Here is a 288358-nt window from a genome sequence, read left to right as displayed (position 1 = left end):
ACAACCAGGAATGGCTTACAAAAATCCCCACGGTTCTTTGCTATTCTTCATTCCCTTCCTGGATTCCTTGACAGTCTTGATCCCCTCTTACAATACAATATAGAGTGCAGTGGTTTTTCAGAATACAGCAAAACCACAAGAAAAAAGGGCACCTTCACTTTGCCACTTGGAATAGAATTGCCTACTCATTTTGATTTTAGGTGGGTAAAAATAAACTTCTCTCATGTTTGAGTAGACACATTCTTGAGGCACTTGTTTCAAGAGCCACTGTTATACTAAATTATACATAAACTGAAAAAAAAATAAGTGGTTGAAAGTTGCCATTGTTGAAGAAGATGCTGGGGAGAAGCATCATTCCTCCAACTCCCAGCTAGCTAAACTTGTTCTTGCACACATTTCTGCTAACCTCTCCAAACCTCTCCAGCTTCATCTCATGTGGTCTTTTCTCAGGTCGGCTAAAGGAGAATTCTGGTGGCTCTTCAGTCACTTAAGCATCTACCTTCAGCTCAGGTCCTGATCCCAGAGCCCTGGGACGAGGCTTCCTGCCCAGGGGGAGGTCTGCATCTCCCACCTCCTCTGTTTCTCCCTGCCAGTTGTGCTCTGTCAAATAAATAAATAAATAAATAAATAAATAAATAAATAAATAAATAAATCTTTAAAAAATTTTAAAAGATTAATAAATTTAAGGAGAATTCTAAAAATAAAATAAAATCTATCTCCTTCTCTCTACATATATAGATAGATAAAGATATACAGATATAAAATTCTTCCCTCTCTATTTCTGTTTTGTAGACCTAGAGTGTTTTTCCCCAGCATCTTTTAATAGCTACCTTTCTAAACTTTCTAAACTTTAAGGTATCATTACAAATGTGGAGACTGCACTCCCTGGTACCACAGGCCACTCTGCCAAAGGTTGGTCATATGATACTGGGCTTAAGTACTCAGGCTCTAGAGCTGTGTTATCCAAAACAGAAACTTTTAGCCACCTGTGACTGTGTCCTCAGTTCCAGTACCAGCATCCACATGCTGAATAGCTACATGAGACTATGGCCACCATATTGGGCAGACTAGATTGTAAACATTTTTTTTAAAGATTTTATTTATTTATTTATTTATCTGACAGACAGAGATCACAAGCAGGCAGAGAGGCAGACAGAGAGAGAGGAAGGGAAGCAGGCTCCCTGCCGAGGAGGGAGCCTGACATGGGGCTCGATCCCAGGACCCTGCAATCATGACCTGAGCCGAAGGCAGAGGCCCCAACCCACTGAGCCACCTAGGTGCCCCAATTATAAACATTTTTATCACCACAGATAATTCTATTGAATAGCACTGCTCTAAAGACATCCCTGGGACTACAAAGGATAGACTTTGCTTCTCTGTACCTATGTTTCCCAAATATCTCAAATAGATATTGTGGATACTAAATGAGATATTATGGGGCACCTGGGTAGCTCAGTTGCTTAATTGGCTGCCTTTGGCTCAGGTCATAATCTCAGGCTCCCATGTTGGGCTCCTTGCTCAGCAGAGAGCCTGCTTCTTCCTCACTCTCAGCTCTCTGCTCCTGCTTTATCTTTTGCTCTCTTTCTCTGTCTCTCAAATAAATGAACTCTTTAAAAACAAATGAGGGCACCTGGGTGGCTCAGTGGGTTAAGCCTCTGCCTTCGGCTCACATCATGATCTCAGGGTCCTGGGATCAAGTCCTGCATCGGGTTGTCTGCTCAGCAGGGAGCCTGCTTCCTCCTCTCTCTCTCTGCCTGCCTCTCTGCCTACTTGTGATCTCTCTGTCAAATAAATAAATAAAATCTGTTTTAAAATAAAAACAAATGAATAAATGAATGAATGAATGGATGGATGGATGGATGAATAAATAAATAAATAAGATAGTATATGGGAAATACTTAAAACAGTGCCTAGTAAATAACTGGTACTTAAAAATGATTGGGTATTATTTAAAAAAAATTTTAAAGATCTTATTTATCTATTTGACAGAGAGAGCAATAACAATTAGGCAGAGAGGCAGGCAGAGAGAGAGGGAAGCAGCTTCCCTGCTGAGCAGAAAGTCCAATGCAGGGCTGGATCCCAGGACTCTGAGATCATGGCCTGAGCTGAAAGAAGAGGCTTAACGCACTGAGCCACCCAGGTGCCCTTAGATATTACTTTTCTCTCTCACCACATGTTGCAGGTCTCTGTAAGCTTCTTCCAATAGCCTCAGTCCTAGGCAACTTTTACAGGCCCATAATGCCTTACCATATCTTATTTCTTGTTCTTATTCTCATTTTACCATTTAATCCTTTTCCTTGTATCTGATATTTGGCCAAACTTCTGGCTACCATTTTTACTTCCATTTGTGAAAATAATTTTAAGCTTTTCTGACTAAGCTGTCTCAGAATGCTGGAGGTGAACACTTTTTTTTTTCTTATTAAAGTCTTAATTCTACGTTCCAAAGACAGAACTTTCAACAGATTCTTGTTCTCCCAGAAAATTTCTTTTTAAATAAAGAAGACTTCATTATAAGTAAACCAAAAGTGCATTTGAGTGCTACTTCCCACCACTTCCAGAATCCAGTGTGAAGGAATTCTTGGGGATACCCCAAATAGAAATAAGAACAGGAGGATCCACCACTCCTTACAGAGTGTAGGGAGAGAAGAGAGAGGAAGCTCTTTCAGATGTTTCCTCACTATGGTCACTGGGACTTTGTCACTTCACACTGATGCCCCAACGCCACATAAAATTCTAAAAAATATAATTGTAATTATTTGACCCAGAGTCTATTTCTAGCTATTTGGGTTGTACTACAGAGAAAACCTGAATAACCACTATTTTACAGTCTACCTGGATGTGGTTGTTATAGAAACAGTACAGGGCTTAATGAATATGTCTGGCCCATTCACAAGAAGCCAAGCAATCCTTTAGATATCACTAAAAGCCAAGCTCTCCTTACACTTTAATATACTATTTGCATCTTTATTCCATTTATTCCTTAGCAGTGTTGTATCATCTCGCTTAGAACTTAATGTCTACAGGGGGGCAGTTTAATGACCCGAAGGAGAGACTTGCTCACAAAATGGATTGTTCTGGGTATCTCTACAAACAACACATCCTTGCTTAACTGGTCAAGCCCTTAAAACCTATGTAAGTTATTACTACTAACAGTAAATTCTATGATGATTCCTAGATCTCACTGAATGCCCTGCATGTTAAGCATATTCCTTGGTCTTTATAACAGACAAAATAATAACTATCTGTAAGTATTGAGAGAATGAGAGGTAATTCATTTCGATGAACAGCAATAAGCCTAGGAAGGGTAAGAAATTCATACAAGGTTGTACCCCTAGCAAGAACAGCAGCTGAATTTGAGGTCTATCACTACCAGCTCCAAGTTTATGCTTTAGAGAAGTGGCTAAAGGCAAAGCTTTCCCAGTCAATACAAAAGAAGGATTATCAGGCACTGTAAAGCAAATCCTCTAGGATAGGGTATAGGTTTTCAATCTGGAAGTGCTTAATGATTGCCTCCAGAGCTCCTCAAAGACTTCCTAATTCTAAATCTTCAGGGGGAGAATCTGGGAATGTGCATTTTAACAAGCCAGCAAGGTGATTCAGTTATCTCTTCTTTTAGAGATCAAGTGCTAGAGAGAGAATTATAGTTTCCTTACCTTGTTTTGAGACAAATGTGCTCAATGAAAGTAAAATTGCAGATGGTGAGCAGGCCTACCGAGGGCAGTCAATGCTAGTTTTCTCAGAGATCTTATGATAGAGAAAAAAAATAGGGAAGCAAGGGTTTCTAACTTACTAAAACAAGGGAAAAGTTGCATAATAAACATTCATGCATTCACTCAGTAAGTACGGATTCTAGACAGAGACTGTGCTAGGTATATGGCTTACAATAGGGATTTTATGGAAACTGCATTCAAACGAATAAGAGTAAAGAGTCAATTTCTGCAAATTGAGAAGATAGCTCTAATAAAGGATACAGAAACAGGTCTTGGGATCTGAGGCATGCAAAAAAAATGACAGAACATCAGTACATCATCTTGGATCTACTGAGTGCTAGCTAGGGAAGACAAACCCTCCACTGCCGTCTACGTAAGCCCTGGTTCCCAGAATGGTGATGCCGGTACTGGTCATATAAGATTTTTGGATAGCACAGTATAAAGCAGGCTTTGAGGAATACAGATCTGGTTTTGCATCCCAGCCTCTAATGGTTGTACAACCTTACTCAATTTACTTAATTTCTCTGAGTTGTAATTTTCTTCTCTGTATAATATGGATAATAACATTATTTATCCTCTAGTGTTTTGTAATGATTGAATAAGAACACATTTATTATCTCATTTAATCATTACTTCAAAGTATTTAGAAAACACTTTGAAATATAGTAGAAAATAGGGCCAAGAATAAATCTATTTTCTTTTCCCTTTACATTAACCTCTTAAATTGCCTCATTTAACCTCATGGTCTTAAATAACATTACTATCACAGTGACTCCCTTGAGCTTTAAACTAAATATTTCAACTTCCCAATTGAAATCTCATCATGGGTACTTAATAGTTATCTTAAAGCTAATATATCTCCCCAAATTAATACATACAAACCCAGACTTTTTATCATTTCATATTGCTTATCCCTGAATTATTAGCATCTTAGAAAACAGGACCGTAAGTCTGGCAAAATGAACTTATCTCGATTCTTCTCTTTTAATCTAACACTATAACCAGTCCCTTTGGAAAATCCTGTTAGTTCTTTCTTTGTGAAATGTGTTTCAAATACGACCACTTCCTCCTGGCTCTGTGTCCCATTCAAGCCACCATCATCTCCTTGACACAGTTTCCCAAGTCATATTCCAGTCTCATTCAGGTCTTGACACTGGCTATGGTTTCTCCTTTACTTAATGACCAGAGTAATCAGTATTTCACGAAATTCAGTCACATCATCATCCTACTCAAAACCTTCCAATGCTTCTGTATTCCAGTTAAAGTAAAATCCATTTTATTTATGCTAACCCACATTTCTTTTTAAAAAAGATTTTATTTATTTATTTGAGAGAGAGAGAGTAAACAGTGAGCATGACTGAGGGCAGGGGGCAGAGGGAAAGGGAGAAGAAGCAAGGAGCCTGCCATGGGGCCGGGATCATGACCTGAGCCAAAGGCAGATGCTTAATCAACTGAGCCACACAGATGCCCCAAATACAAACCTACATTTTTTAAAAAATTAATTAATTAATTAATTAATTAGACAGAGAGAGATCACAAGTAGGCAGAGAGGCAGGCAGAGAGAGAGGAAGGGAAGCAGGCTCCCTGCTGAGCAGAGAGCCCGATGCAGGGCTCGATCCCAGGACCCTGAGATTGTGACCTGAGCTGAAGGCAGAGGCTTTTAACCCACTGAGCCACCCAGGCGCCGCAAACCCACATTTCTAATATGATCTGCCCACTGCCCACTTCTCTGACTTTACCATGCTGCCCACATTTTCAGTTACCCAGTGTTTTCAGTTATTTTTCCAACCGGCAAAAGGAATGCTTATTTCCACCAGAGCAGTTTCCCATGCGTGGCTATCTTTGCTTTGATCCTTCATACCATTTGTGTCCCTTTTCACACGCTCCATGTGAAAGAGGAAGAATGTACAATAGACATTAAAAATAATTTATGAAGTCAAAACTCTAAGAAAAGGGAGGTCAGAGGTGTTTAGTCAGGAAGAAACCTCTCTAAATTTTTAGCCAGGTTGAGGGTACACTTAACACAATCTCGGTCACAGGATAAATAAAGGTTCTGACCTCAGGTCTTCTATAAAGCAATATAATCACAATACTGCTAATTGGCTGCTCTGGTATAATATTATGTGACAAATACTACTGGGGTAGTCATTAGTAATGTTCACCAAATATACCTCGCTTTCTGCTTTGGGGCACGTAGCAGGATGGCATGTTAAGGAGTAGATGGGGTAATGTGAATGGTTTTGTCTGATGCGTCGTAGGGAGAGATGACAGATGCCACTGCCGAGCTGAAGGGCTCAACTGATGGTGTGTCAGCCCCCACTAAGACAGCCTGTAATATAATATAATAAATCTGAAAGGGAGCTGTTCAGACCAATTTCCACAGCAGGAGGACAGGAAGCTGAGTCCAAGCCGGTCTGCAACGGACTGCAGAATGAGCAGACACAAACTTTCGCTGAGCAAAGCTGTTTCTTATCAAGGCATTCTGGGTTGTTTTAGCATCATTTAGATACCCCCTCTCCACGGAAATCATCTTAACCGAATTCAATCAGGAAAACAAAGCAAAATAGAAAAACAGAGTCCTCCAAAGTTCCAACACCATCCACTGAAACAAAAGAACATCGGTACAGGCTCCAATTCATGAAAAAATGCTGTGTGTGGGAAGGGTATGGGAGCTAAGGATGTGAGCTTGAAACACTGGCCTCTCTTCTATTATTATTTTTTTTAAGATTTTATTTATTTATCAGAGAGAGAGGGCGAGAGAGCAAGCACAGGCAGACAGAATGGCAAGGAGAGGAGAGGGAGAAGCAGGCCCCCTGCAGAGCAAGGAGCCCGATGCGGGACTCGATCCTAGGACGCCAGGATCACGACCCAAGCCGAAGGCAGCCGCTTAACCAACTGAGCCACCCAGGCGGTCCCTCTCTTCTATTATTAAAAGGCATTTATTTTTCCTTGTTCATTTTTGATAGAAATATGAGCCATCAATTTTCTTTTATTTCAAGATCTTATAGATTTTCTACAATTCTACCACAACAAAAACACTTATATTTCATTATTACAAATTCCACAGGGAACTCTCTTTCATACTCCTTCTCAATTTCATTACATAATTAAAATGGGGAACTGGCCTTAGGGAAATAATAAAATATGCTAGGATATACTTGTCTTAAGTAAATATGTAGAAGGTATATTTTTATTGAATATTTTAGATTACTTTAGCTTCTTTTTAAAATTATACCTAATGACCTGACACGGACAATTACAGAAACTTGGGCATTAATGCCCTCTGAATGGTAATTATATTTTAATTAAAATGCCAAAGTGATGGAAAGGTGAAGAATAAGCTATTTACTGTGTGGAGTCTAAACAATGAAATAAATGGGGAAAAAGACTTAAGTTTTTATGATGTTTTTCTAGTAACGCTGAAAAAGTGATACGGAGAGCAATTATTTTTTTTCCCAAAAAACGGTAATACATAAATAGAAGCAAATTAAATCTACCACTCAGCAAATTTCATTTGCCATGGGGAGATTAATATGAAAAGGGCCTCTGAATTTTTATCAGAGCAGAAAACTTAATAGGATATTTCAAAAATTCAGCTCTGGCTGGCTTGAGGATAGATAATGGAATTTTGCAGCTTAAATCTTGAGGTCACTATTTCAAAAATGCCCCAAGTTGGCAGTAACTAAAAGGCATTACTATCTGATGGCACTGCAGTGCCTATGTGAAATGAATTACTAGTCTCCCTCTGATGGTTACCAGATAGGATTCTAATACCATCTGAGCAACTGGAGCTAATTGGCCCAATTGCTGGTATTTCAAGGAGGCATTCAACAACGGAAAATGGAATTACATTCTTGCCCTGTACTTGGTTGCTTTGCCGTGATGGGAAGGACAGGTGTGAAGTTTATCTGGGCTTATCTTCAGCTTTGATATAAATAAATCAAAGATGAGTTCTGGCAGCTCATGCCTTTACCCCTCAGGGTCTTAGACATCTGGCTTATTAAGTTGAGGAGGCTGTGTCTTGCCCCTTTGCCTGGAAGGAGGCCTGTGGCAATGAAATGGTGATGTGTAGGGCCTTGGGACCCATGGATAAAGGACTTTCTTGAGGGTACGGGAATTTGGGGAGTTGATAGGGCCGCCTGTTCTTATTACTCAGCTAGTACAAAACTGACTCTAGCATTCCAGATTGGGAGAGGAGGAGGGGGGACTGAATTAAACAGATGTGTGAGTGAGGGGCAAGCACTAACCATCACACTGTCCTCCGGCCGAGACAGTGAATATGTAAGAGCATCGGTCCAAGAGCCAACAGCCTGGATTCAAATACTGGTTCTAGCATGAAATAACAAGACCTCAGGCATGTCCCTTATCCTCCCCGCAAAAGCCTCAATTCCTCACTCTTGTAGGACTCCTGTGAGATTAAAATAGTTAATGAACATACATGTAACCAGTCTGACATTCAGTAAACACCAAATAACACTGGTTATAGCATTGTTATCACAACCAATAGGTGGTTATTATTATTGTTGTGGTTATTTTCAACAACTGTCTTGCAAAAACTACCTCCTAGGCTTGTTATGAGGTTCAACAGACATAAAAAAAAGAAAAAAGGTGGAATGTAAGAAGTTCCATGCAAATTCAGGATTTTAATAATTGTAACAGTATCTGGTTTATTTTTAGTTTTGTGTATTATCATATGTTACTTCTCAAATACATCTTATTCCTGAGATTTCAGACAATGGCATCAGGGACCGCTTAACACTCTGGGCAGAGAGTAAAGCTGAAGCAAACAGTAAGAGGAATAAAGAGGAGCTTGTGGAAAACCTTTGGGAAATATGAGACCTCTCATTGCCTCAAGCAGATTCCCTAGTGCTCTGGGTTAGCAGGACTGCCTGGTCACCAAGCATTTTTTTGTACATACTGTTTATTGGAGCCCGTAGGTATTAAATTATTTCATCAAGCAGTCCTGTAACTTTGCAGCTCCCTGGTGGGTCTTCTAATCTCAGATTATGTTCACCCATCGAGCTATGATTGCTGGAAGCGTTATTACTATTTCTCATTACGCTATCTCCTGAGCCCTCTTTTATCCCTTTGTTAAAATTGTTCCACTGAGAATATTTTTTTTTTTTAACTCAAATTGAATTTCCTTTCTGACTCCCCACCATGATGTCAGAGTTCCAGGTTCCTAAAGATCTCTTAAAAATTCAAAGGGAAAACAAAATGTATGAGTTGAGTAAGATTTCTTTTCTTGAAAATAAGTTCCTTTTTTCTATTCATTCCACATGTATTTATCAGTCCTGGATCTGATCCCACAGATGGAATGTACACATACACACACTGAATGTCATAGAGAATAAGGAGCCAGCTCGATGACTTCTGTTGATTTTAATTCAGAATGTTTTTCCAATAAAACAGAATTTAAATTAATAGGCTCCCCCCGCCATGTGTTTAAATTACAGCTTCTGTTTCATTGATCTCCTTTACTCTTACTATCGACCTCGTTCCTTTTTTTTTTGAGTGACATTCTTAATATATGAAAATTTACTATGCAGTATAGAAGTGACTTATATTATACAAGAGAGACCAAAAAGAGTATGTCAGTGGCATATTTTGCACTGAATGACATATGAATTGAGTCTTCTTTGGGCATATATAAGGGGTGAACTCCCTGCCTGGTGTTTTATCTCTAAAAACACTCTCCTTTTATCTCTCATCAGATACTATTTTGGCTTCCTGCATATGCCCAGCTCTTGATTACTAAAAGCAGGTCTTGATCAGAAAACATCTAACTACCTCACTTATTCTTCTTTGGGGTTCACTCATCTTACAGACCTTGCAACTTACCCACCCCAAAAAAGACCACATTTTCTAAAGCCCAAACCCAAAGGCTAAGAACCTGTGTTTCCATGTATTAAAAGATACACAGGCAAAAAAAAAAAAAAATACACAGGCACTGGAATTTCTTATGATAAATACAATCTATGTGTTGAAGTAAGGGAAGGCATTTCCTAGAAAATTTAGGATTTGTGGATACTAGACCAAATTCACCTAGGATGTTTAGTTTTCATACTACATTCTAAGGACAAAGGCAAACTAACACATTTTAAGAAACAAGAACTGGTCCATGAAAAGTAACAGCTAATTGTAATCTTCCTAAGGACTGGACTATTCCTGTTTCCCAGCAGAGTATTATCTAGTGATCACTACACTTCCTAGCACACAGTAGAAACTCAATAAATACTTGTTGAAGAAAAAGAAAGGGACAGGTGACAGCCGCAAACAAAATCACAAATTTGCTGAAGGCTATGGAGGACAGAGGAATAGATAGACATGATTTTTGAGGACAAGGCAGCAAATTTCCGGACTCCTGTTATCTTGCCCTATGACATCTACAATGTATGTCATCAAATGGAACACAAATTTCCTAGGAATGCTCTTTCTGGAACATTTCTTTTATTGAACCACTAACCCACATATAATTTAGTCTAAACAGCAGATTCTGTCAATTCTTGCTCCACTTCCAGGCAAATATTCTAAAGACGGATAGCACACTTCGACTTCCCTCTTAAGTATCCAGAAGTCATCATCTCATCAGACATTATCTTAACACTTCTTTTGAGATTTAGTTCCAGTCTCCTTCATGCAATTAATATATTTATCACAAACATCCTGTGTATCAGGAACAACTCAAAAAACCTCAGCACAGGATAATTCATAGAATCCTCTTAACAAATTACAATGTGCCCATGATTAGTCTCTCTGACTAACATGGGAAAGAAGCCTGGAAAAGTTTAACTGAAAAAAAAAAAAAACTGGGGAAAAAAAAAAGAAAAGTTTAACTGAATTTCTACTATGAGCCAATCATTATCTTAAAGGGCGCTAAAACAGTAATGAGGTACATATATGGTATCCTCCCATGAAGATACATATGGAGTAGACAGACATATACATAAATATAAGTAATAAGGAAAGTGCTGCACTTGCATGTTCACTGCATAATGATTAACAAAAATACTCTGGATTGCAGGTTACTATGCTCCCAAACTTCATTCTGTCATTATATACCTGGAGAGTCTTGGGAAATGATTAAACTCTTCTATGCCTTATTTTCCTCTTCTAAATAATAAAGGTGATATTTACATTCATCTCCAAGAGTTGCCATGAGAAGCAAAAACCAGGGATGCATGTGAATGGCTAGCACATATTCATTTCTTCATAGTCAAATGATAATAATGTTATTATTACCAGTAAGTCATTATTGTTGTTTTCAGAAAAGAATAACAAATTGTCTACTAATGAATTAGAGCAGCTGTCATAAGGAAGATGTATTTGAGATGACTATAAGGGTGAGTAGGTGCTGTCCCGATGCTGCGGCCGACGATATTTAATCCTGACAGTTGGAACAGCATGCGCAATGATTAGAGCAGTAAAATTGAATTTCCTATAAACGCTGACCTCCAAGTCAGAAACATGGACAGACACTCTTCCTGTTGACCACAACAAGACCAGTACTCCTTAGAAGATGAATTATACAATTTGGATCATTGATCATACAGAAATTCATTGTCAGCTTGACTTTTAAGATTTGCCAGGTATTAGAAGAGCTTATTTATAGAAAGCAGATGGCTTTTTGTCATTTAATTCACTGAAATTTACTTAGTATGAAGAAGGGGGAAATCAAGCTGGCTCCATGATAAAAGCTCTCTAAATACATTAGCTCACTGAGTGGACTGCAGAGGGACAAATAGAGCACTGCTTTTAAAATGAATTAGTCTTCTTTTATGTTTCAGAAGAGATAAGACCAAAGTCCTCAGCAGTGAATGATAACATGAGTAGAAGCAATTTCAGAATTTGCTTTATCAAATGCTGAATCCTCTCTCATTCCATGGACCATAGCGCTGTCTTTCTTATGAAGTGCCCTCACTGTTTTTCTAGAATGGATCAAGTTCAAACAACAGAGCCTTATTTCAAACCCCAGACCCATTCCATTTCAATTCTCAGATTTCTGCCTTATCTACTTCCCCCCTCCCCAATCAAAACTCCAGTTGGGTGTCCTCTCTTCTAGCATTACAAAGCACCTTTTGCTTTTTTTTGCTCTAACATGTATCCTGCTTCCTTTCAAGTACCGCCCAAATTATTCATTCAACTGTTATTTTTCTATTCTGTATTTCAACATGATATTTAAGCTCATGAATGTATTCTTTCCATTCTGTTGGTCTCTGTCTCTCCTTTCCTCCTTCCCTTCCTTGCCCTCTTTCTCCTAACCACCTCGTGCCTAGTGGGCACTATTTAAGAAAGTGCAACTTTGGAGGCAATAGCTCTGTGTTCTGATTGTAGTCCTTTTATTTGTGATGTGTGAATCTTACAAAAGAGTATTTTTTTGTCTGTAATTGTCTAATCTGTAAGTAGTTGTGGAATGGTTGTGAGGAATAAATAAGACAATGCATGCAAACCTGCAAACCGTGCCTGGGAAGATACACTTATTACTCTTCATTGCTGTTTACATTTGATACACATTATCAAATCCTAACTAGTTCTCACCACTGATAGTTATCAGGGATATAAAGATAGAAAACCCATGGTATTTTCCCTGAAGGAGCTCACTACCTAGGTTTAGAAAAGCTCAAAGTGACATTATCTTACAATAAAAGATAGGCTTGAACAGGTAGACAGATAATGAAGAGTGAAACACAATCTTTTGATTCTTTCAATAAACAACTTAGAGCACTTCAATTTGCAAGGGAAGGCAATTTTGTCTTAATCTGCATGCGCTGGAGACGGCCTGGAGTTGCCTATGTGGAAACCTGCACTGAACTGTAAGATTGCTCAAAGGATCACGTTAATGATCTTTGGCAGGGACGTGGGATGAAGGAGGAGGTAGAAAAATCACCTCATGTGTTTGCCTGTGATTGATACTTTGAGGAAAATGAAGATGCCTCGCAGTCACTGACCTGCAGAACCTTACGGTACCTCAGTAAGAAGAAGGAATAAGTTATGGGGAAGGCAAGGCTTCCTGGAGAAATATCTTGGAAACGCTGTCATCTTGGCCTTTTGAAGGTTAGCTAGGATGGGAAGAACTCAAGATTTGCTTCAGAGCGCCGCGCAAGAGTTGGTCAAGAGTTTGCCAAACCCAAATCACTACCTGCTTTGCCTGCTTTCTGTTTTTATTCTCCCACTGCTTTATCCAAACAGCAGTCAGCATACTCCTTCAAAAAGGCAATTCTTTTTATGCCACTCTCCTGCTCAGAACTCTCGAATGGTGTAGTGTTTCGGTTTGGTTTGGTTTGGTTTTTTATAATCAGTAGTTACAAGAACCTACAAGAACTCTACCTCCTTATCTCTGCAGCCTCCGCCTTTCAACTTTAAGACCTTCCACACGACTTTTTCTCATTCAGTCTCGCTGTACCTCTCATTTCTGCCAATACTTCTCTCTCTCTCCCAATCTCTCCTGCTCTCTCTCTTTTTTTTTTTTTAAGATTTTATTTATTTATTTGACAGACAGAGATCACAAGTAGGCAGAGAGGTAGAGAGAGAGAGGAGGAAGCAGGCTCCCCACTGAGCAGAGAGCCCGATGTGGGGCTCAATCCCAGGACCCCGGATCAAGACCCGAGCTGAAAGCAGAGGCCTTAACCCACTGCGCACCACCCCCCTCTTTTTTTCCCTCATCTCAAAAACGTGACCTGTGCTACTGCATTTGACTAGAATGCTCCTGTCTTTTCCTTGCCTGGTGATCTGGACTCAACCTTCAGGTCTCTGATTAAACATCCTTCCTCATGGAAGTCTTTCTGACACACTGTATCGCCCACTGTAGTAAACAAACAAACAAGGCGTTGGCATGGTTAAGGTATGTTTATAGCAAAATATGTATGTTAGATTATTTTCTCTTTCCTACTCACCCTCAAGTATCAAGAGAATATAGGAATTCTATTTTTTTTTCAATACTTTATCCTAGGACTTGATATTATATCTGGCACTTGATAAAGATGTTTTTCCTTTTTTAAAAAATTATTTTTATTAACGTATAATGTATTATTTGCCCCACCAGTACAGGTCTGTGAATCATCAGGTTTACACTGTTTTTCCCTTTAATAATGAAGTGATTGACCGATCTTTGTTCCTGTTGCAAAAGACCCTAAAGGAATGGGGATTTCTATAGTAGTCTAAGTGGTTGTATTTCTTCACACCAGAACAACTTCTCTCCATTCTCCAATTAGATGAAAAATTTCTTGAGAGTCCCTGAAATCTGGGATTAGTCACAAGAGGATTTGATCTTTAACCAGAATGATGATGGCTCAGAGGGTAGATGATTATAGCTTAGCATATCACAAGAGGACTGAAGCGAGTGAACACAGATTTGGCATTCTGAGACTTGTTGAAGCAAAGTGAACACCCCTTTGTCAATCTTGATAAAGGTCAGATTATAAGAAATCAAAGCAAGTACTATTTAACCCAGTAGGTAGCATATCTATACCGCTATTTTCCCTAGAGCCTGAGAATATAAATAGTTGAAAGAAGATTCAGAGAAATTAACTGATCCGGAATACAGTAACATATCATTATATGCCATCAGGTATCAGCTTCTTCCCATGATTCTTTTCTTCTTCTTTTTTGTTCTTCCTGCAAGTACAATGAACAGAATTTTCACTTTTCTTAGTCTCTTAGATCTACCTGTTTCTTGGAAATTGTTATGAGTGCCTAAAGGCCAATAAACTAAACTGTTTGAGAAGAAACCACAAATTACTTCAATAAACTCACACAGTCCTTACATGTTTTTAAAGAGGGAACCGAATGGACAGTATGTGAGGAAGTGACTATCCTCATCCCAAGTCCTGCTCCTGAAATGGGTCTACTCTTCTAGCTTTTACATAAATATGAGTGTCTCCGCCTCATTAACCTCCAGGTCATGCATGAGCCCACTTTCAGATACCTCAGATGACCAGCCAAAAATCAGACCAGAGACATTAAGCCCAATTCAATAACCTTTGTTGTAGGTAAGGGTGAGCTCTCTCTATGTCACACTTGTATTCAGGGGTCAAGCAAACACAACCCGCAGGTCAAATCTGCAGGCAGCCAGTTTTTGTAAACAAAGTTTTATTGTAATGCAGTCATGGACATTCGATTATGTACTGCCCATGGCTACATTCGCTACAAAGGCCAAGTTGCATACTTGAGACATCTACCGTAAGAAGCCAAAAACAAACTAGACCTTCACAGAAAATATGTGCTGACCCCTGAAAGTATATAAGGTCCTATTAGAACACCAATTGGTCTCAGTGGTAGGGGACTGAGGAAAGGCTGTCTACTTCCTGAGGCTAGTATTGTAGAAATAGCTGTAGGTACATAGTAATAAATAGGTAAGAGATCCTTAAGTAATACTGAATTTTGAAGTAGAAGGTTTGAGGATCTTAGCATTCTCTTCAGTGTCAGTAATGGAGAAAAAAAAAATCTCAATTTGAGGAAGGGGTTTCAGTTGGACTAATTGGATATGTTGAACTTTGGGCATCGATGGAAAGTGACAAAGAAGTTTCTAGAAGCTCATCAAAAGCTGGAATCACATCTTAAGCCTACCGGATAGCACAGTACCTAAGCCAGGTATGTTTCCTGAGAAAACCATATATTATTCATCCAATGATTACTCAGCACTTAGTGTTTAAAAAAAAAAGTACCAGATCACTGAGTAGTCCAGTAAGTGAAACTTAAACTTTAAGCTTGGAAATAGATGTTTGGTCACTTATTTTGCTTTTAATGAAAATCTTTTTCTTCTTAATTGTACATATATCATCTAAAATGAAGGAGACTTAACCTCACTTAATAGTAGGTTACATAACCTCCTGTGACCCCAAATCCTCTCATGTAAGACAGAGATGATCATGCTTATTAATTCACTGGGTTGTAAGTATTAAAGTAGTTCATTTTTTAAAGGATTATTTATTTATTTGTTTATTTGAGAGAGATGGAGAGAGAATACCAGTAGGGGGGAGGAGCAAAGAGAGAGGGAGAAGGAGAAGCAGATTCCCCGCTTAGCAGGGAGCCTGATACAGGGCCCCACTCCAGGACCCGGGGATCATGATCTGAGCTTAAGGCAGACATTTAACCTACTGAGCCACCCAGGAATTCCATTAAAGTAGTCACTATGTTCAAAAGTCAAAATATTTTTTTTTTTGGTATAGAGAATATACTTAAACAACAATACAGTGATAAATCCATTCTCCTTGTTAAGAGATGCATTAGGCTCTATTAAATGGTTGCAGTAAAAACTATCTCACTAATGCACACATCCTGTTTTTCAGACATGTTCCATGCATGCAACTGGTGGCTGCTTAAACTTGCTGCAAAGCCACTTCATTTTTTATCCGTATGCTGTTTGTCTTAGGAAAAAAAAGCTGCCTTCAGCTAGCTTCCACTTTTCATCAGTTTCTTCCTTGTTCCTCAACTTACCTCTCTTCTACATTATGTTTGCTTCTGTAAGCTTCTTTTCTTCTTCATTTGTTACCTTTTCTTGTTCTCCACAACACTAGAGTTTAGATTTCATACCTTAAATGAGGGCCAGTATATTGTGAGCATACTTCATACACCTAAAGCTCTGGCCAGATACTCATTTTTATTATCAATTTAAAATGGTTCGGATGTTTTGAAGGATTGGAAAGTATCTGAGAGTTAAAAAGAGATATTCCTTGAAACTTTATTTAAAATGATCTATTAAAAAAAATTTTAAATTACTTAATAGTCCAACAGAATGAAGTATTTTAATTTGTCACTGTTTCCTAAAATGCTGTATATGTGCATTCAGGTTCCAGTTTAGAATTTCTTCAAAAACCAACTACCACCCTTGTCTGCCAAGAAAGCATTTCTTTGTCTCTTGTTCCCCCACGAAGGTATTAGAAAAGTTCCCTATAAATAGCAAACAAAATTATTTGTAAAGTTGTATTAGAAAGAAGTGTCAGGTAAGTCCAAACCTCCTCCTCCTTCTTTGAGTATATGCAGTTCATATGAGTAACATTTACTGAGAGCCTCTACAGGCAAGCATCATGTTACATGCTAGGGATAGAGAGGAAAGTAATACAAGGAACCTATATGAAGGACATTGTAGTAAAGGAAGGAAGACCGACATGTTGAGTATTTATTTTAGAATAATTTTAGATACTTGATTTGAAAAAAAAAAAAAAGGTTTCTAGCATATTCTTTACAGAGTTTATTGGAAGAAGGAAAGTATACAAATTCTGTGAAGTAGCTTGTGTTTATGAGTTGGATGCTTTTGGATGTTTCTTTATTCTCTATTTTCCAAACACAAAGAAAAAAATGCAGAAAATTTAAAAAGTGAGGACAAAATGCAAATATTGATTTAACTAAAGTAATCCAGAGAGAGCTATGTAAGGTTCTAAACAAAATTTTTAAACAGCACGCTATTTGGCCCCAACACTTGATATTGTCATTATGTGCAAAAGTATGCAAACAGTAGACTAAAATTAAATGACAAATTTGACAACATGGCAAAATGTCTCCTCAGACAAGTCTTTAGAGAGGTGAATGGGAAACATTCACCTCACCAGTGCATTCCCCCTCTTTAGAACGCTCAGCATGATCTCTACGTGAAAGTTCTCGAAAAACCATCTAATAGCACAGGATGAAGCCAAGAGAGAATTTCAGAGCGGTGAGTATTTTAATGGAAGAAAATCTGAAATGTCAGTGGATAAAGCAAGGGGGCAAGAATGATGAATTGTTAACCCCAAACAAAAAGGCACATCCACAGTATTTTTTTTTCCTTTACTTCATAAATTACTGTAGTGAATAGCAGTGTAAACAACAGGGACTTAATAAATATTCACTGAACAAAGGAATAAACTATGTGGCTGCATATGTACAAAGTAAAAAGTCACCAATCAACCTGTTGAGGAGAGAGCAGACATTTCTCCATTTAAGGATTCTTCAACTTTAATAATTTATAAAGCCATCTTTTATTCATCTCTAATCTAATATCGCAATCTTCCTATTTTTTTTTAAGAATGTGAAAGTGTTTGAGATGATACACAAGGTCATTTGTTCTGTTTTTCAACATATTTTTTAACTGAAGTATGATTAAAATACAATGTTATACTAGTTTCAGATGTACAACACATAACCCGCTATTTCTACCACTCATCTTATCCTTACTCTCGAACACTCATCTCCTTTGCACCATCCGACACCCTGAAATAAAGCTGAATCATTTGTTGAACACATGGCGCCAATTCCTGCCTGACAGTCTCGGAATGAGCTCTTCCCCCTGCATGGGATGGTCTTTCCTTTCTTTTACTCTTGGCAGATTTCATTCAAGACCAAGGCAAAGATTCAACACTATATGTGTTCTCTGGGAAATAGCAGCGTGTCCTTTTAATCTTTACTTTAGCTGTTCTTCTTGCCTTCTTTATCAATGAGCTCAAGTCTCAAATGAAGGAGCAAATGAAACCCATGTATAAAATAACTTCTTTATGCTCCTACTTTATTGTATTTATTTATGTATTCTTTGTTTATTCATAAATATTTATTAAGTATCTAATATATGCTACGTTTTATAGAAGACACTAGTTGTATCGTTATGAATAAATAAATATAGATCATTTTATCCTGGAGCTTAAGGCAAAGTTCAACGTTGTAACACTCACTTTTTCCATTTTTATATTGATGGTGTTTAACACAGTGCCTGAGATAGGAGATATCCAATAAGTACTTGCAGTCAGGAAAGAAGAAATCAAAAAAGCAAAAACGGAAGGAGGACAGGGAAAGAAGGTTGAAGGGAGAACATGACAATTAGGAAGAGAGTAAAAAGAGGGAGGGAAGAAGAGGCAAGGAGAGAAAATGAATGAGATCCCTGAATACCAAGTTCTTCTAACCAATATTTGGGCTGGAGCTGACCCTGAGAAAAGAGGAAGAATCAAGTTTCTACAGAATATGCATAGCTACCATTTTGACAGAAATTCATTTTTATTTAATGTGGATTATGGAAGAGTTTGATGATGCACAACTTCCCCACTGAATTATTCTAATAGCAAAGGGGAGTGACTGAGAGCTCCCGAGGTTCCCAGCTAGAAAGGTGAAATTTATTTCAAGTCTTTGGAGTTATTTGAAAAATTCATGTAAATTTTATATTCTACCCATAACATAGCCATGTTAGTTTAAATATCAAAAAACATTAGTTTTCTCTCAAATATGCTTATAAAATTGATGCTGTAGGAAACTGCATCCATGGTTACTATAGAGCTGCTCACCCCTCCAAGCATACCACCACCCACTCTGCACTAAGAGGCATGGGCCAGCTTACAAAGCAATGGACTGGAGAACAGTTTGGATCATGTGGTTTCTGAAAGTTATGTCTCCAAGGATTGTCACCGAAAACAGTGAAGGGGACTTCTTGCCACTAACTGTATACAGGGAGAGATGTCCACACTAAGATTCATCTGCTCTTATTTTATATGCCTTTAAGAGTCCTTTAAACATTTTAAAACAGCAATTACTATTTAAGAAGTTCCATTTTAGCTGTTTCTAAATCAGTTAATAATATGTATTTTCCTTTTAATATCCTTCTGAGGAGACTAAAGTGCCTCTCACATAATTTCATTAATCTACACAACATTTCCTTTTCAAAGATGGGCTTTTTCATCACTTAAAGTACCTTATTTTACACCAAGTTAATATCTAATATCAAACATTTCACTGGCTTAAGTAATAGCAATGTTTATAATTGGATGGCAGTTAGAATTTGAGCTTTAAATCTAGAAACTATTTTGCTATTAAGTTAATACAATAAAATAGAGGGGGCTGTAAAGAATTTTTTAACTCATGGATATCTCTGTACCTCTATCTATCTACAATAGATAGAGTTCTCATTTATCAGGGATGACCAATTCTCAAATGCAAAAGTTTAAATAGATATTACTAAGTACGTAAACATGCAAGCATGTATAAGTATAAATGATGGTGTTTCAATTAATTAGAAGATGTAAAAAGATGATACTGATATTCTGCTCAATTGAATATATACCTGAGGACCAATTGTAAAATCCTCTTTTTTATGTGTTTACTGGACAGTTTTCTAAAATATTTGAGAATTCTTTTCCAACACTGAAGCCACTTATTCTCATTATTCAGATAACTCAGCCTGGAAGTCGCTCTCTTTCTGTCAGAATGAAAGGATGGTCTATAAAACAACCCCACAGAGAGATGGTATTAGTAGCAGGTGTATTTCCAGTGTGTGAAGAGGAGTAGAGCATGCCTCTGACCTGCTGAAATTGCTTCAACATTTTAGTGAAAGCAAATAAGAAACCTTATGTCTAGAATAATAGAACTATTATGGTATTATTTTTTACTTTAAAATGGGCATAGAGGATTGTCCACATCTCTGAAATTAGTATAATTATTGGCTTTTACATTAACAAGAGCTCAGTCCAAAATGAATGAAATTGACATGGCAAATATTTGTTAAGCTCTTACATTTTTTTAGGGGCTGATGATACAAGACATCAGTGAACAAGACAAAATAAAATAAAATAAACAGCCTTTCTTATGGTATTTAGATTCTAGTTGGTACAACATAAATCTGGAAGAATCAGGTAGGGATGACCATTTATTGATGAAGGCTGTGGAGGAAAATGCAGCAGGTGTGGAATGGGAAGGGCAGATTCTTCATGTAGATTTGCCGGGGACAGCCTCAACCTAAGGTGACAGGTGAGTGGGACCAATGAAGAAACATAGCCATGTGAATCAAGATCCAGGCAAAGTTATTCTAGGCAAGCTTGTCCTATTTATGAGTAGCCAGAATACGGAAGAGGCATAAATAAGGACTGCAGGAAGTGATAAATCTAGAAACAGACAGAACACAGGCCACAGAGGTCCCTGCAGGGATAGCAAGGAGTGATGTGTGGGGAATGTAGTGGAAGTGCTTTGGAGTGACTTGATCTTATTTATGACTAAAAAGAGATCACTCTGTGGTATAAGGATAAGAGTAAACAAAGAAAAAAGGGAAACGTGGATGGCAGGAGAGCAGTTACAAGAAATCATAATTGTCTAGAAGACAGAGAAAGGGGACTTGATAGTTGTACATCTGTTGTGAAGAGGTTGGATTAAGACATATTTTGAAAGTAAACGCAATAAATGCTGATGTATTCACTATGAGGAACAAGGGAAAGTGGAAATTAGGCTGATACAAGGTTTGGTCTAAACAGCTACATGAATAATTGTGACATTTTTTGAGATGAGAACACTGCGGGATGCTCAGTTTGGGGGAATAAGGAATCAGGTCGTTCTGCTTGGCAACTTGCAAGTGTGAGCAGTGTAACTTGTAAGTAAGAAGGGGTGAGGACTAGGAGAGGTTGTCTGCAGGTCATGTGAGAGGCTAAAGCTGAGAACAGAAAATTTACTTAGACACGAGAGACAAAGATTGATCCTTCATTTATACCACCACTTAAACATTATGAGTAAGACAGAAAGAACCAGCAAGAGAACCCAAGAAAGAATAGCCAGAGAGGCAGGAAGAAAGTTAGAAGACTGAGGATCCTCAGAAGCCAAATACCAAAGTGGTTCATAAAGATGAGGTAATTAATTACTGCTATTTTTTCCCAATGAGATGAAGCTCATAATTAAGACTGGACTTATAAAGATAAAAATCTGGTAATCTAGTCAATGACAAAGCCAAAAGACTAATAGGAGTATACTGAGTAAATAATGGAGGAAAAACTATACATTTAGGCTTTTTTTTTTTTTTTTTTTGCATTTGACCAGAAAAGGTCAAAGAAAATTGGGGTTATAGCTAGAGGACCATCAAGTCAAAGGATTTTTTTTTAAATGGGGGTTATTATAACGTGTTTCACTATGATGGTAATGTTTCAGCTCATCAAGGTCTCTATCTTCATTAATAAGCAAAAGGGGTTAGAAAAAAAACTTGATTAGAGCCATTTAAATTGATCATGATTTTGGAGCGCCTGGGTGGCTCAGTGGGTTAAGCCGCTGCTTTCGGCTCAGGTCATGATCTCAGGGTCCTGGGATCGAGTCCCGCATAGGGCTCTCTGCTCAGCGGGGAGCCTGCTTCCCTTTCTCTCTGCCTGCCTCTCTGTCTACTTGTGATCTCTCTCTGTCAAATAAATAAAATCTTTAAAAAAAAAAAATTGATCATGATTTCATATTACAGGCTAACATTTTCAGAAAGAGGCTTAGAGTTGCTTAGAGTCCATCTCATATATCTGACTTATGCGCTCTAATCTCCCATTTGTTCCTTGAATTAAACTGTAACATAACCTACTATGTCCCTTATTTAAAAGATTTTATTTTTATTTATTTATTTGACAGAGTGTGAGAGCACAAGAAGGGGGAGCAGAGTCGAGGTGAGAAGCAGACTCCCCGCTGACCAGGGAGCCCAATGCAGGATGTGATCCCAGGAGGCGGGGATCATGACCTGAGCCCAAGGCAGACATTTAACCATCTGAGCCACCCAGGCACCCTACAAAGTCCCTTCTGAACAACCGAATGGCCCCCTGAATAAAGTTGTAATTCCTACAATTTAACTTTTTTGTTATCACAAATATCAACAACAGAAAAATATTTTGGATTACTTTGTTCAACAACTAAGACTGCAGATGATAAGACTGATTCTGATATTGTGTAAATCACTGTTTTACTCTTAAGAGCTTTGAAGGGGTCAAAATGGAAAGACATAGGAATTATGTATTTTAGTGGTTGCCGGAGTCATCTGACTAAAAAGTAAACAAAAGAGACGCTAGGTTGCAGAAAGAGAAGTAAAGAGTAAAAATCAAAGAAGTCCACTGTCTTGCATACCTCTTCTGATTATCTCAGATTTGATCAGTGTAGTAATATCTTATTCATCTAATATTTTTGGTGGGTCTAATATGTGTCTCCTGTTGGAAATAGAGAAAAAGAGACAGTCTCAACTCTGAAGAGGCTCAGAGTCAAACAGGAATGGTAGAGACAAGAAACTCCAACACAGTGTATAAAATGCACTCACTGTATGCTATAAAGAAGGCTCTGAGTACAGACAGTACAGGGAACAGATAGGGGATTCAATTCTGGTCTTTTTGCCAACATGCATGGTACTCCCTGAACAAGATAGTTCTATAGAACAAACAGAACCTTCTAAGATGAGAAGAGGTGTCACATGTTCAAAGGTTATTTGTTTTATATTAGCTTTTGACAATCAAGAAAATTTGCAGAGACTATTAAAAATAACAACAATTCACATGTTAATAACATACTGAACACTTTCTAGATGCCTCTAGTAAGTATTGTAGTAACTGGGTTAACAACTCTATAAAGCAAGTTCCATAGTTTGATCTCTCTTTTTACAGAGAAGCAGTATAAGTGCATGGAGGTAAGTTTCTTTCCCAGGGTCCCAGACCTATCATGGCAGATCCAGAACTTCAAGCCAATCAATTCAACCTCAAAGCCTAACACAGCTCAACCCTGACTGCTAATAAGAGGGTGAGGAGATAGAAACTACAACTTATTAGGAATCAATAAAATAACTCATGTCTGCCGATCTCCAGGCATCAGGAGAGCATCTGAGCTAGTAAGGGTTATGGTTAGAACATTTAAATATTTAAACAGAACAAAGTATTTTTCCCACAAAGACATTTATGTGATTCCAGACAGTAAAGGTAAGAATAAAATATCAAAGTTGTAAGAAGTAGAATTGACCTAATAAAAGGGATGCATTGATTCTAACAAATAAAAGTCTTCTCTTTTAGGAGGAAGTAAATAAAACCAGATTACCAGAATTTTGAACTGTAAGCCTTTTATCACAATCATATGATTGACCTAAATTAATAGCTTCTAGGGTAATAGTGCTTAAGAAATAGAAAAAGGTATAATTACATTTCAACTAATCTTTAAAAAGCTTTACCTGAAGTAAAAACTAACTATAAAAGTGACTTTAATATTTCTAACCCCACTATGGCCTAGAGCCACCGATAGAAGAATATGTCAGTAGAGTATGGTCTTGGGTATCCTCTAGGAAAAAAGAAGAGTATTGAAAATGACCTCATGCAAATTTTAATAGGTCAAGTAGTACTGCTTACAAGTTACATAAGTCTCTGAATCTGTTTCTTCACCTAAAATACAGAAATCATGCCAATCTTGCAGAAATACCACGTGGTTTCAAGTTAATTTACATGCAACACCTTTCAGTTTCTGGTCTATAGGATATCCTAAATATTGTCATGTTCTATATGAAAATGAATAGCATAGCACTGACTTACTGACACTTTCTAAAGTTGATAAATGAAAAGAAGGTATACTTACTGGCACAGAGCACCATTAATTTTGTTAGCTTGTTTTTAATTAACTTTATTATTTTTGTAAATTTGTAATAGAAAGTTACATTGAAAAATGTATCAGATATAGGAATATGTAATCATGGTCCCACAAAAGCAACCAGTATATATAAGCATTATATATATATACTGCATATATATATATATATTTCTTCACATTTTATAATGGATTGATCTCTTTTTCAAATACAAAGAATTGTGGCGCCTGGGTGGCTCAGTGGGTTAAGCCTCTGCCTTCAGCTCAGGTCATGATCTCAGGGTCCTGGGATAGAGTCCCACATTGGCCTCTCTGCTTGGTGGGAGCCTGCTTCCCCTTCTCTCTCTGCCTGCCTTTCTGCCTACTTGTGATCTCTGTCTGTCAAATAAAAATAAATAAAATCTTAAAAAAAAAAAAAAAAAGAATCACCAAATACAAAGAATTATTTCTGGTCAGCTAAGTGCCGTAAAGCCTGAACTTGCTTTAAGGATTCAGGTGTCCTCATGTTAGATCCAACTGGAATTAACCAGTATTGGAGATGACCTGTGTTTTTCCAAAGCCAAAAATTATAGGTGTGCATTTAATTTAGTCTTATAAATTTATGGAATCTAAGGAGGATATAAATAACCTACAGAAAACTTGGTTCATGATACATGAAGACTTTGCTTTTTATGAAGGATGAGGAACACTGGTGAAGTGGAGGGAAAAGAAGGAACCCCTTTTTTAAGCTGGGAGGTCCAGACTTTTTTTTTTTTTTTAGATCTTTTATTTTCAGGTGGGAAATGTCTAGGCACCAACTATTAACTGACTTGAGGATTTCTCTAGTAAATCATAGGAGTCCTTTCTTTCTATCTTATGCATCTCTTAACATTCCTGAATAGGTTCTTCAAAATTAGAATCATATGTCCTAGCTATTTGCATTCATATCAAATGTTTCAAGGGCGAAGAGGAGACTCTGTCCATACTACTTTACATCACATATTACTGAGGTGCTAATTTCTCCATCACCGTAAAAGATCATAATTATCTCTGGATTTCTTTACTGCTATATGATTCACAGATAAATGCCCGGACACTGATGTCATGTATATTTTATTAATACCTCACCAAGCATCAGCAAAGATAACTGTTCATACCTCCAGAATTTTTTATTCATGTTTATTCACAATGGGTGAAAGCAGCATGCAAAATAAATGAAGAATGATACCACAAACGTCTTTAGAGAGATATTAGGAGAGAATCAGCAGAGAGGCCTTATGAAAGTTGTATGAGCCATGTATTATCTATGCATATGCTACAACGGTCCGAACATTTCGTATGTCATACTCCATACCAGCCCCAAATAATATATTTGACACATAATGAAGTTTTAACGTGGGATGGGGAACTAAATTCTGCCTTTATTGTTATTTTTAAAAATGTATTTGCCTTTAAATGTGCTGTTCATATGAAAAGTCTCTGCATACTTTCACAATCATTTGAAATCAGCCCTTCCTATGGAAACATCAAACAGCTATGCTCCATTACCATGTGTAAGCATGAGCATCATTCTGTTAGCCCGAGTAGGGCTCAACTTCCTAATGTCATTCATATTCCTTTTGTCAAAGTGTTACTAATGAATATTGAAGCTGAAGACAGAAAATAAAGTGCCCAAGACAAGGTCGATAGGTTAAAACAGTAGCATATTAAAAAATGCCCATAAAATGTCTCTTTGAGCCCAGGAGTCATATGGTGAAGTGGAAGATGAAGAGGCCCCCTTCACTTAGGAAGGCATTTTTCTTCTAATTAGCATGTGTCAACCAGGGCTGAGGGGAAAAATGCATGATGATATTTCAGACAATGCAATGGAGACGCTGTCTATAGAGTACAAGGTTAGCAAAATCTATAAGGGTATTTATACACATTTAGTTTTATTACTATTTTTTATGTCTTTGTCCCTTTGTGAATGTGAAGGATATGGTTTTCTCAAAACAAAAGGTCAGAGCTGGAAAGGAATTAGACATAATTTAGTCCAGTCTCTTCATTTTTAAAGATGAGGATGTTGCAGTCCACAGAGGTCAAGGGAATTGCTTAAGTTCAAATAAGAGCAAGAGTAGAAATGAGGAGAGAGATCTCCTGTTTCCAAGTGTCAGTGCTCCCATTTTGTTCTCTTCTATGACCCAAATGATCCACAAATCAAGTACATATTCAAAGAAAACTTCAACTATGATACCCTGAACATTTGATTGACCCCACTACTGATGACCAATGGTTTCAAATTTCTCAACCATTTTCAGACTGAATTCTAATATTACTCTATGTGGTCTCTGCAGCAAGTGAGGTAATACAGAAGTTTAAATGCTTGACCACTGCAGTGAAGTGAGATGTCCCCAGTTTCAAACCCAGGTGTGCAACTCCTATTTATGTGATCTTGGACAAATTGCTTGCTTTCTCTGTGTCTGAGTTGATTCATTTGGGAAATCATAGTCCCAAACCCTTATGGTTGTTTGTCATGGTTAAATGTATGTACATGAAACGCTTATCAAACCATTTAATCCAAAGTTAGTCCTCAATATATATATTAGCAGCTATTATGATTTTTTATTCTTATTAATGATAATAAAGAGAGCTTTTCCTGCCTTGCACTTGGACATAGCCTATTAGACTGAAAAATTCATCTACCTTCTATAAGACAATGGTTTCCATTGCTGGACAATAAAGAGGTATAAGAAGAGATTGGTCAATTTTTATATATAATTGAACAGAAACCAAAAGATTCAGTCTCATTGGCTTCAAATGCATAGGCAGATGGTCTCTTTTGACATACTGGATTCCAAATCCTTTTGCAGTCTTGTAAAGTTCAATCAAATGAAAACCACATTTTAAGGCATGGTACAGGGAGTCAAATATTTGGCCATAGTTGAAATGTATGGGTTAGTTCAAACTAAATAACCCTTGGAAGACAACAGTTATCAGATCAGAGGGCTTCTTTTATGAAAAATTATTAAACAACAAATTCTGGTGAGGTGCTTTGTGGCATAATATATTGTTAACACAGGTGGTTTCTGGAGTACAGGAACATCCCTTCACCCACCCAGCATAAAGAATTTAGCTTCAAGGGCTGTCCATTTACTCTGTAATCATCCTCTATGTGTAACTTCCCAAGCTATATTCTGGAAAGAACTGCTCAGAGGCCCCTTGAGCCACTTTCTTGATACATATAGGATAGTTAGGGGACTCCAATTCTAGGAAATCATGGAAAAAGCATTTAAAAACAATTAGTATGAGTGCAGAATTAATAAAGTCTTTCCAGATAGTTTCACTGTTTTTTTGGTTTAAGTGCCACATAAAAATCTGCATGGTCCTTATCATGTGTCCATTAAATAAGTCATGACACTAATGGAAAAATGTTTTAGTAAAAATGACCCAACCACAGGAACCATGAAAATAACTCCTTTGTTCCACTCCCTAATGTTCAAATCCAAAGGCAGTACACCATTCAGAATAGCCAGGGGCCCTAATTACCAAACAGAACACTTTAGCTCAAAGCAGGTTTTGAACTGAGAAACAAACAACTAATTGATTTACAAATGACTTGAGGTCCAAAACTTAATTTGTAAGTAACTCAGGGACTTAAATATCCCATGAGGACTATTGACTGGTAGAATCATAAAATAATCATAATTGTAACAATTTATAATGAAGATAGGCCGACAGATTAGTTTTCCGTCTCAATGGAGACTCTGCTATAGTAAGCTTTTAATGACATTCTCTTTGATTAATGTTTGCATTACCTACAATTTATTGGTCACTTGCTCAGCTGAATCTTTTCAGAAAAATATTACATATAATGATGTTTCCTCGGCTATATATCCATAAAACATATCCAGATTACAAATTGGACAATAGAAGACTAATTAGTACTGATCAGCAGATGTGTCTGCCGAGGTGATACACTAAGACAGACAAATTCACAGCTTAGTTCCTGGAAAATAAATTTATTTGTGATTCCTCACAGAATACCTGGATGGGCATTTAAAGTCTATCCCCAAGGCCCTCTTCCCATATTACAACATCAACACATCAGTCTTCAGAGTGAGATAAAAGGAATCTGATGAGGACCACGTTAACATTTATGTTGAGCTTAAATAAAACATGAAACTAACATCTTGAAAGACTCTGAGTTGAGCAAGGCAGCATTCATACCACGCTATTCAAGAATTATTCATGAAGCTTCAGTGCTTCTCAAGATTTTAGTTGCTTATATCTGATTTTACTTAAAGTTCTTCCTTGCAATGATTGTTTTCAGATATTGCATCTACTGAGATAGGAAGTGTGCAATAACAGGAAGAAACAGTTTGAGCACCTAATGATATCTAAATGCCTTAATTGCCTGATCATCTTCCTTCCTGAGTGTTAAATATCTCTATTTGTTGGAATGGGGAGGATGTTGATGAAGGAAAGGGGAAGGTTTACATTTAGGAAGAACAGATTAAACAGAATGATCTTACTTAGAAAAATTAAGTCTAATAATCTCTTGGGTTCAGAGTTCATTAAAATCTTGGTCATTTTCTAATGACTTTGTTACATATATCTTGGCTTTATCTTTAAGCAAAGACCCAGAGAATAGTCACCCATTGAACAAGGTTTATTAAGAATCCATACCAAAACTTCCTGGCTGTAACTAGAAGAGCAAGTCACCTTTTTCCTTGGGTTTTTCCTCCTCTTTATTCAGAACTTCCTCAGTCTCCAGAGAGAAAGTGAATGTTACAAATTGACCCACCCTGACACCCTTTGGTCCTGAAATGGCTCGGTCCCACCTGGTCTCTGAGAATTACTTGTGAAGCAAGTTTTATCTCCCAATAAACAACATTCCTCTTCTTCCAAGAATTCCCCATGGTCCTAATTTGCTAAGTCAGAAACCAAAGACCCCTTAGTGACAACAGAGGATTATATCTATTTCTTTAGTGGTTTATAGCTTTCAAGGCACTTCCACATACATTTTCTCATTTGATAATGATGAATATTTAGCTCCATTGAAAGCATATGTTAGACTGGGAAAGGGACTGTGGCAGATGTGACATTTATGGGATTTCACACAGGGCAGAAATTAGCATGAGGAAGCCAAGGCTGTTCAAGTGTGTAAGACTCATAGTCCATAATCAGAGACAGAGTGTCATTTGTATTTACATGCAAGCAGAACATGAAACATTCAGCAACATTACTTTTCTCTCTCATTTTTTAATGTTGGCATGCATTTTTAACTCTGGTGATATGCAAAATTATTTGTGCAAATTTAAAAGATAGAAAGTGTTTTGACCCAAACTATGCATTAGTTAATAAAAAGAAGAAAAAGAACACCAAGCATAAAAATGCAAAATTATTCTTTCAGCTGGAGTGTTTTACTAAGTTTGAAATTAAAGTGTTTATTGGTGGGAAGGCAGGCTGAAGCAGTTTTTGTGATTAGATGTATATTATGGTATTTATACTTTGCAATGACATATAGCTTTTCTCCTATGACACTCAATTCTCTACAATTTTTTTCATGTTGAATTACTGTATCACAGTGCTAATGCTTTTTATGAAGAAAAGATCTATTGTATTTTTTCAAAGAAAAATTTTTTTCTATTTTTCAGAAACAAAATGGTAAATATGTCTCTCTAGATCTTAAGTTTATATAGCTTTTATAGTTTTTATGTGAAAATGTATATTCTATCATATAAAAAATGTTCAAGGACATTTTTCTGTGAAAATCTGATTCTGAGTATTATGCAGATCTTTTTAAAATATAAACTTTGGTATAATAAATCATATATTCAGAAAATGTGCATAACTAATAAATAGATTAAGTCAATTAATTTTTAAAAAGTTCAATCACAATGCAAATCAAATTTGTAAACTACTAGTGCCTCAAAAGCTTCCTTTATGCTCCATCCCAGTCATCATGACCTCTGAAGAAAACTATGCCTATGACATCTTAACATAAATTAATTTTGCCTGTTTAAAAATTTATACCATTGGAGTCACATAGTATCTATAGATCTATTTTTCCTAAATGTTATATTTGTGATATTCATCAATGCTATGACACAAAGAATATACCAGGGGCTATAATCTCTTTTCCATGGGATTTTTCTAGCTCAAGTTACTATGAACAACCTCATATGTATTGATTCTCTATGTATTTCTGCTTGATATAACCTTTTTGTTTGTTTCAACTATAACCACTCTGATTGGATATAGTGGACCTGTTCATGGTTTTAATTTGCATTTCCTTACTGACTAATGGTGTTGGATATCCTCTCGGATAAGGTGCCTAACAAAGACTTCTGCCTTTTGTACTAGATTGCCTGGCTTTTTCTAATTGAATTAATGGAGTAAATTGACAGAAGAATTTTTAACTCAGTTGCTAGGTAGGTAGATACATGATAGATAGATAGATAGATAGATAGAATGATATAAATAATGAAAAAGTCCTATTTATTCCTGGTACTATTCTTTATTCTGGGATCTATTTTCTTCAACATTAATATCACTACTTTATTAGCATAGTATCTTTTTTCCATCCCTTCACTTGTAACCCATTTGTGTCTTTATACTCAAAGCCGATTTTTTTTTTTTTTTTTGGTAGGCAGCATATAGGTAGGTCTTGCTTTTCTTTTTTTAAATCAAATATGACAATCTCTGCTTTTAAAATGGCATTTCTAAACCCTTTACATTTAAAGTGATTATTAATATGGTTGAAACCAATCTACTATCTTCCTCTTTCTTGTCTATTTCTCAGATTTGTTTCCATTCTCTTTTAATTTTGGATCAATGACTCCATCTTACCACCGGTTTGTTTTGTTTTCGTTTTTTGGGTTTTTTTTTTTTTTCATTTTCCAATTTTTTCATCTTCCAATATGCTCATCTTTGACAATATCTAATATGTTGATGACCACCTTCAATATATTTTCCATTTCAAGTATTGGCTTAATCTCCAAAGTTTGATTTGGATCTATTTTTCACATCTTCTGTGAACATGTCCAGTTGTTCTTTAGTTTCTTAAGCATATGGAATACAGTTTTAATAATTTTGTTTTATTGCATTAGTCAACTAATTATATCATCTGTGTCAGACATTAGCTAGTTTCAGGTGACTGTACTCTTTATTATATGTCATCTCTGGGTACTGTTCCCTCTGAATCTTTTTAATGGTTTTATGCTAGCTGTCATTAATTTCCTTACATTTGTGTACTACAGGTACCTGAACAGAAGAGGGACCTGTGAAGATAACTGGAGTCTATCTCTGGGCAGTTATCTCCTTTCCAGTATTTTGCCCTGCAAAATCTATTTGTCTTTGCCTTCCCCGATTCCTAACCCTGACTCCTCAACTCTTAGCTTGATTGGCTTTTTCTAAATTCTTCTTCCTTTCACCATGACTTGGAAATTTTCTATACGCAGTAAGTCTAGGCAACTGCAGGTATCGCCTTGTTTTCCATATCTTCAGGAAAACTAGCCTTCATAGCCCAATCTTGGCTAAAAGTCTCTCTCTCTCTTTTTCAAAATTTATTTTTTTATTTGAAAGCACAAGAGCGAGCCAGGGGAGGAGCAGAGTAAGGACAAGCAGACTCCACATGAACACAGAGCCAGATGCAGAGCTCGGTCCCATGAACCCAAGATCAAAATCTGAACCTAAATCAAGAGTAAGACACTTAGCCAACTGAGCCATCCAAGTGCCTTTTTAGTAGCTGTTGATGAATGGGTTAAAACAATAGTTCAATTTGTAGAAATAACATTTATGTATAGAAAAGGACACATCTCTTCTTTTGTTAGGCTGCTTGTGTGGAGGACTGGTCAATCTGCTGGTCTGTGAATAGGTTCTGTTTTACATTATTTAAGAGTTCACTACAGTTTTCAAATGGTTTGAGGGTGGGATCATGAACCTTCCTTTGGTAGGCCTTAGGCTCTGAGAGTCTGAACGGATTCTCTCAGCCACTGGTATCACCTCAGTGCCTACTGATGAGTAACAGTTGTGCAAGAGAAGGGAAAGAAACCCTAGAGAAACCTAAGCCCTTACACCGAGATGGAGGGTTCCTGTAGTGGTAAAGTAGCATGAGAACTGAAATAGATACCTGCTAAAGCACAAAGGTTAGGGTAGAAATATGAGGGCAGCGCTGCCTGCAAGAAACCCCCAGACATTCTAGGCCTGGCACTGCGTACCTTTCTTACTCCTGTTCTTTCCTGAAGGCACTTGGTGAAAAGAATTGTCAGGGTAAGGCAGAGTGTCTTTTCTGTCTGTGGCTCTCAGGGATTCTAAATTGTCAGGTCAGTGCATCCCTGAACTTTAAAAATTCATTACAAGTTAAGGTGTTTGTGTTGTTTTTTTTAATTAAAAAATTTTTTAATATATATATATTATATATTATATATATATTTTCCCCCCCTTTTTTCTACTGCTCCACTAAGGGTGACAGCAGCCATGAGTTTCTTCTCTCTTAGGATGGGCTCAACACTTTCTCAGATTTCTGGACATTCTCAGGTCTTTGCTGGGATTTACAACCACGATTTTGTAGGTTATCCATAATATCACAATTGCCAAGATAGGACATTCTCTTGCAACCTTCTGTTTCCTCAGAGAAAGCATAACTCTCTGTCCAGCAATCTTTGATCAAATGCTGCAATGTATATGTAAAAGCACAGAGTATAAATGGTGCCATCTTTCCTCAGAGACAATTGAGCTTTTGTTTGTCTGGCAGACTATTGGAGCATAGCCTGATTGTCTTGATCCAATCAGTAGTTAAATTAATTCAAAGTTAAATTTAAGGCTGTTCCACTTCCTGTATGCCTAACTCCAAGAATAGAACTGTTCTAGGATTTAAACTGAAAGCTTCATGTGTTTACCAGAGCTCATGGTCCCCAGCAGATCCTAGAGCTTGTTTTCCTTCTTTAGTGTTATGAGGTTCCCAGCACTCTGCTAGGCTTTTTTTTTTTTTTTTTTAATTATGGTCAGTTAGCTACTGTATTGTACATCATTAGTTTTTGATGTAGTGTTCAATGATTCATTAGTTTTGTATAATAACCAGTGCTTATCATAACATGTGCCCTCCTTAATACCCATCACCCTACTACCCAAACTAGGCTTTTTAACTTCTAAACCTCAGCTTTCAAAAAAAATTTTCACCTTCTGTTCCTTGAATTCAGAAGTTTGCAAGTACTTTGTGATCCAATTAAATAAAATAACAGGTTGACTTTTTGTGATTCTTCCTCCATCCCCACCCCCCAGATCAAGACCTAGAAGTCTTGGGATCTCCCATTCCTATTTTGGGGATGTTTTTCCAGCCCTGGAAGCCTTCTATGAGTCCTGAAGTACATCATTTTATTTCTGTGCCTCACTCTGAGAATCAGGAAATGCGCTAAGAGTAAAAGAATACATAGGGGCGCCTCGGTGGCTCAGTGGTTTGGGCTGCTGCCTTCGGCTCGGGTCATGATCTCAGGGTCCTGGGATCGAGCCCCGCATCGGGCTCTCTGCTCCGCAGGAAGCCTGCTTCCCTCTCTCTCTCTCTCTCTCTCTCTCTGCCTACTTGTGATCTCTGTCTGTCAAATAAATAAATAAAATCTTAAAAAAAAAAAAGAATACATAGAAATAGTAGCAAATATTTTGTTCAACTCAATGTACTCCTTTTCTCCTGTAACTTGGTTTGTTTTCTGATGCTGTCAAAAACTGTTCTACGGTCATTCTGAGTGAAGGATGTGGTATGATACTAGACCCTTTATCAGAGCCTAAAGTGACGATTTTAGCGATAATTTAAAATTCAAAATTGTTTTCATATTTGATGGCTTAAACTTCCTACATCATGAAAAGTGATGTGACAGTCAAAGTAATAATTTCAGTTTGTTTTAAATCATTTCATAAGAATTACACTAATACATAGTTATACTGTCTTAATAAAGATGTAGCAGCTGTCCACTTTTGTCACACATGTTGTAAGTAAGAATATCTAACTTTAACATTGCCCGATTCCTATGATTTGCCCAAGTTCATACCCGCTAATGGAAACTGCTAATTCAAAACTCTAAGTATCTGCTCAATTCAAACTTGAATTTATTGTAGTTTTATTTTAAAAATAAAATAAAAATTTTGTCTTTTACTGACATTAACAGATTATTTATCCAAACATTGGGCCAACCTATAGCAATCTCCAATTCTTCTTTTCCCTTACCTATCACACTAATTCATGTTTTCAGTCCTATGAGTGCCTATTCATTCCAACATTTCTCAAATGTATTCTCTTCTCCTTCCCTCCCACTGCCATCGTTGGGGCTCAGATCCCCACCATTTCTTGCCTTAATTATTATTCTCTGTCCTAGTTTGGCTCCCTGACTCCCCTCTCAGGGCATTGATCTTAAAGCTGCTACTTTGAGTTATCTTTTCCAAAACATAAATATTACTATTTCACTCCTATTTTTAAGCTTGTTACAAGTTCAATGCATAAAATGAAAAGCAATGATATTTTTAAGGGCAGTAGCCAGTTTGTGCAGGGGTTTTATAACTCGGGCTAACTTTCTTATCTGAATGTATGTCCCCAAACCCTATTAGCTACAGTAAACTACTCCTAAGTTATTATATTTACAAGCATAATTATATGTCCTTGTCTGAAAGGCTCTTTGAGTACAAACCCATTCTTTTCTGAATTCTCTGAGACTTCCTCTGTAAAAACTTTCTTTAATAGACTACCATTATACATTCTTTCCTCTGTTCTTCCATGGCTCCCTTAGATGGACCTACTATAGGACTTATACATGGTCTATTTGTGAATGTTTATTATTCTCCAGAGATGTCTCCTGATCATTTTCTCAATTTTATCTTCCATTCATTGATTGTATACAGGCCCATGACTCGATCTACAATGTATTTATCAGTTATTCTTGTCTCTTTAAATACTCTTTCCCTTAAGCTTCAGAATGCTATGTAAATTGCCTTTTTTCAATCCCTCTGCTCAATGCTTTACTTACTCCACATGTAAAAGTGAACCTGTTATCTACTGATCCTCGTATTATATCCTCTATGTTCCCTAATTGTATTACCAGATACTCAGTTTCTTTAGCCAAGAAAAATCTCCAGTTTTCCAATTCTTCCAATTCATTACTTTCCTTTAGTTCCTATATCCATTAACTTGCCAAAGTCTGTTGCGCCTGTATCAGAAATGTTATTTAATTCTGCTAACTTCTCTTCATTTTCACTACCATTAGTCTACTTTGAATCATCATCTTCTGAAGGGTCATCATTCTAGTAATGTCACAAAGGTTATCAGTTAAAGATGGATCTGATATAACTTCATCTGCTTAAGACCTTAGTAAGATGTCCAAATATAAAAATTTAGCTCCCAAATTTTATGCAGAAGATACTGAATTAGTTTTCTAGTTTGATCTTGCTTTCACTGTACCCCCTCCTCCTAAAAAAACTTTGTATTTACTAACATCCAACCAAAGACATCATATACTCATAGTATTTTTTTCTACATGAGAGCATGTCTTTCTTCAATTGGCTAATCTTCTCCCATTCACAAGAGGTTGATCACTTTTAAGCTTACCTGGGAAGACATTTATAATTTCCACAATCATAAATGGTTGCTGCATTCATCCCACAAATTTTCATTCACTGTCAACTTTGTATTAGGTACCATTACATGTGCTTAGAATACCTCAATAAATAAAACAAAGATTTCTGTCCTTGTGAATCTTATGTTCTAGTGGGAAAGAAAGAAAGGGATTGGACAGGTAGGACTTTTCAATGATGTGATCAATAAGATGGCCTTCTTGAGGAGGTGACATGTAAACTCAGACCTGAAGGAGCTGAGAAAGTAAAACAAATGAACAGCTAAGGAAGTGTAGTCTAGGTAAGGAAGCAAGCTAGTACAAAGAACTTAAGGAGGGAGAACATGTGCCATGTTTGAAGAAAAGCAAAAACACTGGATTAGAGTAAGTGGAGGAAAAGAGCAAGAGATGGGAGTCATGAAGCTATACAGAGAAAACAATTACATAGGGCCTTGTCACAATTTTTACCTTAACCCTAAGTAAATTTGTGAGCAATGAGGATTTGAGTAATAACAAAATACCCTACATTATCAAAGGATAAGGTTGATTGTTCCTAAATAACTTGATACGCATCTTTAATACTTAAAATAATGTATTTAACTGTCATACTGAGTCTCAATTATCTCTGTCCCCATATTCCAGAGTTCTCAAGAACAAGAACCATGTTTTGTCTTTGTGTCCATGAATAGATTATACATACCCAGGATACTGCATGTGGCCAATAAGTTCAGATGTAGATTTAATTACAAAATATGGCCTGTATAGGATATTTCAGGCACAGAGATAGATGCTGTTGCATAATAATTCAACTCACAATAGAAGTCAGAGGTAATTTAATGTATGTACTGCTGACAGCACACACTCAATGTACATTGCTATTTCATTCGCCTATGGATGATAAATAATCACCTTGTGCTACATGCTCCTGAAATATATATATTCTACATATCACTTGAAATCCCTGTATGATCTGAACAAGATCAGGGATGAAGAGAAAAAAAGAAATTTTGAAGCCCCCAAAAGACCTGTTATTGTCAGACTTTATGTATACTTCAATGTTTTATTTTTCTACAAGAACCCTGAGTGGTACGTAATACTCTTTTCATTTTCATAATGAAAATGGTAATGCTCATTAAGAATTAGAATCTGAACCCTAAGCTATCACTTGAAGAGTTTCAATGTCTTTTTGTCTCATTACTCTATTCAGGAGAAACTCTCTACATTAGAGAAAATTTATGCATTTATATTGCAGAGATGGGTATCTTGACATATATTCATAGACCTAAGTACACTTCCATAGCACTTACATGAAAAAAAAAAATTACTACCACCTTTAGGAAAACTGCCTTGTATTTAAAAAGAATGGCTCGTGTCACTGGCAAAGGATGAGATTTTGGCATATCCAAAGAACTGAAGATAGGTTTAGTAGCTTATTTTCCTCAATCTGGAAATTCTGACTACTTCAGTAAGATACCTTATCAATTTCTCACTTTGGCTTAATGTGCCTCTTAGAATGCTTTGAAAGATACATGGGGCTCTAAATTGCAACCTTGGTTCTTTTTACCTTCTCATAGTAGAAATAAACCTTAGTGATTTTTCATTCTCTCTGCCTCTCCTTGTTACCTGAGTGCTCTCCTCGTCCAAGGCCACTCTATTCTCACCTGAAGAATAGTGCCTATCACTTCCTCAAATGGCTCTAGTGAGGGGCAATTCTAAGAGATATATAAGAACAATCTGAAACAACAGTATATGTAGAGACAGGTAGATAGATATACATATACACACATGCACGCATACATACATATACAGGAAAGGCTATTTGCGTGTATGTGTGTATGTATTTATATATAGCTGTTAAAAAAACTCTGAACTCAAAGATAAGATAAACTGAGATTGGAATCTCAGCTCTATTATTTGAGTAGCATTAACATCAGCAAGTGGACATGCTCCCTAAAAATCAGTCTTCACAGGAGTACTGTTGACATCCTTAAAAGTTATCAAAAGGATGTAATGATACAATAAAATTAAAAGCAATAGTGGAAGCTAATATTTCTCATTTGGTAATGGTAGTTTTTTAACAATTAATGACTAACTAGGACATACATGTTAATATCTAGTATTTCCATGTGCAAACTACATTAACTTTAGCAACTGAATACAAAGTACAGGGCTAATATATAATCAGTTTTCATCACGGAGCACTGTAACACAATTATTTATGCAAACAGGGTATCAGACTTTTTTTTAATAAAGTCTTTGCTATACTCTGAAAATCTCACAGAATGGCAATGCATCACCATTTTAAAGGAACTTGCTTCTCAATGCTTCCTCTTGGCAGTTGACTATTCTTTCCAATTTTCTGTGATTTACACATCTGTCCTTTGTGATGGGAAGCCATGCCCATAGGTGGGCAGAGGTGGGCCACACATCGATCTCTGTGACATGCCATTAGCCATCTTCTTTCACTTAATACTATCTGACGAGTCTTGACCAGTTCAATCTTCCCACTGAAGACACTGTGTTTAATAGAATTAGAACTCCCCTGCTCTCATGTCACGTTTTATGTTTAGGCAGATTCAAAGTCGTCTCTTCTTAATTCCCTCTATTTTAGGTCATTTTAGTTAATTCTCAGTTCTTTTTTAATCCCTATATGAAATGAAAAGCAAACACTTCCACTAGCCTGGGTAAAATTTGTCAGTCATTCTTTTGGGAAGTTTAGAATGCTAACTCAACCATGATGTTGAATTGTTCAGAACCCTAGTAATTTGGGATGTTTATCTTTGTTGTTGTTTGCAGCAGAATTATGAATTCATACTTGAAAACGCATCATTTTAGTTTTGTCAATGGAAAATAATTTCAGTTTATTTTGAAAGTTCTTTTTTTCTCTAAATCAACATATGGTAGGGTAAGAAAGTTGTAGTGACCCAGAATCAACTCCTTTCACAGAAAAAGTCTGCAACTTTTTTTGTTTACAATTGATTTTTTTTTTTTGCTTACTCAGATGAAGTTTCAGCCATAAAATTAAACATCTATTTGTAAACAGACATCAACATTTCTCTGATGAGCAGTCATTTATTCAGGACTTCATGAATAGAAAGTTTACTAGAGAAGTAGAAGACCAAATTTCATCCAAAACGTTTTTGTTGAGAAATAAACACAGTATAAGTCATAGCATTAATATACATTTAATGAATATTAGTTTTTTATTTCTTTCCCTTGTTCTTTTTCCTTTTATTTCCCACTTATGTGATATGAGTGTATTGTGTAAAATCCCTCTCTATGCCCCAATGTTTTTGTATAAGCCAACAAACATTTCTTTATCAAAACTTAATCCTTTTCATCTTCCTGTGAATTTCTCTCTCTGAAGTCTCAGACCCCTGTCCTTCTCCTTAGTTCAAGATGACATATATACTTCATTTTGCTGAACTGTCTTTGTAATCTCATGTCTATTTTGATTTCCCATATGTACAAAATCAAATTTGTTTTTCACCTGTCAACATTATCTACTGTCAATGTAATTCTTAGACCAGCCAGAAGAACCTTGAAGTATAGAGTAAAATTTTTCTTCCGGTACATCAGGTTGTCCGAAGTTTTTCTTAATTGATACATTTGTTTCCTCTTGCTGCTACAATAAGTTAACATAAATTTACCTACTTAGAACAACATCAATTTATTATCTGAAGATTCTATAGGTCAGAAGTCTAGATGGGCTAAAATCAAAGTGTTAGTCGGACTGATTTTCTTCTGAGAGCTCTAAGGGAGAATCATGTCCCTGCCTTTGTATATTCTAAAGTTGGTCTGAATCCTTTGCCTTGTCCTTTACCTTCCTATTCAAAGCCAGCAGCATAGCATCCTCAACTATCTCTCTGCCTGACCCTCTCAGAAAGCCCTCTGCAATTACATTAGGCCAACTAGAACAATCATGGATAATCTTTCCACCTCAAGATCCTTGATTTAATCATATCTTCAAAGAGCAAAGTTTCTTCTGCTATGCAAGATAGCATATTCAGAGGTTCTGGGGATGATGACACGGATATTTGGAGGGATAATATTCCATCTACCACAGATGATAACCAATCTCATATCTCTCATTATATTTCCATTAAGTAAGTGTTGAGACCACTTTTACATATAAAATGTAATACAGATTTATACACATTATTTTTTGTTGTTTCATTTCCTCACATCCCTTAAAATTTAAAATTCCAGGAACCATTAACATTGAAATCTTAATCTCTTCAATTCTATTTTGTGATACTTGAGGATATCCCTACTTCTTAGATACCTTTTGATTCCTACAATGTCCAACATGAGTTTAGTCTGTTAGATTGAATTTAAAAGTGTTGTGAATGACTATGTTAAACTATGAGTCAGAGCAACAGAAGCAATGAATAATAGAGTTACTTTGTTAAGCGGTGTTTTTTTGTTTGTTTGTTTGTTTTTTTGTTACCAGGTAGAATAATTTTGGCAATAATATAAGCCCAATCTGTGATCTTTCACCAAAATTAAGTCTGGAGAGTGAGTGGTGGAATATTTTCTAAACAGGTGTGTTTTTCTAAGACAGGATACAATCAAATTTGAGAGGCAAATACTTATCACAGCTGTTGAGAAAAAAAAATTAGAGTCATTTGAGTCTAATCTTTAATCTTAGTTGCTTTCTAAGATCATTGTTGGGATCAGAGGGTGATTACTGTGCTTCTGTCTCATATGGAAAGATTTAAACTCTCTACAGACTATAGTCGAAACCACTGACAATAATTAACTTGTTTGCTGCCTATGTTTAGAATTAAAGTAGGAATTAGTCATAAAGATAACAATATCCCTGGTCTCAATTTCTGGACGGGAGGAGAGTTTTATTCATTCAGGGACTATGGTTAGGGAGAGTAACAGAGAACATGATAGATGATTTCTTTAAATTCAGAGAAAAACAGTTGAGTTTTTCCACTGATCATGATCATCACCATGACTGCCACCCATAAGCCTTTCAAAGACCTAGAAAGATATTCTGAATCTGAGAGAAAGTGACAGGAAACAAGAAAAAAATTAAAGGAGTTTCTGCAAGGAGAAACTATCCTGTTTGGAAGAAATAAAAACACAATATTTTAAAGTTCAAAGTCCTGTCCTATTTGTTCCCAAGAATAACACCCAATGGCCTCCGTAAGAGACATTCACTAATATCCTCAATTTTCAAATAGAGACACTAAGCAAAAGAGGTTAAGTAACATGAAAAATGTAAAATCACAAATATGAATTAATAAATATTTATGTGTCTAAAAAGAGCATTAAGAAAACTCATTAATTTTTAAATAAATAAACTGTTACATTAGCCATCAAAAAATACCCATCATATGGAAAACATGTTGTAGATTAAGTTTTCTGACTTTGCAATAGCCGTTAAGTAGGCACTAATGTTTGTTGAAAAAGGATACTCAATTTTAAACTAAGTAAGTTACTCATGGCCAAATTTTTATAAAAGCCAACTATAAAAAGTCTTTCAATTTAATATAAAAACTGACATTTTAAAGCTTTTTAATATATTTGATGTGATGTACATTTAGACCTCTGAAAATCAATGTGCCTGACTAGTACCTACAAAGATTAAAAATAAAATTTACCTCCTTCCTAGTTAATGTATTTTATAAAAGTTTTAATTTTTTTTCAGAATATCTATTTTATAACCTGCTGTCATCAGTTAACAAAATCTAGTCAAGTTAAACCTCAGTTGCAAGGAGTAGGATTCTGGATAAAGAAGAACAATGTTTGGACAAGACACAGTAATACGTTTCTGAAAGACCAGTGTGATAGTTACATATATGTCAACCTGGCTGGAACACAGCACCAGATCTGGTAAAACATTCTGAATGTTTCTGTGAGATATTTTGTGATGACATTAACATTTAAATTGAAGAACTCTGAGTAAAGCAGATTGCTCTCCATAATATGATGGGTCTCATCTAATCAGCTGAAAGTCTAAATTAAATAAAGCTTGACCTCTCACAAGCAAGAGGGAATTCAGGCAGCAGAGGACCTTTGGGCTTGAGTTACAGATTCCGGATTTACCAGCCTCCATAATTGTGTGAGCCAGTTCCTTAGCATAAATCCTCCTAAATATATATGCACACCCAATTGGCTCTGCTTCTCTAGAGAACCTCTACTAATACAGAGAGAAGGGGGAGATTTAGGACCCAAAAAAAGATGAAATAGAATACACTATCCAAAGTAGAATATACCCTAAGGAAGAGTGACTTGCATGGGTGAGACAAGGAAACTAACATCTCTTAGCTACCATGAATTTCACTTCTTGCTTCAAAATTTAACCCCCTTAGCCTTCTTAAGAGATATTATAACTTTCAATTTTCAAGTATCAAAGCCTGATAAGATGATATTATTTTTAATCTCTTTTAATATAGATATAGAGCATGAGATATCTATATTTATATATAGATAAAGCAATATAGAGTATGAGGGTCTACATATTAGATATATATTAAAATATATATAGTTAAAATATATTAAAATATAGAGCCTCATGCAACCACAAAATTTCAAATACCACCGAATACTACCACTACCATCTAACCAGATATTTTTAGGTATCAAGCTCATATATCAAGGGCAAACTGTTACATTAAACACAAGATGCATTACTGGTATGTTTCACAGTTGAAGATCCCTAGAATTCATGTAGAGTGTCATAAGTATAAGTGACATATATGGCATTCAGGTAACATTTATATGTAGTTCTAAATCATTGCACATATAGCTGAGTCAATTACTGGAAATTAACATGCTGGGGGTGGTGATTTCATACCTACAGACACCATTCAGGCTCTTGCAATGGAAAGAAACCTTCTCCAATGGCCCCTCTGTGGCTGTGGTTTATTACCTCGATGATTTTGCTGCTTGTTGTAACCCAATATGTATGTTAGTATACCTTAAGGAATAGGTTGTCATCCGATTTATTAGTTGGAGTATCTTACATCTTTCAATGGTAGGGAAAATTTTATATTGACATATCCAGAGTTTTTATTGAAGTTATATTAGTCCTATCTATCAGAGATATGCTAGAAAATCTATAACTTCCACCAAAATGTTGCCCATGTGAGCAATTCAGTTTATGAAGTGCAATCTTCTAAGGCAGGCTTAGGGCCTCGTGATTCATTTTTCAACCTATGTGATGTTAATGATTTTGTCAAAATAAAAACTAATATACAGTTCTATGTCCATCATCAAATTATGCCATTCAATTTATAGCTTACACTATGAAAAAAGACATCCAGATATGGAGGTCTGAGGAGCAGGAAATAGCTCCAGCCTATGCAATTCTCCTTCCTTTTGACACAGATATTTGTAGTAGGTGAGAAGTTATTTGGCTTATTATTATACTGGGAATTTTTTAGAACAGAGTAATGACATTGTTTCATTATGTCAAACATGTAGATATCTACCTAGGGTACACTGCTGGACAAAGAAAATGATTATTAAAAAAAAATGTAACTATATAAAACAAAAGAGAAAAAGGCTGAAAAGGTCTTTATCACCTTATTTAAACCAATCTTAAATCCCATTTTCTAAACTACTGAACAGTAATTCCCAAACACATTCATTTTTCTTAACCATCATAGAATATCAAGAAGCATTCTTGCAGGTTGTGTGTGTGTTTGTGTGTGTGTGTGTGTGTGTGTGTGTGCTGTGAGCTCATGCATGCACGGGTATTTTAAAAGTCAATATAATTCATATTCTATCTCCTTTTTTACTTACTGTTTTCTTAAGAATTAGATATTGCTAAATAACATCAAGAAATGAAAACTTTAGTAATAAAAAAGGAGAAAAATAACACGGTTCTGTTTAGAGGATTTCTGTAAATAAAGTTTACACTGGTTTAGACAATGGTATTCCTAAAACAGCCTGATGATAAGTCTAATGTATTTTAACATTTCAAATTGATGAAAGTAAGCAACCTTACTTTTCAAGTAGAGTTAATTTTCTGAGATTCCTTTCTTTCCTCTTCCTACAGAGTGACTCCTTTAATATTTGACAATATCCTTCCAAGATCCTTTATGTTAGTCTTTTCGTGTACCTCTCTGAGACATGCAGGGAAGTAGACCTACTACGTAAACCTCACAAGTATTATACCAGGTTCATTTCAAAGACTCCTGTGTTGAGATGTCTCATGATCCTGCATGAAGACATTTTTATTTCAATATTCTGATAAAGAAAATACAGCCTGGAATGACTCAATGACTAGCCCAGAGCCTCACAGTTAATTAGCAGAGGTATTTAGAGTCAGGCGCAGACTTGTCAGATTCAAAGGCCTATGTTCTTTATGGAATATCACACACCTTCTGGAAGTTGCAGAATGCCAACTGTAATGGGGTAAAATCACAGACACATGTCAGATTTAGCACTTATCACTAGGATGTTCAGTGCAAAGAACTGATTCCCCTCTCCATGCAAGACCCTGTCATTAATCATTTTGCCTTTTTCTCACACTCAGCACACGATTCCCAAACCAAGGCTCACGTGGGAACGGATTTTACATTTTCAATGAGGTGTCTGTTCCTGGATGTATTAAAACAGATTCATCTTTAATACCATTCTTACCAAACCTTTTTATTACTGGTAACTAGTCAGAGTTTATCTAGAGAGAGCAAGTAAGTATTAAAAGCAGAATCTTAGGATTCATCATCAACATTACGGCTTATAATAGTAGTTACACAGGGAAATAATAGTAGTTACACAGATAAACTAAGAGGTCAGAGGATTTCATAATAGAAATACTCAAGGGGAAAAAAAAGAGTCCTCTTTCAGGTCATATATAAGCATACCTCCTTTCATTGCATTTTGCTTCACTGTGTTTCACAGATACTGCATTTTTTTTTTTTTTTTTACGAATTAAAGGTTTGTGGCAACCCTACATTGAACAAGTATAACAGCATCATTTTTTAAATAGCATTTACTCACTTTGTGTCACATTTTGGTAATTCTCAGAGTATTTCAAACTTATTCATTATTAATATATTTGTTATGGTGATCTGTGGCCAGTGATCTACGATGTTACTATTATAATTATCTGGAGGCACCAAAAACTATGCATTATAAAATGGCAAATTTAATTGGTAAATGTTGTACGTGTTCTGACTGCAGAACACAGTGGAAACAGTAAGAGAACCAGAATTAGAAGTGGAGCCTGAAGACGGAACTGAATTGCTGTAATCTTATAATAAAACTTTAAAGGATCAAAGGTTGTTTCTCATGGATAAGCAAAAAAGTGTTTTTTTGTTTGTTTGTTTGTTTGTTTTGTTTTGTTTTTTTTAGATGGAATCCACTCCTGGTGAAGATGCTGTGAAGACTGTTGAAATGACAATAATGGTTTTAGAATATTCTATAATTTAGTTGATAAAGCAGTGGCAGGGTTTGAGAGGACTAACTCCAAATTTGAAACAAGTTCTTCTGTGGGTAAAATGCTATCAAACAGCATCACATGTTACAGAGAAATCACTCATGAAAGGAAGAGTCGGTCAGTGCGACGAATTCCACTGTTGTCTTTTTAAAGCAATTGCTACAGCCACCCCAAACTTCATCAACCACCACCCTGATGAGACAGCAGCCATCAACAAGGAGCAAGAGCCTCCATCAACTAAAAGATTAGGAGATGCTGAACGCTCCAATGATGGTTACCACTTTTCATCAATAAAGAATTTTTCTTTTAAGAGAAAGCTGTGTCTTTATTGGCTGAATAGGTTACTTGAGGGGAATGAAGTGGGAGGAGTGGGTGGCCCCAACGATGGGGGCCAGATGTAGAAGTGATAAAGAACTCGCCCAGGTAGTGGCCAATCATCTCAGGCTTGATTTCCACCTGGATGAAGGTCTTGCCATTGCAGACACCCACCATACTGCCCACCATGCTGCCCCTATCCACCAGGCTGGATGATCATGTCCTGCTGGTGTGTCTTCAACACCTCAGTTTTCTCCATCAGGGAAGCCTCCTTCTTGGCTTCCTCCAGGTGCTCCAGCAGTGAGTGCTGCTTCCTCTGCAAACCCCAGTTCAGCCTCTGCTGCTGCCGGGCACAGAACCACTGCATCATCTGCTCATAGGATACGTCCAGCAGTTGCTCAAGGTCCATGCCATGGTAGATGAACTCGTAGAAGGTGTGCTTCTTCTTCTCTACTTCTGCCATCTTGTCAGCTCTTTGGAAAGCAGTATTTTTTTAAGTAAGGTCATGTACATTGTTTTTCTGGACAGAATGCACACTTAAATGTTATTGCACAGTATAATGTGAATATAAATTTTATATGCACTGGGAGACTAAAAAATTCATCTCACTCACTTTATCATCGTATTTGCTTAACTGTTGTGGTCTGGAACCAAATCTGTATTATCTCTGAGGTATGTCTATGTTGCAAAAAAGAGCATGAAGCAAATGGATGCCCAATACAGGTAGAGGATAATACCAGAGAAGTTTGAGATAAAAGAGAAAAACTACAGAATACACATTAGAGCAAAAATTCTTCTGCACTAGATCCTACATCCAAAGATCTCAGCTCAATGGATATCGAAAGCATAAGACCCTAGACATTGACCATATCACTGAAAGGCTCGGTAATACTCAAAATTATTTTAAATGGTAGGCAGATATTGGAACCAAATATCACTGAATTGCCGAGGAAGTTATTTCTTTCCCCATTCCTTCTAATTACATTAATAAAGAAGTCTGTGTTCCATGTTAACATGCCTTTAGCACTCTATTAACACTTGTTAATTTCTCCTGTGGAATAATGTAAAGTGTCCTATAAAGATACGTTTATTTACATTAAAAGTCAGTTTAAAGGAAATTAAGTAGACTTTGTGAAGATATGATGAAAATCATAATAATGTACTATAATCATGGAACTTGGGAAACATTGCAATCTAGAGAAAAGGAAGGTGAAATACTAAAGAACCTGAGTCCATTAGCAAAATTTAGGGATGAGCTTCTCTTTGCTTATCTCTGAAATTTGTGGGATGAACTGACACTGGGGTCAGACAAAAGGGTCAGTCGAGGCAAAAAATAATTGGTTTGAATTCCTGGTCATCCAGCGAAGAGCAACCCCCGATGCAAAGATAAATGAGGTTCAATTCCTGACCAACCCTTTCTGCAGCATCACAGTATGCTTGCTCCCAATTTGTTTTGTCTCTCACAGAAATTTTCTATTGCAACAGGCTTTCATGGGTAGTTCTAATCACTACAGACAAATTTCTTCCAACCACAGACTGTCTTTCTATTTCATGAGCCATTCACAGGACCTCTAATCACTCATTCCATATTTATGTCAGGCAGTCATTTTCTCCTTGGAATGTCTCCTCCATGTGAAATACACTGAGTTCTTTCTGTCATTCCCTAATTTTCCCTTCACCATCTTGACTTCTCATCACTGCAAAAATTCCAAGTTGTCCATATTTTTAAGGATCACGACCAGAACTAAATATACTATTTTAGGTCTATCAATATTATTTTAAGGATCAGAAAACAGATATGACCAATGGAGCACTAAAATAAGAAAATGTATCTACTTTTGTTTCAGACCATGATCACACTGGCTAGCTTTGTGTGTTCTACTGATGACTCTGAATGAATTTATTTTTTCTTAAAAGGGTGGAGACAGAACACAGCTTACTTAAGTAATCGTTTCTTTGCTCAGTGGGGTGTCTGCTTCTCCCTCTCCCTCTGCCTGCTGCTTCTCCTGCTTGTATTCTCTTTCTCTCTTAATAAATAAATAAATAAATAAATAAATAAATAAAATCTTTTTTTTTTTTAAAAAAAGGAAGTAAATGAAAAGATTACCTCTTTCCATAACCGCACATCCTTACCACTGCTCTCTAAAACTCTCAGGTAATATAAGTAAGGATTCCAAGGAAAGGGGCTGTGTGGACAGTAGAATATTAGATTACAATATTTGTTATAAGGCTTTCTATTTTTCATTATTTTTTTTAAGTACCTCAGCCTCAGAGAAAGATTTCACAAAGATTTTATAAGTTTCCAAATCATTAAAAAAAAAAAAAAAAAACTTCCTAGGTTTCTTTACACCAATTCTTTTTTTTCCCAACACACCATAATCACTCACTTATATATGATGATGCCACTGTGTTACTGGTGGGGCAGAGGAGAGGGAGTACATCTTTGGCAGCCAAATCACCTGCTGATGCACATTTAGCATTTGTCATGATACATCTCTCCAATACTGCCAGGAGCAGAAGACTGCAGGTTAGTTCTTAAGCTAAACCTCCCAAAGTACAGAACTCTAATTTTCCATCAGAGGAAGACAACTCTCCAACCTTTCTAACTCCACACTTTTATTTATAAAGGACTGTTAAGTGGGCACTGGTCGTGGAAAGCAATGTCTTTATCTTAGAGAGGTTGCTCCAGCACCAGAGTGAAAAATAACAGAAATCTCATCTGTGAGTGAGGGAATGTTCAGAGCCATTCTGCATCAATGAACTCACACTAAAATAGGGCCAGTCCTGTTCCAACCTAATTTGCCTACAAATCATTACAGGGAACTTGTAAAAAACACAGATGTTGGTTCTCTGCCTCTGGGGTGAGGCCTAAGGGTCTGCAATTTTAACACACTTTCTTTTTTTTTTTTTTCTTTCCCCCAGAGAAGCCATGCCAACTGGTCCAGAGACCACACTTGATTGTTAAGGGATTAAAAGAAAACTGGCAGATTTGAAGTTTCCCAGATTTGATTCCAGTTCTATTCTAATCATAAACTACCACAGATTTCATTTTTCAATAAATATGTATGGAACATTTGCAATGTTCCAGGCACTGCTTTAGGTGATGGGTATTCAACAGTGATTTTCCCCCTCTATGCCCTTTACGCTTTGGTTCAAATAAGTAGGTCTCTACTTAAAGACCTCAATGCAGTAGGGCAAGCCTTTCTAATACAGCTTTGACATTAAGGTTAAGAGCAAGGACCTTAAGAATTACAAAGATTTGGTTTTGAAAGCTGGCTCTGTCACTTAATCGCCTTGACACCTTGGGTAAATCAACCTCTGAGCCTCAGTTTTCTCATCTATGATGAATTAAAAGATACAATGTTTGTAAAGCATTAGCATCAGGGTCGACGTGGGTAACATTAAAAAAATGTCAATTATTATTACTCTTGTTCCAGTCCTGGCATTCATGGAGCCATAGAGCAAAACAGAACCTACAGGTGAAGACATACTTCGTGGTAATCTATGAAGGTCTGGGGCACAGGGGACCAACAAAGAACAGTTGGAGGATCCCCAGAACTGATCCTTAGAGGTATTTACTTCCCCATTCCAGACATGCTCATGTGCATCAAAAAGGACTTTTTCTCTAATGACAAACATGACCACATCTGAACTAGAGCTACGTTTACAGACAAGTCTGCACGTTATACAAGCAGTGGAATGAGACATATAGGAAAGGGTCATGATACCGAATCATGCAATGACATTTCATGGACAGGGATGGCTCCAGGGTGGCTCCATTTCACCCATATACTAAGGGTGAGATGTTCGGGGGAGTGTAAACCTCAGAGGGCTGGAAATGACCGTAAGAGCAGAGGGTGATACTAGCATGAGGAAGGGAGAGAAGTGACAGGGATCCCATCACTCGAACTGGAGGAGAAAGGAACATGGACCTCAGGTCACAGCAATAATCCAGTTGCTGATCTACCCAATCACCAGCTTCAAGATCCTAAAAGTTAGGACCCAAGATCTAGGGAAAAATGATCTAAAGGGAGGGAAGTGAGAGCCACGCAGGTGGGATGAGTGCTAAGTGAACTGGAACCTGGGCTGCAATGTTCAACAGTCATGCAAACTGGCCATCTGGATATGAAAGCACCTTGTCCTGTGCTATGCTGCATGCTTACTCCTGGAGACAGAGTCATTTTAAGGGTTATTAGAATACCATAGTCGGTGAGAGAACTGTGCTGCATGCTTACTCCTGGAGACAGAGTCATTTTAAGGGTTATTAGAATACCATAGTCGGTGAGAGAACTGTGTGGTCAGAACAAAGCACGGGAAAAAAAAAAAAAGAATGTGAGTCAAAAGAAATTTCCATTTACTAGTATAGAGGTTAGTCTGAGGATAATGACTGTGAAAACTTCAGAGCATTCTGAAATATTGACTTCCTCGCATTACAGTTTTGTGGGTGTCCTTCTACTCTCTCTTATTAATCACATGTCTTAAAAAAAAAAAAAGGTACAAGTGTATGTCTGTCTAGGTGACCACAGGAAGGAAGAGCTAACTGACAGAATTGTGGTTTAAGGCTAGGCTTGGAAGGCAGGGAAAGATGATACATGAGTGAATAATCAAAGGACAGACAGGTAAATTTCAGAAAACAGAAACAAAAGCTAAATCAGGTTAAACATTTGAGGACAGGAGGGAGAAACCCAGAAGCCATATTAAACCCAAGAAAGGTGATTAAATATACAGAGCCTCTGTGGTTTTGAAAACTTTCACAGAGCTGAAATTCTTGACTAGGGAGCTTGGCTGACTACAGATCAGCAAGAAGGCCAAGTGATACTGGCAGCAGCAATTAGAGATCCACAAGCTAGAGTAGGAAAAACGTGAATTCATAAGAAGAATGAACTTCTGCTCTTGTCCTCATTTGCCTTTCTGATCTTACAGTGGAGTACAGCATATGAAGGGGTTTAAGAGACTGTGGCCACATGGTAAAATGTCAGAGCACTTGGCAACTGTCAGCTACTTGAAGGGTATGTCTCCCCCTGGCTCATTAATCTTACCACAACAATATCTTGTGTACACTGGCATTTTGGAAACTTCCCCATTAGTCCTCTCTGATAATCACCCAAAGTGAATTACTATTCCCTAGTGTGACTTTATCCTGCCTTTTTCTTATAACCACTCATGAATATACCAACAGTAAATGGGTGGAAAAATGGAAAAGGTGACTTGGTAATTTTTTTTGACTCTTCTGAAAATGTCATGTCCTCAGCTGGAAACATCTGAGAGGTCATTTTGCTTCAAGTCTCCGTGTAATAAACCATGTCCACGTTTCTTTATATCTTCCTTTTTCATGGTTTTACTTGGGCTTGGTCCAAATTAAAGTGGAGGGAGAGACACTGCTTTCATAGTAAATTGTGGTCCAGGGAAGACAGGTGAACTGAATGAATAAGGTCCAGGAAAGACATGTAAAATTGATGAATAAAATGCACTTGAGTGTACTGCTGAATTGCCTCTTTTCTTCCTCAGTGTTTATGGCCCACATTTTTAAAGAACACCAAAGAAAATGTCATCCTCATTATAAAAAAGAAACATAATCTGGAGAAGATGTCTGAAATGCAGTTACATTTAGTACACAAACAACTGTGCTTTATATCTTCTGTTGTCTCCTCTCTAAAATTTTTCTTCTGAACTCTAGGCAGATTCTTTGTGACAAAAACTCTAATGGAAGTGACCTCCTGGTTTACCTAGGTCCCAAGGTCACCTGCTATTGGAACAGAATGTCAAAATCAAAAACAACTTGTGCCATCAGGAATTCAGTTTTGATTGATTAGACAAACCCAAACCTCCTATCTCTCACCCTCCTCATAGATGGACATAGGCTCAAATCTTATTTGATTTTTCAAACATCTTATGCTCATGAACTGAATAGCCATAACTGCTATCAATTGAAAATATGAAAAAAAATTATGGTTTCTACAGAAGACATTGGAAAATCTTTCTAGCACACATTTTGCATTATGCAAGTCAGAACTGATGTATCACTTTGACCTCTGTTATTCATTTTATCTTCTCACTAGTGGAAATAAATGATGCAATCCCATTGTGCAGGTAAAAGAAATAGAGTTGCTTAAGGCCAAATAGCTATCATGTAAAGAATCTAAAGTTCAAACACATAACTTGACCAAAGAGCTGAAAGTTGTCTCATGTACTATCCCAATCATTCTTCAAAAAAGTGTCATAAAGTAGGTACTTGAAAATAGTCATTCTACAGATGAGAAGCAAAAAAAATCAACAAAAAAGCAACTGCCTCATTCAACTAATACTATTTTAAGGAGACGCGAATTAGACTTGGTTTCATTCCAAACCTTAGGTTATCTTCTCTACATCATAGGGAGGTAAGTAGATTCCTTTTCCATGTATTGAGGAATGGGTGGAAAACCATGAAGCAGTAGAATAGAATGGCTAAGAATGTCAGTACTAAAATCAGATCTCCATAGTTAAACTGCCAGTTCCACCAGCTTGTTCTTGGGACAGTTTACTTAATTTGTCTATTTCAGCATTCTTGTGTATACAGTGAAACTACTTATGGATACCCTCACAGGGACATTATAAACAGCTAGTGAAGTGCTGCATGTAAGCACTTGATGCAGCATCTGGTGCACAGTATAGTGTCAACAAGAGTTTTCAGTGAGTGGCATGAAAATAATTATTCTTTGTATTTTCCCTGCAGAACGGTTGAGAATCTAGTACATTCAGGATCTAAGTTAGTACCTTGATTCAATAACTCTCCTTTGAAGGGCAACATGACAACCATACTGAACCCCTCCTATGTCCCTGATAAAGTATTATCTCAATGCCTTGGAGAGATAATTTAGCACAACTAAATGATGTTTGCCAAGAGAAGTCTGTGTAGGAAGCAGAGATATGTTTACCAAAAAGGGAATGAAGATCGATTTCAGAGCTTCTCATCTGCAGGTGCCCATTCTCTATTGTGAGCCCAGCGCTGTAGTCTCATGGTCATGTTTTTATAAAGTTTGCGAAGTAAGACACTTTAACCTTAGTCAAGACCATCATTTCTTTCCTTCTCAAAGCGTCCTTTGTCTCACTTCTCCCCTGGGTTAGACTTGAGGTGCCCTGTGGACATTTTTGGGAACCAGATACTTGTAGACTCTGCTGGTAGGTACTATGTGGATTTAACAGAATATATTTATGTGGTTCAGTTGCTTTGTGTATGATAGCTTTTGCTAGTTGTCTCAATGGAGGGACTTTCCAAAGGTTTACCTACCTTCCCACTGACCATAGTACTGCACTGATGGGTGTGGTATCATGATAGAAATATGTGCTTTGGTCCCCAGCACCAGAACTATGTGATACAAGAGAGAAATAAAATATCTGAAATTTAAAGCTTGTCAACAGAACATTTTTCTAACCCACACATATAACTTAAAAAAAAAAAAAAGATTTTTTTCTCCTTGTAGCCTAATCACACTACACTTTTTATTCCATCAAGAATGTATCTGGCAATGCAAGAAAAATAAAAATCCATCAAACTTCCTTTAAGAAAGGTTGAAATTAACTTTCTATTTACTCTATAAGAGAAAATAATCAAAAACTTTCATAAGATTATGCTACCAAATAATTTAGGAAACAAAAGTATTATGGAAGTGTTTCAAGGAATTGATATTTTAAATATGCTATTCTTTTTTTTTTTTTAAGATTTTATTTATTTACTTGACAGGCAGAGATTACAAGTAGGCAGAGAGGCAGGCAGAGAGAGAGGAGGAAGCAGGCTCCCTGCAGAGCAGAGAGCCCGATGCGGGGCTCGATCCCAGGACCCTGGGATCATGACCTAAGCCGAAGGCAGAGGCTTTAACCCACTGAGCCACCCACGTGCCCCTAAAATATGCTATTCTTTTGCATTGTGTTATATTTGTAATCCTTCTTGGTTATATTCTGATGTGATTTCTTTACTCATTCTAAATAAACACTGTATTTCGTAGACATGTGAAGTCATGATTTTGCACTTTTATCTTTAAGAAGGCTCCATTCATATTGTAAAAACTTTTAAGACCTATAAACCTGAAGGCACCTGTTCTAGAATATCATCCAAATATACAGAAATTTGGCTAAGTCTTTTCAAGTTTTTGAGGGTGAATTCTCACTCAGGCAACTTAGCAGGAACCAGAAAAGCAGAAAAGGGAAACACGAAGGGGAAAGATGGCATCATGTTAGGTGTTTGGTTGGCTCTTTTTACTTTCCTTCTGGGCTCTTTGAACTACTTTACCTGAGGCTATATTGCAGAGCTCTGCAAGCTCAAAGAATAAATATCCTCTCTTGATTTGTCAGAGCTACGAGGGGGGCTCTTTGGGAGAAAGGAACTACATGAAGAACAAACAAGTAAATGCACACACAGACTTGAATAGGCATAACAAGAATTCAAAAAGGGGTTGAATAAGAAGCAATAAAGAGAATCTATTGGGAATGAAGAGACAAGAAATGTTTCTAGTACTTGGAATAATGCTTCTTTCCATTACTCTCCCACCGTCTTCATTTGCTGCAACCATTTTATTTTTATTAACATCTTCAAGTAAAAAATTCAGGCAATAAATGTGTGTTAGTGGCAACTACGTGCCAGGATCTGAACTGTGTTGGGATATCACGTAAGAAAAATGTAGGCCCTATATCCCAAAATTCAGAAATTGAAATCCTCACCCCCAATGTGATGGTTTTAGGGGAGGAAACCTTTTTGATCACATCATAAGCCCTGATGAAGAGGTTAGTCCCCTTATAAAAGAGACCCCAAACAGCCATCTCTGAACAAGGAAGCTGATCTACATCAGAACCCAAATCTGCCTGTACCTTGGTCTTGGACTTCCCAGTAGTCTCCAGAGCTATGATAAATTAATGCTTATTGTTTAAAAAAAAAAAAAAAAGTACGTCCTATCCATGCAGAACATACAGCGAATGTGAGAGATAATTAGAACTACACAAAAATCACAAAGACATAAATCACAACACTGATATGTACTAAGGAGTGGTACAGGATAAGGGACAGACAGGTGGGTGTGAGCTAGTCAGAAATGTTCAGACAGATCTCCTAAAGTATGTAATACTTTAGCTAATTTTTGAACTATAAGTTGAGGAAACAAATGTTAAGAATAAGTTATAGGATGAGAGGAAATGATGAATATCATTTCCATCAGTAGAAGAATACAGGGGAAAAGCCACAGAGCATGAGAGAAGGAAAGAATAAGTCATACTTTAAAATAATGATTAATTTGTACTTTAAGAGAAGTAATTTTATAGAAAAGAGGCTGTATCAGGTGGAGGAGTACCATCATCATCATCACTTTCATTATCATCATCACTATTATGTCCACAACCACCAGTTTGAGCCCCACGTGCCAGGGACTATGCTAATTTTTTTAACATACATTTTGTCATTTAATCCTTACACAAACCTATGTTCATTTGTTTGGTCATTCATTCATTCATTCTTCCATTCAGTACATATTTCTTAAATGCCTAATTTATACCAACCATTCTGATGATTAAGCAGTATTAGGTATTTCACGAAGCAGATGTAGAGTCTTCTTCAATGGAACCTTAATTTGTAATATTGGATTGATACCTGTTACTTGCTACTTTTTTATACTTCATTTGCCTCCATGTGCTAAAATTACTCAATTCTTATCTCATGGCTTATCTCTGGAGGGTATCTCAAACTCACCAGAGAGGAGAAACACACATCAGATTCAGGAAAATGGGAAGGAGGAAGAGAGAATCATGCAGGAATAGAACGGGCTGAGAGAGTGCTCCCGGACACAGGGCTACTTGAGGGTGAGGGCAGACTGGGCAGACTCTTAGAGGTATTGATGGGCCCTGCCACATGAAGGATTGCCACAGATGCCTGAGTGTCCATCCACCAGCTAGTGAACTGACATACTGTGCCTTGGCCAGGTACAGGATACTGAGAAGTGGGGTCTGGTTTATCCCTTTCCTGCAGGCTTCTTCCACTGCAACCAACAACAGATGACTACCCATTATAGATCTTGAAACCTTCATGCCAAGACACATGTGGTAACTGGACTGGGGACAGGCAAAAGACGTCTCCCTGATGAGATGCAGTTTTTGGTCAACCACCTGCCAGACACACCCTTGTGCTGGAGCCTAGAGTGAGAATGGTTACTATCATGTCCTAACCCAAGAAGTCATAGGGCAGCGCGCCCAACCCTGACATGCTGTGTCCATGCCCACGTCCTAGCCAGAGCAAAGAATGAACGCAATCATGGGTAGGAGAGAAGAGGAGGTTGGGTGGGCCCCGGGAACACATGGCAGGGAGGCAGGCAGCCAGGAACTCATCCCATCGCATTGCTGTGAGGCAATACTATATGTGAGCTGAAGTTCCAAGCCTGGCTATATGCTCTGTTGTCCTACTGGGTTTCATTTATAGGAATTTCAAGTTACAAATGTAGAACACTGAATCCCAAGAACAGAACACTGAATCCCTTCTAAATGTGGGGTGTGGTCTCATGTCCATGAAGCCCACTCAGGGTGAGAGGCAGAGAGGAATTATGTACAGAGCTTAGGTAGTTTTCTCTGAGAAGATGAGACCTGAGTGATGAGAAAGATCTAGACATGGAGAAAGAGGAGATAATTATTACCATTATAATAGACTGAACGCTTGTGCTCCCACCCCCCAAACTCAGATGTTGAAACCTAACCCCCAAATGATGTAGTTTAGAGGTGGGGGTTTTGGGAAGTTATTAAGTGAAAAGGTCAGAGCACTCAAAAATGGGACAAGTGCTCATGCAAAAGATACCTCAGAGAACTTCCTTACTTCTTCCACCATGCAGAAGGAGCACAGTAAAAAGATGGCTTTCTACAAACCAGGAAGGAGGCTCTCACCAGAGGCCAAAAATGCTGACACCTTAACCTTGGATTTCCCAACTTTCAGAACTGTGGGAGAAAGAAAAAAAAAAAAAAAAAAAAGGTCTGTTGTTCATAACATTCAGTAACATTCAGTCTATGGTAGTTTTCCTTAGCAGCTTAAATGGACTAAGACACCCCTTCCCCTTTTAGAAGGTTGAGTAGGTGAATTAACCTGTGTGTGACAAAATCCATATTAGCCCAACTCCAAAGCCTTTGTTTTTAACCAGTGCTATGTATCTGCTTTTACTTGGGAGATCTGTATTTTCCCTATTAGACAAAGTTTAGAAAGAAACTAAGGATGGTTTTTTTGATAAAGAGCTATGCATGAAACCAGGAAGAAATCTGTCAAAAAACTGCAGTTTTAATTCCCAGCTCAATGAAAACAAGCAAAAGAACAAAACAAAAACTAAAAATCTGAACACCAATAAAACTGCATGACTTACATATCAATTATGTAAGGAACTCTATAATCAAATCAATTAACATAGCCATAGTTTTCTTTGTTTGTGTGATTATGTGTGGGGGTATGTGTGATATTTAATATTTATCCTCTTGGCAGATTTCAACACAGTATTCTTAACTATTGTTACATGCTGTATATGCTGTACATGAGATCTCTAAAACTTAATCTTGCCCAAATAAAAGACTGTACCCTTGGGCCAATATTACCCCATCTCCCCTCTCGAAGCCCTAGGCAACATCAATCTGTTCTCTGTTTCTATGGGCTTGTTTTTTTAAACACTCTACATACGAGAGGAATCATACAATATTTGTCTTTCTCTGACTTATTTCACTTCGTCTTAATGCCCTCTAGCTCTATCCATGCTATCACAAATACAGTACTGCCCTCCTTTTTAAGACTGAATAACATTCCATTGTATATAGAATACCACATTTTTTTTATCCCTCATCTGGTAAAGGACATTTAGGTTATTTCCACATCTTGGCTGTTATGAAGAATGTTTCGATTAATGTGGGAGTACAAACACCTCTTTACATCTTGATTTCAGTTCCATTTGGATACTGAGAAGTGGGATTACTCGATCATATACTATGTAGTTCTATTTTTCATTTTTTGAGGGATCTCCATATGGTTTTCTTTAGTGGTTCTACTCATCTACATTCCCATGAGCAGTGTACGAGAGATCCTCTTCTCTACATCCTCCTCACCACTAGTATTTTTTTGTCTTTTTGATAACAGTCACCCGAACAGATGTGAAGTGCTATCTCACTATGGTTTTTATTTTCATTTCCCTGATGATTAGAAATATTCAGCACTTTTTCCTGTACCATTAGCCATTTTTAAACTTCTTTTCTTGTTTTGAAAAAGTGTCTGTTTAAGTACTTTGCCCATTTTTAATCAAATTATTTGTATTTTTGGTATTGAGTTGGATGAATTCCTGATATTGTTTGGATATTAACCCCTTATTCGACATGAGGTTTACAAATATTTGTTCCCATTCCACAGGCTGTCTTTCCATTGTGTTCTTTTCTTTCTCTGCAGTAGCTTTTTACTTTACTGTAACTGTATACTTGTCTCTTTTTGCTTTTGGTGCTTGTGCTTTCGGTGTCATATCCAAGAAACTATTGCCAAACCAATATTAAGATTCTCCCTGTGTTTCCCACCTCTCTCCACTTAGGAGTTTTGTAGTTTCAGGTCTTATGCTTAATCCTTTAATCCACATTAAGTAGTATGTGATGTTGAGACAGGTCCAATCTCATTTTTTTTTGCATATAGATGTCTAGTCTTTCTAACACCATTTGTTGAAAAGACTATCCGTTCTGCATTGTGTGTTTTACTTGTTGAGGATCAGTTGACTATAAATGCATAGGTTTATTCTAGATTTTGTATTCTGTTCCATTGGGTCTATTTATCTGTTTTTATGCCAGTACCATGATGTTTTGATTACTGTAGCTTTATAATATAATCTGAAGTCAGAAAGTGTGGTATATCTATCTTTGTTCTTCTTGATTAAGGTTGCTTTGGCTATCAAGATTCCTTTGGGGCTCCAAATGAATTTTCGGGTTGCTTTTTCTATTTATGTGAAACTCAATAAAATTGTTTTAAAAAAACACATATATAACTTTTTGTAAGAAACAACAACTACAATAAATCCATATGCAAATGTTGGGGTTTTTTTGCTTAAATATTATCCTTGACTTGAAGTCACCATATCTTAAACAAAGATGTTTCAAGTTTCTAATTTTTATCTTAGTCTTAATTCCTTCTATTTCTCTTCTTACCGTAACACTCTAAATTGAGCAGCTGATAATATTTATAGTTGTTTAAATCTAGCATGCCATTTCATGTAGGTCTTGAATTTTTTTTATAAATTTTTTTTTTTTAAGATTTTATTTATTTACTTGACAGACAGAGATCACAAGTAGGCAGAGAGGCAGGCAGAGAGAGAGGAGGAAGCGGGCTCCCTGCAGAGCAGAGAGCCCGATGTGGGGCTCGATCCCAGGACCCTGGGATCATGACCTGAGCCGAAGGCAGAGGCTTAACCCACTGAGCCACCCAGGTGCCCCGTAGGTCTTGAATTTTTGTACATGATATGTCTCATCCATTCCATGTCCTTCTTCCACTTTGTACACCTACAACACAGTAATGATATATCCAAAGTCCAGCTGAGAAGTCAACCTCTCTGGAAATAGACTGCCTATCCCCAAGAAATACTGTGTTTTTTTATTGTATAATACCGATTTATTTATTCTTGAGCTCCCTGTCTTTTTTGTCTCTATCTGTACCAGTCCCTTCCACTGTATTGAAAATCCCTTATATGCACAAATCACATAAACTTGGTGTTTAAAGGGTTAACATTGTGCTTAATTCATAGTAGGTGTTCATGTCATATGAACTGACTTATACTCTGCCAATAGAATATTGTTTATTGGCCACATCCCTCTGCCTAAAGAGCCAGTAGCTCATTGTAAAAAAATTTTTCATAACTCCATACAAACGCATCACACAGGCCATATTTTGAACAGCTGAACAGGGGAACAAATAAAGAAATGTCTCTGACTGTAGGCCATTTTGATGTTGGAATTTTCTTGCCAGCAATGTTCCCAATTAATGTTCAAGAAAAGCTATTTGTTTTGGACAATCATTCAATGATATGTTTGGTTTTGTAAAATAAAAGTATTTGACTCTATAGAGACAGAAGCAGACAGACAGAAGACAATAAAATAGTTTTCTTTTTTATGTCTATTCTCAAATATAAAATATACATCAAGGGTAGTTTCCGAGGTCTGTTTGTTTTCCTGTATAGTTATTATGCCCATTAGGCACCCGTGAAAACAAGCAGAATGAACAACCAAAATACTGCAGAGGAAAGAAAAGCCCAAGAATCTAGCAAAAATATATTATTTAAAATAATACACTTCATTTTACATACTACCTATATACTGTCATTAATGCAATATTTTTATGAATATAAAAACAAATATAAACATAAAAATGTGTGTGTGTTTCCACTGTGACAGGCACCAGGCTAATTAGTTCGTATACAAAAGCTCATTTATTTCTCACAACAATCTTGTAAGGTCAACATTCTTATTTCACAGATGTTAAGATTCAAGCTCAGAAAGAGATTAAAAGATTTAAATTTTGATTTTCTTGATTTCAAAGCTGATGTTGTGGGTCTACTAAACACTAACAACCAAAGCGATAATATCAAAAACAATCTTAAAGCAGAAGAGCAATCAGCACTGTAACTTGAGAAGCTTATACCACTTATTGAGCTCTCATCACATGCTCATTTTTAGTGCTACAGACACACAAGATAATTAAATTCTCACCTCTACCCTACTAACTTGTTATCCCCACTTGACAGAGGCCCAGAAGGCATGAGCACAAGGACTACACTGTCTTCACACCATGGAACTGGGGTTATAAGAACTCTAGTTCCTAAGAGCTATGTTTCAGAATCATTCATATGTATGATAGTCTATATATATAGTATTTGTAAGCTTACATATTAAGTATCAATTAACAGTCAAATTTAAACATTTTATGGACAATGTGCTGAATAGCTGTTATCACTGTCAAAATAGCAGGACTGGACATCAGCCTTACCACTATTTGTGAGAGACAAGCAGGTAGATGTGAAATTGATAAAAGGGCAGACTGAATCCCACATTGCCATTCATTCCTTTAAGTCGATGGCTCAAGGCTTCAGTCCAACATTCCTGTTGGGTTTCTGTTTTTTGTTCTTTTCATTCTTCTGTCAGTTTTCTTCTGGTTTGCCTGTCTTTCTCCTTCCCATCAGCCATCTTTCCTCATCATTGAAAATAAGACAGAGTGTACTAGTATTCTTTGTAATAAGCTCTTCACTTGGAAATCAGAAAATCAAACCTGTCCTTTTAACCTATGGAAGGGATACTTACTGCATCAATATACAGGAGACTTAATGTTGAGCTAAAAGCAACTGAAGTAGCCCCCACCCTTACAGAATAGAAGTCTAATCTGGGAGGCAATTAATGAGAGAGTTACACAAAGGAATGATACCTACAGTAAGTGAAACGAGTAAAGATGCTATGAATGAATGTATATGGTATGGGAAATTGCCCTAGCTATGGAATTCTGTCTGAAGAAACAGTTGTTCTTAAAGTGAGAAATATACACTTGGTCATATATACTGATCATAATTTTGAAGGCCTCTTTCCCAACACCTGGTCCAGAAAAGTGAGAAGCAAAGAATAGATTATCCCTTTTGCACCATCCTTCCATGGCCTACCACTCAGCACGACAGTGGCCCAGCTTCTTCTCATGCTTTCCATAACTATTCTCAGCTTTTATATAATTACGTGTTGACAAAATCTTATTCCATAATTTAAGTTCTCTATTTGGTTGGTGAGAGTTATGTTGCTTTTTGTGATTTTATATTTATATATATATATATATATATATATACACACACACACACACACACATATCTCATACTTTTTGAGATATATATATCTCCTCACATGTAACTGCTACATAAATGGAGAACATAAACTCAGGCTCACTTTTCTCCTCTCCACTTTCTCTTTTTCCTCCCAGTGAAAAAGAATGTATAGCTATTGACAGTGCAGCTTCTAGAGACAACACAGCTGGACAGATGGCTTGGCTCCATTCTGTAGAATTTGTGTGAACTTGGGCACTTACTTAAGCATGAGTTGGGCATGAGTTTCCCTATCTACAAGGAAGAAATACAAGTTGTAACTTCCTTGTTGGGGTGTTATTGGGATAAAATGAAAAGGCTCCTGGCACACAGTAACTGTTCTATACATATCAGCTGTCATCACTGACTGGATTTTAGCATACTAGCTGGATCACATTAGCTTCTACTGTGCATCCTATAGGCCTAGCTAGCCTCATCCAATACCTCTCTGGGTATTCTTGTTGCTTGGTTTCATTCTCATATTTAGCACAGTCTTCTTGAGACTAGAGCCATAATCTTATGTTTAGAGCTCCATGCATCCTCCAGAAACTTAAGGCTTTATGACAGACTCTTTCACTCAGTCTTTCATTTTCATTTTTGTATTTCCTCATTTTGTATGTCAGCTCATATGCTCTAGTGGTCAAGGAACTTAGTTCAGGTATAATATTCCCCTCCGTGAATGCTTTGAATGATAAATTCATGAGGTAGTCTCAAGGGACCAGAAATGATGCCAGTGAGTTCCGCTCTGCCACAAACGGTCTTTCACATGACACAGATTCAGAATGCTTCAGAACCACAGGTAAAAATCACTCTCTGGGTACAGAAAGCTACAACGGACAAGATGTAGTTTTGAAACATATTTACCTGGGAGGTTTGTGCACATGCTCTTGTTTTGGATTTTCTTATTTTGTAATCTGCATTGTTTGTGCTGACAATTCCTTATGAAAGGGATGATGAGTGACTTCCAGCTGGAAGAGAGAGAAGCAAACAAACAGCTTGTAGGCAAATGCATGAAGAAATCTGGGCTTCTTCTAAAATGGTATGCACATGCTTATAACTATTTAAGTCTCAATGTCTCTACATGGAAGTCTTTCCTGCTATAAATAAGAAAATACAATTAAAAAAAAAACCCACAAAAATCTTGCCTTTGTTTCTGGGCATCTACATTCCCTGTTCTACATTATAAAATCTCAGGGATAAAGGGACCTGAAAAGAATATGAAGTCCAAAGTCTTTTAGATACACAAACGTAAGTGTGTGTGTTTTTTAAGTAGGCTCCAAGCCCTGTGTGGAGCCCAGTATGGGGCTAGAGCTCATGACCCTGAGATTTAAGATGTGAGCTGAGTTCAAAAGTTGAAAGCTTAACCAACTGAGCCACCCAGGCACCCCTAGATACTTGTAAATTTTAAATAGCCCCATATGTCACTGACTTGAGAGAAGCAAGGATTCCAAGTAAATAGAATGGGGTAGAAGAAATTTTAAAAAGGGTCAAATAGAAAGGGGCAGTGGTCTGGGAGTTATCAGGTTCCTAATGATCAGATGATATATGGCTCTGTATCAGAAGCATGATAGGTAGTCCATTATTATCATTATATAATAAAAATAATGATCATGGCCTACTGAGCGCCTACTGTGTGAGAAGCACTGTGGTGTGTGGTATAGAGCCACAAAAGCTTCTTCAATACCCATAAAGATGCTATAAGACAGATACTAGCATTATTATTATTTTATACACAGGCATACTGTAGCATAAATTAAGTAACCTCACCAAGGTCAAACATTCAGCAGAGAGCTGTGATTAAAAGCCAGGCTGTCTTACTCCAGGCCCTTATCCTTAATCATCATGCTCCATCCTCTTCAAAGCAACTGAATTGCAGGATTTTGAACACTGGTGTACATACACTATAAACAGACTCCCAGAGTCCATGGGAATAAAATTCTCAACACCTGGTTCAGAAATGTAAGAAGCATTTACCATATTGCCAAAAAAAAAAAAAAATTCTTAAAAGGATGCTAGAAGCAATAACAATACCCTTCTACTTATATTTTGTCTTAAATAAATTAGTTGTTGCTCTCCCCGGAGAAAAGACTATGCCTGCAATTGTAACCAATATACATTATTTATCAAGGTAAAAGATTTATAATCAGAAGTTCCTTAAATTATACAAAGTGTTATACCTGAAACAAGATACAGTTTGTGTATAGAAGCTTCTTCAAATATAAAATCTCATCCAAAAAATATGAGAATTTTCAAAACAAATAAAACAACATTGTAAGTATTACCTTGTGACTAATCATCACTTTTACTCATATTTTGCAAACTTGCTAAAGACAGCTTTATCTTTGATAAAAATTAAGGTCTACAGTGGTAACAGATGAACAATTAGAGGATTCTTTTTAAACAGATTGCATTTATTTATTTTAAAAAGAGAGAGAGAGGCAGACTCCTTGCCGAGCAGACAGTCTGATTTGGGGCTCGACCCCAGGACCCTGAGATCATAAGCTGAGCCAAAGGCAGATGCTTAATCAAATGAGCCACCCAGATGCCCCAAAGATACTTTCATAAGTTAGTAACAGAGTATGTACTTGGTAATGATTAAAAAGAAATAGTTATCAATATTTTGTATCTATCAGATATCAATGCTATATTGATTAAACTATTACTTTAACACTTTCTGTAACACTACGATGTCATTGGTACTCTGGGACCTTGAAATCGAAAGCCTTTGTAAAAGACTAAGGTGTAGAAGTGTCCATAGAAGCCTTCAAAAAAGATGTTACTAGATCTGAGTTGTAAAAGGTGAGGAGAATAAAACATAAAATCAGAAAAGGGAAGTGTGGAAGAATAAGAGGCAACTGCTGAGCAGAAATTGTGACTGAAGGCTTGGCAGTCATATCTGTCATACTAAGGAACACAAATATTACACTGAATGTCATGAGGAGATGGTAATCTGATGATGCTTTATTTTGGATTTTATTATTTTTATGCTTTTATTTTGTATTTTTATCAATTACACAAATGATATTGAGGAACAAAATACTGCAGCTCGAAGATAGCAAGTTATTGCTGTATGTTAATGTCTGTTCTCCTCAGTCACATTTTTTTTGTATATCAAGAAACAGCACAGAACGAGGGCATCGGACTCATGGGTCTCCAAGGAAATTTTAAAATACTATGGCAATATGTTGTTAAGAGACAGACCCTGGCTTAATATCTTACCTACTATTTATTTGCTTTAATTGAGACTACTTCACATATATTAATTGTTCAGATCTTAAGTGTATATTCATATTTATATGAATATTTATATGTATGAATTGAAGATATTCATATTTATAAATATGAAGATATTCATATTTATATGTATGAATTGAAGATATCAGCAGGTGAATGTATATTATGGTTTGTTCATCAGAAGATGTGATGGGTATATGAATTAATTAAAATTATTTTTCAATACTTAATTAATCACTTCCCATGTATAAGCTAATGGAATGAGTTCTATGGGAAACAGAAAGTTTAATTATATGTCATAGGGAAAGCTGGTGAATAAACTCAGTTGAAGCTGAAAAGTGCCAAGGGTCATGAACAAGCACAATGAAAATTCTGTAGTTGTTCAAAATAAAGGCACTACATCATTTCAATCTTTGGAGATCAAAAATCACTTCTAGGAGTAATGGGTATTTGAACTGCACCTTCAGTATTCAGCAGCATTTAAATCAAAAGAATACCAGGGAAAAATTAAAATCCCAGGGAGGGAGAAAAAAACAATGAACCGTTTCAGTTCTCTGTGCTTCAGAGAACCAAGACGTTGGCGTTAGGGCAAATTCTTCCTCAAGGTCCCTGGTGATCAATTTAAGACTCCTAATGGATAGGAGGAACCCTCCCGATCATCTTACAAAAAAATGCAGATATACTTATGATATACACATATATCTCCAAAAACCTTCAAGGATACCCAAGATATTTAAATAAATAATTTAGAACAAAGGTTATTATTATTAAACAGATGTACCTTTATACACATTAACTATTCATTCTGTTTGTTTTGGAAATTCCAACCAAAAACATTGATTGCACAGCTAATCTCTGTCAATGTCTGACCTACCTGTGTCAGGAAATAAAAGAAGACTCCTGAGTGAAATAGTTATAACCCACTTTTATATCCTTGAGCTTTGGCAAGGGAGCCTTAAAAAAAACTTTTACTTTAGTGTGTATTCATAAAATCTTGGCATTTTTGGCTTCTATTTCTGTAGGTTTAGAGTCCCTATCTTCCCTCAATAGTCCAATTTTCTTATTACGACTACTAAATCTGATTTGGAGTACTCCATTTGTCAAGGAAATTTAATTTGAGGGGAAAATATACACATATTTAAGTCAATAATTGATATTTTTTCAAAAGTGATGAAAATATCATTGAATATTTTCATCTTTTACTTTTTTATGGATAAGGAAGATGGAGTAAATAACTTTTGACAATAAAACAGGTCCTAGCAGACTCCAGTATCTGAAATACTGTGAAAAATATCTGGTAAATTATTCTAGTGCCAGGCATTCTAATGAGTAATACTGAAATTCAGTGAAGAAATCTCCTTTTGGTATCTCAACTATTCAAATATTTCTGGACATGTTTATTTATTAGAGTATTGGCTTCTGTTCTTCCATATCTTCCTTGTTAGCATTAACAAGTTCCATGGATTGATCTAGAAACTCCAGCTCCTGAGTTCAGCTATAGTAGGTCAGATTGGACCTTGTTTCAATCTCACTCTTTTGGATTTGGTACTTGATGGCACCAGTTACACCATCTGAGCTTAATCTCACAAGTAGGCTTCTTCCTTCTCAGCTGTTCTCTCTAGCACTACACTTGCCTGAACTGGGATACCAGTTTTTATTGCTTTAATCGTAAAACCATGAACTGACCTTGAAGTATCCCCTTCCTTGAGGACCATATTTTCTTTTTCATTCCCACTCTATATGAAAAACTGGATACCATCCCATGTCTGTCCATCAGTTTCCACCTATTCCTATTAGCTTATTAGCTAATTATTAGCTATCCTATTCCACCTATTAGCCCTGGTTCTTCTCATCTCCCTGTGTCCTTGGTTCATACCACATGATTCTATAATTCCTCTTACCAGAGGAAAAGTATAGTTTTCTGCAACTTAAGTTTGGACTTAGCTATTCATCATGGTTTAAAAGAGACACAAATCTTTGACCCACTAGGCATCCATTGATGGACGAATAGATAGGGGAGATGTAGTGGACACACATACACACACACACACACACACACACACCATAACACAGGAATATTATATAGCCATTAAAAAGATGAGGTCTTGCCATTTGTAACAACATGGATGTACCTAGAGGGTATTATGCTAAGTGAAATAACTAAGACTGAGAAAGACAAAGACCATTTAATGTCACTCACAGACGGCATCTAAAAAACAGAATAAAACAAAAAGCAAAATCAGACTTACAAATATGGAGAACAAGCAGACAGTTGCCAGTGGGAAAAGGACTGGAGGAGGGAAAAATGGGTAAAGGGAGTGGGAGATGCAGGCTTCACTAAAATCAGAGGCACAGCATGGGCAATGTAGTCCATGATACTAGAATAGCAATGTGTGGTGACAGATGGTAGCTACACTTGTGGTGAACATAGTCCAACATATAGAGCAACTGAATCACTCCGTGTTGTATACTATACACTAATGTAACACTGTGCGTCAATCATACTCAAATTAAAAAAAAATAATAAATGTTTGATCATCAAGGGGTGGGGCTGATTTCTTTCCCCTGAAACCTGAAGGAGCCTTCGTGACTATTTTGTAGCTAATAGAAATAACGTAAGGTACACTAGGTAGCTTCTGAGGCTATGTCAGTAGAAGTCATACAACTCCTGCCTCATTGTTTAAAACACTTGTTTAAGAATCCCAAGTCACCATCTAAGAAAGCCAAGTTTAGGCACTCTGTTCAACAGTCCCAGCTGATTCTGTTCTCCAGCTGTCCAAACCCAGACCAGACGTATGAGTGAAGAAGTCATTTTGAAAGGGGATTCTCCAGCCCAACTATTTAAGGCATTATCTCTTTCAACATCTCGGGTGAGGACCAGATATCACAGGACAGAGCAGAACCATTTCTACTGTGCCTTTTCCAAATACTTAGCCAACAGAATCCTACAGAAAAATAAACTAGTTGCTTTAAACCAGAGAGTTTTGGCTTACCTTGTTTTACAGCAGTGGATCATTAGAAAACTATATGTCTACTATTGTTGATAACATATGGGTAGGCACGACTATGTGCCATTTATAAGCCCAGACCACAAGGGGCCTTACTAATTACATCTTCTTTCTCTCTCTCTCTCTCTCTCTCTCTCTTTTTGTCTTGGCCTTCTGCCATTGCTAGAATAGGAAGATGCTTTGGCTAACCTGATATTCCATGGAGGATGTAAAATATGCAGACCACGGTTGGGGTGGGGGCAGGCCCAGCTGTCCCCGCAGTTTGAAGCACAGCCCCCACCCAACCACGTCCAGACTAGTTGCCTATGAATCACCAGGCAACTTATAAACTCACGAGCAAGAATTCAAAATTGTGGTTTTAAACCACCTATTTGGGGTTAGTCAATTACACAGGCAGAGTGGTCCCAAAAGTCCAACTTTCTGCCACTAATCACAATTGTTGGACTGTTTCCCATCAAGTAACTAGGAAATTTGACCATGTCCTTTTCTATTTTATACTTTGAATTTTTGGAACTCAGGGACTCACTTGTGGCCTATCTTGTTGTATGTGCTATCCAGTCTAGAAGGTCCTTCCTACAGTTGACTTCAGTTATGAAAGAGAGTCCATGTCTCTGGAGCATAAATTTGTGGGTAACCGAAATACCCAATGAATGGGCTTGCTTTAATGTCTCCCACTGTGTACCTCCAGTTCCCTCCTTCACACCCCTGAACTTTAAGTAAGTTATTTCCTAACCATTTCTGAGTCTTCAAGCACTCTTTTATAAGAAGTCACTGTGCTTCTCTCAAAAGGCAAAGATTATCTATCTTGTTATGAAATCTTTCCCCCCCCAAGGCTATAAAGGCACAAATGCATTGCACGGTTCTAAATCAATCAATCACTCTCTCTTTCTTTTCCTCCCCTTCCTCCACAATGATGGGAGCATTTCAGGATTATCTTCTTTACCATCTGTTCTTCAGAAAATGATAGAGACCACAAAGTTCAGGGTTGTACAGACATGTGGGCTGATGGCATCAGTATTTCTTGCTCACACACAGCCCCCCAAAGCTTAAAGTTGTGCTTGCCAGTAAATTCCAATTGCAAAAGCCAGATGGAGAACTGAAATGTGATGGAGCAAGATGTTTAATTCCATTTCAAATGTTTAATGACTTGCCACTCGTAGATAAAAGATTAGAAAATTAACGTAAGGTACCCAAGTCAGGAAATGTGGTAACATTAGGATAGAATCTGTAGAATAAATTTTTATAAATGCCTGGAGTGTCTGAAAGAAATATCATCAACATTATAAAATGGAAATGCTGGGAAGGATCTTTGAGAATACCTACTGAATTTTATAGATGAAGAAGCAGACTCAAGGTTAAAATGCTGCATAATTCTATTTGATTCAATTAAATGACAGGGCTAGCACCTGATCTGAAGTAGACATTTTAGGACTTATTTTTTCCTAAACTCCATTAGTAAGAGGTAGAAAAAGAGACAGGAGAAGCATTTGTAGTAACTGGAGAGAAGAGAAAAAGGAAGAATGAAGCAGAAACAGAATGCTATTTATCAAAGGAGAAAAGAAATTTCATGAGGGGACCACCCTTGTAGAGAAGGAGGGTAAGAAACTAAGAACTGGACATTTTGCCTATCCACTGAGTGTCTTATTTTACTAACAATTTTCTTAAAAAATTAGGGTGATTAACTTAAATTAAAATGGGTGGGGGAGCCCAGAAGATAAGAATTACTTTTCCAGAATCCTAACACTCAACTAAACCACCCTAATGCCAAGATTCATGGTATTCTCTTTACTACATCATACCAACTCCAGAAAAGAAGGGGAACGGGCAAAGGAGACCCACTGGGAGACACCAGAAGAGAACTGTATTGAAAGCACATGTTTGCAGGTCAATAAAGGAGAATTCAGTATCTTGCTCAACTATCTACCTGCTGCTTCACCATGAGGAACAGCCACACTGTGCCTCTCTTTTCCCATCTCTCAAATGAGGATTACTATAAGGAGTGAATGGCATGAACAGTTAAAGCAACTGGCAAGTTTTAAGCACTTTTTAGATGTGCAGATGCTTAGATAGTTTTAAATGTTACACAGGAATAGAATATAAAGAGAAAGAACATTGCTCAAAAGTAGAAAAATCAACTAACCAAACAACCAAACCAAAATAAAAACAAACCAAACAAACAAACCAAAAAAAAAAAAAAAAAAAGGAACCAAAAAAAGGAACAGACACAAATTTTTCAAAAGTTTTCATTTAATTTCTACATAGTTAACATACGGTGTGATATTAATTTCAGAAGTAGGATTTAACGATTCATTATTCCATACCTCACCCAGTGCTCATCACAAGTGCTTTCCTTATATCCATCACCCAAATAGCCCATCCCTTGGCTGACCTCCCCAAAGCAACCCTCAGTTTGTTATCCGTAGTTAAGACTCTGTTTTATGGCTTGCCTCTCTCTCCACCCCCCATATTCGCCTCATTTCATAAGAATGAAATAATACGGTATTTCTCTTTCTCTGACTTATTTTGCTTAGCATAATAGATTCTACCTCCATCCACATTTTTCCAAATGGCAAAATTTCGTTCTTTTTGATGGTAATATTCCTGTGTGTGTGTGTGTGTGTGTGTGTCTGTGTGTGTGTGTGTGTGTTTTGTGTCTCTGTACATGAATAAGTGTGTGTATTTGCGCTCATGCCACAATTTCTTTATCCATTCATCAGGTGACATTTGGACTATCTTCCACAACTTGACTGTTGTTGATATTCTTGCTATAAAGATCAGGGTGCATGTGTCCCTTTAAATCAGTATTTTCGTATCCTTTGGATAAATACTAATATCTATTTTTAACTTTTTGAGGAACCTCTGTACTGTTTTCCAAAGTGGATGCACCAGTTTGCATTCCCACCAACACTGTAAGATGGTTTCCCTTTTTCCACTTCTTCATCAACATGCGTTCTTTCCTGTATTGTTAATTTTAGACATTCTGACAGGTGTGAAGTAATATCTCATTATGGTTTTTATTTCTATTTCCCTGATGGTGAGTGATATTGAACATCTTTGCATGTGTCTGCTAGCCACTGGATGACTTCTTTGGTAAAATATCTATCTATGTCTTCTGCCCACTTCTTAATGGGATTATTTATTTTGGGGGCTGTTGAATTTGGTATGTTCTTTATATATTTTGGACACCAATCCTTTATCAGGTATGTCATTTACAACATGTCAATAAAGGAGAATTCAGTATCTTGCTCAACTATCTACCTGCTGCTTCACCCATTCCATAGGATGCCTTTTAGTTTTCCTGATTGTTTCCTTTGCTGTGCAGAAGTTTTCTACCTTGATGAAGTCCCAATAGTTCATTTTTGCTTTTGTTTCCCTTGCCTTGAAGTTGCTGTAGCAAGGTCAAAGAAGTTGCCTGTGTTCTCCTCTTGGATTTTGATGGTTTCCTGTCTTACATTTAGGGCTTTCATCCATTTGGGATTTATTTTTGTGTATGGTGTAGGCCAGTTTTCCCAACACTGTTTGTTGAAGAGACTGTCTTTTTTCAATTGGTATTCTTTCCTACTCCGTTGAAGATTTGTTGATGATACAATCAAGGGTCTGTTTCTGGATTCTCTATTCAGTTCCAATGATCTATGTGTCTGTTTTTGTGCCAGTACCATACTGTCTTGATGACTTCAGTTTATAATATAATGGTTTTGTTTTTCTTTTTCAAAATTGCTTTGGCTATTAGGGGTCTTTTATGGTTCCATAAAAATTTTTGGATTTTTTTTCTAGCTCTGTAAAAAATGGTGGTGGTATTTCCATAGGGATTGTATTAAATGCATAGATTGCTTTGGGTAGTATAGACATTTTTAATAATACTTGTTTTTCCAATCCATAAGCATGGAATGTCTTCCCATTTCTTTGTGTTATCTTCAATTTCTTTCATAAGTGTTCTATAGTTTCAGAGTACAGATCTTTTACCTCTTTGGTTAGGTTTATTCCCAGCTATCTTATGCTTTTTGGTACAATTATAAATGAGCCCAATTCTTTTATTTTTCTTTCCGCCGCTTCATTACTGTGTATAGAAAGGAAACAGAATTCTGTCATTGATTTTGTATCCTGTAACTTCACTGAATTTGTCTATCACTTCTAGCAATTATTTTGGGGGAGTCTTATTTTCTACACAGGGTCTCATGTCATCTGCAAATAGTTAAAGTTTGACTTCTTCCTTGGTGATTTCAATGTCTTACATTTTTTTGTTGTCTGATGGCTGAGGCTAGGACTTTTAGCATGATGTTAAATAACAGTGGTTAGAGTAGACTTCCCTGTCTTGTTAGCAACCATAGAAGAAAAGCTCTGTTTTTCTCCATTCAGAATTATACTAGCTGTGCATCCTCTTAATATGGCCTATATGATGTTCAGGTATATTTCCTCTATCCCTACTTTGTTGAGGGCTTTTATCAAGAATGAATGCTGTATTTTGTCAAATGTTTTTTTTTGCAACTCGTGAAAGGATCGTATGGTTCTCATCCTTTCCTTTATTAATGTGGTGTACCACATTGATTGATTTGTGAATACTGAACCACCCTGCAGCCCAGGAATAAATCCCACTTGATTGTGGCAAACGGTTCTTTTAGTGTACTGTTGAATTTGATTTACTAGTATTTTGTTGAGAATTTTTGTATTGATCTTTATCAGGAATATTGGTCTGTAATTCTCTCTTTTAGTTGGGTCTTTGTCTGGTTTTGGAATTAAGGTAATTCTGGCCTCATAGAATGAGTCTGGAAATTTTCCTTCCATCTCTCTTTTTTTTTTTTTTTTTTTGAGTTTGAGAAGAATAGGTATTAACTCTTCTTTAAATGTTTGACAGAATTCCTCTGAGAAGCCATTTGGCCCTGGACTTTTGTTTACTGGGAGATTTTTGATTACTGATTCAATTTCTTTGTGGTTATTGGTTTTTCAAATTTTCTATTTTTTCTGTTTCATTTCTGGTAGTTTATATGTTTCTAGGAATTTATCCATTTCTTCCAATTTCCTGGCAAGTTTTTCATAATATTCTCATATATGTGTGTGTGTGTGTGTGTGTTGGGTTGTGGTCTCTCCTCTCTCATTCATGATTTTATTTATTTAGGTCCTTTCTCATTTCGATAAGTCTGGTTAGGGTTTTTTAAAAAATCAGTATTATTAATTCTTTCAAATTAATTCTTTCCTGGTTTCATTGGTCTGTTCTACTGTTCTTTGTTTCTATATAATTTATTTCTGTTCTAAACTTTATTATTTCCCCTTTTCTGCTAGCTTTGGGCTTCATTTGTTATTCTTCTTCTAGCTTCTACAGGTGTAAGGTTGGATTGGTTGGATTGTGTATGTGACACTCTTCTTGCTTTTTTTTTTTTAAGATTTTATTTATTTATTTGATAGAGATCACAGGTAGGCAGAGAGGCAGGCAGAGAGAGAGGAGGAAGCAGGCTCCCCACTGAGCAAAGAACCTGATGCAGGGCTCGATCCCAGGACCCTGAGATCATGACCTGAGCCAAAGGCAGAGGTTTTAACCCACTGAGCCACCCAGGTGCCCCTCTTCTTGCTTTTTGAGGGAGCCTTATTGCCATATGCTTCCCTCTTAGGACTGCCTTTGCCGCATCCCAAAGGTTCTGGACCATCATATTTTTGTTTTTTTGTCTGTTTGTTTGTTTAATTTCTTCAGTTTCCTGGTTAACCCTTTTATTCTTTAGAAGGATCTTCTTTAACCTCTATTTGTGGTCTTTACAATTTTTTTTTCTTGTGGTTGACTTCAAGTTTCATAGCATTGTGGTCAGAAAATAAGTGTGGAGTGATCTCAGTCTTTTTTTACTGGTTAAGACCTGATTTGTGACCAAGTATCTGATCTATTCTAAAGAATGTCCTATGTGGACTCGAAAACAATGTCTAATCTTCTGCTTTAGGAGGAAATGTCCTGAGTGTCATTCAAAGCCATTGTTTCTTGTTGATCTTCTGCTTAGATGATCTGTCCATTGCTGTGAGTGTGGTGATAAAGTCCCCTACTATTATCGTATTACTATGAATGAGTTTATGTTTGTTATTAGTTGTTTTATATATTTGGGTGTTCCCAAGTTGGGGCCATAAATATTTACAATTGTAAGATATTATTGGATAGACCCCATTATTACGATATAGCACCCTTCTTCATCTCTTCTGACAGTCTTTGGCTTAAAATCCAGGTTTTCTGATATAAGTATGGCTACTTCAGCTTTCTTTTGATGTCTATTAACATAATAAATGTTATTCATCCCCTCACTTTCAACTGCAGGTGTCTTTAGAGTCTCTTGTAGGCAACATATAGATGGGTCTTGTTTTTGTTGTTGTTGTTGTTTTTGTTTTGTTTTAGCCATTCCATTCTGACACTTTATGTCTTTTGATTGGAGTATTAAGTCTGTTTACATTGAGCGTGATTATTGATAGATATGAATTTAGTGCAATGATATTACTTGTTACATCATTGTTTCTGGAGATTTTCTCTGTTTCTTTCTAGTCTTTGTCATTTTGTTTTTTCCTTTCCCACTCAAAGAGTTTTCTTGTGGGTGGTTTAGTGGTCACAAATTCCTTTGCCTGGGACATACTTTATCCCTCCTTCTGTTCTGATTGACAGCCTTGCTGGATAGTATATTTTTGGCTGCAGATTTTTCCCAATCAGCATATAGAATATATCAGGTCTTCTGACCTGTCAAGTTGCTGTGGAGAGGTCTTTTGCTAATCCTGTGTTCTCATAAATTACGGACTTCTTTCTCTTGCTGTTTTTAAAGTTTTTTCCTTATCTCTGTATTTTGCAAATTTTGCCACAAATACCTCTTGGTGTTGGCCTATTTTTGTTGATTTTGATAGGAGTTCCTCTGTGTCTCCTGGATTTGGACGTCTGTTTCCTTCCCCAGATTAGGGAAGTTTTCAGCTATAGTCTCCTCAAAAAAAAACCTGCCTCTTTCTCCCTCCTTCTTCTGGGACTCCTATGATGATAATGTTATGCTTTATGGAATCCCTGAGTAACCTAAGTTTACATTTGTGATCTAATATCTTTCTTTCCTTCTTCTTTTCAGCTTCATTCTTTCCATGATTTTATCTTCTAATCACCTACTTGTTCTTATGCTGCTTCCATCTTTGTGGTCATTACATCCAGTCGGTTTCACATCTTGGTTATTTTTTTTATTTCAGCCTGACTAGTTTTTACGTCTTTTATCTCTGTCATAAGGAACTCCCTGGTGTCTTCTATGCTTTCCTCAAGCCCAGCTAGTATCCTTATGATTGCTGTTTTAAATTCTGGATCAGTTATATTACTTATATCTGTTTCAATTAGATCCCTGGCTGTGACCGTTCCTTGTTTTGTTTTTTTTGTTGTTGTTGTTGTTGTTTTTTGTCAGGGGGGGGATGAATTCCTCCATCTTGGCGTTTTTGTCTGGGTCTCTGTCTTCTTCTCTGTGTTAGAAAAACTGGTTATGTTTCCTCCTCCCAAGAGTAATAGTTTGTTAAGAAGACGCTATTTACTGTCTAGGGCCTGGTGCTTCAGGAAGTGTCTCTGGTGTATGCTGTGTGCACTCTGCTGCTGTGTTTTGGCTGCTCTTTCCCTCAGGTCAGTCCTCTGCAGAGTTTCCTCCTTGCCTGCAGTGAGGAGTGTCTGGACCTTGGCCAGAGTCTAGTGAGCTTTAACTAGGTGTGCTCTGCTCTGCTTGTTAAAAGAAACTTGATGCTATCTGCACTAGAGCTGAAGCTGCAGCACTCTACGGTCAGTAGACTTGGTGTGTTAAGGGGGATATATCCTCATCTACTGGAGGAGGGGCCTACTGCTCTTGTTCTCAGGCAACCTGCCTTATAAAGAAGCATCTGCAGTGTGCGGTGGGGAGGGGTGGGCAGGGCTTGGTGTAAGGGGTTTAGGCCTCCGTTGTTGGTACTGTGTTGGTTATGAAGTTATGTTGAGGGGTAGGGTAGGGAATTGACAGCAGTCCTCTCTCTCATCCCCAGAGAAGGGGAGTTTGCACCTGCCATTATTTGGGAAACCCTCTCAGAAGAACAAACAACTTCTCTTTGTGTGTCTTAGGTGTCTCTCTGATCCCTGCATTCACTCTATGTCCAAGCCATCTGCCCATCCCACAGCCCAGTGCACCTGTGTTCTATTCCAGGCAGCCTGGCTGAGTTGTAAAACTCCAAAATTTAGGGACCCAGTGTGGCAGAGACCCATTCTGGTCCTCTATGGGAGGGTCTCACTTAGATGGTGCTGGTGCAAACTTGTTTCATAAAGGGCAGTTACACCAACATGCAGGAACTTGGAGTTCAGAGTAAAGCACAGCAAAGAACAGGTGTCCAGATTAGCTACCCTAAGCAGCTATCTCTGTACCTATACAGAAGGAGGCAAAGTGTAACGGCGCCAGCTGGCTCTTCTATCCTCAGAGAAGCAATGCCACCTCTCCCAGATATGCTCTAAGAAGGGGAAACTATCTCTCTCAGTGTATCCCAGGGAATCCTCAGATCATGATCCTCAGATCATGCTGTCTGTTCCTGAACTTCTGCCCTCCTCCACAGGAGCACTGCAGCACCCACTGGGCTTAACACCAGCCATGGTGGGGGCCTCTAAAACTTTGAGCTCTGCTGGTTATAAAAATGCACAGTAATCACCCCTCATTTCCCCAATCAACGGCTTTGGGGAAGTGTTTTCCTTGTGCAATCTCCTGTGCGTTCCTCTCTCTCTCTCTCTCTTGCCTCTCTTATCCTCAGGGCTCCCTCTCCTCCTCAGGACCCATAATTCTTTTCTCCCCCAAATCATACCTCTGCACCTCCTACCTTCCACAATATGGCTTATTCTCTCCCTCTAGTAGCGCAGTTTGTTCTGTCAGTCTTCATATCAATTTCTTGAGTTTTTAGAATGATTTGATATTTATCTAGCCATGTTCAAGGAACAAGACAAGGCTTGGGTCCTCCTACTACCCCACCATCTTTCCATTTTTCTTCAACAACAAAACATTTTTAAAAGTGTGTGCAATAGTATTTCTAGCATTTCCTAAAATCCCACCTGTGGTGCTGAAGCTAGCATTTGTGGCAGTTATATAAAGCTTTGATTGTTCTATAATTCTGTAATTGTTCTATAAATTCCAAAGCTTGTTATGCCACAGCTATGAAACTTTGGGCACAGTATTTAATGGAACCTTTATTCTTGCCTGTCTGATGCCAGGCTGCTGCATTCTTAAGAGAATAACATTTAAAAGGAAATGGGCTTTGTGCAATAGAGTTTGTCATACAAGGCAATTTCTATTTATGCAAAATGCAGCAGTGTTTAAGAAAATCCCAGTCATTTGAGAGTATGGTCAACTGGGATTCCATTACTTGGCATTCCATTATATGGGGTGCACCTGTAATTTGTAAGTTTTGAAACTTGTTAGTGCCTTGAAGAGAGCAAGACATTTAACAATATAACAGTATGTATATGGCATGTTATATTCCTATATAACTTAAAACCCAAATAGGCTAAACAACAAAGGTTGATACAGGGAAGAAGACACCAAGATTTGAAATTTGTATTAGTTTAGTCACCACAACCTCCACGCACCAGCCCCCAAAAAGGTAGCTGCAAACCTAATTTCCATCTCTTCTGAGGCTGATACCTCATGGACTGAAGTGCAAGGACTTACATATGCTAATCACTAAGTGAGGCAATCTGAACCCACAAGTCTCACTGCTTACTCTTTGGAACCAGTCTACTCAGTTTCCAATACCAGCTCTGTCACTGTATTGACTGTGTGATCTTGAGAAAGTTCTCTCATCTCTTCCTGTCCCAGTTTCCTTAGCTGTATCATGTGTCAGGGTCAGGGGAGGTGACAATACCTTACAAGATTGTTTTAAGAATTCAAAGAGGTCATCTGTAGAATCAAATAGAACAGCATGTGCCACAAAGCAAAGCACTCAATATATGTTAAGTATCACCAGTCTTACTCTAAGAAAAACAGAAAGCCATCAAAGAGTGAGGTGTGAAGCTTTGAAGTGACCATGATTTGTAGGTAAAAGGTATTTCTGCCTAGAGAGGTGCATGCTAATCATACAATGTGTAGAGAGCATAAAGAACATAATTACAGTGGGGGCCAAGTAACGACAGAAAACTGACTTCCACTGGATATGTGGCTCCTATCATTTCACGGAAGACAGGCAAGAACTTAAGACCCTATAGGGTATAAGTGCAAGGAAACCAACAAATCCTCTAAAAATAAAGAATGTCAAAATCCATCGTTTTTAAAGAGTTCCAAATATGAAATTAGGAGATGAAAGGGCTATTAAGTTCACTTCTCTGTGTAAATTTTTCTCGCATTAAATATGAACAAAAATATTTTAAAGACTAATTGAGACAGTGTAAAGATATGGTAGACTTGGGAAGCGGCATGTGTATGGGGGTAGGAGGGTCCTAAGTAGTCTACAGTAGCAGTGATCAATAAAACTTCCTGCAATTATATAAATGCTCGATACCTGGACTCTCCAGTGTGACAGCCATGAGCCACATGTGACTATAATATGACTTAAGCATAAGAATAACTAAATTTTAACTTAATTTAATTAGAAATTTAATAAACCTGGGGCACCTGGGTGACTTAGTTGGTTAAGTGGTTACCTTTGGCTCAGGTCATGATCCCAGGGTCCTAGGACTGAGCCCTGCATTGGGCTCCCTGCTCAGGGGGAAGCCTGCTTCTCTCTCTCCCTCTGCCCCTCCCCCTGTTCTTGTGCATTCACTCTCTTTTAAATAAATAAAATCTTTAAAAAATATTTAATAGGTGCACCTGGGTGGCTCAGTGGGTTAAAGCCTCTGCCTTTGGCTCAGGTCATGGTATCAGGGTCCGAGGATTGAGCCCCGCATCAGGCTCTCTGCTCAAGCAGGGAACTTGATTCCTCCTCTCTCTCTGCCTGCCTTTGTGCCAACTTGTGATCTCTGTCTGTCAAATAAATAAATAAAATGTTTTTTTAAAAACATAATAAATAAATAAACAAAAATTATTTAATAGTCCTGGGGCACGTGGGTGGCTTAAAGCCTCTGCCTTCAGCTCAGGTCATGATCCCAGGGTACTGGGGTCAAGCCCCACATCTGGCTCTCTGCTCAGCAGGGAGCCTGCTTCTCCCTCTCTCTCTCTCTGCCTACTTGTAATCTCTGTCAAATAAATAAATAAAATCTTTAAAAAAATATTTAACAGTTCTATGTGGCTACAGGATACCATATCAGGCAGTGGGAGTCTAATAAAGGACTATGATATCTCCACACCTAAGCAAACTAGTATATTTCAATGCTTTCTAGTTGTATGACTTTGTCAGTCATCGGCATTCCTACAAATGATAAGAGGCTTAGAATTCATATTTTCTATAAGAATAGGAGCAGATATTTTCTTTAACAGCATGTAGGACAGAATTCCAGAGGATAAGGTATTGTTACAAACCTTCTCTCTAGAGTTATAAGCAATGATGGTTGCTCATTCCTTTTAAGATCTCCATTACTTAAACACCAGGACCAATAAGAAAGAGGGGTTGGTGAGCAATTTTGAAAAATGTCTAAGTTCTTGTCTCAATTATCAAGAATCAGTGTGCTCATTAAATTCATAAAGATACTATCTTTCACTGGATGCCATAGTTAAGAAATAACACAATAAATGTGGTAAAATAATGACACTGGTTATTTATTTTTCAGATACATCACACTTCAGTTACTACAGTGTGATCATTCCTGCTCTTGAAGAATCTCAGAAGATAAAACAACAAATACACTTACAAGTGAAAGCACAACTTGAATTTCTGGGAAAAAGAACCATAAATAGGTATCCAACACTTCAGGAAGAAAACATATATTTCTGAAATATGTAAAATAATGAATGAGGAAGTCAAGCTTTCCAAACAATTCTTACACTTAAAATGTAGTGTCAAGTCTCAGTAAAGGTATCAAATGACAGTTGATGCTCTACCCCAAGCTTGAGAAGGACTTAGTTCTTTTCTCTTCCCTCTGAGCTCTCTCTTTCCTGAAATGTTTTGGACTAGACTCCACCAGAGGGAAAATAAAAAGCCTTCATTTTATTTTAGCCATTATTATTCTTGTCACTAATTCCTAATGTATGCAGAATAAGATCATGTTCTATTCACTACTGATTTGAGTTGAATGTTGGTTTCAAACTATGTATGTGATAAGGGGATCTAAGTCATTTCTCTTTTTATAACTGACAAGAATTTTCTTTCTTCCCACCACTAACAATGGTTACTTTTTTTGTTTTCTGAATATTTACTACGCATCATATACTATTCTGAGTGCTTTACACAATAAATTCATGAAATCCTCAAAGTAACCCTATGGAAGAACTAATATAATTGTCCATAATTTGCATACAAAGTCTTAATCACCAAGAATTTAAACAATTGTCCGTAGGTCAAAGGGCTACTAAACACTGATACTGTCATGAGCCACATGATTTGTGAGTCAATAAATAGCTCATCCTCTTAACTGCTAATGCCATATGGTTAAGGTATGACTAGCATGGCATTGTCCATGTGTGGAAGTAGATCCAGCTAAAATGCAGAGCAATTCTGTTGATTTTTTCATCTTCCAAAGCCAAGTTATCAATACCTATGCATCTCAGAATTCATTTTTAATGTATTTCACTCTTTTATTTGTATATTCATGAATTTCTCATTTTTCTTATATGAAAACTGCTGTTTGAGTATCTCCTGACTACTGGCTTGGATCTTGTTGGCATTATCATTGTCAGCATCAGAGCTAATTCATATGAACAACTTTCTGTATATTAGATCTTCACTCAAAATGTTACAATACTTATCTCATTCAATATTCTTATAAGGTAAACTGATGGGTACAATGATTATCCTGATTTTACAAATGAGGAAACTGGGAGCTCAGAGTACTTACATTCCTTTTCCAAGTTGTCACAGTCACCAAGGAATTAACCTGTGTCTGCTTTATTCTACTAATTTTACAGGGAAACTGTACACATATAGCCCTGGTTGTAATTTTGTCTGTGGATGAAGCTGATGATTCTATCCAACTGTGGTTTTCAACCTGCAAATATGCAATTTCCTGCTTAAGTCATAATAAATATGCAGTTATTAAGAACATGAAACCTTCTCTCCCTGCCTCAGAATGCATTTATTGCATTTTTCCTCTAAGCAAGTAAGAAACATGCATTTAAATCTCCCTTTGATAAATGATTCTCAGAACTGCACTGATCCCTTGCTTTACTTGGGTCCCCACATAAAGTGCTGCAGTTAAATGGTGAGCAGGGTAAGCAGCAGCAGAATATGGACTGGCAGTGAATAAAGAGAAAAAATGAGAGAAGGCAACAGTCTTTGCCAGTGATGGAAACTGCAAAGGCTAAATAGGAATTTAGACTCCCTTTTACCTCCCAGTGAACAAATGCACAACTTTTAACATTCTTCCTTTACATCTTAAATCCCCGAAGCTTGGTATCATTAAGTGACTCGGTGCAATAGTCCCTCAAGAGAAATTATACCCCATCTAAGAAATAGTGACAAATACCAGATATAGTACTCTCAGTCTAGTCAAACCACTGCCTTAGAAAGCAATAACATTTCCGGCTTTGATTCACACTGTGTTTCTCTGCATCACACCGTAATAGACTGTTTATCTTATTCAATGGCAGCTCAATATAAGACTGAGAGCTATAAAGAATTTATTCTATACTGCCTCCCCAAATTTTTTTCTGGTAAAACTGTTAGACCCTTGTTTTATTTAACTATAGGACTCCTCCTCTGCCTTACTGCTCATTTCTCTTATCTGATGATTGTTTTATTTCTCCCACACTCTGACAAGAAGAATTTCCAAGATGACGACCACTGGGTAGAAAGTCTTTTATACTAATTTCCAAGATGGAAATTCTTAATGGCCATCCCCTAGATTCCTATAAAATTTTAATCTATACGTAAGAAGTATACATTCTCTTTTGGTAGATATTTTTTGCCCCGATGAGAGCCATTTTCCTTCATCTTCCCTCCTTTCTGGCAGAAATCGATTTGCACCTTAAGAGACTGAAATTTTGATCCCTTCTTTACAATCATTTTCTGCAGTTAAGAACCATTAGGCATTAAAATCCTGGGCAATGAAACATACAAATGTCTGCTGAGAGCTTGTGTGAAAGATTTTCTTCCCTGATGAAGACATAGCTCCAAGTATTTCACTTCTTTCTTTCTGTCTTTGGAGGACATGTGTATGGGTATGTGACAACTGTCTTGTCACCAGGAGCTTACATGATTGAATAAGAACAATCAAAATGCAGAGCATCACAGAGACAAACAGAAAATTTTGGAATCTTGATGGCATTATCGAGCTGTTGACCTAATGCTGCAACTGCTTCTCTCCAGACTCCTTAATTTGTGAATAATTAGCTATCTTGACTATGTAAGCCACTTTCAGGTTTATGGACATCATTTTTCCTTCCAGTCAAAGTGCAGTAACTGCTGTATCTACATATCGTAGGTGTTGGAACTATGTCAGGAAGACACAGAAACAATCCCCATACTCATGAGGTTGCAGACATAGAACCCTTGTCAGGAAAATGAGTGTTCATTATTAATCTGATCATGACCATTTTGCCTCTGGCCTCCAAAGATTAAATGTGTTGGAAAAAAGAAAACAGTAATAATTAGCAGTTTGGCTTTGACTCTTTCGGTTATCAAGTTTATTATCTGTAAAATAAAAGTGGGAGGCAGGGAAAGATGGCAGAGATGTAGGACACCCTATTTCACCCAGTCCCCGGAATTGAGCTGGATATCTACCAGACCACTCTAAAAACCCATGAAATCAGCCTGAGATGTAAGAAGATATATCAGGATCTATACCAACAGAATATCTCTGGCGGCCGGTTTCAAGGTATGAAGCAGGGAGCCACGATTCTGCAGGCAGATATCAGAATATAAATGAAGGGGGAAGGACCCATCATAAGCACTGGCACCAAGAAGGTGAAATAACACAGGGGCATGAAAGCGTCCCATGCTGAGGACCGGGCACAGACTTGCAGACAGGCAGCAGCAGGGAAAGGACTTTAGGGCAGTCCCCCTCCCCAGACTGAAACCTGGAGCTGCAGGGGTGCATGTGTGAACTGGGGGCATCTGGCAGTTTTAGAAGCATGAAGCGCAGAGACATGCCTGGATGTGGAAGTAAGGGCTGTGAGTGCTGCTGTGGATGCACAACCCAGCACATTGTGGTTTTTAGCAGCACAGACAAAAATGGAGTTAGTATGTCCTGGAAGGCTCTCTGGAGATCAGACTGCGATCTCTCTGTTCAGAGACAGAAGTTTGGACACAGTCATTTCTGCTCTGACTCGTTGGGTGTGGGGATGTGGAAAGCCAACAGAGAAAGACCCCAGAAAACAAAAGCCCACCAAAACCAGTTTTCACTGAGCCCATCCTCTGCCACACAGAGCAGGGCACCTCTGCCCAAAAGGGTTACCTAAGTAACAGCACGGCAGGCCCGTCGCCCAGAAGACAGCCTGGAAGAACAAGAGGCTGACAACTCTAAGGTTCCTATAAAATAGGAGTACCTTACTTGGGTTATGGTGAGTAATTCGGACTCTGTACATTCCCTCAACCACCCCTCAACAGAATGAATAAGAGGAGGAATACCCAAACACAGGAAAAATTCAGAGACTGTGACCTCTGCCACAGAACAATTGGATATGTGTACATTGGTAGTGTATATAAACAAGATGTCAGACTTCAGGGTAACAGTTATGCAGACAATACTAGGATGGAGAAAACTATTAATGGCAACATAGATTCTCTAAGGGCAGAAATGAGAGCTGATCTGGCAGAACTTAAAAATGCTATCAATGAGATCCAATCTCATTGTTAGATACTCTTAACAACCAGGGTAAATGAGGCAGAAGAACAAATTAGTGATCTAGAAGACAAACTGATAAAAAAGCTGGAACAGGAAGAGGCCTCGAACAAACAGCTTAAAATCCATGAAAACAGAGTTAGAGAAATAAATTGCCATGAAAAGTTCCAATGTCAGAATTACTGAGCTCCCTGAGGGGGTGGAGAGGGCAAGCTAGAGAGAGAGAGAAAGAGAGAGAGAACTAGAAGATAATACTTGAACAAATCATAGGTGAGAACTTTCCTAACCTGGGAAATGAAACAAGCATTCACACTCTAGAGGCAGAAAGGACCCCTCCCAAGGTCAAGGAGAACAGACCAACACCTGGCATAGTTTTACTACTGTAAAACTTGCAAATCTTAGAACCAAGGAAACCATCTTAAGGGCACTTGGGAAAAGAGATTCCTTATATACAGAGGGAGGAACATCAGAGTAACATCAGACCTGCCCATAGAGACCTGGCAAGCCAGAAAGGACTGGCAAGACATATTTAGGGTACTAAATGAGAAGAACATGCAGCCAACAACACTTCATCCAGCAAGGCTTTCATTTAGAATGGATGGAGAGATAAAGAGCTTCTAAAACTGGCAAAAACTGAAAGAATATGTGCCCACTAATCAGCTCTGCAAGAAATATTAAGTGGGGGAGGTTTCTATAAAAGGAGAAAGATCCCAAGAGTGATATAGAACATAAATTTACAAAGAAAATCTATAGAAACAAGGAATTCACAAGCAACATGATGACAATAAAATCATTATCATCCAATAATCACTCTCAACATGAATAGCCTAAATGGTCCCATAAAACGGCAAAGGGTTGCAGACTGGATAAAAAGACAGGATCCATCCACATGCTGTCTACAAGAGACTCATTCTAAACCTAAAGATATATCCAGCCTGAAAGTGAAGGAATAGAGAACCATTTCTCATGTGAAAAGACCTCAAAAGAAAGCTGGGGACACAATGTTCACATCAGACAAATTAGATTTTAAGTTAACAACTGTAGTTGAAGAAACAGAAGAACACTATATCATTCTTAAAGGGTCTATTCAACAAGAATATTTAGCAATTATAAATATCTATGCCCCATCATGGGAGCAGCCAATGACATAAGCCAACTATTAACCAAAATAAAGACACACATTGATAATAATACATTAATAGTAGGAGACCTCAACACTCTGCTTACTCTCAGCAAGAGACATATCATCTAAGCAGAAAATCAACAAAGAAACAAAGCTTTGAATGACACACTGGACCATATGGACCTCATAGATATATACAGAACATTCCACCCTAAAACAACAGAATACTCATTCTTCTCAAGATCACACAGAACTCTCTCCTGAATAGACTAAATACTGGGTCACAAATCAGGTCTCAACTGATACCAAAAGATTGAGCTTATTCCCTGCATATTCTCCGACCACAGGGCTTTGAAACTGGAACTCAGTGACAGAAAGAGTTTGGAAGAAATTCAAACACTTGGAAGCTAAAGACCATCCTGCTCAAGAATGTTTGGGTCCACCAGGAAATCAAAGAAGAACTTAAAAAAATTCATGGAAAACAATGAGAACAAAAACACATCAGTCCATAAACTAATAGGATACGGCAAAGGCAGTCCTAAGGGGAAAATACACAGCCATCCAAGCCTCACTCAAAAAAACTGAAAAATACACAAGACACTAACTATCTTGACACCTTAAAGAACTGGAAAATCAACAACAAATTAAGCCTTACCCACATACAAGAAGGGACATAATTAAGATTAGAGCAGAGATCAATGAATTAGAAAAACCAGAAATACAGTAGAACACATCAAAGAAACTAGAAGCCGATTCTTTGAAAGAATAAATAAGATTGATACACCACTGGCAAGACTTGTCCAAAAGAAAAGAGAGAGGACCCAAATTAATAAAATTATGAACGAAAGGGAAGAAATCACAACTAACACCAAGAAAACAGAAACGATCATCAGATCATCAACAGCTACATGCCAATAAGTTGAGCAACCTAGACGAAATGGATGCATTCATGGAAACCTATAAACTACCAAAAGGGAAACAGGAAGAAAGTGACAACCTTGAATAGACCAATAACCAGTCATGAGATTGAAACAGTGATCAAAAACGTCCTAAAAAACAAAGAGTCCAGAACCTGATGGATTCCCTTGGGAATTCTACCAAACATTCAAAGAAGAAATAATACCTGTTCCCCTACAGCTGTTTTAAAAAGAGAAAGAGAAGGAAAACTTCCAGACTCATTCTATGAGGCCAGCATTACCTTGATCCCAAAACCAGGCAAAGACACCAACCAAAAGGATAATTTCCGAACAATATCCTTGATGAATATGGATGCCCAAATTCTCAACAAGATCCTAGTTAACAGGATCCAACAGTATATTAAAAAGATTATCCGGGGCACCTGGGTAGGGATCAGTGGTTTAAAGCCTCTGCCTTCGGCTCAGGTCATGATCTCAGGATCCTGGGATCGAGCCCCGCATCGGGCTCTTTGCTCAGCAGCGAGCCTGCTTCCTCCTCTCTCTATGCCTGCTTCTCTGCCTACTTGTCATCTCTGTCTGTCAAATAAATAAATAAAATCTTAAAAAAAAAAAAAAAAAAGATTATCCACTATGACCAGGTGGGATTTGTCCCTCAGATACAAGGATGGTTCAACATTTGCCAATCAATCAGTATGATAGAACACATAAATAATGGAAGAGACAAGAACCACATGGTCCTCTCAACTGATGCAGAAAAATAAAAAAGAAAAATAAAAAATTTTGTTTCTAAAATGTTATCTTCTTCAGAAGTGTTTTGGAACCTCTGTGTCAAAGTTCAAACAATGGGCTTTACTAAATTTAGATATAATGCTATAACTATCAGAATTCTTCAATGCATTTGCATTAAAGATTTGAATCTTTTAAAGTCTAAGAAGGATTTAATTCAGAAATGAATATAACAGAAATGTAAATCAGAACACATTTAATAATGACATCAAAGGGAATGAAAGCAGCAATTCTACTTCCTAGATGGGATTTTGTTTCTGGGTGGTTGGGACAAAGCCACTGGTAGCATTGAATATGACGTAGAATTTAAGGTCAGGTAAAGGCAGAAATGACAGGAAGAGAGATCAGGGATTTGCACAGAGGTGGGATCAAAGGGTGATCCGCAGATAATCTATATAACATAAAATCGCTTCCTTAAAATGCTGAGTCCTGGGCCTCACCCTTAGGTCTAATGCAAATCATCTTCAGAGGTAAAGCATGAAATGTGCATTTTAATAATAGCCTCAAGTGAGTCTTCCCTAAGCCCATGCACTTTTGGGAACCACTGCTCAAGACCTACTCTGTCATGGTGTAGCCACCGTCCACAGATGATTCAGTTTAAATAGAAATTAACTAAACAAAAGATTCTAAAATTCAGTTTCTTGGTTTTACCACTGTCTTTTCAAGTGTTCCATAGACACACATGGATAGCAGCCACCATGTGAGACACCACAGACACAGAACATCTCTGCCCTCACAGGAAGTTCTGGTGGACACAACAGCATTATTGCGTATATAAGCTACATTCCCAATCTATCAGCATCCCTTCCTCCAAAATCAAATCCCCTTCTGTATGCTCCATTCCCTTTCCCCATAAAAGTATTCCACCCTTTCTCTTATCTATACTAGAAGCCTGCTTCTAGCTATTTCTTTCATTTTTAAAATAATACCACCACCACAAATAAAATGCTATTGATCAATATTGAATACCATGAGACACTATATCTATCATTTGATATTTACTGTAATTCTAATTTCGTGATTAATTTGTGCAACTCATTTAACATCTACATTTTACTGATGATTAAAGTATAAATCAGAGACCATTCATTTACTCATTTGTCAAGTATATAGTGCTTACTATTGGTTAGGTAATGTGTAGAGGAGTGTGCAGCATTATATATACAGAGAAAACCCACAAAAATTGCTGTCATCGTATTTTCATTTTTGTGTACAAAGGCAAGCAATAAACAAGCATATAAGTAAACTATTAAATAGCGTATGTGCACACACAAACCTATATACACATACACATAAACCCCATTAACAAGTATGCTGCCTTGGTTTTATCCAGCTGGCAAGCACGGGACAAGACTTAAGTGCTTCTTCTCGAGTAATTACCATCAAAGTACTTGCTGTTCTAGACTTGAAGTTAGAAACTGGGATAATTGAGGGACACATTTAAAACACAAGAATCTTCTGAGGCTCAGTGCTTACAGCCTATTTCCCTGTGAGCCATCTGCACAAAAGCCTTGCTGCTCTCCTGGGAGGAGATACATCTCCACTCCTACCAGCAGCTGTCAGAGAACTGGCAACACCTACCCTCTGCTCATCATACTTGTTCCTGCTTAAAACTCTTACTTTGCATCTCCCTACTAAACAAACAAACAAACAAACAAACACAACCAAAAATCTGTCACAACCTTAATTAGTTGAGATTTCTGTAGAGGCAGAAAGAGGGATCGTCTTCACAAACTTTATTCGTCCCTCTTCCATTTTAAAGGGTGCGTGCAATTACATGGGGCTCACCTGACCAATCTTAAGATAATCTTATTTTAAGGCCACCTGATTAGCAGCCTTAATTCCATCTGCAACCTCATTACCCTTGGCCACATAACCTAACATGTTCACAGGTCTTAGAGATTCGAGTATGGACATTTAGGTTCAGAAACACCCTTCTGCCTACTACTACTACAGCTTTTCTTCCAAAATGATAATAACAACAAATAAATTACAAATTATCTTGACAGCCTTTAAGTTGTTTCATTGAGAACTTTCTAACTTTGCTGTGTAGGAACTAGATTATAACTCAGAAGTTGAGAATATGGTTCCTTGTTATGCCTTTGCTTCTCTATAGAGTAAGAATTATGCAAATGTCAACATAAAATAGATATAAATAAAGGGAATCATAAGCTATGAACCATTCCAAGTAATATTCTGTGGGAGACAGAAATACAGTTGTCCTTTTTTTTTTTTTTTTAATTTTTCCTTCCTAAACATCCTGTTTCAGTACTTTTCCCACGGCTTCACTTACTATCCCCAATTTCAGCAATCCTCATGCTCACATAAAGAGAATATTGATGAGGGCAGTAAAAGACTAGAGTTTTAATCCCCACTCTGCCAAGGGATAACTGCAATTCCTCACTCAATTCACTTTCCATCTCTGAAATGTGGTCTCTCCGTACGTAAAAATCCATGAATTAGACTATATCCATCACTTATCAAAAAAGAACCACGGTACAGATGTGGGACATGGCACATGTATAAAATATAGTTCAGTCCTCAATGATCTATAATTGTTATCTCTATTTTAGAGATTAAAGAAATCGAGGCTCAGATAAAGTAAATAACATTCCTTAGACTAATCCAGTTTATACATAATAAACTACTAGGTTATCTCATGTAATATAAAATACTCTCATGTAATATATTTAGAATTCTCTCATTTAATAATCAGAGTACCATTCTGCCACTCAAATGGAAATAGGTGCAAATGTGGATAAACATAAACCTACACACAATAAATAATTCATGTCTTTGCAATAAAGTCATTCTAATACCACAAATTCTAAGCGATGTATTCAAAAGTGAGGGTAGCAGAAAGCTCAATTTCCAAAGCTGCTGAGTCCTTGCTGCAGGCAGATTCTAGCTCTGATTAAATTAATGCCTGCCCAAACACAGGAACAGAGCCAACCTGAGAATCAATGTCAGATGAAGCTTTCAGCTCTTTGGATGCAACTTTTATTTTTCAACACGGAATACAGGCAAATTCTTTTTATCACTGTAGAAAGTTAATAGGAGCATTTGGATCAAACGCATTCATGTTAGAGACTAAAGTGCTCAGAAAATGTAGCTACAAGAGTAAAAAAAAAAAAGAAAAAAATCTGAAGAAAACCGTATCTGAACATCTATGTCATAAGTTGCTGGTTAAAAATTACTGGAGGCACACTGGGCATGATCAACCCTTTGAGGCTTCCTTTTCATGCCTGTCTCATTCCACCACACTCACTATTACTCTGGCGAGATTGGAGCCCATCTGTTATTTAAACAATAATCAAAGCTAATAATTATAAAGTATTCCAGGTACCAGATACCATAGTAAGTAGGTGTATGTAGGTTTTCTCATTTCTTAAAAAGATTTTATTTATTTGAGGGAGAGAGAGCACAAGGGGGTGAGGGAGAGGGAGAGGGAGAGGGAGAAGCAGACTCCCCTCTAAACAGTGCAAGCAGATAAGGGGCTCAATCCCAAGACCCTGAGACCTTAGCCAAAGGCAGACATTCAACTAACTGAGCCACCCAGGCACTCCTAGATTTTCTCATTTTTCTTAGCAATTTTATAAAGAAGGTCCATTTATTATCCAAATTTTGCAACTGAAGAGACAAAGGCATAGAGGAGTTAAATAACTGACCCCAAACTGCACAGCAAAGAAGATGTGGGGTAGCCCCGTTCGCTCATTTGAGAGCTGATGCTGTATACAGCTTCAGTTTGCTAGAAAAATTTCATCCCACTGAATTGAAATGCCCTATTCCCTTTCTGTTATTGTTTCTTTATCCATCCTTGTGAGACCTTTAAGAAAATGACACCATTTCTTTACTCTTTTTCTCCTCATTCCACCTTTCACTGACCAAGACAGAATCTTTCCTGTAGAAAGTGATCAATAAACCATGTTACGATTAATAAATCAGATGTGGACAAAAAGGAACCCTTGTGCACCATTGGTGGAAATGCAAACTGGTGCAGCCGACCATGTCAAACAGTACAGAGATTGCTCAAAAAATTTAAAAAGTAGAATTGCCATAGAATCCAGTAATTCCACTAGTGGGTATTTACCCAAAGAAAACAAAAACACTAATTCAAAAAAATATATGCTCTCATGTTTATTGCAGCATTATTTTCAATAGCCAAGATACAGAAGTAACCCAAGAGTCCATTGATAGATAAGTGGATAAAGAAGATGCGGTATACACAATGGAATATTACTCAGCTATCAAAAAGAACGTAATCTTGCCATGTGCAATGATGTGGATGGAGCCAGAGTATTATGCTAAGCAAAAGAAGACAGCCAAAGAAAGATAAATACTGTATGATTTCACTCATATGCAGAATTTAAGGAACAAAACAAATGGTCAAAGAAAGAAAGAAAAAGAAACCAAAAACCAAAAACAAAAAACCCAGACTTTTAAATAATGGAGAACAAACAGGGGTGCCAGTGGATGGAGAGGATGGGTGAATGCAATAAAGGAGATTAAGAGCGTGCTTATCTTGATAAACAATGAGAAATACACAAATTGTTGATGATAATCTACATCTGAAACTAATATAACACTGTATGTTAATTATACTTACATAAAAAGTGAAATAAAATAACATCCCTAAAAATGTATATTAATAAATCATTCTAAATGGAAGAGAAAACTCCATCCAGAGACTTATCTCCATGTTTGTCATCAATTTTCACCATCACCCCACACAGCAAAACAGCAATCCTAACAGTCCGTAGCATGTCCTTATTTAGAACACACAATTTAAAATAGGTAAAAGAGAAATTATATTTGGAACGATAGGTATTTTTTTCTTAACTAAGCATTGATTCCAAAAATCTGTTGGTTAACATTTATTAAGTATTTAACTCTTGGGGCACCTGGGTGGATTAGTGGGTTAAGCCTCTGCCTTTGACTCAGGTCATGATCCCAGGGTCCTAGGATCGAGCCCCGCATCAGGCTCTCTGCTTGTTAAGGATATGCTACGGACCGTTAGGATTGCTGTTTTGCCTGCTTCCCCCTCTCTCTTTCTGCCTGCTTCTCTGTCTACTTGTGATCTCTGTCTGTGAAATAAGTAAATTTAAAAAAAAAAAAAAACTTAAAAAAAAGTATTTAACTCCTGTATGCATCTCAAGTGTCACAGGAATGACTTCTGCCCCTCAATTTGCTTTTCAGTAATCAGGTTTCTAAAACTCAGGCTTTTCTGAGATGCTATTGTTTTATTGCCACTTTGGAAGTCTAAGAAATTGGAAACCTGATATGTAACATTTACTTTAAGGATATGGTTGGGAAATCCTCTTATAAACAACTGTTTAACAACTGTTAAATACAACAGTTGAGGATTATTTAAAGACCAGTGATCTAAGCACGGGTTTCTCAAATAAAGAAGGCACCAAAACTATTCTAAACTCAAGATGAATAAAGTAGCTAAGTCTTCTCAGATGGTCCATGTTGGCCTGGAGAAATGAATACATGTATGCAAAGACATAGATCAACAGAAGGGTGACCCAATTAAAGTTCTTAACAGTTAAAGGAATAAAGTAGAGATTCTTCAAGCTTCACTGAAAATTGCATTTGGGGTTTTCTGGTGCAGTATTTCCCTATTAGCTATTACTCCCTACATATCCAATAATGCTAATCAGCTATAGCTCTGAATTTTATCAGTTAGGTGACTACAGAGGACTGTGGCTTTCTGGAGAAGAAAGACTAATACTAATCCCAATTTTTCTGATTGAAAATCAGTAACAAGAGCATAAATTATGAATCCCTAAGTCACTACACATATTAATTTGATTATTAGTATTGTCTTTGTCATTATTTCATTATCAGTACCATGGTGTCAAGATCTTTACAGGCATTACTCAAATGGTTTTGTTAACTTGCAAAAGAGTTGCCATAACTATTTCCTTTTGATACTTGAGCATACTGAGTTTAGAAGAGATGAAATAACTCACTCCAGATCACATAATTAATTTACACCCCTTTCTATCCACATCCTATACTATTGTTCTTTTGCCCCTGAATCTGGGTGACATGGATAATTTTGGTCAAGGGAAAAATGGATGGACGAAAACACAGGACTTAGGATGTTTGTGAATATCATATAGTTCATGTAATCACTAATCAATAACCAAGATGTCCCAAACACAGCAAATGCTAAGTAATAGTTCACTACTTCCTTACTTGCACGTTTAGTAAAAATTCCTTCCTTATCTCACCCATTCATCTGTACAACCAGGAATATACTGAAAACATAATCTATGCCAAGCACTGAGCTTATACTGGTAACTAAAACAGAAAACATCACTGTCCTATAGAATATTTTGATTTCATTAACACACTAATATTACCTAAAGCAATTTATAAGAAGCTAAGCTGATTCAAAGGCAAGAGTTAAAGATATTGGCTGCTACATAATAAACAGAATTAAGGACAGTGAGGAAGAAGAATAAAACAGAATCTTGGACTTATGAGCATCAGGATTCCTTGCTCTTTTCTGAGACGATCCACTTAGATTTTATTTCCATATTACATAATTGTGCTGGATGTGCCAATTTAATTCAGAAGTCTTCCATATAGTTATGTTACTTTGCACTGATGAACCTGTTGTAGTTAAACTCTCCATTTACCTCCATGACATTCACCTCTACCCGTGAAAAACAAAACACTTTCAGCCTTGGTCAATGTGCTGCTCACTAAAAATATAAAATGTCCATTTTTACTTCTCATCTTCTGTTTCTCTGCTTTAAAGTCCATGTCTTAGGTATTTATCCTTTCCAATCTGACCATCAAACATAAGTCTTTACCATGATCTCCCTGGCTCTTATTTACTGGCATTCAGATTCCACTTGACTGGTTATAGATTATTTGTCCCCTACCTATTATTTAAAAGTACATATTTCTACATAGTGGATTTCCTAAGCTCAATCAATTTTATTTAACTCATTTTTAATTTCCTTCATGCCTAGCCTTTTAAAAAAAATCCAATACAATATTTTGTGCTGTGTCATCTGAAAACTTGCAAACTGATTAAGCTGTGATCACAGCCATGTGCAGTATCTCCACTTTCTTTCAAGTTTAGGACAGCAAGGGAACAATATTGACCAGTAATTCTAAAGGAGAGCCAATATGATGTTTTAAAAAGGGAAAAGAACATATACTCAGAAGATCTAGATGCATTCTAATTATGCCACTTCTCAATTTAAGTCCTTCAATGATTTCCCCCATGGACAACCAAGTTAAAGCCCAACTCCTTAGTAATGCTTCTAAGGCCATCTTGGTATTTACTCCAGGGCCATCTTCTCTAGCCCTCAGCCTTGACAAATTTACTACAGCCATGTTGTGGGTCTTCATGTTCTCTCACTTCACTTTTGTTACACTTGTTACTATCTCTCTCTGGAAATTTGCCAGAATAACTCCTACTCGATCTTCAAGATTTAGATTAGACATCACTTCCCTCCTAATGGCAAGTGTTCACCACAAGTTTCCTATATTTGTGTAAGATAAGAAATATCTCAGGAAATTCCTGATCTATAAAATGAGTGTTTTTGGCATTTCAGGGATGTGTTTTAATCAGGTATGGTAAGACAAGCAGACACTGAAATGACTGTCATGAAACATTTTATATTCACAGATCCCTAGAAACAGAAGGGTGGAAAAAGATTTAGAAGGGAGTAAGCATCACTAAGAGAGTCACTCAAGATAGAGTCAAAAGGACCTTGAGGAAATAGTACCTATGCTTATTTCCTGTTTCAATTCTTAGAGCATCACAAACTTTTGACTTTTATAGTTGCAACCCAACCATCTCCTAGAACAGGTCCTTTTTGATGAAACAGAGATAACAGAATGCCCGATAGCCGAAGAGTCAATCATGTATCAGACAGTCATTTGAACTCTGTCAGTACCAATCATAATTCTTTCAAAAACAATTTAATTACAAATCTTGTGGTTTTTACCTTTATAAACCTGCACCTTCTGCTCTCAGAGCACACTTTTCCATTTCTGTTGACTCTGGGTCTCCCATATTGCAATCCTTAAGATCCCAAATAAACACTTTGGGCTGCTTCTCAATTGACAGAAGGTAGGGCATGCCACATAGACCCACATGGAAGCACCAAGGTCAGCCATGAGGAAGGAAAGTAAAGGGGAAGTGTGAACATGAGACTTCATGGTGGCTTTCATGGAAAGGAATAGGAGGAGCAAGTTAATCAGATTTAGGACTGGATAGTTGGAATTGTTTTCCCCTGTAATTAAGTATCGGAGCTATTTTTAGTTGTCTGATCCCTGGCCTAGGGAGATTAGGGCAGGGGAATAATGGCCCAGAGACTAAGAGCTCCATAGAGGAAGTGATTGTCAGTAGGGCTCCGTTTTTTGTTTTGCATTTGAAAGGTATGCTTTCCCTCCTGAGTTATCTCTGGGAATTGACTTATCTTGGGAGGGGCAGTCCTTATGAAGTCAAAACATCAGAAAATGGGTGGGGGTGGGGGACAGGACTAGTACGGTGAATTTCTTTAAAAAAAATCATTAACTTCTAAAGCACCCAGGTGGAATCCCAGTTCTAGTGAAGTGGTGGGGTAGCTCAGATGGGAATAACCTTCCTCTTGGTAACAATGCATTTACTTGCCTTGGAGACAAAAGCAGAGAAAAACTAAAGGGAATCTTTTGATAAAAAGTATGTGATGGGTAAGACTTATGTTTAAAGAGTCTTTCCCACAAAGCTTCTGGTTTGCATTGTGTGGGGCAGCTGTAACTCAAGCAGAAACAGCAATAACCTTATTGGACTGAGGTGTCAAGAGAATGGAGTTGAGGATACCAGAATGTCTGGAAATTAAGGACATAACCACAGAAAGTGCATATATGCACTAAATAGGCATATAAATGTCCCATAAAACTTCAGCTGACCCTGAACTGGTTGTGTACATGCAGGCTCCAAGAAGACTCACAAAAAAACAATAGAAGATTGAAAATCTGACCAATAGCCATGTTGGCTATTGACAGCATAGAAAATCATTTTGAAGTTTGAATCACAGCTATTTAAAAGGGTATGATGATAACAAACTTTCAACTCAAACTCTACAGTAGTCATGGCTTAGAAATGAAGACTGTATCCTTGACTAAGTAAGGGAAAACATGACAGACATTCTGTGATTATGTATAATACCCAGCCTCCTCTAAAATTATGAAAATCAACTAGTACAGTTAAGTGCCCAATTCATATAAGGTGTTGCATGTACCAGCAGTCCCTTTCTTCTACTGCTGAGGAGTATTCTAGGGTAAGATGTGTACCAGTTTGTCCTCACACGGACTTATGCAGAGCTAGGGTTTTTAATTTCAATGGGCCCTATTTACCATTTTTTCTTTTATGGACTGTGCTGTTGATGTCCAGTATAATAACTCTTTGACCAGCCCTAGATCAGAAAGACTTCCTCTTTATTACTTTTCATCAAAAATCAGTTGGACATATCTGTATCATTCCATTTCTGGGTTCTCTAATCTATCCTATTTATCTGTGTACTCATCCTTCTGCCAATACAACACTGTCTAGATTACTGTGGTGATACAGTAGGCCACAGTATTTCATAGAGTGATTCCTGCCACTTTATTCTTCTTGGTCAAGCTTTTGTTATTCTGGGGTCTATACCCTTTGCATAAAAATCTTAGAACAATCTCATCTAGGTACGATATAGATTTAGATTTGATCTCTGAATATCTTTTCAAAAATTGGGTCTGGGGGCACCTGGGTGGCTCAGTGGGTTAAAGCCTCTGCCTTCAGCTCAGGTCATGATCCCAGGGTCCTGGGATCGAGCCCCACATTGGGCTCTCTGCTCGGCGGGGAGCCTGCTTCCTCCTCTCTCTCTCTCTCTGCCTGCCTCTCTGCCTACTTATGATCTCTGTCTGTCAAATAAATAAATAAAATCTTTTAAAAAAATTGGGTCTGGAAAAAATGGAACACGTATGGAAAAAGTAACTTTGACTAAAGACTTTTATCAAAAATGCATGAATAAATTTAAAAACTCAACAGAAATCAAAATTCAATAACTCAATTAAAAAATGGACAAAAGACCTGAACAGACACCTTACCAAAAAAAAAAAAAAAGGTATATGGATAGTCAATATGTATCTGAAAAGATGCTCAACATCATATATCATAAAGGAACTGCAAATTAAAACAACAATGAGATACTACTACATGACTGTAAGAAAGACCAAAAAACTGACAAAACCAAATGCTGCTGAAGATATAGAGCAACAGGAACCCATACTCAATGGGGTGGGAATGTAAAATAGTACAACTACTTTGCAAGATAGTTTGCCAGTTTCTTATAGAAATAAACACACTCTTACCAAATGACTCAGCAATCACACTCCTTGATATTTACCGAAATGAAGAGAAAACTTACAATCACATCAAAAGCAGAGCACAGATATTTATAGAAGCTGTATTCACAACTGGCAACACTTGAAAGCAACCAAGATGTCTTTCAGCAGACTGTGGTACATCTAGACAATGGATTATTACTCAGTGCTAAAAATAAACAAGCTTCAAGCCATGAAAAGACATGGTAGAGCCTTGAATTCATATTAGTAAGTGAAAGAAGTTAATCTGAAAAGGCTACATACTGTATGATTCCAAATATATGACATTCTGGAAAATGTAAACCTATAGGGACAGTAAAAAAGATAGTGGTTTCGAGGGGATAGGGAGAAGACGGGTGTATCAGCAGAACGGAGATTTCTAGGGCAGTAAAACTATTCTGTATAACACTATAATGGTGGATGTATGGCATTATACGTTTGTCTAAACTCATACAACTCATGCAACACCAAGAGTGAACCCTAATGTAAACTATGGGCATTGGGTGATAATGATGTAGCAGTGTAGACTCACTGAGGAAAAGAAATATATTTCTCTGGTGTGGATGCTGATAGTGGTAGAGGTGATTGGGACAGGAAAGGAGGTATATGGGAAATTTCCACATCTTCTGCTCAATTTTGCTGTGAACCTAAAACAGCTTTTAAAAAATGAAGCTTATTTTTAAAAATCCTCACAAGTTTCCTGTAGGAATTAAAGTAATATCTAGAAAGCATTTAGAAGAACGCTTAGCATATTTTGCAAAATGCTCCATAAATGCTTGGCACATAAATAATAAAAATTAACTTTTTTATTTCTGTATCATACCATATATAAACATTAATTCAAGAGGGATTACTGCTATAAATACATCAGTCAAAGTAATAAAGTTAGTGTAAGAAACACAGGCGAAAATATTTATGATGTTCGGATTGACAAACTTAAATTAGACCTACACTAGGCCTAACAAGCACTATCATTTTAAAAAGGAGAGGAATTAGTTTGCATTTATAAACAAACACACTCACACACATACAACTTCTGCTTGCCCCAAACGCTGTTGATTAAATTAAAAGACAGGTCAGAGTTTGGGATAAAACATTTGAATACATGTATCTGCCAAAGTACTTATTTTTAGTTGTAGGAAGAACGATAAATCAGTAGAAGAATAACTCACAAAGAAAACATAAGAAATAATATGAAAAGACATGTCAGAAAAGAAGAAATAAATAACTAATAACCACATAAAAAGCATTTAAATTACTATTCATCTGAAAAGTACGTATTAAAATCCCAGTTATACACTATTTTACACCCATAAAAAAGGCTACAAAATCAACAATGAAAAGACTAGTAATATCTAGGATTGGCTTGCTTATGGAGCAATGGAATTCTCAACAGTTTTAGTGTGAATATAAAATCATACAACCATTTTTGATAACTGAAGATAAGGTCTCATAAAATTAAACATGCATCTGCACAGTGACCCCCACAATTCCCTTTTTAGGTAATCACTGGAAAAAAAAAAAAAAAAGAAAACATATGTTTGCAAAAAATGGTCATAACAACTTTATTCCTAACAGCATAAAATTGGAAAAGAACCAAGTGTCCATCAATGGGAAAACAGATCAGGAAAAGACGGAATACCTATAAAATATAGTAATCTCAGAAAAAAGCAATAATCTCAGCAAATTAAAAAACATAACAATCTCAGTGAATTATTGCTACAACATCATGGATTAATATAGAAAAGCCATCGTAAGTAAAAGAAGCCAGACAGAAGATAATAAATATATGAAGTACAAAAACAGGTAAAAACAACTTACTGTGATAAAAATCAGGAGAGTAGTTACTTCATAAAAGTAAACATATATCATGTAACTACAATGTAGTAAGATTAGGAAGTCAGTGTATTGTGATTTTAGATTCACAACTCTTTTTTTTTTTTTTAAGATTTTATTTATTTATTTGGCAGACAGAGATCACAAATAGGCAGAGAGGCAGGCAGAGAGAGAGGGGGAAGCCAGCTCCCCGCAGAGCAGAGAGCCCAATGTGGGGCTTGGTCCCAGGACCCCGGGATCACAACCTGAGCCAAAGACAGAGGCTTTAACCCACTGAGCCACCCAGGTGCCCCAAGATTCACAACTCTTAACTCTAAGAAACTTCATTTTGCCTTCCTCATGGTAATGTTAAATAAATCCTTTGTACCCAACATCTGTGCCCTGTTGTTAAAGCCCCAAACCTGGAAAGAGAGTGGGAATTTCCTGGAAGGTAAAAGAGCAAACTTTCTAGAGTAATGGGAATGTTCTAAAATGTAACTGATGTAATATCATTTCAATGTCATATGTTATTCTATTTCCTAGAATGTTTACTTTAAGTTGGTTTTAAATAAAATAACCTTTAAGAAGATTTACATACATAAACTATTTCAGAAGAAAATAAACTTTAGATTAAGAAAAATAAAATGGAATTCATTAATATAATTTTCAAAATTTACACAGAGTTGGTAACAAAGAAAAGAGGTGCTATGTCACAATATTATATTGGGACTGTCAGTTTAGTTATCATAATCCCAAAAGACCACTGGTTCTCAAACTTCAGATTAACTAAGGCAACCTGGAGAGTTTAATTATATGAGAATTCAGAAAGACCAAGCTTCACAGAAGTTGATTCAATAAGGCAGAATTAGAGCCAAGGAGTATGTGGGCTGAGAAATCATCCCATGTCAATCACGAGTCAAATGATCATCTTGACAAAACAGATTCTGTCTTGTTCTTTATTACATCTGACCGATCATAGAAAATACACATCTGCAGAACAAATACATAAATGACAATTCAGCACCTTCTTTGTGACTTTCATTCCTACTTTTTAATTCAGCCATGGCGCCACTCCCTCTTTGACTCAGATTACTTCTTGTGTCAACATGGAGCACTGTCCACTCTGTCTTCTGATAAATTCCCTATTGAATTTGCCTGGAATCAACAAAGTGGTCTTCTATATTAAAGCAAAAAGAGGTAAGGAGGTTAAGGCTGTGCATATCATACTGAGAACTCACAGGGCAAGTGGTGATATAGCTGTCACTTAATTCTACCTGCTGGAACAGCTATGCCTATATAATACCGGAATAACCTGTTGGAAAATGTGCCCTTTGTTTTGACTGATCATTAATAAAACTCCAGCTGGCTGCTCTGAATGATATTATCCCAGAATTAATTAGCTATTCCATCATGATGTGGGCTAATAGTAACATATCCTCAAATTTTTCTTCTTTCTCTTCATTACATGATCTAATTTTTCTTTTTACCTCTTTGTCTATAACACTACATATCCAAAAAGCCAGAGCATTCTGAATCAAAACAAGAATCAAAATCAGAGGAAATTAAAAAGGGTCGGGATAATTTCTAATAACAAAAATAGCAAAGGGACAGCCTCATCAGCATATTCAGCACTTTACTAAGTAATATTGAGTAACTTCAAGTGTGTCCAATTCTGTTGAGCAAGTCTGATTTTTTTTTTACTTAAGGCAGAACAATGCATGATTTGTTTCTCATTGCACTCCAGGTGATGTAGCCTGAGCTGCTTTTGGTAACTTGCCCAAATGTTTTCTTTGGAAAAGCAAAAATTCCTGGGTGGTTTTTTTGTTTGTTTGTTTTTTTAGAGTTCTTGAAAATTATCTTATCCTCATTCTAGCAATTGCTACATCCAGATGCCTAGCTGTTGCAGACAGTTTTCTAGCAAAAGCATCTGGGCCAGCAATTGCGTCTGAGTCAGTTACGTGGTTAAATGGATAATGGACTGTCTGGCCATTCTTTTGAATGTCAGTTTCTTCTGACTCAAACGTTCAAGTAATTTATTCATCTTTTGCCATTGTTGATAGCATTTATGCTGTAATCCTCTCACATGCTCCAATCTACTTAAGGTGATGGAAGAAACTGTCTTCTTCTCATTTACTTCTGCAGAAGAGTCTGAATTTAAAAGGTGCTTCTGTCTGCGATTCACTTTTTAAGATAGCAATAAAATACATGCTTCTCTGTTTTCATCTTTCCTATTTTCGTCTTCTGCATCACAAACATTGTTATAATTATGGTACTTACACACGTTTTTATGAACTGGCAAGGACTTCGGCTGTTAGCTAAATTGTTCTAATATGCCAGGAAACCACACCCCTCTTTTTGGAAGCATAAAACAAATTGAAGAAGTACCTTTATTGGAAATCAAAACTCTTAGCAGTTAATAGCCCACAGGCATCCCCTAGTCAGAGGTGCATTTTGTTTCAATGGTGGCCACAAATGTGGACAGAAATCACTCTGATTTATAGTGAGTAAGGTAGAAATTTCTGATTACTATCCTGTCTCTGCATGAAACCAATCTCCTTAGAAAGACCATTTGAATCTGGGAAATAGAGGGCAAATGTAAATATGAGTGGAGGTTAAAACTGTTGCTATGAGTATGAAGTCATAAATTATGCAGCCTGAAAATTCATTATGTTGTTTTTGTCACCAATCTCCTGAGCTGTATTACAAAAAAATCTGGAAAAATAAAAGAAAATGAGATTTAAAACAGTGAAAATTCTACTACAAGAAAATTGGGTTTATTGTAGCATTTCCTAAGGAGATTGCCTCAGTGTAAAATATACTTCTTGTACAATACCTTTTAGATGGTTATAGCTGAAAAACAGTTTTTGTATTTTTTTAGCTTATGACTTGTTTGACTTTCAAAGGACTTTATTCTTTCCTCTTTCATCAGAAATTATTATGATAGTTTAAGGGAAACAATCTATTATAGGAAGAGCATAATATTATGCTCAAATATACAAGTTATTTAAGGTATGTTTTAAATATTTGACTTTACATTTTAAGCATTTTAGATCAACACATGTGTGCACTGATTTATTTACAGGCATACCTTGGACTGACTGCAGGTTCCTTCCAGTCTACCTCAATAAAGCAAATACTACAAGGGGGAGTCAAGTGAATTTCTTGGCCTCCCAGTGCATTTAAAATTACGTTTATACTCTATAGCAGTCTATTAAGTATGCAATAGCATCACATCTAGAAAAAATGTACATACCTCAATTTAAAAATACATTATTGCTAAAAAATGCTAACCATCATCTGAGTTTTAATCTTTTCACTGATGGAGGGTCTTATCTTGATGCTAAAGGCTGCTGACTGGTCAGGGTGGGGATTGCTGAAGGTTGGAGTGGCCATGCCAGTTTCTTACAACAAGACAACAGTGAAGTTTGTCATATTGATTCTTTCTTTTATCAATAATTCCTCTGTAGCATGTGATGCTGTTTGAGTACATTTTACCCACAAGAGAACTTCCTTCAAAGCTGGGAGTCAATCCTCTTCAAACGCTGCTGCTGCTTTATCAACTAAGTTTATGAAATACTCTAAATCCTTTGTTGTCATTTTAACAAACTTAACAGCATCATCACCAGCATTACATACCACTCAATAAGCTACTTTATTCACTCATCCATAAGAAGCAACACCTCTTCTGTTAAAACTTGATCATGAGATTTCAGCATTTCAAATACAGTAATAATGAAAAAAAAAACCTGAAATATTGGGAGAATTACGAAAACTTGACACAGAAACACAAAAGTGAGCAAATGCTGTTGGAAAAGATGGCACCGACAAGACTTGTTCAAGTCAGGGTTGCCGAAAACCTTCAACTGGTGAAAAACACAGTATTTGTGAAACACAATAAAGTGCAATAAAACAAAGTGTGCCTGTATTAACTCATTAATTCGTGAAGCTTCACTTGAAAGCCTTTGCAAACAATTACAGTTGGAGTCACATGACCCAACTTAAGTAAGGCCATTAAGTAAGTTACTTTCAGCTCTCAGAATTTCAGCTTTCTCAACTGAAAACTGGCAATGATGACTCCTGAACTTTCAAACCTGTAGACTTTTTTGAGGACCCATTTTAACAGAGATTCAACTTGCTTTTTAACTTTGATGGCGCTGTCAAAGAACGGTGATGATGAGAAGAGGATAACACTGTCAGGCTGATGGAAATTTACCAGATTCTATTTGCCTTCTATTTTCTAGATATGAATATCATTTTAGACTCCTAGGTTATAGGTAGAGTACTAGAAATTTGGTATGCCTTAAATTCCCAAGGATCATTGTAAATGAAAGATTTTTCAGTAGTGCTATGGCCCAGCTTTAGCTTCCTTTAGTATTGCAGAGAACCCTGAACATCCTCTTTATATGAAAATCCCAGTCAGTTTTGATAATATCAAAAGAAAGCACAAGAATCTCTAACTCAAAGTAGCTACATCTATAATGAGAGCATTAGGTTAAATGCTTCTTGGGTATCACCCAGACAAAATATTTTATAATTCTTTTTCTTTACTCAAGATGGAAAATACTGTGAGTGCGGGCCTCCTGGCTCAGAAGATAAAAACTTGTTTCTTTTCTTTTCTTTTTCTTTCTTTCTTTTTTTTTTTTTTTTTTTTAGATTTTATTTATTTATTTGAAAAAACAGAGACCAAGAAAGAGGGAGAGAGAATGTGAAGCAGATTCTATGCTGAGCACAGGGCCCGAGTGGGACTCTATCCCACGACAATGTCTTTCTTGCTGTCTATGGACTCCCCTAAAAACTCCTCCTCGGTTATGGTAGATACCCTGCAGATCTTTTAACTATAATTTGCAATTATTAAATTGGAGTTCACTGGTATGGTAATTAGGAAAAGAGGAGGAGGATCATCTATAATCTTATGATTAAATCTCAGGTTTTAGTGATCCCAGGTTTCTAGGCAGTGACTTTCACAAATGTTTCTTAGCATTCCCTCAACTTCAGTTAGACAAGAAGGTTAAGGGAGATGGAAGTGGAGAAACACTGTACTCTAAAGTGGGGTAAGCCTCTGGCAAATTCACTTACCCCAGAGTGTGGGCTGTTAATTTAGATAATGCTCTGGGGATATTTCACAAGCATCCTTCCTCACCTCCTCCTGTGAGAGCCACAAGGAATTTCCCTTGTCATTATTATCATGACATTTGGTGAAATTCCTAAGAGCAAAACCTAAAAAGTGAGGGGGGCATCCTAACACTGCAGCCACCAGAAGTGTCTCACACTCACGCTAGTTCTTACTCAGACCATGAGGGCTCCCCAGGCTTCTAATTTTCCTCACCGCTCTTGCTAGAAAATGGGGGCTTTAGCCTCCCTGCACTGTTCTACACTCCCCATGACTGGGCCTGCACTAGGCAAAGTGGCAAGATAAAAAGCATACATGACCACTGTCTTTACCACCACATCCCCCTGCCAACATAGAGATCCAGTCTTGTAACTGAAGTACAACTTGGGTAGGGCCAGGAGAATCAATAAAGCTCCACTGTACAGGGGACCCCCTTCCTAGTTCTCTGGTTATTTTCTGTCTGAGAGGAATATTATCTCTCTGCACCCATTTGGTGGTTTAGGTTGACTGAGAGTCCAAGTCAGGAAATATGGGAGGAAAAAAATAGCTAACTCATTGCCTTAGGAATCATTATTTCAGTTTTGATTCTCCTATCTTGTCCATCTGTTTCTACTTAATTTCCAGAATCCTCCAATAAGTATCTTTATATTTTCTTTTAGCTGCTGTTAGGGGAAGAGGGAGTGTGAACATGCTTCTTCCATCTTAACTGTATTAAGTCTCTTTTTGAAACAGTGTTCACTTTTCCCACTCAGGAGTGTCTCGTTTCACTTGATTAGAATTCACAACATCTCTGAATTGCTTTAGTCATGAATTTCTGATTTGACTTTAACCGTATCTTGCCAGAGCGAACTAATACTGGAAAACAACAATAACAACAGGAGATGTGCCTCCACACACACATACTCACACCCATCTGGGGATAAGTCAGAGACATTATTGTGTCTACATTTATGTCATAGCGAATTGGTCTCTGAAGGGTATTTGGAGTTCTATTTTATCTCTTGAATATCTTCAATAACCTCCCACTCCAACTTTCTATATAGAAATCACAGTCTTCATATTACATGAGTCTCTTCTAATCCCCCTACATCTGATTGAACAAGTCCTCACTGTTGGGAGAAGGAGGAAATTCAGGATTTTCATCCTCATCAAAGTGGACACCTACAATATAAACACCTCTTATTATTGGGAATATTGATAACTTCCTCAAAGAGAATTATGAAATACACAAAATACATAGAAAAAGACCAGTGCTTAGTATGGTAACAAAGACATAACTCCACTACTGCAATTGGAATGAGCACCAAAAAAAAGAAAGAAAGAAAGAGAAAATACAATCCTACAGCAGATATTAAATAACAATGACAGCAATAATAATAAGCACAGCTGTTACGTGAGTGCTTATTCTGCAAGGCACTTAAACAGGTTCTGTGTGTGTGCCATCTCTTTTTTCATCTCCAAATGGAACTTCTGAATAATTAAACTATGTGTCTATAATATAGAGAGTTAGTATTAGAGAAATAAATCCAATCCTGTGGATTATATTGTTTAGATGCTCTCTATTTTTCTATACAGCTGATATTTAAGGACTATCACACAAACACACATACTAATTATCTGGCAATTTGCTGCAAGTTATTTGCATGAGAGATATTACAACTATGTATCTGGTCGTTTAAGTGTTTCTGCTGTTGTTGCCATATCTATTGTTTTGGAAAGTATTATGAAGTAGATTGAGAAAATTTTCTTGACCTAGGTTCACAGAAGATTCTGGGAGAACACTTCTCTTTAAAAGGTGCTGCACTATAGCTTAGCACTATAGTTATCTAGAACACTGCTGTCCAGAGCTCTATTCAAGTGTAGGACCCAGAAGCTGATTTTTTAAAAGAAAATTTAAAAAAAAGCTCCCAGTTGAATTGCTGGTCCAATAATTTGTAAGCTTCTGGTTTAGAGAAATTGACGATATCGGCTAAGCGATGAAATATGGATTTGTATCTATAGTAGATGTTATTAATATGGGACCTCTGAATGGAATTGAGGTTATTTATTCTGAATTTAAATGGCAAATAAAACACAAGCACATCTTTAGTTTCATTAGCTTTTAACTGAGAGTTCACATTACTTTCAAATAGGAATTTGAATTGAAAATATTATCAAGCCACAGCATAATCAAACAGTTACTTGTGACTTTGTCACCAATAAAAACCCACAGATGTTTCATATCTGTATTTTTTCCTATTAAATTATATTTTTGTAGATATCTAATAAATATCATTAATGTCATCACTACTTTGAAATTATGATTGCTAGTTTTTTATAACACAGCTGGGCAGGTTATTTAATATTTTAATGAAAAAACCCAAGTATTATTATATTACAAATTTATATTTTTTAATACCTTGATCAATGTATTTGACATAATTTGTTTCCTTCATAATCCTAAGTATTTTGTGTATTTATAACATATTCTGAGTAGAGGTCCTCAGACTTCACCACACTGCTTATGGGGTCCAAAGCATAAACTATTTAAAGATCTCCTGTTAGAGAGGCAATTCTACTGAGGGAATACAGTAGTCATTTACTTAACAAAGTGGGACAGAAATGGCAGCATGACCATATCATCGCATCTAATATTTCTTCAGACTAAATATATCACAGTTACAGCCCATCCCTGGGGCTGCCCTCCCACCACATCCCTGCAATACTCGCCACAGCCAGTCATTATTGGAAGGGATACCACGGGAGATATTCCATGCTGATTAGAGAATTTGGAAAAATCAGGTACAACTGAAGGAAAGGGGAAGATATAAAAATAACTAAAGAGAAAGATGAGACAAAAGAAAATCTAAAAGAGAAGGATGAGAAGAGAAAGAAAAAACAAATGAAGCCAAAGAAGAGGCAGAGGTCTTTTTTTTCTCTTCTTCCTCAGATCAACAGCTTCAGACTTTTTTATATACTTCACAAATTTGCCTAGAAAATAATCACCTCATATCTCCTTTGCCCCTAAGCTCATAATGTATTATACAGAGGTTTCTATCATCTTTCCTATGTTTCATAAGTTATATTGTTTACAAATAGCTTGATATTTGTTTAGTATTATATTTATGTAATGGTTTACTCCTAATTCTTTTTTACAGTTGCTTTGGTGTTTGAAAACCTAAATATTTTAATTTTATCTGCTTGAGCCCCTCTAGAATATAACAGATCAATTTAGCACGATACTACTCTAATCTCCAGGCATAAAACAAACAATTTTCAACCTTTTGTGATAGATTCCATTTATTCTACTCCCTTGTTTGGAAAAAAAAATAATAAAAATCATTAATTGTGATGTTTAAAGTCTTCAAGAAAATTTTTTCCATGTGAAATTATAATGGAATCTGAAAGAATATTGCTGCCAAAAGTAGCTTCATTTCAATTTATAAGAAATAATAAATCAATCATTAAAATGGAAACTGCATGAATAAAACCAAGAGACAAGAACTGTGACAGCATTTTAAGTAAACTTTGTGTAAATCCTCAAAAGCCCAATACTTATTGTTTATGCAATTGGTGTTTTTATTTTTTTATACAACCATGTAGTGAGCCTCTTTAATTATGCCATAGTTGAATTACAATTAATATGTAAATAGAAACATAAAACTGGGTTTATCCCATGTAGTGATCTGTACCAGCAAACATTCTTCACAATCCTCTCGTTGGAAAATCCCCTGGGTTTGCTTAGGCATTCTACTTTTCTTTTCCTTTAGCTTTAGCAATCTGGTTAATAAAGCTAATTCAGAGCAGGCTATGCTGTTCCTATAAGCTGTTTTCAGGTCTTTAACATCTGGAAAAATGTAGCTTATTTGTTGGTCTTTCTATCTCCCCGATTCAGTAACAACATCAATGGGTTTATCATGACTTCAGGGAGGATTGAATTTTTGTTATATATATTTTATAGATATGACATTTATTTTTAAGATTTGTTTATTTATTTAAGAGAGAGAGAGAATGGGTGCCTGGGTGGCTCAGTCAGTTAAGCATCTGCCTTCGGCTCCGGTCATGATCCCAGGGTCCTAGGATTCAGCCTGGCATCTGGCTCCCTACTCAGCTGGAAGCCTGATTCTCCCTCTCCCTCTGCCTGCTGCTCTGCCTACTTGTGATCTCTCTTTGTCAAATAAATAAAACGTTTAAAAAGAGAGAAAGAGAGAGAGAGAGAGAAAATGCCCAAGCCTGTGGCAAGTGGGAGGTAGGGCCAAAGGAAAGGGAGAGAGACTCTCTAGCAGGCTCCCGCTGAGCACAGAGCTGGATATATGGCTTTACCCTGGACTGTGAGCTTATGACCTGAGCCAAAATCAAGAGTCATTCACCTAACCAACTATCTGCGGGTGCCCCTAGATATGCTATTTTTTGTTGTTTGTTTGCCTGTATTCCCAAATAGTATAATGTTTGAAATAATTGTTTTAGGCAAGCCATAAAAAACATGTTCTGGCATAAATTCCAAGCCTTAAAACATAGCCTATGGATGAGTCAGATGGTGAGGACAGAATTTCGGGCCATGTAAAGTATTGTACCTTTTTGAACTCTCTGTTCACTCTGATTATTGTCTTATCTTAGGAATATTTAAGCCTAAAAATGGGGATGCCTGGGTGGCTAAAGGGGTTAAGCGTCTGTCTTTGGCTCCGGTCAAGATCCCAGAGCCCTGGGATTGAGTATCACATGGGGTTGTTTGCTCAAAAGGGACTTTGCTCAACAGGGAGCTTGTTTCTCTCTCTGCCTGCCACTTTCCCTGCTTGTGTGTGCTCTTTCTCTGACAGATAAAAAAACAAAATCTTTAAAAAAAATTTTTTTAAATAAATATAAAAACTATGGAAAGAACCTAGATGTTCATCAACAGATAAAGAAGATAAAGATGTGGTACACACACACACACACACACACACATCAAAAAACCCGAAATCCTGTCATTTGCAATGACATGGATGGAACTAGAGGGTATTATGCTAAGCGAAGTAAGTCAATCAGAGAAAGACAATGATCATATGACCTCTCTGATATGAGGAATTTGAGAGGCAGGGTGGGAGGTCATGGGGGTAGGGAGGGAAGAAAATGAAACAAGATGGGACTATGGAGGGAGACAAACCATAAGAGAATCTTAATCTCACTAAACAAACTGAGAGTTGCTGGGGATGGGGAGGGGAGTGATAGGGTGACTGGGTAATGGACACTGGGGAGGGTATGTACTATGGTGAGTGCTATGAATTGTTTAAGAATGATGATTCACAGACCTGAACCTCTAAAGCAAATAATACATTATATGGTAACAAAACAAAATATTTTTTTAAATGGTCTTTGCTTTTTAGCACCACAGCTATTTGGAAACACTTAGAAATTAATTTAACATTCTTTTGAGTTAAGTAAAGCAAACTTTTAATAAAATGAGCAATATCAGAAATCAGTAAGGAAACAGTGACCAATTAAATGATGCCATTCTATCCTTGGCTGCATAGCAAATCCATATTCCTTTTGGCAATAGATCCCTATCCTCTGACTACAAAATTTGGCACATTTCCCTACACTGAACCAATCATCATGGTCTTTGTCCCATTTACGCTTTTTGGACCAGGGGTAGAAATTCAACTTAAGCATGGCAGGTTGGTATCTTTTTCAATATTAGTTATAAATATTAATTACAAAGTTTCACAGTGTTCTTTTTACCATTCAATAAGGGAAATGTGCATGCTTGTTTGGGATATATAGGATGAACAAAATGTATGGATGGCTCAAAGAAAGTTTGAGCCATCCTTTCCAGGTATGCCTCTTAGATAAGCATCTTTGGATATCAAACATGTTGGCATGTAAGTTTTCTATCCATGTAATTCCTCTTGGTTTCTAAGAAAGTAAAGAAAGAAACTTCCAACAACCAGAGCCTAAGCCTAAAATACAGTTTCATGTGATAGTTTAACAAGAAAAACTGTACCATTTGTAAGAGTTAGGATGGCATTTGGAAATTAAGATTTCATGAATATAGCCAAATATACCATTTAATGGGAAATTCTCAGTTTTTCTGCTTTTTTTTTGAAAAGCTATATATACTGAAACATCTTTGTTTAGACCCACAGTTTTTGAAAATAGCCATTAAGCTTTTTTTCTGATATTTCCTAAGTACCTAATTCACATTACAAGCTATGAGGAATGCATTAGCATACAAACAGCATTAACCCAAGGAATTCTGTTTTGATTCTTAAATTTGCATTTTTCTTTCTGCTTTTTAGCAATTACTTGTCAACCTCCATTTTTTTAACAAAGACATGTTAAAAAATTGAAGAAAATGTATTATAAAGAGGAAAAATCACTAATTTTTAGGTTTATTCATAAAGGGAGAATATAAAAGTATGAATTAGTTGCTCCCATAATTAAGAAAAATATACAGCTTTATGAAGCAATTACTTTTTGAAGTCAAAGTTATTCACTTGGGGTGACCATATTAAGCAGACCAACTGATCACTGTGAGTGAGTATTCCAAATACTCACAGGAATTTATGATTTCAGCTACATATCTCAAAAGAAGAAAATTTCAGAAAGCTAAAAATGTAAAGAAATAGTTTTAGTCATTTTTTTTCTCTTTAAAAGCTGTAGTGCAATCAGTATGGAAAGAGGCTCTTTTTTTCTATTAAGACAGAAGGCAGATGAAAAATTTTAAACTTTAAAACAAAGAAACCAATTACATTTTTACATATATTCAACAAAATTCAAAGAACTAGAACACTAAATAAATTCAATTTAAATATTTAAACACAAACAAAATAAAAAATATTGTTAAACAGTCTAACGCTTTTAGATAAATTCCTGCCATATTATTCATGAACATGGCCTTCAGTAAATAGTCTCTCTGTAATTGTTTGTTTGGCCGGGCAATAAAAGCTACATCTTTTATACAGTTGTACTTCAATTCCCAGGCAATTAATGTGTCTTGCTATGGAAAAATAATATGCAATATATTACCCTAGGAAAATTCATCCTACGATATGTAACAATTTTTTAAAATGTTAGAAATATAAACTCTTCATAGATCTCATTAAATTATTGTTATACTTTTGCTTTAAGGGGCTTTGCATTTTATCTATGTAATCAGTAGACACTGTTGCAATGCCTCTTTGATAAAATATACAGGGTAAAGGGTGATGGGTCTACAATACCTCTGAATTGGTCAGCAGAATTAAAGGGAAGGGGAAAAGGCTTAAATAAAGGGTGGAAAGAAGAGAAAAATAGGTTTTAAGAACAATCATTTAGGGGCGCCTGGGTGGCTCAGTGGGTTAAAGCCTCTGCCTTCGGCTCATCTGGGATCAAGCCCCACGTCGGGCTCTCTGCCTGGCGGGGAGCCTGCTTCCTCCTCTCTCTCTGCCTACCTCTCTCTCTGCCTGCCTCTCTGCCTACTTGTGATCTCTGTCTGTCAAATAAATAAATAAAATCTTAAAAAAAAAAAAGAACAATCATTTAGCTATCTTTTATCTTTGTAAACAGTAGAATTATATGTTGTTTCCAAAGCAAATGCAGAAAGTTGGGGGTCTTTATCTATCTATGATGGAGATGATCTCGGATCTGCAGCTCTGATTTTGACAACAAACTGGACCATATTAATTCAAGTATATGAATCCCAAGTTTCTGAAGGCCTTACGGTCACATTAGAATGGAACTGACCTCAGAATAAGAAGACATTTACAGCTGTTTATTTGTGAAATGAGCATTCTCTCATCACTGTAGAATTTAGGCTAAAAGGTCACCCATTGTCTCCACATGTCCTTCTGTCTTTTCCGTTCCCCAAAGCACAGAGAAACAAGTAGATCAGCTCTATTACTAGACAATGCAATACTAAAGGAACTTCATCTGTATCATGACTCCTTTCTTTTTTTTATAATTTTTTTTTTAAGGATTTCACTTATTTATTTGACAGAGAGAGATCACAAGTCGGCAGAGAGGTAGCAGAGAGAGAGGAGGAAGCAGGCTCCCCGCTGAGCAGAGAGCCTGATGTCCGCCTCCATCCCAGAACCCTGAGACCATGACCTGAGCTGAAGGCAGAGGCTTAACCCACTGAGCCACCCAGGTGCCCTCATGACTCCTTTCTTGATAGAAAGCAAATAAGATGTTTATTAGCCTTACAGAGATCCTATTTTTAGTCTTTCATCATTGTATTAATGGGAATTACAGGACACATGGAATGTGTTCAATTTATATATGTTAAAGAGGACATGGAAATACATACATCATTTACTCTGCTTCTTTTCTCATTCATTTCTAAAATTTCCACCATTCATTACTAGGTTCAATACCTGAAGAGTTTAAGTCAGGCAAGAATCACCAAGTTGTCATTTTCCATGACAATCTGCCTCACCTAACTGTCTCCCCTAGGGAGGGCGTATTTTCTTCTTTTCAGAGATATTTATATGAGTCAGACAGGAACATCAAACCAACTCATTTCTCTTTATTTAGTATTCAAGGCTAAGTAAAATGTATCTCAAACTCATTTTTAGTACTTCATTTTTATGCAGTCATCTCGATACCATTTAGTTATATGTCTTTTTAGAGCAATATTCCAAGGGCGATATCTTTAAAAATCCAGGTAACAGAAAATCATGCATAAATCGTTAACTTAAAGATTTGTGACATATATGATTTCTGAAAATATTTGAGGTAGAATTGAAAAGCCCCATGCACCAAAGAATCACTATTGTTTGCAGCACAGAGTGTTACTTTAATAATGACCAATTAAGTTAATAGCACTCATTATGTCATTCAACCATGAAATTATAAATTTCTTTCCTTCCCTTAGCCACTTTGACCAGAATGGCTGAATAGCCTGATAATTTTACAAATCCTATCAGCAACATTCAGAATTTATTGTTTCTTAATTGAATCAACTCAGTAAGTAAAATATAATTGTCGTCAATGGCATTTTATACCAGTACCTCAAACTCTTGAGTATTTTTAAACAATTGGTTTTTTGACAGGATGCAATCTGGTATGGATCACCTATATGGGTATACATGATAAATACTTCTGAAGGAACTATTTATTTTGCTACTAAGTTACTTCAAAGCTCCTTCTCATTACTTCAGTATCTTTCCTGACATATAATTATAATATGTAAAATACCCCACCATTCCCTTCTCTTCTAAGCTTTTACCTTTAGGACTTTATCCAGTAATAGAATTTCTTCTACCATTGTGAAGATGACTCCTCATTCTCATGTCCAGTCCTGTGCTAGATAGTTCCAGCTCCAGTTCTCTTCTAGTTATTTTTTAACTGCCTACCCATCAGAAGATCAAATTCAGCATTTCCACAAAAAAAAAAAAAAAAAAAAAAAAAATTAAGACTAATCACCAAAGTTTGAAACCTTGGTGTGGTCACTGATTCTTTTCTTTGTTGCTGTTCTCTGCCTCTATCATTCCATCTGCGGTACTGCAAACACACATCTAGTCACTTGCCAAATTCTCTTAACTTCTTATTCTTTACCCTTCTTTTTCTTTTGCCTGGCCGAATGTCCTAACTTCTGCTCAAGACCCTACCACCTCTTCTCTGCATCCAGAGAGGTGCTAGAAGCATCTTCCTGATGCAAAGCTCTAATTATGCCATAACCTATGTAGAAGAGTTCATGGTGCTGAGGCTGATGTTGGTGGTGGTCAGGCTCATACTGGAACAAGGCAGAAACGCAGATTTTCACAATTTAATAGGTATCACTTGTTGTAAGCACTTCTGTTATAGGCACACTACAAAAACACAGACTCCCACCTAAAGTTAGATTTAGAGGTCAACACTGAAAACATTCCCCTCCCCAACACACCCGCACCAAGTGTGTATGAAAAGAAGTATTACTTAGGTTATTGAGAGGTCTGCAGCAGGCCTCCCTATAAGGTCCAAAATGGCTTCAAAGAGCAAGGAAGGGAGGCTGGCCCCAGGTGTGTATGTGGTTAGGGGCTGAAGCCAAAGTGAGACTTCTGCATGGAGGCGAAGTCTTGCCTTGTCTGAATCCCCTGCCAGGGACAAAGAAAGAAATACTCAGGCATTTTTATCAGTTTGTCCAGATGTAGGGTAAACGGGAAAGAAGGAAGGATGAGGATTAACAGCTGTCAGCCATCAAACATGAAAGGCTGGTCCGATTCCTCATGAACTTTATTCAGATTCCTCACTACCTTATATTCTCAAAATTCTACTCTGTCCTTAGCTCAAACCAGACCATCAGTTAGCAGCATTTCTGGATCCCACCAACTATCACAGAGCCACTACCCACAAACAACGAACAGCATCAATAAAGTATAATTTCATGGATATTAACTTATAGTTTGCTATTTCATTATTGAAACACTCAAAAAATTCTCATTTGGTGTTACAATGTCTTACTTTAAGAAAGCATTAAAAAGAGGGACGCCTGGGTGGCTCAGTTGGTTGGACGACTGCCTTCGGCTCAGGTCATGATCCTGGAGTCCCGGGATCGAGTCCCGCATTGGACTCCCAGCTCCATGGGGAGTCTGCTTCTTCCTCTGACCTTCTCGTTCATGCTCTCTCTCACTGTCTCTCTCTCAAGTAAATAAATAAAATCTTTAAAAAAAAAAAAAGAAAGAAAGAAAGCATTAAAAAGAAAATTCCTATGTGACCTGCTGCTCCATACTCTCCAGACACATCAATCTTGTAGCACATCATATTTTCTCTTTATTTGAGAAAGCTTTTTTAGTAAAACCCCCCAAAAATACCTAATTTCAAAATACCAAATCATGTAAAAATATTTTTTGAAACAAAATCATTATAATGCAAAAAAATCTTTATAATTCACTAGATTTCCTTTGCATTGGGGGACAAAAGAGAGACAAATTTTAGATTTTATTATTAAACACCTCTTACGAATCAAATGTACACCAAGAATATTTTTTTTACCATTGTTTTCCTTTGGCCAATTTATTTAATTGATGTACATTATTTGATACTTAAGCCACATCATTTTGGTGTGTGTGGTTTGTTTTTAAGATTTTATTTATTTATTTGACACAGAGAGAGATCACAAGTAGGCAGAGAGGCAGGCAGAGAGAGAGAGGGAAGCAGGCTCCCTGCTGAGCAGAGAGCCTGATGCAGGGATCAATCCCAGGACCCTGAGATCATGACCTGAGCAGAAGGCAGAGGCTTAACCCATTGAGCCACCCAGATGCCCCCATTTTGGTGGTTTTAATAAAATATTCATAATCAGCAATGGAAAGAGAGTGAAGAGCTGACACCTTATTGACTAAAAGTTGAATAAGAAGGGTATTTAGCCTGAAGTCTGTGTATAAAACTAAATGTTAGTGTTGTATACTCTATCATTTCATTTACTGTGCTATATACCATTCAATCAGGGGTCAGAAAACTAAGGTCTGTAGGCCAAGCCCTGCCACCTCACCTGTCTTTTTAATTGGCTTTACTATAACATCTATAGCTGTTTTCCTTTGATAAAGGCAGAGTTGAATAATTGCAGCAGAGACCATATGGCCTTTTAGGGCTAAATATATACTATCTGGGCTTTTACAGTTAAGGCTTACCAAGCATTTACAGAAAAATTGTTGAATACATTTTAATTCTTCCAAAATGCAATCAAAATACTACTTAAAAATTGCTTAACATATAAGCTTTCTTTAAGAATTAAAGATTACTTAAAAACCTTGATTAAAGAATCATGTTCTTCCAACCAAATCCAGATATTTGAACCAAATCATAGTAAAGACATAAAGTAAACCTTGATATTCAGAAATTACAACACCCTAAATTTGATGAACTCATAGCAAATATGAAATGGTTTCCTCTGTCTCAGGAGATGTGAATCTGTGTTTATGTGTTTATGTATTTATGCCATACTACAGGGTATTTTTGAATAATAGTGTAGTGCTGTCTTTGCTGTCTTGAAGACAGCACTACACTACTAAATAAAGAAAAAAATAAAACAGAAGTTTATCTAATTATGATCCATCCAAAAAACTACTACAAATTATTAAGGAAATGGATTATGCTTAAATTCTGAAATAAGTCTCTAGATGATATGTAAGATATGACAGTAACAAAATATTTCAATTAGTGTCAAATCTCAAGAATTTGTATTACATAGGTAAATAGAATTTAGATTAAGGATAAGCAGCCCTATGTATTTAGATGTATAAAATTTCAGACATCCTTACCAAAGCAAAATAATAAGCAGTATAATACTAAGTAACCATAACAGTAAACTCAAAAGTTCACTCATATAACATTCTTCTCAGAGACCTTGGTTTCCTAACCTATGAATTCTTAAGTTCCTCAGTTGTAAATTATTCTATCATATGATTTTTCAAAAACTGAACATGTATGATCCTAGTGGCTCCTGAAATTTAAATTCTATGTCCACTGGCAGAAAAGGAATATTGCTCTCCAAGACTGCCTAGTCGAAATATGTGCATCATTGACCAATGCTGCTCCAAACACAACATCGTCTAGGGAAGTCATCTAGTTGACTGGATGCAAAATCACCAAATCTACCCAAATGAAGGATACAGATCCACTTTTGGACAAGGTAAGGGCTCTAGCAATAGCTAAATCTATTTGATTTTAGTTAAGATGTCTTAGAGATACATCTTTTATTTTCTTTATCTCTACTGTCATCTACTGTAATTATATCAGTCTCTCTCAAATGATTAACTACAGTAGACTTTTAATGGGATATTCTTCCAAAGGGTTAGATCCTTTTCCCTTCTTCATTAGAGAAGCCACAACTCATAGTATTCTTAGGGTCAAGGATCCCAAGTGAATCATTTGTCACATACATTTTATGTTCAAAAATTTCTGATGCCTTAGTTCTTGCTTATAAACTGAAATCCATTCTTCTTCATGGGACATTTAAAGCACTCTTTGCCTGAAACTCCCTTTTCTGTTTCTTGTAGACATTCGCCCTTACATCCCTTCTTCTGAACATATGATATAGATATACTTGTTATAGTAAGACATAAGAACATTTTTAAGCTTATGACTTGGCTAATGTCAGTTATCCTCAAACTTATTCTGTAACTATATCTCCAAACACATAAAAACAATGACAAAATCAGCCAGAGAAGTACAGGATACAACCTTTCATGGCCAATTATCTTGCTGAAGCCTTAGTTCACACTAATGTCTCTTATTTCATTTTTTTAAAGCACAGAGGACTGTGGTTGATATATTCAGCTATGCATCCCCTCAACCACCTCTCACCAAAATGACTAGGAGAAGAAACACCCAACAGAGGAGAAGTTCTGAGACTGTGCCCTCTCCATCAGAACCACTGGATATGGACATAAACAGTATGTTGGAAAGGAAATTCAGTGTAACAATTATCTAGGCATTAGCTAGGTTGGAGAAAACTAAAGTGACAACATAGAATCTCTAACAGCAGAAGTGAAAGCCACCCAGGAAGAAGTTAAAAATGCTATCAATGAAATCCAATCTAATCTAAATACTCTAACAGTAGAAGAAGTGATATAATTAGTGATATAAGATATAATTAGTGATCTAGAGGACAAACTGAGAGAGAAAAGGGATCAGGAGGAGGCAAGGAAGAAACAGCTTAGAAACCATGAAAACAGAATTAGGGAAATAAATGATGCCATGAAACATTCCAATGTCAGAATTCTTGTGATCCCTGAGGGGGTGGAGAAAGAAAGAAGACTAGAAGATACAGTTGAACAAATTCTGGATGAAAATTTACCCAACCTGGGGAATGGAACAAGTGTTCATGTCCTAGAGGCAGAAAGATCACCCCCCCAAGATCAACAAATCTATAAAGACCTCAAGACACTTGGTTGTGATACTGATGAATCATAATTTTAGAGAAGAGCTCCTAAGGACAGCTAGGGAGAAGAGATTCCTTATGTACTGAGGAAGGTCCATCAGAATAACGTCAGACCTGTCCACAGAAACCTAGCAAGCCAGAATGGAATGGCAAGACATATTCAGGGTACTATATGAGTAGAACATGCAGCCAAGAATACTTTATCTAGCAAGGCTGACATTCAAAATGGATGGAAAGATAAAGACCTTCCAAGACCAGCAAGGTTTAAAAGAGTATGTGACTACCCAGCCAGAACTACCAGAAATATTAAGAGGGGTTCTATAAAAGAAGAAAGAACCCAAGAGTGACATAGAACAGAAATTTACAGAGACAATCTACAGAAACAAGGACTTCACAGGCAACATGACATCAATAAAAACGTATCTTTCAATAATCAGTTTCAATGTGAACAGCTTAAATGCTCCCATAAAACAGCACAGGGTCACAGACTGGATAAAATGATAAGACCTGTCCATATGCTATCTACAAGGGACCCATTTGGAACCTAAAGATACCTCCATACTGAAAGGGAAGGGATGGAGAAGCATTTTTCATGCCAATGGTCCTCAAAAGAAAGTTGGAGTAGCAATTCTCATGTCAGATAAATTAGATTTTAAACTAAAGATTGTAGTCAGAGATAAAGAAGGACACTACATCATTCTTAAAAGGTCTATTCACCAAGAAGATCTAACAATTTTAAATATTTATGCCCCCAATATAGGAAAAGCCAACTATATAAGCCAACTGTTAAGATAAAGAGTCATATTGATATGAATACATTAATAGGAGGGGATCTTAACATGCCACTCTCAGTAATAGATCATCCAAGAAGAAAATCAATAAAGAAACAAGAGCATCGAATGACACATTGGACCAGATGGACCTCATAGATATATACAGAACATTCCACCCTAAAACAACAGAATACTCATTCTTCTCAAGATCACACAGAACTCTCTCCTGAACAGACCACATACTGGGTCACAAATCAGGTCTCAACTGATACCAAAAGATTGAGCTTATTCCCTGCATATTCTCAGACCACAATGCTTTGAAACTGGAACTCAACTGCAACAAAAAGTTTGGAAGAAATTCAAACACTTGGAAGCTAAAGACCACCCCACTTAAGAATGTTTGGAACAACCAGGAAATGAAAGCAGAACTTAAACAATTCATGGAAACCAATGAGAATGAAGACACATTGTACAAAACCTATGGGATACAGCAAAGGCAGTCCTAAGGGGGAAATGCATAGCCATCCAAGCCTCATTCTAAAAAACTGAAAAATCCAGACTACACCAGCTGTCTTTACACCTTAAAGAACTGGAGAATCAACAACAAATTAAGCCAATGCCATACACAGGAAGGGAAATAATTAAGATTAGAGCAGAGATCAATGAGATAAAAACTAGAGATATAGTAGAGATATAGTAGAACATATCAACGAACCTAGAACCTGGTTTTTTGAAAGAATCAATGAGACTGATAAACCACTGGCCAAATTAATCCAAAAGAAAAGATAGAGGACCCAAATTAATAAAATTATGAATGAAAGGGGAAATATCACGACTAACGCCAAATAAGTAGAAACAATCAACAGAAATTATTATCAATTATTATATGCCAATAAATTAAGCAATCTAGATGAAATGGATGCATTTGTGGAAACCTATACACTTCCAAAACTGAATCAGGAATAAATTGACAGCCTGAATAGACCAGTACCTAGTAATGAGACTGAAGCAGTGATCAAAAACCTCCCAAAAAACAAGAGCCCAGGACCTGAGAGAGCCCCTGGAGAATTCTATCAAACATTCGTAGAAGAAATAATAACTATTTTCCTGCAGCTGTTTCAAAAAATAGAAGCAGAAGGAAAAATTCCAGACTCTTTTTATGAAGCCATCATTACCCTGATCCCCAAACCAGGCAAAGACCCCATCAAAAAGAAAAATTTCAGACCAATATCCCTGATGAATATGGATGCTAAGATTCTCAACAAGATCTTAGCTAATAGGATCCAACAATACATTAAGAAAATTATCCACCATGACCAGCTGGTATTTATCCATGGGATGCAAGGGTAGTTCAACATTCACAAATCAATCAGTGTGACAGAACAAATCAGTAAGAGAAAAGAGAAGAACCACATGATCCTCTCAATTGATGCAGACAAAGTATTTGATAAGATACAGCATCTGTTCCTGATTAAAACCCTTCAAAGTATAGGGATAGAGAAGACATTCCTCAACTTCATAAAATCTATGAAAAACCCACAGCTAATATCATCCTCAATGGGGAAGAGCTGACAGCCTTCCCTTTGAGATCAGGAACACGACAAGGATGTCCACTCTCTCCACTGTTGTTCAACATAGTACTAGAAGTCCTAGAACAGCAATCACAAAAAGAAATAAAAGGTATTCAAATCGGCAAAGAAGAAGTCAAACTTTCTCTTCATAGATGACATGATACTTTATATGAAAAACCCAAGACTCCACCCCCAAACTACTAGAATTCATACAGCAATTCAGTAATGTGGCAGGATACAAAGTCAATGTACAGAAATCAGTTACTTTCTTATACACTAACAATGAAAATATATAAAGGGAAATTAGAGAATCAATTCCATTTATTTTAGCACAAAAAACCATAAGGTACCTGTGAGTAAACCTAACCAAAGAGGTAAAGGATCTGTACTCAAGGAACTACAGAACACTCATGAAAGAAATTGAAGAAGATACAAAAAGATGGAAGAGCAGTTCATGCTCATGGATTAGAATAATAAACATTGTTAAAATGTCTATACTGCCCAGAGTAATCTATACTTTCATGCCATCCCAATCAAAATTCCACCGGTATTTTTCAAAGAGCTAGAACAAATAATCCTAAAATTTGTGTGGAACCAGAAGAGACCCCGAATTGCTAAGGAAATGTTGAAGAAGAAAAACAAAATTCGGAGCATCACATTATCTGATTTCAAGCTTTAAGACAAAGCTGTGATCACCAAGACAGCATAGTACTGGCACACACACACAAAAAAAGACATAAAGACCAGTGGAATAGAGTAGACAGCCAGATATGGACCCTCAACTCTATGGTCAAATAATCTTTGACAAAGCAGGATAAAATATACAATGGAAAAAAAGATAATCTCTTCAATAAATAGTGCTGGGAAAATTGGACAGCTATGTGTATAAGAATGAAACTTTTTTTTTAATTTTTTTAAATTTATTTGACAGACAGAGATCACAAGTAGGCAGAGAGGCAGAGAGAGAGAGGGGGAGGGAAGCAGGCTCCCTGCTGAGCAGAGAGCCAGATGTGGGGCTCGATCCCAGGACCCTGGGATCATGACCTGAGCCGAAAGCAGAGGCTTTAACCCACTGAGCCACCCAGCACCCTATAAGAATGAAACTTGACCATTCTCTTACACCATACAAAAAGATAAACTCGAAATGGATATAAGACCTAAATGTTAGGCAGGAATCTATCAAAATCCTAGAGCAGAACATAGGCAGTAACCTCTTAGACATCGGCCACAGCAACTTCTTTCAGGACATGTCCCCAAAGGCAAAGGAACAAAAGTGAAAATGAACTTTTAGGACTTCATCAAGATCAAAAGCTTCTGCAGAGCAAAGGAAACAGTCAACAAAACAAAGAGGCAACCCACAGAATGGGAGAACATATTCGCAAATGACATTACAGACAAAGGGCTGATATCCAATATCTATAAAGAACTCCTCAAACTCAACACACACACACAAAATAATCACGTCAAAAAATGGGCAGAAGACATGAACAGATACTTCTCCAAAGAAGACATACAAATGGCTAGCAGATACATGAAAAAATGTTCATCATCATTAGCCATCCGGGAGATTCAAATCAAAACTACACTGAGATATCAACTTACACCAGTTAGAATGACCAAAATCAACAAGACAGTAAACAACAAGTGTTGGAGAGGATGTGGAGAAAGGGAAACCCTCTTACACAGTTGGTGGGAATGCAAGTTGGTACAGCCACTTTTGGAAAACAGTGTGGAGATTCCTTACGAAATTAAAAACAGAGCTACTCTGTGACCCTGCAATTGCACTACTGGGTATCTGCCCCAAAGATACAGATGTAATGAAAGAAGGACCATCTGTACCCCAATCTTCATAGCAGCAATGGCCAGAGCTGCAAAACTGTGGAAAGAGCCAAGATGCCCTTCAACAGACGAATGGATAAAGAAGATATGGTCCATATTTACAATTTACATATTATGCCTCCATCAGAAAGGATGAATACCCAACTTTTGTATCAACATGGACAGGACTGGAAGAGATTATGCTGAGTGAAGTAAGTCAAGCAGATAGAGTTAATTATCATATGGTTTCACTTACTTGTGGAGCATAAGGAATAACACAGAGGACATTGGGAGATGGAGAGGAAGAGTGAGTTGGGAGAAATAAACCATGAGAGATTGTGAACTCTGAGAAATAAACTGAGGGTTTGGGAGGGGAAGGAGGTGGGGCCTGATGATGGGAATTAAGGAGGGCATTGTATTGCATGGAGCACTGGGTGGAGTGCATAAACAGTGAATTTTGGAATACTGAAAAAAAATAAAATTTAATTCAAAAAAATTTTTAAAAAATTAAAAATACAGAAAGTCTCCTTTCCACCCCATGATATACCAAACACTGTTTTAGTTCAGAGAAAAATATTTTAAATTACTTATGAGATTAACATACTGATATAATTATAGACATGAGACAACACAGTAAGTTATACCTATTTATGTGCTATTCCTCACCTTGATTATGAGCCCCTTGTTCAGGCTCACAGTTTATATGTCATTATATTATGCAAATAAAAAATAAATATATGTATATAATGAATTATGGTGACACAGAAAACTATGTTCAATGATATTAAAATCCGTTTAGATGACAAATATTTCCTCTCAGTATATTTTAAAAAAACACATTAATATCATTTTTGAGCACTGATATACTTCTCCTCTCAATACAACCTCATCACCTTTTAAACATGTGTAAAAATGTTGATTTCTCATTTTAATTGCTGATTCCATAAATCTGCAGAGAATCTGTTTGTTTGGGGAAGGATTAAGGAAGTAGAAAAGAGAAATTGTGACTAAATCTTGTATTATTTGAAACTGCTACACAGTTTCAGTGTCAACATTTTTAATGTATTATTTTAATAATTAATAGACTTTTTTAGCACAGTGTTAGAGAATCATTGAACGGGTAATACAGAGAACTCTACATGCTCAAATCTAGACCCACTCTTCGAGTCTACAGTTTCCCTCATATTTACATCCCAAATTAGGGTAGTATACTTGCTAGAGTTAATGAACTAATATTGATAAATTTTTCCTATTATTATAGCCCATGGTTTACGTTAAGATTCACTTTTTTGCATTGTACATTTCTAGGGGTTTTAACATCTGCATAATGGCAAATATCCACCATTAAGTTTAAAAAAAAAATTAGTGCAGTTTCAAGATCACAGGCTACTGATACTTTGTACAGAATAGTTTCACAATGCTTGAGTCCTCTGTATTCTACCAATTCACTCACTCCCCTCTTCTGAATCCCTGGAAGCCACTGATCTATTAACTATTTCTAGTTCTGCTTTTTTCAGAACACCATATACTTGTAATAGTAACATATGTAGCCTTTTCAGATGGCTTTTTTCACTAAGCAACTCGCCCTTGTCTTTCATTGCTTCATAGCTCCTTTTGGAGTACTGAACACTATCCCACATGGAAACAAATTAACAGACACCTAACTCAGTTCTAAGTGATGAGAAACGTTTTCCTGCACTAAGAATCTCTGACAGGAGTCTGAGGATACATGGAGTTAGTCAAGCTAAGGAAGAACAGACACACTGGCAGGCATGAAGACAAGGAACCCAGACGTGGCTAATAATGCAGTCTGACCTATATCCTCAGTAGAATTCACCAACAATCACGATTCCCTAAATATGTAAAACAACATATTTACTCTACCTGCATAAAGAAATTGAAACCCTTCCAGGCATCCATTTAATAAGAATGATTTTTTTTCTTCAAAATACTCTCAGTAATAATTAAAAACATGTATCCTACCACCAATAATTTAATTCACAATAGGCCTCCCCCAAAGCAATCAGGTCCACATTAATTAACAAAAGATTATCAACAATCAAAGACTCATGGCCTTACTCTCTGATTAGGCAAATGCAGAATACTTATGGGAGAAAAAAAAAGAGAGAGAGAGAGAGCCAGCATATCAGGGAAATAAATAGGACATTTTTTTTTAAAAAGCATCATTTTTTACTTTATAACTTCAGGTTTGCTCTCAAAGTGTGTATTACAACATTGTGGAGTTTTACAATGCAAATCCACAGCAACTCTACAAGGTCCTTCCCGTGTAAATGTCTTCAGATGCATAATCAAGCACAGAGAATCAAAAATATGCCTGGTTTGTTACACAGAGCAGGAAAGAAGTGTTTGCTCAGATAGATTCTGGGCACCATCTGGGAGACAAGTGCTTGGTTTTGCAACAGATTGCATAATTTTCCTGTAGAATCTGGAGAAAAGCCCTAACTGCTTTAATAGAGAGTTGATTTTACATGCCTTTAATCTTCATTTCGGTTTGTCTTAAAGGCAATCCATATGGTTGAATGGCAGAAGTAGTCATTAGCTTAACACAGTGTTCAGGCTTCCATCTTTCTGTGGGAGACATGCAATATTTCACCTTATAGAGAGTTAGTTTTCATTGCACATGGCAATTAATCTTTTTACTAGCCAAGCATCTACTGCATATGTATGCTATTTGATTGATTAGATTAGAAATTTAATGTTACAGTTCATACATTAGTAATATTTCAATATAACACATACCAAGGACTCTGCTATCAATAATATGAGTGGATTAAGAGCAGCACAAATTAGCACCCGGAGCAGGAAGGATGACCTTGGCCAGTAGAAAATACTTCATCCACAACAGAGAAATCCTAGAGCAAAGTTCATCTTATTAGAGGCTCTATGTAGAACTTGTGGCTGGAGGGCACATGGATTCCTAACTGGCCACCAAGTACACATAAAAGCAGATGGCAAGACACAATTCCCAAATAGAAGAGACAGTCAGACCTTATATGTACCTGTGACTACATACCTTTGTTGGCAGATGCTAGAGAGCAAAGCACTTTGGCTTCATGTAGTAAAAGATACAACTAAAAATCCAAACAGGCAGAGTTGGAGATTTAAATGGAAAGGATTGCTCATAATCCTATCTTAGTAATAGTTTCTAAAGTAAAAGAAAAGTAGAACAGCATTTTTTCTTTTCATTGAGCTAAATTCTTAGGCATGAGCCTTGCATGCCTGCTAGGAAAAGTTACTTGTATGTTTATAGCGATCCAGTGAAGGAAAGTTGGGGGGAAAATCTCCATTTATTTATCACCCATTAAGCTAAATCCTAGCCCTGAAATCCCAAATATGCTATCATATAGGATCTCCCTAATCATATCCAAGCTTGCACTGCTCACTGGAAGGAATTTGATGGAAGTATGTGAGTACATTCCTAAACTCATAAATTGTTAATGGAAGCTACAAGATTTCAAAAATAGAAATCCACAATCCTGACTTCTTTTCCTATGGTTCTCTTCTCTATTCCACTGTGGTTTTCCTACAGGAGAAGCAGCATTCCAGGCAAAGTAATTATCATTCTCCCTACAAGTCATGTATTTAGGTAGTCCCAAGGATAAGGAAAATAAACACAGAGGGTAGCTTATTTAAAGGGCACAAAATAGTAACTATGAAATAGTAGAAAATATAAAACAGAGGATTGTGGTTGAGAAATAAAAACATGACAACATTTAGGTCATTGTAGCAACAGAACTGTTTTAATACAGCATCTTTTAAATAAAATACAGCTGACCACTGAACAATATGGGTTTGAACTGTATTGGGTCCACTTATACATGGATGCTTTTTCAATAAATATACCAGAAATTTTCTTTATTGGAAAATAATCAATTTTTATTAGAAAACTGCCCATTTGGGAACACCTGTAAACAAACTGCATAGCCCCTCAAATTAAGAAAAAGGTAAGTATTATTTTAAGAATGTAGTATATAATACATATAACATACAAAATATGTGTTAGTCAACTGCTTAGGTAAAGCTTCCAGTCAACAGTAGGCTATTAGTAGTTAAATTCGCGGAGTCCAAAATTAGACACAGACTTTTAACTGCACTGGCAGTTGGTGCCTCTAACCTCTGCTTTGTTCAAGGGTCAACTGTATTCTATAGATTATAATAATGGTCCCAATGCTTACATACTTCATGGATTTATACCCTTTGCCTTATAACTTTGTAATATCCTCCCTCTTTGACCTCAACTTGAGTTATATATTGCTTTGGGCTATTTGAAACTCAGCAAGCATTACACAAGGGGAGGACTGGAAGGACTACCAGGGTTGCTCACTCTTTCCCTCTCACAGTACTCAAAAGGAAATTCCCAGCCTAGCCCAATGATCCCAGGAGGAAGATGAGATATGCATGGATCAGAGGTAAGTTGCTTTGATTATTCCATTAACGGCTTCCTAATTGGCTAGCAGCTAGCCAAACTCCAGATGTCTGAACGAAGCAAGAAAAGAACAGGACAGCTGCCTAGCTAACCATCCCAACATCTGAGCAACAAGTTTATTATACCACTGAAGTTTTGCGTTGTTTGCTATACAACATGTGACAAGAGGCATGTTAATAGAAGATAAAATGATAAATGCCACAATTTATTAACATTAAATGTTATTATGCTAGTCATTTTTGTTTATTGTATTTCTGTTCTATTTCCTTGTTTATTTCTGGGAACTTCTACCACCTGAAGATGTGTGCAATGGCGTTTGGTATACAGACATTAACACTTGTCATATCATCACCATGAATTGTGGCCTTTAACAAATTCAACCTTATGCTTATAACTGGGGCCAGGATTACTGTGACTGGCTTAAGCTCATCAGGTCCCACACCCAGAAATAAGGTTGGACAAAACCACTTGACTAGAAAATATAGATTATTGCCATGAAAAAGAGAATGAATGCAAAAGAGATCATGAATAAATGGGTAGGAGAGTCTAACAAGATGCGAATGAATAAACAAATCAAAGATGAATGAATGAATGAATATTTTAAAGACAATATTGGTTTTGTCTTTTAAGAACCATTTAAGTACAAGCTTCTGGATATTGGTCGAAATTACTAACAGATAATAAGAGAAATAACTTTTTACTTTAAGGTATAAAACCGACATGAGATTCAGTAATATGGTATGCTGGAAACTTAAATATTTTATGTAAACTTTATGCTTTTTTAAGAGTAGACATTATAGCTTAGAGTCTAGAAAATGGTGTATTCTCTGCCTGAATGGTGATGTGCATTAATTTGGGTATTTAATGTAGAAGTCAGTCTGCTGAGGAAAGCTTTGCAGTCTATTTAAACTTGTTTTAATTTGAATCCCAAGTCATTCTTTGTGTCTATAGTGTGGAACTGCTTAAAAATCTGTAGCAATAAAGCAAAGATTTGGGGACAGATTGGTTTCCAAAGTACTTCTTAAATGCATACCACAGACTACCCAATGGTTACAAATACAGTTCCTACAAGCAAATGAAGAAGAATGATGGATGCAAATCAATTAGCATGTATCATTCAAAATATCAGCCTCAAAGCAGACAAACTTTCAGTAAGTGTCAAGCCAAAATAGTAAAATCTAATTGTTAACAGTCAAATCTTATTAATCAATTTTGTGCCTGATTATTAAATAATTTGCCAGCACTCTTAACAATCAAACAAAGGGATCTATCAAAATACAATATCAGACTGACATAATTAAGTGGATTTCTGCTCAGTGATAAATCACTAGCTACTATTAACTACATAGAATTAAGATTAGTTAAATCTGGAATTGAGTTGAAAGCTGCATTCAGATTTCCTAATGATCATATATGGCCGGATGCTGCCCAAGGCATGAGAGCAAAGAAAGAAAAGGGTGTTCTTTACATCTGAAATACTGTGTTCTCATCACAGAGAACACCCTGATCCAAGCTGTTCAGAATGTGGGAACCAACAAAATCCCTGGAGATTAAATTAAAAAGTGACTCTGTGGCCTAATTACCAAAAGTCTAAAATATATGAAGTTAAACTGGAAGAAATTGTTAGCAGCACCCAGTTAGGGCCTAAGATTCAGAGTCTGAATCATGGACATGGCAACAAAGCTAAGGAGATGCTACCATCACACAGGATGGTCAGTAGCGGCAGCAGCAATAAATCAAACCCATGGCATCAACTAAATACAGGAAGACTTTCTTATGTGTCTTTTCGACAGAAGGCATGTACAACTTGTAATGGCTTAAGGTTCCAAGAAATCTTGAAAATAAAGATATTAAGACAACAATAAGTGTGTTAGCTCATGTTCACAGCACATTATATACTACATGCCAGATTCCCAATTATTTTCCATGCATGACCTTATTTTTTTAATTTGTTTACGAATTGAAAAGCATTACTGTCCTATTTTACAGGTGAAGAACAGAGCAGAGAGATTAAGTAACGTGTCCAAGGTCAATTTAAAGCTGGTAAATCAAGCTGCTGGGATTAAGTTCCAGGCAATTCACCATCAATCTATACTCTTAAAGCAGAAGTTTATCCTCATGGCCCACATTTCAACAAGTTAAATTCTACAATATTAAACTCTGTTGGGTCAGTTGGGAAGCCAAGACTGGCTTTTATTTAAAAATCCTTCATCCTCCATAATGCTTTTACACTGGATTTCGTAACAACCCAGCTGCGGAAGGGATGACATAGCTTATGAGCATTTTCCAAGGCGATACAGTTAATTTGCTTGTTTTTTTTTGTTGTTGTTGCTGTTTTTTAAAGATTTTATTTATTTATTTGAAAGAGGCAGAAAGATAGAGTGTACACCACGGAAGGGAAAGGGACAAGCACACTTCCAGCTGGGCTGAGCACCGAGTGCAACTCCACTGGATCCTGAGACCCTAAAATCATGACCTAAGGCCAAATCAAGAGTCTGAGTTTGGAGCTTACCCAACTGAGCCATCCAGGCACTCTGTTTGTTTGTTTGTTTTAGATGAGTCAATTATTTATGTCTCACCTCGTTCCAAACAAAGTAAAGATTTAACACATAGGCAGGACTTGGTATCATAAAACCAAGTTGTGCCCAGAAATCGGTAAGTTTCTTCCTACTCAAAGACTGGAAACTAATAAACTTACTAGTAAATGGTGTCTTTATGAAATTTAGGTTCTACTTGTGTGTACACCGAAAGGGCATATTAAAATGATCTGTAAGACACTTTAAATTCTAACATTCTTGGTGTTTATAAAAGCATTCCCTAATTTGTAAGTAGAAACTTAGTGTTAAATATTCAGCTAAGTCCTAAATAGGCAAAATAAGTGAAGATGCTTTTTTAAATATGATGTATTCATAAGCTTTTGGTACACCGAACAGCTTAGCAGAGGAAACCGGGTCAATATCGCCAATGATAGAATGCTGCCTCAATTCCAGCTATTTTTCCCTAAGACATCACCCACCATGCCCTTTTCCTTGATCATTTTCCTTAAATACATTATTTCCTAAACCAATATCTAATGTAAACTATTGGCCTTTTGCCTAGAAATGTAACAAAAATAAAATGCCATTCTTACAACATACTGGAAATACATCCTAAAGATAATACATCCTAAAGATAAAATCAATAACAAAAATATACATCAATAAAAGGGTGTATACATCTAAATTCAATTATGTGGAAAATTCAGACTCTGTGGGTATGTGCACAAGCATGCGTGTGTGTGTGTGTTTTCTAAAGGTTATTTAGAGTGAAAATTTGCTAATGAAAATGGAACTGGGACTAGACTATTCCATAACTGATCAGTATAATGCCAAAAGTGGTAGCTCCAACTAGAAAATAGGCAATCTTATGTAAGGAGCTCCACTGGAAATTTTAGTTACTTCATAATGCCAACCCAAGAATTGGGTCAGATTTTAGAAGCTGAAACAAAAGGATGCGGGATTAAGTTGTAATTTCATTTTAAAGGTCTGGAAAGAGCATTATGATCTATTGTGGAAAGACACTAATCACTGAGGACCATAATGATTGCTGTTTGACAATTTTAATATGTAAGGGCACCTGATTAAAATTTAAAAGGCATCTTGAGCATTTCTGAAGCTAAATTAACATTTATTGAGTAGTTCTTGGTGCTAGGCTCTGAGCTGGTTGCTTTGCACAAGATATCCCACTTAATCCTCATGACAACTTTGGGAGCTAGGTTTCATTAGCTAGGAAAAGGTTTAGATTTTACTGAAAAGAACATAAAATTTGGAATCATATAGACCTGGATTCAAGATTCCCATCACCAATTTTCTGTGGAGTGCCATTCTTAGGTGGAGGGGCCATGCAAATTAGACAGACGCTTTATCACTTAAAGCTTTGATATATTTTTTAGTTGTTCATCTTTTTCAAGATATATATTGTTATTCTGCACATTTAATACAGAGACATTAATACAATGTTGGAAAAGGTGTAGGTAAAATGTAGGGGGGGAAAGGATGTTTATATATTAATTTAAAATTATAAGAAAAGAATTTTTTTTAAACTAAAATTTGAAGCATTTCAAAACCCCTATTGTGTGTGATGGCAAAGCATCACATTGGAATTATTCTTCTGTGAAGCAAGTATCACTCCAGGTAGGCTAGGTTGTTATGAGGTGACAACTAACCCAAAATCTTGGAGAGATAACACAACAAAGCTTTATTTCCTTTCCAGGAAGGGTCAGTCGTGGGTAACTCCTCCCCAAACTATGGCTCAGCACTGCCCCTCCAGATCAACTCATGCCAATATAGGGGAACTACATTCACATTTCATCGGGCAAAGAAGATGATCATTCCTCACCTCAGAGTGGCAGGGAAATGGAAGCTTCTTGTCTGTGAGAGGCCGGAGGCATGGGACCTCGGTATCATTGGACAGTCGTAGACTAGACATTTATATCCCTTCTTATGCATTGTCATGATTCAAAGAAAAAACTGTAAAAGGTATACTACCTTTCTCTAGAAGCTTCTATCTTTTCACTAACATGTGGAGCAAGTTATCTGGAACTGAAATATCAAATTAAAAAAAAAGTTTCATCAAGTAAGTTAGAAAAAGTCAGTCTGTCATTGCCTAAATTCTTAAGCCATGAGTTTCTATGCCTATGAAAATCTTCCTGAAAGTTGTAAGGTGAACTAACAGATTGCTGATAACTGACAGAGAAACCTCACTGAGACTACACCTGCCTATGTGTAGAATTTTCTGCCAGAGATAAATGTGACATTTAAATTGCAATGCTCTTTCCCCCATGCATTTCTGTCAGAATACTTTCAGCAAGAAAATAGAATGATTTAAATATACTTTAAAATATACAATATTTGGTATAACATTATAATACAGAAGATTCTTCAGTGAAATATTAGGAGGAACAGGTTGCTTGATTATTATCATGAATGTCAAAAGTATGCAGTGTGGTATTTAATACAATTCAGTGAGTGATGAGTTGGTAACAATTTATTCCCTCAGAGAAAAGAAATAAAAGACCAGGAAATTCAAGGAGAGGCTCATCATTTCTAATAATAATATATTCAAGAATAAAACAGAACAATAGATTTGAAACTGAAGTTAGATATTTTGCTTATTATACAAATCTCTTTTGGAAAATAGAGAAGTCAAATAGATATTAATTGAAAAAATAATTTAAAAAATTCAGGAATATAAAATGAAAAAGTTTCCCCTTATATTTCTTAAAGTTATAAATTTCTTAGATGTTTGAGCATGGATAAAACTGTAATTAATAATCAGTACCTACATTTCAACCTGGCTTCTCAGTTTCTTTATCTTCAAAATAATCATGACAATACAACCTCACAAAGGTATTATGAGGGCTAAAAGACATAACTAATTAACATGTCTAGCACAATCCCTATTGTATACTGTATGCCAGTATGCACCTTGGGTTTAAATCCTAGATAAGCCTCAAAATATAAATCCTAGGAATTCTGATTTAGAAATTGATTTTCTAAGTATATATTTTTAAAAGTTTAAAAGGTGATTCAGTATAGGGTTTCTGAACTACACTGGACACTAAAAAATGTTGAGGTCATGTATCTATATGACAAATTCCCTACAATCTGCACATGTGTGTGGTGTGTGTGTATGAGTGTATATGCATATGTAATTTCAATGACTTCACCAAAGCTCATCTATGGATATTTTAGCAATCCCTGGCTGCCAGATCAAGGACCACTGTATTATTTTGAGAAATAATTTTGCATCTTTTCCCCTAATTTATATTGAAATAAATATACAATTGACTTTAAGTATTCTCCTCCATAAAAGTCATAAAGAAACAAATACAAAATGTTGATATAGAATAAATCAGTATTCTATTTAGTGGAGTGGATATGTGAATACTTCAGCAAGCAACATTTTTATTCTAGTACCTTGAAATGCATTAAATATAGTACAGGTACTATCAATTAAAGTGTCTGAAAATTAATTACAACAAGAAGCAGAATCATTCAACTAATCACAGCCAGATCTAAATAAATTAGTTCTTAATCATAGCTTTGAAAGAAGAGGAAAAAGAAAGCAATGTCAAGGAAGTCAAATTGCCTTCCCTTGGGCAAAGACATAATAAAACATATAATAAGTCAAGAATTTAACTTCGATTTTGTTGATAAGATCATCATAAAGTTCTAGTAATAATTTACATATTTCCCCATATCTGGGTTTTCAATTTAGTTGTTCACTGTTAGATAAAGGGACATATTTGCCAAAGCTAGTGTGAAAGCTGCAGCCAGGAGATGATAGAAGACAATGGAACAATACATACCTTCCCACTCTTCAAACATTTTATCCCCAGACTGGGTTGGGACAAAGGGTCAGTTTCCTTTTCCACATCTTCATATGTGGGGCTCACCTCCTCTGCATCCTTTCTTTGCAGAGAGAGATGGTAAAAAGCTGTCCCAACATAGTTTCACATTTAAGAGATCCAGGATAAAAATTAATGGCAAAAATTTAGGAACTGAGACATACCAGAAGCTTCTTTCCCTGGCTTCTACAAAGGTAAACTTGTTGCTGCCTTCTAAAGGAAAAATAAAATAAATGTGAAGTTAACCAGCCTCATTTTGAATCTGGGCCTTTCTGTTCATTAGCTGTTGGGCCTTTCTGTTCATTAGCTGTTGGGCCTTTCTGTTCATTAGCTGTATGACTGATCAACTTATTTAATCTTTCTTATTTCAGTTTACTAAATTTCACCAATTTTCTGTGGAGTGCCATTTACTAGTCCCTTTCTCACAGGGCTGATGAGAGGATTAAATGATAATAATAATCTTCAGAGCATCTCAATAGTATTAATTATTACACAGAATTAACAGTTTTATACTTGCTGGCATTCAAAGATCTATTTACTAAAACATTTACTCATATGGTTCTAATCCTGACTCTGCATTTATGCTATTGATAATCATGGGACAGTTTGTTAAACATTTGGATTTGAACAAGAAATGAATTCCTTTTTGCTTTATAATACTGATGTACCACAGTTTCTTTCATCTACTATGCATATTCCAGGAATACCTTTAGAATGTTATGAAGGGTACAAGACTGGAGGTTGTCTGAACACATGGATTAGAACCACTGCTGTAATACTTGCTTGTAATTCCAGAATGTATCTCTTTGTCTGTATATTACAAACATTGTGAACAGTTTCAATATCAAACCACTTTTCATATAGCAGCTAAAGGATCAATCTGAACTACAAAGCTGATCATAGCTCCCCTGGCTTAAAGTCTTTAAGTATTCCCCTTTGCCTGGTCAATAAAGTCCAAACACCTGTTCCTATATTATCCTTCCACACTTTTCTATTTTTGGTATTCTATTCTATATTTCGCATCATGAATACACTGCCGAGGGACCCCATTTCCTATACCTTGGTCACTCTTGCTCTTCAGCTAACTCTTTGCCTGTTAGCTTTAATCTATTCCTCGATTTGTTTGCTGCTTCTCCTTCCCAGAACTGCACACCTTGGTTAGGCATGTTCATAGAACACGCTACACATGACCCCTCAAAGGTACATTGGAATTTCTTCTATCTAGCACTGAAGTTACTCATGTTTAATTTTCTCCACTTAACCATAAGATCAGGAATGGTTTTGCTACTCACTGTAGCTCTAACATCTAATACAATGCCTGGCACATAACAGATGTTTAAAAATATTATATGAGGGGCACCTGGGTGGCTTCATCATTAAGCGGCTGCCTTCATTTCAGGTCATGATCCCACTGTCCTGGGATGGAACCCCACATCAGGCTCCTTGCTCAGCAGGGAGCCTGCTTCTCCCTCTCCCACTCCCTCTGCTCGTGTTCCCTCTCTTGCTCTGTCTCTCTCTGTCAAATAAATAATATAATCTTTAAAAAAAAAAAAAAGAAAAAGAAAATATTACATGAATGAACCATATAGCATTGCAATTTTATGGCAGTTGTTATTTCTCTCCATATTTTAGGCTTTTCAAGAAGAAGAATACTTTCAAGTATTGATGCAAATAATGTGTACTGAATGCCGAATATTATGGTAAGGCCCTTGGGATCAGAAACCTCATCTGATTTTGTCTTGGCTTTTACATCACTCAGTACCCGAAACAGAACCTGGAACATAATAAGCATGAGACCAACACATATGCAACAATAAATGAATTAATATACCTTGGGCTCTTAGGATCCAGACAATGATGAAAATACCAAATTACTCCCTATTAAAGCATATTAAGATACCCAACTTCCTAACCTTCTCATAACTTCTCAAATGTGAATGATCTAAATTACCATCTTGTGATCACTTGGAACTATTAGAGATGCAGCAATATTCAGATTTCTCCTTAATTAGTGTGCTTATGGTTATTTTTAAGAAAAATTAATAAATTAATAAAAAAGTCTTTATGAACTCCAACAGTTCAGAAGGAATGGTTATTTTTAAGAAAAATTAATAAATTAATAAAAAAGTCTTTATGAACTCCAACAGTTCAGAAGGACACATTTTATGAGGGGTGTGTGTGTGTATATTTATATGTGTAGTTTGTTCCACTCTCATATCTAGACTAATTTGAAAATACCACAACGGGTTGCCTGACATTTGCTAAGAAATTATCCTCAAAGTGAATTTTAAAATGATTCATGTTTTGTAATCTCAAGAAATGAATGGTAATGATGTTCCCTTATATTTGTATATGCATTAATCTCCATCATTGCTAGTTAATTGTATACATTTTTGGCTCATGAACAACAAACATTTTAGGAAGACAAATAGCTTCTTTTTCTGGAAAATATTATGTATGGATCTTTTGTTCTTTAAAAAATCTTGCTAGTTTTTATTGAATGCATGTCATTATAGAAAATTGTTGCTTTAGAACCAAATAGGATTTATGCCTGTGCTGGAGGATGAAGAAAAGGAGGTGAAGGGAAGGGTATCAGGGCTCTTTCAGGTATTGCTGAAGGATAATTAATTAATTAATTAATTAACAATAATCCAATACTACAACAATGTGGGGGGGATGGTTCTTGGCTCAAAATACTGGTAACTCTAAGGATAAGTCTAGCTTGGGGCACATGTGAATCAAGAGGTAAAATAAGCCGTTAAGACTCCTGATTGAACAGTACCCTCTTTTGCTAACTTTATTATAGGGAAACCTCTCTCCATCCTGTTAAGCTACTCTAAGCCTAAATTAAAACTTTAGATCCCCAGAAGTACAATCATCTCTTCCCTAGTATCTGAATGCCAAATCTCAATGAATATGTTTTATGTTTTGCTGTCACTGCAAAGGCAAGAGTGATGGTGTAAAATGACGGTCAGGTCTAAGTTGTTTTAATGACGGGAGGGAAGGGATAATAAGACTGATGAATTCAACAGGGATGCACGGGCTGAGGTACTGATCATTTTGATATGAAACACGGGTGATTTTATGAAAAAACATAAGGAGGAATTAGTATTAGATCAGCTAAAATAATAGATTACTTATCCAGTAAAGGGTATAAGAGTAGGATGCTAAACTCATCAAACTTCAAACAAACCATGTTTATTTTCATCTATTTCATGTACTGGGCATTTACATGAGACTTTTATAGGAGAAATTGATTTATTTCTTTAAAAAAGCTTAGAAATTACAGACATTGATTAGGTTAGGGTTTAAACTTTAAGTTTGAGGATTTCATTTGTTTCTGAGAGGTGAGGACAGGGTCAACAGTATTCAAGACAGAAAGCTTGTGAAAAGGTTAACAGATGATGCTTCCTAAAATGAAATTACACTCATTGTGGGAGATAATTATTATTAATAAGTAGATAAAAGTGTCAAGATAGTAAGGGAAGAGCAGAGATTAAATAGCTAGCACCAACACCGACTAACCTTTTCAAATTATGATTAATTGCCCAAGAGCAAAAAATGCCCATGCAGTTGTGATCCTTTGTTTGTTTCAAATTGCTTTTGGGAAATCCTGAATAAGGTAGTAAACAGGTTCCTCAGAGATAAAAAGTTTAGGTCTTCTAACTTCAAGAAAAGACATGCACTTGAGAGGTGTCAGGAGTTATGGAAGGCAAAGAAATCATCAAGACTATGACTCTCCATTAACTCTAATCTTCACATTTGCAAGCACTATCCCTCGGCTTTCCCCATTGATGTATGGCTTGTTTGTGCCTCAGGAATGAGTTTCTTATCTCCATATGCCATAGATGATGATAATACAGATAACAAAGATTATTTTCAAAAATGTACAGAAAATAATATTAGCACTGTGTTAAGCATTTATCAACCAAAACATGCCAAATAAAAATTCTTTTCTTTTTTTCTTTTTTCAGATTGGAAACTTTAGGTAGGTAGGTTAAGGACCCTAACTAGACTCAAATGACTAATGCAATTCCAAACCTAAGTTCATTTGACCCCAAAGCTGATTCTTTTACTCTTTACAGTACAGGTTTTACTCAATCCTTTGTCCTTTTTTTTTTTTTTTTTAAATGCCCAGAATGATTCTTAAATGTAACAAAAGAACAGCGTGATCGAGTCTCCATTGTTTAGTATTGCTCTTTTTCTTCTTCTTAACTGATTTTCTCACTCCATCAAACAGGACTCTTAGATACAGTGTTAGACTAGTATCAAATATTTATCTCCAACTCTTCAGAGTCACTGCTTGCTAAAAATAGTCAAGGCAAATGTTCCCACATTTTCTGACAAGAAACTTACCTTCCTTTCAGAAGGGACTGTGTGGTGATCCATAAGCAGTCAGAGGACCCCCTGCTAATTCTTTGTACCAGAATACTATGGGGAACACACTGTTATAAGGGGCAACAAGGGCGATTCTTTTGTTATGGGGACAATTCTCTTGAGGGGTGGCAAGGGGGAATTAATAAATGAGACAGAAAGTTTTCCTTTATACTGCTGACAACACCACCTAGCTCTTATACTACAAATTTTCTTGAGGGAAGCACTTCATTTGGCTTTGTCATTGTAAGGACATTTGAAATTAATACAAATCTGTGGTTTCAAAGCAGGTTAATTAGACCCCAAATACAAAAGCTGATCCCTGTACTAAAAAAAAAAAAAACAAAAAACAAAAAACAAAAAAACAAGAAACAAATTTAAAGAAAGTATTTCTCAAAGGTAATTTTTCTGTACATGGAAAGAAAATTTCTAAAGTTGAGTTTCGGTGTGTGCCAGCAACTAAATATCAGAATCTCCTTTCAGCTAGGGAAAGTAGACAGTGACATCAGAACTGAAGCACTGTCCATGTTGGGACCCGTGTACAGAGTGTATGATGACAAGAACATTGGGTATCAAGTTCTAAGTTGATGCTGAGTGACAGTGTGTCAGTCATATCCTGGCCACTTGCAGACAATGATCACAAGCCCCATTTGCTTAACAGGAACTTTTTGTGCTCTCCCACAAAAAGCAGGTGCCTTCAGATAAGCAGTGGCCAATACTGCTTTGGAGAAATATGAACACTTGTCTGCCTTCACCGAACCAATTATTCAGCCAACTATACATTGGGGAAATTAATTCTTGAAGCAAAAGATTTCATTACATTTATAACTACAAATATTGTTCTTGGATATAAACTGCCTGGCTCACTTGACTCACTGACCTTTTATTTCGATATATCTAATAGATTTATAATGTGTTCTGGGAAGAAGCCTCTCCCCCCCCCCCCTTAAATTGCTCTTTCAACTTCGTGAATATCAGATGAATGTTAAGTCCTTCCAGGGATATCTGAGAAGTCAAGAACTCTGTGTATTTTGTAAGTTTGGCTTCCAACTTGCTTCGTAGATAGGGAATATCATGGAATCTTACTATTGGAAGGAATCATAGAAGTGATTCTGTCTAATCTGAGAAGGAGTCCTTCTTCCCTAGTGGATTTTGAGGGCCACAAGAACCAAAATAATATCCCACCAGCCCTTATTTTCTCAGCACCTGATTAAAAAAAAAAATCTCATCCATAGTAAATTTTAATTACATAATAACTAAGGGGGGGGGGGAATGATGAACTAATCCAGCTTAGTTTCCCACAAAATTTACCACTAAAGGTACAAGACTATTTTAGGTGGCATTTGGACAAATGTCAGTATGTCATTTTCTATATCCTAATATACCTTTACTATGTATTACTTTATCTTGACTAAGGAAGAAATAAAAAATTATAAAGTTAAAATAAACAGTAAATATAACAACAATGTAATGAATAAAAGTACTGATTCTATCACTGATGGCAAAAACTGTAGAGAGTAAAACAGAAGCATGACAGAAATCTATTCTACCCAACACCTGGTTCTCTCCATTTCATTCCTCCTTCATAGGACCAACTGTCTATGTCTTTACTTTCATTATATTATTAATATTATTTTTGTTGACATTATTTTAGAGAAAATAAATACAGTATGAATTTTTGATGCTACTGAAATGTACAAGTCTAGTTTATTCATTGTTTCTCAACCATATGACCTGTATGCTTGGTATTACCATGGGGCTGAGGGCTCTCATCTATTCTAATTTCTTATCATTTTACTGTTTTCACCTCTTTAACCTCTGACATTTCTGTTCTTTCCCAGCAACCTAAGGTTGTGATCTAAAAGATAGCTCTGAAGGAAAATCTCTGACAGTTGTAAATGTATTGTTCATAAAAGGCTCTTGTAAGAGTGCTGGGACCAGGAAAAGGGGTTGTTGGATTTAGTATAGAGCCAGAAGTAGAATTCTGGGAAGCCTGATTTCCATGATTCTTTTCATGTTATAGAAGAAAACACATTTTATGTATTTATTTGTTTCCTTTTATCTTCTAAGAAATACTCAAAGAGATCCTTATATCTATCTTTCATTATACACAAAGTTCTACCCATGGTACTTTGAAATAAATAATGAGGAATTATTAGAAATGCAGTTTTTCTCTCATTAAAGTTGGACCTGCAGTCTGTGAAACCCTCTCCTATCATTATTTCTGACATTCACTCTCATTTTCATTTTGGAATATTGTAATAGTGCTTATTCCGCTGTCAGATTTTCTGAACAGAGAAATACTATGGATGCATTAAACCATTCACTGAGCAGGAATTATGCACTTGGTGCCCATCTGAAATCAGTACCAGGAGAAGAACTTGTCATTGTGTTTTCCCAGAGCAAACAACTTAACAAGGCATGTTTTTTAGTTCTTTTACTATTTTTTTAAATAAATAGGAATAATGGATATGCCCGTTAAGTTTATCCAGTTTGCCACTGTAAAACACTTAAACATTATCAGCCCCTCTGTTCCTTCTTGTCTTCTTTGGAAGACACAAGGTATTTGAAGAGAGAGAGAGATTCTTTTAGGGATACTGAATGCTGAGCACCTGACTCTTACTGATAGATATTTGAAACAATTACCTAAATTGTCTCCCATATTCCAACTTCCAATCCCCACCTGATTCTTCTTACATTAAAAAAAAAAAAAAAGTTTAAAGAAACTTTATATGCTTCTGGGGTACAACAAATGTTTAAACAAAGTCTGAACAAGTGGCACCTTTTTTGTTCCTTGTCACTATAATGTAACACTTTCTAAGCTCGCATCTGTGCATTAGTAACAAATGACCAGAGAAATATGGCTAAGGTTGATTAAACTGCATATGAAAGGCTCTGAAGATTTTCCTAAGAGAACTTCTTCCCACAAATTATTTGCCTTCATTTTTTAACTGCTGGGCTGGGGATTTTTTGAGTGGGTCATTGAAATGACTATGTCTAGTCACTCTTATGTATATTCTGATCTTGGTTTACTCAAAGGCTACTTACTTGTGCACCATCATTTTGCAATCATTGCTCTTTTATCAATTATCACCTTACTTGACAGATCATCATTATCCAACCAGTATTTCAAGGGAAAATAAATAAGTTTCTTCACTTAATTTCCAAGATACTACAATCCTTTTTTCGCTCATAGTCCTTGTGTCTTACTGCTATTTTCTAGAACCCTCCTCTTCTTCCCATTCTCATGCTTAAAAAACATAAACATATGTTGATCTCTCTTTCTTCTTTTCTCAATAGATAGATAGATAATAGATAGGGAGCTTGGTGTCCTCCAAGCTTCCTAAATGTGTGGTTTGATGCCTGATATTAATTTGGGAAAATTCTCAGTCATCATTGTTTCCGATAATTCTTCTGTTCCTTTTTTTTTTTTTTCTTAAGATTTTATTTATTTATTTGGCAGACAGAGATCACAAGCAGGCAGAGAGGCAGGCAGAGAGAGGAGGAAGCAGGCTCCCTGCTGAGCAGAGAGCCCGATATGGAACTTGATCCCAGGACTCTGGGATCATGACCTGAGCTGAAGGGAGAGGCTTTAACCCACTAAGCCACCCAGGTACCCCAATTCTTCTGTTCCTTATTCTCACTGTTCACCTTCTGGTATTTCCATTTCATGTACGTTATACTTTTGTAGTTATCCCACAGCTATTGATTACTTCCCCCACCCCAATTTTTTGCTTGCTTTTCAGTTTGGGAGGTCTTTTGTTTTTTTTTAATTTTTCAAAAAAAATTTATGTATTTATTTGAGAGAGAGAGAGAGAAAAAAAAGGCAGTGGGGAGGGGAAGAGGGAGCGAGAGAGAGAGAGAAAAGAAGGCTCCCCGCTGAATAGGAAACCTAATACAGGGCTTGATCCCAGGACCCGGAGATCACGACCTGAGCTGAAGGCAAACGCTTCACTGACTGAGTCACCCAGGTGCCCCAGTTTGGGAGGATTTTAAAGAGCTATCCTCACACTCAGAGTCTACGCCAACCATGTCCAGTCTACTAACAAGCCCATTAAAGGCATTCATCATTTTTATTTTATCTCTGACATTTCTTTCTGGTTCTTTCTTAGAATTCCCATTTCTCAGGGTGCCTGGCTGGCTTGGTTCAGAAGAGCCCGCAACTCTTGACTTCAAGGTCATGAGATTGAACCCCATCTTGCACTGCCCATCTGTTACTGCAGGGCGTCTCCTTCATCCACTAGAGCCTTTAGCATCTTCATTACAGTTGTTTTAAATTCCCGGATAACTCCAATATCCCTGCCATCTCTGAGTCTGGCTCTGATGCTTCCTCTGTCTCTAAAGACCATGGTTGGTTGGTTGGTTTTTACTTTAGGGTCTTTTAATTATTTCTTGAGAGCTGTTCATGATGTACTGGGTAAAAGGAACTACTATAAAAAAAGACTTGAGTGATGTGCTGGCAAGGTGGAGAAAGAGGAAAAGCACGCTATCGTCCTGTGATTAGGTCTTAGTCTTTTAGGGAGCCTGGGCCTCAGATCTGAATTCCCTCATGCTTCTCAGTTTTGTCCCGTCCTATAGGTGAGGCAGATGTTTAGAATGGCTGAAGTTGGATATTTCTCTTTCCTCAGGTCAGTTAAGGTCTGATAAAACTCCAGCAGTTTAGGCTCTGGTTAAATAGTATCTCCTGAAGGTAGACCTTGTTAATAAGAACAGAATGATCCTTTTCCCTGACAGAGACATGAGGGGATTTTCCTGATATTCACTCTAAGAACTTGATAGAGCTCCAAAAGGTAAAACTCACAAAAGGGTGGCAGGAAGCTAAGGACTGGGTCCCCTGGAGTTCTCATCTCTTAGACTTCCTATGCTGAGCCTCCAGAAATTCGTCAATTATAGTTCCAGTTTTTCTTCTCTGGAACTGGCTCCAATGAAGGTTTCTGCTTTGATTCTCTATACTCTATACTGCTTCTCTACACTTACCTACCTTTCTCTCCAATTTTGGGGATAGCAGTTTGCCTTATAACCTCATTTCTCTTAAGGATTTGAGAAGAGTTGTTGATTTTTTTTTTCCTTTCAGTTTGCTGAGCTTTTTACTTGTTGAAATGAGATGGTGTCTTCCAAGCTCCTTACATACCAGACTGGAAGCCAGAAGTCTGTGGATTTAAAAAATCCATATATATGCTGTTTCGTAAGAGACAAACCTAAAGCACAGGATCATTCAAGTGTTCAAAATAAGCATCAGAGAAACACAGAGAAGTGAACATCCAGGTGAGGAGCTTGTGTACTACATTGTGTAACATAAAATATGCTTTAAAACAAAGCTTATAATAGGGGTGGAGAGAATGAATATAAAGTTCAAGTCATCAAGAAGTTATAGTAGTTTTAAATATACCTGGATTTAATGTAGCTTCAAAATACATAAAACAAAAATAGAATTATAGAGATGGATCGATTCATCAGGAAAGAAGGAAATTTTATCCTATCACTCTGGATCACTATATATTAAGAAGTCAGAATCTCAGAAGGAACAGGGAAATCTGAACTTCACAGATAAGTGGGATAAACAAATGCAGTTATGGAGTTCCATGTCTCAAAAGTACGTGTATCCCCCACCCCTTACTCTGATACAATTATACTACTTATAATCATTGATCATGTACTAGCGAATGAAGAAAGCCTCAACTAACTTTAATGAAGAAGATATGGTCCATATATACAATGGAGTATTATCTCCATCAGAAAGGATGAATACCCAACTTTTGTACCAACATGGACAGGAATGGAGGAGATTATGCTGAGTGAAATAAGTCAAAGAGAGAGTAAATTATCATATGGTTTCACTTACTGGTGGAGCATAAGGAATAACACAGAGGACATTAGGAGAAGGAAAGGAAAAGTGAACTGGGGGAAATTGGAGGGGGAGATGAAGCATGAGACTGTGTACTCTGACAAACTGAGGGTTTTGGGGGGATGGGGGGATTGGTGAGCCTGGTGGTGGGTATTAAGGAGGGCATGTATTGCATGGAACACTGGGTGTGGTACATAAATAATGGATCTTGGAACACCGAAAAAATAAAATTAAGAGAAAAGCATTCCATAATAACCAGTAGTTACTCATGATAACATTTTTCAGTATTATGTTTTTTTTTTAAAGGCACAAACTTCTGTACTTCTATGCAAGATGAGTTTCTTAGAAAAATAAATACAAAACACATGGCTCATAAGCCTAGGTGTAGAAACCTTAGAAGCCTTTTCTTTTAAAATCAGAAACACAATAAGAAAGCCTACTTCCATCACTTTTCTGCATCTCCATCAGAGGCTCTCCCTTCTACTCTTTGCTGTTATAAGAATCAGACCCATGTCATCATGTGGACTTTCTATGACCAGTCCTGCTTCCCCACCCCATATGAGGCACTACAACCTCAATCAAGCTCTTTTTTAAAAAATATTTTATTTACTTACTTGACAGAGAGAGAGATCACAAGTAGGCAGAGAGGCAGGCAGAGAGAAAGGGGGAAGCAGGCTCCCCGCTGAGCAGAGAGCCCGATGCGGGGCTCAATCCCAGGATCTGGAGACAAATGACCGGAGCCGAAGGCAGAGGCTTAATCCACTGAGCCACCCAGGTGCCCCTACCCCAACCAAGCTCTTGATCTCCACCATCAAAGCATGAGATTTCCAAATGTCTGCCTTGATTGCTGATATACTGCAATCTTCTGTCTCCAGATCTAACTCCCAGAGGATATGCCAGGAGAAGTCTGAGTAAGTGGGTGGCAATATAGGTTTTGACATGACATCAACTTTTCAGGCTGGCAATAAGGATGCATTTCTGGGTGGTACACAGGGACACAGATCACTCATCTCAGTGGTGACTTGGGGGAGTGTTCCAGTAGATAAGAATACACTGACCAGATCAATAATTCAGGTTTTTGAAAAGTATAGAAAGTAGGGTGTGTTTGTAGCTTGGATTTTGAGGGTCCTTGATCTAGGGGACCAGAATAATAAGGCAGATTAACGGGTGGGATCTAACTCTCTGGCAAAATCTTGGGAAATGTTGAAACATGCTGATAGAACAGCTCCTAGAAGCAGGGCAAAGTGATGACCCATTCCAAGCAAAGCATAAATGTCAAAATGCCATTTCAGATGGGAAAGGAAAGGATTAAAAGGTTCAGGTAAGTAAACATGCTGCAGTGGAGACAGTACATAAAGACAGAGGGGTGACCGAGATGACACTATTCACTAGGCTGCAATGCTCTGGTGACGGACAACAAACATCAAGAAAAAGGTTAGTAGTGCTCCTCTCCTGCAAGGCAGGACTGAGTAAAAGAGTATACCACACAACTACCTCATTAATAGCAATGTGGACATGGGGGTACCAAAGCAATAGTGGCCAGCTGGCATTGCTTATTCCAGATCCCAGGGGTCCGTAACTACATAAAAACTGATAAGGTGTGAGTAGCAGCCAAGAAGTCTCGACCCGCACAGAGTTGTGAAGATGTTTCATAAAACACAGCACACATAGGAACCAAACAGATGGGCAACCAACAAGAGTGCCTCTTAATGTAAAATCAAAAAGAAAGTGGGAATGGATGAGCAGGAGGTTGAGGGCAGTTGCTTAAAGTAAAATAAAATAAATTAAGATCCCTTGCTTAGTTCCTGTACTTGCGGCAGTTTTTATACTTGTAACATATGCACACTCGGGGTTTGCGACATCAATACAGTTTTTAAGGGTCTGGTCATCTGGGGAATATGGAAATGTCTCTGAAAAATAAGAGCATCTTATTTCCCCTACCATATCCCCTACCATAAAGAACGAACTGCAGTATCTGGGAAGTTTCTTCCGATTCTGGAGATAACATATTCCACCCTTGAACTACTGCTTTAGCCTCAAAGCTCCGAACTCTGAGTTTTCAGTGAGGCCTAGACGATGCAGTGGTTCTCCAGGAGGTCCAGGCTATGGTGGAAGCAAGCTAATGCTTGAGCCATATGACACAGCAGAGCCTGCAGTGCTGAAGATACCAGGGCAGGAGAAGGGGCAGAGTGGAGGTTCTGGCAGGTCCCAGTGAGAAAAACCACAGTTCTGGAGTGAGGCCACACCACCTGCAGTAGGAAATCATAAAACCTTTCTAACAGCTCCTAGCCCATGAACAGGTTTCGACAGAGACAGAATACATGATCACAGGACACTAAGTAACCATATGTCGGTAACTGCCCATCATGAGTTGTGTTCTGTGACACCTAGCAAGCAATAAAATCGAGCAGGTGCAGCAGTAACTTAACCAAGATGAAAACAGTATAGCCAGGGTCAAGCTTGAGCAGGACCATAGGGCATGGGCAAGTTGAATGAGCCAGGAGCCCAAATCCCCATCTCAAAAGTCCCTCCAGCATCCATCTCTCAATTCAAACCTATGACCAAAAGAGAGGATCCTATATGACCACCAAAGGAAGGAAACAAATTCTATACATTTTGGGGATAGATTAGTTCAGGATGTGGTATGCAAGCCAAAAACTGATGTCAGACATGTTGGAGTTATTTATAATCAGGCATCACCTTGACATAAAGTATCAAAGGGAAATTTTTTTCAATAGGCAGAGTTCAAAAGTTGCGCCTGATTCACGCAAGGAAGGGTCTTATGTTAAAGGAAGGGTCTGAGGTAGGAGTGTTTATGGAATCATGGACAATGGTATATGGGCTAGGGAGCTGGTGAGAGGTCTAAAAAGAAAAGGATGAAAATCTCAGACACAAGGAGGCCTGTGGTAGAGGCAGGTATATGGGGGTGGGCAAGAAGTGTAATGATTTATGTATCATATGTTAATGTCCACCAAAAGAAACATTTTTCATAGAAGAGACACTGAACAACCAAGTAAATGAAAACTACAAAAAGATGTTTACTTTATATAATTGTGAAAACCAACATTTTACACTAAAATTCATATAAATTTTCTAGATCCTGCCCTATGTTAGAGCCTCCGATTATAAGGACAGCAGTCATTCCCATTTTTTTCATATTTTCAATATTTGAGCAACAAAGGATTTGAGTTGGCTTAAAATAAGAAGACATTCATTAAATAATAGAATACTGAGCTAGAAATTAAAAGTCAAAACCACAGAAAATGAAAATAGAATAGTGATTACGGAAAGGGAAGTAGAAGTTGAATATAGGGTCAACTTAGTTGCTAGAGCCAAGAGGATATTTGAATTGATTCTCAATAGCCAGAGAGTTAAATGTGCCAAACCAGGAATGATGCCAGGTCTTCTGATTGCGATAGCAGTACACTTTCCACTATACCAAGAAGTGAAAGAATCAAGAATAAAATACTGTAGGAGGAAATGTCCTGCAGTTAATTAACAGCCGTGTATTCTTCAGGGGCAAAGTTGATGCATTTTCCACCACATGCTCCATGTTGAATTCTGCATGGTGAGTATGAGAAGTCACATTTGCTGTTCTATTTACCTCTAAGTAGCCCTGCAGTGGGTACTTTTTCCATTATGCTGCCATCTTATTAAAGACAAATTATTATGGCAAAGAAATCTCTTGGGGGAAGTTTAAGCTGGTAAACTGTTGAAAGGGGAGGACAGGACTCTTTGCAAGTTGTAACCAAGGACTCCTAAACATCAGGACCCATATCATCTTGCTCTCACTCTCCCACATGAGCAACAATCACAGTGCATTTCATTTTGGAGTCTCGGGGCCAGCAGGGGGCAGGGGGGGAGGGGAGAGTACAAAGCACAAAATAACGGTGGTGGATTTTCGCTGCAGTAGATACACAGATGTTAAACGTGGAAATGAGAAAAAGGTGAATCACTAGAGACAAATATTTATGTAGGATTCAGAGGTAAATGATGGAATGTGGCATATTATAGAATAAAAAGAAACTGCCAAGTAATCAACGAAGAGAAAAAGTGGTCACAAAACCTGCTTATGGTGAAGCAGAGAAAACTAACTGACCCACATAATCCTACTGGGAGTAGGGAAAGGAAGATATTTTTTTCACTTTAAGAAACAGAAGCACTCTCATTTATAAAATGACAGCTTTTACTTTTCATCAAAATACACACCCTTTCTTTCTAGCCTCTTAAGACTTCAATCAGAATTAGGAAAATAAACGTGACTGCGTGAAGATAAAAAGGACTGATTTGTTTCAGGACAAGACAGTTTTAGTAAACCCTGAAAACTGACTATTCTAAAAAAAAGTCAGAATTCCATGAATTAATCACCATGTAAGGCCTAGTGATGTGGGGTTTAAAACAAACAAAACAACTAAATATTGAGAGATATATCTTGAAACAAGTGATCTATGTCAATTCCCTCCTCTTTGGATTATAATTCTACAAACCATGATTGATGAGCTATTTGTTTTAGGAGTTACAGATTACTGTGGAACAATTTACCTCAAAATTTAGCAGTATAAAACAACATGCCTTTGGCACACCTGAGTGGCTCAGTCAGTTAAGCAGCTGCCTTTTACTTGGGTCATGATCCCGGGATCCTAGGGTCGAGCCCCATGTCAGGCGCCCTGCTCAGTGGTGAGCCCGCTTCTCCCTCTCCCTCCGCTTGCTGCTCCCCCTGCTTGTGCTCTCTCTGTGTGTCAAATAAATAAGTAAAATCTTAAAAAAACAAAAAAACAACCAACCATGCATTTATTATTTTACTGAGCCTGTGGTTCAGTATTTCAAAAGCAGCCTGGCTGACTGATTCTGGCTAAGGGTCTCTCGTGACATTTATGTCAAACTATCAGCCAGAACTGCAGTCATCTGAAGGCTTGACCGGGGATGGAGGATCAGCCTCAAGATAGCTCTCTCTGATGGCTTTTGGCAGAGAAGCCCAATCCTTGCCCTACAGACCTCTTGATTGTTATGAGTGTCCTAAAATAAAGAAGAGGATGGTTAGGTAAATTTGGATTTCTGGTAAACAAGAAAAAAGATGTATTGTAAGTATATCCCCAACATTGCAAGGGATATACTTATACTAAATTTAAAAAAAAATACATGCTTTATCTGAAATTAAATGTAACTGAATTCCTGTATTTTTATTTGCTGTCCTGTATTTTTATTTACTAAATATTGCAACTCTGTCTCATGGCATGGAAGCTGGCTTCTCTCCCACCAAGTGATGCAAAAGAGAAAGTCAAAAGCTGTTATGCATTTTATATCATGTTTTAGAAGTCAGCTGCCAAAACTGCTATCACATTTCATTCATAAGAAGAAAGACACAAAGTCCAACACATGCTCTAAGGGAACTGGGTTCTACCTTTTGAGAAGAGACTTGCTAAACAATGTGTACACATTTGAGAACCATCCAAATATATAAATAGCAAAAGCATATATATATATATATACATATATATACACACACACACACATATATATACATAAATATATTCTAAGGAAACAACTTTTCTGATTCACTTTTGACTTTAATTCTCTGTAAGCATAAACACACATGCATACACACACATACACACACTCATGTACACATATACACATTGGACTTCAATGCATGGAACTGAATTTAATTTGTGATAATATACTTATCATAATTCTTGATGATGACACCATCAATTTAGGCATTACCCTCATTCATTTATTTTTATAGTTACTTAGCTATTTAGTTGATTAGAATCATGTTATGAATACCATGAACCTACCATCCAAAATAAAGCTCTGACTCTGAATGTAGCCTATATCTACCCAAATGATCCACCATTTTATCTTCAAGACTCTTCCCAGAAATTTTTTAATTCTCAATCATGTATTTGTCATTTCCTTGCTTTTTTCATGTAGTTTTATTCCCAAAGATGTGTGTGTGTACATATATATGTATTGTAATTTAGCTATATAGTTACATAATACTAACTACAGTTTATAGGTATTTTGTTATACATATATGTTATATCCTGTTATTTTTAATTTCATAAAAATTGGATTTATCATGAAGGTAATGCTTTTCACTTAACAATTTTTTATAACATTCATCCATATTGCTGGCTGTTCTGACAGTACTTTCATTCTGACTGCTATATTACCTTCAACTATATTACTGTATTACAGCATATACGTTCATCTACTCTTCTAATGGTAGGCAGTAAGGTCTCATTTCTAATATTTTGTATTGACAATGGGGCGCATGCTCATGTCTTTTCATATACATGTGTAAGAGTTTCACTTAGGCATATACATAAGGGTAAAATTACTATATAAGTAATTCCTGTGGGCAGAAAAGGCAAACCCATATCCAGAAGAAGTATCTATTCCTGCGTGAACAAACCACTGTCTCTTCCATGGTAAAAGGGACCCAAACTGATATGTGGTAGCTGGTTGGCACCTTGAGGAGTAATGCTTAGCACTGGTCTCTCGCTGGCAACTTGAACGTTCTAAAGTTGGCTAGATGAGCCTTACTAAGTAAGTATGAACCATGATCTTGGGTCCATCAGTAGCATCCTTCTTTGCTATTGTGTCTGTTCTTTTGTGTGGTCATCAAGCAGACAAACGCCGATTAACCAAGTAAATTTCACAGATGAGAAAAAAGAAACAAAACTGTGACCTTCCCAGGATAATAGATCTACTGACTCACTCAAACAGGTCTAACTAATTACAGAGTTCATGCACTTTTAGTTGTGCTGAAGCTAACAAATACCTAAATCTCATGTAAATCCTTAATCTCTCTGATCCATGGGAGTGTGGATTAGAAGCTTTATAACTCCACTCTTCTCTAATTCTCTAATTACAAAGGCAAGTGCCCTTAGTCTAATGTTGCATACCACTGATTCATGAACTTCTGCTGATGCAACACTTGCCATCAATACTGCCAAAAAATAATGACTTTTTTATTTTCTTTGATACGTAATGTGAATGGAAGATGAACTACACCAAGAACAACTAGGGGCTACTAAATCAATTTCCTTGTGTTTCTTCACCCAGTGGCCCATATGTATTTCCTCCCTGCTACACACCTCTCATCAGTAAAGTACCCTGATCCCACTGTTGTTGACTCATCAGGACCATGCCTATTGCTTTAGTCTCCTGGCCAGTTCCCCTACCTTTAGCCTCCTTCTTCCTCATGATTCCTGATATGACTTTCCCAACATAGTATGCCTGATCTCTGTAATTTCAACTACTTCTGGTCCTAGTACTTCAGGGATGCTCTGCTGCCATCAAGGGAGCGAAACGGACAAACAGCACCACCAACAAGAAAACAATCAACACACATCCTCACAATCCTTGTTGCCCATGACTCCCTCCTCCATAGCCTCGTGGCTCTCATCATTTGGCTGTGTTGTTCGGCGTAGAACTCAGTGCCTGGAAATCTCTCTCCCCTAGTCTTGATCTATTCCTACTCAGTCTTCAAAATGTAAATCAAGCACCATTTTTCCTTGAAGGCTTCCTTACTCTCTTCATACCTCTCTGTCCCAATTTATTAAGTGTTACACTATGTTTCTTCTATGAAGATTTAATTATTAACAACAACAACAAAGTAGAGTCATTTAGTGTTCCCTTCCTCCCTCAAGACTGTGATCTACATGAACGTAAATGTTCCAGTTTTATTATGGCTTTTAAAATTTACATAGGGGGCACCTGGGTGGCTCAGTGGGTTAAAGCCTCTGCCTTCGGCTCAGGTCATGATCCTAGGGTCCTGGAATCGAGCCCCGCATCGGGCTCTCTGCTCCAAGGGGAGCCTGCTCCCCCTCTCTCTCTGCCTGCCTCTCTGCCTTGTTGTGATTTCTGTCTGTCAAATAAATAAAATATTTTTTAAAAATTTACATAAAACTTCTTATGTGCTAGGCAGTGTTTTAAAATATTTTACAAGGGATGTCTGGGTGGTTCAGTCAGTTCAGCATCTGACTTTGGCTCAGGTCATGATCTCATGGCCTTGGGATCAAGTCTTGCTTGGGACTCTATACTCAGCAGAGTGTCTGCTTGTCCCTCTGTCTCTCCTTCCATTCATACTCTCTCTTTCTCTTGCTCTCAAATAAATAAATAAATAAAATATTTTAAAAATATTCTACAAATATTCACTTGGATACTCTTCATTGCAACCTTATGACATAGGTATTATTATTATCAACTTTATACAGATAAATAAATTGAAGCAAAAAGATACTAGATAATTTGCCCACGGCCCCTCTGCTAGTAAATGCCAATTCCGGACAGTCTGAGTCCTGACTATTCTTTTAACACAACTCTATGCCACCTAGCTGTATCTTCAGTGGACAACTTTGTGCTTGGCAAAAATAGTGTTCCATCAGTATTTCTTTAGCGAATAAACTCTATTTCTATATAGTCAAAAATGGAATATTAAATGCTTTAAGTGTGCAATCAAAATGGTATATCAAACAACAAAAGTCACCCTTCAGTGGAGCATGGCTTTACTTGGAATGCACTTGGAATTCTGGAAAATAACACTATGTCATTCAAAAAGAAAGGAAGGGAAAGGGAAATGGCAATATTATCCTTAAACATAATAAAAACAGCTCAACCTTGAAGATAATATGCCAGTAAGTGAAACATCAAATGTCACCAAATCCACTTCAAGCTCTTCAGGGTGTTAAGGCAAGAGCTAGATCTCCCCCCTACCTTTTTTTAGTTCCCATTTTATGAAAAGCATTTACTGATACTGTTGGTTGGAACTGTGTCACTTTGCTTGTTCTTTGTAGGGACACCACATCTGGAGTAGGGGGGTTCAGGAGGAGAAAGAGTAGATGATACGAATCGAAGTAACAGTCCAGTCCACTCTTGACTCAATCAACCCAAATGCTCAGGGTAAGAAAAGGTAACTGGAACACCTATAGATGTCACATCCATCAAAATCCATACCTGTACAGCACTCCTCATGTCCTATGATGAAAAGGGCTTACAGTTTCACCAAGAATAAATTGGAGAGAATAGAAGCAAGAACGAACAATTAGTCATGTTTGTCTTTTGTCTCCCGTTTAGAAAAATGAAATAAAATAGCACATTAAACTTTTTTTTTTTAGGTGTTCAAGGCTGAAAATTTCAACATGAGTAGTTTTCATAAGTGGTATGATAAATTGTGCTACATTTGTATTACGAACAATAGCTATAATTTATCTGGAAGTCAGAACAGAGGAATTCGATGCTAACACCAGTCTGTACAGCAGGCATCATTAATGTAACTATATTTTAGGTAAGGAAGTAGAGGCTTCCTGAAGTTAAATATCCTAATAGAGCCAGGGTATAAATGCAGTTTTATCAGATTATACAACACATATTAAATGATCACTTATCTCTCTTTGAAGAGTTCATCTGGGGTGTGTGTGTGTGTGTGTGTGTGTGCTGGAGAAAAATGGATATACACAGAAGCCTCACTGTAGTCACTCTGGGAATCATACCCGAGTGAAACATGAGGAAGAAACTCTTCCAGGGATTTCTCTTCCAGGGAGCCAAGAGGGTCTTTAGTCTCTTTGTCAAATAATCATCTCAGAGAGAAGAAAAAGCAGAAAACGTGAATATAGAGGATATGCCACCTGCCCCAGACCACGCAGACTTATACCTAAGGAATGCAGCAGCGGGGCTTCTGGTGGTACATGTAGGAGAAGTAACAGTATCGATATTTTACATGCTAGTGCCTAGAGCAAATACTTTACATCAATTATCTCATTTATTCTTTACAGCAATTCAAAGACAAGGCCTATTATCATCTTTGATTTGCAGAGAAGGAATCTATGGCTTGAAGTCTTGACAAGTGTGGTAGGTATAATTCTAAGATAGCCCCCAATGTTTCTGCTGCTCCCTTAGAGTATGGCTGGGCACGCTGAATTTGATGGGAGAGTCACTTCGGGGTTAGGTTATGTTATCCAGCACATTTGAATTTAAGAAAGGAAAACTTTATTGAGGGCATGACTTAATGATGTGAGCCCTTCAACAGCACTGGGCTCTTCCTGAAAGTATTCGCAGAGCGAGAAGGACTCAACGTGAGGGAGAGTCTCTGTTGCTAGCTTGAACACTAGGGCGCCACACAGAAAGGAGGGCCTAGCTGGTGAGAGCAGCCTGTGGCTGATGGCCGGCAAGGAAATGCGCAAAGAACTGAATTCTGCCATCATCGTGTGACCTTGGACAACCTTGGACAACCTGGACAACCTTGAGCTCCAGATGAGAGTCCAGCTGAGTTCTGGATTTTAGCTTTGTTGAAACCCTGGCCTGAGATTCTAGTCATACTGTGTCCAGACTTCTGAATGACAGAAGTTGTGAACTAATAAAATTGGCTGTTGTTTCAAGTCATGAAGTTTGTATTTAATTTTTTAATGCAACATTTAAAATATACATATACATTTATATAAGGTCTTATAGCAATTAAAATGCGAAGTGAAAGTGTAAACTATAAGAGGACTCTGGAGCTCAACTCTTAACTATGTGGCAACAACATGTGCCTAAAAATTAGTCTAAAAGAAGTGATTCAATAGAACTTCTCTAAGACACTTCAAATAAAAAGAGGCATAGCTTGGGACTCATGGCAGCATGTGAAATTTTTACATAAAAGGAGACACAGGGTCAAAATGAGGAAGAAGTTCTAGACAAGTAATTGCCTGAAAGACCGTGCCATGGGTGGGCGGCTTTAGCCATGCTTGTCACAGCTTAAGCAGCCAAACCTGATGTGCCTTTAGCAGGAATATTGGCCACCACTTCAGGGGACAGCTGTCATGCCCAAGGGCAGAGAATGGCTTCAGGGGATGCAGGTGCATCAGCAACCTTCAAGCCTTGGGCAATAACCCCCTTGAAAGAGCCATTTGCTTTCCCATGGCAGACAGCAGGTGAACAGTGGCCTTTCAGTTTCTGGAATATTTCATATGGTTCCCAGATTCTTTGTGAGGTTTAACATGAGATCTTTATTGTATTGTCTCTTAGTAAGTTCACAAACATGTTATTATTTTATTAATACCAATCTCAGCAGTCAGGGAGACAACATATAAAAACTAAACAAGTGAAAAGAATATGATAAGTTCTATGAAGGGCAAAAATTGGATGCTTAAGAAAAAAGTAGAGAAATAAGAGTTGTAAGGTGATCAAAAAAAGTTTCTTCAGAAAATGATAGTTAAGTTTGTATGTGGAAATTAAGAATGGAAATGGCCCAAGAAAACCAAGAGCAAAGCAAGTCTGGCAGAGGTTGAAGCATATCTGAACCATTTGGAATATTCCAGAAACTGAAAGACCCATTGTGCAACTGCTGCCCACCATAAGAAAGCAACTGGCACATCAGATTCACTCAGGATTAAGACTCAGGCAGTCTGAATCTCTGTTACTCACCAGTACTACCTTTAGATCAAACAGGAAACAATGCCCCTAGCAGGCAGAACAGTGTCACAAAAGTCACTCATTCAGGATTTGTGGCAAGAATAAGTGAACGAGGACACCTGGGTGCCTCAGTATATTAAGCATGTGCCTTTGGCCCAGGTCATGATCTCAGGGTCCTGGGACTGAGCCCTGCATCAGGCTCCCTGTTCAATGGGGAGCCTGCTTCTCCCTCTACCCCTCACCCTGCTCATGCTTTCTCTTTCTGACTCTCAAATGAGTAAATTAAAAAATCTTTAAAAAACAAACAAACAAACAAACAAACACACTTTTATTTAAAAAAAAAAGTCAATGAATGCATAGCAACAGTGGCAAAGTTGGGAAGCCTTCACTTAGCTTTTCAGACAGGATAAAATATAATAATTGAATATAATAAGAGATACCAGAAAGATTAAAAAGAGGAGAAGGAAGGAGAGGAGATAATCATGGAGACCATCCCAACTTGACTGTGAATTAGAATTACCTGACACTGCAGATTTACTCTAGACCTTCAGAATCATCACCTTATGGGGTTCAGAGGAGTGGGGAACATGGACATTGTATTTTTTCAAGTCGCCGGGTGAATCTGATGATGTGTCATCTTTAGTCTAGTGTGTAAGCAGTAAGAAGTATTCCTGGTGACTACTGGAAACACGGCAAAAATCTCAGTGCTGTTTTCTCAATTTAAGTCCATACTGAAGATACACACACACGCACCACTTCTCACAAAAATTATCATTTTCTTTTTCCAATCCATATGTGAAAATTAACAAAAGGAAACCTTGTTTAAAATAGGAGGTCTTTTTCTCTCATTCCATCACTCATCAATTTTGGAACCCAACAGTAAGAGAGGTACCTTGCAAGTCCATACTATTTTAGCCACTTTACTATCCAAGTGGGAAAAAGATTTTCTCCTGCCTCAGAACAGCCTAGCCAATGAGAGAGTGTCACAATTCAGCCAATGAGAAGCCAACCATACTTCAAACTCCCAGTTTACTCCAGTAGACTTCTTGTTTATAAAAGCCTTCCCAACTTCCCCCTCTCTTCTATAAAAGAGCTTTCTCTCCTTTGCTTTCAGGACTTGTCTATGGTTTTGTCATAGCTTGTAAGTCCCTATTCTTGAATAAACCCATTTTTGCTGGCAAAATAACCGACAGTTTTATTTTTAGGATTAACACATGCATCATCAGACCAGAGAAATAAGAAAGAAAATCATATTAATTCCACTTTATTTCTTTTTGGCAGTCTTTAAACAAACATCCCCTATACCTGAAATTGTGTGAAGAGAACATACCTGTATAGACATACAGTTGCTTTCCCAATTAGATGCTAGAGTATTATCATTTTACTCATGGAGAAACTAAGATACTAAGAAATTTTGCAACCTGTCCATAGTCTATAACTGATCAGTGACAGGGCTAAGATTAAATTTAGGGTATTAGATACCTAAAGTCAGGCTCTTGTCCACCTTACAGAAACCTATATACCTTTAAAAATAATGTGTCCCAGTTTTTGAACGATAAGAAAAATATGCTGTTCACATGTGCGTGTGCACACACACACACACACATACACAAATTAAGATAAATTTAGGGAAATGTAATGAGTTCAATATGTTTGAGCTATACAATGTGAAGTCATGAATGAGAAATGAGAATGTAGAGTCAGAAAATAACCCTGGAATGCTAAGTTAGAGATTATGAAATTTGTCTTTATGATGGAGAACTAACAAAGTGTCTTTAGGATCCAGCTCAGGGTCAACATCATAGAATTTATGCTAATTAGAGAACTGTATGCTTAACTTTCATAACAGCCTAAGATAAGTTATATGGAAATTGAAAACAAGGGGAAAATTTTGACTTCTCATGTGTAATAAAGTTTTTCTAGTATAGAGATTAAATATTTGGTCTTGTTATTATATTTTTCTGAATAGTTAAAATAGCTGCAAGGTTGAACTTTAGACAAAGAAAAAAATATAAATTCAAACTAATGTAATTCCATTTACAAACAAATGTAAATCCATTTCCAGTGTCAGAAAATGTGTGCATCCAGAGACCTTATTTTTTCTGAAATTCAGCTTGAATTAACCATGGGTAATTCTTCTCTAATAAGCTTTAGGTAGAACTATCTCTACCTGAGAGACAAGATAAATACATTGTACTAAGCCTGTTCAATGTACACTCCACTTGAATCTTCTACTGGCATAATTAAAACAACAGAAGTAGTATTCTATTTTTCCCCTGAATGCTTTTTACAATTTAAACATAATTTTCACAAAAATATATTTTAAATGTCCCTCCCTGAGACCCATCTAGATGATGAAATAAGTTTATAAAAATTTATAATATGCTTATATTTATAAAAATGTGTAATTTTGCATGAACATTTATGTTACAAATGACCCATTAGAATGAGCCCTGCTAATCCCTGTAAGCCTTTCTTATTATTCTTATCCTCAACTTTTAATAGAAAGAAAAATGTAAAATAAACTATAAGTAAATATATTACTCATATTTAATTTATTACGCAGCATGAGAAGCAGAGTTAAGTGGAACAATAGTTAGATGTGGAACATTCTGATACATACTATGGCATACCTTTCTTTTTCAAATGCAAATTAATTTTGTCATTTAATTAAGAGATTATAATAAAATACCCAAAACAAGAGAAGAGAAAGAAAAAGAGTAATTCTGATGAACAGAAAGACCTAGAGAAAGAGAGTATAGCTGAGGTTGCAAAAGTAAAAGATTTGGAATAGACCAAGAAGTTGGGTATCATATGACAGGAAAGCATTTGCCTCTAGCATCCATGTCATTTTGTTGAAGCTTATTTACTTGTTTATTTCCCCCAGCCTGGAAGCATGGAGTCTATTCAAATTTCAGACAATGCAAAAGCTGTGGAAAGTCAACACTTTGCATAAGAGCAGACAAAAGAGGTTTTTCTCTCCATTTAGAATAATGGGTCGGTCACTAGCTAGAAGTTAACAAACACTTATGCATAGTTATGGTGAATAATGTGTTCCAAGAGGTCTTTTTACGATGATCCCATGACAGAGAGAGGTTTTACTTTCAAACTTATAAAATTATACAAGCAATACATATTAATTTGAGAATAAATATAATGAAAAAAACCATTAATCTATATGCTGTCCACTTACAACAGTACTATACCTTGTTTCTTTTTCAAAACTGGGATCATATTGTATATTCCCTTTTTAAGTTTGTTTTCTTCCCTTTTGTCTCCTTTCTCTCTCTACTACACAGATATATTTAATTTGAGGTGTAACTGACATATATTAATTTGAGGTGCACAACTTAATGATTCAATATTTAGATATATTGCGAAATTATCCCCACAGTAAATCTAGTTAACATGTCACTATACATAGTTACACAATTTTTTTCTTGTGATGAGAACTTTTAAGTCTACTCTCTTAGCAACCGTCAAATATGCAATACAGCATTTATGTGCGCTTGAATTATCATTTCTGTCAAATATCAGGAGTGACACAAGTGGACTTCCCTTGCTTTCTTAGCTAGACAAAAAGAGCCCAATTTCTAAGGTCATTTTATGATGTCACGTACTGAGAAACTAATATTTGAGATTAAAATGCTGGATTCTAGCCATGGTGGTTAAACACAGAACTTCTCTCCTCACAAAACATAGAATACAGCAGTGGAAACACACATGCAAAAAAATGCACTGCACAGAGATGTGAAATTATAGAAGTATGAACATGAAACTGAATAAATGGTAGAGAAGAGGGAGCGAGTAACTTGATCTGGGATTTCAAAAGAGGCATCACAGGAGAAAAGATCTCCCCCAACCCCCCAAAAATGTTAACAACTTTAAAATTAGAGTTTAAGAGCCCAAAAATGAGCAACAGAAAATCAAACACGCACACAGTGCTGGAAAAGAATTTCTTGAATCATTTAATTAAGGCAAAGGGAAAGGGTGGTTTTAGAATTTATGTTAGGCAATTGGAACCAGGCACTCAAGTATAATCAAACTCCATTTCACACTTTTGGTGGGTGTTTTGTATGGGTGGATTTTTTGTGGTTTTGTTGGTTTCGTTTTTTTTAGTTTGGTTTGCTATCTTTGATTTTAGAGAAAAAAGTGAATACCACCTCTCTACATATAAAGGGTAATTCAAGTCTTATTAATTTCCAGACTTCTGTGGCCAAGGAGGAAAGGGCTTTTTCTTCCAGCTCAAATTTAACAAAACCAGGAGAAAGGCTCTCATTGGTCTGGGTTTGATCAGATGTACACACCTTGACCTATGAAAATGATCTGAGCCCGAGTCATGGTTTCACTCCCACGATCACATTAAAAGGTGGCAGCTTCTACTCTGACCATATAAACATAGATGGGAAAGAGTCATTCTCAAAATAGCAAGGGTAGTTTTTTTAATAAAAATAGGGTGGGTTGATGGCCAAATTTTACCTGCACTGCTACATCTTTAGAAAAGGATCTTACAGGATGCTGTTAAATTGTATCTACATTGATAGCACAAAAGTTAAAATCCATTAAAACACTTTGTTTGTAGCCTACCATTTTCATTGGTCCAGGCACGGCTATCTCAAAGTAACAGAAGGTAAATTTGTCTCGTAAGGAAGGGTGATATGCAAGGTACCTAACATAGTTGTGTTGCTTCCATACCCTTTCTTTCCAAAGCTAGTATTTCAACAGAGAAAAAAAAAAAAAAAAAAAAAAAAAAAAAAAAATATATATATATATATATATATATATATATATATATATATATATCTGCATGATGTTCATACTTGTTTATTTTTGGTTTTTGGTTTTTCGACTGAGAACAAATTTCAAAACAGCACTTAGTTTCCATTCAACTCCTCATGAGGGAGATATGCTTGAAGAATTTCTAGAAATGCAGTATTTCTCAGAATTTATGTTAGCCTTGGTGATCATTTAGCATAGTGTAGCTAGTAGGAACTTTATAGGAAATGAGGTCAAAAGACAGATCTGAGTTCCAGTATGAAAGCAGAGATCCCACATTCTAAAAGACATGATTCATATTCTTTCTCAAATAACTGCTCCACACTTTCCTTCCTCGCCACCGTTACTGTTTATTTGGATATATTTTTCTTCTCCGCTATAGTCTTCCAACAGATACATTTGTTGAGGAATCCCTGTGTTCCTAGCACACGTCTAGATGTTGATAATAGATGAACAAGATATGAAGCATACTTATTATTGGGGAGAATGGTGATATCTTTTTGTGTATTTGATGTTAGAAAAGAAGTACAAGGAAGAGAAATACAGTTGTAGTAATGGAGAGTAATAAAGCAAGGAAGGTAGCTCAGGGAATAAGGCTAATGGGATGGAAAGAGGACATAATACAGAAAGTTCCAAGCAACTCTTTTCTAAAGAATTAACTTAGCACCAGGCACCTGAAGCACGAAACCCAGTCTATAAATAAATGAAGGAAAATACATGATGGGCTAACTGAATGGGTACTCCAGATTCAACATGCCTGGCATACTGAAAGAAACAGTAAGCAGGCCTGTGCAGCTGGAGTGCAATGAGAGGTGGAGGTACGCAGAGGGAGAAAATTTTTAGCATGTCCAGTTTAATGCTTTGATCTATGATTGTGGTGTTAAGTGCCGATTCAAATGTTAAAAGTCTCCTGGAGAGGAACTAGTATAAGGCATTCCTCCCTGCTTCTGAGAACCCTGTGGCATATTTGGGAAGATAAAACTTACATATATATGAAACAAGAGCAAACAATTTTAGAGCCAATGATGATGTGCAGTGCAAACTCTAAGTACTGCTCAGGAAGATTAATCAATGAGACCTAGGGGACCAGGGAACTTCATTGCAAAAATGGAACCTGAGATGCATAGAATTAGAAAGTCTGGAGGAAAAGAGTTTGTACAGAAAGTCATCCTGGAATAATAATGTTCAAAATACTCTTCGGTGAGAAAAAGGGCTCATGTATGGGAGAGGGCAGTTATGGCACGACCTGTCATTTATTCAACGAAATGCAAGGTGATCCTAAGTCCCTCTTGTATACCAGTTGCTTGGTCCAGCATAATTATTAATAGGACTATTAATAATTCCACTCTCAAAAGTATTTTGGTCTGGATGATAAATTATATAGCCACCCTAGCAAAAGACAACATATTGTAAATATACATTCAAACCCATGAATACAAATACGGGACCATTTACCCAAACCGAACTCAGGTTCTGTGCATCTAAGCTGTGAATAAATACCAGACAAGGTATTAACCACCAGGTGATTCAAATTTTATTGATAAAATTTGAAAACTTCTCCCAATGAGTACCTTCACCATCAGAAACAACCAAACAACCAAAGAAGGTTTCCCAAAGGATCCTTCACTCCCTTACTGATATGGTGTTTTTTGTTATGGTTCCATTATATTAGTAATCAATGATATCAAAATAGAGACATTAAGTGACTGTATTTTCTCTTAGTAAAACTACAATAATCTATTAAATAGTTTGATGTCTAGGAGATTTCATCCTCCAAAGAAGATACTTTGGAATGTACATTTTCTCTAAAATCTCCTTTGGAAAAGAACATAATGGTGACTGATAAATGCTTGGTGAAACATAAAAGTAAGTAGGCTCCTTTGCTTTTATTATTGTGAAAGTTTAGTGGGGGGAAAAAAAAGAAGCTTATGAACAAATGAAAATATCTTACAACCAAGTTAATGAGCTCTTGGATCTTATTTTGATCAATGAGTCATGCAGGAAGCTTTGTTTAGACCTTGGCTAATCAATAAACTATTTTGTAAAACAAGAAACACAGATTTGAGGGCACTGGATTAATTTTTAAATTTAACGTATAGGTATAGCAAAATCTGTGAAGATTTTAGGATTTTTGGTTGAAGCTCTTTAGAAGAGTATATAGTAACAACAAAGGGTGTATAGCTTTAGGAAATTTCACTATCTTAGGCTTTCATTCATCCAAATGTAATGTTTGACCTCAGTCCCATTGACTTCAAGACTCTCTCCTGATTTCGTTTAACAAAAATCAGTACATTTAATAGAACCTTAGGTAACAATGAACAAGATCAAACTAAGATTGTTTTGATCATTCCAGGCCTCAGTGCCCTCAACTATAAAATAAGGACTTCTCATTATTGTTCTCAAATGTTCCTATCAATCCTAATACTGTTTTTTGGTGAAGACATAGGACTTCAGGGTTGCCTGGCTGGCTCAGTTGGTGGAGCATACAACTCTTAATCTTGATCCTGAGTTCAAGCCCCATGCTGGGTGCAAAGAGCACTTAAAAAAAAATAATAATAATAAACAATTTAAAAAAACATATAAGATAGAGGGCACGGATTGCATGGAGCACGGGGTGTGGTGCAAAAATAATGAATACTGTTATGCTGGAAATAAAAAACAAACAAACAAACAAACAAACAAAAAACATATAAGACTCTAATAAAAACATAGCAGTATAATATATCATTGTACCCCTAAGAGGAATTTATTTAATCTAATTCAACATTTTGTGAATTAGAAGAGCCCCATAATCATATAATCTTAAGTACACAGTTGCTAACATACCTAACTTTTACATATAAAGAAGCAGTATTTCTTTAACACGTGATGTGACCAAAATAAACAAAATGTACAAAATACATGAAATTTATAGACCACATATTTTCAGAGCTGGAGGTGATTTTAGATACTGTCATTGATTATACATTAGGTGTCCATCAAGATTAGATTGTTCAACTCTCAAAAGCAATTCAACCTACTGACTTACTAATGCATTCATGTGTCTGTCCACACATCTATCCATTCACTCATCCATCCAACCACTGAAGAAGCCATGCCTCAGACGTTATGCATTAGATATTCTGCTTCACACATTATATGCATAGGGAAACATGTAAGGGAAATTGTGATTTACTGAGGCCTACAATGCACCTTTACTATAATTGTTAGAGAGGATATGGAAATAATTAGGGAGTTATTAAAATCAGATACTATGGTCAGCAGCTTTCATATTGCTTATTTATTTTATTTTATTTTATTTTATTTTATTTTATTTTATCTTATTCTTTGTGAGCAGAGGGAAAAAAAGACATATAAACTCACTGGGTCCTAGAACATGGGACAATCAACTATCTGGCACACTCTTTACATCTCACCATAATGTTTCACAGATAACAACTTCAATATCACATGATGCAGGCACTGACAGAAAGACTCTTTTTCCATTTCTAAGGCTTTATGGGGGCCCAGGGAAGACCATCCTAAAATATGCTACAATGACATGATGATTACTTTGACTTAAAGCTACTGGAAGAGCAACTGATAAAAGGGCCTCTTGACCCTTTGTCTCCCTGAATGCAGGAAATTCATGTGAAGGGTGCCCCTCCTTCACTAGGAGACTGACAAAAGCATCCTTACGACCAGTGATGGGAATTCAGGGCTGAAGAGGACTACATAAACAAACTTTATTACTTTACTACCCCAACAAACTTCTGTTCAGAATTCCATCCTAACGGAAGCTCACAAACGTAAGTTTTCTCTATCCTGTCAATTGCTCACATATTTATGTTTCTTTGTCTAAAATATATTTTTAAAAAACTGTATGCCTTGGTCATTTCTTTGGGTCTCAACTTTATTGCTGAACCTCCATGCACCTGTAACTAAATTTTACTTGTTTTTTTTTTTCTTCTGTTACTCTATCCTGTGTCAATCATCAATCCAGCGAGAAGTAGTTTTGAGGGTAGAAGGGGAATTTGCCTCACCCCAATATGTTCTAAAGGATGAAAGATATAAACGCATACTAGGAGTGAAGAAGAATCCTCATCATCTAAAATGACAGTTTCCACAGAACTAGATGGAAAAAGGAAAGGATTAATTTGATCCAAAAGTCATTTCACTAAGTTCCTTTGATGAAAATTCAACTGGTGGTACAATCAATACTTTACTATGAGGATTTAGGGATATCTCTCTGAATTTAACAAACCAGCTTTTATTTTATTTTTTTTTAAGATTTTATTTATTTATTTGACAGAGAGAGAGAGAGAGGGAGATCACAAGTAGGCAGAGAGGCAGGCAGAGAGAGAGAGGAGGAAGCAGGCTCCCTGCAGAGCGGAGAGCCCGATGTGGGGCTCGATCCCAGAACCCTGGGATCATGACCTGAGCCGAAGGCAGAGGCTTTAACCCACTAAGCCACCCAGGTGCCCCACAAACCAGCTTTTAAAAGCATACCTGTTCTTTCAGATTATGCAAATCTCAAGATTTCTCAGTCATTCCAAGCTTTCCTTGGAGACTGGGTTTCTCCTAGCTTATGTTCAAACCCCTTTTCTAAAACTTTGCCAAGTCACAACACATTTTGCAGAGGAAGGGGAAAATGGACGGGGATTTAGAAAACAAAATATTGACAACTGCTAGCTGTGACACTAAACTTATATGGGCCCAGAATCTTTTTCCACAAATGTAAGCTGCTGAATTGAATTAGGGATTGCTAACCACTAGTTGAATACTATCCTTTACTGTGTTGTGCTGGTCAGAACTGTGTTTATTGTAAAATATAATCCAAAGGCCCTTCGTTCAGCACAAGCTCTACGAGGACTTAGCACCTAACATCTATTCTGTTTTACAGTTTATGATATGTGATCTGGCCTCTGCTATCTAACTCGTTTCTGACCAAGGTCCTTCCCTACCTGCAACCACATGGCTCCATTTCCACTTGGCTCTTTTTTGTTTCATGACTTCACCACACCTGCTCCAGCCTTGATTTCTTTGCACCAAATACTAATTTTGTCTCTAATGCTCTTCCTCCATATACCTGCACTAACTGACTCACATCTTTCAATTCTCTGTTCAAATGTCATCCTCTCAAAAGAGACCATCTAATTATACGCCAGAATCAGAATAGACTAGAATCATGGTCAGCAGGGGCTGTGGAGTTGGGGAAATTAGTCAGAGGGTACAAAATTCCAATGATAAGATGGCTGAGTTCTGAGATCAAACATATAGCATGAGGATTATAGTTAACAATACTGTATTATTCACTTGAAAGTTGCTAAGAGATTTTAAATGTTTCCAACACACACACACACACACACACACACACAAAAGAAGAAAAACAAACGTAAGTTCAGTAACATGTATACCTCCTGTATAATGGCAGATCCCCAGGAAAACTGAGTAACTCCATGTAATCGCCCAAGCCATCCTTTTAAGCACCACCTCCAGCTAAAAACAAAAGAAAATGCTGGGGGTTGGAAAGACAGTTATGGGAATTATCATGTAAAGCATAGTAAACAAAGATATTACTGTATGCAGATTTAAGTCCTTGTCTTTTCCATTAGTGTTTCCAAAGATTTAGTCATCCTTCTCTTCCTGGTACAAAGAGAAGGGTAGCCCTCCAAACGGAGAATTTCCTTATAAACGTAAATGTCTCTTTGAAAGGGTAATTTCTACTGGGTTTTCAGAACTACTCCTGTGCCTGTGATTTCTTAAAAATAATCAACTCAAGGGGCACCTGGGTGGTACAGTGAGTTAAGTGTCCGACTCTTAGTTTTGACTCAGGTTGTGATCTCAAGAGTCGTGAGATCAAGCCCCACATCAGGTTCCACACTCAGTAAGGAGTCTCTCTCCCTCTCACTCTACCGCCATCCCTGTGCCTGCTTTCTCTCCCTCTCCAATAAATAAATAAATAATCTTAAAAAAAATAATGATCAGTTCATGATAAATCTTATATCAAAGACACATCTGGGGGTGATACATCTTTCCCCACTATACCTTAATTTAATAGTCATTTTGCAACACATACCTGTATCAAACTATCACATTGTAAACCTTAAACTTACAAAAGGTTATATAGTGAATAGATCTCAATAAACCTGAAAAAAAAAAAATTGAAACTCCTAACCCTAGATCTCCCTTACCTTCTTATAATTTTTTTTCTCCCTACAAATTGCATTATCAAAACATTCCACTCCTGCTGTGGAATTCCTCCTGAACTTTTCATTTGTTCTTGTCTTCATGTAATTGCTAGACATTTTCTTCTTATATTCTTAAATTTTGCAGTCAGCTCAGCCTAAGCACAGGAATACTGTTTCATAATGGTGATAGGATCAGAAAGAGCTCAGTTCAAATTCTAGCTGCACATTTTACAATCTGGTTGTGTCAACTCTGAGCTTCAATTTTCCATCTCAGAAAAATAGAAAAAGCAATACACATATGCTGTCCCATAGTATTTAGAGTATCAACCAGACTCAGACTTGGCACACTCAAAAATAATAATTATTCTTATTAAATGCTTAGTTGTTAGTCATATAAAAAGTGAAGAAAGGTTCATGCATGTTCTCAGAATTCTCAGACTGTGTTTTTTTTTTTTTTAAACTCTTGACCTAGTCTAAGTTTATCCTACTATGTTATTCACTGTTCCTATAAATCTATGAATAGATTATTACCTCAGGACCTGGTACACTATTGGATCTCTAGAAACGTAAAGCAAGGACATCAGGAATTTTCTTTCAAGTTTAAATTAAGCATTTGAAACTAGTAGTGTATCAAGGCAACAAAAGAAGGGGAAACAAACCTTTCTGCCAAACTGATTTTACTTTAAAATGGTCTGCACTCCCATGATTGTTTTTGCAGGCAAAGACTGAAAGTCAGGTAGAGGACACAGCTATTGAAGAGACCACCAGGGATGCTTTCAAGTTTGGAAAGTTAATAACTATAAGCTTAAAAATGCATCTGAATGAACTCTCACATTGCCTTCAAAACAGTCACAGACAATGCCACCGTTTCAGATTCAAAAGAGAAATGCCTTTTTTAATAAGGCTAGAGTATTTATTTTCTTGTTTCTTGGCTATCGCCCTATCAATGGTATTATTATTGTTGTTGTTTTTATTCTTATATTAAAATCACAAGGAAAAGTCCAGGAAGAAAAAGATGGTGTGGAAGAAATTTAACAAAATCATTCTTCCAGATGAATCACCATCCCGTACCAGAGCACTCTAGAATATTTAAAAGAATTCATCACATAAAAATATCTAGCTGGAAATTCTGTGGGAAACTTTTTTTTTTTTAATTTCTAAGTAACTTTTTTTTTCTTTTCCTTTCTTTCTTTCTTTCTTTTTTTTTTTTTTTAAATTTCTAAGTAAGTGCTTCTTGATAAAATCCTAACTGGAGACAATGATGTCCAATTTCAACTACATAGAAAATCTCACATCACTGTTCCAGATGCACAGTCTTCAGCTTGAGTATTTTTATCGGTAGATAACTTCTTGAAAATTCTCTGTATTATTTTTAGAAAGCCTATCTATTAAAAAATAAGTCCCATTGTGAACATAGATCAGACATCTATTCATTTATATTATACACATTGAGCAATGGACTAGATGCTATGAATAAAAGATAAAGAGAAGACACATACTCTATCTTCAAAGAGCTCACAATTTACTGGTGACAACAGATGAACAAATATGTATTAACAACAGAATTTGATTAAGAAGCTAATGAAATAGACTTTTTGGCTGAGTTAGGGGTTCACAGATGGGACACAAGAATTGTCATCTTGAGTTGAGAGACATAACATGTTTTAAAATTTACATTTTAAGTAAGTATTAAAACTCAAAGAATTTTATCCCTAATGTCTTCTTTTTTTTTTTTTAATATTTTATTTACTTATGTGGCAGAGAGAGACACAGCAAGAGAGGGAACACAAGAAGTGGGAGTGGGAGAGGGAGAAGAAGGCTTCCTGCCAAGCAGGGAACCAGATGCTTGGCTCCATCCCAGGACTCTGGGATCATGACCTGAGCCGAAGGCAGACACTCAACAACTGAGCCACCCAGGTGCCCCTCCCCTAATGTCATATCATCACCATTGCAAAAAAGAAAAACAATTTTCCTCTACTTTTCTAGATTCTTCTGGCTGGTCTATTAATTAAACTGATAGAAGACAGATGAACAGAAAAAAATTAATTACACATATATGGGAGTCCTGTAAGAATATAAGACCCCCAGGCAGTCAGGCATTTGGGACTTAAATGCCAACCTGAGCTAAGGACAAGGGGGTAGGGGTCTAAGACTTTGAAAGGGAGAAAAAAATTGATAGGAAGATGGAAAGAGCAAATATTTAGAACACAAATGTTTGCCATGCCACATGCTATGCAGAGAGTAGGACAAAGAGGAATTTGATCTCCAGGCACTGCCAAGCTCACCCCCAATTTATTCATTAGCTCATATTCTTTGTAGTCATTTCCAGTGGTAATTCTCTTCCTGCACCAGGCCCTTTATCTACGCTCTTTAAGCAGTTAAGGGCGCAATAAAAGGCTTTCTGGAGTCTTTTGGGCCTTGATCAACTTCAGCCCAAAGTAATGTTTTAGTTCATCTCAAAGTGCCACATTTTGCATTTGGGGGAGTTGTGTTCTGAACACCTTCATTATCATCATTAATGCTTGGGGAAACTTTACCAGCAACAAAGAAAGAGAGAGAGAGAGAGAACCTCATACAATAACTTTCAGCAACTGGTACCTGGGGAAAGCAAGAAAAGAACCTGAATGAAGTGCAGAATTTGGATATTACCTATAAAACAAAGCGGTGAATTGACAGTATCCCAGGAATTCTCACAAGAATTAGTATGTAGTCTTATCTTCCTGTTTCTTCTGCTAATCGAGAAGTCAGAGACACCATGATTAAGGCAAAAAGAGTGCCATGGGGAAAGTGGACATACTGAAGAGAGCAATGACCACAATGGGTAAAAACTGTACATTCCTAATCTCCTATATCGAAGTTGACTTTGGTCTAATATATGCTCTTGCATCATCAACACTTTCAGAAAAGAATAAAATTCATGCACTTTAGCAATGTCTGTACTTGTCTATGCTCCTCCAAAACCACTTGCCCACTCTCACCCCATCCATTTAGCTTAGGTATAGAAAAGCTGATGCAGCAGCACATAAAAAGCCGTCAAGAGTACCTCCAAACCAAAAAAAACTGTTCTCAGATATAGTGTGGGTCACCTGACTCTTTCCGTTCTATCAAAACAAATGATGTATCTACAGAGTCAGTCAAAACTAATTAAGGTGAAAATGAAGTATATGGCAAATCTACCTCTAAACCTGAAAACAAAATATAGGAGGAAAGGGAGGAATTTGCCTTTGCCAAATAAGAATAAAAGAGCACAATCTGGAGTTAATCCACAGATTAATAAGTAATAACTTACTCACAGTTCCTTAAAATTGCTTTATATCGTAGAATAACTTACTAAGAACTTGAATTCCATAGTGTTATAGCCACCAAATAAGCAAAAAGGAAAACTGTAGGTTGAAGGAAACACACTAGAAATCACATGTTGTTTTCATTATGCAACTAATAAATTTTAAAATATGAAAAGAACAGAATATACTCTAAACCTGAATTAGAGGTGGGCTAATCATAGTGAATACAGATGAAAATAGCAGAATAAAACAATTAAAGATAAGTTAATAGATTTGGAAGATGTTGTGACTCAACATGAGGTAATGAGTATCCTCAAAGTAAAATATCTATATACAGAGCAGACAATTTATTAAACCATATAATGCAAGACATATGGTTGAAAAGGAAGACTACTTGAACACACAGAACAAAAGAACACAAAGTATTTTAGGATACCAAAAGTTTAGAATCAATATATATCCTACATAAATCACCTGACTCTGAGAATAAAAGAATTCATCTGGGTGTCTCAGTTGGTTAGGCATCTGACTCTTGATTTCAGCTCAGGTCATGATCTCAGGGTCCTGAGATCGAGCCCCCACCAGCACAGAACCTGCTTAGGATTCTCTCTCTCCCTCTGCACCTCCCCTCCTAAAACAAAACAAAACAAAACAAAACAAAAACACCCTACATGAAGGAAAAACTACACTGGTTTCAGTCATTTGCACAGCTATATTCACTTCTAGAAAAATAACAAGTGGCATATCGACAAAATATACTTAGATTTTTGAGGGAATAAGAGTGACATTCAAGAATACGAAACTTAGCCTAAATACCTTCATACTTTATAGTTCCCTTTATAGGGAACAAGCAAACACCTCAATCATTATAAAATAGAATCAGCAGAGAATTCTGAGAACTTCAAAATCACTTGACAAAGCCCCATCAATTAAAAGGAGAATCAAAATAAACAATCTGAATATGAAAAATCCATGATAAAAAGCCCAGTGGTAAACATGAAATCTATGTAAGTATGATAATAACACTGAAACTAATTGTATCTGCCAGGTTTATAAACACACACACAAGCACATGCACACGCATACATACAAATTGTAAAGTGGGTAAAAAGAAAAAGCTCTCCTGTCTTCATCTTTCAAAATAGCTATTTGTGTGTTTAAAATTAAAACACATCATTAAAAATAAGTAGTGTTCAATACTCCTTCTACAATATCTCTATTATTTTAGATTAAGAGTGTGTTTCAGTAAATAATCTCACTTGTGGTAAAGAAACACTTCACTGAATTCTGTTAATCTTTCCAGACTGACTTCTGTGCATTTTACTTATGTCATAGCCAAGCAATATTCAGTATTTTTTAATAGAAAGCATTTTAATAGGATTTCATTTTTTTGGACTTATTTATTTTAGAGAGGGAGCATACATGCATGAGTGCAGGGGGGGAGGGAGTGGGAAAGACAATATCAAGCAGGCTCCCCACTGAGCATGGACCTGAGGTGGGGCCTGATCTCACAACCACTAGATCATGACCTAAGCCAAAATCAAGACACCTGAGCCACCCAGCTGCCCCAATTCCATTTTTGTAAAACTAATTATATTTACTTTTCCCTTATTATTTCTCTCTTTCCTACATAATTCTTCCCTTTCTTTCCCCTTTCCCTCTCCTCTTTTCATTTCTATATATACAAAAAGGATGTCTGGAATTATGGGCACCTTATGATTAATGTTAGGATTTCATGTGATTGTTTAAATTTTCTTTTGGCAGGATATTGCATTTCTTGAATTTTTTGTACTATATATTTTTCATTTTATAAAAATAAGTAGAAATATTTTTTCCTCAAAAGCAACATTTGCAGCAACAAAAACACAGGAAGTGTATAAGCAAATACTTTAACAGTTGTTAATTTTGGGTGGTAGGAATATAGCTATTTTCTTTCTGAAACATTTTCCACTTAAATATAGAAGGTTTGCTATACAGAAGTTTAAGCATTTCAAGTTAGCTATGAGCTTTTTTATCCAAATAAGTCAGTAAGTGACTTTAGATGCAGGTAAAGACAGATTTAAACTCTATTTTAGTGCTTACTGTATACAGAACCTTGGGCAAGCTACTTCAGTTCTCATGAGTTCATTTTCTTGATCTACAACATAAAGGTTATCATATAGCCCTTATGGCTATGATAGGAGAACAAATAACTCAAAATGATGAATGCATTGCCTGGCATTCAGTAAGCCCACAATAAGTGGTGCTTCTTTCTCTTATGTTCCATTTTCCTTTTACTGTAAATTTGTGGTACCCAAATTGCATAAATATGCACATTTAAATACTGCACATACATAATCACTGTGCAACAACTGGACAGAAACTTACATGATATGGTTAACATGTCTCTTATCAAGTTAAAGTCCTAAAAATAAAACTAATTGCATTTTCCCCTCCAAATCACATAATTCACAGCAGGAAAAGTTACATGATTTTATTGAAACATAGAGCCTAAAATGGGTATTGAACAAGAGGAAATTAGTGGCACTTTTAGAAATAAAAATTAGTATCTCCTATGTCATGGTCTCCCTCCCACCATCCCCACTACAAAGTCCATCCATGTGTATCAATAGTGAATACCTAAGGAGGGAAAAAAATCACTGACATATAATTAAGCATATAAAAATGAAGAGCATAGGGGCACCTGAATGTCTCAGTCGGTTAAGCATCTGCCTTCAGCTTAGGTCAGGATCTCAGAGTCCTGGGACTGAGCCCCATGTTGGGCTCCCTACTCAGCCAGGAGCCTGCTTCTCTCTCTCCCTCTGCCCCTCCCCCACTCTGTGTGTGTGTGTCTCAAATAAATAAATAAAATCTTAAAAAAAATTAATAGCCTAGTACATCCTTTCTTTGATGACTCATGGAACCTGATAGAAGGCTATCTATATAAACTAAATAACAAAATACCTCTTGTCCAATTTCTATATACACAAGCCTATGAGATCCTAAAAACATTATGAAGAAAGGATCCCTCATGGACAGGATTGCCAGATTTAGGAAATAAAATTACACACCACTCAAATATGAGTTTCAGATAAACAATAGGTAAGGATTCAAGTCCTCACATACTTATTAGCTGTTTGACTTCAACAAAAAGACTCATACATCTCAAGTTTTGGTTTCTCGATAGGATAAAAATGCACTTCAACTTAGAGAGTCATTTAGAAAACTTAAGGACATAAAACATGTAAAGCCATTAACAACAGTGGCTGGTACACAGAAAAGAATTTTATCTACTGTTTTGGTATTGTGGAAAGACTTCAGATTTTGAAACACAACAACTTATACTCATGTTATAGTTCTGGAAGTTGGCCAGCGCCAGTTTATTTAAACTTTCTGAGCTTCTCACTTGTCTTTGTCTTTGACAAGTATACTTTTCAAGTATATAAGCTTCCTATAAAAATTAAGGTAATTTACATACATAAAATGCTTGCTATTATGCTATATAATTGATAGGTATTTCACAATATATAATGGATTCATTCACTCACTCAACAAGTATTTATTTAGTGCCTACTATCTATGAGGTAAGGTGAACAAAAACACACGGTGTTTGAGCAAAAGGGATTCAGACTTTCATTAGTATAATTACTTGAATCACATTATTTACAAACAAAGATAATTACTTTGAAGAAAAGAAGGCAGAGTTGGAATGGGAGGACTAGACAAGACTCCCATTAGGAATGCATAGCCCCCTTCTCTCTCTGAACCAGTTTTCTCATCTGGAAATCAAGGGACTGTAATACAAAAGACATTTTAAAATGTCATTGGTAGAGTTGGGAATAGAGCTCAAGCTTCTTGATCCCCATCCTTCCGCTCTCTCATAATCCAGCTAAGTAGTTCCTAGGCTTCTGCTCCTACCTGCAAAATGAGGAAGGTCGGGGGAAGAAGATGATCTCTATAGCAACCTAGAGTCTATGAATATTTGAACTTATCACTGTTACAAAGTGAAGTTTGTAAGGAAACCCCATGAGAGGAATTTACTTATTTTATCCCAAAGCATCTTTGGTCTGAACACACATATGCCACCATATGGAATACATTTAGAACATTCATTAGGAGAAGAATAATTAGTCTCCCATCGTACGGGAAAGAGAATAGACCCAGAGGATAAATACTTTAGGAGCTGAAATAAAAGACTCAAAATAAATCTGCCAAAGACAAATTGAGGAGAAATAAACTGGAGCTCATTTGAAGAAAATCAAATGAAACGAACAATTAATTCACCTGTAAAGCTGCATAGGCACTTGTGTATTAGGGGAAGAGATTGCATTTAGTCTCATATGGGTGAGAAGGAAGAATGCAATCATACATATTAACAGAAGTACCCAAGGAGGATTTCTTCTTTATTACAACAAGGAAAAGAACTGCAGATTTAAAGGACCTAGACCCCTGCAAATGGTGATTCATTCTCAACTCCGATGACTTTAATTTTGTCATTAAGCACCAATGCATATAAAAAGCTACAGGGGACCTGCATATTTGGCTAGAGTTCTAGGGGACTGCAGAATAATGAGAGAAAAGTGAGAGTGAATAGAAATGCAAAAGAAAAAGCACTGGAAGGAGAAAAGGAAGAGGTATGGAAATGTCAAAACACTAGAGGACATTCATTCACTTGTTCAGCAAGATCCATTTGTTTCATCTTGTTTTTTTACTATTGAGGCAAAATTGACATAGAACATTAAATTACTTTCAGGGGTACAATGTAATGATTTCATAGTCATATATGTTGGGAAATGATCACCATAATAAATGTAATTATCATCCTCACCACACAAAGTTACAATTTTTTTTCTTATGATGAAAATGTATTTATTTTATAATTGGAAGTTGGTACCTCTTGACCCCATTCACCAGTTTTGCTCATGCCCAACAAACCTCCCCTCTTGCAATCATCACTCTATTCTTTGTAACTATGAGTATGGTTTAGTTTTGTTTAGTCCATTGTTTTGCTTTTCAAATTTAAATCTAAGTGAAATCATATAGTATTTGTCTTTCCCTGTCTTATTTTACTTAGCATAATTCCCTCAAGGTCCACCAATGTAGCTGCAAATGGCAAGAGCTTAATCTTTTTTATGGCTGAGTAGTATTCCATTGTGTGTATATACCACATCTTCTTTATTCATTCATGCATCAATGGACACGTAAGACGTTTCCATATCTTGGCTATTATTGATAATGAGGCTGTGAATATAGGGGTGCATATATCTTTTTGAATTAATGTTTTTGTTTTCTTTAGAGGAATACCTAGTATTGGAATTGTTGAATCATATGATATTTCTATTTTTAATCCTTCAAGGAACCTCCATACTGTTTTCCAAAGTGGCTGCAGCGATCTACATTTTCACCAATGCCATGAGGATCCCCTCTTCTCCACACCCTCACCAACACTTGTTATTTCATGTCTTTTTGATAACAGCCATTCTAACAGGTGTGAGGCATTACCTCATTGTAGTTACAATTTGCATTTTCCTGATAATTAGTGATGTTGAACATCTTTTCATGTGCCAACTGGCCATCTGTAGGTCTTTAGAAAAGTATCTATTCAGGTCCTTTGCTCAGTTTTAATCAGATTTATTCTTTCTTTTTGCTATAGCCTTGTACGAGTTCTTTATGTAGTTTGGATATTAACCCTTTTTCAGACATGTGATTTGCAAATATTTTCTCCCATTCAGTAGGTTGCTGCTTCATTTTGTGGGTGGTTTTCTTTGTTGTGTAAAAGCTCTTTAGTTTAATGTAGTCCCACTTATTTATTTTTTCTTTTGTTATCTTTGCTTTGGCAGTCAATTCTAAAAGACTGTTGCCTAGAATATTGTCAAGTAGCTTATCAACTATGTGGTTTTTTCCTAGAAGTTCTATGGTTTGAGGATTTATATTCAAGTTTTCAAGTTTTTAATCCACTTTGAGTTAATTTTGGGGTATAATGTAACACAGGAGTATATTTTCATTCTTTTGCACATTACTATTCAATTTGTCCCATACCATTTATTGAATAGACTGTCCTTTCTCCACTGTATATTCTTTTCTTCTTTGTTGTAAATTAATTTGCCATATATGCATGGGTTTATTTCTGGGGTCTCTATTTTGTCCCATTTGTCTATGTGTCTGCTTTTATGCCCATATCATATTATTTTGATTAGTACATCTTTGTAGTATAGTTTAAAATTAGGGAATGTGATGCCTTCAGCTTTGTTTTCCTTTCTCAAGGTTGCTTTGGCTATTTTGGAGTCTTTTATGGTTCCATACAAATTTTAGGAGCATTTGTTCTATTTATATGAAAAATGCCATTGCAATTTTGATAGGGATTTCACTGAATCTGTAGATTGCTTTGGGTGGTATGGACTTTTAAACAATATTAATTCTTCCAATATATGAGCATGGAATATCTATTTTATTCACGTCTTCTTCAATTTCTCTCATCAATATCCTACAGTTCTCAGCGTCTTTCACCTCCTTAAATTTATTCATAGGTATTTTATTCTTTTTGATGCAATTATAAATGGGATTGTTTTCTTAATTTCTCTTAAAGTTCATTCTCAGGGTATAGAAATACAACAGGTTTTTTATATTGATTTTATACCTAGCAACTCTACTGAACTTGTTTATTACTCTAACAGTTTTTTGGTAGAGTCTTTAGGGTTTTTCATGTATAAAATCATGTCATCCACAAATAGTGACAGTTACACTTCTTCCTTTCCAATCACTGGTTTTACTTTCTAAAATAATCCAGCCTCTGCCCACTTTTCAACAGTTTCATAAAATCTCCAATACAAGACACCACTGTCTCTGGTCTAGACCGCAGTCATAACCTCTAGTTTGTTTGCTTCCATTCTTCCCACTCAAAAAGGCGTATTTCCCACAAAGAAACCTTAAAAACATGAACACATAACATCAAGATGCCGGATTCAAAACTAATCAGTATCCCATCACACTTAGGAAAAAAAAACAAGCTACAAAACTGCCAATAATGTGGAGTTCATCAATTGTTTTGACCTCATCTTTCTCGGTCACCTTCGCTCTTTGGCTATTCTGGGCCAGTTATCTTGTTTTTAAATATTGAGTCAGCTCCTACTTTAGGGGTTTGTCATTTGCTTTTCCCTTTCACAGGTTTTAATGTTTCCTCAGATCCCAAGCTAAATATGTTAATTATATATTTTAATTTTAATGATATATTTAATTATTTTAATATATATTAATTTTAATTATAATATAAATATATTTAAATATACTATATTATATATATTAAAATCTCTCTCTCTTTCTTTCTCTCTGTCCTACTACACTGTGAATCCCATAAAGGCCAAAGGCAGGTATTCCTGGTTCACAGCAAAATCTCTAGTCCCTAAAACACTGCATGAGGCAGCTTATAAACTAGGTAAATGGCTTTGAATTACTACTAAATTATTCCATCATCAATTTGACAAATACTCATAGAGAATTTAGAATGTACCATACCCTAGAGCAGGTTTTGGGATATACTAATATAAGCAAAGAGATTTGCCCTCATGTGGCTTTTAGTCTAGTTTGTGAGAGAGATCATAATCAAATTATTATACCAGTAAAAAAAAACTTATTAACTGTGATGAGGACAGGAAAGGAGCGCTAAGAGCTCGGCTAGAAGCCCAAAGTCTTTTGAAGGAAGGGTGTTTGAATGAAGACATAAAGGATAAATGAGAATTAACTGATAAAATTAAAATGAAGTGAAACAGAACATCCTAGGCAGAGAAAACAGTATGACAAAGAGAGAACAGGGAAGGCATGAAGATCTAAAGAACACCTGCGTAAACAGAACAGAAGAAGGGGAAAGAATATGGGACCTACTGCAGTGTAACAGACCACATGAAACTCAATGGCTTAAAACAACAATACGTATTTTGATGATGAACCTGCAATTTAGTTAGGCCTCAGTAAGGACAGCCTCTCTGCTCCATGTGGCTGAAGCAGAGAGGGCTTAAAGATATGATTCAAGAAGGCAGGAAGCATCATATATATATCCAACAGGCATCACTGGCTGTCAGTCAAGAGGTCAGAGGGGGCTGCCAGCTGGAACACATTCATGTAGTTTCTCCATATCTACTTAACTTCCTCCTAGCATGACAACTGGGTATCACAGCGGGTGTTCAAGAAAAAAAAGTGGAAGTGCTTGGCAATTTTTATGACCCAGCATTACTGTGACATTACTCTTCTGGTCTGGTCACAAAGCTATTCTAGTTCCAGGGAAGGAGGCATACATTGCATGACTCTATGAATGTGTAAATACCACACTGTAAGAGTATTATGTGGGACAGGGTAAGTTGTACCAGTTATCTTTCAAAAAATGCCACCTGCCACGACAAGGTTGCATACATAGGTGGAACCGGACTAGAGAAAGCCTGGAAGTCCATCTTAAGTTTTATCTTCATCCCTAAGGGAGTGTGGTGTCCAACATATACCCTGAAATGACTACTTTGGGTGCCAGTAAAAGAAGCAGGTGATTTTATGAGATATTTATTTGGAGGAAAAAAAAATCATCCTACCTGGATGACAGATTGATTATGAGATTAGGGTAAAGAGGATGAGGCATTCACTGCAGGTACAGATTTTAAGGGGATGCCAAAAAACAAAACAAAAGAAAACAAAAACCAAAAATCGTTCATCAAGATAAATAATAGGTAATGTAATATTTTTTTAAAGATTTTTTTATTTATTAATTTGACAGAGAGAAATCACAAGTAGATGGAGAGGCAGCCAGAGAGAGAGAGAGAGGGAAGCAGGCTCCCTGCTGAGCAGAGAGCCTGATGCGGGACTCGATCCCAGGACCCTGAGAACATGACCTGAGCCGAAGGCAGCGGCTTAACCCACTGAGCCATCCAGGCGCCCCAGTAATGTAATATTTTATCAATTCAGAACTAATGCAAAGCTTCAGGATGAACCAAATAAAAATTTTAAATGAAGACAGGATGAGCATGTGAGGCTATTCTTCCTTTCCCACTAAGATGGTTCCTCTAGATATGGCACATTTTGGAGCAGAATTCAGATGCCCCATTTGGGGAAGTGGATTTGGGGGACCATGACATTATTTCATTGGGAACATGCAGTGTATCTAGTTGAGGGCATGCAACGGAACAGAGTCAGAAAGAGAGCACGTGAAGAATGAAAAACTGAGTCTGGTGTAAAGCCAAGAAAAATACTTAGGGATTGAGCTGCTCTCCCAGATAGACTCACCCATGATACCAGGAATACTGCCAGTTATCTATCAAGACTGACTTTAAAGAACAGGGACCAACTGGAAAAGCAGTAAAAAGCATATCTGCTCTTACAAAAGACATATTTCTTTCCCATGGCTCATGTTATCAATAGTTTATAACCTATCAGACCGCAGATAACCTCAGAAACTAAAGTATTTATTTAGTGGAATAACAGAAATAATTATTTATAAAGTAATAATATATGTTACTGCATTGTGCTCAAAGAACAGAGCTGGACTGCTAATTTTAAAGTTACTTTGCAATAAAAAATATATTTAGATCTCTACGTGGGTATTGGAACCAGATACATGTGGGCTAGAATCAAGAGATCTGCCACAGAGTAGCTATGTTACTTTCAGGGAGTAATGTAGCCACTCTCAAACACTCCTCCATCTATATACTGAGAAATCTAATTGTGCTGATGACAGAATAATGTACCAGAAGTGTCCATCTCAGGGTTCGACACCCTGAGTAGTATATTTCTTTCTAATTTCCCATCAAAGAGAAAGGGAACAAAAGCCAGAAAAACGTCTGCAATTCTTTACTTTCTTCCAGGAAGAAATGCACTTGATTTACCAATCTTCATTTCAGTGCCACAGTCAAAACTTGAGCCATTTTATTACTAGTATTATTTTAAAGCCTTGTCCCCTTGGTCTAAAAAAGCGCTGTTGTGGGGCACCTGGGGGGCTCAGTGGGTTAAAACCTCTGCCTTCGGCTCAGGTCATGATCCCAGGGTCCTGGGATGGAGCCCGCATTGGGCTCTCTGCTCTGTAGGGAGACTGCTTCCTCCTCTCTCTCCCTGTCTGCCCCTCTGCCTACTTGTGATCTCTGTCTTTGAAATAAATAAATAAAATCTTAAAAAAAAAAAAAAAAGTGCTGTTGCTCTGTGACCTGCACCAGCACACAGATACCCTCAAGAGACTTACCCTCAAAGGCCATTACATTTAAATGTGAGTCTCCACAGAATCTTTTGCAAAAATTAGGAAACCATGGACATTGCACTTGTGTGTAAATATAATCAAATTCATTACTGATCAATATTGGTGACTACTAATTCACTCATGAGATATATAAAATATTAAAAAGTCAGGAAAGAAGAGCCCCTTCATACCTAGATGAAGAGCAAACAGCACTGAAAATATACCTGATAGTTTTTATACCAGAATCTTATGAAACTCCTAAAAGAATGACATAAAAGAGATTCTTGGACTGTGCAAGGAAGATGGAGTAAACAGAATTACCAGACTTTAGTTCCTAGTGTTTTCATCAACCTTTTTCCCTTTGGGTAATTGTGATTTAATTTTTTACACAATCGAATCTATGAGCAATGGTGGTTGTAAATGCAGGTTTGAGCCCTTGTCACAGCAAATCACATTTAAAAAACCAGAAACATGGGCTTCCAGTAATATAAACACAAATAGGAGAATTTAAGCAACAGAACTAAGGAATGGATTTGGTAATGTGATTAATCATTATTGTTATAAGGAAACTTTTTTTGGTGCCTAGAATATAAATTCTCTTCCGTGTCTGTATGTCTGTGCATACACACACACACACACACACACACACGCACACACATACACATCTCACTATAGAGCATTATATATATATATATATATCACTCTATAAAGTATATATATACACACATATAGTATATGTATATACATATGTATGTGTATATTGTATATATATAGTATAGATATCTATATACACATATAGCTATCTGTAGTATACACACACACACATAAAATTACTCTATACTTCAGTTTACCTTTTAGAAAGATAAATAACAATGAAAACAACAGAAAAACAATTTTGGCAAAACAAGGATTTGACCCAAAGAGTTTTTAGTTTAGTTAGAAAAAAGAAAAGGAAGGAAAAACTTAAAAATCCAGAATAAGAATATAAGAAGTGTTAGCTATATTTATTATTTCTCCCCTTGAACAGAGGTTGGTAAATTATAGCCTGTGGGTCAAATCTACCCCACTATTTATTTTTGTATGGCCCATGAGCTAAAAATAATTTAAATTTCTAAGTGTTATATAAATGTCTATATAATATCCTCCATTTTGCTTCCCAGCCCCCAAAACCTAATATATTTACTATGTGGATCTTTACAGAAAAAGTGTGCCAGTCTTTACCCTAGAGGGGTCTCTTTTTTTATTTATTCAAAAGATTGTATGCATTCATACCAAAATTGAGTGCTTACTATATGCCAGGCCATATACTAAGCATTTTCCATGGATTCTCCCATTAAGTGCCCATAATTGCATTTTATAGTAGGTAGTTACTGTTAGGATCTCTGTTTCCTGGTAGAAGAAACTGAGGCTCAAAGCTGACAAGTTCCTTACTCAGGACTACCCAGTCACGGAGGGCCATGAATAAGGCAGACGTATGAATGACCTTATGACTGCTGAGCACACACTTCCAACCTTTCCAGCACATTTCCCTCTGCCAACTGTAAAATCAGTTCTAAACATAAAGAAGGTTGAGAAACAAAAACAAGGCAACCTAGACAGAGAAAATCAAATGAGCCACAAAATCAGTATTTAGAAAACTGAAATCCAGGAAGTATACTGAGCACTGATATGAACAAGGCATAGATCAGAAGAAATAAAGGATAACATTAGAGTTGCAGATAAGACTCAGTTGGCAAGATGTGTTAAAGATCAGGTACATTTCCTTTTTAGAATGAGACAGGAAGTCACAACCAGCCCTACGCCCAGAGTCCCCAGTGTAGGAAAGAGGCCCTCTGAACGACTTGGGCTACTAGAGGCTCTATGAAGCCTGCCATCAGACACTCCTACTGCCCTCATGGACCACAAATGGATGAAGGCCCTAAGACTGGAAATCATGCCTTGGAAGATGGGCAGATGGGCAGATGGGCTGGGGACATTCCTAGGGCCTAAATCAAAAACAGCCATTCTCAGACCGGGCGATCAATCTAAGAGTCTGTGTAAAGAGATGACATGCTTAAAAGCAGACAAAGGACATGAGGATGATTGTTGAGAAAGATAAAGATTTTAATGTTAGCTCAAATGCTTATTCTTGTTTGTTTGTTTGTTTTTTAAGATTTTATTTATTTAAGAGAAAGAATAAGCGAGGTAAGGAACAGAGGGAGAAGCAGACTCTGAGCAGGGTGAGGGGCAGACAGAGAAGGAGCAGCAGACTCTCCACTGAGTAAGGAGCCCGATGTGTGGCTCAACCCTGGGACTCAAGGACCGTGACCTGAGCTGAAGGCAGACACCTAACAAACTGAGCCATCCAGGCACCCTCAAACGCTGATTACGGTGCAAGTTATTTAGCCTCTCTTTGCCTCAGTTTCCTCAGGCTCATTATGATAATAAAAACTCATGGAGCTCTAATGAATATCAAATATGTTTAAAGATTTTATTTGTTTATTTGACAGAGATCACAGGTAGGCAGAGAGGCAGGCAGAGAGAGAGAAGGGAAGCAGGCTCCCTGCTGAGCTGAGAGCCCGATGTGGGACTCGATCCCAGGACCCTGAGATCATGACCTGAGCTGAAGGTAGAGGCTTAACCCACTGAGCCACCCAGGTACCCCATCAAATATGTTTATATATATAAACAGTGGCTGGGAGACTGTTAAGTGCCGTGTTAGTATTTTTGTTGTTCTTGCTATTATTACTATTACTATTATTATTGCTGTTATTTTCATGAAAGATGGAACAGAGAAATTAAAAACTGCCTATTTTGAGGAACGGGAGAAAGAAGTGACTAGGAAGAGACTACCATAATATTCAAGGTATAAAGTTATAAAAGGATGAAAATGTGAAAAGAGAGATGCTGAATTTTCAGAGGCAGAATTTACAAGACTTTGTAATAGATTAGATGTGTTGTATAAATGAGGCACTATTTGAAGACAATTTGTGATAAGACAAAGATATGCACACAGTGCTATTAAAAGATTTGGTTTCAACTTGAGAAATACATTGCAAAATGGGAAACACACTAAGAAAATATAATAGTCACTTTGTGTTTTAAGAGTAAAGCTGAAAAACTGCAGCTCAGGGATCATGGAAGATTTCACCTAATAAAAAGAAAATTAATGTTCTTTTGGGGTCCCTGTGACTCAATGATAATGAAATGTATATGCATTGCTTTGCTAGAACTAGAACAGTAATGTTCTAGTCCAGTGGTTAGCAAACTATCTATAAAGCAACAGAGAGTAAATGTTTTAGGCTTATGGTCCTTAAGCCTATAAGAAAGGCTAAATTCTAATTGATATATTCCGTCACAACTACTCAACTCTTGTCATTGTGAGAGCAAACACAGCCAATATGCAAACAACTGGGTGTGAACATGTTCTGATGAAATTTTGTCTACAAAAACAAGGAGCTCACTGAACATGAAGGCCCGTGGCCCATCGTTTTCCCACTCCTATTGTAGTCAATAACCAAATGTGATTATCTTCAGTTTGTTTCATAATAGTGTCCTGATAGACCCACATGAATGTACCTAAGGGAAATGCCCATCATATTATCGGCAAACCAGCTCCAGAAATATATAAAGTAATACAGAGCAATATAGGCAGTATTTTAAAGTTTATCAGAATAGGTCAGAATTTTGACTACTGTGAATATATGAATCTTTCAAACTACCAATGTGTAAAAATGAGGCTAGGAATCATGACAAAATTTTCATAAGGATTAGAGTTAATATAGGTAAAATACTTAATGCATTTTCATACTAGGTTAAGATTTTTTTAATTGATATAGCTAATAGTTTTAATCTTGCAATGGTAACTCAGGAAATTCAATTGCCTGGAACAGTAAGATCACGAATCTGTGCGTGTGTTTGCGTGTGTGTATATATTTTTCCCTATCCAGGTAGCACCACATCAAGAAAATGGTGCTACCATAGATAACACCATATCCAAAAAAAAAAAAAAAATCCCATGCCTTTTAATAAATCTACAGATTGCAAGACATGAACACGATAGTTCTTTTTCCTTATAATTTCTCATTGAGGACTCTCTTCAGTTCATACACACCTCTTCTGAGTAAAAAGTAGCAAATTACAAGGGATAAATACTATGCCTGCTGAGTAGTTTAAGAAGTAGAAAAACATATGAGACAACTTCAAAAAGAAAAGGACTGAATTCTAACATTCAAATAGTTTCAGCCTCTTGCATCAAGAAATATGAGTGTCTTTAAAAAAAAAAAAAAAAAAAAAAAGAAGAAGAAGAAGCTGTTCCTTGACAACATGATCAAAATGGTAAGGTCTTCAGGCCCGATTCTCTTTGCTGATCCAGACAAGAAAAGGTGCTTCACACTAGGCTGTAGCTAGAACTGCTGGGGAGCTTCAGGACTCCTTTAAACATGCAAAAGTTTTTATTCTGCAATTGTATTTCTAGGATGATGGGTACTTAAAATGAGGTGACTCACCTTCAGAATATACCAGATAATTACCTGGGTCCCCCTACTGTAGTAAGCTGTTAATTATAGAAGCTAATTAGTGACCTGTTTGAAGATCTGATCATATGGGTTTCCATTTATGGGTGCCTATTCTCTATATACACTGTGGAGAGAACCTTCCAGCAACTGTGATTATTACCAGTATTTCATTTTTATTGCTTTTTCCATTCAAAGGGAGACCGCAGAAAGTCAACAATGTGGTTCATTTGCTTTAGCAAACTGGAAAATGCAAGATAATATTATTTCCTTATGAGTTAGAAACTACTGAAGAACGGAACTACAGGTTCTAAAAGTTTAGTGCAGCACCTGAACAGCAATCCCCAGTATCCGTACCTCAACTTTCCGACGTGCTGTGAAAACACGTAATGTGTTAAACTGATAACACAATCAAAAGTTAAGGCAGACTGTGTAAAATTCTTTCTAACCAGGTCCTTGCAAGCTCTGTGTAACATCTCTATAGCTCACTTTGGAATGTGACTTGATGGCCAATAATTTCTCCCAGTTTGTCATTATATGCAAACCCTCTCCTCTGAAAAGAAAGCAGATACATTAGCTGCCTTTCCCTCTCCCTCTCCCCCCTACCCACTTTCTCTCTCTCTCTCTCTCTCTCTCTTCCCATGAGTCAGGTTTGTACTCAGGTTTGTACCAATCAGAATTTTTTCTAATTGAATCTCTTGGATATATTACTAGTTTTGATATGACTATAGCATACTATTTCTCCTGGATTGACTTTATCACTCACTACCTCTTTTTCTGTATCAAAATACAAACTACTAATTACCAAAAATAATAGGGCATAATACAGAGGGAGACGGATGATAGTTCATCACACTGGGAAATAGAAAATCATCAAATAGATAGCAGACGTAGATAGTTCTGGCAAAAATTACAACTAGGGATTTTACCTTTGATATATTTTTAGCTGAACATTTTAGAGAACCAGCAAATGAATTCAGGATAATATTATACTTCAATGTGCAAAATTACTCTAACTGGTTAACTGATAAGCAGGGGGAAAAAAAAAAAGCAAAAGGGATGGTTCGTAATCCAGCAACCCTTACTATAGATCTGAAAAGGGAGGGAAGGGTCTAGAAATAATCAAGTGACAATAACCAGTGTCTTAATGTGGTTCAGCAGAGGTAGAAAGGGAGGAATTTTATAAAAGGACTTTATTTAAGAGAAAATACCACGGAACAGGAACAAAAGGCTATACAAAGGGAAATGGGAAAGAAAAAAAGGCAATGCAAGTGTGTGTGTGTGTGTGTGTGTGTGTAAGATTTATTTATTTATTTGAGAGATGGGAGAGAGAGAGAGGGCAGGAGAGAGAGAAGCAAGAGAGAGGGGGAGAGAGAGAATCCCAAGCAGGCTCCCTGCCCAGTGTGGAGCCTGACTTGAGGCTCGATCTCACAACCCAGAGATCATGACTTGAGCTGAAATCAAGAGTGAGACGCTTAACCAACTGAGCCACCCAGGTGCCCCACAGATGTGTTTTATTAAGTCAAGTAGTACATGGAACCAGATCTCATTCTCTAAAATCTATTAACCTTTCAAAGAAAACAAAAAACACTCTCACAATTGGCAATTGGAGAATGAAGCATTAGCCTTCTGACTCTTATTTCCCATCTCCTTAAAAGTTATGTTAAAGAGTATTCACACCTCAGGAATCTGAGTTGTGACATGGCACTGGCTTCTAAGAAGCCCAAAGAAAGACAGCAGGACTCATGAGTAGGGTGAGAAGCCATCAGAACAAAGTGAGGTGGGGCCACAGAGAACTTCATCTTCAACCAGAGTCAGAGGTGAGAGAAGGAAGCAGGGCAAAAGAGGCATCTGATGAAATCAGAATCAAGATTGATTCACACACCTGTACACACCATTGAGTCAGTTCAGATCACTCCTCAATTTCCGCAGAATCAGTAGATATGGAAAAAAAATAAGCTCTCTGAGCTTGAGAAAAAGAATGGCACATCATCATGAAGACTCAGATGATCTGATCATTCAACTAAAAAACTACAATTAAAACTAGAAGAAAATTTAAGGAAATGTCTGACATTTTCCAAAGAATCTAAAATGCCTCAGTCTCTATAAAACGGTTTTTCTCTCTTCAGCACTTCGTCTATGGGATAACAATGTGCCATTAGGAGGAAAAAAGACAGCTGTATGATGGCAGAGGAAAAAAATAAAAAAGTGTAAGGGAACTGAAAATGCAACAGAAGAATTTATGTATGCAAACAGAGAAAAAAAAGAACCGACGTGCCATCAAATTGGACTAATAGCATAGCAGACAGACAAAGAAGCTCTCCCACAAAATAAGCAAACATGTAAGGAGGGCATAGAGGAAGAAAGGTGGGTGGAATCACTGTATATTCTAGAGTCCTCACTGCTCTCCAGCAACTTGGGAGCCACACAGCCCAGGTGGCAGCACAGTCACAGGAGAAAGACGACGAGCCTGCATCTCCCAGTCATCATCCGGAAGAAGCGTCTGGATCCACACTGTGCTGTAACAACAACGGCAGTCCTCTACTGTGTGAAGCCACTGAGGTTCTTCCATCTTTCCTTCTTCTTTCCTTCTTTCCTTGCTTCCTTTCTTCCTTCCCCCTTCCCCCACCCTCCTTTCCTTCCTTGCTTCCTTCCTTGCTTTCTTGCCATTACTACAGAATAGTCTACCCTCCTCTGAGTAACACAGAAGCAGCAATAGTTGTTCCATACAAATTCACCAGTACCTCTGTTAGCTCACTCTTCACTAAAATCATATGTTGCAGAAGAGTACTTACTAGAGATGAAGGAAAATATGATATTTTATATATATATATATACATATATATGATTATATATGTGATTTATACATGTATATATCTCAGAATTTTTCACCTAATTTCTGGAAATCTCTATTAATCATGAACAAAAGATGGAAATGGCTTCTGCACATGTCAACTGCATTAAGCATTTTCAGATTATATACTTGCCTAATCCAAATATATGCTGGTTACAAGAATGTTAAAAATGACTGCCAAATAATTCTGAGATATCATTTATTTCAGAATAAATGAAAATCAAAGCTGAACAGCATTAGATAGGAGGGAAAAACATCATTCCATATTGATAAAAGCTACAATTCATAATGAACTTAAGAGTCATAAATCATTATGTAACAAAATACCGAATCAAAATAAATTAAGTAAAAGCTCTTTGAAAATGGAATGTGACTTCAATACAACTTTCTCAGCTTTGGACAGATCAAGTAACTCAAAATGAAACTAACAGAGATTTTGAGTAATTTAACTGAAAGGGCTGAAATACATAAATAAAATGTATAAAGAAATAACCAAACATTAATGGACATTAAAGTGCATAACTAATACCAAGAACTGTTCCTTTAAAAACATAAAATTGCTATCAGCTATACTCTTAGATGCTTCATTATATGTAATTCAATGCTCCTTAAACACAGGAGTGAACAAGGAGAGAGTTAGAAGAACACTTTTTGAGGGACCTAACTTCATTTTTATTTTAGTCTTTTAAAGGTTTCCTATTATCAACGGATAAATTCCAAATCCTTAGTATGATTTTAAAGTCCCTGCAGGTGGCTTGGTATGATGACTATTTCTTCAACTCTAAACCAAGGCACAAGACATTCCATCAGTAAGAGCTAGACTTTACACCATTTAGAGAAAGCAGAAGAATGCTCCATCTTAAAACACTAGATATAAATGTGAACATCAGGGTCCTCTAAATTCAGTTTTGTGTCTGTTGTTATAATTATACCTTAGTGAAAGCTCTATATTATATATCATCTTTTCACTGAATAGCCTCTCCCTTAGAAAGGTCAGTCCACCACCATCTTTATCTGAAGAGGAAACTAACTCCAGGAAGTGTTCTTAGACACACTGATGGAGCTAAGTGAAGCAGGGTCTGGCCAACTCTTTTCAGGAGGCTTAGTCCCAAAAGTGACATCCAGAAGAAAGACAAACAGAAGCAATGGGGTTTGTGAGTCAAGAATGTTGACCCATGTTCATGTGAAGGGGTGAGTGCTGAGATCTGACCTGCCTCAGCTTCTGTAGTATTGGAGGGACTCTGGGGTACAAAGGACAAACAGAGGAAATGAACTGGCGTCAGAATCCTTAAGGGATTGGGGGATTAACATGAAGTGTAGGCAGGGTCTCTGTAAATTGGGACAGAACTCTCCAAAGCAGCAGTTACTAATTGCCAGCAATGACATTAGGAGTCACTGGACCCTGGATAATCCTAGATCAAAGACAAAAGGGAAGAAGACATCCAAATGGCCAACAGACACATGAAAAAGTGCTCCACATCCCTCGACATCATGGAAATACAAATCAAAACCACAGTGAGATACCACCTCACACCAGTCAGAATGGCTAAAATTAATTAAGCGAGGAAATGACAGATGTTGGCGAGGATGTAGAGGAAGGGGAACTCTCCTACACTGTTGGTGGGAATGCAAGCTGGTGCAGCCACTCTGGAAAACAGTATGCAGGTTCCTTAAAAAGTTGAAAACAGAGCTACCCTATGACCCACCAATTGCACTACTGGGTATTTACCCTAAAGATACAAATGTAGTGATCCAAAGGGGCACGTAGACCTGAATATTTACAGCAGCAATGTCCACAATAGCCGGACTATGGAAAGAGCCTACATGTCCATCAACAGATGAATGGATAAAGAAGATGTGATACACACACACACACACACACACATATATATATATACAAATGGAATACTATGCAGACATCAAAAAAATCTTGCCATCTGCCATGATGCAGATGGAACTAGAGGCTATTATGCTAACTAAAATAACTCATTCAGAGAAAGACAATTATCATATGACCTCACTGATATGAGGAACTTGAGAAATAACACAGAGCATCATAGGGGAAGGGAGGGGAAAATGAAACAAGACAAAACCAGAGAGGGAGACAAACCATGAAAGACTCTTAATCTCAGGAAACAAACTGAGGGTTGCTGGAGGGAAAGGGGGTGGAAGGGGTGGGGTGGTTAAGTGATGGGCACTGGGGAGGGTATTTGCTATGGTGAATGCTGTGAATTTGGTAAGACTGATAAATCACAGACCTGTACCCCTGAAACAAATAATACATTATACTTTAATTTAGGAAAAAAAGACTGAAAGGTTGGAATTTGAGGGTAGGGGGTTGGTATAGAGGATATCATATGGAAAGCATCTTGTTGAAGCAGGACCTACTCTTAGGACTGAACTGTGTCAGAGGCAAACCTCTACTACCTTGAAAAACAGAAAATTAAAAGACTGGCACCTGGTATCATAGGGCAATTCTTACTTTTTTCAGAAAGTTAGCAAATATCATCAATATTAATGGAAGAGCAATTATGTAGGTAATTATGTTAGAACAACAGCTAATATCTATGTAAGACATTACCTAAATAGGAATACATGTTGTTAGTTGTATCATTATTCTTGTATATTTACCTTTCAACATACAGAAACTTTCTAAGGCTTAAACAGTTTTGAAAGGGAGCAGATAGATTACCAAACTCAAGCCATAATTTATCTACCTTGAAAACATGTATTCACTACTATTCATTTTCACCTTTGTCCAAGACACTCAAATCTCCCCTCTTCCACTTCTCCTATCATGAGCCATCCTCCACAGAATTACCACAGCAGTATTTTGAAAATGCTGTTTATGCCACTCTTTTAAAATGTTTAATGTTTCAATTACCATTTCATTGAAATCAAACTCTGCTCATAGCTTTCAAAGCCATGCAAGATCTTGCCTCTCATGGAGAGGTCCCCAAGCTCACCAATGCCAAGCCTGCTTGCTAAGCACAGTGCAGGCACACTGGCTTCTTTTTGGATTCTTGAGCTTCAAGCCCCTCTGCAATGGTGATGCATGTGTACTTGCAACTTAGATCTTTTAGATCTTTTAGATCACTTTTATTCTGCCTGCTGAAATTACTGACTCCTCTTCACCCTTTGTACATCAGCTTAAATATCCTATCCTGAGAAGCCCACTCCCATTTTCTATATAGTCTTCACCACATTCTGCTTACAGAATGCAACATATATTTTTACATGCAAAAGAAAGACTACTGTCTTTATTTATGTGTTTACTTATTTATAAATCCTCTTCCTGATTAGAATTTAAGCCCTGTGACATAAGCAACCATGTTTAACTTGTTAACGACTCTATCTCAATGTTTACAGCAGTACCTCGTATGACGTTAGAACTCAGTATGTACTGAACGAGTGAAGAGATGCATAAATTAACCCAGAATGCATGATTATCATCAGGCATATGGCATCCCTTGGTAATACAGAACCTAAAACTTTCAAGGGTTATTAGCCAAGGGGCAATATCTGTGGGAAGGAGCAGCTTGAGCAGGTGTTCCAAATTCTATTGCTCTTAATCTCCCCTACTCTTCAAGCAGGATCTCATTGTATTTTCTACTCCTTGTGCCACGGATGTCTCCTTTTGTATTCTGTGTACTTTTTTAAAAGATTTTATTTATTTATTTATTCATTCATTTATTTACTTGAGGGAATGAGCATGAGCAGGGGGGAAATGGGGCAGAGGGAGAGGAGAAGCAGATTATGCACTGAGCAGGAAGCCCAGTGTGGGGCTTGATCCCCGGACTCTGAGACCAGGACCTGAGCCAAAGGCAGAGGCTTACCCGACTAAGCCACCCAGGTGCTCCTATTCTATGTACTTTTTAAAGATATGCATCAAAAGTAGGCAAAATCCTTCTGGATTATTTACTATTTAATGCCTTTGATAGTTCTGCTAAGATACATTGAACCTTTCAAAACCCTACAAATAAGGTTAATGAAGGAGCTACGTATATAGGAAACATGAAATAAAATCATGTCTAGCCTAGATGTGACTTGTCATGACCACTAACTTTTGTAGTTCATTGGTCATATTCTCCATGAGGTCTCCATGGAGAGAGAGAAAGAAACATCACAAGAGGAATAGTTAGGTTTATCCTCTTTAGTTGAGGTCTAAGAGATACATCTCTTAGATGAATACCCAACAAAAAGACAAATATATACTGGCTTATTCACTACATGTGAAAACAATTATAACCTATTAAAAATTTTAAAGCAGTAACTGTGCATAGTAACTGGTGTAAGCACAGAATAGTCCCAAGTAAAATATGTGTCCCAAATAAAAAACAAGAGGAGACTCAATGCAAATCAGGAAACTGCACACAGAGTATCAACTACCTGAGGGTAGGCACCTATGAGCATCAAAATCATGTAAACAGCTAAATGGTTCAAAAGATCAAAAATTCACTCAGTGAAGGTTTCAGAGAAGAGAGCCCATGAAAGAGCAGTTTTTAATACAACAGGAGTTCCCAAGAGGAGGAAGGTGGGGCAGACTGAGGGGTGTGGGTATCAAGAAGTCTGTGGATAGCCAGAAAATGTAAAATATCATTTCCATCATAATTATCATGGTACCTGCCACTAATCCAAGTCATTATAACTGATATTTCAGCTACGTCTTATCCCCTTGAAGAGTTCCTCATACTAATTTATGAAGCTTTTTGAATCTGTTTGTAAAGCAACACTGTCATAGTTTTATTTCTTAGCTTCCACTTGCTAAACTCAGTTTTCTCAGATCTTAGTACATATTTCCTTTTCCTTTATTTAATCATTATTTTTACCCTCCAGTACACCAGGGGTCTATTTGTGTAATATGCCCTATATTTGCAATAAGAGGAACAGGTCATTGAAGTCAAGGTGTGTGTCAGATATCTTTGTACCCCAATGCCTGTTATAGGTCTATCATATTTAAGCATTTGAAAAAGAAGAGCTTACCTTGGAATTGAGAGCTCTTAATAGGGCGTCTATATTAGTCAGAAGTCTTTGGTAGCAAGGGTCAGAAACCCAGCTGAGAGAGCTCAAATAAAAATGAATTTATTGACTCATGAAACTTTCAAGTCAAGAGACAAAGCTGGCTTAGGTAAGGCTGGAGCCCAAAGGCTCTGACCATTTTATTAGGGGCTCTGTATTTCTCTCTCCCAAGTGTCCTGTTTCCCTCTCTCTACTGGCTTTTCTTTGGGAAGAAACATTCACCAGGAAGAGGGAAAGGTAACTGTTGACACCAGTAAGCCAAGCATCTTAACAACTTTCAATTCAGAATAGAACATCATTTTATCAAATATCAAGTCGTTTCTCATTTGTGTTTCTTTGGTCAGATGTCCTACTGGTACCAATCACTGAGCTGGAAAGATGAATTAGTCTGTTGAACTTCACCAGGACCCCACAGTTGGGAAAGGCCAATTCCCCAAAGTCCCACTGGGAGGGAGGTCACATATTTCCGTCTCGGCTCCGCCAACTTGTTTTCTGAGAAGTGAATGCCTCGCAATTAATGCGCAGGTATCTGCTTAAAAAACTGAAGGTCCAAGAGGGTACTACATATAGAAGTTGCCTATTTCGTTTCTGTTTTGTTACTGGTGTTGTTACTCAACTAATTCTTCCCTATGGGACACCCTCCAGGGGTATTTGTTAACAGTAATAAACTGAAGGTTTTGAGACTAGTTCACTTTATCTCCTTCAGTTTTAAGATATAATGGAGCCGCGGCTTTTGTCAAACAGCAATTTTCACACCTTAAGTCCTTAACCCTACTAGCTGATAATTAATTTCACAGTTACAGCATAGCTGTATCAGCTTCCAAAGAAAGAATCTGGATATCTCTAACACGGAGTGGGCATGAGGTAAGGCAACAGCAATCATTATTTCACAGGTGTTTGTATTTTTCCTATTTTCTTGAGCCTTGTGAATGTATTTACATGACAATTTGAAAATGATGTCTGGACTATAATAGCTCCTAGACTGCTAAATACAGGAGGGGCCTGGGGACTTGCAGAGCTGATAATGGGAAACCCGACTGAGCTAACATTTCGACACTGGCTCCTTCTCAGGAAAGGCAAACAGAGAAGAGGAACTGAAAGGAAGCTGTCACTAGGAAACCAAAAAAAAAAAAAAAAAGAAGAAGAAGAAAGAAAGAAAAAGAAAAAAAAAAAGGAAGCCTGCAGAGTACACAAAAAGGAGAAAGAAAAAGGAGTTAATTAACAAAAAGATGATATCCAAACACTTGCAAACACAAGTGGGAAGAACTCTATCAAGGAGCAGGAAAGATTAAATAAGCAGGCAAACTTGGAAATCACGTTCTAATATTGCCAAAAATAAGATAATCTCATAAAAAGCGTGAGAGCTGTCAAGGAAAGGGCTGTCCGCAAACATACCTACTGCAGCTATACAAAATACACACTGGTCGTTATGAACGTTTACCTTAACCTAAATCCCTTCCAGTACGACTCACTACCCTTTCCATGTCTTGTCTCCCATATTAAAATCATATGCCTAACACAATCATCTACCTTACAGAAATAGAGACTTTGGTCTCATATACTAGCTGACTATTTTGCAGAAATGTCTCTTCAGAAAGACATCACTTACTGAGCAATATCTCAGTGCTCTGTCTACCTGTGTCTTCTCACTGAATCCGTAGGATACATTTGCAAGATCTTCTTCATAGAGATCATCAGAGGATCTTGGAGGTTAATTCACTTGTACTTTGTCCTGCAAATTGTATATGAAAGGACAGAGACTAAAGGGAATGGATGTTTCCTCCTATTCTGACAACTTAAAAGGTCCAATGAGTGACACCTTGCTTTGTGAGGTAGAGAAACTCCCCTCACTAAGGATGTGTTGGATGAAAAAGTCTGATTGGGTATACTTCTGAGGAAATTCATGTGTTTCTCAGGTTATTACAATAGCTGATCTCTAGGGCTCTCCCAAAGAGAAGACTCTCTGATTCCATCACACCCAGCACTCAGTGATTACACTTCTACTTTCCACTTCTAAGACAGAGTAATATTTATTTAATAACCAAAAAACAAAACAAAGCAAAAACCCACAGTTCTTTCTCCTTCTAACTTTCACTTGAAATGAAACAGCAGTTCTATCTGACAACTAAAAAAACAAATCATGTCTCTCATTACAGGCAGAAAGTAAACAGAGCAGAATTACAGAAAATACTAGTACTGTGAAAATCGGAACAGATTTCAGGAATACTGGCATTTCATTCACCTCCCTAACGTTTGCAATCTGTTGTCAATGCCTACTCTTGGTCTTTGCTATCATTATCATTATCAAACACTCTATTACGTGGCAGGCAATTTTTTGAGTGCATTGCCTATATTAATTATTTACATGTCACCATCCTATAACATCGACTCCATTATTAGCTGCATTTTGCATAAGAAAACAGTAGTACAGAGTTGTTCCATGTCTTTCCACAGCACATAGTTAGAAATTGTGGGGCCAGTTTATGTGAATGAAGACTCTATACTATGAACCACTACACCAGTATTTCTAAAACTTTAGCAGGCCTTAAGATCACCCATGAGCTTTTCTAAAGGACACAGTGTTAGACCAGAGTTTCTGATTCAGTGGGTCTGGGGTGGGAGTCAAAAATTTGCATTTCTAATAAGTTCCCAGATGGCTGCTACTAGTGATCCATGAACCACTCTTGGAGATCCATTATACTATAGGATACTGCCTCTTTTACTTAATTTCTCCCATATTCCCTTGAAGGGTGACAGAAAGGCATTAGTTACAGAAAAGGCTGAAACTCGAGATAAGGAGGTCTGTGATAGCAGGAAGAGAGTTAAATACTGAACTGGGCTTCCAGGGAAAGTTGTTAAATTGTTCAGGAAGGTCTTTAAAAATATAATTGATTTGCACCTACACATTGTCATGCTGGAGCACTGCACCAGAGAAACCTCATGGACTGACTGGTAATCCTTCAGAATCCCCCTGTGCTACATGGGACTAGAATGAAACCATAACCTAGCACTGGGTACTAGCCTTTTGCACAAAAGCATTCTGACTGAGAACAAGCTAAATCCAAAGAGAGGGCCAAGGGTCAAAAGGAGAAATCCAGGTTCAAGAGCAACAGTCACGGTTTAAAATGTATGATAAATACATTCGTTCATAAACACGTCCACTCACACACCTCCACAAACAGCAGAAAGTGAGGCAAAGGGGAGCAGTCATTGACCATTGACCAACTGCTTTATGGCGTATGGGTGGGGCACTGGTCAAGTGGAAGGTCCAGGAGCTGGGTTCATATGCTGTGTCATAGTATTTAAGGTAGCGTCATAATACATGGGTCAGTCCATTGGTGCTGGAGGGGAAACACCAGAACAAACCCCTCAGAAAGAAAGTTACTTTAAATCAATCTGGGAAGAATTCAAAGTAACAAATTTGAAACCTAGACACTGAAATTTATCAAGTTTAAGGCAGAGTCACATTGCTTTTTCTTATCCCTGTGTTTACAGCACAGAGCATATCCATCCTATCTCTCTTCCATCATTTCATTCTTAGACTGTAGGCCTGTCAAAGCACTACAGGATTAGAGTGATAGGTGCTATAGGCTCACACGCAGAGGCGGATGAATTAGGAACACCTATCTTTTCAAAGAACCGTAAATTTGACAAAATTTAAACAGATGCCTGCTTCACACAAAGGAGAAAAAGGTCAGTAAAATTAAAGTAAACCAAACCACTCCTCTAATTCCTGCTACTCTGGCAATTAAATATAACCTTCTTAAAATACAAACAACTGAAAATTGATTTGTTCAACTCAAATATAAAGGATTTAAAAGAGAGGCAGAAGTTTGGTTTTAAATTCTCTAGATAACAGTAACAATGAAAAAGCGACAAAACAAATATTCAATAAATGCTGATGCCCTTCCATGTACTAGGATTTTTAAGGCACTAATTTAATTTTTATGACACTCCTTTGATACTGTTATTATTATTAGTGAGAGCACTGATGTTTAAGAATATTAATGACAGAATAAAAATTCGAAGGTCAGAAATTCAAAGCAAAGATCCAAATTCAAAGAACTGTCTCTTCACTATTTGTCTGGCTAACTTTTAAGATAGTTGCAAGACTTGGGGGTAAAAAATCTGTACATGTCTGGAGACTTCTTGGTGCAAAGTAGATATTCTGTCCAAAAACCAATGATCATCGTCTTTCTTCAGAGCTCCACATAGTTATTAGTGATACACTGAACCTGACCAAATGTAATAACCTATGAATAGCACGGCCTCTTCTATCCCCATCTATTTGTGTGCTTGTGTGTGTGTGCACGGACACTCACATCTGTATATCAGCATATATATAAAAAAATGTATGTGAAAGACATCAGATAAAAATCCTGTGGTGCAATTAATTTAACATAATTTTGACAGAATAACAGAAAGGCCTAAATATAACAAGATGAAATAGTTTCTGAAAGGAAAGATTAGATTTGCAGAGAAGGCTTGGAATGTTCTTTTTAAAGATATTTGAAGAGGGGCACCTGAGTGGCTCGGTGGGTTAAGCCTCTGCCTTTGGCTCAGGTCATGATCTCAGGGTCCTGGGATCTAGCTTTGCATCAGGTTCTCTGCTTAGCAGAGAGCCTGCCTGCCCCTCCCCGCTCTCTCTCTGCCCGCCTGTCTGCTTACTTGTGATCTCCGTCAAATAAATAAAATATTTTTTTTAAAAAAAATAGATATTAGAAGAGACACTACAAAGTTTAGAGAGTGCATCCATTAAGGATCTACTTGAGTATTGACACTAATAAACTAACAGAAGCTGGAGATGAAAAACAATTCAAGGGCCACATTTCTTCAGTGGGACAGAAAACACAATTACAAATTGTAGTCTGAAATTTCTTGTAAAAGTAGAGAAAGGTCGCCTGAACCAGAGGAAGGTCAGGGAAGCTTCTCAGAGGATATGCCACAATATGAGATCTTGCAGGGAAAGTGGGGCTAGCCCATGAAGGAAAGAAGGGAAAGTCACTTCAGACAGAGGGACCAGGTGTAAAACATTAAGTATGACAGTGTTTGGCCAGTTTTCTTTCACATGAAGCTGTGGACCATGGGACATTAGCTGCTGATCAATGAACTTATAATTCCATAGTCAATTTCCTGTAGACAATGTCGAGTGTGTTTTAAGTTAAATATGCTATTGATTAAAATGAATTTAGATGTGCAATTATGAAGCAAATATACTCCTGAGCATGCAAGATTTCCAAGTCTTACTTGGTCATGGCATTTTTTTTTTCTTCTTCAGCATCATTCAGTTCCAGCGACTACAAATGCCATTCTGAGGAGAATCTCCATTAGATAATCCCTTGAAACATGGCTTCTCCTCTTAAACTGAGATATCCTGAAGTCCTGACAGTGGCGGCAGTAGGCTGAGAGTCAGAACGCCTGGATTCTAGATACAAATAAACCACTAATACCAAACTCCCTTTCTCTGAGCTCTAGTTCATCATTAAAAACTGGGCAATTTCTAAGATCTTTTCTAATGACTGTACCACAGGGAAAGCCTCTCCTTTGCCACACAATGATTTCTAGGTATTTGACAATATTCTGTCAGAAAGTCCTTCTTAAGGAATAGTCGACAAGGTTTATTATTAATAACACATTTGCTGTCGAACTTAAGGCATACTTTTATTGTGGTGGGATTTAAATAGACCTTTTTGAAAGGTGTCACTCTAATTTATGACTTTTTCACACATTAACCAATTTTAAATAAAATGCTTAACAAATGCGGTTGGTTTTTAGCTTCTGAGTCAAATTAGGAAACTAGGTACAATATTATTATCTGCGGTTCTCAAGGACAATTTTAAATGAGATGTCACAGTAAGTAATGTTATGCCTCTGAGAAGAGCAACCTATTTTAATAATGAAGTAGAATAAGAAGTCATTCACGGCGAATAGAATGCAGTCTTATTCTAATCTCTTGGACACATTTTATCTCTGATGCTTTACTTTCAGCTTGCACTGGGGAAATAACCTAGTTCCTGTACCCCCTGCACGTGGACCAGTAAATCAGCACAATATATGACCAAGAGCATACACAATTTCAAACCAAACAAGAATGTTGACTGAGTGGCTGTGTACCTTTTCATTTAAAGCAGGGTCTCTCACCCTAGTACTACCAATATTCTAGGCCAGATAATGCTTTTCTTTTCCTCTGGCGTGAGGACTAGGGAATTCTCTTGCCTCTCCCTCTCAGATGTTAGTAACACCTCTCCAGTTGTGAAAAGCAAAAATGTCTCCAGACATTAATTAATGACCCCTAGGGAATAAAAAATGTCCTCAACTGAAAACCACTGATTTAAAATACACACATTATATGTAGCTTATATTCTCTCTCCTTATCTCCTTCTCTCCCTCTCTCTCTCTCAAGTTTAGTAAACTTGCAGGGTGTTTTCTTATAGGTTTTTGTAAATATTTTTTCTGTGTTTATTCAGCTCTTCCATCTAAGGACACACTTCCAGAATACAGTCATGAAATATCTGCATGATTGCCATGAAAGATTTTCATTATCTTTCTGGTCCATCACACTGGATACAGAAATTAAGATAATACTTCTCTTTTCAGGCTTCCTTCCAGCTGAGGTTGACAACTTTCAGCGATGAAGGAGTTACTACCCAATGAGGTGTCTTTACTGCAATTTTTGCAAGCTCTCAGTAGGAGAGAGTTCTGCCTTCTATTGAGTTAAACTGTGTCTATACACGTCTTCAAATTCTGACCTCTGGAGATATACTGTGACCTGCTACTTCCACCCTTTAAATATGTTCTCCTTTGTGCTCTATTTCCCCCCCTGTGCCTGTCAGAGTTCTCTAAATATTAAAAATCAAACAAAACAAAACAAAAAATTACCCCTTGGTTACTGAAATGGTTCCTTAAATTATTTCATTGACTTCATTCTTTCCACCTACCTATTTACAATTCAAGCACATGTCCAATTCATCTTTTTTTTTTAATTATTATTATTTTTTTATTTGACAGACAGAGATCACAAGCAGACAGAGAGGCAGGCAGAGAGAGAGAGGGAAGCAGGCTCCTGGCTGAGCAGAGAGCCTGATGTGGGGCTCGATCCCAGGACCCTGGAATCATGACCTGAGCCGAAGACAGAGGCTTTAACCCACTGAGCCACCCAGATGCCCCCCAATTCATCTTTTTAATGATCTAATTTTCATCCCCTGCTAAAAATCTCCTAAAGGTCTCCCTCACTCTTCAGAGAGAAGCTCAAAGTTTAAATCAGAGAGAAATCTGTAGGCTTATAGGAGTCCAGTGAGGTCCCTGTGTACCACTGTCTAACTCTTTGGTGCATCTCCCAGAGCCAGTGTCCTTTCTTCTCCCTGTTGTCTTAATGTCTCCCTGTCTTTGTCTTTGTCATTCTGAGCATTCCACAGTGAAACCTCCATTCTGATCCTCAGTCTATTCTGATGCAATTGGGCAAACTGGAACCTAAACCCATCTACTTCATAAATATTTTCTACACTACAGTCCATAATATCTATTCGACCTCCTCATGTTTCTCCAGCATCCATATTAAATTTATGGCTGCAGTGTCCTCCCGTAGAAGTCTTCTCTCTCCCATTTCCTTCCCCCTCTAGTTTCATTCCTCTACACAGAACTTGTTACGTAACTGCAGAATCAAGGCTGCTTGATTTAAATCGCTCTTCCTTTCAAATGTCTGGACCTGATAGAAGTCACAGAGAGGAAGAACATTTGCTTTTCTTGAAGACCAGAAGTGGAAAATTACAACTTGTAGACATTTGTTATTTTTAAGGCCCCTCTGAGAAAGTGTTACAATGAATTCTAACTGTTCATTCATGTGTACAAACTTATATAGCTGTTGCTTTATCAACATAAACATATGTCGAAAATGGGTTGCTTTGTTTATTTATATGCACATTTGTTTGTCTGGAGGCTTTTGGAAGAACGGCATTATACAGTTCAAACATTAGTTTCCCATATGACCTTGCATAAGTCCTTTAAACTATCCAGACTTTTTATCTGTTTGGTTTGGGGGGTGAAGGTGATTATAGGATTCCTGGAATCACTTAAGCTGGAAAGCTGTACTTTTCACTGGTCTCACAACAGAGTTGTTCCGTAAGTAATGGTTACCTTCTGTCCACCCTCCTTCCTCTTCCTTGACATTAGAACTCCAGGTTTTTTCACACTTCTGCCTCTTACCTCTGTGGCTTAAGGGTCATAACCTCCTACTCCAATCTCAGCACTTATTTCTGACTGTTTTAAATAATAATAGTGCTCTGGGTCTTTTTGTGGATCCATCAATGGGCATTTGACCTTGTGAGTCTGAAGGATTTCTGGGGAAGGTTAAATCATACCAGATATAAAATCCTAGTAAAAGAATAGCCCTTTTTTGCCCCTGAGTATCTGGGAAATTGGATCTTCTCTGGCTTTCTTGGAACAGTGAGAGGAACTGGCATAAGGGAAAACTGACACATCGCTGATGGTAGAAAAGTTCAAAAGGACAAAGTTGACACAACTGAGCTACTGAATCTATACCACGAAACCTGCCTGTGGCTCGTGCCACCAATTCTTCCCCACCCCTACCCCCTGCAATACCCACGTTCCCCTTCTTCCTTTTAGTAATAAAATTCACTTCAATTTTAACAGACCAAACATTTTCACAGCTAGGTATGACCTTGAGAATGAGTCCTTGGAAACAGAATGGAGACACAACTGACCAGTTTTCAACTTCCATGTTACTCCTTTAAAAGGAAATGGCTTCTTTTCCTTCTTTTTCCCCTCTCTTATGGGATAGAACATATACAGAGTCAAACAAGCCAGAAATGAACAGAAGAATGATGATGATAACAACATGCAGGATGCTGGAGAAACAACAAACAGAATTTTTGGGGGGAATGACTTCATAGAGAGGAGCCACATACTGTGCTGCATACCTCTCCACATAGGGTCCACCTGCATCCTAATGTTGTTTAACCATGTATTTTGGAGTCTCGTTTTTACTGTAGCTTAACCTATATCCACCTGGTATGTCATGCTTCAACAAGACTCACTGCTTTGTGAGGTAATATATTCCATTTTCATTTAAGTCCATTTGAATAGTGAACTTCTGTTTCTAGTTGCCAAAACTCTTTCTAATTGTTCCAGCCAAATTTCACATCTGTACCCTGTTTGCAGAACAAAAGCAAAATAAAGCCTTTATAAGACAACTACTGAAAATTAATGTCTAGAGTGCATTTCAAGGTGGATTTAATCCAAATATGTTCAGGAATTAAAAATAAAGAAATCACTGGGCTCACATTTTGAGATTTTCCAACTGTTTGCATGCCTTCATGAATAATGGAAATAAGAGTAAATGTCTGTAAATGTAGCAGAAAATCTAAGAAGAATTTAGAAAAACTTGAACAGCTCTTCAAAGGGGTAAGTACTGTGGGAAAGTCATTATGATTCAGAATTCGAGATCTAGGGAGATTATAGGAGTCCTGTGAATCACTGATGAGACAGCCCAATGAGACACATGAAATAACCAAACTAAAATTGTCAAGACGGGGGCTGACTCTTCCAAGCAATGGAGGTGACTAGGTATGTGCTGTCACCTGCTGTGAGGGGAGAACAATCTCCGGGGCTCCATTTCATCACCTGAAAGACAAAGTGGCTTCTAAGATGCTTTCCAGGTGTGACTGTCTATGCTCTAAAAACGTGGGAGAGGCTCCCTTTGTGCCACCATGTGCCGCTTCTTCTTCAAACTGAAAAAATTCTCTAAGCATCACAGAGCAGATACTCTTTGTGAGAAAAGAGGCGTTAGAAGTGATCAATCTGTCCACATAGCATGTACAGAGACAACTACAGATGTACCACAACCACATATGAAAAAAAAGGAATCAATTTAACTTAGAGTAGAAATATGAATGTGTGATGATGCAGTTAATTATCACCATAGATTTTATGTACAACATTTTTTAGAAAGGAAAGGAAGTTCCTGATTATCAGCTGAACCAGTGTTGAGAAACTATGAAAACCAGATAAAATCATGCTGCAGTAAGAAAATACTTCCCATACACACAAAATATAATTCTGCTCTAAATGCCCAAAGTCTAACTTTCTTAATTTGATGAGTCTTAAAATTCCAGAAAAGGGAGAACTTCAACTGGTTTATGTTGTTAGTTTTCTACATTGCTTACCTAAAATACTGCATATACCATTCCAACTATGTATTATTATATCCCAGCTTGTTTGAAATTTTGAGTATGAGAGATGGCAAACATCAGCATGCTGGCTATGTTCCAGAAACATGTCTAAGTGTTTTACATGTATTATGTAATGTAATAAGCCTTACTGTTATTATCCTTATTGAATTCATGACTTCTGAACACTTTGAGAAAACTGCTCTGGTAGAACAGTGATCTAGAAGTCAAATACAGATGATCTATCCTAAAAGTATTAGCTCATAACTTGAGCCTACCAGTTAATGCAAAATTACACACTCATTAATAAATGTCAGCAATAAAGCAGCTGAGATAACATTACTAAATGAGCCCACGTTAACTAGAGAGATGTATCACTTTATTATGCTGAACAGCTTTGTAATAAAAACTCTACTAAGCTAAAGTGAAAATAAATACTCCTACATGATAGTAAGAATTGTGTCAAAATATCCTAGGTTATTTTCTACCTATTGCTCTGATTTTGTACTATAGCATGTAATAATGTTAACGCTCTAAAACACACACACACACACACACACACACACACACACATATATATGAAAATTTTAAGTCACTGGCCAGTGAAAAATTATGAGCCACACAAATAGGCCCTAACTCATGGAAGGAAAGATAATATATTGGAAAGAAATGCTTATTAAACTATAAGAACTAGTATCACTTTACTGATAAAAGAGGAAAGGAAATTATGACAAAATTAATATAAAATGATAAGAAAATTAAAAATATAGCTATTCAACAGAACACATTATTTTGTTTTGTTTTCAAAGAATCTATGAGCCTCAAGTAAAAGGACACATCACAGAATTTGAGAACACACAGAAATAATTACAAAAATGGTGGTCAGACATGGAAGAGCAAGAAGTCAGAAAAAATGACAGTGCGGTAGGTAAGACTGTCCTCATCATCTTCTTATGAAAGTAACACAAATGTCACAATAAAAAATATAATTGTCTCCCAAAAGATTTATAGATCTGAAAAGACAGTGAGTAAGCTAAAGCATTAAAACACAAAGCCACATCTGCCAGCATCCCACGCTGGACTTGGAGGTGCTTAGCCACAAGTACTGAACAACACTAAGCTAAGGACCAGCCTCATCAAAAGGAGGAGAGCCCTACGGAATACCTTCCCTTGCATTAACTTGAACTTTCAGCATGTGCGGGCATAATAAACATGCCTCTCCTTCCCTCCTTAAAAAAAACAAGTAACCAAGAAAAAAATACTTGGGTGTTGAGCCCAGCTTGAATAAAAAGAAAACAAAATGATTCTGAGACATGTCACCCATAGTGTGGCTTTCGTTAGGTTTACACCTTAACCTAGATGGAGCAGAGGAACCTCAAGCCAGAAACCTGATTTTAGAGACCCCAAAATGGCAGCCTTCCAGGCACCAAGCTGAATCAAACACTTCATCTCTCTGTAAAAAAGGGTATTTATTCTGGACCTCAGGAAATCGGCACACTTTTCTGAAGGCAAGGACCAGCACACAAGGCTTAACCAGCCACAGAGGAAATAAGACCATATGAGCAAAACCAGAAGAAAAATAATGCAGAGCAAAGACAGATTCACACTGCAGTTTAAATACTGAAAACATCAAACCAACATTAAAAAAAAAAGATAATTATATTTAAACAAAAAAAGCAACAAAGCTGAAAATATATGCAAGGAGCAGAAAAATATAAGAGGTGAAATAGCAAATAGAAATTTGAGGAATCAAAAAATAATTAAATTTAATAATTCACTGGACATGTCTGATGATGGGTTAGGCAGAGCAGAAAACATAATTAGTGAAACAGAATGTATGTAAGTCAAAAGTATCTGGATTTCAGGATGGAAAGACAAGACACAGTAAACTCAGACACGGAAAACAATGAAAAAAGTTGGACAATACTAGAAGGAAAAGAGGGGGAAAAAAATTAAAACAGAAGTAATACTGAAAAGTTTACAGCTGATCACTTTCCGGAGCAAAAAAAAAAATAAAAATTAATTCTCAGTTTCAAAGATCTCAAAATTTTCCAAACTGAGTAAGTCAAAATAAATCCATAACCTGACACATCAGAGTAAACCAGTATATGAAACAGACAAAGTATAAATTTTTTTAAAAGAACAGGAGAAAAATAAAACACTACTTTCAAAGGAGCAGAAGTTTGACACCTAACCTCTCCACAGGAACAAGGCAAGCCTGAAAAAGTGGAATGGTATCTTCAATGTGAAAAAACACAGGTAGCAAAAAAAAACAAGAGACCACTTATGATTCAATTTCCAGTGACACTATTCTTGAGAAGTAAAGGCATTTAAGTCATACACACAGAAAAAGAGAAGACTCCATCCCCAGGCCTACAATAAAGGTAAACCCCTAAAGGGTATGTGTTAGTCAGATGGGAAATGATCTCAGATAGAGTTCCATAATGGAATAAAGATCAGATAATCAATGTGTATATAAACATTGACAATATATGGCAAAAATAATATTTTGTGGGGTTTAAGTTCATTGATATACACAAAAGCAATACCATATAATTTAGGAGGAGTAAAATATGTCAATTATACAGAATTTTTCTGTTATTCAAAAGAGAAAATATTGGCCTTGACTGACATTACAATTTGGTGAGTTAAGGACACATACGTAACTTCTAGGTCAGTCACTCAGTGGGCATTAACACCACACTCGTAAGGGGGAAATCGGATGGAAGCCATTCTCAATCACTCAAAATCAGATGAGAGATCTCGAGAGGGTGAGAAGACAAAAAGACTAAAAAGCTGCAATAGGTGGAATAAATAGAAAGCACAAAAGATCCACAAAGATTAATAATTCCATGAATTACAAATACACAAACTCCTATTAAGGAGTAAAGAATAATAATAGGAAAAAAGGGCATAACAGACAAAAACAGATGATGCGTCACATCAGAATTTCACTAACAGAAATTGTAAAGCAAGTTCTCTAAGCAGAAGGAAAGAGACTCTAGATAAGTCTGAGAGATAAGAAGAAAGTAACTTACAAATATGTGTTAGGAAATTGAAGCAAACATTAAATCATAAAACAGTAATGACACTCATAGTTGTCAAAGCAAAGAACAAGAACAAATTAAAATAACAGACTGTAGAAATGGTGTTAAAATGTGCCAACTTTATGATATTAGCTGGGAAAAATTGCTTCTTCGTTTCCCACTTCTGACATTTCAAGGGAGGGCTAGTTTCATACCCTGTGCCTTTGTCAGTATCATTCCCTCAGCCTGGTTATCTTTCCATCCTTCTTATTTCCAGTTATTGAAGTACTATCAATACTATCAATGCTTTACACAGATGGCAAACCCTTCCAAATTGACCAAAATGTCCCTCTTCCCCTCTCCTATAATCCTATGTATTAAACTCCATTTTAACAGAGGTTGTTCCTTATTTGCAGGGAATATGCTGGATTCATGTTATCTGCTCACAAAACACTTGGTATTTCTCCTACCAGTGAATACATTCACATACAAACGGTCTGGTATACATTTACAAAATGGTCCAAATGTATTTCAAGCATAAATATATATCACCAATGCCTGACAGAGACCTTATTTTTATTGCATCAGGTAAATTCACATATGTAAAGAATCCATAATTAAATACATGTGCCCAAATCTTTTATGAACTTATTTACTGCAAAATAAATAAATAAATAAATAAATAAAAGTAGCAGGCATATAGCATTGACACTGTTTTATATGAGGGTTCCAAGAACAAAGAGATGTTAAGGCTTCAAGAAATGCATATCAGGAAGTACAGAAAAGCTCAAACTTATCATCCTCCAACTAAAGTTTTGCAATCCAAAACAATGGGTTTTACCTTGGATTTGATTTCTAATGACTGCTTAGGTTACGTTTTATGTAATTTAATGTCCTTGTTTATTTCTAATGGAAATTTAGAAAATGTCCATTTTGTCTCTGTAATGTCTTAGTCTTTTCAACTTTTGAATAGGGGCTAAAGAAAATAAAATAAATTAAAAAAAAAAAACTCTAAGTCTCAAGACCATAAACAAAAGTTCTATCTATAAGTCAAATGTAATTATGCAAATACAGAATCCCAACAAATGAGGTCATATGAAATAATACACCTGGTTCTTTCACTCTAATCCTTCAAGGAAGACTGCTAATGAGAAAAACACAATAAAAATCAGCCCAAGTGAAAGAGTGACTTAAGGTTCTCCTACAGGCTTTATTCAAGGATGATTTTCTGAAAAGATCTGAAATCTCTGGAATGGAGAAGCTGACAAAAGAAGGAGGCTTATGAAAGGAAAAAAATAATTACTGAGGTAATTGGCAAAAGAGAAAATGAATGATTAACTACCAAATCAGTAGAATATAAAGCACTTAAAGTTTAGAAAAAAACACGTCACAAAGGAATGTCTTTCTCTGACTTCACTCGAATTACTTCCTGCATGGGCCACATTTTGAGTGCAGTCACCAGAACGGTTTTCAAGAATTTCAAATATTAATTGGGTTATTACTTAGCTTGAAAATATATATAGCACAGTACACTTAGCACTACAAGATAATGATTCAAGATGATTCTCTTAAGAATAGTTTCCTTTCAAATTAAACCTCCTAATACTTATAATAAGTATTTCATTTGTAAATTGCTACTTCTCAGACATGCCCTATTAAAATACATCTTGAACCTTTTCCAATTGCTCAGCCTATACTGAGTCATCAGGAAAACCTAACCTGTTAAAGACAAAGAGGGGTTTTGAATAAAGCAATGTTGAAATGAAGTATTTATTTTTTTCTTGATTTTTAATGCTATTTTTTGCCTGTCATGAATGCCTGTAACATGGAGAATTACATAAGAAGCAGGAACATTCTTGCTGTCAAACTTCTCCCTGATCAATAGTTTCAATTTTTCAAAACAACATGAATAATAATAACTGTAATGGTAATTATTATTTTTAATGATTATTATCATTGTTATTACATTAAAACTAGACCCTTATTTTTGGTTTTTCTTCTATTATTTTGTCATCCTTCTACAAATTACTTTCTTTTTTTTTTAAGGTTTTATTTACTTATTTGTAAGCAAGAGAGAAAGAGAGAGTACACAAGCAGGGGGAGCAGCAGAGGGAGAAGCAGACTCCCCGCTTAGCGAGGAGTGAGATGTGGGACTGAATCCCAGGACCCTGGGATCATGACCTAAGCTGAAGGCAGACACTTAACCAACTAAGCCACCCAGGTGTCCCTACAAATTAATTTTAAAATTGTTTTGCCATAAATCTTACGATGCGTTATTCATGGGTAAATGATATAGAATTTATGTCTAGTAAAATAATTTTTAAAACTTCTCCTTTCAACACACATGTTGACAGCTAGAGGATTACTGGTCAATCTCACTGATAACTGAATATTAATGGGAAATACTAATAGATCTTTCTCTAAACCAAAATGCCTCAATACTCTCAACACATATTTGGAATTTATAAGCCATGAAATGCTTAACAGAATTTTGAAATTTTCAAAGTCAAAGTGTTATACCTTGACTTAACGGTTCAGAAAACCTAGGTTTTAGAAATTAATTTTCTTCTTCAAATTTCAGGTTATTAATTTGATAATGTTTCCCATGACACTGCTGATGATTCCACTGGTAAATGAGCAACAGCTAAGGGCCAAATATGGCAATAACTCTTCCCAGTGAATTTTCTACGAACAATGATGCCCTTGTTAATTTTTATTTTTTAAAGATTTTATTTATTTATTTGACAGACACAGATCACAAGTAGGTAGAGAGGCAGGCAGAGAGAGAGGAGGAAGCAGGCTCCCCTGCTGAGCACAGAGCCCGATGCGGGACTCGATCCCAGGACCCTGGGATCATGACCTGAGCCGAAGGCAGAGGCTTTAACCCACTGAGCCACCTAGGCACCCCTGCCCTTGCTAAATCTTAAGATTCATTTCCTAGCTATCCAAAATATATTTATAAATATATATAATTATACACATATATACACCTATATGTGTGTGTGTGTGTGTGTGTGTGTGTGTGTGTACACACTGTTGCGACTCACCGTCGCCTCCCTCCTCTCCACCTCCTTCCCCAATTTAATTCTCCCCCTTGGCCTTCGGGAAACTGAGAGTTCTGGCTGGCTGTCACTCAGAGTCCCGGTTCTGAGCTCCTCACAACCTTGGGGGAAATTTTATTCCTAACAGACCTGAACCATTTCACGGATGAACCTGATCACCCTGCAAAAAGCTTAGGTTCCCGTTTGTTTGTTTGTTTATTTATTTATTTATTTATTTATTTATTTAGTGGCAGCATAGGGCAAGAAGGCAGTGCCTTTTTTTTTTTAATTTAAAAAGCCAGAAATTTTAAATAATTGCAGGATGCCCCCTCTGCACAGAATGTGTGCAGGTGAGCTAGTAGAGACCTAATTCCTAACTGTCTACTTAAAAAGGGGGAGCAGAAAAAAAAACCAAAAAGCTTGTGTTTGGTGTGTGTGTGTGTGTGTGTGTGTGTGTGTGTATTTATTTCTTATCCCCTGAGGACTGAATGTATGCAATGCTAACCACAGTGGCAAAAACAGCCATAACCATTACAACTATCACTTAGGGATTCACGATATGCCAAGTAAAGTCATAAACTCTTCCCAGAGATTTTCCAATTTAAAGTTGTTTTTTTCTCTCATTCTTCCCATCATTCCTTCCTTCTCTCTTTCCTTCTTTTCTTCCTTCCTTCTACAACCATGGACCTAATTCAACCATGGATCTAAGACTAATGAACAACAGTTCCCACTCTCATGAAACATATTTCTTTGTAAAAAGGGAGTAAGGCATGGCACAATGAGGAAATCAATAAATACATAAATAAAGTAATACTAAATTCAGTTAGTGTATAACACTCTTAAGTCAACACAGCTTGGAAAATTGCTAGAAAGTACCTGTTTGTGAAGGTACATGTAAAAAGAAGGTGGTTCTTTACATGCAGTGGTCAAGTAAGATCTTTCTGGGGACATATCATTTGAAATGTATCCTATATGTGGCAAAGGACCAAGCCATCTGAAGGAAGAAACTTCCAGGAAAAAGAGACAACAATTAAAAATCTTCAAGGTGGATATGTCTGGTATGTCAGAAGGAAAGCAAGACCAATGAAACAAGTTCAATGTGTTGTAATAGTCAGGAGCTCTGATGTGTAGGATGTTGAAGACTATAGAATGAAGTTTACATCTTACTGCCAAACTGGCATATAAATAAAAAATCTATTAAATGAAAGTTATTAAGATTACTTCTGCATTAACTTTAATATTTGTTGTTGCCATATCCCAATGATATTTTTAAATTCATAAAATTCAGGTATAAATATTGTATCACTTGATCTTCAGAACAGACCTGGGAATAATCTATGAATTGTATATGGGGAAATTGAGCTTGAAGAACTAGCCTATGGTCAAGGAGTTACTGAAGTTTAAACCTAGGACAAAATCCCAGGGTTTTGGACTGCTTACATTCTTTCCACTATACGAAGCTGATCTTTTGAGTTCCAAAGCAAAATAAAAAGTATATGAAAACTTGGGTGTTTGGAACAGATTTAAACTCAGGGGACTAGACTGTAACATCTATGAGTTTTACAAATATTTACATGCTTATAATATTGATTCAAAATCAGATGATCAATATCTAGAAAATTCTCATCTCCACAGATTGCACACCCAATACAAATTATAGATAAAAACTATTATTGAGATAAAATATTGTAGGAGTCTTTCTTTTGCACATATTGTAATTCAAAAAAGATGCCAGATTGCTTGGAACTTCAAGTATTGATGTTTTAATGAGTAGACTATTTTCTCTAGTGGAGCACATCCAATTAAATTTAGCATTCAGTCATTTGCTAAAGGAACAGTCTGCAGCTTCTAAATGATTCCACTTCTCCTTTGCTTCCCCCCCCCACTCCATTCCCAGATGCCAGTTTGATGACTTGTTTGTTTTTCTAAGAAGCACTGAATTTCTCACTGGAATACATATTCATGGAAGAGAAGTCAAGGGTCTACCATATTTAGTAGCTCTCCACGTTTTTTCTCAGATCTTCCCAGCCCTTCTTCTTTATTTACCTTTCCTCAAATTCCTCAGGACTCCATCTTAACCTCTCTTTGTTTCATTCATTCGTTTGGTCATAAAGGCATCAAACGCTTACTGAGTGCCTATCATGTGTCAGACACTATGCTACAAACCAGTAAACACCAATGAATAAGGCAAAAACCCCCATCTTCCTGGAATTTTACAATTTATTATGAGAACTAGGAATAAAAAGGACATGACTAAATGTGAAATGAAATATATAATTGGGTCATTGTTGTGAAGTAAAAAAATAGGGAATAAGATACAAGGAAGAGGAAAGCAGTCATTTTGGATGGGGGATTATAAAAGATATTTGTGAGCAGAAGATACTTGCAGAGCGACATGAATGGGAAGCAAGACACAGAAAGATGAGGAGAAATAACATTCCAGGTAGAGAGAAAAGACCATGTAAACTCCTATGACACAGATGAGTTGAGCATCCGATGTTTCTGAGGAAAAATAAGCAAAGGAGAGAAGGGCTGAGGATGTGGTCAGGAAGGTAGGCAGGGCAAGAAAATAATGGAGGTGAAGAGGCTCCAGGGCAAGATTTGGAACAAATTTTGACTAATGTGGCATATCACTAGACAGCTTCGAATGGCAGACTGATGTGTTCTGATTTTCAGTTTTAAAAGATCATTCTGGGGCGCCTGGGTGGCTCAGTGGGTTAAGCCGCTGCCTTCGGCTCGGGTCATGATCTCAGGGTCCTGGGATAGAGTCCCACATTGGGCTCTCTGCTCAGCAGAGAGCCTGCTTTCTCCTCTCTCTCTCTCTCTGCCTGTGTCTCTGCCTACTTGTGATCTCTCTCTGTCAAATAAATAAAAATAAAAATCTTTAAAAAAAAAAAAAAATAAAATAAAAGATCATTCTGGCTTCCAGGTGGAGAATGGACCTGGGGGTACCAAGACATACTAGGAAGGATGTGATTTCGGTAACCCGGGAGGAAAATCATTGTTGCTGAGTAGGGTGTTTATTCTGAAGCTGGGGAATTTGCTCAATTTGAGAACAATTTTTAAATTAGAGCAAATGGAGAGGATCTGATTTTGGACTGCATAAAATGAGAGAGTGATAAAAGATGACACGTGTGGTTTTGGTATAGATATGGTAATCCCCTTAAGATGGGACAAAGCTGACAAGAAAATGTATCCAGGGGTTATAAAGGTAGAGCATGTCTTTGTGCAGAAACCAAGATACTTTCATTCTTTTTGAAGTGGTTAGATGCTTATGTGGTACCTACATGGAAATATGGGATAGGCAATGGACCTATTCCATTCAGTGGTCAGAGAGGGCTCTTTGCTATTGAATTCAACTTTGTCTCACTAGTAAGACTCTAGCCTCAATTCCTTTTGAATAAAACACTGGCCAGAGACTTAGGCTCTTATGCCCAGATATCCTAAGAGTCTGGTCCTAGTCTTTGTTGTTGTTATTGTTGTTTTGGCTTTTTTTTTGTTTTTTAAGATTTTATTTATTTATTTGACAGACAGAGATCACAAGTAGGCAGAGAGGCAGGCAGAGAGAGAGGGGTAAGCAGGCTCCTTGCTGAGCAGGGAGCCCAATGCGGGGCTCCATCCCAGAACCCTGAGATCATGACTTGAGCCGAAGGCAGAGGCTTAACCCACTGAGCGACCCAGATGCCCCAGTCCTAGTTTTAAAAACTTATGGACTGATAAAAATTTATGCCCTAGTCTTTTAAACTAAGGAAGGTCAGGGAAAAAACCCTACGTTTGAAGGCACAAAGTTATAACCTGATAGTACACAGGGATGACCCCTAGAGTCCAGTTAAGTAACTCCTTGGTAAAAAAAAATTTGTTCAAATTGTCCTCAATCATTTCTCCCTTAGAAAAAAATTAAGCAGAATTTTCACCCTTCTGTGATTCACACATTCATGAAAGCGCTTCTACATCCTAGAAAATTTTATATTCAAAATGTCACAGGTAAGTACAAAAAAATACAGTAAAACTCACTAAACTTATTACTCGTTCTTTTTCTCCTTCTTATTCAATTTTGCTTGTTTTTTAAGAACATTTATACCCTTGGGATTGGAGGGTCTTTCAAGTGTATTTACCACAGCTAAGTTAGCACCCTTTAAACCTAAAAATGAAGAGAAAAATGATATAAGTTGGAAGATGTGGGCAAGCTAAGTAGGGGCAGACTCTCTCAGTACCTCCAGGTGGGACAAAAAAAAGCATATTTTGTAGATCAAAAACACTTCCAGAGAAAGCTTCCCACAAAGCGGTTTAACATAATCCATCAATGGTATAATTACAGCAGAATCTACAGCACAATAAAATAAACCTATAAACCTTAATCCATTTCCATACAAATACCTTTACTAATGAAATCAGGAAAATGAATAAAAACTATGTACAATGGCAGGCTGTGCTCAAAAAGGCTCAAAAAAGGCTTCCTTTCCACACAAGTTCTCCATAGGTCTCTAAAATATTATGCCATTTATGCAATTACAATCAGCTACTATTCTTAGGGGTCAAAGGCCCCAGCAAAATAAATGGAGATACCGCTTCAGTAAAGATGGCTCAATCAATCTGGAAATGTTTCTGCTTGGAGGATGACATACTCTAATCTGTATAGCAGACAATGGAGTTTCATTAAAAATCCTGATTTCACAACTCATTATGTGATTGTCACATGCATGCATCGTGTCCTAATCTTGGTGGTCTAGGCTTTGTATTTCTCCCAAGTACCAGCCGCTGTGTTCCACTAGGAAAAGGAGCGTAACACCAGCCTTTCGTGCTTGTTCTGAGAGCAGTGATTAGGAATATCGTAAGGAATTCAAATATTCTGATCTTCCAGGAAATAATAGCATCTAAAATCAGGACCAATAGGGGCAGATGAATGCACAGAAAAATAAAAAGAAAAACTAACACAAATAATAGGGACCGGATCTTGATGACAAATACCCCTTAAAAATCATCACATCCCCCCTTGCAGGTGTGAGAGTTTGCACGTCCAGCTCCAACCAGGGCCTAAACCCACTTTCGTTAGCTTGGTCAAGGCAAAAATACTTCCTTTCAAATAGAGATCAATAGTCAATAAAAATATCCGTCTTCATTCACTAACATTAATGGCTCCACATGGAAGGCATTTTGATCCCTGGGTAGTTATATCTTTGGCAGCAGCCCAATTTCTGCTTATAAGCTTCAATTAAATGGTGGCAGGAAATACACGGTAGACCTGCTAGAAGAAAACTCACATTCAGAGGGCAGCCGGGGTTGGATATAGCTGGGAAAATAATGTCAAGTAACAGTCTGAATATTGAGGCAGGAGTTAAAAAGGGAGCGCAAACAATGTTTTGTAAGTAGGAATGAACAAAGACAATAAGGAGTGCCAGACAAAAATGGATTCAAGCAAGGCATTCAGACGAATGCTATACAGTCATTCTCCCTTATTAATGGGGGACCCCTTCCAAATCTCCCATCGGATGCCTGAAACCATGGATAGTACCCCCTTCCATACTGTTTCCTATACATATATACCTAGAATAAAGTTTAATTTGTACATTAGGAACAGTAAGAGATTAACAACAATAACAAAATAGAACAATTACAACGATATACAGTTGGCCCTTGAACAACATGGATTTGAATTTTGCCATGGGTCCATTTACACATGAATCTTTTACAGTACAGTACTGTAAATATATTTTTCTTAAGATATTCTTTTTTTTTTTTTTTGTAAAATTTTACTTTTATTTATTTAACAGAGGGAGACACCTCGAGAGAGGGAACACAAGCAGGGGGAGTGGAAGAGTCTGGAGAGAAGCAGACTCCCCACAAAGAGCTGAGAGCCCAGTGCGGGGCTCAATCCCACCAGGACCCTGGGATCATGACCTGAGCTGCAGGCAGAGGCTAAACGACTGAGCCACCCAGGTACCCCCTTAAGATTTTCTTTCTTTCTTTTTTTTTTTTTTTAAGATTTTATTTATTTATTTGACAGATAGAGATCACAAGTAGGCAGAGAGGCAGGCAGAGAGAGAGGAGGAAGCAGACTCCCTGCTGAGCAAAAAGCCTGATGCGGGGCTCGATTCCAGAACCCTGAGATCATGACCTGAGCCGAAGGCAGAGGCTTAACCCACTGAGCCACCCAGGCGCCCCGCCTAAGATTTTCTTAGTTAACATTTTTTCTCTAGCTTACTTAATGCAAGACTATGATGCATAAAACATAACAAACAAAATACGTATTTATCAACTGTTTACATTACTGTTTACTTTCCCGGGGAGGCTTCCGGTCAACAGGGGAGGAGTAGTTAAGTTTGTGGGGAGTCAGAAGGACGGGGTAGGTTTTGGGCTGCGCCAAAGGTCGACGCCCCTAAGCTCTCTGTTCAAGGGTCAACTGTACTAACTTTTACTAAAGTTACCTGAACGTGGTCTCTCTCAAAGTATCTCACGGCGCTGTAATGTACTCACGACGGTCCGTCTGAGGTCGGGAGATCTCAAAACGCCGGCAGGAGGAGTCCTTCACGTGGGGAAAAACACAGGATTTGTGGGTAGAGTCAGGCTGCTATCGACCTTCCGACGATTCGTCAGGAGGAGGCCCCCTGGCTTCCGGGAAGCGAAACTGCGGATAAGGGCAACCCGCGGCGTTTTCCTCTAGACGCCGCCGCCTGCGGTAAGGCAGAGGCAGCCCTCGAGGGTGAGTATGCGCAGTCTGTCCGTGACTAGACTCCACACAAGACGAACCTGTGGTGAGGGCGGCTCTGGCAGTCTGTACAAGGCGGCCAAAAGAGAGCAGGGATTCACTCGGGAGACATAAATTTCCTATCCTAATAAATCCAAACAGAGTTCTCACGCCAGCCAAGCATACGGACGTGGCTTTCTCTTACCGGTGTGATTTTTTGACCTGGGAGGTTCTTGATGATAGAGTTTCCTCCGTGGATTGTGAGGAATCTTGGCAACAAGGACGTCCTCACCTATAGAATACTTTGAGAGTTTAAAAAAAAAAATAATAATAATAATAATAATAAGGCACTCGGGCTCCTGGGTGGCTCAGGTGGTTGAGTGTCTGCCTTCGGCTCAGGTCATGATCTTAGGATCTGGGATCGAGTCCCACATCGGGCTCTCTGCTCAGTGGGGAGCCTGCTTCTCCCTCTCCCTCTGCCTCCTGCTCTCCATGCTCCAATAAATAATAACTTTTTTTAAATCTTAAAAAAAAATAAGGCCCTCATTTCTCAAGACGACCAACTACCACTTTCAGGAAAAAAACTTGTATCAAAAACAAAATCTGTACTGTGTACAATTAGATGTGGCACCCAGTAAATAACTATCTGGGTGCTCTGCTGGGCGTTCTGGAAAATCTTATGCTCAAATTCATGCACTTAGAATCAGCATGGGAAATGTAAGCTTACCAAGGTGGCAATGAGGTTTAGAACCTGGACATTCAGGATGAGGAAGAAGCAGGGAATGGATGACCCAAGCCAAGAAACTAAGGTCAAGAAGTAGAAGTCTAGGGACGCCTGGGTGGCTCAGTTGGTTAAGCAGCTGCCTTCGGCTCAGGTCATGATCCCAGCGTCCTGGGATCGAGTCCCACATCGGGCTCCTTGGGAGCCTGCTTCTCCCTCTGCCTCTGCCTGTCATTCTGTCTGCCTGTGCTTGCTCTCTCCCCCTCTCTCTCTCTGATAAATAAATAAAATCTTTAAAAAGTAGAAGTCTACTTTTGCCACATGTGGATTGCTATATTCATTTTGATAACCTCTCTTTATGTTTAATAATCTCCTGGATACCTGAAGGACTATTCATTACACAATGTCCATAATTCAAAGACATTCTTTTCCATCTTGCTTACCTACACGGAACTCGACTTCCCCTTTAAAAAAAAAAAAAAAAACTAGGAATTAACTTTTTCCACCTTGATTTCCATAAGGGGGAAAATACGTTTTTAGATTGGTTCTTTTTTATAGCATATATCTCTCAGATATTTACTTAATTTATGTTGTTGACTTCACCAAAGTGAGTTGCTTCTAAGCCTGACGTCTTTTTCTGCTCAGCCTTAGCACCCGTTCTTGGAAGTTAGAGGATTCTCACGAAGTTTATGGTAAATGAGTTTTTGTTGTTGTTGTTGTTAGTCAGGCCATAGAATACACCCAGCAATCATTTTTTAAAATCCCATTTCTGATATTCACAAGGTTGCAATGGCGAGTTGCTTTTTTGATCAATGACTTAGGTGCATTCAGTGACTTTATATCCAATAATCCTAATCATTCATACTTGGAGAGCATGCCACTGTTTGTGATTCCTTCTTTTCTCTAATTCATGCTCACTGGGGGATTCCCCTATACTTCCAACCTTCACCTTAGTCTTCTCTCTATTCCCCTTTCCCTGCAAAAGCCTCAGCAAGAAAGGGTATTAAGAATGTCATAAAAAGTAGAATATCACATTACATTCTCAAGGAATTTTGATTGCTGTGATATAACAGAACCATTCTCTCTCCTTCATAAAAGGCTATCTTCTCTTAAGGATATTTTCAGAAATGTTAATTCAGCTATTAACTATTCATGTTAGAAATATGCTCTGCTAAATAAATATGACAACAGTAATAATCATACCACTAATGATACACATTTAAACTCCTTCATTTCAAATGCATACAAAAAAATGAACAACAACAATAACAAACCCAAAACCAGAAAAACAACCCCACAAGCTACAGCATCAGTGAAAAATACAGAAAGGCAGGTAAGTTTTCAATTTGTCTATGGCCAGAGCCTCAGATTTCCCTAGGAGCAAGTTTTGTTGTTGAGTTATTCTATCATGTAAATTGAGACTCTTTAGAGAAGTTAGGTGTCTAGATTTTTACATAGATTCCTCCATTCAAAATATAAAGTCATATGTGTCCTGATGTCATTGAGAGAGCTATGCTAGGAGAGTTCAGGGTATTTTTGTGACCATCTTCAAAATAAGGAGAGTGGCTAGATAACATCTAGTATTTTCTAACACTAACACTTTCACCATTCTAAACTACAGCATTCTCTCAGAATTCTCTCAGAATTGAGAGAATGAACAATGTATTGAAATCAGAATCACCCTAAAATTTTAATGACCATAACAGTGCCAACTGGAATACCTCTTATCTGTATCATCAGTTAAACACACTGTTTTCATTTTTACATGGAAGTTTGCATTGTTTCCTATAAATGCTGCATTTTCCTTTCTGGAAGAATGGATAGTATTACATATAGCAACCATTGATCTCAGAAGGCTGCCATTAAAGACACTTAAAACAATTAGTCTGCACTTGAATTCCTTCACTAAGCTGCATTTCTGGTTCCTGCATAACAAGGTAATAATAAGCAGCCTAGAATGACTGGTGTCCTGGTAACCCTGCCAGCATTCTCTTGCTAAGAGCAGAGCCATCAGGAAGTAGGAGTGTTAAATTTCTGCGAAGGATATCAATTTCACTTTCCGGCTCTACTCCTCAAACCCTCCCCTTGTGAAAGTGTGCGGCTATCAAATTGAGTAATTCACCTTTTACTACTGATTGAGTAAAGACTGTTATTTGTTCCAAGTATAAAAATTATTTGAGTTGATAAATATATCTAAAGAATTTCTTTAGGACACACCTAAAGAACATTTAACATACTCTCAGACACTCACTCACACATTTCAAAGCTATTAAGAACTGATATATGTCTGACACAGTAATAAGCATTACAGATATGTCTGTAAGCATAATGAAATACTTTTATTCAAAGAATATAGAAGAGATTAAGACAAACTCAACTAGTATTTTTCATTAAAGACACACTGTGTATATGGGTGTGCATGTGTGTGGAGGGGTGCTCTAATCATGTGTGCATGTTCCCCCTTTCCCCACATCCTTTTTACATTTTTTTAAAAGATTTTATTTATTTATTTGAAAGGGAGACAGTGAGTGATAAAGAGAGGGCATGAGCAGGGGAAGAGCAGAGGGAGAGGGACGAGCAGACTCCCCACTAAGCAAAGAGCCTGACATGGGGCTCGATCCCAAGACTCTGGGATCTTGACCTGAGCGGACACTTAAACAACTGATCCACAAGCGCCCCAACAGATGCATTTTTTAAGGGTCCCTTACTCTTATGTGATGACATAGTAGATAGTCTTGCAGCCATACAACCTGAGTTTGAACCTCTAACTCAAGCATTAAGAGCTAAATAGCCTTTGCTTGAATAATCAACTTTGCAACTTAATATGACACGTAGAATATAATGATGGCCAACAAGTTTTGTTTTGCACATGAAAATCCCTTTATATAACATGCGACATTTCACAATTTAAACTTATAATTTGAACAAACCATCTTTAACATCCCCAATGTGTATGGGTTTTCTTATTTGTCATCTTTCCTCTGCGAAATTTCTTGCACAACCCTTAGAAACCTCTCATATATCAGCCCGAATATTTTGTCTATTCACAACTTTGTTTGCTCTGGCAGAAACAACATCCTTGTTACTGGCCAACCAGGGTCACTAGAAACACTTTCTCATGCCCTATACCAAAGCATTGTTTATCCATCTAGAGAGCTTTATAACAATTGCCCCCAAATCGAAGAAAATACAAACAATAACAGTTAGAATGCCAGCTACCCATTTCTCACTACAAAATAGGCATAATGCAAGATTTCCAAGAATCTAACTTGAACAATAAAAGTACTAAAACTTCAAGGGCTCAGCAGTTTACAATCTTTTTAAAAATACTGCTAATGCCTTTACCCAAGATAGACAACTTTTGATGAGGGCAACCTAAGATCTGTTTAAAATCAATAATGTCTGTTACTTTACTCTTCGAATATGATGTTAGGAAATGTAGAACAATTGCTAAAAGTTACATCAATTACACATGAATATAGAGGAGATGATGCACTGAATCTATCCTGCCCCCCCCACCTAGTCCCTGAAACAACTCACTTGAGCGTGAAAGTCAATTTACATTTTTTTTTCAATTCAAGAAATGGAATTTTCATTTTGTGTCATATTCATAAAAAAACTCATATATAACTCAGCAGGGTACTCACATGTGCTTAGAAACAATATTAGGTATGGGAATTACCTTTTGTACCATAAAGACAAAATTACTCACTGAGAAATAAGATTTTAAAGGATCTTCAGGAAGCAAACGAGGAAAAAAAAAGATACAGGATTTCATCCGAGACTGGAACTGTTGTATTGTTCATCTGCAGGCTGGCCTCATCCCTCCTGTTTCAATTTTACATCTCTACTTAGATTCTTTTCTCTCCCAGGAGCACGAGAGGCTGTTAGATTTTAATGAAGACGTGTTGCGGAGGGAGCCATGGGGTTAGAAATGGGAGTTCAAATCCTGCAAACTGTTTCTTAGGAACAAAAACATGAAAGATTAGGTATAAAGGGATTATAGATACAGGTGCAGTTAGAGCAAAGCAAATTTACTTAATATAATACCATAAACATTTTCTATGTTATTAGAAAGTCTCCAAAATTATCATGCTAACGACTGTATCGTATTTTATAAAGTAGATGCACCATAGGCTACGTAACCAATTCCCAGTTGGAGACATTCATATTTTCTCCCTACTTTGTCCTGCAGTAAAACAGGTTACAATAAACTTATTTGCTCTTTCATGTTCCCCCTTTCCCCACATCCTTTATGTAGTCAGAATGTTTTTCTTGGTTTGTAGTCACAGAAGCATATTTATCAGGTCAATATCTGGAAATATTTTGAAGCTCTTGCTTATATTGCCAAGTTGCTTACCAAATGAGTCATAAAAATGTAGCTTTATAAAAAAATGATTATTTTAGTCAATCAGAGAAAGACAATTATCATATGATCTCCCTGATAGGAGGACGTTGAGAGGCAACGTGGAGGGGGGCTGGAGGGTCGGAAAAGAATAAATGAAACAAGATGGGATCGGGAAGGAGACAAACCATAAGAGACTCTTAATCTCACGAAACAAACTGAGGGTTGCCAGGGGGAAGGGGGTAGGGAGAGGGTGGTGGGGTTATGGACACTGGGGAAGGTATGTGCTGTGAAGTGTGTAAACCTGGGGATTCACAGACCTGTACCCCTGGGGCTAATAATACATTATATGTTAATAAAAAAATAAAGTGATTATTTCCCTGAATCTCTGTGAGCCCTGGCTATCATTTTTTTTTTAACCTTAACTAAATTATAAACAACCTGACTGGTATGCATGGGCAGTGATATTATGGAAATGGACCCGAAATCTAAATTTCTCAGTGATTCATTTGCTTCTACTGAATTGTTGGTAAAACTTGGTCAGAATTGAAAAAGATCTTGGAAGAGCCTCGAGCAAACTTCTAGAACTCCTTTTCTCCCCAAGGTATATTGAAGTACAATTGACAAATAAATTGTAATATATTTAAAATGTACAATGTACGTTTTAAATTCAATATGTGTATACATTATGAAAAGATTCCCATGTTTTTTCATTATAGCATAAGAGAGAGGCACATACTGGGACCCAATGTCAAAGAGATCCATTGATCATTTGGGACCACCTTTGACCTTTTTATTTTTTAAAGAATTTATTTATTTGACAGAGATCACAAGTAGGCAGAAAGGCAGACAGAGAGGGGGAAGCAGGCTCCCCGCTGAGCAGAGAACGCTATGTGGGGCTCGATCGCAGGACCCTAGGATCACGACCTGAGTTGAAGGCAGAGGCTTTAAACCACTGAGCCGCCCAGGAGCCCCCCACCTTTGCCTTTAATAAAAAAAAATTTATTACTGCAATTTTGTTAACATGCTATGTTATATTAGTTTCAGGTGTACAACATAGCAATTAGGCAACTGTATATATATTATGCAATGTTCATTATGACAAGTGTAGTTACCATCTGTCACCATATGTTATTACAATATTATTGACCATATTCCCTACATTGTACTTTTCATCCCCATGACTTATTTATTTTACCACTGGAAGACTGAACCTCTTATTCCCCTTCACCTACGTTGCTTATCCCCCATAACCCTCCCCCTCTGACACCCACCAGTTTGTTTCCTGCATTTATGAGTCTGTTTCTGTTTTTTGTTTATTCATTTGTTGGATTCCATCCTTAAGTGAAATCATTTAGTATTTTTCTTCATCTGATTTCTCTTACTTAGCACAATACCCTGTAAGCTCATCCATGTTGCTACAGATGGCAAGATCCCATTCTTATGTATGGCTGAGTAATATTTCACTGTATATCTATATAGACACCACATCTTGTTTATCCATTCATCTATCTATGGACACTTAGGTTGCCTCCATATCTTGATTACTGTAAATAATGATGCAATAAATATAGGTGTGCACATATCTTCTTGCATTAGTGATTTTGTTTTCTTTGGGTAAATACCCAATAGTGGAATGTTTTCTAATCCAAGGAAGTATTACCAAAGAATGTTAGGAACTGAATATAATGCAAAAGGCATTTGTTAGGGATGGACAGAAATAATTGCATACCTGATTCAAATAAGAAACATGAAAATTAGCTATTTGTAACTGTCCTGAGTTTACACAATGTGGTATTGATATACTACCAAAGGTTTACCAGATAGAGCCATGAATGTCTCAATTAATGACAAGAAAATATCTGCTTGAACATCAATATTATATATATTTATATCAATATTATCATCAATATGATATATATATATACATACATATATATATATGTATGTATATATACATACATACATACATACATACATACATGGTCTCCAAAGTCCATGGTTTGGTAGATTAAATACAAGGTTTGACATTATATAAATCTAGATTAAAAATACTGTTGTGGTACAGACTGGCTTTCTGATTTTGACAAAGTTCTTTAGCCTTTCTAAAACTGTGTGTGAAAATTTCTAGCATGTGGTAGGTGCATAATAAATGGAGATAAAGCATGAAGAATAGGCCAGATAACCTAACTAACATATCTTAGAGCTATTGAGTGACTGCTGCAGTCCAGATTAAAGAACTCCACCATTGACGCAGGATAGGATTTATGGGATTTAGATTCAGCACAGTGGTGAGATGTATCTCTGAACATAGTTAACACAAATGCAGGCAAATGCGAATGTTAAAAATCCTGGACTTAATGTGTGATTGGGGGTTACTAAAAAATAAGCAATTAGCAACGCTTCCAAATCAGGTCCCATATTTGTCATGCCACATATTTCTGGGGACTATTTCAAGTACGAACAATGGGATCCTTGAAACGGACCACATCGGGCTCTCTGCTCAGCAGGGAGCCTGCTTCCCCACCCACACCCCCCCCCCCCCGCCTGCCTATCTGCCTACTTGTGATCTCTCTCTCTGTCAAATAAATAAATAAAATCTTGGGGGGGGGGGAACTAGAAGAAAAACTGGTTCAGCTAAAGGGGGCATTGGGGAAATAAATTTGTACTGCAAAGGTGTCATTCATTCATCTGTTCTGTCATTTGCAAAGTCTAAGGGTCAGCTGGGATTGACTGGACCCAGAAATCTGTTGAGTTGTAGTATGTGAGTCAGCCATGTCTCTCATATAGACTTCTCCCTTGCTAGAAGAAAAGTAGTAATCATGATTATGAAGACATCACTTTCTTATAGAATAGAGAGGAAAATCAAAGATATATAGATAGAAGAAATAGTCTACCTGCTAGCCTAAAATCATTATCTAAAATTAAAAAGTATAGTGTGGTAAAAATGAACTACCCAAGTGTCTTCATTTGATGGCTTCATCAGAGCTTACAGGTCTTCATTCATTCATTGATTCATTCATTGAACTTTAACTGAAGGACTACAATGAACAGCTGTTAGTAGCACCAGAAATGACATAAGACTCTCAACGAATCTCATGGTCTGGTAAGGGAGATCGACAAATAAAAAAGAAGCCCAGTGCAGTGAAATAAATACTATGATGGATGGTTTTACAAAACGTCGATGGAAGTAGAATGGTAACCCTCACTGGATTTCCATGTTATGCACAACTAAAGAAGATTTTAATCAACATTTTCTGAACTCTTACTATCTGAAAGGAAAGTTGAGGTTATTTGGCTAGGAATGTAGCCATCCCCACACTCAAGAATGCTATTGACATGATGGAGAGGCAAAAGTAACCAATCAATTATTAAAAGATTTTTTATATTATATAATATATATATATGAATGAAATATTCATAGAAGAGGATCCCTTCATTGGACATTGTGAGGAATTGTGCCATAATTCTGGTATCTCTCTGCTGAACTTGGCTCATTTGCCGATGATGTCATTCAAATATTGTGTCCAGACCTGAATGTAGTATTCTGCAGTAGACTTTGATATCCCCAAAGGCAAAGGAGATGTAATAGAAGAGACATGATGCCAGTAGAAGAGAGATATGAGAGCTCAGCATCTGTTGATCCAGACTAGATTATATGATTATTTTCCTTCCGGGTTCTATACTGGAAGTGAATAGTGAAGGAGAACCTTCTCCTAACACCCAAATGGCTTTAGGGAACATCTTTTAAATGCAATTAATTTCTTGCATTTTAAAGATAAGTATAAGCAGGGCTCTTGTTCTCTTTCTCCCTCTTATAGAAATTAAATGCACAAAATGAAATTTCATCTATTTTTTTCTTCTCCGTGAAACCTCATTGAACCGCAAGGGCTCAGGAGGACATATCCCATTGGCGCTGTCCCACTAACCTCTCGTCACCTGTCTGATGCTTTGTCTCTCCCTACTCTTGCATGACTCACATGCCATCCTCACTGGCATGATTTCTAAAAGTTGCCCTCAAATTTCTAGCCTGGAAAGTGTTGTTGATGTCCCGAGGCTTTCACAAGGATTGTTTCTCAATTTAAATAAAACATTATTGTATTCCTGTGTACAGGTACTCCTGGGCCTATGCAGATGATGGTATCCTGATACTTTAATTAGGAAAAGAAAAAGAATCCTGCAGCTTTCTTTGCTGCCTTGGGTAAGACTTCATTTCACTGGCTTGACAGGAGTCAGCTGTCTTCATGGTGTACACAGTTCTGTGGTCCCTCATGCTCCCTTGTTTCTGCTGTGATCAGTCAGGGTAGAAAAACCATAGGTCTCCAAAGCTAGTTAGACAAGGAAAATTCCATTTTGTTAGCTCTTGCTGGGGGTTTCTTGGTTATGTTAGTACACTTGCTTACCCGCAGAGGATGGCAATGCTAAGGGCGTAGCCATGAGCTGGCATCTGAGAGGTCACTTGAACATTAAGGTCAGTGAGGTTAGATTTGGGCTTGGTAAAATTGTCTCTAGGTCAAACAGTAGCAGAAAATGCTAACATAATCTTTGGTTGAAATTTTACTTGTGCAATATAAAGAAGAGAGGTGAGAGTCCTACTCTACTTTTCAGCAATCAGTATCTTCCCTGCACCATTTATCATATACACTCGGAGAAAGAGAGAGAGGAATACTGGCTCACTGCTCTAATTCTTTCTCCACATAAAGGGCTTTCTAACAAGCAGAAATAAAACTCAAGGGGGTCTGAAGTCCTAGCTATTGAAGGTATTGAAGAGGACATGTCATAAAAATTCAAGGTTTAGATGGTTATGGTTGTGGCAGTCACTAGATGACTTTGGTATACCTGGCCCTGAAATTCTATCATGTTGTATCTTTGAGCAATCTCAGGTCATGGTGAACTTTGTTCTAATGCCTACATGAGACCCTTCTTCCCAAGCCCCTTATCTAGCTACAGATACTACTGTCACCAACACCCCAGCTAGCCATCTTCCAAAAGTCGGCTCTCATACCAGATTTGAGTATAAGTAGTTCACTCAGTTAGTGCGGGGAACATTGACAAGAAGTGAAGAAGTGACATGGGGAGGGAAGTTAGCCAAGAAAGAATACATCTCTAAGCCAAATAACCGTGGGCAAATGGAGTCTTAATCACAGAAGGGAAAGTCTGGATCACAGTGCAAAACTCAGGCTTTAGACATTCCATATAGGTAAGGGGACAAGTACTCACACACCATGTGCTGTAAGTCCTGGTTTAGGGCTTCTCCGACATGGTGTTCTTTCTCTGGACTACTGTTGAACAGAGAAAGTGGCTCTCCAAGGTCACTCAAAGAAGGCTTAAGCATTGATAGGTTGATCCTGGCAAATAGAAGATAGATAGATGATAGATAGATAGATAGATAGATAGATAGATATGGTGAAGTCTGATCGATAGGCACTGGCATAAGTGAAGTATGATGGACAGGCAAGTCTTCCATACCCATAGTTCCACATATTTTCTGTCTAAGGTTCAGATGCTAAATTCCAGAATGTACCTCATTTATCCAAAGAGGGGAAAGTATTAACCTAATTCTCCTAGAATCATGTTTTTCCTGATTGTGGTCACTCTGTGCTCTGGGGTTATCAAACTGCACCTAGAGTGTTGTGACAAAACAGGTACCAGGAGTTTGTATACAGAGAAAGGATGCTCGACATAGAGAGTCAAACAGCTACAGCCTTCAAAAGCTATCTTGTCGAGGTGCCTGGGTGGTTCAGTGGGTTAAGCCTCTGTCTTCAGCTCAGGTCATGATTCCAGGGTCCTGGGATCGAGCCCCGCATCGGGCTCTCTGCTCAGCGGGGAGCCTGCTTCCTCCTCTCTCTCTGCCTGCCTCTCTGCCTCCTTGTGATCTCTCTCTCTCTTTCAAATAATAAATAAAATCTTAAAAAAAAAAAGCTATCTTGTCATCAATACTATATTTTAAAAATAATCCAAGGTTCTTTATTTCTTTTCTAAAGCAATGTGTTAAATTAGAGATAAAAATAAAAATATCTTAAAAGTTTTGTGATCCCCAAAGTCAAAGAAAGTAACGATTCATATTTTGGTATATTATCCTTCTCTCTTTATTTCTGTCTCTCTCCCACCCCTTCCTCTCCCTCTCTCCTTCCCTCCCACCTTCCCTCTCTCTCACACACATACACACACATTGAATTTACCCGAGAAAAAGGTGAATTTAAACGAGTTCAATTATATCAAGGTTAGTTATGCGTAAAGAATCAAAATACATCTAAGCCCAAGAAAGACACCCAAACTACAAGCTGTAGAATATTTCTGTTGAGATCAGAATATGACTATAGAATTTCGATTCAAAAGAACCAGATGGTTAATTTCCCATTTTAAAAAAAAAAATGAGCACTTTTGAATGCCTGGTACATATGTTAATATGTTGTGATTGCCAAGATCACCCCCAGGAGAAAAATGCCAAGTGAAAATAGCATGTACATTCTCCCATTCATGTGAGAAAATATAAACATAGACTTCTATACTCACAACTGATTTCCTAAGGAGGTGGTATTTCTAGAAACACAGGATCTTTTTTCTTTTATTTTGAAATTCAGAGAAAAGTCACAAAATAGTACAAATGAGTTTCTCCTGAATTATTTGAGAGTAAATTGCCCCAAACCCCCGAATAACTAAGATTATTTTCTAACAACAAGGACATTCTCCTACATAACAGATAGAACCAAAAAATTTAGGATATTAACTTTGCTTCTTATTACTATTTAATCTTCAAAAAATTTCACCAATATCCTCTTAAAGCTCTGCCATTTTTCCCAATAAATATCCTTTATAACAAAAATGTCCAATCCAGAGTCTTTCAGACAATGTATACAGTTGTCACCCTCGATTAGTTTCCACTGATCTAGAACATTCCTGTGTTCTCTTGATTTCCATAGCCACATTTCTTATAGGCCAGTCACAATGCAGACCTTCCCTCAGTTTCAGTTTGTCTAATGTCCCCACATTATTAGATTTAGGTGATGCATCTTGGGCAACAATATCCCAGTCATAATGTTGTGTTTTCATTGAATTCTCTCAGGTGGCACTGAATTTCAAGGTATTCTATTACTGGTGATGTTAATTTTGATCACTTGATTAAGGGGGTGTTTCCAGCTTTCTCTGCTATAAAGTTATTTTCCCATTATAAATAATAAGTATTTGGGGGAGAGATATTATGAGATTATGCAAATCTCATTCCTCATCAAACGTTCCTTAATTTATTCATATATTTATATCACTATGATCATGTGGATTCTTTTTATTCTACTTTTTTATTCCACTTTTTATTCAATCCATTACTTTCATTGTTGAATGTGATGCTGAAATTCATTCAGATTTGGCCAGAGGGAACCCCTTTAAGTTGGTGTCTGTATTAGTTTTATATGCCCTCCTCATTTTTATTTTCTGGCTTTTTTTTTCCCCCGCTTCAGCCTTGGAATCAGCCCATTTCTCTGGGAGCCCTGATTCCATTTAGTAAAAAATTGTATTTAGAAACTGCGATCTGGGTACTGGGTATGCTCCTTGCTATTGTGTGCCATAGCTCACAATCTCTTTCAGTGGACAGGGCTAGAAATATATTTATTTATACATATGCACAGACATAAGTCTCACATTTATATTTATATCCAGTCTCTATCTATTGAAAACTACAAGTTCATATCTAATCTTTCAATGCAACACCAGGTTTCCTCACAGTTTTTTCCCACTTTTTGCATTTGAAACACTCATACCTGACTGTGAGAAACTAGGCTACTATGATTATTCACACATTATGTTTTGATCCATACTCTACAAGCCTCTAACCCCGCTTCAGGCTCTCCCATGTATATGGTGGAGACCTTGCTCAACCCATCCTGGCCCGACTTTCCCCATGTCCATGACCTACAACCCTCCCTTTGGACTCTTCTATCCACATCCAGTAGCCTCCTTACCCTTGCCACAGACTGATTCTTCATTTTGCTGTGGCTCTGATGAAGGCACTAGACCACAGGAGAACCTCTTACCTTGTCAGGATGTCTGTCTTGCAAGGCCCCACCTGATGATTTTAGATAATCATTTGGGAAAAAAAAGAAAGAAGAATAACTGAGGAACTCCACTGCAGTTGCACACTTGAGAGAATTAAATAAGCAAAGATGAGAGAGTGCTTTTGCTTTTTAGTATAGACCCTTTCTAATGATTTGCTATGCCGAACATGAAAGATACCTTATATTACTTTTCCAATTTAAAAGATGACATGATAAATAAATAGATAAATAAATAAATAAAATGTGAAAAGACTATGATGAACAAATATAAACATTTTAGCTGATAAACAGTAATCATTTTATTATGAATGCATAATTATGGAATTATGTTCTTCCATGCTTGCCTTTAGGCAACTACGAATATTTTAGTTCATTCTAAGGAAGGAAGGAAGAAGAGAAGGGGAGAGAAGAGCAGAGGAGAGAAAAAAGAAATAAAGAAAAGAAAAAAAGGAAAGAAACCTGGAAATGGTACCTCTAAGAACTTAGTAGTAAAATACTATGTCTTCTTTTTTTTACTATTTTTTAAAGATTTTATTTATTTTTTTGAGAGGGAGCATGAAAGAAAATAAGAGCAGGGGGCGGGATATGGAGAAGCAGACTCCCCACTGAGCAGGGAAGTAGGGAGCGGATGTGAGGTTGGATCCCACGACGCTGAGACCCTGAGATCATGACCTGAGCTGAAGGCAGACACTTAACTGACTGAGCCACCGGGTGCCACCTCATGCAGTCTTCACCATAATGGGGCAAAGTAAGCAGGGGTGATCCAGTTCTCAGGATTTCAAGTCAATCGAGATCAAGAATCCAAACATGGTCTTTAGGAATGATACTCCGCATGGCTCTTTAGAGTCTAAGTGATCGAACTGTAATGTTTCAAACCCCAGAATGTTTCTGCCCAGACCCTGCTTTATGTTACTACTGTCCTGTAAGAAATTAAAACTTCTCCATAAATAAGAAATTGCCAATACCAAAAAATAAAGTGCCTAAGAGATATCTGTCATGGAAGAAAAGAATTTATAAATATTCATATTTTATAGAGCAATCAAGATGTTGATGTTAATATTAGAGCAATAACTTTAATTGTATTTCAGCAAACGGATGCCAATTAGGAAACAAATTATCTCATAGAAGCATGTCTTGCACACAGTTTTGCCCTGAAGGTAAGCCGAGGGCTATGCCAGCTTCCTGAATTTTAATGCACAAATGAACACCTCCAAAATTATTTAAAATTAAAAATAAGCATTTAAAGGGCTTTAAATTATGCCAAAAAATAAATGACAGCTGCCTGCTTACTGGTAAAGGCAGAATATTTTCTCCCATAGATGGAAGAAGAGAATCACTTCTAAGAAAAAGTGAAAGAGGGCCATTTAGGCTGCAATCCCCATGTCGTTTCTGATCGAGAACTTAGAATTATAAATTGCCATGCAAACCTCATTTGAACTTTTAAAACTCTTTAAAAATTCTACATTGTTGAAAATAACAAGGTTCACTTCAGATTTCTCTTTGCCTTTCTAGAAAAATTCTGATGTGAGAATCCAACAGGGTAAGAAATATGCATCAAAAAACAACTATTCAAAAGGACCGGGAAAGGTTAGGAAATTGCTGATTTCTCATGGTCTCCAGGAACCCTAATAATGCATCTAATTCTGGCGTAATCTCTCTCACAAGTTAAGGCTTACAGGCTAGAGCAGGCTCTGTCCTCCGAACGCATGCTGTAGAATTCGCCTGCACCAAGGAAACGCTGAGCTGGTTTTCCATTTGGGCTTTCTATTTATTGCCGGGGCAGGTTGTGCATGTTCTTGACGTGGCATGGATCATGTTTGACCCTAATGGTCTCCCTCACTAGGATGGAGGCACCCCACAAGAGTGTCTTCATAAGCATATCTATGTTTTTAGTGGAATCTGGATTACTCCTCAATAGAGCATGAATCAGATGCTGGTTGGGATTGCCCAGGCTCCTCAGTTTTTACATAAGTTTATCTGAAACACCCATGGTCATGACATGGAGAAGCCTAAGGCCTCCTCTACCTCTAAGAAAGTTGCTAGGGAGGTGCCTGGGTGGCTCTGTGGGTTAAGCATCTGACTCTTGACTTCAGCTCAGGTCATCATCTCAGGGTGTTAAGACTGAGACCTGCATTGGACTCTGCTCTCAGGGAGGAGTCCGCTTGAGATTTCCTCCTTTTTCCTTTGCCCCTCCCCCTTCTTGTGTGAGCTCTCTCTCTCTCAAATAAATAAATCTCAAAAAGTGGGGAGGGGTGGATAAAGCTTCTAGGAACTTATTTTTCCATGGAGCCTTTTGTTTCTGAGTTCACACCTCTGAACATGAGTTCAGACATGACCTAAATACACTGTTTTCAACACACACGAATCACTTACATATCTTTCCCTAAATAGAGTAGACCTTATTGGGGTAACATTATACTTGGCATGCCCAAATTGAGTTGAAATCCCATCTCAGTCATTCCTGTCTTAAGACAATCTTGCCAAAATCTCAGTCACAGATTGCATTTACATACTCCTCTGGTCCCTCTTTTTTTCCTCCCTCGTTGCCATTATCCCTTTTACCCCCAACACACATGCTCAAGAACAACAAATTTATATCTCTCTTTTGCATTTTTTAATCCCCAAATTTTAAAAATAAGCATACCCTGCCTATCAACCCTGAACATAGTTATCAAGCTATTTTACCAGACCACCCACACCAGAGGGAAAAAAAAAAGAAAAAAGAAAGAAAGAAATCTCATCTATCAAGAGAGTTGAGAGACATAATATTCAGGCAAGTCTATAACAAGGTGATATTAAGAGTTCAATGCATTAGAAGATAAAGAACTGAAATAACATATTGGCTTATGGTTTGTATAGACGGACCAAGGGTAGGGTCTGTTTGCCCAGCTCAAATATACAAAATTGTGTAGTAATTGTTTATACCACAGACATGCTAATCTGCATTGAAAATTAGAAATCACAGACTCACCCCTAGCATGGGATTAATTCACCTCTGAGGTAGGACTTCTATAACCTATGAGGTAAAGAAAGCTATTGCTGAAAGCAAAGACTATGCTAGAAATGGCAGAGCACTGAGTGTTGCTCAGGCTAAAATTATGAAAACAAAAGCTGGAAATTTCTTCCGTACACATCTCTCTCTCTTTTTTTTTCCTCTAGCTACTCATCCTGTTTATTCCTGGGTACTCGTATGAGAACCTTTTGTTTTGTTTTGTTACTAATTAATTAATCTAGAGAGAAAGATTTCTACAGCCTCTTGATTTGCTTTCAAAACAACACTCCAGTGGTTGTTGAACAATCTTTACAAAACTCAGTTTTAGTTTCTACATTAACTGATGGATCAACCACTAATAACTTTGGCACATCTGCCAGACTTGTAATTTGGAAGTTCACACCCTGGCTATGACAAGCTTCCATTCCGATGGCATTTCCAACTCGCTTTTCAGAGAGGGATTTATGTTGGCCCCCAGTCAGTTTTTAATGCCCCTGCTTTCTTGGAGTGCCTGCATTTCATTGCATCGTTGCAACTAACTCTTCAGAGAGGCCTTTCAAATTGCTAAAGAAAGGTGATCCAACCTGCTGTGGAATTAAAATACATGATGGTCCCAGTTCTTCTATTCCAAAGTCTGCCATGATTGTACACATACTGATAGGGACAGCAATTCCAGGAGCTGCTCAAGCATTATTATTGTAAGGAAAGAGCCAATGAGATTGAACCTCGTGCCTCTACTGATATTTTTCTTAAACTGTGGCCTCTCTGCAACTCATCTAGATTTTATTTCTCAAAGGTGCACTAAGATAGTCACCAGCTTTACGGACTGTGCCACCTAAAAAATATTTGAAAGCTTTAAAATTAGACCTACAATTCCAAAGTCAGAGAAATTGTTTTCCTGGAGATAGCCAACCTGCCAACTACCCTCTCACACAGGCTCCCTTTGAGGCATAAAATTGAATGCACCAAGATGCTTGGTACTTATATTTAGTTAATTGTGGGTGCAATCAGCCAATTGAGGATACAATTAGACACTGCAATTAGCGGCTGTGGTCCAAATTATTGGAGGGAGGCAAAACAGGAGGTCTAGTCAAAGCCTCTTTAAAGATGCAGGTCTGTGGATGAAATCACTGATGAAAGTCATTCAAATGAATATATCCATGAAGCCAAAGAGAAAATGCGAAAATTGCATAAGTTAAAACTTATTCGTACAACAGTGGGATAATAATAGTATCGCTTCACGGGCATATGTGTATGTATTTTTTACAAAGTGGCTATCAAAGTCATTGTACCACAGGCTTTTTTTTTTTTTTCCTTTTAACGTAAAAGATGTCCACTTCAACTACCTGTGATTTCTACCTGTGTAGAAATCACAATGTGCAATTTTGAAACAAAGACAGAAGAAAAATCTCTCCCATTAGTATATACCATCTAACTGAGATCCAACGGTCTTTCTCCTGTTATAATTCCACAACTTGACAAGGCAAAAAGGGAGGAATACTAATATTTACTTACCATTTCCTGTGTTCCAAAGATGTGCAGTGGACAACTGGCAAATGATATTATATGCAATCCTTGTAATAACTCACATGGGAGATGTTGTTTCTTCTTTTATTTTTATTTTTATTTGTTGTTGTTGTTGTTGTTATTGTTTCTTCTTTTAAAGATGAAGAAACTGAGCCTCAGTGGAGATAATGTTGACAAGGCTCAATAGCACTGAGAGTCTACTGGACCCCAAACAAAAGCTCTTTCTTCAAAATTACGATCCTCCAAACATGTGGCTTATTTTCTGTAAAATTTGAATACCACCAAACCTAACTCTGGAAAATACAGTTTAAACAAAGTTCTAAACTCCAAGAAAACATCAATCACTTCATTAAAGGCTGGTCTTAAACATTTAGAAAAGGATCCCTTTCCTTGGTGGGAGATCACATTGATAAGGAATGACATCTTAATAGCTGCCATGCTTATCATTTTATATATACTTCATGTGGTTATGGTTCCTCCAAATATTGGGGGCTGGGGGGAAGGAGAAATGCTTTGATGTTTTACCAGTGAGTTCTTCCACAGAATTTTAATTTTGAATTACATCTTTGTTTCAGCATTTAATTAAACTCTGTTTTAGAAATTCTCCAAAATGGTTAAAAGAGGGGGAAAGATAAATGGTCATATGGAATTCAATGCTTTTTAATTACAGGAATCCATTCACTTTGTAATATCAGTGTAACAACTCCTTAATGAAATTGAATTATTTCTTTTAAAATTGACTTAATTAATGATTCAATTTGCATTAGATTGATTTTATAATCTAATTTTAACTATAATAGTAAAGTTTAGAGTTCCTTAAAAAAGATACTTTTAAGAACTATTAAAATCTGAACTTCTTTGAAATGGAAGTTTATATGGAAAAAAAGATGAGTTTAGTTAAGACACTCAAAATTTTACTACTCTATTTTGTTTAAGGGAAAAAATGCAATAATTTTATATTATAATTAATTTTAGGGTTTTAAAAATCCAATTATTTCCTGAATAAGCTATTAAACGTTATTTCCTTATGTAAGAAGTGAACTGAACGGCTTACAGAAGAATGGCTCCACAGTATTTAACGGGCTTTTAGTCTATTAATGAATCCCAAAACTCACAACCTGCCAGGCTCTCAAAATGCTCACTTGAAACGTGCCTCCCCTTCTGCCTAAGCCTCGGCCTACACTTTAAATCTGGTCCTTTCTGTTTCAAAGCTTGTTCATAATCATAGTTCACTAAACAGTTATGGAGAAAATGAGAAGAATTTACTCTCTTCCCTAATTTCTCATAGATTCTCCCTAAGGAAGCATATATGGGCTAGCCCCTGGCAGTCGGTCTTCCAGAAACTTCCAGGCTTGGGATACTCCTGAAAATCTCTCAGTGGAAAGAAAAAGAGTGGCAAAAATCCCTTATTAAATGCTCTCACCTTTCTGAAGGGCTTGCATATAGAAAAAGAAGGTGTGTCTATAACTCATCACAAATATGTAAACATGAGAATAACTGTGATTATTGATACAAGTAATATTGATCCATTTACCCCTCAGTCATTAGTCATCCCCGTATCAGCTTACTATTGCTGCTGTATGAAATTACCACAAATTTAGTGTCTTAAAGCAACACAAACTTATTCTCTTACAGTTCTGGGGTTCAGATGTGTAAAATGGGTTGGCAAGGCTCTTTCATTATGGAAGATTTAGGGAAAAAATCCTGCTTCTCCTGCTTCTGGAAGCTGCCCACATTCCTTGGCTCATGTCCCCACATCTGCTTCCATCCTCCTAAACCCTCCTCTGACTCTGACTCTCCATCTCTTTCCCATAAAGGCCCTTAGGATTTCTTTCACTGGGCTCACCCCGATAATCCAGGATAATCTCCTCATCTCAAAATCCTTAATTCATCCACATCTGCAAAATCCATATCAAGAGGTTTCAGGGATTAAGACTGGACATTTCCGGGGAGCCATTCTTGAGCTTTCCACAACTTCATATAGAATCTATCACAGATTATTGATTCTTCCATTGAAAAAAGGGGGGGAATGAATACCACTTTCTTTGTCCTTTTCTGTCCCTTTTCTTAACTCTTTCCCCCTGTCCTCACACACCTAAGGCTACGTGTGCTTTTGCTTGTATACACACACACACACACACACATATATGTATATATAGAAACATACATATGTACACACACACACACACACACACTCACATAAAGCTCTCCATTCCATCCCGGAGAAGCAACAGTCTAAGTGAAAGATGTGCTTCTCCTGATCTATAAAGGAGCATAGATATATTTAAAGGGAAAAAAAAAAAAAAACACTGATAACATTGTCATACATCAAAGACCATCACTCCTCCCCACCCCCCATGCACACCTTACAAACAATACAAGATCCAGAAGGAAAGAAAAAAGAGAGAACAAGACACAAGTAAGATTGCACCCTGCCATCCCTAGTTGCCTGAGGCTCCCCAGAATAGTTTCAATTATCTGTTAGTTTGCAGGATTCAGGTTTTGGAGCCCCGGTTTCATTTATTTTGTGTATCGCCTGCTCCCTTTTCCCTCCCCTACTAATCCCACCTCCCTCATGAATCCATTCTTTCTTTTGAAAGAAGCTAGAAAAGCAAGAGTCACCTTGCTTCTCCTGTCTCTTACCTTGCTGACCAGGAAAATTCTGTCTTCTGGGGCCGCTTAGTGGAGATGGTTCTCTCAGTCCTGAAAAACAGTTTCATTCAACAGTAAAATAGACCTCCTGCACAGTTGCTCTTCAGCCCAACGTACGTACTGTGGTTCAGGATCCCTCTCTCTAGCCCAATAAATCCCTCTTTCTCCCCCCCGCCTCCAAATCTAGAACCAATTGAGAGACCAACAGACAGATAGAGGTCAAAACCAAAACTTCACTTCTAAAAAAACCAACTAGAAAATGTGGTTTCTTTTCAATCTCAGACAAAATAAGCATGCTATCTCTTCAGTCCTGAATTAAAATTTAAAGCCAGAGTATAGCTGGCTGCTCTAACCATATGCCCAGCTCACTTTGAATATGTTCAGAACAGAATCAGGGGCGGGATGGGGAAGGCTTCGTTCCCTCTCCCAAAGTCACTCATCAGGTGAATTATCCTCTTCCCTTGGAATTTGTGAGAAGCTGGAATTACTTTCAGCTTCATGGGAAATTAGATGATTAGAGCCCTCATTTTGGAAACAATATGGTATAGGTTGGGGGTGGGGAGGGAGTGTTCCATTCTAAGAGGGAAATTTTATTTCCAGGCAATGACATATAGGCTAAATGCTCTTAACCAGGACTATTAGCACAAATGTCTTCTTTTGAAACCAATGAGTTTCAAAATTAGCAAATTTTGAAATTTTGAAAATCATCAAAATTTTGGAATTTTCAAATTCTAAAAATATTAAATGGCTGTATTGCCACATCAGAAAACACAGGGAAAAAAGGAGAAAAGGTGACGAGCAATGTACCGTATGGGAGTAGCTGGAAGAATGATTGGTTCAGCAAAAGGATCAGCATGCTTTAGGTGAGTCAAGAGAAGTAAAGAAAAAGAATTTCAGATCAATGAATAGATCCTAGCTGAGCTGTAAATTCCTTAAAGGCGGATACTAAGGCTTTATTCCATTTGTGCATCTGACTCTTGGCAGAGCACCTGATGCATGGCTGGCGTTTTAGACCTGTTAATGATGTCAAAAGAAATTCAGAAAGTTTCCTGGATGGGAGTACTCTATGGCGGAGGAAAACAAGTGTTCACGAACAGAAAACTTCAAATCCAAACCTGGTAGAAAGTTCAGAGGCACTTTCACAATAATCGGTTTTTGCAAAGGAGGCTTCCAGATGGGTGGGGATTGGTTTAAAATGATGATCTTACACCACTGAAGGAAGGGGACTTATATTTTGTTTATGATTATCACAATTGTTCACAAGAAATAGCCTACGTTTCACTGACCTTCAAGATATAAAGCTAGATGATGGTTTTGCTCACACAGCTTACATGGTTTTGCCTGTTCCGGGGATTTTCCAAGCCTTGTCTCCATTTTAGTTGATTTTAGCAGTTCGTTAGACAGGTCTGGGATACTGCCTTCACCTTCTGAGGCCTCGATTTCCTGTTTTGTATCTAGTATATCTATTTCCAAAAGCCCTATCATATCTGAAAATTTTCTGTTTAAGTGAATCTTCCCCTTTTCCTCCCAAATTATTTTGCCTTCTTCCAGATAGTTTTCTGACACCATTTTTTTGGTTGTTATTTATTTTTTTTTAAATGTCTTTAACCTCATTAACAAGCTCCCAGTGAGCCCTTTAATATACTACTTTAATGCCCAAATTCGCTGTGAGTTCCAAGAGAGAAAATACTTTTGAAGGAAACCTCAGGCTGGGTTTCAGGTATTCTTAATCCTATCTACACCAGAAGCATAGTTAGATAATTTCAAAAGCACACGCCTTTAGGTTTCAAGCTGTTAATGTTTGCAAACCAGACAACCACCCTTAATACCACTGCTGGTTTATTGACACAAACTCTTCGCTTCCCACAGCTTGTAATTGAATCCCCCCACTGCTTAATTGGAACTAGAATGGCTCCACAACCAGATTTGAAACATCTTCTGAAGCTGGTAGGAACATCAGCTCTCCCTTTTAAAAATAAAAATTATATCATTAACTGTGTTAAGTGAAGATTGGTGTTCTGTGGAATATCAGGAAATGAGCGCACCCCAGGATTGTCTGAATATAGGGCAATTAGCGATGTCTTCGGTCTTACACATGGCCTCCCTCCCCACCAAAGCCTAAAGGCTAAAGCTGGATTAGTCTGTACCCTGGAAAAGTCCTAATGTTTGCACTATTTGGATCCCTTTTAAAGGTGTTTTCTCTTAAACTTACTCACATCCTTTAAGCAGGCATTGCATCCAAACAATTAATTAATGAGTCCTTATTGCGAACCGGAAACTCGTCTAGGCATGGGAGATCAATAGTGGAGGAGAGAGAATAAAAAGAAAAATCCAAGAAGGGAAGTTATATGTTGTTCGTATAATATAGAGAAACATATATTTAAACTCTATCAAACTGTATAGAGAAAGTTCATCTTTGATTATTTTAATATTTGGGGGTTTGGTTGTACATTTAAAAAAATTCATGAATTTTTATTGTGGCAAAATAGACACAATGTAAGATCTACCATTTTAACGATTTTTAGGTGTCAATTCAGCGGCATTAAGTATATTCACAATGTTGGTTAACGATCACCACTGTCTATTTAAGAAGATTCTTTTTTTTCCTGTAAATTTTTTAACTGAGGTATAACTGACATACAACACTATACTTTTGTTTCAGGTGTACGGCGTAATGATTAGATATTTGTATATGTTGTAAAATGAACTTACAGGACTATTTGTTGCACTGTTGGTACATTAAAAACAAACCGAGTGATTACAAAGGGGATGGGGTAAACTAAATTATGGTATCTTTGCTAAGGTATTATACAGACAATAGAGTAATAATTTCAGAGTATGTTTAACGCCATGAGAAGCATTTAAATAAGTATAGGAGTATAGTACAACTTAGATATTTTATTTCATAGGTTTTTAAAATTTTATTTTAGATAGGCTACACACCCAATGTGGGGCTTGAACTCACCACCCAGAGATCAAGAGTCGTACACTCTTCTGACTCCATACTCCTCCTCTGGTTTCCTCACTTGGACAAATGGGTTGGGTGTCCTCTCCTGCCCTGGCAGCATGTCAATGTCAAGTCAAGATGTTCCGTGCTAAGATGCCGCACAGTGAGTCTGCAGGTGAGGCTGATAGAGGCAGTCACTTACCCTTCACCAGCGACCCGACATGGTGTCAGAGGTCTTGTAATTCTGGTCTCCGTGTGGTTCGCCCACGCCTTTACCCTGCCTTTCCCTCTGTGTGTGGATTCCAGCTGCATGGCTCTTCTTTCTCTGGAGCACCTGCCAAACCATGCCCCCCTCTCTGCCCTTCCCATTGCCATGGCTTCTCCCTGTTACCTGCGTGACGCATCTCTTCTGTCTTCCCAGGTGTCAGATCCAATGTGACTTTCTTGGGGATGCCTTTCCTGAATGCACTATTTGAAATGGAGAGGAGCTGACCTCATTACCCTGTTTTACTTCTATTATGGCTCTACTTGCTAACTGAAATGAGAGTATATATTGGAGAAGGCAGGTGCTATACAGGCTCAACCGACGTTTGTTAATCAATGAATCGGGGTTGCCACTCTACCTGTGTGAATTGTGGATCACAGAAATCCATAAGACTTCATGCATTGCCCCCCACCCAGGAGTTTGTTCAAACTCTATGCAGGCACACAGTGACAGGAAAACCTTTCTGAAAGACTTTTTCTGCGTCGAAGCACTTCATAAGCAGTCTAGTCAGTCAGAGCCCACTGAAGAAATGACTGCCCTTTCCAGGCAGCCAACTCCACATTCTGAGGCTCTGCCCCCAAAATGAAGGGAATATCTGTCTGCTGCTGAGCACTGGAGAATGAGCTGCCTTGATCAGTCAAGCAGCATGTGTGGAAGACCTTCAGGATGTTAAGGACGGACAAACGGTTGTCTGCCTCGAGACAGGCATGTACGCTTGCAACCATGGTGAGAGTCTAATGTTGACCTAGGAGCATCAGGCTAGGTCAAACTGCACTATTGAAGAGATCTGATAAGTCTTCTCTGAGCAAGAAACTATGGAGTTGAGATCTGAAGGGTAAGAAAGGGTTAACGAGGCATCTAGACAGAGCAGAAGGAGACTCCAGCTTTCCAGAGAAGGAACAGCGTGTGCCCATTTCCCGGGAAGAAGGAATAGGGATGTGTAAGCATAGTACCACCCTGAGAGCTGAAAAGGCAGGACTCTGGCTTGGATCCTATAAAGATGACCAGTTTGACCGTTTGGCTGATTTTAGCCTTGAAAGTCCTATATCTGGGGAACCCCTCAGTACTGGGCTAACAAGGCATTAGGTCATCCTGTCTGAGCTTTATAGGTGTCCCACTCTGGTCCTCTTTCATCTGTGACTCTCTAAACAGAGTAAGATGTCTCTGGGGCAAAGCACATAGACCCACTGAGATACACCATTCTAGATCTTTCCCGGGTATATAGCCCCCAGAATTCCTTTCCCTAACCGTCCCAACCTTGCTTTGAGATCCCTTTATACCTCTTCCCAAGTCTACCCTTCCGAGGATGGATTACATCACCCGATCATCCCTTACCCAGAGGGACAGCAGAGCACAGCTATTAGTGGAAGTTACGGTAAGTGTGGGCTGGGGCTTCACACACACTCACTTGAGCTTCTTGTGGTAAAGAATAAAGTCAGAGCTGGGACGGGCAAGGCAGCAGATCCCAATCTTCGGCCTTGGGACTGGCTTTCTCCAAACCACCATGCACTGAGCACAGATTTCCAAGGAATCTGAAATTTCTAAATTCCTACTTAGGCATCCAGGTCATTATAAAGGTCTATCTTTCATAAGATACAGTGCCCATCTGCAATTAATTGTCTGGTAACTTGCTTTATACATCTTATATATTTAGACATGTGGTATATGGCCCTTCATTTGTATTATCATTATTATTTTTTAAAGATTGACTTATTTACTTTAGAGAGAGAGAGAGAGAATGTGAACACAAGCATGAGGGGTAGAGGGAGGAGAGAGAATCCCAAGCAGACTCTGTGCTGAGCAGGGAGCCCAATGTGGGGCTCAGTCCCACGACCGTGAGATCACTACCAGAGCAGAAACTAAGAGTCGGCTGCTCAACCCACTAGGCCACCCATGTGGCCCAGCTCTCCATTTGTATTATTGCCCTGGTCTCCACAAATGTTATTTTTCGTGTAGGGAACTAAAAGAGGGAGAAAAATGATTCAAGATGAACAAAAGAACGAGAGGAATCATCAAAGCAATAACAATCATTATCCAGTGCTTTGGTGATACTCTGCTGTGCCTCCCAGGTCTGACCTCATTCATAACTGGAGAAGTTACTGCCACAGTTACTTGGAGTGGCCCTCTCTGGAAATTGCTTCAGGCTAAAGATAGCTGCTTCACCCAAGGGACAGACCCTCACCCCAATCCAGGGCAATCCAGGGCAATTCAAAAGGGCCCATTGAGATCTGCTCCCTAGGGGGCTAGCAGAGACCTTCTCATGACTGTTCTCCAGCTCAGCTTTCCAGATTCCTTGCCTTAACCCCCAGGCACAGATCCTGAGATACTTCTAATAACCTTCCTTCATGTTAACCTCTGTCTCAGAGTCAGGTGTCCTATAAATGCACCAGCCACAAGGCTTATAATTATCATTTTCCTATTAGGCTCTCTGAGCATTTTCTGTACCTAATTTCACTTAATTCTCACAACCTTCTGATAAAGTCAGGGCTCTTATGAATACTCATTCTTGAAATGCTGAAGCTGAAAGTTCCTCAGTGCATGTGGCTGAGGAACTACAGATCATACAGTGAGTAGGGGAGCAGAAGCTTCTAGTGTTGGCTAGTTTTTGATGGCTGGCATAGAGATGGTAGGCTCTCTTTGGATTTTGAAACTGTATTTTCATTCACTACTCATTTAATAACCTATCTTTTTTATTATGGGGGGATGGGCTGGTCATCTGGATCCCTTCAAGGTTGTAGTCTGATACAGATCATAAAGCTATCATCCCCATAACTGATTTACAACACAAAAGAAAGCACGACAGGGGCGCCTGGGTGGCTCAGTGGGTTAAAGCCTCTGCCTTCAGCTCAGGTCATGATTTCAGAGTCCTGGGATTGAGCCCCACATTGGGCTTTCTGCTCGGCGGGGACCCTGCTTCCCCCTCTCTCTCTGCCTACCTCTCTGCCTACTTGTGATCTCTGTCTGTCAAATTAATAAATAAAATAAGTCTTTAAAAAAAAAAAAACAGGCAGGACAGAGTGGTGATGATATCCAGAAGAAAAAAAGAAATGATGCAACAGGGTGTTTAAAAGGTAGGAGAACACGAACGTGTTGTGTACTGAGCTCTAAAATGCAAGAGTCCTTGATACCCACAGGCTGCTAGTTGGTAGACAGCGGGCGGAAAGAGCGTCCTGCTCTAATGAAACAGGGACGTGAGGAGGCACACGGCAGCAGACCTGTTCTCAGGCTGACAGTATTCCTAAGTGAACTGTTTTTCTTTTTAGCTTCCTAATGGTCTATTTAGCCAAGAACTGTTAATTATTTTTTCTTTTTTGGGTGGGGAGGGAAGAAGGGGTAGGGGAATGTTTAGGTGATGACTTACGGAGGCTTCCAACGAGATGCAGTGTTTGAGATGTGTTTTCATGTGTTAGTAGAGGTGAGAGTGTTTTTAGCAGCTCCTGTGCAAATCATGACTTCTTATTCTTGCCTCTAACTTAAGATATTCCCTCTGTTTGGAAGCCTCTTTAATCTCACCCTGATGATTCCAAGTCTTCCAAGAAAAGGGGTGATATTAAGACAATTCTTGAAGTCGTGTTCCTTGGCACCCTGTTAGATTAACCATCCTGGCTTTGTATAGCCTGTTCCGCTGCGATTACACAGGTCACCAGAAAAAAAGGTGCTGCTAAATTTCTCAGAGTCTCACCTCCTCGTCTATACAATGGGAATGCACACTCCTATCCTAAAAGGTAGTCGTAATTACTTTAATTACTTTCTATAAATTCCTACCCAGAGTAGATCCTTGTGAAATTTTAACACTTTTCTTTCTGGATGGAATCTAAGTACTTATTTATGGAAATGTGCAAGGACGGGCTGGGGAAGAAAGATTTATCTTTCATAATCTAATCTCTTTTCCAGTTTCACCTAGGGAATGGCTAATAACTGATTCTGTGTTGCCACATGCCTGAATCACATCCCCACATCCCCACTTCTCTAGAGACAAAAGAGCAGCCTGAGAGACACCACCTGGTCAATAACAGCTTTTTTCTGGGGTGCCTGAGTGGGTCCGCAGGTTAAGACTCTGCCTTCAGCTCACGTCATGATCCCGGAGTCCTGGAAAGGAGCCCTGCATGGGGCCTGCTTCCCTTTCTCCCTCTCTGCCTGCCTCTCTGCCTACTTGTGATCTCTCTCTCTCTGTGTCAAATAAATAAAATAAAATCTTTAAAAAAAAAACAGCTTTTTTTTTTTTTTTTTTCTGATAGGGAGTTAACAAAGGAATAGCCTAATGCTCTTTATAACAAGGAAGTGTGAGTTCTTATTGCCTTAAGGACGGGGCAACTGGGGGAGTGGGATGGAGAAGAAGAGAAAAGAGAAGGAAGGGGAGGGCATGGGGAGGGGGAGGGGGAGGAGAGAGAAAAGGTGAGGATGGGGGGTGGGGGGAAGAGAGATAATAAATAAAAAATACAGGAACCCAAGTTCATCCAACCAGGTCCTTCTTACCCAAGAAAGAAGCCTGGTCAGGCTGCTCCAACTTCCTGCTCCCTCCTGGCTATGAGAAATCCTCACAGGTTCAAGATGTGCTACTGAGTATTCGTTAGAGTCTAACACTTTTTCTTAAACCCACTGGCCTTGCAGAGAGGGCTCACTCTTGCCATTTGAGGCAGTTGCCGAGGACGCTGGAAAACAATAGCTTTGGACACCGGGGGGAAATGATATGCCATTCAACAAAAGCCCCCTGTCATCTGCTTTGTGATTGGAAATGAGGTGGGGAGCCGTTTCCGAAATACTGTATATTACCGAGCAGATGTATAAGAATCAAAGGGAAAATGGTTGCCAGGGAGACAAGACACTCATGCCAACTCTGTTGCAGACTAATCATAAAATGTCTCCAGGGGGCATTTTAGAGCCACAAGCACAGACAGGAACAGAGCCAAGCCAGGGATCCAGATGTTGCCCTTGGAACCGGGCACCCATTTCAGGGGCTGGCATCTGCCTTCTGCCAAACAGAATGTGTGTGGCCACATCTGCTCACTGCAGAAAGTTAACACACACGAAAAACAGAGGAAAGGTTGCCATAAAATAACGATTTGGCTCTATGCATAGGGAAGACATTAAACATTAGGGAACGCCTCTATTAACCCTAAGCGCATTTCTGCATCGCTCTTTCCTAACTCGCAGCTCACCCATCTCCTTACCTCTCAGTGATTTCCATTCCGTTCACCTGAGAACAATCTTGTTTGCAAATAATACCTGAATAATTTACAATCTACCTAAGTGCCTATGACAGCAAAGGAGAAAGAAAGTTGGAACGGACTAGTTTTTCCAATTAGTTCAATAAAATACAGCTTTTACTTTGCAGCTCTTAAAGAAGACATGATATACATTTGTATCTGAGACTCTGTTATTAAATTACTATCTCCTATAAAAAGAGCCGATGACAACAAGGTATTTTCAAAGTGTTTATGTTCACTTTCATCTAGTCTCCCTTAGAATGATGAGGTTTTTGAGCAGTAAGCTATGCTATTTTAACATCTCGAGAACTTTTTTTATGGCCAGAGAAAAGTTCAATGAGGCATAATTTAAATGAGTGCCGTATCTGATTCTGTATATGCTTCTAGCATTTTCAGTTTACAAGACTTTTTTCACTTATTTTGTATGTTATTCCTAACCTACCTTTAGTAGTTGGTTAGAAGAGCTACTATTAATCTTGTTTTTCTGTTGTTGTTGTTGTTTTAGTTGAGGACACCGAGGCTGGAGAAGTTTAACGATTTTTTGAAAGTCAAAGCAACAATCTCTTCCTACGATCAGACTTATGATCAGACTTACTACATGTGAACTGCCGACCACAAATTTTTTGTTCTCTGCATTAAAAAGACCATCCTTAGGTTTTGAGGAAAAAATGATGGAAACGTACCTACACATGAACGGCAAAATTTTAGTTGGTCAGACTGAATTAGAACCTTCCTACCCATGTTAGTTTGCAGTGGCTGTGTAACAAATTACCATTAATTTAGGAGCTTAAAACAACACCCATTAGTTATCTCAGAGCTCCTGTGGGTCAGGAGTCTGGGCACAGCATAGCTGAGCTGGGCTCCCTCCTTAGAGCCTCAGTTGGCTCCTATCCGTCCCAAAGACCTTGAGCGTGAACTCCGTTCCAACCTCATGCAGGCTGTTGGTGGAATCCAGTTCTTCAGAGGTGGAAGTCAGATTCGAGGACTCCCTCTCCTTTCTGGCTGTCAACGGGGTGCCACCTTCACCTCTTTGAGGTTGACAGAGTCCTTCTCCCACGTCCCCCTCCATGTTCAAAGCAGCAGCTGGTCACACCCTCACACACTTCAAATTTCCTTGACTCCTCTTTTCCCTCCAGAGTCTGCCATTTAAAGGTCGCATGAGATTAGATCAGGCTCTACTGGATAACCTCCATATCTTAAGGTCAACTGACCCGAGGCTTTTAATTACAACAGCAAACTCTTTTCCCAGCAGTACTTAGATTGGGGTTTGATTGCATAACCAGAGCCCAAGAGTCTTGGCTGGGGAGGGACATCATCAGAATTCTGCAGAACACTCACTACTCCAAATGTCCTCAGACCAACGGCAACAGCATCACCTGGGAGCTTGTTAGAAATGCAGAATTTCAGGCCTCAACCCAGATCTTATGAAGCAGTAATTTATCAAGATCACTAGGAGATTCATATGCATATTAATAAGAAGCACTTGCTTAGACTATAGTTATTAGAGGGTTTTTTGTTGTTTTTTTTGTTTTGTTTTGTTTTTTGTAGGAGGCACTAAGTTGGCAGAAACAAGAAGCAGACCATTGAGTTCTTTATCCCATCTGGTGAGGGCTTCTTCTGTCCCATTCTGACATGGAGAAAGGGGGGTCAGATAAGGCCAAAGGCAACTTTATGGATCATGGCCTGAGAGTGTACACAGAGCTGTGTTTTGCTGAGCTGTGGAAGGAAAGGAGTTTTTCAGAGCATTTGCAATGGAGCTTTTGATGGTTTATGACTTCTTAGCCTTTAGCATTCTTAGTGGCACTTCTTTGCTGCTGAGAGTGGACGATCTTGAGAATATTATGGAATCTTTTAGTGTTTGTTTATGGTGCATGGCTGAAATGTTTGAAACTTTAAATGAAAATAGATCCCTCTGCAGAGCAGGGATAATAGTTAGAAGACAAAAATCAATTTTGTTTTAGATGGAGGGAATTATGCACCATCCGATTGCTACAATATGCTGCATTATTTAGAATGTATCTCATAGGGACCAGCTCTCCATGAGTGCATATTGATTTCATGTCCACTTAGCTATAGACAGGCTTGAGACCATAAGGAAGTCCAAATGCTGTTGGTCAAGGGTTTTAAACATATGCTCAGCTGCCTAGTGCTAATCAGCCTTACCTGGAGTGTGCTGAAACAACTAACAATACCTCCACTTGGTACCAGCATGCCCATGATGTGGCCATTTCTCAATCCTGAGTATAAGGCAGGATAACATAAACAGGGTATAATGAAAGAATGGTGGGATCAAAGTTCTACTGAAATTACTAGAGCCAATGAAAAAGTGAATAGCTCCTGGGGCGCCTGGGTGGCTCAGTGGCTTAAGGTCAGGTCATGATCTCAGGGTCCTGGGATCGAGTCCCTCATCGGGCTCTCTGCTCGGCAAGGAGCCTGCTTCCTCCTCTCTGTCTCTCTGCCTGCCCCTCTGCCTCCTTATTATCTCTCTCTCTGTCAAATAAATAAATAAATAATCTTAAAAAAAAAAAAAAAAAGAGAGCGTGTTCAGGTCAAGAAGTGTTTGAATTTAGGATTCGAATGTACGTGTGTTTCGGGTAGAGCAACAGAGGGAGGCACTGAAAGCAAGAAGAAGCCACAGAACCTTTTTAACAGTTTAGAGCCAGAAATACCTAGAATACATTTTGAAGAAGGGATATGACTCACCTAATATATGCTATAAATGCTTCTTTATTGAATTATATTAAAACTGCACCATTATCCCTGGTATATGGTAGCAGTACATTGGTGTGGATGAGTTGTATCAACTGTATAGGTCAGTGAGCAGATGAAACACCTGTTTTATAATGAGGGCAATGAGGGAAAAAAATAACAAAAATAAAATACTGTATTATAATGTCTGCAAAATTACTTTATAGAGTCTAATATTGTGTAAACACTCTGGTCGTTGTCTCAGGATTGTTCCTCCATCCTGCAGGATAGAGCAAGCAGTATTAATTATCCACATCTTACAGATGCAAAAGTGGAGGTAAAATGACTTGCTTAGGCGTTTAGAACAAGGAAATGTTAGAAACTCAAGACCGCCATTTCTGCTATATCAAAGACCTCACACAAATGAAATTCTCCGCTCCATGTTTTCCTGGCTATTATTTTCTGGTTAATTTTCAAACTTTCAAACCTCGAGATGAGAATTAGTAAATGTGGAGCTGGGGTGCCTGGGCGGTTGAGTCAGTTAAGTGTCTGCTTTTGGCTCAGGTCATGGTCCCCAGGTCCTGGGATCCAGCCCTGCATCAGGCTTCCTGCCCAGTGGGGAGCCTGCTTCTCCCTCTCCCTCTGTCACTTCCCCTGCTTATGCACGCCCTCGCACTCTCTCTCTCTCTCTCTCAAAAAAACAACTTAAAAAAAAAAAAAAAAAGAACGAAAAGAAAAATAATTAATAAATGTGGAGCACAGAGCGCAGTGTGTGTTCCCAGAAATCATTTGACGGATGTAAGGTTCGTTTTCTTCTTCCTTCTGAGGGGCTGCATTGCCACCACTTTTTTTTTTTTTTTTGCCACCACTTTTTGAATAAACTCTCAACTTGCTAAGCTGTGATACCATCAACATCTGGGCTCTATGCCTAGCCCACTGACCAGCTCCCTTCACGCTGGATCTGCAAATCAATCACTCTTCAGAAATACCTCCATGAGTCTTTTGTTGGAAAATCTAGTGAGCTTATTAATAATAATAACTAATGTTTATGAGAATATAATGTGTAGTAACCTCTGGGCTATCCATCTTGCATATATTATCTTAATTAATATTAAAAACCATCCTTATGGACTGCGCACTCTTATCACCCCTCCCTTTAGGTAAGCGTCAAAGCCAGAGTGACAAGGTTAAATTTATTTACACAATATAAACAGGCAGGGTCCAGATTCATACCAGTCTATTTGCAGTACACATGCTCTTAACCCCTAAGCTTATGCTGCCTCCTGCAGCAAGCTGATGGCCAAAAAGGTAGAAATAAATATTTATTGGATATGCAGAGTAGACATAACACAGGTGAGGAGTTGTAAACTTTGTCTTTTCTGATTTGCAATCTGGGTCAGGGAACACAAGAAGTACATCCACTGAAAATGAAACTTTTTGTAATTTGGATAAACTACAGAACATTTCCCAAATAAAACTATTTTCTTTTTTTTCCCTTTTCTGTTCCTTCCTACCTTTCTCCCTTCCATCTGCCCATCCATCCTTCCTTCCTTCCTTCCTTTTAATTTAAAATTAGAAGCTGAGAATCAATTGCTTTGCTTTCCTTGGCTAGAGTCATTTTAGAGAACAGGCATCATCATCTCCATCAGCAGCAGCAAATATGATCATTAGGCTGTAAATTGCCCTTACATTCATGGTCATTTCCTAGTGCAGTTGGATTTAAACTTGGTTATTACATTACAAAATGGAATGTGTTAAGTTTGCTCAAGTTCAGCGCTGGAGTTTACATCAGAGTGCTGTGATTATACAGTATTTGGACTAAAGCTAAAATTGACATTTTCTTATCATGTATAAAGATTAGATTAAACTATTTCCCAAAATAAACAAAGACTAAGAAAGTCCCAATCAGCTTAAAGGTCGAGAATAGACCTGTGATGTCACATGCAAAACTTACTATATGTGCAGCAGCTCTAATGTCTAACTCCGAGCCACAGCACATACTGCCCAGTGATTGGTTTTGGTGCCAAAATCTGTTGGCCCCAAATATTAGAAATGTTCACAGCTGGTAGGTACTCAACAATACAGACCTGAGAGTTGTTTAAGGTGGATATAAGGAAGTGACTTCTTGCTGTAGCAATTATCCAGTCCTGTTTTGCTATTTCTTTCTTCTGTCAATTTTGACTTTTATATGTAAATTTAATATTCCATCAATTACCAAAAAAAAAATTCCATCAATTACAATGTCACTTCCATAATGGCATGATGTGGTATAGCAGTGTAGTGGTTTTCACAGGCTTGTTCAAATGCAGATTCCTGGGTCATCCCATTCCCGCCTGCCACCAGAGACTCTAGTTGTGGAGATAAGGCCCAGCCAAGGATGTCCCGTGAATGGAACTCCCTAAATACCCGCAAATGCATTCTGAGCCAGGAGTCTAGACCCACCGGTGAATCTGCTATAGCTGATCCATGAACAATATTTTGAGAAACACATGTCAGGAAAGAACAATGGCTTTGCAGTCAAAATGACTATGGTCTGAATTCAGATTCTGCCAATCAAGGACTCCAAGAATTAGAGAAAGACTCTTAATCCCTGACAGCCTCCATTTCTTCACAATAGAGATAGGAATATTTACCTGCCAGGGCATCTGGGTAGCTCAGTTTGTTAAGCGTCTGCCTTTGGCTCACATCATGATCCCAGCGTCCTGGGATCAAACCCCGCATTGGGCTTCCTGCTCGGCAGGCCTGCTTCTGCCTCTCTTGCTCTCCCTGCTTATGTTCTCGCTCTCTCGCTCTTTTTGTCAAATAAATAAAGTCTTGAAAAAAAGAATATTTATCGGCCAGGATTGTTTTAAGGATGAAAGTGAATTCACATCCATCACCTTGTGTTGTGTTTATGTGTAGTAAATACTCAATAAGACAGTTTATTTCAAATGTCAGGTTAAAAAAGTAAAAAGATGAGGATGGTGACCAAAAAGGCCAAATTCTACAGTGCATAGTAACATACTCTCCCATCTGGAAAAAAAAGAAAACAACCCATCTCTACTGACCATCTTCCCAATCCAAACACACACGCATGTACATAAACACACATTTAAACTATGTTTTAACTTCTAACAGACCATGGATTCCTCACTCTGTTAGAAATAAAGACACCATTCTAACAAGTTCAAATTCCATAAACATCCGCACAGTATTAGTTGAAATGTAGTGTTCATTGACTGAGAAACCCAACCATGCTTATGGATTATTAGATCCCTCTTCTAATTGAACATCCAACTCTAAACGATCCACTTGCACCCATCCTACCCTTGAGAAAGGGGTCTGTGTCTCAGAGGCTGTGAATCTTATAACTGAAACTATACCTTAAAAAAATTAAATACAGGTTTTGAAAAAGAAACTAAAAGACTACTCTTCCTCTTTATGATTTTTATAAAATGAGAGTTAATTACCATGACTAATTCACTTCATTGATTTAATTTAATACAACAAATATTAAGAGTTGACTATTTGCCAAAATCAATGCTGGTGGCCCATATGTACCTAAGGGAATAAAAAAATATGGTCCCATTCTCTTCAAAATCTGACTACAAGGGGATGCTACATGAAGCATATTTTAACATATATACAATTTTTTTTTTTTTAATGAAAGGAAACCTCATTTAAAATGGAGTTGAGCATCCCTGAAGAGGGGTGGGCTCTCAGGCACTACCACTGGTGGTAGGAAGCAAACCTCCCTTCCCCCAACATGAGGAAGCTTGCTTTACATACCCCAGTGGAAGGAAGGATTTTCCTATGCAACAGAAACAGCCCTGCCCATCTTCTCCCTTTCCCCTACAGAAGAAAGCCCCTCTCTTCTGTTCTCTGGACTTGCTATGTTCACCATAGGTTGCCTGTCCTGAATTGCAATTCCTCTGCTCTTCCCAAATAAACTCATTTTGCTGATAAAATAACTGGCTCTTTTGTTCTTTTAATGTCAACATTCCATAATTAAATATATTCACCAAGATTGTGGCAAAGTAATGCAGGATTTCAGGGGTAGATAAAACAAGAAGAACACACATACTTTGGGAATACTGAAAGCAGGACCTTTCATGAAATGATAAGTTGAAAAAGAGTTAGGGATCCCCTAAGAGTTTTGTTTTTTTGGAAAGTCAATTTCATAGTAACCACTGAAATCTTTTCCTGCCAAGAGAATGACAAAGACAATGTATGCCATGCAAATATTTCTGGTTTTGTTTTTAATCTCAGATTTATAGTCCCAACGTTATAAGCAAGGTAGAGGAAATGGGGGAAAAAAAGAATGTTTATTTCTCTTGTTTTTTTTTTTCCCCCTAAAAAACAAACAAATAAAATGGAGATATTTTAAAAAGTGATTTCTCTGCTTAATAAGAAAATGAGATCTAGGGTGTTATGCAGGCATATACATAGAGTGAAGGCAGTCTAAAACCTCATCATCATATTCAATTTAATTAAAGTTATTTAATAACATGAATGGCATACCCTAATGGAGGACAATCAGAGAAATTTTAGAAAGTAGTCTAGTATCATATGAGCTCTTTTCTTCCAGTTCAACCTAAGACCTTTGCAGGCTGATGCTGTTGCATATCTATGACAAATTTCTGACATTTCAGACCGCAGAGTATAATTCACCCTGTTATCTTTTGCTTTTTGTCAACTGAAGGTCTCATGTTTGAGGCTGAATATACACAAGTCTTAATTCATCTCAAGTATCTACAGAGCCTTAAGCTCCTATGGATGAAAAAAATTCTATCACCAAGCAACCCAGCCACCAAGGCTTGCTACTCGTCCTGCATCATTATTTACCCTCCATGCACAAGTGAGCGTGCACATATGCACACACTGCTACCATACCATCATTTGCAGCTTTTTGAATATGCCATGACCTTCCACATTCCTAAGATATTGGACATGGCCTTTCTTGCCATTTCTAGTCCTTATTGGCCCAGAGAACTCAGATGCAGATTCAAAACTCAGCTGAGGTCTCCATTTCTTTAGAAACCATCCCTTCTTTCCACCAGACTTTCACCCTCTGGGGGTTAGGAAAACACCCTCCTCTATGATAAGTCTGTACTCAAGTACATATTTCTTTTTTTTTCTTTTTAAAGATTTTATTTATTTATTTGTTAGAGAGAGAGAGAGAGCATGGGAGCACAGGCAGACAGAGTGGCAGGCAGAGGCAGAGGGAGAAGCCAGCTCCCTGCCGAGCAAGGAGCCCGATGTGGGACTCGATCCCAGGACCCTGGGATCATTAACTGAGCTAACGGCAGCTGTTTAACCAACTGAGCCACCCAGGCATCCCTTAAGTACATATTTCTATTGCTCCATTTAAGTATGTCACCGTCTTATCTATTCAGGTCTGGCTTCATGAGTACGTGACTAGTCACTTCACCCTCTCCAGAATGGTTTCTGCTTGGGGAATGATACTCTATAGTTGCTATCTTCAAATATTTAATTTTTTTTTCATCGAATTTGTCCACTGAATGATGGACATGGGCCTGGGGCTCGGAGCCTTGCTTCACTTGTGGTTCCACTGCTCATAACCTGAAAACAGATGATCAACTGTCCGTTCCCTTACTCCCTGGGCTCCCAGCCCAATTCAGCCTCCCCTTCTTACCCCAGCTCAAGTGTTGCTGCCTCTGTCTACTTCCTGCAGGTATGGGAAAATCCGGGTACACATACCCATAGCTTCTTGGAGAGGGACATGATGACAGCCATCCCACATTGACCTGAGAGCACCCCAGAGTTTCTGACTGGTGACTGGCCATGGGGAAGCTGCTACTTCCTGGAAATGTTTCAGTAACCCTTAACTGGGTACCAGGCTTAAAGACTGTTGGGGAGTTTGCCCACCTGCCATGGTTGAGGTGATGGGCTCATGAGAAAGAAGAGACGCTCAGGTCCAATTCCTACACTTCATCTTTGGCTAGGACACTGAGAATAGGTCTGGCAGCTCATGTAAGGGGCAACGTACCTGTGAGGGTCCTTTCTTGCTCCACGAGTTTCTCCTTGCTCTGAGCACTCCATCCTGTCTAGAGCTCTCCTCTTTTCCTCCTTCCAAACTTTCCGAGGCTGGCTTATGTTCCTCTCTTCTGGCAAGTTCTTTTTTTTTTTTTTTTTTTTTTAAAGATTTTATTTATTTATTTGACAGAGAGAAGTCACAAGTAGATGGAGAGGCAGGCAGAGAGAGAGAGAGGGAAGCAGGCTCCCTGCTGAGCAGAGAGCCCGATGCGGGGCTCGATCCCAGGACCCTGAGATCATGACCCGAGCCGAAGGCAGTGGCTTAACCCACTGAGCCACCCAGGCGCCCATCTTCTGGCAAGTTCAAAGCACCTTGAAGGATGTACCATGTATTAGGAGTACGTAATTTCAGCAATTCTGCATGAAGGTTACATGCTATGATATTTGCATTTAAAACTGTAACGTACAATATAAAGAGAAATGGTAAAATGCATGCTAATAACTGAGATTTTAGGGTTTTTTTTTTTTTTACTTAGAAAAGCATTTGCAAGCAAATTAAAAAACAAACAAACAGAACACCATGACAAGGCAAGGAGAGACCATGAAAAACAGAAAAAATCTTTGTGTGTGCCTTTAATCACAATTTTTTCCTGTTTTTTGAACAAAGGACCACACATTTTCACTTTTCACGAGTTCTTAAAGTTGGGGCACGTTTTGTGATCTTGCTATTCTGTATCTAATATAATAATATGATATTTACCAGGTGCTCAAAAATGATTTTTAAGATAATTTACATTAATTGAATTTGATTTATGTTATATGTGTGTGTATAAATACATAACAAATATATGCATGTATGTATATCTCTATAGTGGCTGAATATCTACATATTTATGCTTATACATTTATATAGTATAAATTAATACAAACATATGCCATAAATATATAATGATGTATGCAAAAGATAGGTATAAAATATTTAGAAAACTGATTTTCAAACATTTTGGTCTTTCAGGGATCATTCTATATTAAGAAACTACTGCTGCAGTCTCTCTGAATTTAAAAGGTCATTAATCCAAATGCTAATTTAATCAATATTATATTTTAAAAACTATAAAAAGTAAATTAATATCAGGTAAGCAGATTCATTGCACTATAAGCTTTCAGAATGTGCCTAGTGTCAGCACATTTCTATGAGAAATGACTCCTATTTATGCCAAACAGAACTCACTTATGAAAACTCACTTTCTTCATTGTTTATACTTTGATTCATTGTGAAAGCTAAGATAAATATGAATACTCTTACAATTTTGGGTTTGTCTACTTTCCAAGTGCTTATCATTTTTTTAACACCTGTGGCTAAATGTAGGCAAAACAGAATTTGGTGTAAGCAGATGTCTTTTAATATGAATTTTTCCAGAACATTAGGCTCTAAGTAGCTTATTTTTTCTGCAAGCAACACTTTCATTTATTTAAAAAGTAGGAAGTATGTTTAATGGTGCATGTGTACAGACACATAAACTTACACAAGTAGACACACATGTGTTGTAACTATCCACACAGATATACAAATTCACAGACAGACACACATACACAAAGGCACATATGTGCACAGAGGCACATGTATGTCTACATAGGCACATATACACGGGCACGCAAATACATATGGATTAAAAGATACACACAGATAGACATACACGCATGATGCACACATTGACAGAAACACACATGCAGACAGATACTATAGACAGACGTACACAGATCTATACATACAGACACAAGCTCACACTTACAGACACACACATAGATACACATCTATGTGTACATACACAGCTCATGTACACAAACTTATGCATATACCAATACACAGGAAGATATATACATACTCATGAACACATATAGACACAAACTCATGTATGTGTCTACACAGACACTTATATACACAAACACACCCACACATAGGAAAATCTTCTGCCATTTGTCTTTGTAATTGAACAGAAGTGTTTGGAATGAAAGGAGAAAAGCTGGACAGGATGCTTCATTAAAAAAGGAAACAAAGGAAAAAGAAAAAAATATGAAATCATTATGAATACAAAAAAAATACTACCCCTTCCTCTCTGATAAATAAGTAACTTTACTTAAGCATTTAATAAATGTTATCTGAGCACCTATGTGGCAGGTCCTGTCTAAATGCCATAGTTCACACGAAGCATGCAACATATTGACACAGATGAGTATATGAGTCTTTGTTTCATTTCCTTAATACATTGCCAATTTATTGCAGAATTGCAGGAATACCATGATGTGTTTGTAGGATTGCAAAATTTGCCATCCCAAAACGTGTCCCTGGGGCATGTGGATTATTTAAGGCTGATTTTTTTTTAAGAAACAGGAGGCTCAGGGATAATCTTTGGTCCTTCTCTTAATTGCCTAAAAGAATATAGATTGAGGACCTGCCCTAAGAAAGGGAGCTATCACCAAAGGTAACTACATTTAATATGAACTACATGAGCACAATCTGTTTGTTAAAATTCCTCTCCATGTCCCATTGTTTCTGTATGACCCGATGAACATTTGTTTACCAAATATTTACTCTTTCTCCTCTTCCTGGGAATTGTCTTCCTTCTTTTGAAGTCCCAGACTGCTAATCACTTTTCTGTAACTCAGGACAACAGCATATAAGCTTCGTCTGCCTGGCTGCCTGTGAGTCTCAAATTCTTATGGAGCGCCGGTCTGTAGGTAGTTAAATTTGATTTCCTCCTGTTAATCTCTTTCATGCCAACTTAATCCTTAGACCAACCGAAGGAATCTTGAAGGGTAGAGTAACATTTCTTCCTTCCCAACATGTCTTTATCATTCAGAGGAGGTAATTGATGTTAAAGAAGACAAGATATGCCCATAAGGCCTCTTTCTCCACCTCAGTCTTTTTCTCCAACTGTGTCAAAAGACACAGTATCTTGAGAAACTGCAAAACACCTCTTCTCCCAATCTGACTGCTCTCTCTTTATATTCCCTCCTGCCATGCCATTTGAATTGGTTTCTGGCCTTGGTTTGGGCAGGTATCTGTATTTATGTTCCTTTTTATTTTCTTGTGTTTTGTTCCTGGTGTAATATTCAAAAGGAGAAGTATAATATGTTGGTAGCTGTATAGAGATGTCAAAGTCACAATGTAGCATTAAACAAGAGGATACAGATACAGATCACTATAGTACTCTAATGAGGAGGACAGGTGAAAAAGCACAACAGAGTTCACTGCTATCCATTGGCTCTTCCTTCTTCCCCTGCTTTACAGAGTATGGGACCTGAGTTCTACAGAAGGCTAGATGATAGATTCTGCTACTCAAGAATGTAAACTCCAGTTCTCTAACCACCAAGCTGCACACACTCATCACTCCTCACTTGAACATGGGGACAATGATTAACTTCTTAGTGGAGTTGCTATAAGACGACATTGATCTGGAGGTATATGTTGGATCAAATAGGATTTTTACTATAAAACTTTACAACAGTATCTGGCATTTGAAGCTCTAAACAAAGTTAAAAAAAACTTTAATAAAATGACTAATATTTTCCCTATAAACCATAGGGTTTATAAATTCTTCTAGAATATTCTTTTGTTATCTAGCTTTTAAGGTTAAAAAAAAAATCTAGGAGTATAGTACTTCTTTTTCATCTCTTTTCTTACAGGAAGTTTTGCCACTGTGTTTACACATCACACACACACACACACACACACAAATATACCTCATTTTACTTTTCAGTATCAATAGGATTTTCATTCAATGTTGGGTTTGGCCATCAAACCCTGAGACAGTGAATGAAAAGATTATCCCAGACACCTTAGCAGGAAAAAGGAGAGGCCTAGGGACTGGATTCTCTGGTGGCAAAAGGCCCTAGGGACTGGATTCTCTGGTGGCAAAAGGCCCTGTGCCAAGCTTTGTCTACACTTTTACTGGGGTCTTAGCAATACATCGAACACAAGTGCAAAGTAAGGAGGAAACGGTAACTTTAATGGTCAGGACAATAATATATGGGGCAGCGTATGATAAGGGCGAGAAGTCAAGGAGTCGTGAAGTACGTGACTACCACAGGTGCCTGTTTTTCTTCCAAACCTAAACATTTACTCCCTAGAACCTTGAGCCACAGTAAGAACCTGGCCAGGCACTTCTCCTTTGCTTTTCAGTTAGCCTCATCTAGGGAGGCATCTACAAGTCAGATTTTGTCTGTGGAGGCACTGGGAATTCCCACAATTCAACAGAAAGGGAGCAGAACTGGCCACCCCAAACTATGCTTTTTGGCATAATGATTATGTTAGGCTGGTTATTTTTAAGAAACAGCAGACAACAGGGAAAGCTCTGAAAACAAGGTAGAAGTTACCGTTTGATGAGAGACATTTACATTTTCAAGTAAATCTCCATTTGTCAGAGGCTCCCTCTTTGTGTCAGGAAGAGGAAGATGACTGTATCTCTAAAAACCGTTATCAATAGAGAAGGCAGTGACTTAAACCTGCATAACAAGCATACCTTTCCTTACTGTGCTTTTTCTTCCATAACTGGCTTCCCTGTCCCACATGGTCTTCTATCTTTAGGCAGAGGAATATTTAAGGTGATGGCTTGGACCACTGGGGGAGTTACTTAGTTTTCTTGGGTTTCTTCCAGGTACCCAGGATGCATACATGTTACCGAACTTTGGTTTGTTGTTTTCATGTTAGTCCATCTTTTATTACAGGGAAGACTTAGCCAAGAATCTGGAAGGGTAAAGGGAAAATTATTTTTTCTCCCCCACACAACCGATATTAATCAAGTGCTGACAGGGTTCCAGACACTTACCTTCTGAGGTTGTCCTGTCTATTAAATGAGAAAAGACATATGCATTTTTATGCTGACCTAACAGGTGGAACACTGAAGTGCAGAGAAATTCTTTTGTGGTATCTCTCTCCTACCTATTCAGGCTAATCTCCTTTGATCATAATTCATCCTCAATCCTGTTTCTTGCCCCAACTCCCCCCACCCCCCACACTCACACCATTTCCACCTGCACTTCTGACCTACTCATATAGTCTCTAGTGAGAATGTGAGAAATCGTAAATGACTCTGCTCTGTCTTACGTTTCCTGCAGCTTGAAATTTTCCCACTAATTAAGTCTTCATGCCTCAGCCGAAAGGCCTGAAATGCTTCCACTTCTGTGAAAGTCTCTCTGACTAATACAGGCAAGTTTGGCTTCGGCTTCTCCATCTCCTGATGATACTCTTCCTTATTATAATTCTGCCTATTATTCAAATTTCTCTTCTTACAGAAATTATAACCATTATCATCCTCCCCTTTAGACTAAACATCTTGAAATCAAGGACGTATCATGATATGCCCTTGATTCGTATTATAAATGAATAAAAGGTATACCCAGGGTCACAGGAGTATAAGTAAAGTTTACAGTTTTTGTTGCTGTTGTTGTTTTAATTAACATATCACAGTGACCCTGGTAATGCATTCTTATGTTGGTTTCTTCCTTTTCAACTGTTGTTTTCTCTCTATTAAAGGGATCTGCTGTTAGGAGAAGAAAGGGCCCCTCGTCTCATAATAATTCTCCACATGCTGGAGGAGCTTGTGATAAGGTCCTGGATCGCATGAAATGTTGTTGACCTTTACTGACTCTATTCTGAACATCCACAGGAATTGTCTATAGAATTAGAGCAACTCAAAATAGAATTCTGTTCATTTAGTTCCAACATACATTTTGAGAGGTTAGTAGTAACAGTATTTAATTTGTCATTTTCTTGCTTTCCTCCCTAAATAATGATTGCTTACTTGTGTAGTGCATAAATAAATAGAATTATTAGAGGATAAAATGATGTCTCTTTCTAGTTCTTGCCTAAACCCTAATAAAACCTGAACTACAGCTTTAAATTTAATCTATCGTTTTGATATCCTTAGGAGACATAAAGAGAATCACTGATAAACTCACAATGATTTTTTATTCAGTGCTGATACCTTAATAACTATATATTCAGGTAAATCAGGTTATACCTGACCAAGGTAAACTTACGACCCAAGATGGGTCAATAACTTGCCCCTAGCTGCAGGAATTGGTCAAACTATTGCCATGAAGCTCTAGTTAGAGGAATCATGCCCCATTCTCCCTAAGGTAGAAAAGGCTCTCTATCATAGGCCAAAATGCTCCCCTCTCTGTATTTGCTTTAGAGAGAGAGTGACGCCAAAAACTGGGGAAGAGTGTGAGGAGAAAAGAGAAAGAGAAATAGGAGAATGACAAAGTTGTTGTTTTGGAATGCCTAATGTCCCATCCTTGCCCTTTCTTAGGCAATGCTAAAATAAACAATACAATTCCCCTTTTCGGTCATCATGTCAGAAACCAAATTCCATCTAGCACTTCACTGGGCAGAATGTGGTCTTTGGGCCAGGAAGACTGACATCACTTGGGAGCTCTCTCAGGAATAGAGCCTCTGCTCTCAGGCTCCACTTCAAACTTGCTAAACCATAACCTGCATTTAAAAGAAAATCCCTGGGGTGCCTGGGTGGCTCAGGGGGTTAAACCTCTGTCTTCTGCTCAGGTCATGATCTCAGGATCCTGAGATCAAGCCCCACATCAGGCTCTCTGAGCCCACTTCCTCCTCTCTCTCTGCCTGCCTACTTATGATCTCTCTCAATCCTCGTCAAATAAATAAATAAAACTTAAAAAAAAAAAAAAAGAAAAAAAAAGAAAAAAAGAAAAGAAAATCCCCAGGAGTTGTATGTGCACAGCAAAGACTGAGAAACAATGATAGAACTGTTTTGTATGTTCAATTCACACGGGCCTTTTTTCAAACTTCCACAACCAGTTCCAACCACAGGGCTTTTGCAAATACTGTTTTCCCTGCATTGAAAACACTTCTCTGCTCCTTTTTTCCTGGTTAACTTATCTTTAAACTTTAGGTCTCATTCAAGTGTCATTTTGCCCAGGCATCTCTCTCAACAGGTTAAAGTCCCCGTTATAGGTGTTCGTATTATGGGAACCATTCGATAAATGTGATGTGTATTATGCTTCATGATTCTTTTTTTGTTTTGTTTTTAAGAATTTTTATTTATTTTTTTGACAGAGAGAGACACAGACAGACAGAGAGGAAACACAAGCAGAGGGAGTGGGAGAGAGAGAAGCAGGGTTCCCGTTGAGCAGGGATCCTGATGTGGGGCTCGATCCCAGGACCCTGGGATCATGACCTGAGCCAAAGGCAGAGGCTTAATGCCTGAGCCACCCAGGTGTCCCAAACTTCATGATTCTGAGGGGGAGAATATGCCACCCCAAAATAGACCATTGTGGTGTATTGATTATTCTGGCTTAAAGTTACTTAAGTAAAACATCGCTTCTCAGCGTTTTGGCTAAGATCAAGTGTAAAGTTACTTAAGAAACAGCCAATACAAGAAATACACTCTGACCCTTCTTTGACCAGCTGAGAGCAGAAAATAAATACAGGACCCTCCCTGTATGCAGAGGAGGAGAGACATCCTTACCACCAGAGTAGGGACCTCAGGAGCAAGAACACACTTGGTTACAGCTTCACCAATTTACTACCCCAAGCCCAAAGCTTTCCGTCCTTTCAACTCTTCACAGATTTTGGTTGTTGTTGTTTCTTTGCCTAAAAGGTATAAAAGCTGCCTGCACTGGTGACTTCTCTGAGTTGCATATCTTTATAAGCTCCCCTATATATAAAATTAAATTTTTTTTTCCTTTTAATCTGTCTTATGCAAATTTAATTATTAGACCAGCCAAAAAATGTAAAAGGGAAGGGAAGAAAGAGAAAGTTTTCCTCCCTTATAATTCATTGATAACAATGGATTTTTTTTTCCCCTTACCATTGTATTCTTAGCACCTAGACGGCTACATACTACATTTTCAGTTTATACTTGTTGAATGAAGGAATATATAGATGAATGACGAATTTTATCGACAAGTTGAAGCCCAGAAAAGTTGTCTGATTAACCTAGTCCTAGAAAAAGGGGTAGATCTGAGTTTATAATCCAGGTTATTGCCCTTATGTCTCACAATGGTATCTTTGAAGTCTCCTTATTTCCCCTACAATTTGTTCACCTAAACTGAGAAAATTAGAAACAAACAGATGCCAGATGGAAAATGGAAGTCCAACCTTGAAAATTCATGAAAATGAGAAGAACTTCTTTGTAAAGCACCTTCTTTTCTTTAATCAGAAGGACTGTCAAATATCCTGCTGCCGGATGGGTGGCTTGGCTGATTCCAGTACATCCATTATCCAGTGATGACACTTCTGCTTGGATGCCAAGTTCTTTGGCTGCAGAAAAAATAAAATGCAATGGATCAAAGTGAGAGTGCAGTGGCCGATCAGCCTCTGACCAACCGGCAAGTAAGAAGTCCCCAGCAAGTGGGAACCCAGGTAATCATGTGATATATGTTCCATCCGTGGTAGACCTCTCAGATACAGAACGAATACAATTTATCAAAATAAACTTGATGGCATTTCTATTTGGGGTGCGGTACAATCCTTATGATTGGAAAGTTTTTTATCTGCAGAGCAATGCAGGGAAGCTCTCAGGGAAATTTAAAGCTATCAGTATTCTGGCATGCCTTGGTATAAAGTAGATGCAGAGGGATGAAGGTCTTTTTTTGTTATTTATTTACTCCTTTAGTAAGATATTTCTGCAGTTCACCGGAACAACTACTTTTTTTTTTTTTAAGATTGTATTTATGTATATATTTGACAGAGAGGGAGAGAGAGAGAGAGAGAGAGAGAGAAGCAGCAGAGGAAGAGGAAGAAGCAGACCCACTGAGAAGGGAGCCTGAAGAGGCAGGGGCTCTGTCCCAGGACCCCAGGATCATGACCTGAGTCGAAGCCGGGCGCTTAAACAACTGAGCCACCCACGTACCCCTGAACAACTTCTATCCTGTTAAACTTACCAAATGGCCTTGCACCCTTCAAATTCACCATCTCTTACAAATTATTCCTAAGTATCCCTATACTTAGTATACCCAATATCCCAGACAATTTCTCCTTGCCCTCCTCGGATCCCCATTTTCTGAAGTGTTTATCACTGTCCCAGCTTTTGAGCTTCTATTCCGTATCACAATACAAAATAATGTTTTTGTGTTTTGTGTTTGTGTGTTTGTTTCTCTTGAACTTGGATGTTGGGCCCCTAACACTAATCTCAAATTTTTGTTTAGGTATGACTAAATTTCTGTCATTCTTGGATGCATTTATTCAAACATTTACTTTGTGCACAAAAGATCCCACACACTGCTAGATGCTGGAAGATAAAACACAGCATTCTTGCTCATGTGCATGTAATTAAGTTCAATACACATTCAATACACATTGTTACATAATTCTAATACAACGAGATATTTCTGCAGAGACATAGATTGCCCCTGTATATGTGAAAGACCTTAGAAGACCCACGCCCCACCCCAGACCCTGCCTGGGCCCCAGTCTCATTCCTTTGGGTTTGCCCCCATGCCATTGGTCTTAAACTTTCAGGCAACTCATTAGGTTCACCTGCGTCCTCCCCTTTCCACACTTTGCTTACCTCTACTCATATATTTACAGAAAAAAGTTCTGCTCTGTAACTCCCACCAGACATTAAATATCTTGGTGGAAGTAACTATTCTCAATTCATCTTTCCAACCCTGGTATCTAACACTGTGTCTTCCATTCAGAGGCACTCAGTAAATGTTGAACTCACTGGCTCATTTGATAAATGCAGAACAAGCTTTAAGTGTCATTTTCTTCAAATGGAACTCAAAATAAGATTAACTTTGTCATCCCTCAGAAATGAAGCCATTTCTAATATGCCTTCAGTGAAGGAGAAGAGGAAGGAAAAAAAAAACATTTTGCAAATTACAATAACTTGACAGCTGCTTTTGCGAAACAATACCACATTAATTTTCAACATTCTACACATGGCTGAGTGGAAGATCCCTTAATCCCAGGTCCCATTTTATGTTTGCCTCATTGTCTCTGTCCCTTCATTGTATCACTTGCAGAAATCACCAGTGGCTGTGTACTCTCTTAAACCTTATTATTGCTGGAGAAGTCCTAGACGAGGTTAATGCAGATCTGCTTCCCAGGGGTACGTTAAAATGGATTTAAGTTCTTTATTTTGAGTGATTGACTTTGAGAAATCCCCATCTTTATCAGTTACTACCAGAGAAACAGAACTTTTCAGGAGTGACAGTACACTAACCACATATTCTTGAGTTCTACAGGAATAATACCTTTTAAAGGGATTGAGATTAATTTGGCCGTTTATGAGGAAGCGTAATCAGATGACCCTGTGCGTTGGGGCCAATGAGACACAGTGTCTGCAGTTTAATTTACTGGCTCCTAAAGACCTGTATTTGGGGAACTTTTCTGAGCAAATTCTCCAAGCTTTAGTCGTGCCACTGTGATTCTTTTGTTCTTGGCTTACTGTTTCCAACAAACGATTATCTTCAGAGGAAAGAGAAGGGAGAGTCTAGAAGGGGCTCTTTGCTTTTTAAACAACCAAATTGCTTTATCTTATTTTTAAAAACCGAATAACTTGCTTAAGGAAACTGAAGATACCTTTCAAATTCAGAATATGAGTGGCCCAAAATATAGTCTAACAGGCAAGAGGAATGGTAATTGCAATGGAGTCAGCATTTTGGTAAGTGAAGTGTTGCTTGACATGCCCATTCTTGTCTGATAATAAACAAAGGGATTAGGACAATTCATATCTTTTGCTATACAAAGCTATTTTTATTGATTGGTTTATTTTGGCTCTTTCAAAAAATTGAGGTATCAATAGGCATTTCAGAAACCACTGACAGAACATATCAGGAATCCCATTTCTAGGATTAATGATGTAGGTTGGGAAAGTATGAGCCAAAAAGGACATTCTGATAGCACAGTCCACACAAAAGCTAAATGGTACCTTCACGTCCTTTGAAAAGTCTCCTTTCGGGGACTAATTCAGCATCAGAACACAACTGGTTTCAAGAAGCATGGCAAGACGTAGAGGTGGTAGAAGTGAACAGTGAGTCATGCGTCTTATCAGGCCATTCACTGAGATGCTGTGATTTTCCTCACCTATTAAGGTCACTCCTCATCATTGCTCAAAATAATAAGGAAGGGTACAAGAAAATTTTTTTATCATTCATTCAAGTTTTGAGTACTGTACAAAATGAAACAAGAAGTAATAAGATCAGCCAAAATGTGTCTATTTCTGTAAGAGAAAACAACAAAAATTATAAAATGAAAGGAGGAAATAACAATCAAGATCCCTCTTTTGCAGGACGCCTGGCTGGCTCAGTTGGAAGAGTGTGCAACTCTTGATCTCAGGGTTGTGAGTTTGAGCCCCATGTTGGGTATAAAGATTATTTAAATAAATATTCTTTTTTAAAAAAAGATCCCTCTTTTGTGTGCATGCACTAATCAATAAAATTGTAGCTTGTAACTTGTACTTCAAAAATAGATAGGGGCACTGGGTGGCTCAGTTGGTTAAGTGTCCAGCTTTTGATTTCAGCTCAGGTCATGATCTCAGCCCTATGTTGTACTCCATACTCAGAGGGGTGTCTGCCTGAGAGTCTCTCTCTCCCTCTGGCCCTCCCTCCACTCACATGAGCTCTCTCTTTTCAATAAATAAATCTTTTAAAATATATATAAACATAGGTATAGGGGCGCCTGGGTGGCTCAATGGGTTGAAGCCTCTGCCTTCAGCTCAGGTCATGATCCCAGGGTCCTGGGATCAAGCCCCGCATCGGGCTCTCTGCTCGGCAGGGAGCCTGCTTCCTCCTCTCTTTCTGCCTGCCTCTCTGCCTACTTGTGATCTCTGTCTGGCAAATAAATAAATAAAATATTTTAAAAAATATGTATATGTGCATTGTGTATACATGTGCAATTATGTGTCTATATTTGGAAATTATATCTAACTATATAGTATACATACTTACATATGTTCATATATATCATATATACAATTATATATATTTGGTTCACAGAATAGAAAGCATAGATTTAAATGAATCAAATGCTTTTCGTACCTGATAGCTATTCTCCTTTGTGTGTGATAGCACTTCATTAATTTCTCTCTCATAACAACAATTGTGTTCTTTTGCGTGTATATATACATAGTTTTATGTATATATTTGGAGCCCCTTCAAATCACTGAATATGATTCAATGATTGAATCAATGATTGAAAATATATATATATATATATATATATTCAATGATTTGAAGGGGCTCCAAAATGACACCAAATAAGGATTACTGTGTGCTTCTGTGCATTCCCCTCTATGGTTCATGGTCTGACCCCAGTCTACCACAGCTCTCTCAACCTTAGCGGTCACTCTCCCAAAACAAACCATTATATCTGAACACTAAAGCCATATGCAGCCTTTCAAGTCAAAAGGAGCCATTTCAAGTCCCAGGGGTGTACTTGTCCCTCTTATTGTGGTTTCACCTTGTAGGCTGGGAAATTACGGGCCTCAACTTGTCCAGCTGGCAGATTTCCACTCACGTTTCATGGAAATAGGTGGAAAATACCACCTATTTCAGAGAACATCACAAACTTCTTCAGTTCCTGAAGTGCCATATTCCCAGTGCCTCTCTAGCAACTCCTTCACTCTGCTACACAAACATTCATTATCTCTGAAACTGTATTTTCCCCGAATCTTCACCTCTATAAACTAGGAGACACTGGAGGGCAGGCAACATACATCTTTGACTCTCCTGGAACTACGTTCTAGATGCAGACTCTAGATTCTAGAATGCATTCCTATTCCACAAATATTACTCTGTGAATGGTCTACTAGACATGTGGTTTTCATTTAGGATTCCTTTAACCACCCTTCTACAGTAAGCTCCATTTCCTCACATTTTAGTTAACGTCTTCCCATTCACAGGCATGAACTTTACCAAGAAACTATAAATAATGTTGTAGTGGTGATATGTACAAGCCTATAAATTCTTTGTCCACATAATTCCTCAGAGTTATCCTTCAAAGATATTGTATAGGTTTTAATTCTTCATCTCTGACATTACTGGATTGAATCCAGAAATAGAAACTAAATAAAATTGTGTCTACTCTAGAGAAGCCCACAGGCTCGTTTGTATTTAGAAACACTCACCAAATCTTTTGTTTCCTCTAATGGATCATGCATTTTTTTCTACCTTAACAATCTAGACTATGCTCAATTTTCTTAATGATTGTGCAATCCAATCTCCTGGATAAAGAGCAAATATTTTTTATCATGTTAAATAGATAAAGTCTACTACATGTCATACTCAAACAGAAAGAACATTTTTTTAGAGCTTTTTTTGGCAAAGTCAAAAGTATGAACTATGTTTTTTAGTGTGTTTTTTAAAATTTTTCTAAGCTTTGCTTTTCTCTTCTATAACATAATAACCTAATGGAGTATTAATAACATGTATGTAAAATAACCAATTGATTTTTGGCACATGATGGATGTTTAATAGTGAGTTCTGTATCCCTACCTTGTTGCAATTGTTTTTTCTTTTGTCCACTTATCCTTTCATGCATTTATTCTTTTTTTTTTTTAAAGATTTTATTTATTTATTTGACAGAGAGAAATCACAAGTAGGCAGAGAGGCAGAGAGAGAGAGAGGAGGAAGCAGGCTCCCTGCTGAGCAGAGAGCCTGATGCGGGACTCGATCCCAGGACCCCGAGATCATGACCAGAGCCGAAGACAGCAGCTTACCCACTGAGCCACCCAGGCGCCCCTCATGCATTTATTCTTTCATCCTTCTATCAATTCCACAATTCCACCACCCTCCATCTTTCAATGCACATAGTCATTAAACATCTTTTACATTATGAGTGACTTTGCTAATTGCTGAGGATAAAGAGATGAAAACTGATTTCTGCCCTTAAGATCCCAGGCCAGTGGGCGTGACACCCATGAGTCACAAATAAAACACAACTTTTGTTATGAGAGAGAAATTAACCAAGTGCTGTCATGTACAAAGGAGAGTAGCTGAAAAACGTTTGATACATTTAAGTCTATGCTTTCTTGTCCCTGAACCAAGCTGTGCTAAGCACTTTACCTAACTTATTGCATCTGGTCCTCACAACGACACATAATTATACTTATTTTAGAGGTAAAGATTCTGAAGCTTATGTAAGCAAGCACATGGTTAAAGTCAAGTTGCAAGTATTTGAGCTAGGATTTCACCCCAAACTGGTTCTCAAAACTTGTGCTGTTCCCTTCATGCATAGGGGTCTTCAAGGCAGATGTGAAGAGGATCATGTTCAAAAAGTGAGGAAAAACAGAATTGCATTCTCCAGTTTCATATTTCTATTTTCCAGAATGGAGTGCAAAAAGAACCTGGATACATAATGATTAATGACAGCCTCTTCCCACTAGGAAAACACCTAAGTTCCTGAGAGTAACGATTAGACAACTGAACAGCAAATAGAACGAGGCAGACTAAGAGATCATAGCACCATAAAATCCATTATATATAGCGGAATACACACACACACACACATATGTATATATAATGGATATAATAGATGTATATAGTGTATGTAGAATATTGGCTCTTTTGCTATTAATGGGTATTAGACTATATACGTGGAGTATATCCTAATTGTCTTTTGTTGAAAGACGCACGTTCAGATGAACCATGTTTTTTTTGTTGTTGTTGTTCTTTGGGCATGGGCAATAATTCCTGTGGAGTGTAATGAGAAAGAACAATGTGTTCAACATTATTTCAGCTAGCATCACTTTAGGTACTTTTCTCAAATGAAAGAAAATGGTTTCTCTATGTCTTTTATTTATTTTTTTAAGATTTTATTTATTCATTTGATATATGGAGAGAGATCACAAGTAGACAGAGAGGCAGGCAGAGAGAGAGGTGAAACAGGCTCCCTGCTGAGCAGAGAGCCCGATGTGGGGCTCGACCTCAGGACCCTGAGATCATGACCTGAGCCGAAGGCAGAGGCTTAACCCACTGAGCCACCCAGGCACCCCTATGTCTTTTATTTTTTAATTAGAAGTTATCTAATGGCCTTCTTTCCTTCCTCCCTTCCTTTCTTCTTCCTTACCTAATAATTCTGTCCAACAGCCATCAAGTGGGATGGAGTAAGCTTAGGAGGGTTAGAGCCTACCTGGGAGTGAGAAATACCCACGTGGAGGTGAGCAGGGCACAACCATGGGGGGAAGGAATGTCTGTGGTGGCCAGGCAAGGGAAGTGAGAGCTCGAATAGGTAGGGGAAGAATTTGTCCAGGAGTATTGTGAGTGGCAGCTGAAGCCCACACAGGATGTTGGAGCACAAAGAGCATGAAGAAGGCTCACAAACACCACTTGGTCAAGTGATCCATGTTATTATCTGCAAAACTGGGACACATCGCAACTGGAGACCACCTGTCAGGAGTCAATGACAGGAACAGAGCAGCATTTCTGTCACATTCCTGCCCCAAGCATCATATAATGTGAATCTAATCATGAGGAAATATCAGATAAACCCAAACTGAGAGAGATTCTGTAAAACAGCTGACCTATAATCTTCAAAAGTGACAAGGTCATGAAAGTCAAGCCAAGAATGGGGAATTCCGAAGATTGAAGGAGATTGTACCAATGGACATACTATCCTGGACTGGATTCCTTTGCTACAAAGACATTTTTGGCACAGTAAGTTAAACTCAAGCAGAGTCTTGAATTAGAAAACAGGTATTAATTTCACTTCTCTGACATTTGATGGTTGTGTCGTGCTAAGGCAAGAGAGTGTCTGGGTTGTAGAATATTACTTGCTAAGGTTTTCAGGGGTTATCATGCATCCTAGCGACAATTTTCTCTCAAACAGTTTGAGAAAAAGAAACTGTTATTCGTACAGGGTTTTGGTAAATACTTTCATAAGAATAATTCAAAAAGTTTTCATCTGTCATTAAAATGAAGACTGAAAGTCCAGTCTCTGAAGTGTCATAGAACCCTTGGTTCAAATTCAAGTCCATCCTTTACTAGCTGTGTGATACTGACAAGTCATATGACCTCCCTACACATGTATGGTGGAGGATATTGTTAAGTTTCCAGCAAAGCATAAAATGTCACAAGGTTTCATGTGAGGATTCAGTTCTTTAGTGCATAAAAAGCGATGAGAAGAGGGCATGACATAAAGCACCAAATCAGTTTAGCTACTGTAATCATTATTATTACAAATTAACATCATCATTTTATTGACTGGCTCAATTCTAGGAGCTTATAAGACATAAGCTGGCATGTGTAGTCATAGAAACCTGGGTTTAAATAATCACTAATTAGCTAGGTGGCCCAGAGAAATTTTCATAACTTGTGAAACTTCACTGTTTTCCATCAACTTCTGTGACCTCACCCTAGCTATTACTCATCTTTGTTCACTATGCCCCATCTACACGGGTTTTCTGTCATTTCCTCAAAAACATCTAGCTGTTTCCAGCTCTGGACAATAATGCATTGTCTTCTTTCTTCTGGGAACATACCTTTGCCCTTTCCTGGCCAAGATAGCTCTACTACTTCAGAGCCCTGCTTAAAATTAAGTCCTCACAGTCCCTGATCAATGATCAATTTTCTTTCACAGTCTCTATTTTTTTAAAGAACTTACTGAAATTCATATTTCTTCCCATTTTTATTGTCTGCATCTTACCCTAGACAAAAATATTCCTGAAATTGGTGCTTAGGCTTTGATTTCCCTGATCATTAGGCAATCCTCCTTTGCAGTTTCCATTTTTTTATAGAACTTATTAAAATTCATTTTTTCCCCATTTTTATTGTCTGCATTTTAAGCTAGAAAAAATATTCTTGAAATTGGTGTTGAGGTCTGTTGATTTCTATCGTATTTACCATTGTGTACCCAGGATATAGTACCAGACCCAGCATGGAGCAGGTTTTTTTCCAAATTATTTTACAATGAATTAATACACAAAAGAGCAGAACACAGCACCGGGCACTTGAGATTCACTGTCTCAACTCTGCATCATCCCTCCAAGGCTGACAGTAAATCAGGAACCAGTACCACCATTTCCATAAACACAGTCTTGCTCCTTACCCCAGGCAAAAGTAAAAAGTGTCAGTAGACCTTGACAATTCTCACAAAAAAAAAAAAAAAAAAAAAAATTTTCAGGTATTAAACATCCAGGCAGTTGAGTTAAGGAACCTCACCCAAATTATGTAAGGAGACAATGTGGCATGCAAATTTCCAGTTCCCACTAAAAAATGAATGATTACTTCAGAAGAAAGTAATTGCCTTGGCCCTAAATGCAGCTGTTATTTATGTCACATTATTTATAAGACTGATGTACATAATATTCTTCCAGTTCTACTATAAATTAAAATAATTCAGGAACATTAGCTACAGACACTTATGAGAAGATATGTGTACAGTTGCTACACTGCTGACTCTAATAAGAATAGGGTATTTTCTTCAAGATAAAGACATTTTATGTTAAAAAATGAACAAATAACCTCATCATTGTCACACGGGAGTGATGGCCAACCGATGACCAAGTTATGCAATATGAAAATGTCCTCGTGATTTTAAGTCACTTAGCTTTAGTTATTTAGCCTTAGATGAGAGTAACATATAAAGAATTGTAAATGGGCATTACAACCAGAAGACATGTCTCCAACTCCAGCCTCTTGAGTATTAGCTCTAAAACTTGGGGCAAAATAAGCTTCACCAAATAAACTTTATCTTCCCCATCTATAAAATGGGAATGACACTTACCTTGTAAAGTTGTTTTAGGGATTCAGTGAGACAGTGAATGTACCACAGCTCAACGCTTAGGCTGCTATAATAAAACACTACAGACTGGGTAGTTCATAAACAGCAGATATGTACTTCTCATAATTTTGGAGGCTGGATGTTTTGAGAGCCATAGTTTTGAAATCAAGACATCAGCATTATTAGGTTTTGATGAAGGCCCTCTTCTGGATGGAGGACTGCCTACCTCTGTCATTGTTTCCTCACATGGTAGAAGGGATAGGTAACTCTGTAGGACCTCTTTTATAGAAGCACACATCTCAAACATGAGGGTTCCACCTTTATAACCTAATCACTCCCCTAAGGCCTCACCTCCAAATACCATTAGCTTGGGGATTAAAACTTTAACATAGGAGTTTTTTGGAGGGAGACACAAAAATTCAGATCTTAGCAATGGCCATATAGAGAACATCTAACAAACGACCATGATGGTGATGAAAGTTTTGGATGCAACCATTTAATCCTGAGTTTGATTGGTTATTAACAACACCTAATGTGACAGCAGTTTCAATGTACTGGCCTATTATTTGGTATTAAGAGGAGGGAAGAAAGCTTGATTTTACTTGGTGACCATGATCCAGAACATAATAAAGATGGAAACAAGATAAGAAAGATGATAGTACATCGACTATCATCTCAGTTTTACCCTATCACAGATGAGATCTTGCCCATAGGGGCTGGAGACACCTCACCTACAAACACCCCATGTCAGGCACGTGATGTGATGCAGTGGCACCCAGCAGCCCTGCAGATGGGGTTTCACTGTCCGCTCCTTATCCCTGATGAGGGAACTGGTACTTACAGAGATGCAGCAACTTACCTAAGGAAACCTAGAGCTGGCTCAGTGAGGAATTTGTCCAGGGACTTGAGGAATTGTTCAATAGTTTCTTCTCTGATAAAACCGACAGAGAAACTTGATCTCTCATCCTCTTCTGGCAGAAGCTAGTGATGCTGGCGGGGCATATCAGCTTTTAAGTGAGTTTCATGGTGTGCTTGCATGAAACAAGGTGCATCTGAGTAGAAATGTCTTCTTGGGGTGTCCTATAAAACAGATAAAAAAATGATCCTGGAGCATAAGCATTTATCTGCGTGTCTCATCACAGCCTCTGCCAGACCGCATGTAACCAGCCAGAATTCAGACCCAGGTCCATATACTACCCGAGCTTCACTGACACCCTGGCCTCAGGCCCCTTTGATGGTATACTGACTCTGTTTTACTTCTGAAGAATCTCATTCTCTCTTTTTATGATGGAAATTTCTTGCAGTAAGGACCAGAATACTGAATATCTATGTGGCAGATACTATGCTACATGCTTTAGATACATTAACTTTTTTTTTTTTTTTAAGATTTTATTTATTTATTTGACAGAGATCACAAGTAGGCAGAGAAGCAGGCAGAGAGAGAGGAGGAAGCAGACTCCCTGCCAAGCAGAGAGCCGGATTCGGGGCTCGATCCCAGGACCTGGGACCATGACCTGGGCTGAAGGTAGAGACCTTAACCCACTGAACCACCCAGGTGCCCCAGATACATTAACTCTTAAAACAAACCTGGAAATAGGATAAAGGGTGTTGTCCAATGTCGTGGACTCTAAGCATGAAACCACAGGGTTCATTAGGTCAGTCTAATTCCAGACCCATGCTTACTATAGTATGCAACTACAGCACAATACAAGTTTATAATTAAGTACTTTCTACTACCATTATTATTAGGGCAATTAAAAACTAATATATACTTCGGTGAATCACAGTGAATCGTTACTCTGTTCGTCTAATAGCACTTTAGATTTACGTTATGCAGTCTAACTCACACGCGTATTTTATGTGATTTACATCCTTGGTCCTCACGCCCATCTGGTGTTTCTCACCTCTTCTCCCCCCACAATTTCAGGACCATCTAGATGCAGCCAGAGACTGGGAACTGAAGTTGTTGGTGTTTAGAATCCTTATTTTTTTCTTGTACCTGGGCATTGGCTGATGGGATGCTTCAACCTAAGTAGGCCTGAGGTAAAGAAGTAGAAAAGCTTATACATATTCTTTCTTCCCTTCATTCAGTTACTCTTTCCCACAGGTGAAAATCAATTAAGAGCCCCTATCATAATCTAATTGAAACCTCTGAGCTAGTGTTTGACGTTTCCCTCACTCAGGGGGGTTATATGCCAATTGTGGGGAACTGGCTTACCCAGCTTCAACTAACAGATGTTGAGCTGTAGCTTTCCACTAGCCTATCCAACTTCCCTGTTATTTCCCTAATGTAATCTATATATAGATATATCTCTATATAGATAGATATAAATATATAGATACTATACTATAGATATATAGATACTATACTATATATAGATATATATAGATAGATATCTCTATATATAGACACACACATATATATATATATATATTCTAACCAGCTAATAGGCAAAAACATTTTTACACGCATTAGATCAGAACTGACCAACAGATTTCAGGTGCGATCTCAAAACTGAGCTCTATCACAGGGGAGAGATTAGCTTGCCTGGTGCGGAAGCCAGACTGAATGTGAAAGAAGGAAGAAAGGAAGAGAGACATGTGACTCCAGAGATCATGAGATGTGCATGTAGATTACTTACCGACTTTCAGATTTAAAAATAAATAAATATTATCTAACATAGAATGCCCATGATTACATGGTTCAAATGATCTGCCTTTACCCTTTGCTACTCTTAATTTTTTTAAATGAAGCCTTCATGAGAGAAACGCAAACATGTGACTCGCTCCACAATGAGAATAAAACTGGCACCCATTGTCTGGATTCTTCTGTGGGATCGAGATGCTAATGAGCAGTCAGTGTTCACAAAAGCCTCACCTTAGTATAATGAGAGATTAGTAAACTAGATTGCATCGCCCCTTGAAATTGTGCGTTTGAATCATCTCTCCCTACAATGCAGCTCTTTCCAAATGACACATTCTATAGCAGGCCAATAACTCATTTCTGCCTCCCAGGAAGGTTTCTCTCCCTATCTCCGAACCCAAAATGCGTTGCTCATAAATATTAACATTTTGTTAGTGTGGGATCTTAGGCCAATTTGAATCGTGGAGATTGGGATGTGATTTGACTTGAAAAGAGTAATGGCGTTATTGTGAGTCCAAGGATCAAAATGAGTTTTGCAGAAGAAAATAACCGGAATAGTGCATAAAATAGGTGACAACCTTTGGCTTCTTTAATTAAACTCCAAAGAAGGAAAATCACAATGAAGATGTTAGGCCCATTTTTACAGCTTTAAAACTGGATACGGACCCTTCAAACTCTTTTTTTTTCTCTCTTCCATAAGCCATGAGAACAGTCTTTTTTAAAATTAAAGAATACGTACCACAGATGAGTGGTTACTGTCAGTATCTCTACATGAATTATCTCATGACTCACAAAAAGTTAGCCGGGTAACTATTGTTATTATCCTCCATGAGACTTATTGTCCTGCTACTTAACTTCCCTCCTAATTGCAGAGGTGAGATTTGAACCCAGAGCCACTGGGATCCTAGCTATTAGTGGCTAACAGTAAGAACAGGGTAGGGAAGAAATCGCTCTGTTCTCTGCTTTGGAAAGCTCTTCCTTGCTGTTTAGAGAATCATTTTGAATTCACATTTCTCCTAGCGTAATGATGCACACATCATTAGGCTCCAATAGGTAAACTTAAACTATTTTTACATGCTTTTTTGGCAAACTCAGATTCTGTATTAGACACCTTCAAGGCGGTATTTGTGAGCAGTGCACATTGGATATCTCTAAATGTCTCTATATTGATGGGCTCTGTGACTACTTAATGTTTTAAGGTAATTAAACCACAAAAACTCATTGGAATAATGTTTAGGGCTGACTTAAACCCTTAAAAGCCATTAGCTGTTAACTGCCAAGTTGCTCTGAGTCTCTGTCTGCATGAAATTGAATCATATTTGAAAGGTTTTCTGGCTGGTGGCAAGATTCATAAAACCCCGACAGCTTTACATCCTTCATCACAAACCAGGAAATCAGAGGGAAGGGAAACAGCCCTTGATTTTTTCATCAACTGTGTCTCTAGGATCTTCAACTAATTAACCCCATTTTGCATTCATGTGGTAAAATTGCAAATACTCGTTTACCATTTGTTGAATTCAATTCCAATCAAGGAGTATTGGCGCTATACCTGTAGGGATCAATACAGGGGACAGATTGATTAATAAGAAGGACCCTGCCCTCAAGCAGCTTTAGAGTCAAGAGACACCAGCAGATGAGTACACTGAATAAAAACATTTCGTGTGGTGCGGTAAACTCACCAACAGAGGAATGCACAAAGCCAAAAGGGTTGGGGGTGGGAGGGGTTGTGAGTGGGGTCAAGCTAATAGGAATTGCCAGGCGAAAAAGCAGCAGTCTTTCAGACCAAAACAAACAAACAATCCAAAATACACAAGAAAAAAAGTAATGGTATTTTTCATTCAAATAAAGATTTCAAACAGAGTACCTCATACACACACGCGCGCACACACCTACACTAGAGTAAATTTCTGACTTTTGAACACCTGGCATTCTGATAAACATTATGAGACCACGTGCTGACCCTGCTCAGCCATGACTCTCTGAAGGGTTGGAAATGCTTGTGTCATAGAGGACTGACACGCTCATAGCCTCGTCCCTCCTGGTCGCTATGTACACCCACCACCAGGGCTGCTGTTGGTGCAAACAAACCCTTCCACCTGTCTCTCCAGGAAAGCTAAGCTCTCTCCCAGCAGGGACACTCCCACAGCCCCTTCTCTAATCACCCGGTCCTCAGAGGAGAGCCTCAGGGTTTTGAATTCCCTGTTCAGATAGAGACGGTGAAGCCCATTTAGATTTCCAGGAGATTCGCCATTATTTCAGCTGTAAAATAGCGTAATATAGCAAAGAACATAACTACCATTCACGGTACCAGTTTGATGGGACGGCGTATTCATTTCAATCAGTGTGGTCAGAACTTGGCATGTGTAAGGAACTGAGGTGTAGGGAAAAGCATATACCTCTGTACTGAAATACAATTCCCCTACATTGTTCCACATTCCTCCCAGAGACTAAGTTGGTGTGTCTTCATCTTTAAAGTAGGGATATTAGGGACGTCTGGGTAGTTCCATTGGTTAAGTGACTGCCTGCGGCTCAGGTGGTGACCCTGGAGTCCCGGGATCAAGTACCGCATCGGGCTCCCTGCTCGGCAAGGAGTCTGCTTCTCCCTGACCCTCCCACTTCTCATGCTCTCTCTCTCTCTCTCTCAAATAAATAAATAAAATCTTAAAAAAAAAAATAAAGTAGGGATATTAATATTTACTTCCTGTGGCTGTTATGTGGATTAGTAAGATATTGAATACATAGTACATGTAATATAGGCAAGGCTTGTACAAACTACACAGTAAGTACTTGTTTTAATTAATACTCGGGTTATTATTAGAAGATGAGCCAAATGAGGGGCCCTGAGTGGCTCAGTCAGTTAATCTTCTGACTTGGTTTTGGTTCAGGTCATGATCTCAGGGTGGTAAGATAGAGCCCCATGACCAGCGTCCCGCTCAACAGGGAGTCTGCTCAAAGATTCTCTAACTTCTGCCCTCCTCGGATAAATAAATAAATCTTAAAAAAAGAAAAGGGTGGGGAAATGGGGTAACTGTGATGGGCATTAAGGAGGACATGCAATGGGATGAGCCCTGGGTGTCACAGGCAATTCATAAATGACTGAATTCTAGATCTGAAACTAACGATGTACTGTATGTTGGCTGGCCGAATTTATTTATTTATTTATTTATTTATTTATTTTAAAAGATTTTATTTATTTATTTGACAGACAGAGATCACAAGTAGGCAGAGAGACAGGCAGAGAGAGACGGAGAAGCAGGCTCCCCGCTGAGCAGAGAGCCCGATGCAGGGCTCGATCCCAGGACCCTGGCATAATGACCTGAGCCTAAGGCAGATGCTTTAACCCACTGAGCCACCCAGGCGCCCTGACTGAATTTAAATTAAAAAAAAAAAAAAAAGAAGACGGCCATATGATTCAATGGTTTCCTTTGCTGACAGAAAAAAAAAAAAAAATTGATCACCCGCTCTAATCTTCTACCTTGTCACAACCATTTGACTATACACTCCTTCCTCAAACATACGTTCTAGCTCAGCAAAAGTAGATGAACTAACTTTCCTGAATGTGGGATTGCACCTCTTCTTGTTCTTTCCCCCAAAGTTCTGTTAAGAAAGATTGAAAAAAGCACTAGGCAAGTTGTTTTTGCCATTGGTGCTATTGCATTTAACCAAGACATCAGCCCAAGGTCCTCTGGTTGTTGCTTTGCCCTATGACTGCTTGTCATCCTTCCACCAACAGTCTAGGACAGTATGACAGAAACCTTTGGGTTCCCCCCCCCACAAGTCTAAGCTCCTCAAGGAAATAAATTTTGTTAAGAATTCTGATAACCTTTTTCCCTGGGTTCAGGTTAAAGTGTGTTCCTGGAATACTCCTAGAGCCCTCAAGGTTAGACAGGACGCCTCTGGTTCCCCAACCCCATTGTCCCTATTGACATTTTATATTTGAGGATAATGCTACCCATATGGGAAAAAAGCTCCAGTAGCCCAGTCATTGAAATTTAGCAGCAAATCAATCTTTAACCTATACTATGTGGCCCTTTTTACTACCTGCAGAATGCTCTCTATAATATGCAATCATCAACTTTATGTACTCATTTACCATCTAGTTCCCATTCCCATATAAGTTGCTTAAAATCAGTGACCTTGTCAATATTGCCTAACATTTGAATTCTTACTACAGTCCAGCTACTGTGCCTGGGGAGAACAGCTACATAAATAGTTGGTGAATGTATAACTGAGGCTTAAATGCAATTATACATCTAAAATAACTTATAAAATCCAAAATACCATGAAATATTACATCCTTTTTGTTAACGCTTCAATCGTGCAATGGCTCTCAAACTTACTTAACAGCCATGACATCTACCACCACTGTACCCCAGCTACCCTTTATTGAATATTTATCTATGCTTACCTGTTTACAGACCTTATCCCATTAATCCTAATGTAATATCAATGATAAAGGCTTTTTATTTCCTCCCTCACTTCCATTTTACAGATAGACAAATTAAGATACATAGAACCTAAGAGATTTTAAAGGGAAAAGTGACAGGAAACAGGTCTGGAGAAAATTATTAGCTCATATTAATTTCTCTACTTCAGAGTTCTCATTCTGTCTTTGGGTAACAGAACAACACTGAATGGTACCAATAGTCTTTTTTTTTTAGAAGTCTCAGACTATGTGAAAGAAAAGATTGAGAAGAATGTACATACACACATTTACATGGTATTTGTATATGCATAGAACACACAGAATGACACTAACTTAGACTCTGAGACAGGAATTTAGGCTCCAAAGTGGAAAGGATCTGCTTTTTATTTGATATCTTTTGTTATTTCTTAATTTTTTTTCTCACATGCACACATTAATTTTTTTCAAGATAAATATGGAATGGAATAGAAGGGAATGGAATGGGATAAAATCAAACAAGATAAAACAAAATAATAAAAATAGAAATAGAAATAAAAATAAAAATAAAATAAGACAGAAAGGAGAACCAAAGGACCAATCCAGATTAGTGGCAGTGAGGAAGGAAGAGTGGTCATGGATTTAAGACTTCCAGTGGAAACGTGGTCCAGTTGTGATGTGAAATAATAAGAGTTATTAAGTCTAAAATAAAGATTCTGTACTCCAATATGACTGGGATTACTACTGGTAAACAAAAGTGATGACCTCTCAATAGCATCATTTTCTTCAGGCCATTTAAATGTCTGATAGGCGTACATTTCATTCTCTAGGGATTTTTTTCCCCTATCGAGTATTTCTTGGATATAAAATCCTGGGACAAAAAAACTTCGGCACGGGATCATCTAGAGCGGGGCTCAGCAAACTACAGCTTGTGGACCAAATTCAGCATGCTGCCTGTTTTCATAAATATGGAATACAGATCGTCATTCCCAATTGTTTTCATTGTCTGTGGCTGCGTTGGGACTACAGCAGTGGAGCTGAGAAGTTTCAGCAGAGACCTTAGGGTTTGCAAAGCCTGACACCTTTACTATCCGGCCCTTTAAAGAAAAAGGTTGCTGAGCTCAATTCAGAAGATAAAATTGCCAGAACTCGCTGGTCAACTAGAAGCAATGAGGGACATAAAGAAATTGAATAGACTTTAAACACTCAAATTCTTACCAGACCCAGACAGGAAATACCAGTGAGGGAAGTGGAGGCGTTCTGAAAGGAGAAACAACAGTGGAGACTAGCAAAAGGAAAAGTAGACACATCTTAAAAGGGGCAGGACTTGTCAGCCAAAGCCTTATAGAAATCTGGGCCAAATATTGCCAAGTCTACAAAAAATGACAAATTTTCACACAAAAAAATGACAATTTTCATATTTGTGTAAACTGCTTTGATTATATTCTTTTTAAGTTTGTGGTTAAAGAAAACCTAACTGTAGATGGAGTACAGCCAATTGATGGCCCATTTGAAATCTCCAGTCCAAAGAGAATTCCAGGTTATTAGGTTGTTTAATTAAGTGGTGCGGATGTTTTCATTAAATGCAATTATGTTTGAAAACGTTCAGTAAATTCCAAGTATTTGTCACGAAATCTCCAAATGTGTAAATACTACTACTACTACTAATAATAATAATACTTTTTCTTCTACTACTACCAACAACATTAATAATAAGTATGATTGACAGTATATTCTACTTCCTTGAGAGGTGAGTAGGGAGGGAATAGTTGCTTTGCTGAGTTTTGTATTATGCTGATATTCTACAGCTGTGAGAAGAACCATGTTTCCAGTCATAAATCAGAAAAAAAAAACAAACGGAAACACAAAACAAAACAGACAAACAAAAACCTAGAATGGAGGGCAAGGAAAGCCAGGTTCCCTAGAAGAAAGTGTAGGGGTTGGGAGGGACTTGAGGTAGAAACTCTGGTAGTCCTGGTAGAAAGTGAAAAGCAAAACCAGCAAGCAAGAAATCAGACAAGAATAAGACAAAGCAATGGAGAGGATAAAGAAATGTGAGGACATGATAAACGTGAAACCACGATAGTAACTGAAGCTAAGGGCTGGTGGGAATATTGCAAGGTTTCCTTCAAAAAGAAAAGATTTTCTTCAGTGAATACATGACAACCAAGACTTTAAAATGTCCAACTGGAAGTGCAGATAAATAAGAACAAGGGGGTCTGGCTTTGTTAGCCTATGTTACTAGATGGGTAAAATATTTTTATTAGAATTAAAATGCAGCTAGTATCAAGAAGGAAAGTGCTTTTCCAAATGATGAATCTGCTCCATAGTAATGAGTTCAAACATTTGAACACAATGAAAACTTTTGGATTTTTTAAAGAGTTCACACATACACACACACCATATACACACAGACATACATTTATAGATGTTTACAGATACATGTATATTTATATTACTTTTTGAGAGAGAGAGAGACCAAGAGAGAAGGAGAAATGTAGTTACTATGGTGTATACAAGAAGCTCAAAAGCAAAGAACATTCTGGCTGAAATGAAACCTTCTCCATGAACACTTATGGAGTCCAGCTCTACCCACTGAGAAGTAGAGGATTTGGTGTACATTACAAATGGGTCTAAAAATGAAAATGAAATAATCTTGGCCAACCACATTTTTTCATCAAATTTTAGAAATGTTCACGGTAATTGCTAAAATCCAAGTGCAACCTGCCAAATGAGACCTCATTGGTACTAAACATTTCAGCTTTCACCTTGGGGTTGATGAACGGTATGAATTCCTCAAAATAATGTTGCTGGAGACATATCCCTGTGTTTATAATTGGACTTTCTTCTAGAAAGATGGTTAATATTTTTGCAGTTGGTTTTCCAACTGAAGTGACAGCTAATCTGATCCCCAAATTGAACCTAGGCAGGTTACTCCTACCAGACAGCAGGCATGGTTTTACTCCTGGATCTGATTTCCATGAACACTAATGATACATCTGTTTTCTCCTTAATTCACTTGAATAGAACCCAAATTTGTATAAATCCACAAACGCAGTGAAAATGTTTAAAACGTAAATTATTTTAATAAAGTTTGAACGTAATCCTCATGGCTAAGATGGACTGAAATAATACTGACAAACTTTGCCTAAGCACAATTTCACTGCATTTTAATTGGGATACCTCAAAATCTAGAATGACAATGACTTCAGCTCTTGCATTATCAAGGTCAAACATGACATTGTATCAAGACCATTTCCTTCAAAAATTGGGTTTTAAAATATTTTGAAAACAAAGGTCTTCACCATGTATTGTAAAATTTTATCAAGTAATAAGCTGCAAAAATTCTCTTCCATTAATGCATTTTCCCCCAGTGTGGCAACCTTCAAGAGAAGAAAATCCTATCATCACCACTAAATCCTTCTTAAAGTTCTCATTGATCATAGCCTTAGAACAAGATTATAAAAAATAGTCCTACACTGAGATAATGTGTAAGAGATTTTGGGAAATCTCAACACTCCATTTTAGATTACATCTAGCAGGTTTTCAGGCTCATGTTCCATTCCATTGATAAAGATGGATTATCAGTGTTTGCCTCTTAATTAAAGACATACAATACCTATCGCTTCTTATAGTTGTCACACAAATACCATAACCTTTCCCTTCTGTATTAAAAATCCTATATTTGATCTAAGTGTCATTTAAGTGAATAATACAACTATTGTGCCTTTAAAGAATCAGGTATTGACTTAGGAGGGAGCAAGCCATCTTAGAGTATGATTCTGTTTTTCATCAGGATTGGATTTAAAACTTTTCTACTATGACCACTAGTTCAAAACTAACAAAAGAGAATAGTTGAATTTAAAGTCAGCTTTTGATGGTAGTAATGGAGATACAATTTTGTTTAATTGAAGTATTTTTAATTTGGAAAACAACAAGCCAATTAGGAAGACATTTCATGCTTTACTCCAAAATTACATAAGTACTTCTGGATCAGAAGTGTTAATGATGGCAAATCTTCAAAGATACTTTTTGTTGTTGTTGTTATGTTGCAATATGTTGGCATCCATGAGCCAAAAATCAAAGCAATATTTACTCTTTGATAAAACAATATTTGTTCTTAGATCAAAGAATAATTTACACATGGAATAACCATTTAGCACCACTCTGATCTAGCACTGAAATACAAGAAACAATGTGTTAATCCACACTATAGACAGCATTTGATAACTCTAGAATCACAAAATGAAGGCAATTAATAGAGTCATCTACTATAACCCTGTCTTCTTCCAGGTTAGCGAAAAAGAGAGAGAGAGAATGAGACCCAAGTATAAATGAATTATTCAAAGATCATGTTAACTGGAGGTGAAAATCCAGATGTTGGGGACATTGTTTTCGTTAGGAGCCAAGTCGGTGTAAGGGGAAAAATTGGGGAGAGGGAGCCTCAATGCACCATAAGAGCTCCATTCTAGTTAAACTTCTGTAAAGAGAGAAGTGAAGAACACCCAGAAAAAGCATTAGGCTGCAGTCCTGTTGTAAGAACGTTCTGCCAGAACAAGGGAGTCCTGGAGCCAAGGCATAAATCTTCCTATCAGAGGGTCCTGTGTCTCCCAGCAACCAGCTTGCTTTTTGTCTGCCTGCGGGTCTCAGATCTCAGGCTTGGAGTGGCCAGGGGGAAGCCCCACTCCACATGCAAGAAAGAACCTGAGGCAGCTGGAGGCTGAGCGGGGCATCTTAATGGCCACCACCATCCCCTCACCTACAGAAGGCCACTTGGGTCGTACATCTAAAGATTGCTCTCTAACATTCTCCACCTGCACGGGCAAGGTTTCCTGCCTTCTAGAGAGAGATTTTGTTTTACAGTAGGTGACGATTCACTGCTGTGGAGAAACAAGGGCCACGTTGTTAGGAGGCCTTCCTAGGAGGAAGCAAAAAGAGCAGTCGATTTAGGTGACGGTGATGGTGCTAATGAACAGGAACTGTGATCATTAGGAAGTGTTTTCTGTTCACTAGTTATTCTAACAGCCATTTCACATGAATTAACTCCAAAGCTCACATTAGTTAATAATAATTCCACAGGGGGTTGTTTTTTCTCCGTTTTAAAAAGGGAGTACAGGGACTCCTGGGTGGCTCAGTCGGTTAAGCGTCGGCCTTCTGCTCAGCTCGTGATCCTGGGGTCCAGAGATCGAGCCCCAAGGCGGGCTCCCTGCTCAGCAGTGAGTCTGCTGCTCCCTCTTCCCCTGCTTATGTTTTCTCTCAAATAATAAATAAATAAGTAGATAGATAGATAGATAGATAGATAGAATGAACCCAGACTCTGTGTGCAAGGTCACCCAGTCAGCTAATAAGTGTCAAGTCACTTACCTTCTCTCAATCTGATTTCCTTATCTGCAAAATAAGATAATAAAACTACTTTCAAGGGGTGCCTGGGTGGCTCAGTCAGTTAAGCTTCTGCCTTCAGCTCAGGTCATGATCCCAGAGTCCTGGGATCAAGTCTAGCATGGGGCTCCATACTCCATGGGGAGTCTGCTTCCTCCTCTCCCTCTGCCATTCCTTCTGCTTGTGCTTCTCTCAAATAAATAAATAAAATCTTAAAAAACAAAACAAAACTACCTTGAAGTGGGTGTTAGGAGGATTCAGTGGTATGTTAATGGTAACTTGGACTAAAAACCGACTGTATCTACCAGCTGCTTTAACACACCTCTCACTCCCTATCTCCTGTTAGATTCCCATGGTGCAGCCCCTTTTCCTCACTCAGCATTTTCTGAGCACTTGTCTTGCAGAAGCCCCTGTGAGACTGTCACTATTTGTGTAGGAGTCTATAGTTTTCTTTGACTAAAGGGCAATACCGCCAGCCCCCAGCAGTGAAGACAATACATTCTGGAGTTGTGGAGTCAGAAAGTCAACTTGACACAGTTTCCCTCTTTTTAACCTCTAATTAATCTTCCTCCAATTGACACAAGCTAGCTGTGAATTTTTCTACTTAATTTTCCTAAGCCTCGGTTTCTTGGTTTCAGGTAAAGAAAGCCAATAATCCTAATTTTGTAAGGTTCTTAGGATTAAATACAGTCCGTTTATGCAAGATGTCTGGACGGTGGGAAAGTGGGAGCTATTACTATAATTATTATTATTATATATATTTTTAAATACAGTATAAAGTGGTAATTCTCTGGTTCGTGGTCTACAACTCATCTTGAATTCTAGCCTTTTTCTTATTTGTCTCTCTCCTTATGATAAACATGAGTGCTAGTCAAGAAAGTCACTGGAAAAAAAAAAAAAAATAGGACCCCTGGGTGGCTTAGTCGGTTAGTGTCTGACTCTTGATTTCAGCTCAGGTCATGATCTCAGGGTCACGGGATCGAGCCCCACATCAGGCTCTGTACTCAGCTCAGAGTCTGCTTGAGATTCTTTCTCCCTCTCCTTCTGTTCCCCCCAACCCCTCTCATGCCCCCCCCCAAAAAATAGATAAATAAAATCTTTTAAAAAAGAAAGAAAGAAAGTCAATAGAGACACAGGAGCTATTTACGTGCTAATTCACCAAAACAATAAGAAACTATCCCCTAAACTTGTCTTATTCATGGTAGGGCTAATGTAGTGTTTCTTAATTTTAAAAGCTCAGACCCCCCAATTTGGAAAAACCAAAATACTTCCTGCAAATAAATTTTAATAAAAACTCCCAAGATTTATACACTGAAAGCATGATTGAAGGAAAACAATAATCTGGCAACATAAAATCCATAAATTCAACCCATAGTATGGTTGATTTCTGCAACTTTCTCCTTTTGTGGCATATGGACAGCAATATCAATTTAATCAAAATGTGGACAATTGGCTGCTTCGGAGATTTTCTGTGTGTTCGGGAGATGGAGACCAAGACAGAGAGAGGAGAGAGTGAGAAAGAGAAAAAATTCAAATAGGTTTGCATTTGCAAACTTTTTGAGAAGCCACTCTATTGGCTTTTACATAAAGGCATCAAATTTTCAATAGCTAAATAGAAATATAAGGGAGCTAAAGCCCAAGTAGAAAATGCACAACCATAAACCCATTTGCTTTCCTTCCTATACCCAATTTCAATACCATATAATGAAAATAAACATTTAAATGAGATTTGATGCCCCAAATTGCTCTAGCGTTTGGGGGAGCCTTCTAATGCTTCCGGTATGAGCGTATATAGTTTAAGAAATATGTTCCCTGGGGCGCCTGGGTGGCTCAGTGGGTTAAAGCCTCTGCCTTTGGCTCGGGTCATGATCCCAGGGTCCTGGGATTGAGCCCCCATTGGGCTCTCTGCTCAGCAGGGAGCCTAATTCCTCTCCTCTCTCTGCCTACTGCTCTGCCTACTTGTAATCTCTGTCTGTCAAATAAATAAATAAAATCTTAAAAAAATATATATATATGTTCCCTAATGAATTTAGCTCTTACCCCACCCCACTCATCTTATATACTCTCTCTGTATACCTTGATTATTTTCATTATAGCACTAATCATGAACTCTACTCATTTTAATTTTTCTCATATGTTCTTTACTACAATGTAAGCTCCAAAAGCCAAGCATCTCTTCTTTACCCTTAAATGCCGACAGCCTAGCAGAGTCTCCACACCTAAGAGACAGCACAATGCTTTCTGAGAAGGAAGGGAGAAAGGGAGATTGTAAGCAAGAGACGGAAGGGAGGAAAAGAAAGGTACGGAAGAAAGGGAAAGTCAAAGAGAAGGGCTAAGAAAAAGGAAAGAAAAGAGAAAAGGAAAAGGCAAATAACTCAAGCCTCCCCCCCTGTATTGAGAGGTTTACCTGTTTCCTCCGGGACCCCCATCATCACTTGCTTTATCATGTTCTAACAACCCTAGCTTGCTTTCTTCATCCTGTCATCCTATCTCAATGGCCTATCGAGTCTCACTGTGGAAAGCATCATTCCCTCCATATCCTGTTAATTCCAGGCTGTTGTGGCAGCAAGATTTACCGAAGGTTTGCTGTGGCAGAGGGAAATTCTTTAAGGCAGACAAACCCATACATTGAATATAAGATTTCTCTATTTCTACAAACCGACGGACGGTTTTCTCTCTGGGAAGCATAATCATTTTCTACTTCGGCCATCTCTTTACTCTTCTTGTTTCCAGAAAATGCCCTCATCCCCCGTCTAGTGTGTCATGCACTGTCATTTAGATCTTCTTCCTTCCGGTCCTGTTTCTATATTCATGTTTCTTCTTCTGCAAAAGGTATTGCTTACTTACTCGTAATTTATTTATACCTTGCCTCATTCCACAAAGGATTTGTTGTACTACAGGATCACCTGCAATAAAGAGATAAAAAAATAAAATGTAAGTACGATATGAACAAAGGATTATGATTAATCCAGTTCTGTCCAGCTGGAGTCAAAAATAGGAACAGGGCAAATTAGTTAAAATAAGAGATTAGGGCCAGGGAAAGCATATGTTAAAATGTGAACTCTAGACCTGGACTGAGTGATGAATAAAACACCAAAAAATGTACTTAGAGTAAATTTTCGGACTCTAGATGAACCTGAAGAGTTGGTTCTAAGCTTCCATGCAGCCAAAATTTAAAGGCAGACATGGCCTGTTTTATAATATTTTTATTTTCTACATGCAGTGAACATACCAGCGCCTTGGGAAAAAGCCAAGCTTTCCCAAATGCTTCACTCTTAAAAAAAAAAAAAAATTCCATGTACACAGATACTGAGACATAATAAACGGAAGACAGAGAAATTAGCTCAAGGCAAGATTCCAGGCCTGAACTAATAAACCTGCCTTTGAATGTGCGAGTGAAGACCTAATGGAAAGGATAAAAGATTGGTGGACGGGAGATGGGAGAATGAGCAGGAAAGGAAATGGGTGTCTGGTGAAGAGGGAGTTTGAGTTGGGAGTGAAAAGGCCTCTTGTTCCTTTGGCTCCCTGCAGGCCCCCACCTTCCCCAAGCTTCTGCCTTCTGGCTAGATTCCCTTGTATTTACATCTCAAGATGGTATGAATATGCCACTCACTGAAACAGCTATTTCCCTTAATGGTATCTATCCAAAGACTAGCCCAGTGAAGGTGACATTGACTATTAACCTATTCTGAATGTGGGAGGCCCCCACAAACGACGCCTGAATTGTTCCTCAAGAACAATTTGGGTGTGAATAGAAACTGCAAAATAGGCTCTGTCACCCACGAATAAAAGATCCCTATCACATATGCAGAAGTTATGCTTCAAGATTCCCTAGTTAAGTAAGCAGGAGGATAACCAGGAGTAGATCTGTATGAGGATGATTTTTCAAACCAGTAAAACAAAAGTAACGGGCTTTACCACTGATTGTGTTTATTAAATTGCTCAGCATGACATTGTTAATAGTCTCAAAAAAACAATTTGGGTGTACAAAGTGACCCAGAATAGAGCCTATTATGATGCCTAAACTGTTTTAAATATCCACGGAGTGTTTTTTATGGGTTGCCCTTCAAGGAAGGAGATTTTAAAGGCATAGGAGGTAGCTTCTCTCCTGCCTCCATTGCTGGGTAATCTCAGACGAATCATGGAGACATTCACGGCTTTCCAATGAATATAGGTCAGGAAGACACAGCTCAGTCTTAGGTCTATATCCCTACGGGGAAAAATATGTGTGTAGTGTACGGGTGTATACGTGGTATATGTGTGATATAGTTATAAATGTGTGCATATATTGCAATATATGGACACATCTATATTACTATATGTACACATTTATTTAGAATATATGTATGTGTTATTTGTACCCAAACCACCAGCACCTGATTCTGTAATCATTATGAATTCAGAAAAGGGATTAAAAATGATGACTGTACTTGGAAAAATCTTTGTTAGGGAATATTCCTAATGAATTAGACTCAAGCCATTGACGTGAATGTCAGAGACAGCTTTAAATAGCAAGTCAGGAATTGGGCAATTCATAGAAAGGGGAAGTGTAAGATGGGGGGGGAAAAGACGAGAATGTTCGGGGCAATGGCAGAAATCTGGTGGAAGAAAGGCTGTTTGGAAGTCCCATGCCCTGTGCGAACTCAATGCCGAAACAGGGCTTTTCCACAGGGAGAGTCACTGTTGGAAGCCGGCATTTCTGGGGAAGCTAAAAATGGGCTGCATGTTAGGGAGAAGGGAAAAGCCAAGGTCAAGGAAGGATGAGCATTTAATATGCATCCAGGATACAGCCGGATGTTTGCTAGACATTTAAAATATATTACCTCCTGTAAGATATATGATAAACTTCCCTTTTGAAACCCCAAATCTCTTAATAATACATTTTTGTCACTTGTTCATGCAAAATCTGACCTGACCTACATTCACTGTGTGGCAGGACCTGATCTTACAATCGATGTAAGTCAATTGTAGTATTTTAGAAATCTGTCTTAATATTTTTTAAAAAGTTACTGAATTATTAATATGTCAGTGCTATATAATATAGAATATATGCTCAATATTATCTTTCTAAAATCTGGAAAAAATTGCTGAATTTTGAAATGTCTGACACCAAGAGTTTAGACTAGAGATTGTGGTCCTTTTTTTTTTACTAATGTAAAGACCTCAATATGTGAGATCTACTTTTTATGCCTTTTAAAGTATTCATTCATTTAGCCTTTATTACATCTCTTTGAAGTACATGTGATGATCCTTACACATACATAAAGATATATAAAGCTTATTGAGGATTATTTACTTGCTCAAGGTTACACAGTTCACAAATATCAAGAATGTCATTCTGGCTTTATATGTCATTCTACACCCTATGATTCCTATCAGAAAAGTGTCTACATGAACATAAATGCAGGAGAAAAAAAATCAAGTCTATTTAAAAAAATAGACTATTTCTATAGTCTATTTTTAGACTATTTCTGTAGTCTATTGAGTGATATCAGCACTCAAGAACATTGATCTAATGAGCCCCAATGTGTTTTGCTTTTTAAAGAAACAAACAAAAAGTAATGAATAATATTAGAAAAAGAAATACTTCTCAAGATCTGGTTAAGTTCTTAACCCAGGAACATTAGGAGTTCATATCTGAGGTTCCCGAATCAGTTTTGCAAAAATAGCACCTCTCTTTGCTCTGTGATCCAGCATTTTTCAAATAATGGGAACTAAATCAACGATGAATGAAACTCACGTGTTCCTTCCTTCCTATGTATTTTGACAAATGTAAAATTATCAGCACTCTGGCTAACACTCCTCCTTCACATTGAAGGTACTTGATAACTATATATACTGAATGCATCAGTGCTGTTTAAGTAATAAGATCTCTGTTTGGCTCTATTTTTTAAAGTGTATCATTAAGCCTCAAAACTGTATTAATGGTAATAAACTGCAGAAAGACCTCACAAACTGGATGAAAAGTGCCCCTACAACCTAGCACTTCAAGATCTCCTTCTCTAAGGATTAAAGCAGGACTTGCTTGGGTAGCAGCCTCCAAGAGGCATCTCATCCAAGGGGTTTGAGGATATGGAGTGGTAGAAGATAAACTAAGGCATATCAACAAAATACAATAAAATCCGTTGGACTAGGGCAGCACCAAACCACAAGTAGTTAGGAGCACTCCAGAGACAGAAGCCCGGAGAAAGGCTTATATAGAGAAAGTGCAGAAACTAAAGAAAGGAAATTATTCAGTGGGCTGTAGCTTAAAACCCAGCTGGCTGTTTGTGACTGGTTGTCCTGAGTTTCAAGTTTGCAATCTGGAAGCATGCATAGGCTTCGATTTGGGTTTGCTTGTGTAGGGCACCAGGGCACTGAGCCACTTCAGCCTGGCCTCCTTGTTTAATTAGTTCCACAGGAAAAACAAAACAAAACAAAACAAAACAAAACACTGTATCTATCAATGAACGACAACACACACACATGCGGATGTGCGACCAAAGTAAAAACAGACCATTTCTATTTTTAAATGGAAATAAAATGATACTTCTTCACAAGGAAATCAAATGCTTAACAAGTTGCTATTTAGCAGAACACAAAGCTTTTGGCAGTCAGCAACTGTGCTAAATGCATGGTGTTGAATTAATTGCGAGTTATGTAGCATCTTTATGAACTATACGTTCAAATGCTAGATTCGGAAACGTCCTCCTGCTAGATGCCGGTGGTTTGGTTGGCCATTTAGTCCAATTAAACACAGAGCGTTCAGCCTAGAAAAGCACCCACATTGAGCAATCCGAAATCAAATGGTTGTGGTGATCAACCTCCCACGTCAGGGAGATGTGACAATCGAGAGACAATGGGTATGTTAATTTAGTCCATGGCGTTCCAAAGTTAGTAACATTCAAAAGAATAAATAAAAGCATAAAGTCTTCAGCTGTTTAGACGCAGGAGTCAACAATGGAATGAGTTCCCCATCCATGCCTTGTTAGCACAGAACAGTTCCTCTGCCAGTGGGTCAGAGCTTCTGTTTTGTCTTATTTATGATGACTTGCAATCTTGTCCTTATTTTATCTATGGATAATACAGATCAAGCATGAAGGGACAACTCTAAAAGTTATGTGCTGTTGGAATTTGTCACTCTGCCAAGAAAAACCCACATGAGAATTTTTTAAAGTTTAGGTAAGGTGCCCGTAGTTGATAGATATCAATTAATAAAAATTTTAATCAAAGAAATAGCAATTATACAATTTCTGCCTTTTAATCGATACTGATGTTTTCTCCAATCTAGCATACTGTCATCTATTTAATGGTTCAACCACTATCTGGAAAATAGTCCCAGATTTGTTGAGGGCATTGTGTTAATTACTTTTTAAGTGAACATGTGCATCATCTCCCTTAATTCTCAGAAAAACACTAATGTTTGGGTACCAA

General features: G+C 37.6%; 2 long non-coding RNA genes and 1 pseudogene across 4 annotated transcripts; 1 reads left to right on the top strand and 2 right to left on the bottom strand.

Moving 5' to 3' along the window:
• Positions 1 to 45298: 45298 nt before the first annotated feature.
• LOC116580193 lies at positions 45299 to 213328 on the bottom strand (annotated as a pseudogene).
• A 23-nt stretch (positions 213329 to 213351) lies between these two features.
• On the top strand, positions 213352 to 235885 carry LOC116580194. Of its 3 annotated transcripts, XR_004281544.1 has the most exons (4): positions 213352 to 213466; positions 222632 to 222718; positions 234724 to 234857; positions 235609 to 235885. It is a non-coding gene; the product is annotated as an uncharacterized LOC116580194 (long non-coding RNA). The 3 variants fall into 3 exon arrangements; XR_004281543.1 differs by lacking the exon at positions 235609 to 235885 and having other exon boundaries at positions 213356 to 213466; positions 234724 to 234870; XR_004281545.1 differs by lacking the exons at positions 213352 to 213466; positions 235609 to 235885 and adding an exon at positions 215472 to 215505 and having other exon boundaries at positions 234724 to 234870.
• Positions 235886 to 259014: 23129 nt separating this feature from the next.
• On the bottom strand, positions 259015 to 283851 carry LOC116579596. The gene is made up of 3 exons (XR_004281334.1): positions 283793 to 283851; positions 269380 to 269600; positions 259015 to 259118 (listed from the first exon to the last, which is right to left on the bottom strand). It is a non-coding gene; the product is annotated as an uncharacterized LOC116579596 (long non-coding RNA).
• Between the last annotated feature and the right edge of the window lie 4507 nt (positions 283852 to 288358).

Source organism: Mustela erminea, chromosome 19 (assembly GCF_009829155.1).
Source record: "Mustela erminea isolate mMusErm1 chromosome 19, mMusErm1.Pri, whole genome shotgun sequence".
Classification (NCBI taxonomy): domain Eukaryota; kingdom Metazoa; phylum Chordata; class Mammalia; order Carnivora; family Mustelidae; genus Mustela; species Mustela erminea.
The sequence above is the reverse complement of the archived record's forward strand: the minus strand, read 5'-3'. Positions and strand labels throughout refer to the sequence as shown.